The sequence below is a fragment of the Oryctolagus cuniculus genome, chromosome 1 (genome assembly GCF_051225735.1).
Source record: "Oryctolagus cuniculus isolate XC-2025 breed Fujian yellow rabbit chromosome 1, ASM5122573v1, whole genome shotgun sequence".
Lineage (NCBI taxonomy): Eukaryota > Metazoa > Chordata > Mammalia > Lagomorpha > Leporidae > Oryctolagus > Oryctolagus cuniculus.
In genome coordinates, this window is record NC_142867.1 from 93904433 (window position 1) to 94192790 (window position 288358).

The following is a 288358-nucleotide window of genomic DNA, read 5'->3' on the forward strand; positions in this document are numbered from 1 at the left end:
TAACAGCTAGACCAAGTTCCTGCCCCTGGGTTATAGTCTGATTTCCACTTGAAAACTGAGGTTGGAAAGGAACAGCCTCAAGGACCCAATCACGTTCTTCAGCTTTCATGATTGCAGCCAAGCTTCCTGGTCCTGGTAACATACCTGGGCTTTACTTGAGATAAATCCATGTGCTGCTGGCCTTTGGCTGCAGCCTTCCACATGTGCTGTGCTCTTGAATCAGTGGTGGCTCTGGCAGAGTGCCATGTCACCCCCATCCAACGTTAATCGGTTGGCAATTGCTCTTTTTTTTTATTTTAGTCTTGAAAAGCTTGTGATAAAGTCTTTTTTTATTATTATTTAAAGGTTTAATTAGTGAACCAAGAATCTGATGAGAATCCTGTGCTTTTAACAATACGGTTTTTCCAAATCATACCAGAGTATATTTTGCTGTATTTTGTGAAAAAGCTCTGAATCTTAAGTAAAATTGTCTTGACCATAAACATAACCTCAGAGTGGCAGGTTTATTAGTGCTACAGATTAAAACAGTTGCAGAGTCAAGACACTAGCAAAACAAGATGATGTTGAAAAAGATATTTTGAATTTTAAAATATGCCATATTTTTACAGGAAAAGAGAAACCTCCCAAGCTTAAATGACCTGACTTCTAAGCTGATATGACCCTGTTAGAAGTAAGAAGTAAAATTTTTTTTAAAAAGCAAAGTGTATATGCCATCCTAAGCAACATCTGTAGAACTCTTAGCAGAGCCTACTTATGTAAAATTTCTAAATAGCTTATCGGATACATGAAACTTTTTTTTTTCTTCAGGTGAACCTGTTGACAACTTGAGTCATTGCGGCTCTGTGAAATGTGTTGATTTGCAGTCTGGACAGGGCTTAAAAGGAACCTTTTCGAAATATTCACTTCTCAGGGTAATGGCGATAACTTTCACCATATTCTTTACGCCTTATCCCAATGTTTTATCATGAGACTAGTTCCCGAGACCTTTGAAGAATCTGTAAAATAGTCTGAGTAAAACAACTTTTGGGTTGTGATTTTCTTAGTGGGGTGTTATTTAAACATCTCAGTTTCTTTGAAGGCATCTGTTGAATTTCAGATCTGGTTTTTATACTATACTGGATGTAGACAAATAAAATGGTGGCCTACTGGCCAATTTAAAGAGAAATTAGTTTTCTTAATAATGTAGGTAAGTGACAAACTCTGAGGAACAAAACACTGCTGCATTTCAATGCTATCTGCATCAGCTACTGGAAGCCAACAGAGCAATGCAACCTATTGGGAAAACTGGCTGGCTGTCATTTCTTCAGAGAGCTTTGTAGCAACTTGTATAGCAATTCTTCTGTACTTCTTGAGAGGTGAGTATGTCTGCAGCCAGAGTTGAGCAGTGTCTTGTCCTGGGCTACACGTTAGCAGGGTCTCAGTGATGCCCGGATGATCACAACTCTATGAGATTCTAATCATTGAGATGACCATGAATTAAGACCTCGGGTTTTTAAGAGAGAGACAAAGATTCATGTTTAGGAGCTGCGGGACCTCTAGCTAACCTGAAGTCACCTGCAAGAAGCGTGCATTATCTTCCAAAGGAAAGGCACTGCCTGTGGTGGCCAGGAAATCTCCTGAGGCCTCTAAGGGAACCTGAGATTTAGTTGCTTTACAACTAAATGAAGATACTTCAAAAAGTTCATAGACAATGAATATCATACAAAACCATGCATAGATTTCCATTTTTTGTACCAAAATAACTCTTACTTTCCACAAACTTTCTGACATGCCCTTGTAAATCTTTTATATTGTAAGCCAAAGGAAGTTCTAACTGATTTTGCTTTGAGATTTTCAAAAGACCAGAGTGAAAAGCCCATGCTCTGTCCATTTAAAAACAACAGCACAAAAAGCCAGTGCTCCATCAGGGACATTCACATTGACAACCAGCCTAGGACTCTTCTTGGAGGGGATATCTTTGATCTAGGAGTGAAAGGAGTAGTAGGCCCATGCTAAATGTGGGCTATTGTTCAGGAAATTCAATGCTGATTTGAGCTAGAAATTAATGATCAAATCCCTGTCAGTTTTCTGAAATCATTGTAGAAATATTCCTAAGGCCTGAACATTTCCAGTGTTCTCCTAGTTTTGTCTGCTGAATGTGGCAGATTTCAAAAGCAAATGATTGCAATCAAATTGATGTCCCACTGCTGTTGCTTACTAGTCAATCTGAAGTCAGTCACTGAGACTTTTTTTCTATCATTAGGAAAGTGAAAATAGTACAGTTTTACTCCATCTCAAGCACTGGTTTTGAGGACTAAAAATGATAAAAGCAACTGGTAAACTGTTAACATTCTTTTAAGGCAATATTGGTTTGAAGTTTTTTCTCAGTTCATGCTGTTTAGAGACATTGTTACTGAATAATTCAAAATAGTCTTTCAAACTTGAGTAGGTCTTCATATCAGCATACAGGGTATACAAGGCTCTGAATTTGACGTTAATATGCTCTCCAGGAAACCTACCCCCTCTTAGATTTAAATGCGCTATTTGTTTTATAGTAGCAATGGATATTTGAATGTTCTATAGTAATTACCAAAACACGGACACGTATTACCTTATTAAGTCATACCAGATGCTGCAAAATGTAGATGGTATTACTGTTCCTAATTATATGCCTCAAACCAAGGTCTAGCTCCCCCACTATGGCTGTGAGGTGACTAGCAGAATTGGAGGGTGTAGCCCATAGCTGGGAAATATTTTCTGTGTACAAGGCTAACCATTTGTGTAGGTTTTCAAATTTATCTAAACTTCTTGGTTCTGAGCTTCCTTACCTAAGGCCCTGCTGCAGGTAGGCCCTTACTCTTCATGCACAGGGAGTCCTAAGAAGATTGCCACAATAAAAAGACAGTGTTCTAATAGGCTATTAAATGTATCCCTTTTAAAAATCATGAACATTCAACACTGTCAGGTGACATTCTAATCGAGGAATAATAAATGAAAGGGGTAACTTCCTCAAGGAGCTTACAAGCTAGTACAGATAAAATTGTCATGTGCTCCAGAGTTCACACAGTGAATCATGGGAACGCAGTCCATGGGGAGACTGCTTCCTGGGATGAGGAGGAAGGGGCTCACATAGATGCTGCATAGGCTGGGCGTTGAGGAGTTAATGGCTGACCCAACAGAAGTGGCTGATGGCAAAGGAGAAAACACAACTCAGGAAAACTGGGAATGGGAAGTATTTCCATTTGAGCTGTAAACATAATGGATTAACTAATTCAGTTATTTGAGTGTATAAATGTGCCAGGCATTTGTCTAGGCCATAGGAATATAATAAGGAAAAATTTTGCACAGTTTATTGTATGTTGATTAAAACTAGGGAAACTTGTCTGAACTGGTTCCTGGCTTGTGAAACTTACTTCAAGTCAAGAAAACCAGAAAATTAAATTCATGAGACCAACAAGAGCAGCAACTCAAAGGCCAAAGTGAACCCATTTTGGGGTCATTGAACAGGAATGAACTAACTAAAAGGCTGGGGAAAAAATGAAGTCAAGAACAGGAAATCCTTTGCTCAACCAAGATTTTCTGTTGGTCCTATCTATGACACTGAGTCCAGGCCCTTTCAGTACATATTTGGACACCTACCACGCGCCAAGCAGTGGCCCAGCCTGGAAACATGAATAATAGTATGATCCCTGCATTAAGGAGCTTATGGTTTAGTGGGAAGAGGCCTCAAATAATGACCATTGAGGGGGTGCACATTCCAGTGGTTGGAAAACAAAAGCGTAAGTTCATGGAGTCTAATACAATGCCTTGGATGACCATGTCCACAAAGGTCAGCTGTTCATGTGGAAATTCCCTTTTAACTCTTCCCTGCCCATGAGCAGACATGAAGCCTGCACACAAGTGATGTATAGCCATCGCAAACCAGTGTCTTCAATTTAACCTTTTTTAAAAAAATTTTTTTAAAAGATTTTATTTATTTATTTGACAGGTAGAGTTACAGTGAGAGAGAGAGAGACAGAAAGGTTTTCCTTTTTTTTTTCATTGGTTCACTCCCCAAATGGCCGCCACTGCCAGAACTATGCCGATCCAAAGCCAGGAGCCAGGTGCCTCCTCCTGGTCTCCCATGCGGGTGCAGGCGCCCAAGCACTTGGGCCATCCTCCACTGCCTTCCCGGGCCACAGCAGAGAGCAGCTGGACTGGAAGAGGAGCAACCAGGACTAGAACCTGGCGCCCATATGGGATGCCAGCGCCACAGGCAGAGGATTAACCCAGTGAGCTATGGAGCCAGCCCCTCAATTTAACCTTGCTCCCTTGTGGTCGCTGGAGACCAGTGGCAGAAAGACTCAACTCCCAGCAGAGACAGGTGCTGTGAAGAGCAGCTCTTCGGATGGTCCCAGAGGTTGCTGTCTAGAGGAAGAATCACCATGGGAACAGAAACGCAGTGGTGCCGAGTGTTGATGAGTGACTGGTACCCTTGACCATTCATTCCTCTAGAGAGGGATCAGTCTCAAGGGAGTTGTCAGGCCCTCAATTCAGGAGACTAGATTATGTCAGAAAGAAAACAACTTGCAGACCCATATGGGAGAGACTTATTTTATTCAGTCAATATACATCGAACACCTCTTGGGTATAGGAAACACTGCTGGGTATGAGTTCCTGCAGTGAGCAAGGAGCCACACTCCTGCCTTCAAAAGGGACTTACTCTCCAGGGAGAGGCCCACAGCACCTATTTCCTAGTTCTCGGCAGCTGTGATCGTCATTACCAGCCAGGGTTTGGGAGCCATGGGAGCACGAAAAATGACCAGACTTGAAGGGAGCAAGGGAAGGCTGATGGCCTGGGAAAGCAGTAGAAGATGGCCCAACTCCTCGGGCCCCTGGACCTGTGTGGGAGACCTGGAAGAAGCTCCAGGCTCCTGGCTTTTGGATTGGTCCAGCTCCGGCCATTGTGGCTGTTCTGGGAATGAACCAGCGGATGGAAAACTTCTCTGTCTCTTCCTCTCTCTGTCTGTAACTCTGCCTCCCAAGTAAATAAATCTCTCTATTTCTTTTCTTTCCTTTCCTTTTTTTTAAAAGAAGCAGCCTAAAACTAAACTATTAAGAAGGAGTCACCATGTATGTCAAGGACAGATATCAACCAGCAAGCCCACCAGCACCCAGGAGCTGGAAGAGGATACAGCCCTTCATGGAGCCCATCTTGACCCAAGCTGACTTAAAAGAGAAAGACTTCGGTTTTCCAGAAGTTCTTGGGACGGGTGCTCACTTATTTGTTATTGCCACATCCTAAATAATTAGCTCAAACAAAAGGGCTTACATTTATAATTTATATTATTATTTCATTTTGACTTACTGAAATTACATGATGCAGTAGAAATGTAATGTTTTATCAACTACTCTGACCCTCCCGGTACATACAGGCCGAATATTAGCCCAGTGTTCTGTGCAGCACATAAGAAATGCTCACTGAACGCTTAGTGTGTAAATAATTGTGTAGGTGAAAATTGGTTTGGACTCAATCTTTAACTTCTCATCATGTGTTGATTTTGACATAGCTTGGTGGCGGTCCTCAGTGCCGAGCACCAAATATTTTCAGTTATTTGCCTTCCCAGCACACAGTTGGGATGACTTCTCCTTTCTGGAAGTCAGATGCGGCGTGTGACTCGCATTGCTCTATGAATGTGAGCAGAAGTGAGGGCTGCTGCTTCCAGGGGAAACTGAGACTGTGCCTGAGTGCAGCCTACAGCAGTTGCCACTGCTGCTTGGCCTGGACCTCCTTGGCCTGATCAGAGCTCATCTGTGGAGTTTCATTCATCTTGTCTTTCTCTGATGAGATTCTATAGTTGAGAAGCGTCATGGGCCCAGAGTTGGGACATAACAGAAGTGCCAATTTTGGGGGCTGGTGTTGTGGCTCAGCAAGTTAAACTGCCCTCTGCAGCACCAGCATCCCATATGGGTACAGGTTCAGGTCCTGGATGTTCTACCTCCAATTCACCTTCCTGCTTCTGTGCCTGGGAAAGCGGTGGAGGATGGCCCAAGTGCTTGGGCCCCTGCACCCATGTGGGAGACCCAGATGAAGCACTTGGTTCCTGGCTTCAGCCTGGCCCATCCCTAGCCACTGAGGCCATGTGAACCAGTGGATTGAAGACCTCTCTCTCTCTGTCTCTCCCTCTCTATACATAATTCTGGCTTTCAAATAAATAAATAAATCTTAAAAAAGAAAAGAAGTTCCAATTGTTAGCCATAAAATCAATAAGACATGGATGAACACCCAAGTTGAATTTTAAATAAGAAAGACAACCATTAAAAGAAAAGATGGGGTGGGGGGCAGTGTTGTAGTGCAGCAGGGTAAGTTGCCATCTGAAATGCGGGCATCCCATATGGGCACTGGTTGAAGTCCTGGCTGTTCCACATCTAACCCAGCTTCCTGATAATACATCTGGGACAGCAGCAGCAGATGGAGCAAATATGTGGGCTCCTGCACCCATATGGGAGACATGGACGAAGCTCCTGGTGCCTGGCCGTGTAGCCACCTGGAGAATGAACCAGCAGATAGAAGGTTGGTCTCTCTCTCTCTCTCTCCCTGTAACTTTGCCTTTCAAATAAACAAATACTTAAAAAAAAAAGAGTGAGAAAAGATTGAAGGGGTTTCTAGGCAGAAGGAAAATACAAACACAAACAGAGCAAGATGAAACAGTATGGATTGGACAAAGAACCTCAAACACTTCAATTGCCCTGGGCTGTCCAGTGTGAGGTTGTAGGTGGCAACAGTCAAGGGCCACATCATAGGGGCCTTGCACACCCGGGATAGAGCAAAGCATTCATCAGAGCTCTAGGAGAGCCTCAGAAGGGTTTGCAGCAGGTGAGGGAGCTGGTCATGGCCAGGGGTCATTTTGTAGGATGCACTCAGGTTGTAGCATAGAGGGTGGCTTAAAGCAGGGGCAAGTCTGGAGGCAACTTCGTTAAGAAGCTAGTGCATGACCAAGAGAGGGATAATAAGGGCCTAAGTGGTCAATGGTAGCAGAGATGGTGAGAAAGGCGTGGATGTCTACAAATGATTAATAAGCAAAACCTACAGATGTGGTGATTGATTGGAAGTAGAAGGTAAAGGAGATGAAGTTGTCTAGGATGATTCTGATTTTCTAATGCATAGTGGTGCCATGGAAGGAGGAGAAACAGACTGGGTTTGGTAAGCTCAGACTTAGACAAGGAGAGCTCTTTTTAGAATACAGATTGTGCGGGTTTCTTTGTTTCTGGAACATGCAAACTTCTTTCTACCTCAGGGCCTTTTCCCATTCTGTTGCCTTGGCCTGAAGACTGTTTGTTGTCCCACCTGCTCACTTGGTTGCACCCTCACATCTTTCAGGTCTTAACTAAAATATGACTTCTTTCAGTAAGCAGTCGCTTAGGCCCAGTGTCAGCTACACACCGGGTATGTGCCACCACAACCCCTTGTACTCTTTCTTTGTTGTAGTTTTCCTAAGGGCAGTTGAGCAATTGTAACTATTTAGTTGCAATAGAAATGATTCCTTAATGTCTGTCTTTCCCCATAAGGGAAGACACTGGCATATTTGCCACGGTATTCCCAGCACCAGGCATGGGACCTTGGATGAATGAAGCAGACTAAGCAGGGGCAGTTGGGAGGCAGGAAAAGACCCAGGAGAAACTGATGTCGATGATGTTTGTGGGGAGCAATCCGGACTAGACTAAGTTACTCGAATTAGGACTTATTCTATGCATCTGCTCTCCCACAATATGGCGCTGGGAGAGAAGTAAACAGCTTCTGCACAGCTGCCTCCAGTTCAACCAATTAACTGTAGGACTTGCTCCTGATTGGAGAGCAGCGTACTCGGCGTGTGGGCAGCCGAGTTAGGATTGGCAGAGGAGGACTATAAAGGAGGAGAGAGACGGCATGCACCAGGAACATCTATGGGGAACATCTAAGGGGAACATCTAGCTGAAGGAACACCTGTGCAGCCCCCCAGAGAACCGGCCGGCGGTGTGCCGCTCCCCTGCGGAAGTGGGGAATGTGGCCAGGGGGAACTGCCCTTCCACGGAGGTGGAAGGGATAGTAGCCAACCCGGGAAGAACCAGCAGCAAACCCGGGGAGGGCCGAGCAGACGAAAGAACAGCGCAGGGTCCTGTGTTGCTCCTCCATGAAGAGGGGGAGCGACATAATGGTGCCGTGACTCGGATATGAAGCCTAGGCAGGGTTTAGTGTCGTTCCTCCACGAAGAGGGGGAGCGACATAATGGTGCCGTGACTCGGATATGAAGCCTAGGCAGGGCTTAGTGTCGTTCCTCCACGAAGAGGGGGAGCGACATAATGGTGCTGTGACTCGGATAGGAAACCTAGCTTGGATAGGAAACCTAGGACGGATGGGAAACTTAGGAGGGAAGAAACGGGAAGAAGCAGGAAAATACCGGAGAGAGAGACTAGCGAAGAGCCTAGGGAAAAGCCGGACGAGAAAGGTGCCGGAAGAAGCTATTGAAAGCCTAGGCATAGACTTGGATATGGACTGTGGGAAAGAAGTTAGGATTGAAAGCGAAAGTGAAAGCTTTCATAGACTCGGATGCGGACTATGGCGGGGAAGCTAGGAGATTGAAAGCGAAAGTGAAACCTGGAGGAGGCTTGGACTCGGATACGGACTGTGGGGAGAAGCCAGGAGAAATGAGAGGAATATTGTTGGAAGAAAACTTAGGGAAACGTACCGGGTAGAGAAAAATGTTAGGGAGGATGAAGCCGCGAGTGCAGGCCGAGGCGGAGATATAAGCCACCTTGGAATTCTTCAAGTCACCCCGGGGAGCAAGAGGCGAAGATCTGGAACCAGAGGCAGAGACGTGGGCCGCCAGGATTCGCCAGGTTAGTCCGGGGAACTTGGACTGAATGCCGGTGGTGGCGGAAACATTCGCGGAAGCCGCCGCGTGCAGAGAGAGCACGGGGCGTTGGCGCAAGGCCGTGGTGCGGGCGCGAAGTGCATGGAGACCGCGGAGCGTGCGCGCAGAGCCGGGAACCCGCCGGCGGGGCGAGGCGAGGCGCCGGGAAGCCGCGCAGAGCCGTGAAGCTGCCGCGGGGCGAGGTGCCGAGAAGCAGCCTCGGGGCGAGCGCCGCCTGAAAGCCGCAGGGATAAGAGAAACAGAAGTTTAGAAGTAAGATGAGAAAAATAGGAATGCTGGAAGATAGAAGTAAAATGGGAGAAATAGGAATGCCCGGAGATAGAGAAATAGAGAAATAGAAAGGCCTCCCCTCAACATGGCAATTAGAAGGCTTGGATTCGGTCTGCCCGATTAGTGAGGCGATGAGCACCTGGGCGGCTAGCAGCTTATGCGCCGCAGGTCACCGAAGACAGGCACGAATTAACATCAGTAAAGCTTCCCCACAATACAACAATTAGAAAGCTTGGATTCGGTCTGCCTAATTAAGGCGGTAAGCGCCAGCAAGCAGCTCGACCAGAGTATGAGCTGCAGGTCACCGAAGATAGGCACGAACCAACACTAATAAGTCTCCCCCACAATAAGGCAATGAGAAGGCTTGGATTCGGTTTGCCTGATAGGTCTTGTAAGTCCCCTGCAGGCTCGACCAGAGCATGCGCTGCAGGGCACCGAACACAGGCACGCATCAGCGCCTAAAAACCTCCTCACAACATGGCGAAGAGAGGACCCGGATTCGGTTTGCCTGATAGGACTTGTAAGAGCCTGTGGCAACTCTAGCAAGTAGAGCAGAGTGTGTGCCGCGGGACACCGAAGACAGGCGCGTATCAATGCTAAAAAATAAAAAGAAAGGGGGATCTGTGGGGAGCAGCTCGGACTAGACTAAGTTACTGGAATTAAGACTTATTCTATGCATCTGCTCTCCTCTGTGGGGAGCAGCTCGGACTAGACTGGGTTACTGGAATTAAGACTTATTCTATGCATCTGCTCTCCTACAATATGGCGCTGGGAGAGGAGAAAACAGCTTCTACCCAGCTGCCTCCAGTTCAACCAATAAACTGTAGGACTTGCTTCTGATTGGAGGAGAGCAGCGTACTCGGCGTGTGGGCAGCCGAGTTGGGATTGGCAGAGGAGGACTATAAGGGAGGAGAGAGACGGCATGCACCAGGAACATCTATGGGGAACATCTAAGGGAACCCGTGCAGCCCCCGAGAAGAGCCGGCCGGCGGTGTGCCGCTCCCCTGCGGAAGTGGGGAATGCGGCCAGGGGGAACTGCCCTTCCACGGAGGTGGAAGGGATAGTAGCCAACCCGGGAAGAACCAGCAGCAAACCTGGGGAGGGCCGAGCAGACGAAAAGAACAGCGCAGGGTCCTGTGTCGTTCCTCCACGAAGACGGGGAGCGACATAATGGTGCCGTGACTCGGATATGAAGCCTAGGCAGGGCTTAGTGTCGTTCCTCCACGAAGAGGGGGAGCGACAGATGTTGACAAGGAGGAGGATGACTCAGCAGTTTCAAACAAGGCAAAGAGGTCCAGGAACACGCAGGCAGAGAACTGTGCATTGCTTTTTGCAGTTAGGAAGTCACTGAAAACTTTGTCACAAGCAGTTTTGGCGTGGGTGAGAGCCAGATTGCGGTGGGTTGAATAGTGAATGGAAAGTGAGCGAGCCGAGGCCTCAAAGTCACCACTGGCTCTGCTCTGCGAGCAGGAGGGGCAGGGAAGCGATCCTCCTGTCTTCATCCTGACTCACTGCTATCTCCTTCCAGCCTCCTCGCTCCTGTTCTGCATGCCAGTGAATCACTCACTTCTGACTCCGGGTTGTTCTCTCGGATGTCAGGATGGAGATGAGCCGCCTGTGGAAGTTGCCCGGAGTTCTTGATGGCTCCAGCTGACACCTGAATGAGCATTCCCTAATTTCTGAAGAAATGGAGATTTTAAATGTAAGTGCCACTTTTTAAAGAGACCCTGCCTTGGGTTTATTTGTGTAAACAGCACAGAAAGACAGCAGCTCCATGTAGACGGCATCCCAGGGTCACACCAGTCCTTTGTCCTCATGTTGGCACACCGCGGCTGTGATGATAGAGCCTTCATGGGGGCCCTGGGGGCCTTTGGGGGTCTGATTCTTAGTCAGAACTAGAGCTGGAGCTGCAGGTGCAGCCTGGGCCTGGGCCTGGGCCTAGACCTGCGGCTTGGCTTCAGCCTTAGCCTTGGCCTTTGACCTTTGACTGAGATAGCCTAAGACTTTGGTAATTCAGGCATGAGTACAGTTCCTGAGCTTGGGGTGGGTGACAGCAAGTTGATTGAGTTTGTGGCTGACATCCTTTGGGATTTTGCACTTCACTTCTTTGCTGTTCTCAGCACATGTACTCAAAACCTTGGCATTATAGGCGTACTTCTTTCTTGGGCCCTTCTTGTACTTTTTGGCAAAATACATGTTCCCCAGGAACTAGGGGTTCCCTTCTTAAGACACTCATACTTTTGTGATATGGGTTTCTTTCTTCTTAAGAGAGAGGTCTTCCATCTACTGGTTCACTTCCTAAAGGGCCACAACAGCCAGGGCTGGACCACAGCAAAGCCAGGATCTGGGAACTCCATCCAGGTCTCCCACATAAGACTCAAGTACTTATGCTGTCATCTGTTGCTTTCCCAGGTGCATTAGAAGGGAGCTGGATCAGAAGCAGACTAGATGGGACTTGAGCTGACACTCTGACATGCAATGTGGGCTACCCAAACAGTGACTTGACCAGCTGTGCCACAACGCTCGCCCCATCTGGATTTCTTGATGCTATTTCTGTGTCATTTCTCAGGACTGGTTGCAAGTGATGTGGGATTTGGTCACGTCAGCACTGTAACCTGCAGCCCCTGAAGCACCCAGGACAGGATCTGAGTGCTGTTTTCACTCATTTATGCAATAACAGTGTATACCTCTCCTTTTTTATTTTAAAGATTGATTGATGGATTTGAAAGGCCAGGTTTAGAGGGAGTGAGGTAGAGGCTTAGAGAATCCTTTGATCTGCTGGGTCACTCCCCAAACGGCCACAACAGCCAGGGCTGGGCCAGGCTGAAGCCAGGGGCCAGGAGTTTCATCCGGGTCTTCTACATGGGTGCAGGAGCTCACGCACTTGTGCCATCTTCCTCTGCTTCCCCAGGTATTAGCAGGCAGCTGGATTCGAAGTGGAGCAGCCGGGACTCAAACTGGCACCCGAATGGGATGCTGGTGTTGCAGGCGGCGACTTAATCTGCTGTGCCACGGTGCTGGCTCCTGATTAATTTTCCTTTGACTCAGCCAAGATCAGTAAATACTATGCAGTCTCAGTTTGCCTGGCACCCAGCCATTCTGGAAGGATAAAAGGGATAATAATGACAGTTAGTGGTTATTAATAAGGGGACCCAGTAATTAGCATTTCCCTTCCTCAATTGGGTTTTGAAAAAACTGAAAAATAAGACAAGAGAGTTGTACAAAAGCCAAAGTATTCCCCTTGCTTTTTGCTAAAGGCTAAGCTGGAGGGTGTAGCTATGGAGAGATGCTGGCGAGCTTTAGAACGGAGCAGCCCTGGGATTAAGCAGACTTCCATAGCCAGCCGCAGGTAAGACTGAGGCATGGTGGGACAGAGAAAAAGCACTCCTGGAGGGCTCTGGGAGAAGCAGACAGTCACCAAGCAAAGCAGCCCACTTGATTCTTCCCTGAGTGGTCAATAAGACAATCCCACCACCTCCTCAGAGTCAGGATTGGCAGAAGGTAAGGCCAAGAGGGCAGTTCTGCTCCCACCTTCCTGGGACTGCTCGTCCCAAGCAAGTGCTCCTTATTTGGGTATCTTCCCGGGATCACTGAAGGGCAGAGCAAATGTTGTCACTTGAAGGCACTAAAACTGACTCATGTGGTCCAAGTTCACTGTGTTCCTAAAGCTGAAAACTCACTTCCTTTTCCAGAACCCACCCAGCCAAGTTGTCAGACTTAGCACAGAAGTTCCACAATGACATTCTATTTTGAAATACAGGATCTCTGATAGTACTATGCAAGAATATGTTCCAGTAATAAAAGGCCCAAATATAAAAAATTTCCCAAATCGGAGTACCCGAATTCAAGTCTCATGTCTACTTTTTATTTTTATTTTTAGGATTTTATTTATTTATTTGAAAGACAGAGCTACAGAAGGAGGGGGAAAGACAGACAGAAACACACACACACACACACACACACACACACACACACACGGTGGAGGGGCGGGGTGGAGATTCTGTCTGTTGGTTCACTCTCTAGATGGCTGAAACTTCCAGGGCTGGACCAGGCCAAAGCCAGGAACCAGGAGCTTCATCCGAGTCTCCTACATGGGTGCCCAGAGCTCAAACACTTGAGCTGCTTTCCCAGGCCATTAGCAGGAGCTGTATTGGAAATGGAGCAGCCAGGACATAAACCAGCACCCATATGGGATGCTAGCATCACAGGCAGTAGCTTTACCCACTAATAATAGTGCACAGTGCCTGCACTTACCTCCTCTTCTGCGCTTCTAATTCATCACCCTGCTAATACACACCCTGAGAGACAGCAGCGATGGCTCAAGTAGTTGGGCCCTGCCATCCACATGGGAGACTTAGATGAAGTTCCAGGCTCCCTGCGTTAGCCTGTAACTGCACTGGCTGTTGCAGGCATTTGGGGAGAGAACCAGCAGCTGAAAACTCTCCCTGTATGTTTCTGTATCTTTCTTTCTCTCTCTTCCTCTCTCTCTGCTTTTCTAAAAAAAAAAAAAAAAAAAAAAAACCCTTCCAAAGTTCATGAAAAAATGGAATTAAAAGGTTTTAAAATCCATATATATGGCCGGCGCCACAGCTCACTAAGCTAATCCTCCACCTTGCAGCGCTGCACACCGGGTTCTAGTCCAGGTCGGGGCACCAGATTCTGTCCCAGTTGCCCCTCTTCCAGGCCAGCTCTCTGCTGTGGCCAGAGAGTGCAGTGGAGGATGGCCCGAGTGCTTGGGCCCCGCACCCCATGGGAGACCAGAAGAAGTACCTGGCTCCTGCCATCGGATCAGCGCGGTGCGCCGACCACAGCGCGCTGGCCGTGGTGGCCATTGGTGGGTGAACCAACGGCAAAAGGAAGACCTTTCTCTCTGTCTCTCTCTCTCACTGTCCACTCTGCCTGTCAAAAAAAAAAAAATCCATATATAGAGTTTTCATAATATACATTCTCCATGAATTTATTGCAGACCAGTCATGAATTTAAAAGCCTAAAACAAACTACGATTTAAATGTTCAATTGCTTATTCTGGTTAACTTCAGTATAGGCTTCTCAAATCAAAAGCCTGAACTATCTCTGATAGGCAAGTGCATCATTCCTTCACGTTCCCAGAAGTTGCATTGGTTCAGGGTCTAGTCTCTCCAGACCTTTCCTTTTCATAGAGTCTGAGAGAGAAAACACAGACACGATAATCACAGTGCTGGCCTCGGACCCTCTAAATTTAGGAAACAACCTATCCCCAGGATGAGGCTAGCTTTCCCAGAATCCAGAACTCACTTTTTGCCCAGGTATTTATTTGTTTATGTAACACAAGCTTCCAGGTTTGTCTTACAAAGTTTTCTGAGTGAAATGTATCAAGTCAGTACTTTTTGGTCTGCAAAAGGCATCCATTGTTCAAATACAGCTTGCTCACCTTTAGTTCCTTTGGTCACCATCTGATTCAGACCCAGATGCAATTTATCACTGTGCCCTCGCTCCTCTTTATCTGCCTCACCTGTACAGAGCCTTCCCTGTGGGTTCGCAGGTTCCCCCGCACAAGGCCTCTGGCCCCATCAGTAATGATGCTACACCGTGAACCTCGCCCAGCAAGTACTCAAGAGTATTTCAGTGATCTCGATCTTTGCTCTGAAGTCTGTCTAAACAGTCTGCCCCGTTGAAGCATTATTTATTTATTTGAAAGACAGAGACAGAGAGAGACTGATAGAGAAAGAGCTTCCCAAATACCCATAACAGGTGCGGCTGGGCAAGGGTCAGAGCCAGGAGCCACGAACTCAATCCACGTCCCCCATGTGGCTGTCAGGAATCCAATTACTTGAGACACCATAGCTGCTTCTCAGGGTCTGCATTGACAAAAGCTGAAATTAGGAGACGGAGCCAAGAATTGAACCCAGGTACCCTGGCATGGGATAGGGGCCTCTTTAACCAGAATCGTGACCACTAGACTAACTGGCCCCTACTTTGTACCATTCGATATGATTGTCCTCGTACTTAGAAGGTGGTATGTTAATTATAATAATTTTGGATTCTCTTTCCTTCACCTTAAGTCATTCGGCTCTCTCTGGGAGAGTTATACGAGCCTGCTCTCATACCCTGCTCCCTAGAAGCTACTAACAAATCCTCACCTCTCCCAACACATTCCCTTCTTCAAAGATAGGCATCCTCTGTCTCTTTATTTTATTTATTTATTTTTATTATTTTTTTTTTGACAGGCAGAGTGGACAGTGAGAGAGAGAGACAGAGAGAAAGGTCTTCCTTTTGCCGTTGGTTCACCCTCCAATGGCCGCCGCGGCCAGTGCACCGCCCTGATCCAAAGGCAGGAGCCAGGTGCTTCTCCTGGTCTCCCATGGGGCGCAGGGCCCAAGGACGTGGGCCATCCTCCACTGCACTCCCGGGCCACAGCAGAGAGCTGGCCTGGAAGAGGGGCAACCGGGACAGAATCCAGTGCCCCAACTGGGACTAGAACCCGGTGTGCCAGCGCCACAAGGCGGAGGATTAGCCTAGTGAGCCGCGGCGCCGGCCCTTCTGTCTCTTTTTAAGATTTATTTTTTCATTCATTTGAAATGCAGAGTCACACACACACACACACGGAGAGAGAGATATCGCCCATCCACTGGTTCACTTCCCAAATGGCCACAACAGCCAGGTCTGGGCCAAGCCAAAGCTAGGAGGCAGGAGCTCTATCCAAGCCTCCTATGTAGGTAGCAGGGGTCCACGTACTTGGGCCATCTTCTACTACCTTCCCAGTTGCATTAACAGGAAGCTGGATTGGAAGCGGAGCAACTGGTTCTTGAGCCAGTACTGTTATGGGATGCTGGTGTCACAAACTGTGGCTTACTTTGCTGCACCACACCCGTCCCTGGTATCTCAGTTCTAATTTTCAAGTCACTTATGGTGAATCAAGTTGAGCATGTTGTATATTTGAGGCTAATATGTATTTCCTTTCCTCTAAATTGTCTGTTGAGTTCATTATCCCATTTCACTATTGAATTGCTGGAGTTTTTTCCATGAATATAAAGGAGCTCTTTATGGGAGGTTATCTCTACGATACAAATTGTAGAAGTATTTTCCAGCTTGTCCCTAGTCTTTTGACTTTGCTTAAGATGTTATGTTGACATAATAATTTTTATATGCTGGTATCGATCAGTCATTTTAGCCTTTATCAGGAGAAAGTGTCTCAGCTGCTCCAGCCCTCCAGCCCCTTAGAGACATCATGTGGTGTTGGTGCCCGGGTTTTTGTGGGGTTTGTGACTTATCTTCCATGCTGAGAGGCAGGTTAAGTGTATTACCACTGGGTCATCTGCTATTTCCTGCTTACCAGGTCCTACCAATTGTGACTCTTAAGCCTCAGGGTGACTTAAGCCCCACTGCTGGTCAATAGTCCTGGAGACTTAGTTTTTGTTTTTGCTTTGTTATCGTGGCCATTGTTATGTACATTGGGCAGGACCTGCACCAGCTGCCCTATAATTTGGTCCTAAGGAACCGACAATCAGCCGCTAGAAGATTGCAAGCGGATAAAAGTGCTGAAGGTCAGACCCTCTGAAAATGACCCTGACTTGCTTCCGATTTCTGTACTGACATCCACCTTGCCTCTACCCAAACTCTATCACCCCTGGATCATGGTTATTCTCCCTGTGGAAATCTGGGAGATTTTTGCCAATTGGGGGCATTTCCCAATAGCTGCTATGGAAATATTTCAAAGGTGCCGGTGCTCTTTCAAGTGTTAGACAAGGTCTTGATGAACAGAAGTCTTCTAGCCCTTTAAGGGGTTTAGTTAGGAGATGAGTGACCTGTGGATCCTTAAAAATTCACTCCAATGTTCCGACTTTTCTAAGCCTTTGAATTACTCCCTTTACATTCTACCAAGGCATTTCTGACAACTCAACTTCAATTAACATGGATAAGCTAGGGCAGAACCCTCAAGGCTCAGCTATGTTAGTGCATTGGTGGGAATGACATCTCAAACTTAGCTAAGACTTCTCTCACCTGGTTGTACCATCACTGCACAGTATTCATGGATGATTCCAGAGTACGTGTTGGTGGCCATAACCAAACTCATCAGGCTCTCCACTGGTGATCACAGAGGTGTCCTCTGCATTCTTTGGCCTCAACAGCTCTCACGGATCCAGCCCTCACATCAGTGGAGTGAGAACCATGACTGAAATCACTGTAGGCTGAAAGAAGGAAACTCATGCCATCTTCAAGGGCCCACCTGCTTGCAAAAAAAAAAGGAATTTTTTACTTCTCAACAGACATACACTCTAATTCCTGCTGCATTTGTGGGTTTTTTTGGTTTTGTTTTTGTTTTTTGCCTCATCAGGCCTACTTGAAGCTTTGTTGTAGCAGTTCTGGGCAATAGTTTGCCACAGTGTGCTGGAATTTTAATATAGAAATGGAGCACACAGTTATAATGGCCCCCAGCTATTTGATCTGAACCAGTGATTTCAGAATATCTGGCAATTTCACCCACATTGATAATTTCAGTCTAATCCAAAATTTTAATCTGTTCTATTTGATCTAGCACCCTAATAATAACTCTTAGGTATTCTATTTTTTTCTAATACAAGTTAGCAAAATAATCTCCCCTCAGTCTGACTTTATAATTGGCCACCTTTACATACTTGGACTCTGAGTCTAGTTATGGTTTGGGAAAAAATGGAGGGGAGGACAAGTGAGGAAGTTGCTTCCTTTTGCAAGCAGATAAAAGTGTTGCAGGAGCTTTAAGTAAAGCAAGTGTTCTGGTTTGGATAGTAGTTTGAACATTTCCCGAAGGCATATGCATTGGGGGCTTGGTTCCTGAAACCTCATATAGTGGTTAAAAGTAGAGACTTAATCTAATTATGGCGTCTACGAGGTGGGCAGAGTGAGAGTTCTTTGGGTCATTGGGCCATGGCCTGCGAGGGTAGTTCTTGAGAGAGGGATGGTTATAAAATCAGAGTTGGGCCTGGCTGCTCTTGGTGATTCTGGCTCCCATGCAATCTTCCCTCTGCACGTGTTCTGCATCCATTGCCCTCATCAGATGCCAGACGAGTGGCTCCACCCAATCGCAGACTGTGAACCTCCAAAACTGTCAGTTGACATAGACCTTCTTCTTTCCTAAGGAGCCTCTCCACAATATTTGCTGCAGTAATGATAAGCTAACACAGCGAGATATATTCAAATGAAGGAAGGCAGGGCAGCTTCCTGTAGTGATGGAAGCACAGAACACGGTGGAAATCCCAGATACGATTCTGCAAGTTTTCTGGGAAACATTCCTGCCCAGCCAGGGTTCTAATTTTCACTGTTTACAGCTGGGAAAGCCATCAATTCAACTAATCGTGTAATTTGACAATTACTAAGATCCAACTTGGTGTTTGGTTTTCTCTCTCTTAGCCCAACAGCTACAAGTGATGTTTTCCTTTAAGTCCCATGTAGTCTTTTGTTTTCAGCTGGTCCTTGGTCAACAATTTAGAACTCTGAGTTGCTCATTTTCTTTACTTTTTAAAAGATTTATTTTAGAGGCCGTTTATTTTAGGGGTTGGCGCTGTGGCATAGCGGGCGGGGCCGCCACCTGCAGTGCCGGCATCCCATGTGGGCACTGGTTTGAGTCCTGGCTGCTCTACTTCTGATCTGGCTCTCTGCAGTGGCCTGAGAAAGCAGTGGAAGATGGCCCAACTCCTTGGGCCTTTGCACTCATGTGGGAGACCTGGAAGAGGCTCCTGGCTCCTGGCTTTGGATCAGCCCAGCTCCGGCTTTTGGGGAGTGAGCCAGCGGATGGAACACCTGTATCTTAGCACTAGGCTTGACAGCTTGCCCCAGATTTTATACATATTTCAAAAGCTTACGTTCTATATGTTAAGATGAAAAATAGCAGAGTCATAAAATAATAAAATACAACCTCTTCCAAGAAAGTTTTATCCTTGATTATTTTTGGTGTGATATACTAAACCTTTCTGGATTCATTTTTTGGTTTGTTTGTTTTCTTTCAAGGAGAACCAATTCTAGTCCTATCCCCACACAGGAAATTGGGTTCAGGGAGAGGCAGCCGCAGCCACACAGTGAGTCCTTAAGTGGCTGTGTGTTTCCAACACTGAGCCTCTAGCCATCACACTAATCCTGGCAAAATGAGAGAGAGTGCGCCAGATCAAAGCCCAAAGCCCATTTGGAGAAAGAAAGAAAATAATTCCAAACTTCTCCTTTGATGTCACATTAGACCATTAATATACATCACATCTGTTTAATTTAAAACTTCTGCTCAGAGCTGGTATGAGTTAATTGCACACCTCTCAAGACCCAGCATTAAGGCAGCATGCACTTGGATGGGAAACGTGATTTGTGCTGTAGTTAATGAGGGAGTTCAGAGTCAAGCCCACAGTCGTGCGTTCCGCGTGCTCTCCTCCAGCCCGCCTGTGTGTTCCCATAAATAACATCTGCAGTGCACGAGGGAATACACGCTGTCCAAAGGTGGGGTTTGTTGCCCTGGACACTGCCTTGTGGTTCCCTAGAGGATAAGGAAATGTCTGTGTGGAAGTGGTTCTCTCTTTTCTCTCTGGGGGCTACAGTCATGTCCTTCTGTTTTATTCTATCTCATAATAGTAGGTGGTTTAAAAATCTACAAAGCCTTCAAAATATCATCTCTGTTATTATTCACACTTTGAAGCATAGTGCTGTTTTCTGATTTAAAAAGTTTTATTTAATTGATTTCTAGAGACTGGGAATGCTGGGGAGAAGAGAAATGGAGGAGGTTGGACAATGTGAACCAAAACAGAGCTAGATAGAAGTAATGGCTTCTGGTATTCCATGGCACAATGGGGCAACTACAGAATACACTAATAGATGACACATTCTATAAACAACTGGAGAAGGGCAGGTATTTGGACTAGGATTTAAGATGTCTGCATCCCAAAACAGGGTGCTCACATGTGATTCCAGGCTCTGGCTCCTGACTCCAGCTTCCTGCTAATATCAGTCCTCAGAGGCAACAGTAATGGCTCAAGTGGCTGGGTTCCTGTCACCCACGTGGGAAGCCTGGATGAGCTCCTTCCTGGCTCCTAGCTTCAGCCCAGTCCTGGCACTGAGGGCATTTGCGGGAGTGAACTCATGGATAGGAGCGAGTCTCTCTGCTTCTCCAAAAAAAAAAAAAAAAAAAAGACGTATAATATTCAGTAGAGCTGATAGGCTTCAAATATGATGGGGAGGCCAGGAGGCTGATTGCCTGATGCGATCAGTGATCAACTTACCTTTTATATGTGTGTTGAAATATTACCTTGTGCTCCATAAAGGTATATAGAATTACGTGTTAAAACATTTTTTTAAGGCCGGCGCCGCGACTCACTAGGCTAATCCTCCACCTTGCGGTGCCGGCACACCGGGTTCTAGTCCCGGTCGGGGCGCCGGATTCTGTCCCGGTTGCCCCTCTTCCAGGCCAGCTCTCTGCTGTGGCCAGGGAATGCAGTGGAGGATGACCCAAGTGCTTGGGCCCTGCACCCCATGGGAGACCAGGAGAAGTACCTGGCTCCTGCCATTGGATCAGTGTGGTGTGCCGGCCGCGGCGGCCATTGGAGGGTGAACCAATGGCAAAGGAAGACCTTTCTCTCTGTCTCTCTCTCTCACTGTCCACTCTGCCTGTCAAAAAAAAAAAAAATTTTTTTAAAAAAGAGAAAGTTTTCTGTTAGAGATTTTCATCAAATTTTCTACAAAAACTGAATGAATTGAAACAATGGGAAATAATTAAAGATAAAAGACTTAAAAATGCAAAAAGTTCTGTTTTTCTCTGGCAAATGTGGAAAATTCAGTGACAGCACATCAGACTTTAGAGGACTTGACTTCTTATCTCCGTAGCCAAGCAGGAAAAGCAGGTGGACATTCCTAGAAAGAAACAGGAAGGGATCATCACAGGTGCTATGTGAGCAGATCAGAGTCAGGGCTCTGGATGCAGAATGGGACAAACTGGTATGCATGTGTGGGAACGGGCACTTCCAGGAAAGGGACTCCCAATACCCAATACGAGAAAACCATACGGCCTGAAACCAGAGGCCTTGTGCAGAATACTTGGGAGTTTATAGACAATTAAAAACAGAGAGAAAGTACTCTGAACAGTTTGCTGCCCTTCTTACAGTCTTTAAGTACAGCCCAGGTAGGCAAGAGGAAACCTTTAAAAGGAAATATAGGATTTAGTTGAGCTCCTTTTGAAGTCAGGAGGGAAAGAGAGAACAAGAACACTAGAATGATAAAGACCAAAACACAGCCAAGGTCAAGGCTAGCTAGCTTTCCTCAAGGTTATTTAGTGAGCTCTAATATCAACATACTACACTAAAATGAACTTTCCCCAAACAGTCCCAAGGAAAAGGGAAGTGAACACATATCCTGGGGAGGTGACAGAGGACGAGGGTTGGGAGGTTGGAGAGATGATGCTGGCACCACCAAAATTTCTTTTAACTTTTCCATTTAATCTTAAAAATCATTCAAATGTTCTATTTTATTCATAATGTGGTTTTTTGCTATAAAATATCTCAGGCTAATCACCATTCAGCAAAACTGACCTTTCAAGAAATTGTATCTCTTTTAGTCTATGATTTTGCAAAGCCTGTAGCCCAATGGGGCCTATACTGTCTATCTGAGAAACAGATGACTAACAATTAGCTCATTTTCAGATGTTGTATCTGAAAATGTTATAACTTTTAGTTAAGTGTATTCAACCATTTAATCAAATAGTTTTTTGAAGCCAGGAACCAAGAACTCAGTCTACGTCTCCCACGGGAGTGGCAGAAAACCAATAACTCAAGCCATCTCTGCTGCCTCCCAGGCAGTAGCAGGAAGCTAGAATCAGGAGCTGAAGCTGGGAATCGAACCCAGGTACTCTGATGTGGGACAAGGACATCTTAACAGTGAGGCTAACCACCTGCCTTCTTGGCTCTGTTCTGTGGTTATTTGGGCAAAAAGAGCTGGCATTAATTCCTGCAAGAGAAGCTTAGTTCAATCAAGGGCATTGGTTATTCTATAAAATTCCATCCAAATCTAGAGTTCATGTTACATGACACCATGTGTTCCCTCTGGTTAAAATAAGGTCAAAAATGATATTCTTTTTTGTGTCAGAAAACAGATATTTCATTTGTTCGTGTTGAAAGAACACTAATTATGGCCGGCGCCGTGGCTCAATAGGCTAATCCTCTGCCTTGTGGCGCCGGCACACCGGGTTCTAGTCCCGGTCAGGGCACCGGATTCTATCCCGGTTGCCCCTTTTCCAGGCCAGCTCTCTGCTGTGGCCCGGGAGTGCAGTGGAGGATGGCCCAAGTGCTTGGGCCCTGCACCCCATGGGAGACCAGGAGAAGCACCTGGCTCCTGCCTTCAGATCAGCGCGGTGCACCGGTCACAGCAGCCATTGGGGGGTGAACCAACGGCAAAGGAAGACCTTTCTCTCTGTCTCTCTCTCTCACTGTCCACTCTGTGTGTCAAAAAAAAAAAAAAAATTGTGAATTTAAGCAACGTGAAGGGGGTCCTGGATCCCCAAGTCTGCATTTTGTATGACTGCTCCTCTCACTTCCAGAATTCTGGGATATTTGAGGTGTAACTACAAAGAAAAAGTGTCAAAAATGTTTTGAGAAATGACAGAAAACATTATTAAGTAAATATATAACAAGAATAGGTAATGGCCATTTGAATATTTAAGTTACTTTAAAATATATATTTTTTAAGATTGATTTATTTGAAAGGCAGAGTTACATGGCCCAAGTGCTTGGGCCCCTGCACCCACATGGGAGACTCAGAAGAAGCTCCTGGCTCCTGGCTTCAACCTGGCCCAGCCCCAGCCATTGTGGCCATTTCAGGAGTGAACCAGTAGATGGAGGACATTATCTCTTTCTCTCTTTCTGCCAGTCTGCCTTTCAAATAAATAAATAAAATCAAGCTTAAAAGAAAAAAGAAGCAGAATGACAGAGAGGGAGAGACAGAGATCTTCCATCTGCTGCTTTCTCAGGATCCAGCTTCCTGCTAGAGCACCTGGAAATGTTACCTGGGAAGGTAATGGATGTTGGCCCAAGTATTCCTGTCCTTGCCACCCACATGGGAGGCTGATATTGATTTCCAGGCTCCTGGCTTCAGCCTGGCTCAGTCCCTGCTGTTGTAGGCATTTGGGGAGTGAACCAGCAGATGGAAGACCTCTTTCTTTCTCTCCCCCCGCCCCACCCCCGCCTCTGTCACTGTGTCTTTCCAATAAATCAATCTAAACAACCAATCCCCCAATTCCTATACTAACCAATATTTATTCTGCCTATAAATATAGATAAGGGGTTTGAAAAAAGATTAAAGTCTTGTAATTGAACATAAAAATTTAACGGTTCCAAGTTCCTAAAGTATATTATATCTACACGTGTGTTAAAGGTGGGGGAGGGGAGGGACAGGTGTAAAACGCAGTGATCCGCAGTGCTTCGCCGCTTCCCCAAGCTGAACAAATGGCTCCATTATACAGAAGATCAAATTAGGACACCGCCACTGAGGTTTCCCGTGCCTCAGCCTTATCTGCATTGACCTTCCCTTCTGAACCAATCTGCAAAAGTCCTTCATTGGCCGGGAGGCAACTCACAGACTTGGGAAGGTCCCCTTTACGACGGCCAAAGAAATTTACTCCACAACCGGGCTTGCAGGCGCGTGCCAGGTGTTGCCCTGACACGGGACCCACAGAAATCTGTGACCTAGGGAGTTCAGAGTCCGGTAGGTAGACAGAGAAACGGGGAGTTTTCTGGGACAGAAATGGTGTCTTGGAGCCAACGGGTGATGTCCAAGAAGCAAAGGCAGAACAGAGAGGGAACCGAGACCTTGGGGTGGAAAATGCTCAGGTGGGCTTTGAATCTCACGGAGGGTGTTGGGCCACCCAGAGCGCCCTAGACACGGGTCAGTATCAACCCAAGGCCAAGAGGGCTGAAGCGTGGAGTGCAGCTTCCCGCTCAGGGGGAGGTCAGCATTCCCCGCGGAAGCACCAGCTCCCTGAGATGTGTCCAGCCCTGGTGGAAAAGATGCCTCTTGGGCTGCGATTCAAGTTAAACTTCTGCGGAGCTTCAAAAGCGCAGACTTGGCATCCAATTCAAAAGGCTCCTCCAAGCTCTTTTCTATCCAACTGCAACTTCTAAGGCAAAGTCATTGTTTACAGCCTGGCGAAGCTGCAAGGGTCTAGAAAAAAACAACTTGCCCTGACACAGGGGTTTACAACCACCCTCGGACTTGAGCGAGAAGCTTCCAGCATCGCGGCCCGTCTGGCTTCTGAGGGGATCCCAGACTTGGGGCGACTCCTTTGCCACGAACACCTCTAACCTCTTCGCGTTTGCACACCTGGAACTGAGGTGTCGCTGTTTTGCAGCCAATCCCGCCCCGCCCCCGCGGCCTCGCCACTCTCTCCGCGGGGGCGGGTCTGCGCCCCAACACCTGCCCATACTGGGGCCTGGGCTTGGATGTGTGCCCGGCGAGGCTCGGGCAGCCCGGGGCAGCAGCGCAGTCAGAGGAAGCAGCGCCGCTCGCTCGCCTGCCGCAGAGGGCGCTGTACCTGGCTGGCGGCGATTTTGCGCTGCCACGGGCTTGTGTACCTTGCGCCAGGGACTGAACTTTGCAGATTCGGTATCAGTGTTCATAAAATGGAGTTAATGATCCTTACGTGTTGCAGCGTTTGAGGATTCAAAGAATGATGTATCTATACTATCTGTATGCCTAGCACACAGGAACTCCTTAGTGTTGGCTTCTTTTCTTTCTCTAAATTTAGCCTCATTCAACAAATAGCTACTCAGGGTCTACCTACCAGATTCCAAGCACTTGAGGATGTAATTGCAAAATAACCCTCAAGAAGCTCCTTGTCTAGTGAAGAAATCGGACGACGACAGGGATGAGAGGAAGGAGAGCGGGGAGTGGAGCCATTGAAGCATCTTGAAACGAGTTAGCCTGATCTCATGTGGAGTTTAGGATTCCTCTGGCCAGAGAGCACGTAGCTGCAAGGCAAAATTGAGCCTCTGAGTTCCTCACCTTCCACAGCGTCGCTGGCGGGTCAAAGGAAGAATTCGTCGAGTTAAAAAAAAAAGAAAAGAAAAGAAAAGAAAAACCTACCTGGAATTTTTTGGGGTCAAGTCAAGTAATTCTGAATTCTCAGCCTCTACACGGAAGGATTCAGTAGTTCTTTCTTGGCAACTGGGATTGAATTGACTTTTAATATCCCCCCCTCCACCATGAGCTAGGCTTAATTCCAAAGCAAATTTTATTCGTTGGGAGAAAAAAAAAACTTTTTTCTTTGAGACCCATATGATTCGATAGGCTCTTTGGAAACTTGCTTTCTCACCCACCTCCACGTGTGTGTGTCTCTCTCGCTGCTGGGATGGAGCAGGAGAAGCCGGGAGGCAATGAGAAGCCTTATCAGACTTGCATAAGAGCAGCCGCTCCCGAAAGATGTTCTGGAGACAAAGCCAAATGAGCCGGGGCTGGGCAGGGCTGAGGTTTCAGGCCCGGGCTTGCAGGCTGCCTTGGGAGATTAGGAGGCCTGCACAAGTCAGTCGTGCTGTTCCCCTGCCTTTGTTTAGGGAGCTGTGAGTTGGTTCTGTTTTTATTCCAGTGAGTCGCCCCCGAACATTGCTTTTGAAACAGCAGTTTGCAGGATTAGCCACGAGCCGCGCTGCCAGCTCTGCTGAAACCCAGTGATCAGTGGTGTCATCTCGGCTGCTCAGGGCAGGCTTGAGTTTTCTCTCAGCCCGGGCCTCGCCTGCGCAGGGAGGATGGCTGAGCTGCTTTGGGGATGAGTGACTTGGCTCTTCCTGACAGTTCCTCCAGGTGGGGAAGTTCTGAGCGCGCGAGTCTTGTCGGCACCAGCTCCCCTGTTTGCTGTGAGGGCAGGGGCAGAATGCAGAGCTGGAATTTAGCCTCAGCTGCCCCTAATTTGTTCAGTGATCTGAGATGACTCTTTCCCTTCTCTGAGTCTTTGGTATAAAATGAGAGTTCGACTAAACGCTCGAAGTTTTCCTGCAGCTTGTGGAGGGTCCTGGCCCTCGGAGGGGTCACTATCAAAGCCCCGTAAGACACAGCAGGATACTGTGTTCTCCAGAAGGCCTTCCAGACACTGCTCTGGGTCTGCTGCTTTGCCTCGCAAACGGATTTCTAAGTGAGGTTGCGCGACTTGTCAAATATATAGGATTACATCAAGTCGTTGAAAGTGGTGGTGGAGATGGCAAAGCCTTTGACAAACAAGGAAGGCAAGAGTGCCTAGAAACAGGAGGGGCAAGTCAGCAAACACGGTAACAAGGTAAGAGCTTCAGAAAAGAACAGTTTTATGAACAAATGATGAATAGGGACCTCGGGAAGCAATTGGTGAAGTTAGTAAAATGGCGCAGTCGCGCGATCTACATCCCAGACACCATCCTAGGCTCTAGGCCCTGCCGCCATTGCTGGAAGTCAGATGACCCCCCTGGCCCAACCACCAGTGTCAGCTCCTCCCCCACCCTAAGGGGATTCACTGCTCCTACTTCCCTGCCTGCCCCTCCGGCAAAGTTTTAAGAGGACCTGTTCCTGAACATGTGATGCTCTGTCTCCTAATCTCTTTCTCAATCTGTCCCTTCCTCTGTCTTTTGATCTTTCTCTCTCTCTTTCTCTCTCTCAATCACTTTCTTTCTTACGCTCTCCTTCTCCCTCTTTTTCCTTCTTTGCCCCTTCCCTCCTGTCTGTTGTGTTTCCCCCAATAAACTCTTTCCCTTACTCTGGTGTCTGGTGTGTTTTGTGGCAGCCTTACAAAGTGCACCCACATTTTTATAAAAATGGCAGGTGCAGTATGATGAGTATCAGAGAAGGGATATCAGGGTAAGCGTTAGGGAGCAGCACGCTAAGCCGCCACTTGGGATGCCTGCACCCCGTATTGGAGCTCAGTTTCAAATCCTGGCTACTCTGCACTTCCAATCCAGCTCCCTGCTCAAGGTGCCTGGGAAACAGCACATGATGACCCAAGTTCTTGGGCCCCGCCACCCACGTGGGAGACCAGGATGGTCCTGGCTGTTGTGGGCCCTTGTAGGAGTGAACCAGCAGATGTAGATCTCTCTCTCTCTCTCTCTTTCTCTCATTCTCACTCTTTCTCCCCTTTCTCCTCTGCCATGTTGCCTTTCAAATAAATATTTAAAAAAATAGAAAATTGATATGAATAAAATAGTAATGCAATAGTTCCTCCTTCTCTGAGGCTTCGGTTTCCATGGTTTCAGTTACCTGTAGTCAACCTTTGTCTGAAATATTACACAGAAAATTCCAGAGCAAAATAACTTATACATTGAAAGTTGTGCACCGTTCTGAGATGCCTACAAGTTCACACTGTTCTCCATTCTACCTGGGACTGGATCAGCCCCTTGTCCAGTGTATCCAAGCTGTGTACACTGCCTGCCCCTGAGTCACTCAACAGTCCTCTAGGTTATCACATTGACTGTGGGTATTCTTCAGAGGTCATGTTGAAGTCACCCTTATTTGACTTAATAATGGTCCCAGAGCACTAGAGTAGTGATACTGGCAATTTGTATATGCCAAAGAGAAGTTGCAAAGTGCTCCTGTTCAATGAAAATGTGAAAGTCTTGACTTAATAAGAGGAAAAATAAACTATATACTGAGATTATTAAGATCCACAGTAAGAACAAATCTGTTAGTCAACTGGCGCAGGCGCAGTCTCCTATCTGTGGCGCGATCTACATTCTGTGCCCTGGTACCCACCGCCATTACTGACATTCTATGCCCCGGTACCAGCCGCCATTACTGAAAGCCAGGTAGCCACATGGCCCAAATTACCTGTGCCTACCTCCACCCCCAACCTAATGGGATTGGCTAATTCCTAACTCACTGCCCACCCCCTGGAAAAACTATATTAGACCCCCATCCCAGACACGTGGTCATTTTTCCTTCGCCGCCCCTTTACTCCGGTCTGTAGGGTGTTCCCTCAATAAACCCTTTCCCTTACTCCGGTGTCTGGTGTGCTTTGCGATGGCTAACATTAAGATATAACAAAATCTATCTGTGAAATTATGAAGAAGGAAGAATAAATTCCTGCTAGTTTTTCTGTCTCAGCTCAGACTCAAAAGTTAGGGTCAGGGTGTGTGATAGGTGCTTAGTCATGCGCTTCACTTCATCTGGGCACATAGACATCGTATCAGCTCAGAAGAGGGGTGAGTTCAGTACAGTAAGACATTTTGTGTTTGAAACTGGAAAACATCAGACAGTGAAATAAGCCAGCCCCAAGAGGACAAATGCCAAATGTTCTTCCTGATCTATGGTAACTAATAGAGATCTAACAGGTAATCTAAAGATGTGAAATTCACACTTTGAGATGTGATGACTTTGAACAGCCCTTGTCTCCACTGTTGAGGAATAGGGGCTTTTTTTTTTATTATTTTTTTTGACAGGCAGAGTGGACAGTGAGAGAGAGAGACAGAGAGAAAGGTCTTCCTTTGCCGTTGGTTCACCCTCCAATGGCCGCCGCGGCCGGTGCACCACACCTATCCAAAGGCAGGAACCAGGTGCTTCTCCTGGTCTCCCATGGGGTGCAGGGCCCAAGCACTTGGGCCATCCTCCACTGCACTCCCTGGCCACAGCAGAGAGCTGGCCTGGAAGAGGGGCAACGGGGAAAGAATCCGGCACCCCGACCGGGACTAGAACCCGGTGTGCCGGCGCCACAAGGCGGAGGATTAGCCTAGTGAGCCGCGGTGCCAGCCAACATTCCAGCTTTAAATTAGGAGGTAAATTGTCCTCAGGAGCACATTAAGTGCCAGTATCTTCAAACGCTGATGAGCTGTTTTGCAAGTCCCAGCAGTTCCCAAGTTAGTATCGTGTGCAGCAGGTGCTCTGACTTCCAGTATTTCACAGCACATTAACACAGTTATTAGGGAGGCTGCATCACCACAACCAGAGATGCCACAGAGTGCCCGTGGTTCTTACGGGGCAACCATCAAGATTTGCTTTTCTTTTTAACAATATTCATTTAGGGGGCCAGTGTTGTTGTGTAGCAGCTTGAGCTACCGCCTTGGATGTTGGCATCCCATATGGGCAAAGGTCTGTGGTTTGTGGCCTGGCTGCTCCGCTTCCGATCCAGCTCCCTGCCAATGCACCCGGGAAAGCAGTGGCAGACGGCCCAAGTACTTGGGACCCTGCCACCAGCACGGGAAACCCAGACAGAACTCCTGGCTCCTGGCTTTAGCCTGGCCCAGTCCTGGCCATTGTGGCCACCTGGGGAGTGAACCAGCAGATGGAACATCTCTCTCTCTCTCTCTTTCCTTCTCTCTCTAACTCTGCCTTTCAAATAAATAAATCTTTTTTATTTGAAAGAGAAACAGAGACAGAGATCTACATCTGCTGGTCTACTCCCCAAATGCCCACAACAGCTGTGGCTGACCTAAGCCAAAGCCATGAGCCAGAAACTCAATCTGGATCTCTCACGTGGCTGGCAGGGAACCATGGACCTGAGCCATCAGCACCTGCTATCTCCCAGAGTGTACATTAGCAAGAAGCGAGAAGTGGAGTGGGGACTTGAGCCCAGGTGCTCTGATGTGGGTGAAGCTGTCCCGAGTGGTGCTTTAACTCCTGTGCCAAAACGCCCACCCCAAGGAGTGTTTTTCTTTAGGAAACAATTCTGCTAAATAACAAGGGTGCAGGCATAGAAGTAATTGAAAATACTCAAGGCGCATTAAATGCATGACTGTGATTCCAAATTGCCATTTAGTGTGCTTAGCATTATAGGATGTAAAAACCACCCCCGCCTAAGACACTGAAATCCTCCCCGATTTTAATATCTTACTATTTTCTGGTTGTACCAAAAATAAAGCTCTTGTTTACTTCACTTCTTCAAAAATCATTTACACTAAAAAAATGGGATAAGGTGGGATTCCTTCTTCTTAAAAATGTTTCTAGAGCTACTAAAAAAAACCATATTTACAAAAATATTCCTCTAGATTGTGCAAGAAGAGAGTGGGGGCCTCTGATAAGACGTGATCTATGACATTCACCAGACTTGCCTTTTTCTTCTTCTTCTTCAGAAGCTACCCCCTTCCCATGTCTCTGTTTTCTCAGGCAAATCTTCTTTAGCTTCTTGCTTAGCTCCTGGGGCCTGCTTTCCCTGCACTCCCTCTTTCCCTCCCTGTTTGCACTTTTTCTGTCTGCTAAGAGCCCTTCCTGCTGCTGTTTTGGGCTTCAGTTCTACTTTTGCTGGGGCAGCTTTAGCTGATGACCCGGCTCCTCTGCTCCTGGGCTCCTTCCCGGCTCCTTTGGGGGAGACAGTCTTCCTCATGGGCTCCGAGAGGGCACATGGGGGGTCCTGAGAGGCTTCAGGAAGCTGGCTGCTGGCCACTGCTCCTCCTCCAGCCACCGAGGCTCCCAATACCATCCTGACTGCAACCAAGGCCCTAAGGCAGAACTCCCTAGCTAAGCCACGCCAAGATTCCCAATTGATGGAAACTGCATGAGATAATATTTGCTGTTTGGGGATAATATGGCAGCCAAAGATAATGCATCAGGGTTTAGGAGTCATTCAGCAGCTGTCAAAGGTAATGACACAAGGGGTCCACTGGCTTCGGGTATCACCGAAGAATCAGCCTCAAGTGGGAGTCGCTCAGGGGAAACTTCTCTTTCCTTGTGACAAGTGAAGCAGGCAGTGGGAAGGTTGTAGTTCCTAAGGAAACTGCCTCCCTGGGAACTAGTTTGCTAAGGCTTTTATACCGAGTGCTAGGGAGTCTCCCAGATGTAGGAAAGAGGGGTAGAGCAGGGCCCTTCCTGCTTACAAGATACATCTTCATGCATTGTATTTTCAAGAATTTGACCTGCGCTGGCTTCTTGTAGCTTTAACCGTCCTTCGTGGTGATCTGGCCTCGCTGAGGACAAACGTCCTATGAAAAGCAAGCTCCAGGGATTTTACTTTAGAGATTCTCTGTCCATGTGCCAGTGTCCTCTTTTGCTTAAATCCCACACGCTCCGTTACATAGTGCAGAGATGAAGAACTTGGGTTCTTGAGGACTGCCCAGGATTTAGATCATGTCTCTCATTTCCTTCGACTTCCAGGCCTCTGTTTTCCCTTCTGCAAAATAAGAAGTGAGATCTGTCTCCTGAGTGCCTTTCTCATTCAAATGAGTCAATGCTTGTAAAATAGTCATAATGCCTAGGCAATCGTTAGCGGTCTCACAGTGTTAGCCATGATCATATTCATCTATTAGTTGTAACTACTTAGTAGTATTATGTAAGTAGTGAGTGTTTTTAGTTATAAGTAAGTGATAGAATGAAAGTTCTCAGGGAGACTAGTAGAAAACGGGAAGTCAGCTTTTTTTTTTTTTAAAAAAAAAAGATTGATTGATTTGAAAGGCAGAGTTACAGAGAGACAGAGTCAGAGAGAGAGCGAGCAAGCAAGAGAGAGAGGGCTTCCATCTGCTGGTTTACTCCCAGATGACTTCAATGGCCAGAGCTGCACCAATTAGAAGCCCAGAACCAGGAACCAGGAGCCACTGGCTTCTTGCGGGTCTCCCATATGGGTGCAGGGGCCCAAGGATGTGGGCCATCTTCTACTGCATTCCCAGGCCATAGCAGGGACTCGAACTGGAGCCCATATGGGATGTTGGCACTGCAGGCAACGGCTTTGCCTACTACGCCACAGCGCCAGCCCCAAGCCAGCTGTTTATATAAGGACTGTTGGGGCCTCATAGTTGTTCCAAGTTTAACTACTTCTAATTTTAAAGTGGTGAGGGAGCTTACAGAATTTGTCAAAATGTTTCCACTCATTACCCAGTGACCCCAAACCAGAACTCTGACATTATCCTGGACTCTTAACCTCTCCCTTGTCCTTTATGCGCATTCTGTTAGCATGTGTTTATCAAGCTCCAATAAGTGGCAACCATTGTTTCTAGTGGCAAGGGGTAGTACAGCAAGCAAGACAGTCTCTACCCCAGCACCATTAGCGTACTATGTAATTGTAATGAGGGACTCAGTCCATCTACCATTAAGCATAGACTAGGCCATCAGATACCACTGAGGGCTGAAAGAAAAGCTGATACAAGAGGAAGGCGATCGCACTGCTTGGGAGGCTCACATCCCGTGTCAGAGTGTCTCTGAGAATCACCTCGGCTCAGTTTCCTTCTTCCTGCTAATGCACACCCAACGTCAGCCTGGCTTACTCCTCGCTCTTGCAGACATCTGGGAAGTGAACCAGTGAATGGGAGATCTCTGTAAACAAACAAAGAAATAAAGAGAAAAGAAAAGAAGGGTAAGGAGATGAAGAATAGGGAACTACTTTAGGAAGCCTGACCCTGTCCCTTTCAAATTCTAAAAGTCTCTCTGCCACTTCCCTCTGTCCAGCAGTCGCTATCAAGACACCGCATCGCCTCCCTGTCTGACTGTTCGACCTGTTTCACCACCTTTACTGCCTTGAGTCTTAATCCTGAGACCTGTATCTGATCACATTCTAACCCTGCTCAAAGCGCCTCAGGGGCTCTCTGTCCCACAGAGGATAACACCTAAACATCTCCACACCCTGGGCTGATAACCTCTCTTCTATTTCACTGAACAAGTAGAAGCAATCAGGATTTCCACATTCTGCTGAGACCCGCCTGCGTGCGTGTGTGCCTTTATTCCTGGGCTGCCCATGCTCTCTGGGTCAACACCGTTGCTTGCATTCTAGATCCCATCCTCTCCATCACTCAAGGACAACACTCATCAAATTTCTATCACAAGCAAACCTATTATATTGTACTCTGACCTTGATACTAACCCTGGGTTCTTTGGCTCTCTTGCAAACAGAAATTGACAAGAGGCCAATGTTCGACCCAGACAAGGCTGATTTGGGGCTCATGCTAAGACACCAGGGAGCTGGCATGGCAGGAAGAGTTTCCACTGACTGGCTCTCCACGCCAGCAGTAGAGGGGTTTTTATTGGGTTGGGGAGGTGTGGTTGTGCCCTCTTGGCATCTGGCTTATCTGCATCCATACATGATACTGTGGATTGCATCTGGCTTGGTGTCCTGAGCAGGCACAGGTGCTGCTTTTGCACACGACTTGCTCAAAATGGTGGTGTTGCTCAGTGCCATCTCCCTGGGAAGTTCACACATCTGTCTGTTGCACTGGGCTATTCTGCAATGCAGAGGTTGGGGAAGTCCCTAATGGGGAAACTAGGGAGTCTTCTGTACCTTACTGATGGCTGGTTTGGAACTAGGTGGAGTGACCTGTGGTCAGAGCTGGATACGTGTCAGGTCGATAGGGGCTTGATATTATGCGCCCTGTTTCTTTCCTGTCTCAGTCTTGTAGGAAACTGTCAGTCTTCCCTCTTGGCTGTCGTCCCATTTCTTTTATCCCCAGGGCTCCGTGTTCAGTCTCTTTTTCTCATGCACACTCACTCACTCCTGGATAGCATTCAGTCTCACGGCATCTGACATCTCCTAATGTATTTGCAGCCAGAGCTCTCCCTGGAATAACAGACGTGTGTATCAAGCTGCTCTTCAAACCCTGTCTTCTCTTCTGTGCATCTCAGGAAGGGTCAATGCCATCCTCTGGGTTCTAAACCCAAAGACCCTGGAGTCAATCTTGAATTTGTTTGTTTTACATCCAACCCTCACGTTCTTCAACTCTGTTGAAATATCACCTCCTCAGTGAATCCACTCTTACAACTGCATTTTTATATACGTTTAAAAACTTATTACTTATTTGAAAAGCAGAGTGACAGAGAAGGAAACAGAGAGAGAGAGAGAGAGAGAGAGAGGCCTTCTATTCATTGGTTCACTCCCCAGTTGGCCGCAACACCTGGAACTGTGCCAATCTGAAGCCAGGAGCTTCTTCCGAGTCTCCCACATGGGTACAGGGGCCCAAGCACTTGGGCCATCTTCTACTGCTTTCCCAGGCCATAGCAGCAAGCTGGACAGAAAGTGGAGCAGCTGGGACTAGAACCGGCGCCAATGTGGGATGCCAGCTCTTCAGGTCAGGGTGTTAACCTGCTGCGTCACAGCACTGGCCCCTCCAGTCCATCTTTCTGCTAATGCACCCCTAGGAAAGCAACACAGGTAAGTGTTCGGATCCCTGCTACCCACATCGGAGACTCAGATGGAGTTCCTGGCTGCTGGCTTCTGCCTGGCCCAATCCTGGCTGTTGTAGGCATTTGGAAGAATGAACCAGGGGATGGAAGATTTCTCTTTGTTTTTCCCTCTCTCTCTGTCACTCTGCCTTGCAAATAAATTAGCTAAGTAATCTTAATTTTCTTTTTTTTTTCAAGTCAGACCCAATGTCCTACGGTTCTTGAAATATTTGGTAATTCCTTCTCCAGGGTGCCACTGCTTGAATGCACGCCCTCTGATCTCTTGGGCCAGGAGAATCTTTACCATGTGTACGTGCGATGGTGTCAGAGGATCTTTCCTCTTAGATACATGCCTTCTTTGGTCAATGGGCTCCAAGTTGAAAAACTGACTCAGTTCAGAAACTTGGAAAAGGGTTGTGACTTCCTGTTGGGCTGACTGCCTTTATGTGCCTTATCTGTCCTGAATGTTTTTGGATTGGGTAGCCTATGTTTATCTTTTGTTGGTTACTCATCTGTTTCGCCTCTGGGTAGACTGCATTCTATTAACTCTCTGTAACCTTATAGGTTGAGCTTCCCTGGCTGCCCCTCCAATCTTGCCACTGACTACAATAATTGTTATTTAGTAGCTAAGTCCTTCCACACATCTTGTTTCAGGTTCCTAATATCCCTGTGACAGTTACTGATCTTTACTCTCCAGTGACGTCTTAGTCTGTTTGCTGTTGTGATGACGTAATACCTGTGACTGGGTAATTTGTGAAGGAAAGAAGATTGTGGGGCCATGGATTGTGTCACAGTGGAAAGCACACATCGGCTTCCTATCCGGCTTCCTCTCCAGCTTCCTAATATTGTACACCCTGGGAGGCAGTAGGTGATGGCCAGGTACTTGGGTTTCTGACACCCATGTGGGAGACCTGAATGGTGTTTCTGGTTCCTGGCTTTGGTCTGGCCCAGCCTTGGCTATTATAGGCATTTGGGAAGTGAACCAGTGAATGCAAGATATGTCTTTGTGTCACTCTGCCTTTCAAATAAAAAAAATTGTACACATACCAAAAAAAAAAAAAAGGCCAGGGGGAGCAGGTGATGGTGTTATATGGCTGTCAGTTCTGAAGGCTTGGGTGTCCAAGATTGGGTGGCTGATGCTGGTGAGAGAGCCTGGTGCTGCTTCCTAATGTGGTGGGAGTCAGAATGGCAAGCAGGTGCAGTCAGAACATGGCGGGGAGAGGGGTGGTGCTGTGGCATAGTGGGTAAAACCACTGTCTGCAGTGCCAGCATCCCATATGGGCACTGGTTCGAGTCCCGGCTTCTCCACTTCTGATCCAGCTCTCTGCTATGGCCTGGGATAGCAGTAGAAGATGGCCCAAGTCCTTGGGCCCCTGCACTCCTGTGCGAGACCTGGAGGAAACGCCTAGCTCCTGGCTTCAGATCAGTGCAGCTCCGGCCATTGAGGCCATCTATGGAGTGAACCAGTGAATGGAAGACCACCCCCACCACCCTGCGTCTGCCTTTCAAATAAATAAATAAACCTTAAAAAAAAAAAAAAAACCATGATGGGCAGCTCAGCATTCTAACAACCTGCCCTTTCAGTAGAAAGTTCAGGCCGGTGAGAACTACAGCAATCCCTTTTAACGACCTCATCGCCTCTTAAAGCCCCGCCTCCCAGCACCAACTCAATGGCAGTCACACCGCAGCCTGAGTTTTGGAGGGGACAACCACACTCAAACATAGCAGCACTGCCTACCATCAGCCATGGCCTGCAGAGAAGGGCTACTGCTGACCTTGGCAGTTGTCTTGGTCCGTTCATGCTACTGTAACAAAATGCCTGATAGCTACAATTTATAAGGAACAGACATTTATTTCTTCACAGCTCTGGAGTCCCAAAACAAGGCACTGGGAGTTGGGTTATCTGGTGGGGACTGTGTCCTCGGGAGGGGAGAAACACCCACCATGTCTTTGTTTGTGAACACAAGGGGTTCATTGCACCAAATAATGGGCAAGTGGGAGTTAACTCCAAGAAAACTTTATTTCCTTGCCACAGGTAAAGGAGACGCGGGGAAGGTCTAATTCCCTACAGAAACTGCCTCTCTGAGAAGCAGGTAGACCAGGCTTTGATAGCCCAGGCTAAGGGTGTGTCCACCATGTAGAAAAAGGGGCGCAGTAGGGCCCTTCTTGTTTCAGCGACATCCGTCTTCACACAGTATATGTTCAAGACTCCGACTCAGCTCTTCTGCAGCTTTCCTTGGGCGACTGGTGTCCAGGCCCTCGCTGACTATAACGTCGCAACACAAACCTTCCTGGGGCATCCCCTGAAAAATGAGCTCTCAGGAATAAACTCTAAGATTCTCTGCCCCTGTTCCCGTGCCCCCTCTTGCCAAAATTCTACACTTACTTCCACCCTCACATGGTGGAAGAAGCAAGGGCAAGTTAGCAAAATGCCGCATGAGGCATCTTTCACGGAGGGCTTACTTCCATTTCTGTGGGAGGAACCCTCATGGCCTGCTCACCTCCTAGAAGCCCCCCTCTGCCAGTCACACCGCCAAGGACAGAAGGCTTTAGAAACTTCATGGAGAGTCTGCATTGTTTTAAGTCCATTTTCCCATGGACTTTCTGAAGCTTTTTGTCACTAAATTTTGGAGGCAGCACAATCAAACAGTAGCCATGATGCTGCAGCCAGTGCTTTGGGAGGTGATGGATCTGTCTGGGAATGAGCCCTTCCTCTGATGGGTGTTTCTGGCTTCCCATAGTACACTGTCACTCGCATGCCCATTTCGCTGAACCTTTTAGTGGCTTCCTCTGCTTTCCTGCTTGTTTGCTTCACTAATTAGGGGCTTTTGGTTTTTTCCTGCTTCTAGCAACCATCCTGGTAGCATATCTGCAACATTTCCTTGGCTTTTTTCCCTGGGTGTTAAATCCTATATTTGGCTCAAGTTGATAAACTGAAACTCTCCCTTGGCCATCCTACGTTCCGGTCTCCTCAATGCAATTGCAAACACAGTGTCCTGGCTCCTGCTGATGCGTGCGAGCTAGGACCTGCAGCTTCTTTGGAGCGGTTCCCTTCCTTCCTTATCAGGCCCAGCATGCCCCCATCTGGAATATATTGTAACTTAATCTAGTTATTAGCCTTGGGGCCAGAGGCTTGTGTGGGGACTGATCCAGGGGCGGGGCAGGATATTTTGCAGTATGTAAAAACCCCTAAGTATAAATTACCTTAGATTAAGCCAAGATCTATCTTCCAGAGAACAGGTTTTAACTATAAACAGTGTATATAATTACAATTCCTTCTCCTGAAACTGTTTTCGCCCAGCGATGACAAATATTCTTTTTTTTAACTCAAAGGCAACAGGACCCATTTCCTTCAAGTGGGTACCTCTGTCTTTACCTGTTTATACCTGATCTTCATTTTCCATATCGTCATCCACTTATTTTTATAGCATGAATGCTGTGATTTCCCGTCATCATATACTTTTTATTATTTACTAGAAATGGATAGCTTCTGGACTTATTGGCAGGCAAAGAAAGCATTGTGAAAGCTGATCTCTGTTCCTGCTAACTAGCCAGTTGGTAGTAATCACTTAATAGGAATGGAAAAGTACAAATTTTATTTGCTGCAGCAAAGTGGTAATTTCTTCAGATATGCGAGACTGCTTGTTTGTCCTTATTGTGACGTTAACTAAGACTGGCACTCAAGCTGCTCCAAGCCCTGACTTTCTGTTCCATATCTCTTAGAACAGCCTGTCCCAAACTGCACATGGGAAATGTTCCAAAAGTGTGTTTGAAAATCAGTTTAGGACTCCAATCACTTTTTCCACAGAAACAATGTAATACGAGAGTGAAAGGCAAGTTAACCAGCTGGCCCCCCAAAGCCTGGTCAGCCCACGGTGCAGCTGAAATAGGGCAGGCAGCAGCGCTCTCGCTCTCGTAAACAGGTTCTGTCTCTCTGCCTGCACCCAGGAGTCCGACTGCTCTCCACAGAGCAGCAGCTAGTGGCCTTTCTGAAGCCTAAACCTCATTGCCTGACTCAGTGCTTCAAACTCTACCGCACAACCCCGTCTCAAGTCAAATCTCAATTTTATTCTTGAAATATTTCTTTAATGTATTTCTTTATCCCCACTGCACTGATCTTAATCAGGCTCTGACCCATTCTTACCCAGACTGCAGTTCTCCCTTGTTATCCAGGGACATCCCCTTCCCAGGGTGCCACCACACTGCTGCCCAACTCTGGAGCGCGCCATGTAGCTCCTTTCAGCCCTTTCATAACCCACTTTTATGTCTGCCTTGCGAGAGAGAGAGAGAGAGAGAGAGAGAGAGGATGAGAATATGCTCCCATCTGTTGGCTCACTCCCCAAACCTCCGTAATGGCCAGGACTGGGCTGGCTGAAGTCTGGAGCTGGAGACTGAGTCCAGCTCACCCATCTGGGTGACAGAGTCGCATGTTACTTAGAGCTATGGCGTCTGCTTCCCCGGGGTCTACATTAGCAGGAAGCTGGGGTCAGGAGCTGGCGGTGAGCCTTGCACACAGGCACTCCAGTGTGGGGTGTGGATGTTCTAAGCAGTGTGCTAACCTCCAGGCCAGATGCCCGACCTGATAACATACTTTTAAGCCTCATTTGCTTCTGCACCAACTCACATACTTATGCACATACTGTTGTTTCTACTTGAAATTTTTTTTCTTTTTGTTTACTTGAAATTTCTTGAGAAATTTCTGATCAAAGCCCACAATTATTAGTCTAGGAAATCTTCCCCCACCAATTGGAAAGAGGAAGTAACTCACTTCTCAATGCTCCCGTAGCATTTCTATCATTGCCTATGCACTAGGCCCAGTAGACAATCAATGGGAATCTAAAAACGACTGCTTTCCACCTCCTGCTCTCATGCACTCTCTCTGGACAGGAACAGAAATCAATGATTACAAGCCATCGTGAGGAACTCTTTCTATAAGTCCGTCTAGGGTGCAGAAGGCTCAAGGATGTGGGAGTGAAGAGCTTTCCCCTAAGGAAGGAAGCTGGAAGTGATTCCGGGAGCGCTGTATTCGGGCTGACACGTGAAGGATGACTGGGGCTCTATGGAGTGTTCCAAAGGGGAACGGGCAGGACAAGCAGAAAGACTACTATTTGCAAATACATAAAAGGCATGGGAAGGGTTGGTGTGTTTGGAGAATTGCAAGCAATTGCTTAGGGCTGCGGGGCAAGGCAAGGTGTGTGTGATGAAGCAGTGAGAGCCAGGCAAGGCCCTGGCAGCCCAGGTGAGAAGTTTCCAGTATTATTTCTTTTCTTTTCTTTCTTTCTTTCTTTCTTTCTTTCTTTCTTTCTTTCTTTCTTTCTTTCTTTCTTTCTTTCTTTCTTTCTTTCTTTCTTTCTTTCTTTTTTTTTTTGACAGGCAGAGTGGACAGTGAGAGAGAGAGAGAGAGAGAGAGAAATGGTCTAGTATTATTTCTTTAATGACTTCTGAAATAGTTTTTGTTACCTCTAAGTGATAAAATCTCAGAAAACACAGGTAAAACTAAAAGCTAAATCTAATAAAATTTGCAAACTTCTTACTTCTATACATTTGTTTATATTTTAATACCGAAAAAAACCAACATACACAAGAAAATGGGTCATTATATTTCCCCTTTAATTTTATGTTTCTGTATGGGTTAAGCATTTAAAAAATAGGTTCATATACTTTTCTAATTTAAAGAATATATGTTTTGTTAATTAAAAAAAAAAGAGGCCTAAATATGGAAGGTTGAAGAATGATTCTCTCATTAACTTTGATTCCCTCTGAGATTTACTGCATAGTAGATTAGTTAATTGCAAACCTCCTAGCAATGTTTCACTCCATTATAGATTACTTGGGAAAAACAAATTTGATTTTTCCCTTTGGAACAATGAGTGGTTTATTTTAAAGTAGGTGAAAGGTAAAGTGAAGGGGGGCGCGGAATCAGCTTCACAGATGTATAGTTTAAAGTTTGCCAAGTACTTAGTGAAGGGTTAGACCAACTTCAAACGGCTGGAAAGTGTAATGTAACATGAGCCCCTGAAGGTCTTGTTTCTCTTTCAGCGCTTGCTCCGGGTCCCCTGGGAGGCGTCAGCAGAGAGCGCAGAGCCTCAGAGATCACATCCCTGGTGGGGAGCACATGAACAAAAGGGGACAGACAGAAACGCACTGAAATGCGTGTGCTCGGTGTGTTTGCCCACATGTAACAGCGTAACCGCTCATCCTCCGACAAGAGTCTCCTATTCCCCCACGAACCCAGGTCCATGCTCTCAGTTATGATGTTGCTCGCTTCCAGCAAGGACCCCAAGGCGCGGACAGTGTACAGAGCTGCCATTCCTTGTAGGTGGAACACTCACTTGTCTACTTCATGTACCTTATAAAAGGCAGGCTATATAAATATTGGGGATATAAAAGTTGATATTCCACAGGAATTGCCAGCTGCAGAGCAAGCGCCTCTTCCTTTGTGCGGTGGGATTCGCAGCTCCGCTTGGGAGAGTGTCTTGGCTTGAAGGTTGTCCTCGAAGCATTCCAGTTCGGCACTGTTTCTTCCAAAATAGGTCTGTGTGTCAGTGTTTCCAAAGTGCAGACAATTCTATTCTTATTTTGTGACTCTTCTTGGAGGATGCTCTTTGTCCCAGGCTGCGTCGGACTCAGGATAGCGGACAACCCGGGCTGGAGCCTTTGCCTGGGATCATGTGGGTTCCGTCACGGGCGAGCCGTGCGTGTTTCACCTGGTGACGGGCCATTTGTGCATCTCTGCGGGTAAAGTAGGTGGCTTCCCGCGGGGTGTAATTTCTGGAGCTGAAGTTTCCCTGAGGTTCCTGGAAGAAATGCTTTGATTACCGGCTGGGTTCCTGAGGATCAATGTGCCAGATACCAAACTTCTGCATTCCCTCTGTTGGAATACAAACGAAGTCAACTGGGGGTAGCTTTCGGCACAGCTTTGCCTACGACCAGGCTGAATGCAAGTGCTCCCATTTTGACAGAGGAGGTAACACATACATTCAAGAATTCATGGAGTGCCTTCTGGAGAAAGCATGATAGATTTTTTTTTAATTATGGAGGAAAATAAAAACCAATACCAGAGAAAATAAGCTCCAGTTTTTCCAAAATGTACTTAGAAAATGGACTTTAACTCTGCATTTATATTCCATCAAGAAGTCATTGTAACAGAGGGTGGAGATTGAAACAGGCCACGGCAGAGGGTGCTTCTGGAGTGTATGGGGAGGCTGCTCTTCAGAGGGGTGCTGTGGCCCCGGCCGCAGCTCTGCCCCGCTGGCCTTGGATGGGGAGATTTGCACTGTTAGGGGAATCTCCCAACAGCAGAGGCAGCCAGGCTTCCTCCAGGCCTGCCTCGCTGCCGCTTCTGGATCTAGGAAAGATCGTATCACACCCTTGCCAGAGACTGCGGCAGGATGTCACATAGGCTCCCAAGTGACAGAGTGACAGAGACCTTATCTGCACCGTGAAGCAGCAACCTTTGTTCCAAGCCCGCGGCTTGCCCTCCTGCCTCCTGACTCAGCACCGCCACCCTCTGGGACTCTCAGGTCAGTCACGTGGCCCTTTGTTTGCGTGGCTCCAGCTGGACCGGTATGACCCGGCAGGTTCGCAGATTTGTATGCCTCTGCCACCCCTACCCCCTTTAATCTGTTGTAGAGGCCAAGGGCGCTTCCCCTCCCCACCTCCAGGGTTCAATAATGGAGTCAATGAAATAAGCTGATGGTAGACAGATGAATAGGAAGACAAAAAGCATCCCAATACTCTTATTAATGTGCCTAAACATGGGAGCCGTGAGTATCCGTATGCGACTCAAAGAAGTGCTAGACGGGTGAAGTTTCCACAGAGGTGAGCAACACGACAGAGTGTGGGCTTCTGGGGGAAGGGAGATGGCGCAAGCTGCAGAGGTTGAGAGGAGGAGATGTAGAAGGAGCAAGAGCTGTGGTGTTGTGCAAGTGAGTTTCCCAGGTGCCGGCCCCCTGTGGCCATGAGATAGAAAAGCCTGTGTGCATCCTGGGTGCCTGACCCCATCACCAGCGTTGATTTCCTCTATGCACATAAATGTCTTTCACAAAACGCAGGCAGAGTCATTCCTGAGCCTGCAAACGTCCTCAGTCCCTCTCACTTGCCCACTCACCACGTGCAGAAGAACTCTGCGGGAGGTGGGGAGTTTTACTCTCCTACGGAGTAATGCCAGTTCACTTTATTTATTTATTTTTTAGATAGGCAGAGTTAGACAGTGAGAGAGACAGACAGAGAGAAAGGTCTTCCTTCCATTGGTTCACCCCCCCAAATGGCTGCTACGGCTGGCGCGCTGTGCCGATCTGAAGCCAGGAGCCAGGTGCTTCCTCCTGGTCTCCCATGCAGGTGCAGGGCTCAAGGACTTGGGCCATCCTCCACTGTCTTCCTGGGCCACAGCAGAGAGCTGGACTGGAAGAGGAGCAACCAGGACAGAACTGGTACCCCAACCAGGACTAGAACCCGGGGTGCTGGCGCCGCAGGCGGAGGATTAGCCTAGTGAGCTGCAGCACCGGCCATTAGTTTACTTTAGCAGACTCAATTATCAAAACTTAAGGGAGAAACTTTTTTTTTTAAATTTTTTATTATTATTTTTTTTTACAGGCAGAGTGGACAGTGAGAGAGAGAGAGACGGAAAGAAAGGTCTTCCTTTTTGCCGTTGGTTCACCCTCCAATGGCCGCCGCACCGCACTGATCCGATGGCTTGAACCTATCTAAGGGGCTATGTCTAAAATAGTATCATTTTAATGATTTTTTTTTTTTTTGGCTAAAGAATCTTTCATCTTCCTCAAATACTATGTGACTATGATTGTGCAGACATTGTGAGGGTGGGGTCAGATTACCAGTGCTGTGGTGTTTTTTTTTTTTTTTTTAAAGATTTTATTTATTTGAAAAGCAGAGTTATGGGGGGAGAAAGAGAGAGATCTTCCATGTGTTGGTTCATTCCCCAGATGGCCTCAACGGCCAGGGCTGGGCCAAACTGAAGCCTCCAGGAGCCTGGAGCTTCATCTGGGTGTCCCATGTGGGTTCAGGTGCCCAAGCAGTTGGGCCATCTTCTGTTGCTTTCCCAGGTGCATTAGCAGGGAGCTGGATTGGAAGTGGAACAGCCAGGATTCAAACTGGCACCCATATGGGATGCTGGCATCACAGGTGGTGACTTTTATCTGCTATACCACAACACCGGTCCCAACCAGTGCTGTGATTTTAAGCAGTATTTAAAAAGTATACCAAGAAAAGAATAGGATACATGTACATCTATGGACAGCAGAGGCTGGCAACAGTCTGCAGATCAAATCCAGTTGACTGCCTGTTTTTGTATGGCTTGCAAGACTGGCTTTTCCATTTTCAAATGGCTGGAAAAGAAACATTTCAGGACATGGGGACATTGCATTAAATTCAACTTTTGGGGGCAGGCATTGTGATGCCATGGATTAAGTTGCCACTTGGAATGCCCACATTCCAAATTATCCTGAGAGTGTGGAATCAAGTTCTGCCTCCACTTCGGATCCAGCATCCTGTTGACGGGTCTAGGAGGCAGCAGATGATGACCCTAGTACTCAAGTCCCTGTGCCACCCACTGGGAGGCCTGGATGAAATTTCTGGCTCCTGGCTTTGGCCTGACCAAGTTCCAGCTGTGATGGCCATTTGGGGAGTACCCCAGCTAATGTAAGATTGCTTTCTTGTTTTAAAAGATTTACTTATTTATTTGAAAGTCAGAGTTACAGAGAGGCTCAGGCAGAGAGAGAAAGAGAGAGAGGTCTTCCATCCACTGTTTCACTCCTCAAATGGCCACAATGGCTGGAGCTGGGCTGATCCAAAGCCAAGAGCTTCTTCCAGGTCTCCCACGTGGGTGCAGGGCCCAAGGACTTGGGACATCTTCTACTGCCTTCCCAGGCACATTAGCAAAGAGCTGGATCAGAAGTGGAACAGCTGGGACTTGAACTGGCACCATATGAGATGCTAGTACTGCAGGCGGCAGCTTTACCCACTGTGCCACAGCGCAGGCCCCTGTAAGATCTCTTTCTATCTCTCCCCCTCTCTCTCTGTCACTCTGCCTTTCAAATAAATAAATAAACAAATGTTTTTTTTTAAAAAAAGGCACAGGGACCAGCGTTGTGTCTGCGGTGGGTTAAGCCATTGCCTGGAATGCCAGCATCTTGTAAAAGTGCTGGTTTGAGTCCTTACTGCTCCACTTCCCATCCAGCTTCCTGCTGATGCGCCTGGGAAGGCAGTGGAAGATGTCTCATGTTGGAGTAGCTGGGTTCAATTCCTGTCTCTGCCTCCTGACTCCAGCTTCCTGCTAATGTAGACCCTGGGATGTGGCTGTGATGGGTCCACTAGTTGGGTCCCTTTAGCCCACATGGGAGACCTGGATTGAGTTCCCATCTCATGGCCCTGGCCCAATCCAAGCTATTGTGGGAATTTGGAGGAATGAACCAGTAAATGGGCACTTTCTTGGTTTCTGTCTCTGAAAAAAAAAAAGTCCAGTGCTGATAGAGAAATTGTACAGCCACGAGGAACCCAAGCTGTTTTCATCCTCCGTTCTATACACCTTACAGTCTAATTTCCAGTCTCAGGCATTTGCTGGCTGTGGGAGCTTCAGCTGTGCTATATCTCTTGTTGCTGGCAGGAGGAAAATTTTGGTTTCCTCAAGAGTCCTCCAGATGACTTCTTTTTGTCTCTCATCGACCTTCCCTGGCCTGGGATGTATAGTGTTTAGGATGAGCCTAAATCCCTATGAGGAAGTCAACATGAGACTACATACAAATCACAAAACTTTTTGGAAGTTTATCATATGCAAATGGAATACATTTTTTGGCCTTTTTATACGTGTTTATATGTAATTTCACATACTTGTTATAAGCAGTCAGAATTGACTGAGTTAATCCTGAGGATTAAATTTGGGGAAAATTAGATGTTGCATTTAGAAGCATCATCTACACTGTGAGAAAAAATGTTAGGACACTTGGTGGACACAGGACTGGGCATTTAGCCTACCGGATGCCTGCATACACATGTGTCGCTCCCCGTCTTCGTGGAGGAACGACACGGGACCCTGCGCTGTTCTTTCGTCTGCTCGGCCCTCCCCGGGTTTGCTGCTGGTTCTTCCCGGGTTGGCTACCGTCCCTTCCACCTCCGTGGAAGGGCGGTTCCCCCTAGCCACTTTCCCCACTTCCGCAGGAGAGTGGCACACCGCCGGCTGGCTCTCTCGGGGGCTGCACAGGTGTTCCTTCAGATAGATGTTCCTGGTGCATGTTGTCTCTCTCCTCCTTTATAGTCCTCTTCCACCAATCCCAACTCTGCTACCCACACGCTGAGTACGCTGCCCTCCTCCAATCTAGGAGCAGGTCCTGCTGTTTATTGGTTGAACTGGAGGCAGCTGTGTAGAAGCTGTTTCCTCCTCTCCCAGCGCCATATTGTGGGAGAGCAGATGCATAGAATAAGTCTTAATTCCAGTAACTTAGTCTAGTCCGAGTTGCTCCCAGTTGCTTCCCACACACATGGGAGTTGGTTTGATTCCCAGTTCTGATTCTTGATTCTAGCTTCCTGCCCATGCAGACCCAGATAGATAGCAATGATAGCTGAAGAAACTGGGTTCCTGTCACTCATATAGGGGCTTGGATTACATTCCCAGATCTCAGCTTGGGCTTCAGCCCCAACTGTTGCAGATATTTGGTGAATGAGCCAGCGGATGGGAGCTCTGTCTCTCAAATCAATTTTTTTTTTTAAATGAAAAACAAAAGTCATTGTTTCTCATAGTGTCCATTTCACTTCATCAGGTTTCCTTTTAGGTGCTCGGTTAGTTGTCACCGATCAGGTAGAACATATGATATTTGTCCCTTTGGGACTGGCTTAATTCACTCAGCATGATGTTTTCCAGATTCCTGTCATTTGTTGCAAATTAAAGGATTTCATTTTTTTTTACTGCAGTATAGTATCCTATAGAGTACATATCCCATAATTTCTTTATCCAGAAATTATGTTGATGGGCATTTAGGTTGATTCCATGTCTTAGATATTGTGAACTGAGCTGAATAAATGAGCACCCAAAAGGAAACCTGTTGAAGTGAAATGGACACTATGAGAAACAGTGACTTGATCAGCCCTTGTCCTGACTGTCGAGGAACAACTTACTACTTTATTCCTTTTAGTATTTTTTGTTCTACTTAATACTATTGGTTGAACTCTTTAATTAGCACACAATTATTCTTAGATGTTTAAATTTAACTGAAAAGTGATCCCTGTTAAATATGAGTGGGAATAAGAGAGGGAGAAGATGTACAGTTCGGCACATGCTCAATTGGACTTGCCCTGAATGGTAGAGTTAGAAACGTGCCAGGGGATTCCAATTCAATCCCATCAAGATGGCATGTACCAATGCCATCTCACTAGTCAAAGTGATCAGTTTCAGTTCATAATTGATCATAATGATAGGATTAAGAGTCAAAGGGATCACATAAACAAGACTAGTGTCTGCTAATACTAACTGATAGAATTAAAATGGAGAGAATGATCCAGCATGGGAAGTGGGATACACAGCAGATTCATAGAAGGGCAGATGTCCTAAACAGCACTCTGGCCTCAGAATCAGCCCTTAAGGCATTCGGATCTGGCTAAAAAGCCCATGAGAGTATTTCACGCATGGAAAGCTAAGACACTCTGTTTAAAACAAAACAAAACAAAACAAAACAAAACAAAAAATATATATATAAATGAATGATCTCTGCGAGTGAGATCCCAGTGGAAAGAATGGGCCATCAAAGAAGGAGGTACCTTTCTCTGAAGGGAGGAGAGAACTTCCACTTTGACTATGACCTGTCTAAATAAGATTGGAGCTGGCAAACTCAAAATGCTTCCATAGCCTTGGCAACTCATGACAAGAGCCTTGGGTGATTACTGACACCATAAATAAGAGTGTCAATTGTTAAGTCAACTAAAAGAGTCACTGTGCACTTACTCCCTATGTAGGACCTCTGTCCTTAATGTGTTGTACTATGTGAATTAATGGTATAACTAGTACTCAAACAGTACTTTGTGTTTCTGTGTGGGTGCAAACTGTTGAAATCTTTACTTAGTATATACTAAACTGATCTTCTGTATATAGAGATAATTGAAAATGAATCTTGATGTGAATGGAATGGGAGAGGGAGTGGGAGATGGGAGGGTTGTGGGTGGGAGGGAATTTATTAGAGGGGGGAGCCAATGTAATCCAAAAGTTGTACTTTGGAAATTTATATTTATTAAATAAAAGTTTAAAAAATCACTAATGCAATTTTGTTGCTTACTCAGATATCCATTTTCTATAAATATTTTATATTTTCAGTCTATTCTTTATTTCTCTGAAGTTATGTGTTCCTTACTGCTACAACTAAAATAAATCAAATTAAATTAAAAAATTAAAAAAATAAAAAAACCGAAACAAAAAAATTAAAAACAGAAAACAGTTACACGCATATAACAGGTGCCTTTTGAGTCCCATGCCCTGCTCAAAACCATCCCTCCCTTTCTGGGAACTACCAACATCTGGGCCAAGCCTACAGGCCTGCCCAGAGGCCATAGGTAATTGGCCAAGGATGAACTATGCTCCGGGCCTATCAGATCTCTTTGCAAAAGAATCTGGGATTTAGAAGTACAGATTGAGAGAGGGGATTACTGGAACTGAGGCTGTTGGTGCAGATGTCTGGTCCTGCTTCCTGCTTGCTCCAAGGGAAACCCAGATCCTTCAGTTGATTTGTGCTTTGGGATTTGTTGAGGCTGGCATGAGTCATTTTCTGCAACTCTTGGTAAGATACAGACAGGTGCTTGCTTTGGTAGCACATACGCTAAAGTTGGAATGATATGGAGAAGATAAGCATGGTCCCTGTGTAAGGATGACTTGCAAATTCCTGCCACTTTCCATATTTTTCATGTTTTCTGTACTATGTGGAAGATACGTGTGTGTGTGTGTGTGTGTGTGTGTGGTCCACATGAATCTAGAGCAGTGATTACTGGAGGCTAGGAAGAGTGGAGTTGGGAGGATTTGATAACAGGTATGTAAACACAGTTGGGTGAAGGTCATGTGTTCTGGTATTCTCTGGTCGAGTAGCTAAAGCCTGTGGTCCAGGAAGTAGAAGGTTTAGTTGCCTGGTGTAGTTGGTCTGTGCTGTGTTTAGCAGTTGAAATATTGCACCCTACCCCATAAAGTGTGCAAGGAGGCTGGGTGTTGTGCAATGGGATAAGCCACAGTTTGAGATGCCTGCATCTTGTTCAGAGTGCCTGCGTTTGAGTCGTTCTGCCTCCATTCTGATCCAAATTCTTGCTACTGCCTAGCCTGGGAGGCAGCAGATGACAGCTCGAGTGCTTGGGTTCCTGTCACCCAACTACTAAAGATAAAGTTTTATAACATTTGAGGTTTTAGGCATATTTTGAAAGGCTGAAACTAATAATATACTGAAACTTATAATGATATGTAAGTTATAATGAAGAATCAAGATTTGATCACCAAATACATTTTTTGGTATTCATGTTGGTGGGAAAAAAATTATAGTCAGCACTCCGCATCTGTTGGTTCAACAAACTGTGAGTTGAAAACCACAGGGTTGAATGTTATGGTGTAGTGGGTTAAGCCACTGTTTGGGATACTCACATCCCATATCAAAATGCCTCGGATCAAGTCCCACTTCTGCTTCTCATCCAGCTTCCTGCTAATGAGCACCCCAGGAGGCAGCAGGTGATGGATCAAGCACCTGGGTCCTTGATACCCATGAGGGAGACTCGGATGGAGTTCTTGGCTCTTGGTTTTAGCTTGCCCCAGCCCTGGTTGTTGTGAGCATCTGAGGAGTAAATGAGCAGCAGATGGAAGATTCTGTCTGTCTCTCCCTTTCTCTCTGTCATTCTGCCTTTGAAATACATAAATAAATAAGTAAAACTAACAAAACATTCTCAAAATTAAGCAAAGGTTAAATTTGTTGCATGCTGAGCACTACATGAAGTAGTTGCATCTCTAGTGAACATATATGGGCTTTTTGGGAGTGTCATAAATCCCTAAAAAATACAGCATAACAGCTATTTACATAGATTTATACTGTAGGAGATATTATAAGTAATTGAGATGATTTAGAATATTCTAGAGGATGCATGTAGGTTATATGTCAATACTATGCCATTTCTGTATAGGAAGGTGATTGAAAATGAAACTCGATGAAGGGCAGGATGGGAGAGGGAGTGGGAGAGGGGAGGGCTGAGGGAGGGAGGGAGGTTGGGGGCGGAGCCACAACAATACAAAAGTTGCACTTTGTAAATTGACATTTATTAAAAAAAAATACTATGCCATTTTATGAAAGGGACTTGAACATGTATGATATTCATGGAGTTTCTGTAATGAATCCCCCCACAGCTAGCGAGGATGACTGAAGTTTCAGGGTATAAAACCCAACACACAAAGAACAGTATACTAATTACAAATGACATCTATGTTCATATGCTTCCTATTTAAAAAAGGGATCCATTTAATTTTTCAGGTCTCAACACAGGTGATAAACAACGCAAACCTGATCTTAGAGCAGCCTTCCATCTTATGCATAAACAATAGCACATTACAATTTGCCGGTGGAGGGGGGATATTTGGCACAGCAGATGCCACTTGGGAGGCCTCCATCCCATGTTGCAGTGCCTGATTTGAGTCTAGGCTACTCTGCTTCTGATCCAGCTTCCTGCTAATGTGTACCCTGGGAGACAGAAGGTGACGGCTCAAGTCCTGGGGACCATGCTATTCACAAAAGAGACCTAAATGGTATTCTTGGATCTTGGCTTTGGACACTCTCAGCCCTGACTGTTGCAGGCATTTGGGGGAGTGGACCAGCAGATGGAAGATCTCTCTCTCAGTTTCTCAGACTTTCAAATAAAATGAAAAAGAAAGTGCCGGTGGGACCAAGTCTTCTTTTGAGAGTAGAACTTTAAATCTTGTTGTTTTGCACCCTGGCAAGGTAGAGCTAAAACAGCCAGACAGACGCAAATGAAGCAGACACAGAAACAGATTTTTGCTCAGGTCTAGGTGACCCTTTTACTCGCTAATCTTTGGCTTGAAAAATTGGTGGCCTAGAATATAAAAAACAGAATGGAAGCTGAACTAACCAGTTGTTAAAAATCTGTACCAAAAGGATGGCTGGACATTTTTTCGATTTTAAAGCCACCCTACATGTTTTTACCCTAAACATATATATTTAAAAATGTCTGCTACTGCATTTTGAATTATTCAAATTGTTTAACATAATGGCATATACTGGTAATAATTTTTGGTAGAATAGAATCAAAACAGTTTGTCAAATTGGAAGGTACTTTCCAAAAAAATGGAAAATTGAATTGAAAGATATTTTTACTTTGGTACAAAATTTTGTTGAAATCCATGCATACAGGTTTTCTTTTTTTTTAATTTATTTGACAGAGTTAGACCATGAGAGAGAGAGAGAGAAGGTCTTCCTTCCGTTGGTTCACACCCCTAATGGCCGCTACGGTTGGTGCTGCACTGATCCGAAGCCAGGAGCCGGGTACTTCCTCCTGGTCTCCCATGTGGGTGCAGGGCCCAAGCACTTGGGCCATCCTCCACTGCCCTCCTGGGCCACAGCAGAGAGCTGGCCTGGAAGAGGAGCAACTGGGACTAGAACCCGGGGCCCATATGGGATGCCGGCACTGCAGGTAGAGGATTAACCAAGTGAGCCACAGTGCCAGTCCCATGCATACAGAATTTTTAAAAGTTCATGGTAAGTGCATATTATGAAAAAACTATACATGGATTTCAAATTTGGTTTATGTCAAAATAAACATCTTTTAATTTTGTTTTCCACTAACTTTTAATTAGCTCATCTATCTTTTTTTTTTTTTTTTTGCCAGGCAGAGTTAGTGAGAGAGAGACAGAGAGAGTGAATTATAGACAGTGAGAGAGAGAGAGAGAGAAAGGTCTTCCTTCCGTTGGTTCACTCCCCTAATGGCCGCTACGGCTGGCGCTGCACCTATCCGAAGCCAGGAGCCAGGTGCTTCCTCCCGGTCTCCCATATGGGTGTAGGGCCCAAGCACTTGGGCCATCCTCCACTGCACTCCCGGGCCACAGCAGAGAGCTGGCCTGGAAGAGGAGCAACCGGGACTAGTACCCGGTGCCCCAACCAGGACTAGAACCCGGGGTGCCGGCGCTGCAGGTGGAGGATTAGCCTAGTGAGCCGCGGCGCCGATCCTAGCTCATATTTCTTTATGGTATATTAGAGAGTGGAGGGAGGGGAAGTCAAAGGGATCTGAGAAAATCCTGGCATGGGGAGAGATGAGGAATGGGAGAGCTCTTAACCTACTAGTGACCTTGAGAATGCATCTACAGTGATGTCATTGCTCAGGCTCAGACGCGACAATCAGGGCCACACAACTTCCCTAACAGTGTTTCCTTTCCAGGAACATTTTCATGCAAAGGTACAATTGCACTTTACTCTGTCAAAGGTATCTTCCAGCTTTTTAAAACGTGTTTGACCTTGAATGAAGCCTTCTATATAGATAAGACAAATGCTCAAATTAGCAGGTGATCAAGATCATGTGAAGTGTGTTTTTACATTGACTTCAGAAAAATCAGGCTGCGCGGACCCTTCCCTCCCTACCCAGCTTGGTTTGCGAGTGGAGACGGATGATACCGTACTTGCAGCTGGAGGGCATGAAAATGTTTCATGATCACATCACAAGGCTTTCTGGGGAGAACAGGGCGGCGCCCACGTAGGCTCAAGAAGGGCTCCAGAGAACAGGGAAAGGCTTGGTTTCTATTGTGATCAGGGGTGGGGTTCTCCTGGGGCCCCAGGCTCGAATGTCTTGTACTTCCTTTCAGTGCCAAAGGAGACGCACCCAGCGTTTCTTATCAACTTGCCCAGATGTGGGCAGGGAAAGTCGGGTGGACTGGAAAACCGTCACAGTCAAACATCAGAATCAGAGTCAGACTCTGTAATAAGAATAAAAGGCTTCTCAGAACCCCATGCTTATTAATGCTAAATGCTGACTTTGTAGTGTTTATGTGGTGTGCAACAGAAATAAGAAAACTTTTTTTGTAAAGATTTATTTATTTGATTTGGAAAGCAGAGTGAGAGAGAGTAAGAGATAGCAAGAGTGAGATCTTTCATTCACTAGTTCACTCCTCAAATATCCACAATGGCTGGGACTGGGCCAGGCTGAAAACAGGAGCCTGGAATTCCACCCACATCTCCCACAGGAGTGTCAGGGTCCCAAGTACTTGGGCCATCATCTGCTGCCTCCCAGGTGCATTGGCTGGGAGCTGGATCAAAAGTGGATTAGCGGGGACTTGAACCAACACTCTCATATGGAATGTGGGACTCTCAAGTGGTAGCTTATCCCGCTGTGCTACAGCTCCCACACCCACAGAAAAACATTTAAGCACATTTTAAAAATTATAGTCTTACCAATGTTAAGAATTGAGGTGAGGGGCCAGCATTGTGAAGCAACTTAAGCCTTTGCTTTTAATTACCAGCTTCCCATATGGAAGTCTCTGCTGCTCCGCTTCCCATCCAGCTCCCTGATAATGCACCTAGGAAAGCAGCGGAAGATGACCCAAGTACCTGAGACCCTGCCACCAATGTGGGAGATCAGGTTAGAGGGCCAGGCTCCTGGTTTCTGCCTGGACCAGCCAAGGTTGTTGCAGGCATTTGGGGAGCAAACAAGTAGATGGAAGATCTCTCTCTGTCAACCTTTCTTTGTAACTCTGCCTTTCAAATAAACAAACAAACAAGTAAATAAATCTTTTTCTTTTAAACCATCATGAAGGGGGGCCAGCGCCATGGCTCACTTGGTTAATCCTCCGCCTGCTGTGCCGGCATCCCATATGGGCGCCAGGTTCTAGTCCCGGCTGCTTCTCTTCCAGGCCAGCTCTCTGCTGTGGTCCGGGAGTGCAGTGGAGGATGGCCCAAGTGCTTGGGCCCTGCACCCATATGGGAGACCGGGAGGAAGCACCTGGCTCCTGGCTTCGGATCGGCGCAGCGCCAGCTGTAGCGGCCATTATGGGAGTGAACCAACGGAAGGAAGACCTTCTCTCTGTCTCTCTCTCTCTCACTGTCCATAACTCTACCTGTCAAAAAAAAAAAAAAAGCATAAAGAAGAAGGAAGGTTCTTGAGGTGGTATAAAGAATATTAAAATACCATGCATATGAGACTTTGAAGCTGGCTTCTTTCAGGAGCTGCTTTATCCAACATGTATTAAATTAAAACATAACTTTCCTCTTTTTTCTTTTTTTTTTTAAAAAAGTGAATAAGTAGCTTGGTGCATTATCTTTATGAAGATACTTCAAAAAGTTTGTGAGAAAATGGAATTTAAAGATAAGTTTGTCTTGGTGTGAAACGTTTTGGAGATCCAAGCATGGTTTTTTTCTATTTATTTATTTATTTATTTGAAAGTCAGAGTTACACAGAGAGAAAGAGAGGCAGAGGGAAAGAGGTTTTCTATCCGCTGGTTCACTCCCCAGTTGGCCTCAATGGCCGGAGCTGTGCTGATCCGAAGCCAGGAGCCAGGAGCTTCCTCTGGGTCTCCCATGCAGGTGCAGGGGCCCAAGGACTTGGGCCATCTTCCACTGCTTTCCCGGGCCATAGCAGATAGCTGGATTGGAAGTGAAGCAGCCAGAACTCAAACTGGTGCCCATATAAGATGCTGGCACTCATGCTATTTTAATTATTATAGCTTTGTAGTATGCTTTGAAGTCAGGTATTCCAGCTTGATATTTTTTGCTGAGGACCCCTTTGACTATTCTGAGACTTCTGTGATCCCATACAAGTTTTAGAATTGTTTTTTTCTAATTCTGTAAAGAATGTCATTGATATTTTGATAGGGATTGCACTTAACTGTAGATTGCTTTAGGTAGTGTAGAAATTTTAATGATATTCATTGTTCCAATCTATGAGCAAGTAATATTTTTTGTGTCCTTGCTGATTTTTTCATCAAGTTTTGATGGTTTTCATTGCTGAGATCTTTCACTTATTTGGTGAAATTTATTCCTAAATACCTTTTTTTAGCTGTTGTGATTGGAATTTCTTTCTTGATTTCACTGTCATTAGTGTATTAAAAGCTTCTTTTTTAAAAAAAAAAAAAGTATTTATTTTGTTTATTGAAAAGCAGAGTTACAGAGAAGGGGGTCTAGACAGAAAAAGAGATCTTTTAACTGCTGATTCATTCCCCAAATGGCTGCAATGGCCAGAGCAGGGCCAGGCTGAAACCAGGAGCCAGTTTCATCCATGTCTCTCATGTGGGTGTAGGGGTCCAAGCTCTTGGGCCATCATCCACTGCTTTCCCAGGCACATCAGGCAGGGAGCTGGACTGGAAGTGGCACTAGCTCCAAAAGCTTCTTCTTCTTTTTTTAAATGTTGCTTTTTGTAACCTGTAACTTCACTGGATTGGTTTATCAATTCTAACAGATTTTTTGTGGAGTGTTTAGGTTTTTCTATGTATAACATCATGTTATCTGCAAACATGGATATGTTGAATTTCTCTTTTCCAGTTAATTTTTATGCCCTTTATACCTTTCTCCTCTCTACTTGCCCTTGCTAAAACCTCCAGTACTATAGTGAATAAGGGCGGTAGGGGATTGGCACTGTGGCACAGCAGGTGAAGCCGCCATCTGCAGTGCTGACATCCCATGTAGGCACTGATTTGAGTCTCAAGTGATCTACTTCCTATCCAGCTCCCTGCTAGTGCACCTGGGAAAGTGGTGTAGGATGGCCTGAGTCTGTGGGCCCACATTGGAGACCAGGAGCAGGCTTTTGGCTCCTAGCTTTGAAACAGCCCAGCTCTAGCCATTGAGGCCATTTGCAGAGAGAACAACTGGATGGAGGATTCTCTCGCTCTGCTTCTGCTTCTGCCTCTGTGTTACTCTGCCTTTCAAATGAATTAAATGTCTTTGGAAGAAAAAAAAAAAACAGTGGCAAAATAGACATCCTTTTCTTGTCTTAGATCTGAGGGCAAATGCTTTAAACTTTTCTGCATTCAGTAGGATATTGGCTGTTAGTTTGCTGTATATAGCCTTTCTAATTTTGAGATATGTTCCTTCTAACCTGATTTGCAGAGGAGTTTTTATCATGAAGGGTGTGGAATTTATCAAATGCTTTGTCTGCATCTATTGAGATAGCATATGGTTTTTGTTCTTCATTCTGTTGATATGATCTATGACATTTATTGATTTGCAAATGTTGAACCACCTTTGCATTTCTGGGACAAATCCCACCTGATTGTGATGTATGATCCTTTTTATGTGGTTTTGGATTAGGTTTGCTAGTATTTTGTTGAAAATTTTTGCATCTATGTTTATTGAGGATATAGGTCTATAGTTTTCTTTTTGTGTTGTATCTGTGTCTAAATTTGGTATCAAAGTGATTCTGGCTTCATAAAAAGAATTTGGCAGAGTTCCATCCTATTCAGTATTTTAGAATAGTTTGAAGAGTATTGGAGTTACCTCCTCTTTGAATGTTTTGTAGAATTCAGTAGTAAAGTCATCAGCTCCAGGACTTTTCCTTGATAAGACTTTTGATGACTGCATCAATCTCTGCTTGTAATGGGTCTGTTTAGATTGTTTAACATCTTCTTAATTTGATCTTGATAGGTTATGTATACCCAGGAATTTATCCCTTTTCTTGAGATTTTCCAGTTTATTAGCATAGAAATTTTCATAGTAGTTTCTTATGATCCTTTGTTTTTTCAGTGGTGTTGGCTGTAATGTCTCCTTTTTTAAAAAAACAATATTTATTTGAAAGGTAGAATCATAGAGACAGAGAGAGGTCTTCCATCTGCTGGTTCACTCCCCAAATGGCTGCAATAATAGGATCGGGCCAGCCTGAGGCTAGGAGCCAGAAGCTTCTTCCAGGTCTCCCACATAAATGAGGGGCCCAAGCACTTGAGCCATCCTCCGCTGCTTTCCCTGGTACATTAGCATGAAGCTAGATTGGAAATGGAACAGTCAGGACTCGAATCAGCCCCAAATAGGATGCCGGGGCTTCAGATGGTGGCTTAACCCACTATGCCACATTACTGGCTGCCGAATTTCTTTTTTTCACCTCTAATTTTATTTACTTGAATTTTTTCTCTTTTTTCTTTGTTAGCCTGGCTAGGGCTTCATCAATTTTGCTTATCTTCTAAGAAAACCAATTTTTTGTTTTGATGATATTTTGTATTTTTTTTTTTTTAGTTTTCAATTTCATTTATTTCTGCTTTGATCCTTATTTTTTTCACCTCTTGCTGATTTTGAGTTTGGCTCATTCTTGTTTTTCTGTCTTTAAGATGCATCATTAGACCTTTAGTTTGAGACATTTCTGTTTTTAAAATGTAAGGACATAATGCTACATACTTTTCTTTTAACACTGCTTTTTCTGTATCCAATCAATAAGTTGAGAGATATCAGTTCTTATCTATCAGTGCTAACCTTGAATGTAAGTGGATTAAATTCTCCAGCCAAAAGACTTAGATTGGCTGAATGGATAAAAAAAAAAAAACAAGACATTCCACTCTATGGTGCCTACAAGAAACTCACTTCACAAAGATACACACAGACTGAAAGTGAAGGGCTGGAAAAAGATACACTTGGCAAACGGAAACCAAAAACAATCATGTGAAGCTATCCTGATATCAGAAAAAAATAGCTTTTAAATAAAAAACCCTAAAAAGATAAAGGACATTATATTTTGATAAAAGGTTCAATTCAACAAGAAGATGTAACAATCATAAATATGTATGCACTCAATGCAAGACCACCGAGATATATATACAGCAAATACCATTAGCCCTAAAGGGAGAGAGAATCCAATACAATAATAGTGGGTGACTTCAATACCCCACTCTCATCAATGGACTAATAATCCAGACAGAAAATCAATAAAGATACATCAAAGTTGAAACATGCTCTCCAGCAAATGGACCTAAGCGACATTTACAGGACATTGCACTTTTTTTTTTTTTTTTGACAGGCAGAGTGGACAGTGAGAGAGAGAGAGACAGAGAGAGAAAGGTCTTCCTTTGCCGTTGGTTCACCCTCCAATGGCCGCCGCTGCAGCCGGCGCACCGCGCTGATCCGATGGCAGGAGCCAGGATCCAGGTGCTTTTCCTGGTCTCCCATGGGGTGCAGGGCCCAAGCACCTGGGCCATCCTCCACTGCACTCCCTGGCCATAGCAGAGAGCTGGCCTGGAAGAGGGGCAACCGGGACAGAATCCGGCGCCCCGACCGGGACCAGAACCCGGTGTGCCGGCGCCGCAAGGTGGAGGATTAGCCTATTGAGCCACGGCGCCGGCCAGGACATTGCACTTAACAGCTACAGAATACACATTCTTCTCATCAGCACATGGAACACCATGTAGGGTAGACCGTATGTTGGCCACAAATCAAGTCTTGGTAAATTTAAAAAGATTGAAATCATGCCATGTATCTTCTTAGACCACAAAGGTGTGTTTTCATGATATTTATTTCTAATGCAAGACCCCCTTCAAGATATCTTGTAAGGCTGGTCTGGTGGTAGTGAATTCTCTTTTTACTTATCTGGAAAATACCCTATTTTTCCTTCACCTTTAAAGGATAGCTTTGCTGGATATAATATTCTTGGCTGGAAGTTTTTTTAAAAGACTTATTTTATTTATTTGAAAGAGTTACAGAGAGAGGTAGAGACAGAGAGAGAGGTCTTCCACCTCTGGTTCACTCCCCAGATGGCCACAATGGGCGGAGCTGTGCCAATCTGAAAACAAGGAGCCAGGAGCTTCTTCCTGATCTCCAACATGGGTATAGAGGCCAAAGGACGTGGGCCATTATGTACTGCTTTCCCAGGCCACAGCAGAGAGCTGGATCAGAAGAGAAGCAGCCAGGACTCGAACTGGCACCCACATGGGAATCCAGCACTTCAGGCCAGGGCTTTAACCCACTGTGCCACTGCACCGGCCCCAGAAGTTTTTTCTTTTAAGACTTTGGATATATTATCTTACTGTTTTTGGCATTTAGGGTTTCTGCTGAGAAGTCTGATGTTAGTCTAATTGGTTTTCCTTTACATGTAACTTGACACTTTAGGATACTCTCCTTGTTCCTAACTTGACAATTTGACTACAATATACCTTGGAGAATCTCTTTTTTGGTTGAGTCTGCTTGGGGTCCTTTGAGCTTCTTGTATCTGGATGTCCATGTCTCTTTCAAGATCTGGGATCACTGTTTACTGTTAAATAGTACCTGGTGCAGATCTAGGGCCAGTGTTGTGGCTCAGTGGGTTAAGCCATTGCCTGCCATCAGATATGGCTGTTCCACTTACAATCCAGCTTACTGCTAAGGCACCTCAGAAAGCAGTGGAAGATGACCAAAGTGCTTGGGTTCCTGCCAACCACACATGAGACTTGTATATAGTTCCAGGATCTTGGCTTCTGCCTAACCCAGTCCACACTATTGTGACCATCTAGGGAGTAAACCAGAAGTTGGAAGATCTCGCTTCCCTTTCTTCTCTCTTTGTAACTCTACATTTTAAATAAATAATTCATTATTTTAAAAAATTATTTCAAAAAATAGCATCTGGTACATGGTAGACATGTTGTGAATATCGAGTTGATGGACGAGTAATAAATGGGTGGATAAGTTTAAGTGAGATGCCACTAGGTGGCAGTGTTTACTCAGAACTGTACTGCAAATTTTCACAGCGTCCAAAAGGCCCAGGGGAAGGTGGTGGCTACACCTCAGGATTACATTTACCTCATCTGCCTGAGCCTCCCTCCCTGAGCGCTCAGTGGCTGCTCCTTCATGCTTCACCTGGAGGGAAAGGGTGATACTAGATGATACTAAATTATTTTTGTCAATAGAATTGAATATTGAGAAATTATTAAACTTTACAGTTTCAAAACATAGTTTGTAGAGATACACAGTGTTTTCAGAAACAAACAAGATTCAATACTGTGCTTATAATAAATAAAATATATATTATATACGAGCCGGTGCCGCGGCTCACTAGGTTAATCCTCCGCCTTTCGGCGCTGGCACACTGGGTTCTAGTCCCGGTAGGGGTGCCGGATTCTGTCCCGGTTGCCCCTCTTCCAGGCCAGCTCTCTGCTGTGGCCCGGGAGTGCAGTGGAGGATGGCCCAAGTGCTTGGGCCCTGCACCCGCATGGGAGACCAAGAGAAGCACCTGGCTCCTGGCTTCGGATCAGCACGATGCACCGGCCGCAGCGCGCCAGCCGCGGCAGCCATTGGAGGGTGAACCAACGGCAAAGGAAGACCTTTCTCTCTGTCTCTCTCTCTCACTGTCCACTCTGCCCGTCAAAAAAAAAATATATATATATCATATACTGATTGTATATTTGATAATACACACATTAATGCACATATACATATCACATAGAAAAAAAGCTGGAAAGAACTACCCAAAAATGCTAACAGAAGTTTTCAGTAGGTACTGGGATTATCAGTGCTTTTTATTTTCTTCATATTGCTTTTCTACTTTTCCTGGTTTGCCACATAAACCTAAAGATCTTCCACAAGAGGAAGAATATGTTGGCAAGGCAGACTCTAGTGTGGCTTCTAGGACAATTACTCACCTAATTCTAAAATAATAAGCTGACATTAATTTTAATGTCTTCCAGTTTTTAGTGGCAATAAAATAACATCCATAAGGAAAAATTTGCCAAGGACAGAAAAGTGAGGATGAGAGAAGCCGTCCTAATTCCACCAGCGAGAGGAAGACTGCTGTGGCTATCCCACCAGGGACCGAGTCAGTGGGTGTGAAGCTGCGCCACGGAGTGTGTGTGGAGGGGAGCAGGTGTCACATCAGAGACCGGGGACTGACTGGGTGGCACAGTCTGGATGGGATGCCAGAGCAGAACACGTGCTTCAGTGAGACGTACATGTGATATCCCACTTAAAAAACATTGCATGATAAAACAACAAAATGCAGTCATGCACAGCATAAACTAGTCCCAGCCAGTGACAGAACACACACACACACACACACACACACACACGGCTGTGGTCCCCGAGATCATATCATGATTGACATGGTAGCCATCTTAGCTCCTGTAAGTACACCCCAGAACTTGCAAAATGACACATTTGCCTGATAATGCATCCCTCAGATCGTGTAATTAAGTGATGTGGGTCTCCAACACTTGCATACCACCGCCGTAAACTGCTTCTCTAAAGCTGAACACTGACAGTGCTGCTCCAACAGAACGGAAGCCTGAGTGAATATTCTGTTGTTGTCATCTCTGCTCAAATTTCTGCCTCTATGATTGACATTCGATGACAATCATTTTTAAAGCTTGTGATATTGCCAAATCACCTGCCCAAAAATCATACTGTCTACAGCCCTGCAGCTTACCCACCTAGTGATACTTTTGCATGCCTTGAGCATAAATTTTAAAGAAAACAATCTTTCCTAATGGGGCCTGCACTGTGGCCTATTGGGTTAAGCCTCCACTTGCAGTGCTGGCATCCCGTATGGGCTCTGATTGGAGTCCCAGTTGCTCCACTTCTGATCCAACTCCCTGCTAATGTGCCTGAGAAAGCAGTGCAGGATGGCCCGAGTGCTTGGGCCTCTGCACCCGTGTGGGAGATCCGGAAGAAGCTCCTGGTTCCTGGCTTTGGATCAGCCCAGCTCCAGCTGTGGTCCTTTGTTGAGTGAACCTGTGGGTGGAAGACCTCTCTTTCTGTCTCTACCTCTCTCTGTGACTCTGCCTCTCAGATAAATAAGTAAATCTTAAAAAGAAAAAAAAACCTTTGCTAATTTGCTAGATTTAAAATGCAGTCCCTGGTTGTACTTGCACCATTTTAAGGATTCTTTTCTCTCACTTTGGAATCTTCCAGGAAACCTTCCACCAGGAACATTTGCCAACCCATGGTCCCCTGGCTAAAGCCGATGCTGGCCTGTCCCACTAGGCCTGGTCAGGAAGGGAAGCTTGTGAAATAAGCCCCTATGAAAATTGGTGGGTGCCACATTTCGAAGTCCCCACTCCATCCCAAACACTGTAGAACTGCGGTATCTCCAGCTGCCTGGAATAATGGCCAAATAGCAAAAGTGAGTTCCAATCCTCACCCTTCTCTTATCACACACACTCTGGGAAGGGTCTGTCATGGCCATCAATACCCTATAGCAGGGGCCGGCACTGTGGTGCAGCGGGTTAATGCCCTGGCCTGAAGTGCTGGCATCCCATGTGGGCGCCAGTTCTAGTCCTGGCTGCTCCTTTTCTGATCCAGCTCTCTGCTAAGGCCTGGGAAGCAGTAGATGGCCCAAGTCCTTGGGCCCCTGCACCCATGTGGGAGACCTGGAAGAAGCTCCTGGCTCCTGGCTTTGGATCAATGCAGCTCCAGCCATTGCAGCCATCTGGGGAGTGAACCAGCGGATGGAAGACCTCTTTCTCTGTCTCTATCTCTCTCTGTAACTCTTTCAAATAAATAAAATAAATCTTAAAAAAATACCCTATAGCAACAAACAAGGTTTCCATATGAGGGCGTGAGTGGGACACCTGGCTCAAGCACTTGGCTACAAAATAAAATCAGAGAGAAAACAAATTGGGAGAGAGACTCCCAGTGAAAGGGCTTGGTACTCAATTTCAGCAGTCAGGAGGTAAATGGTCACTAGGTGGCGCTCTAAGTTCAAAATACAGCACTGTAGTCTACCTATTATATAGGAACCAGGTTTCTGTTGAAATGGCTTTAGCTGTAAAACGGCAAAAAGCTTATTGCAACGACTAGCTGAGTCCAAATATTTCCATTCAGATTTCACACCAAGCTGCAGTCTACAGTTTGTAATGACACCGTGAATTAAAGCTTTTGACTTTGGTTCTCCAGATTAGTATCTTAAAAGGAAATACAATGTGTGTGTGTGTGTGTGTGTGTTTGCAAGAGAACCACAGGAGTTACAAAACATGTGTTCATCTCAGCAACAAAGAGAACTTCAAGTGTGTATTTAAAATATATTCAAATATATGAAATATATATTTAGCATAAATCAGTAGAATATAAAATACATCTGATATATTTATATGTAATTATGTACAGTATAGGCTATTATATGTAAGTATATATTTATGTATAATTGTATATTATGTATTTAAAATTCTATTGATACTATACACATGTCATATCTCCAATAAAAACCCTATTAATTATACCTTATATTTATATAAACTGTATTAAATATATAGTTATTAAAATATTGTGAAATACATATTTGAAATTTTCTCTGTTGCTTACTGGTAAGTACATGTCTTGTAACTCATCTTGCTCTATTTTACCCATAATAATATTCAAAAATCATGGGGAAAAACATCCAGAATATCCTTTTCTTTGACCCACTTAAGGTATCTAGTTTTCCTCTAGTCCATGTCTGTTCACCTATATTTGCAAATTGAAAGAGAAAGAAGGGATTTAACTTTAAAAAGAAATGGGCAGGAGCTGTTTCCTGTTAATGAGGACAGAAAGCGTAGTGTCATAGAGCCTTAAAGGAAGAAACGCTTTTTAGAATGTGCAGTTGTTAGTTCTTTGAAGTCATAAGGACACAGATACAGCTACACAGAGAGAGTTCCTATCCTCCGGTTCACTCCCTAAATGCCCACCTGACCGGGCACATCAGACCAGGTCTCTTGTGTGGGTGGCAGGCAACCAGTCACTGGATCCATCACCACTGCTCCCACAGTGCAGGCTGGCAGCAAGTGCAAGTCAGCAGCTGGAGCTGGGACTTGAACCCTGGCACTCTGATGTGAACCAAGCACTTCTTAACTTGTGTCTTAATGCCTCGGATAGAACGCCTGCCCCAGAAAGAATTATCTTGAATTGTATCAACCAAATGTCACTATAGAAAATCCCTCTTCTGATTCCCTTCAATGCTAGCTCCTAATATACAGCTGATTACGGGGGAAAAATCATGTAGTTCATGGTCATTGCTCATGCTGCCTTAAGGAACATAGTCTTGGTCTCTATTATTTTAAAAACTGGCTTTCAATGAGCTCTGATCATCAACCCTAAAATACAATTCTCCTCAGTCTCTAGGAAAAAATATGCCAAAAAAACCAACAAAGCAAAACAAAACAAACAAAGAAACAAACAAAACACCTCACATCATTCCAGAAACCAGGCTTGGCAAATAATTGAAAGGGAAATACAGAAACACACGCAATTCAGCACAGGGTAGGTAGAACCAGGTGGAAAGAAAACCAACTACCAGGCTTCTCCACGCATATTCAGGTCTCACTGCTGAAGCTGGGGTGGCCTGAAAGACTTGGAAGACATTTCTATAACCATGCAGTCCATTCTCGCCTTCTGGAACCCACCATCTACACCCTGCAATAATCCATAGATACTAACAGGGCTACTCTACGTGATAGAGTTACTCTTTCCTATACCCACCTCTAATCTCATTCTTGTTTTAATCCATATGCAGCCAGAGACAGAAAATTAGAAACAAAGAAAAAAAAAAAAGAACAAAAATCTCAGAAACCTAGAAGCAAGAACAAACCAAAAACCACCTGTGCAGAAAGTGGAAGGGATTGGGGGCAGCTCATCTGTGGGGAGCAACTCGGACTAGACTAAGTTACTGGAATTAAGACTTATTCTATGCATCTGCTCTCCCACAATATGGCGCTGGGAGAGGAGTAAAAACAACTTTTACACAGCTGCCTCCAGTTCAACCAGTAACCTGCAGGAGCTGATCCCGCTCCTGATTGGAGGAGAGCAGCGTACTCGGCGTGTGGGTAGCAGAGTTGGGATTGGTGGAAGAGGACTATAAAGGAGGAGAGAGACAACATGCACCAGGAACATCTAAGGGGAACACCTGAGGAACACCTGAGCAGCCCCCGAGAGAGCCGGCTGGCGGTGTGCCGCTCCCCCGCGGAAGTGGGGAAAGTGGCAGGGGGAACCGCCCTTCCACGGAGGTTACAGTGTCACAGCTTACAGTGTCACAGAAGTCACTTTAAGAGGGACAGACCTTGTGGCACGGTGGGTTAAGCCGCTGCTTGGGATGCCCACATCCCATATCAGAGTGCTGGTCTGAGTCCTGGTTACTCTACTTCCAGTCTGGCTTCCTGCTAACACACCTGGGGTCAAGTACTTGTGTCCTTGCTACCCATGTGGGAGACCCGGATGGAGTTTTGGGCTCCTGGCTTCTGTGTGGCCCAGCTCACAGGCATCTGGGGTTGGAATCATTGGATGGAAGATTCTCTCTCTCTCTCCAGCTCTTGCTGTCACTCTCACTGTCTCACTCTGCCTTTCAAGCAGATGAACAGTAAATAAATGAACAAGTTGTTAAAAAGGAGAACCCATTATTAGCTAAGCTCTGTGCTTCGGGGTAAATAGCATAGAGCTGAGTGATACAGACTTAATGTCACTTTGAATGTAGCTTACACTTTCATGGCATTCATAGGCAATGTGATAACAAACAATTTAAAAAGAAAATTGCTGTGACAAAAACAAACAAGGGGTGGATTTAAGGAACAGCAGGTGGTACCTACACACAGTCATTCCTCAGTAACCAGAGAAGGTTTGTTCCAGAACTTCCCATGGATAACAAAATCCAGGGAAGCCCAAGTCTCATGTAAAATGGCAGAGTATTTGCATGTAATCTGGTCACATCCTCTTGTGTTCTTTGAATCATCTCTGTATTAACTACAGTGCTTAACACAATGTGAATTCTAGGTAAATAGTTGCTATATTGTATTGTTTAGGGGAAAAATGACAAGAAATAGAATTGTCCGTGTTACTACAGATGCTATGTTTGTTTCCAAATATTTCCAGTCTGCAGTTGGTCAAATCCATGCTTGTGGAACCCACAGACACTGGCGGTGACACTCTGAGATACTGCAATCAAGGGTGCGGGGGGCTTCGGTTAACAGGGAGCATTTCCTCTGAGCTAGCGATGGGGGAAACAGGTGTGGCACATTCCTGGCAGTGGAACTCTGTAAGGTGAGAAAATCCTGCATGCTGGAGAAAGACCCGTGTGCCTGGTAAATTGTACAAGAGAAACTCGGCAGCTCGTGTAGAACCTGTACAACCAGAAAAAGTGGTTTGCATTTGCAGCGCAAAAGAAAAGCGTGCAAGTCCGGTCCTGCCTTGAACAACATGGCGGATGGATATAAAAGGGTAGGAAGACCATCCGACAACGACAATACCTCAACTAAGACCTCACTGCGGGTGGGGAAGGGCGGCACTGACACCACGGAAAGTGAGATGTGTGATGTGGAGGACGCATGGGAGAAGCTCCCCTGGTGTGCAGAGAAAAGGGGAGCAGATGAAAGCAGTGAGAAAGATGACCTGTGGGGAGCAACTGAGACTAGACTAAGTTACTGGAATTAAGACTTATTCTATGCATCTGCTCTCCCACAATATGGCGCTGGGGAGGAGTAAACTTCTACGCAGCTGCCTCTCGCCAATTTGACTGATAAGCTGCAGGAGCTAATCCTGCTCCTGATTGGAGGAGAGCAGCATGCTCGGCGTGTGGGTAGCAGAGTTGGGATTGGTGGAAGAGGACTATAAAGGAAGAGAGAAACAATATGCACCAGGAACATCTGAAGGAACACCTGAGCAGCCCCCGAGAGAGCTGGCTGGCGGTGTGCCGCTCCTCCGCGGAAGCAGGGAAAGTGGCAGGGGGAGCCGCCCCTCCACGGAGGTGGAAGGGTCGGCAGCCAACCCGGGAAGGATCAGCAGCAAACCCGGGAAGGGCTGAGCAGACAAAAGAACAGCGCAGGGTCCAGTGTCGTTCCTCCACGAAGAGGGGGAGCGACAATGACTGAGAACGTGGAACAGTCTTGTGGATGAGACTGCTATTTCTGAAGAAAACAGCGGAGCACCTAAACAAGAACATAGTCAGAAATACAAGAACAATTCCCAGAAGTGAACAATTCCTGACTCTAAACATTAAACTATCTCTTACCAAGGAAAAATTGGAATCCAAAGTACAGCTAATTCCTTCAGAAATCCTTGAGTTTTCAAAATCATCAAAACTGTTGAAAGTTGCTTGTGGAGAAAAATTCAAAATGAGTTTGACCCCGCTTTTGTTGCATAACAGTAATTACTGGAAGAGAACAGAACTATACTGAGAATTTTGAAGCATAACCAGTATGACGCCGGAATTCTACAGCAAACCAGTACTGTTATGAAAGAAAGCGAGAAAGACAGTGTCGGCTCTGCAAGAACTAAGAAAATACATGACCCATGTGTCTTTACCCACAACAGTATTACTCAGCTCCTATCTAACAGGAGACTGGAGAAGTTATGATACAAGGGGAGGCAGCAAGAACATTTTATATTTTGTTATAGAAATGTCAGAAGCATTCTTTTGAATATATTTTCCAAATTGAAAGCAAATGAAATGTACTTGAAAGAAAAGTTATACACTGAAAGACTATAATTTACTACTAATAAAAATTGTATCTAAAATCCTGAATACCTACAAAACTTGGAAATATAGGGGACAATTTTGATGGAGAAAATCCTCTGATTGTTTTTGTGTAATTGCACGGTTGCTGTGAAGAAAATGAGTAGTGTGGTGGTTTAGAGTTGAGCCCACCACTCTGTAGGTGGGCCAGAGGCTTTCTGAACACACAGGAGATTGACAGAGACGTGGATCCCAAAGCACTTAACTAGTCCAGAGCTGACCCAGCTGGGATGATGTAACACAACCCAACTCAGAGCCAATACAGGAATGGAAATTCAGAGCCCTTCATTCCTTATTCCAACCTGGGCTGATATATACAGCAGAGAGCTCTGTCTTCTTACATAAAATTGGAGTAACAATGAGCTAATATTTATGAAACTCTCAACAAGCAACTCGAGTTGAGCTGATATTTATTCTCTATCTTGTCACTACAAAGCTGAAATACCTGTTTATAAAGGAGAGCAAAGAGCTTTCCCGTAATATTCAAAATGTGTTTTCAGAGCTCCAAGGGCACCAGGCTCGTAGCCATTACACAATGAGTTGGAAGTTACATTTGTTTACATTTTTTATTGTCAAACATTGTTTGGGGGTGGCCCAGCATTTCCTATAAAGGCCAGATAACACACACTTTCATGCACTGCTGCTGTAGCATGAAAGCACCCCAGGGAATACATAACTGAACGGCCTTATCTGTGTTCTTACACAACTTTAAGAACAGGCGACAGGCAGAGTTTGCCCACTGAGCCCTAGTTTGTGGAACACTGATGGAAAGGACTCTTCCAAAACAGTCCTGAGTTAGAGGAATTTAATTTTTTTTTTTTTTTTTTTGACAGGCAGAGTTAGACAGTGAGAGAGAGACAGAGAGAAAGGTCTTCCTTCCGTTAGTTCACCCCCCAATGGCTGCTACAGCCAGCGCGCTGCACCAATCCAAAGTCAGGAGCCAGGTGCTTCCTCCTGGTCTCCCATGCCAGTGCAGGGCCCAAGGACTGGGCCATCCTCCACTGTACTCCTGGGCCACAGCAGAGAGCTGGACTGGAAGAGGAGCAACCGGGACAGAATCTGGCACCCCAACCGGGACTAGAACCCGGGGTGCCGGCTCCACAGGCAGAGGATTAGCCTAGTGAGCCACAGCGCCAACCAGGAATTTAATTTTCTAATGGTCTTGCTCTCTTCCCTGCCTCAGCCCTTCTCATGACCCTGCCTTCAGCCATGAACACACCAGGACCAGTAACTGCCTCTTCCCCCTTCCCTCCCTCAAGTCCATCTACCTCCTCTTGGACCACCACTTATTATCTTTCCAATGTGTGGTGGTTTAGAGTTGAGTCCACCACTCTGTAGGTGGGCCAGAGTACTCCAATGTACTCCCTCAAACCCAAGTCCATATAACCCTTTGACCCCAGCAGGCCCTTCAGTTCACTAACCCTCCATGTCTACGCTGGCATTCACCCCTGACAGCCCTCTGTTCTCCCTTCTCCTTCCACAGTCCTTAATCCCCTGGGAAACCACTGTGCTCCCTCCCTTCCATGAACCTGGACTCTCTTGCCCCTCTGCTGCCCTGTCACTCCCTAGGCAGCACTAAGTGAGTACAGTCCCAGCTCTTTCCAACTTTCTTTCTTTCTTTTTTTTTTTATTTGACAGAGTTATAGACAGTGAGAGAGAGAGACAGAGAGAAAGGTCTTCCATCCATTGATTCACCCCCCAAATGGCTGCCACGGCCGGCGCTGCACTGATTGGAAGCCAGGAGCCCATAGGGGAGGCCGGCGCCACAGGCATCCGTGAGCCACAGCGCCAGCCCCAGCTCCTGCCAACTTTCCACATGCCCTGCAAGTGAATGGCCCCAAGACCAGACTGGTCAGTCTCCCTTGGTTTCATGGCCAGATGGTAAATGTTAAGTGGGCACTCTCCCACTCCGAAATCACACCTTCTCTCTCCACAAGCCGCCTACACTTCCTCCACTCTGACACCCGGCTTCTGACATAGCTTATCAGTTGACCATAAAATTAGAGGCTGTCAGAATAAAACTTCCATGAACACATGTTGATAGACTTAGCCTTACCTCCTTGCCTGTGCATGCTCCCACCCCAAGCTTACTGCCTCCCTGGTAGACTACATTCATGGACAGCTCCTCCACCTAAGGACAGCACTCCAGAAATTGCTCACAATCCAGAATCCCTATGGAATTATTATAATGAGAATTTAAATAGCTGCCATTTCTCCCATCCTCTCCCTCTTCCCCTTCCCCCACTTTCCATTTGTCAATCTTTCTGGGGAGGGGCCAGGAGCATGGCATAAGGCACTGCTTTGAGGAAGAAAGGCAGGGCAGGTAGAGTCAGGCTGTCTTCATCAGTGGGCAGAACTGGGACAAAGGGAACTTGAAACTACAGCACAGCCCCAAAGATGACCTGGAAGCCACCCACACCCATCCTCCAGCCTCCCAGGCAGACTCTGAGGACAAGAAGTCCAACCGGTGCCAAGGCAAAGATCTTGATCTGTTTTCTAACGTTCAGAGGCCTGTGCACTGAGCCCACGTCAACCTGGGAGAAAACTGAGATGTTTGTCAGAATGACCTGTGCTTTGGAAGCTTGGCCACATCTAAGTTTTTGGATTTTGTTTTCCTGTTCCTTCCTGTTCTATGTATACAATCTTTAAATGTTCCCGGTGGTCTTGGCTGAAACAGTGGAAAGGGTACTTTTCTTTCTCAGGGTTTGTGCTGAACTAGCTCAGATGACACCAGCACTCAGTGAGGCCAGGCATGGTGGCGGCTGGAATTGGGAGGACACGGGGCACACACGGCACACCCAGGTGGGGACAAGGGATAGGCACCTGCAAGGGTAGCAGCTTGGATTGGGTTCCTTCCACCCAGCGTGGCTTTCCTGCCCTGGGGGGGTGGGGAGCCTCTGTTCCACACCAGAATCACAGGGATCTGCTGACCCACGGGAAGCTGTGAGGCAGGCGTCCACTTGGTGAAGCCCGGCATGGAGGACCCTCTTGGAGGTCAGACGAGTGGACCTGACCTCTAAGTCAGCAGCAAGGAGTGCAAGGTAGCCCATTATGACCCATCATCACATACACAGGACACCTACGGAAACTGAAATTGAGCAGCAAATAATATACCACTTAAGGCAAACCTTGAAATAAATGCTATGTATTCTCAAAGATTTACTTTAAGAATAACCTGCCAAGGTTATGGGTACTGACCTCACAGGGGCAACAATGGGTAGCCGTTTCCTGGAATCTCATCTGGCCTCCAACAATAAACGGCCATGGAGAGAAAAATCAAACTTTTCTTGGAGAATCTAATCCCAGGCACCACTCACTTCTCAGTCACTGCTGGCCCAGACCAGAGCTGCGAATCTGGGCGTGCTGTGGAGTCGCAGGGAGACGTTGGGACCTGTATGGCTCCTGTGTGGGTTTCCAGACAGAGTGTGCGCACATGGCTGGGAGGCCCTGCGTGTTTTCCAGAGTTCTGGTTCCTCTAGCGGCACATCTATTTCCACCGCTCTGCAGGAACCTCCCTGTTCTGTGGCTGTCGTAAAGCATGCCGGTCGTGAAAGCGACTGTCGTGAAGGCTGGAGTGAGGCCTGCTGCTTTCCCGCTGTTGCTGAGCTCCGCGGCTAGAGAGCCAGGAAGGAGTGGTGGGGGAAGAGGCAGCCCGCCACAGTCCCGCACTAGATCCATTCTCCCAGCATCCCCTGAACACCGACTGTGCGCCAGCTCCTGCGGCAGGAAGAGGACTGCCCGGCAGGGACGCTTGGCCTGGTACCTGGCCAGACACTCCACCGAGCACTTTCCATGCCTCCTCCCATCTGACCTCACGAAGAACCTTCCGAGGAACTACTGCTATTAGCCTGTTACACACAGGAACTGAGTCTTCGGTGAGGTGACTGTCCCACCAAATCAGGACACGAACTGAGATCTGCCTGACGCTAACATTTACTCTCAACATTCACAGGAACCTCCCAGCGAAGATGCTAATGAGAGGAGTCCAGGGGGCGCCGGAAAGGAGAAGAAGAAGCATACATAGTGTAACCCTCCAGGAACATGGGAGACCACGGAGAGACCAGGAAACACACACTGTGTTGTTGTGTCTGCTGAACATCTTGTCCATCTTGGAGCTGACTGAGCACTCCGCAAACTTCTATTCAAAATCGGCTACTCCTGTGTCAGGTCCCTGATTGGCTCATGTTGAATGCTTCATTCATACACTCGACCAATCAGATGACCTTCCTCCTCTGGAAACACATAAAGCACCCTAGTCACAGCCTTTCATTGGCAACGCCTTACAACCTTCATTCCAGCCTTTACGACAGCCACTTTCACGACCAGCGTGCTTTACGACAGCCACAGAACAGGGAGGTTCCTGCAGAGCGGTGGACATAGATGTGCAGCTAGAGGAACCAGAACTCTGAAAACATGCAGGGCCTCCCAGTCACGTATGCACACTCTGCCTGGAGCTGTCTCTTCACTGAGTAAACTCCCTGGGGCCGGTGTAGTGGGTTAGACCATTACCTGCAATGCTGGCATCCTGTATGGGCACTGGTTTCCTATATAATGGCATCTGGTCAGATGTTTTGTCCTGCTATGCAGACTGCTCTCTACTTAAACATCTTAAAATACCAAGGAACTTTCTGTTTCTTCCAGCCAACACCTGAACACCGAGCCCCTGTCTTTTAGCCTCTGTTTGACGGTAGGAGCCAACGTTCCAGTTAGCAAAGCCAGATGAGTTTCACATGGACCAGCCTCCCTGTCCTGCTTTATAATGTCTCACTTCCCTAAATCTGCTGAGCCCTTGCTCACCACTGCCTCCATCCACCACTGTCCCTTTGACGCACCCGGTAACCTCTGTACAAACCGAAGTTGGGTTCAGTGCATGCTGGACTCTACTGCTTATTGCAACTGCTCCTCCCTGATTAAAATTCGTCCTTACCACTTTTAGCTAGAGTCTAGATCTGTTTATCTTTGACATTTGTCATTTGTAAGGTTTGAAACAGTAGAATTGGGGTCGATGTTGTGGTACAGTGAGCTAAGCCAGCACCTGCAATGCAGGCCTCCCATATCTGAGCCCTGGTTTGGGTTCCTTGCCTGCTCCACTTCCAATCCAGTCCTGGTTAATGAACTGGGGGAAGTAGCAGAAGATGGCCCAAGTGCTTGGGCCCTGATACCCATGTGGGAGACCCAGATGGAGTTCCAGACTCTTAAGATGGATGATATATCTCTCTACCCCCCAGCCCTGCCATTCTGCCTTTCAAATACATCTTTAAAAAAAAAAAAAAAAAAGGAAGCATGGATTTTCCTTGGGCTGTCTCAGCACTAGCACTCAACCAGAGCAGAGTTGCCCACCACGTCCGCCACTCACTATTGCCCACCCCCATCCCACTGCTGCCCCACTGACCTGATCCCAGCTCTTGCCCCAGAGATCACTCTACCTAATCTCTGCTCAACCACTCCCTCTTGGCTCCTGTTCTACTCCACCTGTTCTTTGGTTTCCACTTCTCATTTTCAAGAATAAAAGTTGGAATTTCTTAGTTTCACAGAGTCTGGGAATGAAAACCATGTTTGGACCAGATGGGTGTTCCAGGTCATGGAAACATTCTTTCTGAGCTGTACTCTTCCAGATCTCACAAATCAGTTTATTCAGGGAATCGGTGGGGGGTAGAGAAGCACTTTTCAGAGCCTGATAACTGGGATGAGAAATGTTCCTGGGGCTGTGGCCAGCATGCTGAGCTGCGGGGGGTACCGCCCACCACTGAAGGAGAAGAGGACCCCACTTAGGGAAGACACACAGCCGCTAGGATCTCAATCTGGTTCTTCAAGGCAGACTTCACTTTAGCCCAAGCTGCCTATCCTGTAAAACTGCGTCATGGACCTGCAGTGCACAGGTGCCAACTGGGCCTTCCCACAGGAGCTGGGTAACTTCTGGGAGTCTCAGAGCTTCCTCCCAAGCTACGCTCAAGGTCCGATGCATCCGATGCTTTAACATTTTCAGAACCAGTCTTAGGTTCTTTCCCAGCATGGTTTCAGTTAAGGAAGAATGTGGAGTGTATGGCCCAGCATCTGAGCCTCGCTCTTTCTGTGGACTTGGGAAATTTCTTTGAGTCTCTTAACTAAGGACATTCATCTAGAATGTGATGCTATTGCAGTTTCCTCACATAACATAAGCTTTAAACTAATGTGGGATCATTCCATTATTTTTTTCTAGCACCATACCAGGCAAGCAGTGGCTGCATAGACACTGTTGAGGCGAGAACATATATGAGTCTTGGGGAATTCTGGGACTCTTGCTCTCATGTACAATCCACCTCCATGCAGAGTTATATCCAAGTAAACATAAAACTAACTCCAAGAGCAGAGAGCAAGGGCATAGCCCATAGCAACAAAATTCCACGGAATCCCACTCAGCCCAGAAGCAGCTCTGCTGAGATTTCTCCTTTCCTCTCCCCTTCCCCTCTCTTTGCCAGCACCCAGCTTTCTCCAGTCCACAGCTCCACTCATTACCACTGAGAGGGAGGGGGACGAGAGGGGAGGGCCTCTGCACATGTCCCTGTCCTGTATGAATCATGTGACAAGCCTTCCCGCGTGAGACTGTTTTACTGAGAGAACGAGCAACACAAATCTAGACCTTCCAACACAGAGTTCCTCTAGTTTCTCAAAGCGTTTCAGATCAGAGTTTTTCCAAAGTTCACATGAGGGGCTGGCGCTGTGGTGCAGTGGGCTAATCCTCCACCTGCGGCACCAGCATCCTATATGGGTGCCCGTATCCTGGCTGCCCCTCTTCTGGTCCAGCTCTCTGCTGTGGCCTGGGAAAGCAGTGGAAGATGATCTAAGTCCTTTCGGTCATTTGGGGAATGCACCAGCAGATGGAAGACCTTTCTCTCTATCTCTCTATCTCTCCCTGTAACTCTGCCTATAAATAAATAAATAAATGTTTTTTTTTTTTAATTTCAGATGTGTAGGAGTTCCTGCAGATTCTGTTAAATGCAGGTTTCCATTCAACAATTTTGCAATGGTGCCCAAGACTCTGCATTTCTCACAGACTCCTGGAGAGTAGCCAATGCTACTGGTTCTTTTTTTTTTCTTTTGAAAGATTTATATATTTATTTGAAAGGCAGAGTTATAGAGAGGCAGAGGCAGAGAGAAAAGAGAAAGAGAGAGAGAGAAAGAGAGAGAGGTCTTCCATCCGATGGTTTACTCCTCAGATGGCCACAACAGCTGAAGCTATGCCAATCCAAAGCCAGGAGCTTCTTCCAGGTCTCCCACGCAGGTGCAGGGGCCTAAGGACTTGGGCCATCTTCTTCTGCTTTCCCAGACCATAGTGGACAGCTGGATCAGAAGTGGAGCAGCTGGGACCAAATATGGGATGTTGGCACTGCAGGCAGCGGCTTTACCCGCTAGGCCACAGCACTGACCCCACTACTGGTTCTTACACCTCACTTTGAGTGGCAGGATTTATAGTGCCTCATTTTTTCTGCAATGCTCCTGAAACACTTTAGTGAAGTTACTAAGATGATTCTGTCATTGCAAATTGCATTTTACAATCAGGCAATTTAGAGAATCCTGCTCAACCTGGGGTTTCACGTCCCCTTACCCTTGAAGATGGGGCTGGAGCTGTCTGACCCATACACGGTCTGATGCAGGCCGTGCCTTGTGGGGCCCTCTCTGGGGCAGGCAGACACTGGTTGGAGCATTTCGGAACATTTCTGCAAGGATCTTTAATGAGGCCAGGATCCAGTTACCGTTTCCAAGAATGTCTTGAATGGGCTTGTCAGAACATCCATGGAGCTTCTGTTCTCAGAGGTCCTTGCACCAGGAGGCAGGCACGGTCTGAATGGGCTTTTTCAGTAGATGAGAAAGGACAAGGGTCTGAAGCGATGGGCTCATCTTTCGGTAGAGTCTGCCGGATCTCATTAGCTCGTGCTTCCCATGGGTGTGAACTGAAAGAAGCTGGAGGGTGCAGCCCGAGGAGGGACTGTGGGACCTGGGTGTCTTCTGCTCCGTAAAGGACAGGTCTGAAAGGGCAGTGACCAACTGCTGGCCACAGAATGTCAGAAAGGGGGAAATATCAGCCAGCAGCTTTCTTAGATGTTATTAGAAATGAGAGCACATAAGCTCTGCCTGCTCCTGACCCTCCGTTTGCAGACAAAGAAAGGCCCCCACCCAAGGTCATTATATTAGCTGGGGCTCGTACTTTGCTTTGCAACTCACAGCCCTTCAGCTCTTTGCAGTTCACATTTGTTATTGCTCAGATCAATTGACTCTAACTTGTGAAATTAGACAAAAAAAAAAAAAAAAAAAGAACATTTCCAGGAACAAACTTAAATTATCTTTCTGAAACTATACAGGCAATGACCAGGAAAAAATAGCCCAAATAAGCCATAGATAGGGCCCCCAGGGCTTAGTTGTGGTATCTATAGGCAACTGCATAGTTGGAAGCGTAGTTGGATTGTAAACCAGGACAGTTATCTCCCCCAGAGAATAGGTATTCACCCACCTGATTATGCAACAGTAGCTTACTATGTAGACATAGAGTAAGTAACTGCATATCATAAATCAGCTGACCTGGGATTCATGTCCAGATTTGCCTTCTCCCAAACCCTGGGCTCCCTCCCCATGCCTGACCCCCACCCTGCTGTTTTGTCCCTGAGTGTGCCAGGGGCACTGACCAGGGACCCTGGGGACAGGACTTGTTCTCATAAACACTTGGAGGATGAGGAAAAATTCAGGGGGAAATGAAGACAAGAAACAGAGCATGTCCGCCGGGGGCCCAACCTCTCACTGCACGGTTTTTCCTCTCTGCTGTTATTTCTGTGAAGGGATCATTCAAGGTACTTTCCAGCAACTGTTTTAGAGTCTTGTTTTGATGAGCTGGAACTGCAGCAGTTATGTGGGTGGAGGGAGCCCCCTTTCTCACTTGTCTTTCCCTCTTTCTTTTTCCTGAGCTCAGGTCAATACATCACCCATTAAACAGCCCAAGAGAGTGGAAGCTCTCGGGGAATACCCAGGGCTGTGCTATCATTTTGTGTAGTTTTACAGGCTGAATTGGAGTGTTTCAGGGGAAAGACAGGTATCTGCCACAACCGTGACGTCTTTGCTCTACCTTGACCATCAAATTGGACTTTTGTTTGTGTCTGCAGTAGGGTAGCCAACTAGAAAGCGGATCTCTATAGAGAGGCTTCTGTCAAAATTTTTAGGAGGCCAAACAGTCAAAGTTGATGATCCGGATCATAGACCCAAATCACTCTTCCGCCTCCGCAGAAGCAAATCTCCTGACTCTTCAACAGCAGCTGAGCCGCAAAGCTGGGACCCTCAGACAGAGGAAGCTGTGAAACGGAGGAAGTGGGAAGACCAGAGCCTGCTGCTTCTGGAGCTGAGGGGTTGTGAGGGAAAGGGAAGGAGAGAGAGAGACAAGGAGGACAAACGCTGGGGCTTTAGTGCTCCCCACTCCCCCTTTTCAGAACCAAGTCTTGAGCAAGAAGAGAGGGACTTTGGAGCCTGGGAACCCCAGGACCTGCGCTCCACTTGTCTGGGCAGACGAGGGGGAGGTTTAAGTTCCCCAGAGGGCTGCATCCTTCAGGTCAGCATCACATCCAAGGTGGCACAGGGTAAAGGCTCGGAGGGCAAGGATGTGACAGATGCATCTAAGACAGGGCTGCTGACGCCCAGCTCGCACCAGAGTCACAGCTATTCCCAGGGCCACGAGAAGGCATGGAGTGACACTGAGATGGCGTCAGGCAGCAGAGATCTAGGATGGCTTCAGAAAAGCCAGATCACAGGACACCAACCAGGTCCCCAGACTGTAGCAGAGGCCGCAGCACACTTTCCCAAAAGGCCAGAAGAGGCCAGTAGCGGCTTAGTGGGTGAGGGTACAGGAAGTCACTCACCCAGCCATTCTGTTGCACAGAGTGGAGGGTGAATCTAAAGGACACAAATGGACATAACTGTTTTTTCCACCATGAGGTTGCCCAAACCACACCTTCCCTCTGTAATAACCAAGGCCATGTAACCCCACCTATTCACCCCTGCTCTCCTGGCAGTTACTAGCAGAGCTCTGTTTCTCTCTCACGTGTGTTCTGGATTGATCTAACACGAGTTGCTGTACGATACATATTATAAAGTAAGGTGCCTATTACGACTTTCCTGTAATAACAGCAGAAAATATGCCTGTGCAGAAGGTTCCTTTGTGTTTGTACATCTGCAGAGAGTGTGCTGGAAGAACATCGCTAACAGTGGCTGCCCGGATGTGGGGTGGGGACATGGAAAGTGTCCCGCTGGTTTCTTTTGCTTTGCTTGTTACACCAGGCATGTATTTTTAGAAAAGGAAAGAGAAAGTATCTATTTTGGAGAGTGAATTATAATGGTCAGGGAAGACTGAGCTGTGAGCTCTGAGCAGCCCCATGTTCCTACAAAAATAACTCAGTGTTTGTCTTAAAGTGGAAGAATTTATATTCCTGCAAACAGGTGGAATTTACCAGATCACACTAAACATAGTTTAGTTCATTCTCCCCACTCCCCAGTGGGTGTGGGCTTGGGAGAGAGCCCAGAGCAAACACGTCTGTGCTAAGGTGGGTATAGTGTGAACAGTTCTGTGATCATGCTCACAGCTGAATTCTGACAACTCATCTTGAAAGGTTGGTTACTCGTTTCTTCCAATAGCCAGAAATAGTACTATTCTTTGGCTAGAACATGACCCGCTTGATTTCTCACTTTAAGGTTTCACTTCTGGTCGGCACTCGGGCCTGTCACCAGTGCCAGGGCTTCCCAGCCAATGAGTGCGCAGCAGCTGCAGAGGGGTGGAGGGGCGGGACTCTGGCCCTGCACTCTTTGGGAAGTCAGGTAGGGCTGGGTGGCTGCAGCCTCCTGGGCAGCCGGAATGTTTATGTTCTTACTTATTGATTTTGCAAGAACAAGGGCCTTTTCTTTTCATTCTTGGTGACACAAGAAAGGGTCACTGTGACTGTGCCTCCCATCCACCCAGACGCAGAGAGGCAAGACAGTCAGGGTCACGGCTGGGCAAAGCCCTTCGTGTGCTGCGCTAGCCACTGGACCAGTGTCTTATCCTGGGAGTTCCGTCTCGGGATCAGCTCCGCATTGCAGTCACATTTCAGGCCATACGAACATAACACGTTGTCCAGGTCCTGGGCCTGGGAAAAGCCAAGCTCCTCATAGTCCGCAGGAATTGTCCTGACCAATGTGCTTGGAGAGAAGGGGAACCTCCTCTTCCACGTTATGCCTACAAACACCAAACCCAGTGTTTTGGCCAATGCACCCTCTGACACCTCCAGCAGACCGGACATCCTGAAACCCAGGTCAGTCACAAGCGTGCCATCCAGGGCTAGGGCACCAGGCAGGTGCAGCAACCAGCTCTTTCCATCTGGGGCTCCTTGGGGAAGGAAGCCGGGGAGGAGGGTCTCGAAACAGGAGAGTAGCTGCACAGGGTCATGGGAACGCCAGTGAAAGATTCCTCTACCTGCTCGTGGCCATCAGAGTGGCCACTGGCAGCCCCCTCTCATCAGTCACTTACAGGCCCAGGCACTTAGCAAGCTCAGCCTGCAGCTTTCCCTGAGCCACCCTGAGCCAGGAGTCACCCACCCCGAGAGCCATCCCCACAGCGCAAGTAGAGCATGGGTGCTCAGTCTTGGGGCGCCTCTCCACTGACGCCCATGGAGGGGAACAGGATGTCACCTGCTCTGAGAAATGCAGGGAAGTACTTATCAGCACCCTCCACAGCAAATGACATCACACCAGTGTCACAGGGGACCTATGGTGTCAGCACAAGTGTTAGTGCACCCAACCCAGAGCATTCGGACCCACATTTCATGATTCCATGGCAGTAGGAAGGCCTCAGACCCTCTTCCTGCTCTAGCGGACAGGGGCCCAGGATCTGTACAAGTTGGCTGTGGAGGAACCCTTAAAACAGCCAGCTCCCCTCCAGGGCTCTGCATTCCTCTCGGCAGAAGGAAGATGTCCTTGTGATAAAGTCATTCACATTTTAGTATTGAGAGAATGAAAAGGGAATTAACATTTACAGTGAATCAAAAATATAGGCTACGTATCTGCTGCATTCTAAACCAGCTCCTTAATCTTGCAGCTCCTCTGTGATATGCCAGTATTTCATCAATTTTAAGAGTTGATTCTTATGTAAATCAAGTCATAGTATTAATATTAGTATTAATATTGTTGTGTTATATTTCTTTTTTTATGACAAGCAGAGTGACAGTGAGAGAGAGACAGAGAGAAAGGTCTTCCTTTTTGCCATTGGTTCACCCTCCAATGGCCGCAACGGCTGGCGCATTGCGGCCGGTGCACCGCGCTGATCCGATGGCAGGAGCCAGGTACTTCTCCTGGTCTCCCATGGGGTGCAGGGCCCAAGCACTTGGGCCATCCTCCACTGCACTCCCGGGCCATAGCAGAGAGCTGGCCTGGAAGAGGGGCAACCGGGACAGAATCCGGCACCCCGAATGGGACTAGAACCAGGTGTGCCAGCGCCACTAGGCAGAGGATTAGCCTATTGAGCCACGGCACCGGCCGTTGTGTTATATTTCAAAATCACCTGTGCTTATCTGCAATTTAATATACTCATCATGTTAAAGATAACTTGCCCTGTTGAAGCACCTCATCAATAAATCTTATGATCTCAATTTAAAATGTGTTTTAGTTATTTATACTTACATTATTAAAGTAAAAAGAATGAGATAACTGTTTCTAAGTTTGAAACCAATATTGGATCATTTCAGCAACTTCACAAATTGCCTTATTTATATGCTTATTTTATATGATTTTTATTTTTTAGAATTTCATTTCTTTATTTTTTATATTTATTTTAAAGGCAGAGCAACAGAAAGAGAGAGGGAGGGAGAGACAGACTTCTTCCATCTGCCAGTTCATTCTCCAAATGCCCTCAATAACTGGGGTAGGACCAGGCTAAAGTCAGAAGCCCACAATTCAATCCAGGTCTCCCACGTAAGAAGGACCCACATATTTCCTGCTGCCTCCCAGGGTCTGCATTAGCAGGAAGCTGAAATGGAACACGGAGCAGGGACTCAAAGTCAGGTACCCTGATGGGGGGTGCAGGCATCCCAAGAGGCATCTTAGCCACCACACCAAGTACCCACCCCATTCTATGAGTTTTAGAAGTTATCTAGGGGACCGGAGCTGTGATGCAGTAGGTTAATCCTCCGCCTGCAGTGCTGGCATTCCATATGGGCACTGGTTCTAGTCCTGGCTGCTCCTCTTCTGATCCAGCTCTCTGCTGTGGCCTGGGAAAGCAGTACAAGATGGCCCATGTCCTTGGGCCCCTGCACCTGCGTGGGAGACCTGGAGGGAGCTCCTGGCTCCTGGCTTCGGATCAGTGCAGCTCCAGCTGTTGCAGCCAATTGGGGAGTGAACCAGCAGATGGAAGACCTCCCTATCTCTCTCTCTCTCTCTCTCTCTCTCTCTCTCTCTCTCTCTCCTTCTCTCTGTGTAACTGTGTGAATCTTTCAAATAAATAAACAAATCTTAAAAAAAAGAAAGAAAGAAATCCTTCCTCATGTGGAAGAGAGAAGTGAGGAGTCTGTAGGTACTTTCAGAGGGAGAATGGATGACGTCAGAGAACATTCGATGGCTTAGGACAAATTTTTTGGGCTCCAGGGTGGTGTGTGACTGTCAGTCTCACCCTATGTGCAGGGACTTGATCTTCTCCTCTTTGGCAGATCCAGCCTTTAGATAAGAGAACTTCTGAGGAAGTCCCTCCCTGCACGTCCTGTTTCCTTGTGCTCTCGGTTTGAAGTCCAAAGCGGCGCATTTTGCGGTGTCATTTTCTGAGCCCAGAGACATCCATTTTTGATACCCTACCCAGCCAGGCTTCTCCCTGCTACAATTCCTGTGGCCCTCTGTTATTCCATTATCTCGGAGGGATCATTATTTCAATCATCCATCTCCTTGACTTAGTTTTACCAAACCTTTAAATAGACCATTGGCTATAGCATGCTCAGATTTTGGGATCTCAAGTCTCTGCTTTGGAGCTAGGAGTGGACAATTACTGAGTCATGGACATGTTGTTTTCTGCCTTCTTGCCTGGACTGTGGCTATGAACATTTCCTCTGTTATTTAGTGGGCTGCTAGATACTATCTTGATGGTTGTATTATAATCCCTGATGAGATCTTGCCTCTATTTAATTCCTTACTGTTGGATAATCAGGCTATTTTCAAATTTTTACTATACCAAATAATGTTTTGATAAGTATCAGTGTAGTAAAATCTTTGCAATCATTCTTTTAAATATTTTTTAATCCACATCTTATAAACAAACATGTGTTTTTGGTAAAAACTTTACTTAAAAGATTAGAAGTCCTCACTAATTAGCTTTAATTTAGTCACCATCACTTTCATAGAAATTACTATTGTTGCTGGTAATGCATGTCCTTTTAAAATGAATATACATGTAATTTCAAGTATCTATAGAAAATATTTGCATAAACTTCAAAAATTCATGGAATATGAAATTCAAAGATAAGTTTATTTGGCTAAAAATATTGAAATCCATTCATCGTTTTCTCCTACCTGCATTTGCGTGAATGCTTTGAAGGCCCTGGTATATGGATGCTTCAATGTGTGGATGAGGCCGGGAGTGGTGCACACATGTTAAGATGCTCTCCGTTCACTTGGCAGCTTATCGTGGAGACATTTTCACAGCAGCCCATGAAGATCTGCATCCTGCAACTGCTGCATGGGATTCTATAATAAAAACAACCACTATTTATCAAGCTACTTCCTTATCATTGGGTACTTGAGCTACTTTTTGGTTTTGCTAAGACAAACAATGTTGCATTAGATTCCTTTGTGCACTTGTGCACATGTTTCTCTGGGGGAAATTCAGAGAAGTGAAATTGTTGAGTCACAAGGAGGCCTATTTTTAATTCTACAGATACTGCCTAACTGCCCACCAAAGAGGCTACACAGCGTCACTCCCACGAGAGAGCAAACGAGGGTACATTGTGTCACCACAGCCTCACCCACACGTCATATGATCACATTTCTTTATTTTCACACTCTGAGTAAAAGGGATATCTTGTATTATGTTTCCATTCCCTGAATTCTAGCTAGGTTAAGCATCTCAAGTGTATAGGTCATATATTCTTTTTTTTTTTTTTATTTTTGACAGGCAGAGTGGACAGTGAGAGAGAGAGACAGAGAGAGAAAGGTCTTCCTTTTGCCGTTGGTTCACCCTCCAATGGCCGCCGCTGCAGCCGGCGCACCGCGCTGATCCGATGGCAGGAGCCAGGATCCAGCATATATTCTTTTTAAAATTTTTATTTAGGGGCTGGTGCCATGGTGTAGTGGGTAAAGCCGCCTCCTGCAGTGCCGGCATCCCACATGGGCACTGGTTTGAGTCCCAGCTGCTCCATTTCTGATCCAGATGTCTGCTATGGCCTGGGAAAGCAGTAAAAGATGGCCCAAGTCCTTGGGCCCCTGCACCCACATGGGAGACCTGGAATAAGCTCCTGGCTCCTGCTTCAGATCGGCCCAGCTTCAACCATTGAGGCCATTTAGGAAGTGAACCAGTGGATAGATCTCTCTCTCTCTGCCTCTACCTCTCTATAACTCTGCCCTTCAAATAAATAAATATATCTTTTTTTAAAAAAAGATATCTAGATTTAAAAAAAAATAAATAAAATATCTATTTATTTGAAAGTCAGAACACAAAGACACACACAGAGAAATAGAGAAACAGAGAAAGATCTTACGTCTGCTAGTTTACTTCCCAAATACCTACAGCAGCTAGGACTGAGCCAGGCCAAAGCCAGGAACAAAATTCAGGTCTCCCATGTGGGTGGCAGGGAACCAACTGCTTGAGCCATCACCTGCTACCTCCCAGGATATGCATTATCAGGAATCTGGAATTGACAGTTGAAAGAGACTAGAACCCAGGCACTGCAATATAGAATGTGGGCATCTCAACCGCCATGCCAAACACCCACTGCTGGTCATACATTTGTAATTGTTTTTTTTTTTTTTTTTTTTTTTTTTTTATATCACTGTAGTGGTTTAAATGCATTCTCCAATGTTTACATTTTAGAAACTTAATTCTCAATGCACCAGTGCTGATGGGCGAGACCTTGAAGGGCTCATGAGGGCTCTGAATGCCATTACCAAGGGGGTGGAGTTTGGTCCACTTTCCCCTCCCCCTGACCATGTGATGTCCTCTGCTACGCTGACATGGTGAGAATGCCTCCCTCAACCTCAGGCCCTTGATCTTTTCCATCGCAGCCTGCAGAATGGCTGCACATTTTTGTGGATTACAGGTTACTCAATCTGGCTTTTTGTTATCGCAGCAGAAAACAAAAAAAGACAGAAAATCAATACCAGAGAAGTGGGGTACCGCTGTGACAGATACCTGAAAGTGTGAGAGCAGCTTTGGATCTGAGTAATGGATAGAGGGAGAACTTGGAAGAGCAGACAGAAAAAGCCTAGGCTGCTGCAAATGGGCAATTCTGGGGGAGGTCTGCAAAGCCAGAAGCCTCCGTCCTCTGAGGGATTACGTAAGGGGTCGTGATCAGAATGTTGTAGAAATACTGAAGAGAAAGGCAATTCTAATGAGGCGTGAGAGGGAAATGAGGAGCATCCGTCCTATAAAGCAGCAAAGAACGTGGCTGAAGGTGTCCATGACCAAGGGCTTTCCTGAAGACAGAACCCAAGAGCAACGAACTAGGATATCCAGCAGGAGAAATAGCTAAGCAGCAAAGCATTCAGGCTGCTGGGTAGCTTCTTTTAACTGTTACAGTAGCATGTGAGAGAAATGAGTTAAAGAATAAATTTGTGATTAAGAAGGAGGGGCCAGCATTGTGGCACAGTGGGTACAGCCATGGTCTGTGATGCCCTCATTTCATATTGGAATGCCGGTTTGAGTCCCAGCTGCTCTGCTTGTGATCCAGCTTCCTGCTAAGGCCCCCGGAAAGGCAGGGGAAGATGGCCCAAGTACTTGGTCCCCACTACCCATGGGAGACATGAATGGAGTTCCTGGCTCGTAACTGTGATCTAGCCCAGCCACTATGGCCATCTGGGGAGTGCACCAGTGAATGGAAGATCTGTGTGTGTGTCTGTGTGTGTGTCTGTCATTCTGCATTTCAGGTAAATAAATAGATCTTTGAAGAAAAAAAAAAGAAATATAAGCCAGGAATTTGAAGGATTCATACTTTGGCCAGTAAAGAGGGGCTGTGACCAAGTGACTGCTTGAGAAACAGATTTGTGTGGAAAGAAATGGCCTGGGTGCTTTGCATCATGCCAGTGGGAGGATCTTCCTGAAGCCATTTCAGATCTCTTCACTGTAGCTAGTGCCTGAGGGCAAGGTTTCCAGGGAGGTGCCTGCAAGACCTCAGCCTTGGCAGCCCTCCATATTTGGTGCAGTGCTCCTCGCCACCCCAGCTGTGGGGCAAGAGAACCCAGGTGTGTCTCAAGCTGGTACTCTGGAGGGCAAGTGGTGAGCCTTGCAAAGTGCATGGAGTGTGGGGACATGGCACCTTCCACTTGGATTTCACAGGCTACCACAGGCAGCCTGGGTGCCCAGGTCAAGACCTGTCACCGGCACGGAGCCACCATGGACAATCTATGCCAGGCAATGCCTAGTAGAACCATAGAAGCAGGGCTGACTCCAAGATCCCAGGACTGTAGAGCTACTAATGTGCAACACCAGCCTGGGAGAGCTGCAGCACGAAATGCCAACCCATGGGAGCTGCTGGGTGGGCTGAGCCCAGCAAAGCCTAGGGCAGAGCTGCCCCGGGGCTTTGGGTGCCCACCCTCAACACACAGTGCTCACAATGCATGACAGGAAGTCAAAGATTATTTTCCAGCTTTAAGACGAATATTGTTTTCCCCATTGGATTTTGGGAATGCTTGAGACCAGTGACCCCTTTTTCCTTGGCATTTCTCCCTTTTGGAGTGGGAATGCCCAGTCTCTGCCTGTCCCACCATTGTAATTTTCAAGTATGTGGCCTGTTTTAGTTTCACAGGCTCACAGCTGGAAGGAAATTCGCCTCAGGATGAACATGCTTGAGTCTCATCCATATCTGATCTAGGTGCAACAGTGGACTTTGGGCTTTCGAATTGGTACCAGAGCAAGTTAAGACTTGAGGGGCTACTGGGATGGAAAGAATGTAGTTTGAAGGTGAGAATAAGAATTTGGGGAGTCAGAAGTGGAATGCTGTGGCTTGAATGTGTCCCCCAGAATTTATGTGTTGGCAACTTAATTCCAATGTCCTCTGGAATGAATGAAAAGGAATGAGTTTGGGGACCAGCGCTGTGGCGTAGCAGGTAAAGCTGCTGCCTGCAGTGCCAGCATCCCATATGGGTGCTGGTTTGGGTCCCGGCTGCTCCACTTCCGATGCAGCTCTCTACTGTGGCCTGGGAAATCAGTGGAAGATGGTCCAAGTCCTTAGGCCCCTGCACCTGTGTGGGAGACCTCGAAGAAGCTCTTCTGGCTCCTAGCTTTGGATCAGTGCAGCTCTGGCTGTTGCAGTCAATTGGGGACTGAACCAGTGGATGGAAGACCTCTCTCTCTCTCTCTCTCTGCCTCTCCTTCTCTCTCTGTGTAACTCTTTCAAATAAATAAATAAATCTTTAAAAAATAAAAATAAAAGGAGTGAGTTTAGCCCCTTCCCTCTCCCTGTCGCCCACGTGATGCCTTTGCTATGTATGACACAACAAGAATGCCTGTGCCAGGTGTACTGTCCAGCTTCTACAACTGTAAGTGAAATGAACTTTGCTCATTATGAATTGTCCAGCCTGTAATTCTGTTACAGCACATAAAATGGACCAACACAATCACATTCCTAACAGCTTAGTTACTGGGTCAAAGACTAGGCAATCTGTGAGTGTGTGTGTATATCTATCTGCCGACTTCTATCTCTCTAACTAGCTAGAGTTCTATTTTCTTTTTTTTTTTTTTTTTTTTTTTTTTTTTTTTTTTTTTGACAGGCAGAGTGGACAGTGAGAGAGAGAGACAGAGAGAGAAAGGTCTTCCTTTGCCGTTGGTTCACCCTCCAATGGCCGCCGCTGCAGCCGGCGCACCGCGCTGATCCTGGCAGGAGCCAGGAGCCAGGTGCTTTTCCTGGTCTCCCATGGGGTGCAGGGCCCAAGCACCTGGGCCATCCTCCACTGCACTCCCTGGCCATAGCAGAGAGCTGGCCTGGAAGAGGGGCAACCGGGACAGAATCCGGCGCCCCAACCGGGACTAGAACCCGGTGTGCCGGCGCCGCAAGGTGGAGGATTAGCCTATTGAGCCACGGCGCCGGCCATCTTTTTTTTTTTTAAGATTTATTTATTTATTGAAAGTCAGAGTTACACAGAGAGAGTTCTATTTTCTTATACTGAAGCTTGCATTTGTTTCTTCTGGGGGGTGGGTTGTGAGCATTTTTGGTAGTTTAGTAGATAAATAAATATAGTATTGCATTCATTTTATCTTTCTTTCATCAAAAAGAAGACTGACTCCTTTCTTAACATTTTGGCAGATATTTGTTGTTGCCATTCATGGATTTTTTTCTGTATTTTTCCCATTTTTGTGTGCAGTTGTTCATCTTTATTTTTTGCGTGGATTACATGCATTAAGAAAGCTAACGATCTGAGGGTTCAGTAAAGTCTGCATAGATCGCTAAATAATTCTTATCCTTCCATGGCCGCCATGGGAGGGACCCCTGGGAAAACCCCCTTGGGGGACTAGAGTCTTTCAAACAAATATAATTGTCAAAAAGATTGGCCTTCTTTGGTTTCCCTCTTAGCCCCTAATTTATAAAGTCAGCTGATATAGCCTCCTGATAAGCATCAGACTTTGAATGTTTGAGGGTGATTAGACTGCAGCTGCTCGCTGTCTCAAGATCAGTAGGTGAATTATGCCAGGTCATCACAGATCCCAAATGCCTGACTACACAAAATGAATACACCCAGCTTTTTGGCACACCAGAGCTGGGAGATGCAGGAGAGACCCCAGCACTGCCTCTGCTGCCCACCAGCTGGAACTGGGGCTGCACACATCCCACTGTCGCCTCTACTTCTTCTTTGGCCAGGGACCGCCCCACCTCTCCCTTTCTCCTTATTAGTGAGTTTGCCTTGCTGATACTGATTTCATGGAAGTCCATATTTTCTAAGTCAAAGTTCGCTCATTGAGAAGGAAAAGAACCTGTACTTTGGTTGTGGCTCTAGATCTAGAAAGCCAGTCAGTAGGGAATAAACAGCAGAATGAGGACCTAGCAAGAGTGGTTTGTGGCCGAGACGCTGTCCTGGGATCACAGAGGCTCTGATTCCCAGCTCACCCTCTGGCTGTGCAACTTTCTGAATCTCAACTTTGTCCTGTGTAAAACGGTAACCCTGTTGGGTGGTTGCGGCCATCAACTGATTTAATTCACCTGTGCATTCTGTCGCTCCTCATGATTCCTCTGTTTAGAATAGAGACAGACCTCTGTGTGAACCTTACACCTTTGAAAACAGCTGGAGGAACATAGCAGACCACATGAATATCTTCTAAAACATTCCAGTCTAGTACAGTTAAAAGGACTCTTCTGGTTTGTCCTGTATAGGACATCAGGTTTCCTTTATAAAGAATCTTATTCCCATTGAGAAGTCCGGCAACCACAGATTACCCCTACAACGTTGCTATGGCCGCCAGGAGGAAGCAGAAAGCAAGACCCTGGGCAGGGTTTACTGAAGAGAAGGAAGCCATCGTGCCTGCAGTGACTGTCGTTAGGCACTTGCACACCAATGATGGAAGGATGGAAAATGCATGAAAAGCACAACCAGCTGCCGTCCTAGAAGCTCACAGGGTGCACTGCGAGAAGCCACCACGACTCCATCAACATTCCCTGCACAGAGAGATGCAGAAAAGGTCTCTTTTCTTCAACTTCATAGTTGATTTTCTGTCCTAAGTTTCTCACATCCTATCGTTTTGTGTTATGTTCTCAACATTTCAGGGACAGTTTTTTTCTGGATAATTCAAAGGCTCAGATTTCTAGGTTAATTGCAAGAATTGTGGAAATGGGGGACGGAATTGGAGGAATTCATGAAGTCACTGCCACTTTCCTGACCTGCTTGAGGTTGTTTTCATTGACGTGTATGATCTATGGAATGGGGATGTTAATATTTGTTCAATGAGAACGGGTGTTAGTTGGGTGGATTTGACTTTGAATTCTGTCTCCAACCCTTAGAGGTTATGTGACAACTGTTGGTTAGTTAGTATTTCTCAGCCACAAGTTTCTCATCTGTAAACTGCACAGAACCCTGATTCCAAATGTCATACCTATGTTACAGGGTTGTTGGGAGGCTGTGCAGACACAGAAATGGCAAACATGGTATGCAGAATGCAACTGACTTTTGTGGTAGTCTGAATAACGCCCCTCTCCCCTACATGTGTCCATGTTGTTCTAATCACATCTTTTCATTTTCTGTGTTTTCTGATGTTTTGGTATCTAGGGCTTGCTGATCCTACAAAGTCTCCCCTTTTCAAAGCTAGCCAGCTCCTCTAGATGGTAAAGGATTCAACTGCAAACCTGTGCAAACCAATCCATCCACCCAAAGCCCAGACACCCAGCTACCTGGTTATCTAGCTCTCAGTGCAGAGCCATTATCCCTCTGCCCTAATCACTCCAGGGCCAGACACTAGTCACCTGGGGATAGCCCCCTGAAATCATCTGAAGGGCCAATACTAAACCTGCGTACCTCTCCCTGCAGAATCCACAACAAAGGCTCTCGCTCAGGACTTCTCACTCCCTCTGCCACCTGACTGACCCTTGGACTGCATGCGGCCCTGCATGGCATGATGTAACCCTTCTTCTTGGTAACTGTGGATAGCAAACTATATATAACTCATAGAGTTCTCAGAAGAGCGTAACTTTAGTATTAGGGAGAATTAGCCCAGGAAGAGAAGCTATTCTGTTCCTCTTAAAGAACTTTAAAATAAAGCCTCAAAATATAAACTATATCTAAGTAACTTCATGTACCCAAGAATTAAACTCAAGAATATTTTTAAGGCAGCCAGCATTGCGGCATAGTGGGTTAATCAGATGCCTGGAAAGCCAGCATCCCATATGAGTTCCAGTTCGGGTCCTGGTTTCTCCACCTCTGATCAAGCTCCCTGCTACACCTGGGAAGGCAGTAGAAGACGACCCAAGCATTTGTGTCCCTGCCACCCACATGGCAGAACTGGATGCAATTCCAGGCTCTTGTCTGCAGCCTGGTCCAGCACTGGCAATTGCAGCCATTTGGAGAGCGAACCAGAGGATGGAAGTTCTCTTTCCTCTCTTTTCTCCCTCTCTTTCTGTAACTCTGTCTTTCAAATAAGAAAAAAATATTTTTAAAAGAATGTCTTAGGTATATATACCTAACAAGTACATACATAAAAATATTAATACGATGATAATATTAACCAAAGGAAAGCTCGAGTGAGTCACTTTATAGTGACTATGAGATTAATTAAGAAGTCATAAGAATACTAAATATTTATGTGTCTAACATCAGAGATTCAAAATACATAAAACAAAATGATGAGAATAAGCAAAGAGAAATAAACCCACAAATATTGTCAGAGATTTTTGCAACTCTCCATCAACAACTGATAGCACAAATACAAAGAAAATCAATAAGGATCTAGAAGATTTGAATAATATTAGCCAACTGAACCTAACACATTTTTTGAACACTCTACCCAGGAGCAACAGAATAAATTCATTTTGGGAAAACTCTGAACCTGCACCAAGATAGTTCATATTCTAGAATATAATATAAACCTCAATAAATTTAAAAGTATTAAAATCATACAAGGTATGTTCACTGAAATGAATGGAGTATAATTGAATTAGAGGTTAGTGTTAGCAAGATATTTATAACATTCCCCAAATTGTTGGAAATTAAATAGCATACTTGTAACTGAGCTGTGATTTAAGGAAGACAGCAAAGGGAAATCATAACTATTATAAACAGTATTTCCAACTGAATGAACATGCAATATGTTAAAATGTGCAGGATAGCCCAAAACCAGTACTTAGAGAGAAATCTATAGCACTAAATGTCTTTTATAGAAAAGAATAAAAATCTCAAATCAAATATCTATACAAATAAAAGTAAACAAAGCCAAAATCCAAAAGAAGATATAATAAAAATTGTAACAGAAATCAATGAAGTAGAAAAAAGAAAAATAACAGAGAAAAACAAAGACAACAAAAGCTGGTTTTTTAAAATGATGAATAAATTTGGCAAACCTCTAGCCAGGAATTAAAAAAAAAGATCCAAACTACCACCATTAGGAATGAAAGTGGCTCCATCATTATAAATTATGCCAGTATTAAAGATTAATTCAAGTATGTAATGAACTATTTTGTGTTAATAAATTCAACAACTGAGATGAAATTTACAAATGTCTTTAAAGACACAAACTACCAAACTCACTCAATAAGCAATTGATAACACTGATCGCCTCATATCTACTAAAGAAACTCCATTTGTAGTTGGGAGTCTTTCCATAGAGAAACACCCAGTCCAGATGCTTTTATGCCTTTCATGGAGTCCAGTTCTGGGGTGCAGTGTGTTTAGCCACTGTTTTGATGCAGCACCCATATCAAAGTGCTGTTTGGAGTCCTGGCTGTTCTGCTTCAACCCATTTCCTACTAATGTGCCTTGGAAGGCAGTGGAAGATGACCCAAGTACTTGAGCCCTTACCACACAAATGAGAGACCAGAAAGGAGTTACTGGCTCCTGGCTTTGGCCTGATCCAGACCTAAATCTTAAATATATAAATAAATAATGGTGGATTCTGGAAAATATTTAAGAAAATATAATAACAATTTTATCCAAATTTTTCCAAAAGTTTAAAAAGATTGGCATGTTAAAGACATTCCAAGAAAAGAAACTTAAAGACAAAAATCTCCCATAAATATTGATGCAAAAAGTCTTAAAAATTTTTAGCAAATTAAATACAATAGTATTTTACTATAATATACCATGACGAAGTTGTTAAACCACCATAGGATAGATTGGATTAACCTAGCAAGATTGGTTCAATATTCAAGTCAGTCAACGTAATTCATCATTTTAACAAACTTAAAAATAAAATGCATATGATTATCTCAGTTGATAGGGAAAAAGAATTTTCCAATCCTGTTTTTTTTTTTAAAACTTAGTAAATTAGGACACCCACAAAAAGTTTACAGTAAAATATTTACTTAATGAACAACAACCGAATGTCTTCCATCTGAGATGAGGAAAAGGAGAGTGTGACCGCCTCTGTATTTTTATGCAACACTGCACTAGCAGCTCCAGCCAGTGTAGTAATATGTGCAAAAGACAATAAAAGGCACCCAGATAAAAATGGGGTAAGTAAAATTGTCTTTACACAAAGATGACGTTATTATCTATGTCAAGAATCTGAAAGATTCTACGAAAAGGGGACTAAAGTGAGTAAATCTGGCAAAGTTTCAGAACAAAAGTAATATTAAAAAAACTTTTTTTAATAGCAGGAATGAATCATCTGTGATTGAAATTTTAAAATACCATTAGTAATAGCATTCAAAACATTAATTACTTAGGGAAAAATCTGACATAGAAGATGAAAGAATTGTACCTAAAAACTACAAGATGGGGGCCAGCACTGTGGCACAGTAGGTTGATACTCCACCTGTGGCGCCAGCGTCCCATATGGGCACCGGTTCTAGTCCCAGCTGCCCCTCTTCCAATCCAGCTCTCTGCTATGGCCTGGGAAAGCAATAGAAGATGACTCAAGTGCTTGGGCCCCTGCACCCGTGTGGGTGACCTGGCTCCTGGCTTTGGATCGGCACTGCTCTGGCGGTTGTGGCCATCTGGAGAGTGAACCAACAGAAGGAAGACCTTTCTCTCTCTCCCTCGCATTGTCTGTAACTCTACCTCTCAAATAAATAAAATCTTAAAAAAAAAAAAAAACAACTACAGGACATTTCTGAGAAAAAATGAAGAAGACATGAATAAATGTCCTGGAACAAAGTGCCTCACTGCTCACTACTGGGACATAACAGAATCTCAAAGCACAACTATTGAAAGAACAATGCATACTCTAGGGAGCACCGAGGAGAGGGGGTTCCTGCACTTGGAGCTCTCATCACGTGATGGAGAACACAAAGCAGGGCAAAGGTCAAAGAGTGTGTTGGATGCCAGGTCAAAGGCACAGGTGGTCAGACCCCTGTGGGTGCCACGCCCCCAACTCAGACGGTATGGCCAGTGCTGATGGCCATCCCAGAAATCTCTAAGACAGAATCCTGAAGTGTACAAGTTAGTCACGCAGCAAGGAGAACTGGAACAAGCAGAGGAGCAAAGCCCCAGTGATTACTTATGGAGCTGTAAATAATCTGGTGCAGAGATCAGCTGGAGCCCAGTCTTAGGGGTCTTGTATAACCTGCTGAGTCTGGGAAGCAACACGTGCATTTAAACAGGGGAGTGGCATGCATGGTCAGGCTTGCCTTCTAGACATTTCTCTCTGGCAAAGTAAGGAGAAATTACAGAGGGCGTGACTCACTCCCAGGATGTTCACTGCTCTTTGTGTACATTAGAAGCGGGGAGTAGTCCTTGTCCACCCTCAACCACAGGAGTAGGCAGCTGGTCCAGAGCTGGACCTCGCTGTGACAGAGAACAGCCCACAGACCAGCTCCTGCGTTGTCCTTGTAGTGGGCAGGCACATCTCCAGCAGGTGCGCTGCACTATTTTTAAGCTGAGGATCTGCCTCTAATTCTCGGGAGTTGGGAAAAACCACATTTGTCATCTTTCGTCAAAACCACCTACTTGAAGCCTGCATCTCTGCAATGCCTAGGAGAAGCCGGGGACATCTACGCCATGTTTCTGTTCTCATTCATATTTCTCGGCTCTCTTAGAGGGAAGTTGTGCAGGGCTACACGACCATCAGAGACTCAGAGAGCAGATGGGATCCCACAGCACTGAGGCCGTCCCAAGCAAGACCTTTCCCCTTAGGGCACAGGAGGCGGAAGCGGGATGCGTGGACCCCAGGTTCTCCTTCCTCTACACAAGACACATTGTGGGGTCTTCTCAAAGTGAGAAAGTCTATTTGGGTCCAGATGTCTCAATCTTATTATCGTTATCACCTTTCAGAGGATGTGCAGTTGTCCTGAAGGCACAGGCAGTGCGCTTCAGGTAGGAGGGAGCCATGGGTGAGCAGACGGCGTCTTGCAGCACCCGCAAGCATAAGTCACCCTGCAGGACCGAGGAGAGCGCCCACAAGAGCCAGCTACGGGCCTGGCTGTCTCTGTACCCACAGCGGGGGCTCTGTTCCGGAGCTACCACCTGGCAGTGTGCCCCATGGAAGCCAATTCTACGGCCATGATCTTGGCTCTGCAGGTGCCTAGTCCACTCTTGTGCTCCTGAAGACCCCAAATGTCAGGGGACGCCTTTGCTGACCTTTGGCTGATGACAGGGCCTGGTGGTGACATTTGCATCGAGGCACGGCGGGACCAGTGACTCCCAGAGAGCTTGGCCAGCTCTGGGGTGGGGAGAAACAGAAACTGATACACGGGATTTCCCTGCTCTTCTGGGTGGACCTCGATGGGCTTTTTATTTTTACTCCCTCTTCTAGGACTTCAGGCAGCACTGCTCCTGAAGCAATAGGAACAAGCATCCTGTCTCGCTCCAGCAGACGCTGCGTCTCAGCACTGGGAGGTGTCTGTCCCACTTCCAGAGAAGCACTTCCTACGAGTAACAGCCACTGGGGTATGGGCAGTAGCCCACCTAGCCAAGCCCGCAGACCCCACAAGTCTGCTGAACTGCAGAAAACACTGAGGTCTCCCCCCTACCACTGACCAGAACATTTCAGAAATTCAGCAAGTCATGCATTTAAAGTCTTGGAAGATTAAACAGGAGAGGAGAGTTGGGGTAGTAGAAGCCAATTTAATCATCATCACCTGGGATGAATTTGTAGGACAGTGCATGAGAGCGCTGTGTTGAGATAAAAGACTTTCAAGTTCAGTAAATATCTACCAGCTGTATGCAGGGTATGCAAGAGGTCTAAATAATTGGGAGTGTGTGTGTGTATGTGTGTGTGTATAACTCAAGTTCAAAAGGCAAAATCATAATTCTAGTTAAAAAAAAAAAAGAGAGGAAAAGAAAAAACACCACTGTGCTTACAGATGCAAGATGTGGGTTTGAGTCCTGGCCCTACTTCTCAACTTTTTATTTTTTAATTATGATTTGAAAGGCAGAGTTACAGAAAGAGAGGGAGAGGAAGAGATAGAGACATTCTCCATCTGCTGGTTCACTCCCCAAACGTCCAAAGCAGCCAGGGCTGGGGCTGGGCCAGGCCAAACCCTGGAGCCAAGAACTCTACCCTGGTCTCCCACTTAGGCCATCTTCTACTGCTTTCCCAGACATATTAGTAGAGAACTGGATCAGAAATAGAGCTGGGACTTGAATTGGCACTCAAGGGATTCTGGCATTGCATGGTGCAGTTTAACCCATGGTGCCACTATGCTGGCCCAATCCTACTTCTTTCTTTTTTGTTTTTCTTTTTTAAAGATTTATTTATTTGAAAGGCAAGGTCACAGAGAGACAGAACGAGAGAGAGAGAGAGAGGGAGATCCTTCATCCGCTGGTTCAATTCCCAAATGACTACAATGGCTGAGGCTGATCCAGGCCAAAGCGAGGGGCCAGGAACGTCTTCTGGGTCTCCCACATGGGTGCAAGGGACCAAGCACTTAGGCCGTCTTCTGCTGTTTTCCCAGGTACATCAGCAGGAAGCTGGATTGGAAGTGGAGCAGCCTGGGCACACACTGGTGCCCACAGTGGATGTCACTGTTAAAGGCAGTGGCTTAGCCTGCTATGCCACATCACCAGCACCCAGCCCTGCTTCTTATTAGCTGTTTCCTTGAGTTTCCTCACCTGTAGAAGGGTGATCACAGCTCTTCCCAGCATCACAGGGTTTGGGGAGGTTTAAAAGAGAAAAGGCAGGTGACAAGACATTGTCAAAAGGAGAGTGGTGCAATATAAGGGTGAACCCCAGGATAAACTACAGACTTCAAGTGGGGAGGACGATCAGCGCAGGTCCATCACTTACAACAAATGCACCCCTCTGGTGCTAACGGTCACATTGGTCTGGGGGAGAAGGTCATACAAAGGGACTTCCCACAGTCTCTGTCATACACCTAAAACAACTCTAAAAAATGAAGTCAACTTGAAAGGTAAAAAGAAAAATGCATTTAATCATTGAATAAAATTACAATCATTAAAAAGATAAGAAAGGAAAATGCAAAGCCAATGTAGAAGTGATTTAATTGAGTGGATATCAAAGTAGAAAGGCACAAGCACAGTGATAGAAGAGTTCTAAGAACAAATCACTGGGGGCCCATAAGGGGAACCAGGAGAGGAAGATTGAATACACATTTTCCAGTGAACTTGGCCTGGTCTGCAGAATGGGTGTCAAGAACTCCATGCGGTACAAATTGGGGTAAATCAGTGAAAAGAACAGCTGTTTGGGGGGCCAGTGTTGCAGCGTGAGGTTCAAGTCCTGTGCTCTGCTTCTGATCCAGCTCCCTGCTAATGCACCTGGAAAGGCAGTGGAAGATGGCCTGAGTACTTGGGCCCCTGCCTCCCATGTGAGAGACCTGGATGGAGTTCCCAGCTCCTGGCTGCACCCCAACCCAAGCCTGACTGTTACCGATGTTTTGGGGAATAAGCCAGGGGATGGAAGATCTCTCTCTCATCTCTGTGTCTCCTTCTCTATCCCTCTGCCTGTTAACTAACTAACTAAATACATCTCACAAAGAGCATCAGTCTTCACATACTGTGCCTCCCTTTCCTGAAACCAGAGGTCAAAAGGGGCAGCCCCAAGATCAAAGCAAGCAAGCTCAGGTTCCATCCCCTGAACCTGTCCATCTGCATCTCTATTTCTTCCTGTATTGGTACGTGGGACCGAGGCCGCAGTAACAAAGTCCATCGCCAGCGCGCGGAAAACAACAGACACGGGCTCTCACAGTTGCGGAGGCTGAGTGTTCAGAATCAAGGTGCTGGCAGGGCCATGGTCCCTGCAAAGCTTCATGGGGAGGATCCTTCCCTACCTCTGCCAGCGCCTAGTGGCCCTGAGAGATCCTCAGCTAGTACATGTCGCGGGGCAGCCTGCCTCTTCGTCCACACAGCCGTCTGCCCCGAGCCTGTCTCCATGCGGCATTCTTTCCCCTGTGTGTGTGTCTGTGTCCCAACACCCCTCTCCTTATGAGGACACCAGGCCTCACAGTGTGAGCTGTAATTATGCCTTTAAAGACACTATCTTCAAAGAAGATCACTGCCATTGGTAGTTGGGGGACATGGCTCAACCCCTAATAGCAGGTTAGCATGGCCATCCCTTGCCTCAACCCCAAACGCTAGAGAAGAAAACCCTGGGTTTAGAGGCCTGAGACCTGGATCTGGATCCCAGTTCTGTGTCTCACTAGCTGCCTGGTGTTGGACAGGTTACCGCAACTCTCTGAGAACTAGATTTATGCTTAAATAATGGGGGTCATAACCCCTACCAGGTCTTCCACCCAGGATTATTGTCAAGATTCCATGAGATGATGTCAGTGGGTTGCTTTGCAAACTCTAAAGCTCCAGACAAACATTCACACACAGTCAGTTCTTTCACCAAAGGCCCAGCTTCTACTGCCCCTCACTACACACAAAGGGCAAGTCCCCTCCGTACTCTGGTTATAGCTCATCACAGCACATACCTGCCCACACAGGAAGCCAGACCCTTCAGGTATTTCTGGGGGCTCCCCTGTGTATCTGAGCGTTGGGCTGCCCCTCTCCATGCAAAATGGCTATGTTCCCAGCTGCTGGCAGTCAGGAGGTGCCACTGTGCTGGCACGGTGGGACCACCCACTCTGAACTTGAGAAAGGGACACATGCTCTCCTCCTTTCACTCAGATCCACAGCATTCTCCCTCCACACCCAGCTGGAACTTGGCTACAACTTTTATATATTAATTATTTTTAAAGATTTAATTTTTTTGACAGGCAGAGTTAGACAGAGAGAGAGAGAGAGACAGAGAGAAAGGTCTTCCTTTGCCGTTGGTTCACCCCCCAATGGCCACTGCAGCCGGCACGCTGCGGCCGATGCACCACGCTGATCCATAGCCAGGAGCCAGGTGTTTTTCCTGGTCTCCCATGGGGTGCAGGGCCCAAGCACTTGGGCCATCTTCCACTGCACTCCCAGGCCAGAGCAGAGAGCTGGACTGGAAGAGGGGCAACCGGGACAGAATCCGGCGTCCCAACCAGGACTAGAACTTGGGGTGCCGGCGCCGCAGGTGGAGGATTAGCCTATTGAGCCACAGCGCCAGCCTATTTTATTTATTTCAAATGCAGAGTGACAAAGCAAGAGAGAGAGCAGAGAGAGAAAAGATTTTTCATTTGCTGGCTCTCTCCCCAAATAGCTGTGATAGTTGGAGCTGTACCAGGCAGAAGCCAGGAGCCAGGATTTCCATCTAGGACTCCCACAAGGGTAGCAAGGGCCCAAATACTTGGGCCACCTTCTGCTTTCTTTCCAGGCACATTAGCAGGGGGCTGGATCGGAAGTAGAGCAGCTGGGACTCGAACCTGCACTCCAATATGAGATGCTGGAGTTGCAGACAGCTGCTTAAAGTATTGTGTCACAATTCTGGCCCCTGGTGTTAGTCAACTGGCAGGTGCAGTCTCTTATCTGTGGTGCGATCTACACTCTGTGCCCCGGTTCCTGCCGCCATTACTGACATTCTATGCCCTGGTACCAGCTGCCATTACTGAAAGCCAGGTAGCCACATGGCCCAAATTACCTGTGCCTAGCTCCACCCCCATCCTAATGGGATTGGCTGCTCCTGCTTCCCTGCCCGCCCTCAGGCAAAGTTTTAAAAGGGCCTGTTCCTGAACACGTGTTCTCTCTCGGTCCTACTCTCCTGCGCTCTCTTGGTCTTGGCCCTTCTCACCTGCTTTCTCTCGGCTCCTCTCTCCAGCCTTCTCCTCTGGTCTCTTGGCTCTTGGTTCTTCCCTTCTGCTCTCTGCTCTATCTTCTCTCCTTGCTAGCTCCTCTCCTCTCTGTCTCTCTCTTACAGTCTCCCCCTTTTTGCCTTCGCTGCCCCTTCACTCCGGTTTGTAGGGTGTTCCCCAATAAACCCTTTCCTTTACTCCAGTGTCCGGTGTGCTTTGCAGTGGCTAACATTAAGATATAACACCTGGGCTACAACTTCTAATGGGGTCATGCTGGTGTTTGAGGAGAGAAGCCCAAAGCAGAGGGTGACCTAGAGCCACTCGGGCAGTTGCTCAGGGTCAGACTCCCAGCTCATCTCCTTGGAACAGGGGCCAGCCCAGGCCGACCCTAAGCAGGCTCTGAGCATATGGTTCAGAGAGAGGACCCCACAGCGGGCTCTGAGCGTACCTGTGCCCATGGTTCAGAGAGAGGACCCCACAGCAGGCTCTGAGCATACCTGTGCCCATGGTTCAAAGAGAGGACCCCACAGCGGGCTCTGAGCATACCTGTGCCCGTGGTTCAGAGAGAGGACCCCACAGCGGGCTCTGAGTGTACCTGTGCCCATGGTTCAGGAGTCTCTCCCCTGCAGGTGTTCCTCTTTGGTTCTCATTTCTTTCCTTTGTTTTTTGTGTTTTGCTTTTTTTATTTATATAAAGAGAACTTTATATCAATAAGGAGAACTTGTCTTTCAGAGGCTGACATTTCTTGACTCAGGACTGCTACTTCCCAGAAGGATTAACAATGGGCAGATCTGCTACATTCAAGGAAGTCCCTATCCTTTGCCTATAAACTTGGAGCATTGCTTCCTTCCCCCAGGCCATGTAATTTTATCTGAAGTCTAAAGGTTGCAAGTTAGGCACAGAGACACATTTCATTTGGGTCATGCATTTTCCAAGACAATATGAATCATTACCAGTATTTTAGCTGAGATGTTTTGCATTAAAAAGTCAAGATTTGGGGGCCAATGCTGTAGCACAGCAGGGAAAGCTGCCATTTGCGGCACCAGCATCCATATGGGCTCAGTTCAAGTCCCAGCTGCTCCACTTCCAACCCAGCTCCCTGCTAATGCTCCTGAGAAAGCTGTGGAGAATGATCCAAGTGCTTGGGACTCTGTCTCCTATGTGGGTGACCCGGAAGAAGCTCCTGGCTCCTGGTTTTGGATTGGCCCAGCTCCAGCTGTTGCAGCCATTTGGAGAGTGAACCAGCAGATGTAAGATCTCTCTCATATATATATATATATATATATATATATATATTATATAATATATATAAGCACTTGGGTCCTTGCACCCACGTGGGAGACCTGGAGGATGCCGTCTGGCTCCTGGCTTTGGATCAGCTGAGCTCTGGCCATTGTGGCCAACCAGCAGATGGAAGACCTCACTCCCTGTCTCTCTCACTGTCTGTAACTCCACCTCTCAAATAAATAAATAAAAATCTTTCTGGGTTATAATACCCTGTTTATGCAGGGACAGTATTTGCAATGAATCCACACATTTTGAACACCTCTTACTTCAATGAAAATCACTTCTAAACTTTATTATGCTAAAATAACAAAGCTGTCCGTGTTTATGAGGGGGTGGGGGAGGGAGGGGCCGATAAAGAGAAAGGTAGTGCTTCTCACTACCTCTAGGGCAGGACTTCCTACTGGTCTTTCAAATCCAAAAAAAAAAAAAAAAAAAAATCCAGCACTTGGGTATGAGTGTGTGTTCCTTCCTCAGTAGATCTTCCAAGTTAGCTGGGTGTCTCTGGGTGTTGATTTGAATTAGCTTTTCAATACACAATGAAATGCCTGAGGCAACCAATTTTACCAAGAGAAAAGGCTTACTTAGTTCAGTTGTGGAGGTTCAAGTCCAAGATCAGGTGGCCCCAGTGACTTGGCCTCCATGAGGGCAGTGGATGGCCATGAGAGAATGTGTAGAAGCAGGATCACATGGTGAGCCAGAGAGCAGAGAGAGAGAGAGAGAGAGAGAGAGAGAACAAATTCTGGCTTTTAAAGTAAGCTTCTCGTGAGAACTGCCTTTAGGGAACCCCCCAGTGACCTAAGGACTTGCCACCAGGCCCCATGTCCTCAATGCTTCATAGCCTCCCCACAGTGCCACCCCAGGGACCATGCCTCTAACACAGTAACCTCTTGGGTGGGTGGGTGGGGTGGTTAACATTCAAATTTCTAAACCAAAACACAACAAAAAATCCAGAGAAAGGTACCTTTGCTGAAAAAGTTTATAAGTTAATTGCAGGCAATATAACATTTTCATTACAACTTTGAGTCAGACTGGGAACTTGGGCCTACCATAGGGTTCTGGGTTTAAGTAAGGCCTCTCTGGGGGCTGGTGTTGTGGCACAGCAGGTAAAGCCATCACTTCAGATGCTGGCATCTCACACTAGAGAGCTGGTTCAAGTCCCAGGCTGCCCTGCTATGGATCCAGCTCCCTGCCAATGTGCTTGGGAAGACAGCAGAAGATAGCCCAAGTGCTTGGGCCCCTGCATCCCATATGAGAGGCCTGGATGGAGTTCCAGGGTCCTGGCTTCAGTGTGGCCCAACCCTGGCCATTTGACCACATGAGCAGTTGACCAGTGGATGGAAGATATTCTCTCTCTCTCTCTGTCACTCTTCCAAATACATAAATCCCTTCTGTTTTTTGCTTTTTTATTTTTATGTACATCTTTAAATTTTTAATCAGTTTTTTTAAAGATTTATTTATTTGAAAGGTAGAGTTACAGACAGAAGAAGAGAGAGACACAAAGGTCTTCCATCTGCTGGTTCACTCCCCAAATGGCCAGAGCTGAGCCAATATGATGCCAGGAGCCAGGGTCTTCTTCTGGGTCTCCCACATGGGTGCAGGGGCCCAAGCACTTGGGCCATCTTCTACTGCTTTCCCAGGCCATAAGCAGAGAGCTGGATCAGAAAAGGAGCAGCCAGGACATGAACAAGTGCCTAAATGGGATGCTGGTGCCACAGATGGAGGCTTAGCCTACAAGGCCACAGTGCCAGACCCTAACTAGTTTTTAACAGATTCAAGATGATTTGTAGATACAAATCTAAGAACGTAATGATATTTCCTTCCTCCCTCCCTCCCCCTCTCTTCCTCCCACCATCATTCCTTCTCCCTTTCTTTCTTTTTTTAGTTTTTGAGGTAACAGATTTTAAATTTATATTATAGTACAGAGTTGTTTTTTTTTAAAGAAAGGAAGGAGGGAGGGAGGGAGAAAGAGGAAGAGAGGAAGGAAGGAAGGAAGGAAGGGAGAGAACGGAAAGAAAGAAAAAGAAAGGGAGAAAGGAAGGAAGAAAGAAAGAGAGAGAGAGAGAGAAAAAAAGAAATACAGGAAGGAAGAAAGAAAGAAAAAGTCAAAAAGTCCGTCCTCACTCTTGGTTGTTACAGCCCACCGCTGTAAGGGGTTTTCTTGTCTGTGACTTGCACCAATCATTAACCAACCAGGTGACAGCAAGCAGGGGTGGAGCTCAGTTCCTTCCCAGGCTCCTAACTGGAAGCTCGCTGTTTTACCCTGTTTTAACAGAATTCCACAGACTGAGTAACTGATAGAGCAGCAGTTTCTGGATGCCCTGGTGGCGAAGGTTGGGAAGTCCAGTGTGAAGATGCCAGCACTGGGTACAGGCTTGCTGCGTCCTAACGTCACAGATGGCATCACATGGTGAGACAGAGCCAACTCTAGCTCTGCTCAACACTCTGTCTCTAGCTCAAGGCTCCCCCCTAGTTCCCGTAAAGCCACTGACCTTGTCATGGGGATCCCACTCTCTTGACCTCATCCAATCTTAATTGCTTCCCAAAGGCACCCCACCTTCTGATTCCACTACCATATGAATGTGTGGATTAGGTTAGCAATGTATGAATTTGGGGGAACCCATTCAGAGTACTAAGGAATATCTTTACCAGGAGCAATCAACCCCATCTCCAGTGTTTTCTCTGCATAACTTTGAAATGAGCCGATGTCTTCCTGATTTGCCATGAAAGACACACATTATCAGTCTTTTAATACCAACCAAGACACCACATAGGTGGGGGATGGTTCACTTTGACCAACTTAAATAGGTCACTGTGAGCACTGTTCTGGGCTAGGCCTCTGTCCTGAGCTCTGTCTTCAGCTTCCTGGAACCCTGCTAACCCAGACTTGCAGGAATCCTGCTGCCCTTGAGATCTAATCACTCTGCACCACCTTCAGCAAGAATCCTGTTAAGTCAGTTCAGCAGGACTCTCCCTCCACTAGATCATGTTCTTGTTAATGTCTACTCAATCATTTTCAACTCACTCATGTGGGTTATAATGTGAAGGCAAGACCCAGCCTTTCGCCTGTCTCCCTTAGCACAAGGTGTTCTTGTCTGTACTTCATCAAAAGGAATCCACTGACTTGCGGGAGTGATCCAGCTGTCCTGACGGTTCAAATTACCAGACTCAAGTCATTTGCTTGTCTAATAGATGAAAACCTTGATGACCAGTACTGGCTAGAGGGGTCTGTTTAGGGGAATTCCTGTCCAGGCAGGGAAACTCCAGGTCTGAAGCAGAAGGTAACCACCACTAACATGTAACTCTCCCCTACCTGTGCACCAACTGCAGCCCACCTGGCCATAAAAAAGTTGCTAAAGAGTACGGCATTGCTGACCCATCAAAGGAAGGTCGCGAACACTACTGATCAACTAGGAACTTGGACGTGAGTCTATCATGCACATCGGAGCATCAACTTCAATCTATAAGAACCTTCACCCCTAACTCCTCTGGGAGCCCAGGATTCAAACAATAGCTGCTGGCTCTTGCTCTGCTTGTTGCAATAAACACCTACTTTCCTCCACCACCCCAGTGTTGGTGATTGGCTCTCTGTGCATCAGGCAAGCGGACCCCGGTTCGAGGGTTCTGCAGCAACATCTCCAACTAGTTTGGGTGTTTTTCAGCAACACTGAGACCCCCTTGTCCCCACTCTGCTCCTGACTTCAGCCTGGCCCAGCCCTGGCTGTTTTGGGCATTTGGGAAGTGAAGTGGTGGATGGAAGAGATTCTCTGTCTCTCCGCCAGTTGAACTTTCAACTAGATGAAAACAAATAACTTTTTAAAAAGGAATTGCCAATGACTGAATGAGTTCAAGGAGAATTATAATTTTTGTGACTTTCTGTTTGGGATATTGCTGATTCTTGAATGTTCTATGTTCCTTATATAAGGAGCCCCTTTCCTTCTTAAGGTAACTACAATATGTAACAATTTAGTAGATCATATTTTTACCAACAAAAATGAAACATCCATCTTTTTTCTCCCTGTCAAATCTTTCTGGAATTGAGTATTCTCATTTTCATGGCCTTACAATTATTTACATGATCTCAGTAAGAATCAGTCTTTCTTGTAGCAGGATGTAATTGGCAAAACTGATCCTACAACCAAGGCTTGGTCTGGAATGTCATATGGGAGAAGGATGCGTGAAATCAGATATGAGCACTTCGTCTTAAACACCTAATGTTGACTCTATGGAGCCAGTGCTTAGGAAATCCTCCTAGGGAAAGTAGCCTCTTATCTGGTGTCTTGGGCTCATTCCTATAAATTCCCAGCTGTCCTGCTGTATTCAGATTTGAGCCCACCTAGTCTCTTCTATGGTTATAGTTTCGACAGCCATTGCAGTGATACTGAATAAAGTCTTCCTTACCATTTTAATTATTGTCAGAATAATGCCTTCCACGTACATCCAAAATGGACTGGATTCTCCCCCCTGCTGGAAATAAACAAACAAACAAATCAAGATGTATTCAGGACAACTCTTGGGGACCAGCATTATGTGGAACTGTGGGTTAAGTCATGGGCTGTCACACTGGCACCCCATACCAGATCACAGGTTTGAGCCCCAGTTACTCTGCTTCTTATCTAACTACCTGCTAAGTCATCTGGGAAAGCAGAGGATGGCTCAAGTACTTGGGCCCCTACCACCCACATGGAAGATCTAGACGGAGTCCTTGGCTCTTGGCATTAGCATAGACCAGCCCCAGCTGATGTGGCATTTGGGGAGTGACCCAGTGGATAGAAGATCGATCTCTCTCTCTCTCTTTCTCTCTCTCTCTCTCTCTTTCTGACTGTTAAGTAAACAAATAACAATTCTAATGATACTAGACATCAGTCAATGAAGGACAATTATGCTTGAGAGATAGGAAACAACTGATAAGATACCAATGATCATGGCCCCACTTCACTTTACCCAGAGAGCTTTGAGGCTAAGGCATAGAAAGGGGTACCCAAGTGGCCTTCCTGAGCTGAGGAAACAGAGCTAAAAGCTGGGTAAACCGAAACAAGGAGAACTCACAGAGAAGCTACCGAAGAGATTTGCACACACACACAGTTCTAGACTTCTGCAGAGGGAGCCTACCACGTACTCTGAGTATTGATTTGGGCATGCATAAGAAAAAACTACCCAAAGCCAAAGAATTACCTGAAAGGACTGGGAGGAACAATGTCTGATACACACAGCTAGAAATGGCACCTGTTTGTACCAGCCAGGTTTAAGACACAATGATTCATGATGCAATGAACAGAGTACACAGAAAGTCTGTACTCAGCTGCGTGGAATAGTCAGGCCCAGACTGAGTCTGCTCTAGTCTCACATAACAACTTATAAAAGAAAGACTTTTAGATTGTTAAGACTTTACGTTTTCAACTGCTTGCTTCTAAGCAATTTCACTGGATCCCAGAACAAAGTTCAAGAATATTTACAGGATTTCAAAATCATCAAGAATCCAGTAAGTTAAAATTCACAACAGCATGAGCTAGACAATTACTAATCATAAAAAGACACAGGCCAATGGGCCACAATGAGAGTTAGAATCAACTAACTCACTCTCATCTGGAACTGACACAGATGATAGAATAAATAGAAAATGAGGTGAAAAGAGTTATTGTAGTGAATTCCATGTTAAAAAAGTAAAATAGAGGGCTGGCGCTGTGGCGCAGTGGATTAAAGCCACTGTGCAGTATTAGCATTCCATATGGGCGCCGGTTCAAGTCCCGGCTGCTCCACTTCCGATCCAGCTCTCTGATATGGCCTGGGAGAGCAGTACAAGATGGCCCAAGTCCTTGGGCCCCCACACCCATGTGGGAAACCCGGAAGAAGCTCCTGGCTCCTGGCTTCGGATCAGCTTATCTCTGGCTATGGCGGTCATCTGGGAGTAAACCAGCAGATGGAAGATCTCTCTCTTGCACTGCCTATGCCTCTCTGTAACTCTGCCTTTCAAATAATAAATAAAATAAATCTTAAAAAAAAAAGAGTGAAATAGAAACATGAGAGACGCAGAAGAGAACAATCTAGAGAAGAAAACAGCAATATTAAGATAAACACACACTGTATAGGATTACTTGAAGATTTTTACAGAATAAAGTATACTTGAAAAGTATACTTGAAAGTGGAGCAAAATATATTATCCAAAAGGAAAGACCAAGGGAAAAAAAGATTTAAAAAGTGAACAGAATCAGATAACTTTGGGAAAATTTCAAGGAGCTTAATACACATGTAATTAGGATCCCTGAAAGAGAAGAGAGGGTGGGTAGCATGGAAAAAATATTTAGACAGATAAGTGTGGTGGAATGAGAAAGCCATGCCAAGATGGCCGCTGGCAAGTGAGCGTCAGTTACTCAGGAATGGCTTTGAATCCCACCTGGCAACGGAGTCTGCCTGGCAACAGGCTGTGATTGGATGGCTTTGGATACTGCCTGGCAACAGGTTGTGATTGGTTAGGGCATAAACCGCCCCTTGACTGGATTGGCTGTCTTGGCTATATATCAGTTGTACCAACTGAAATAAATGAGTCTATGGTCTGCTCCCCTCAGGCCTGCTTTCACCCAACTCCCGAGTCTGTGTGGTGACTCCTCGTCTCTTGCTCCCACCACACTCTTCCTCTCAGAATGAATCCTCTCAGAAAGAAATCAACATCAACAGATAAGGGCCACAAATTTCCAAATTTAGTGAAAACCATAAACTCATAGACCCATGAAGTTAAGAAAAAAAAAAAAACAAGCATAAGAAACACAAAGAAAACTGTAGCAATGCACACCATAATCAAATGTATGAAGACCAGTAATAAAAAGAAAATCTTAAAGTCATCAGAAAAATAGATATGAACAGGGGATCAAAAATCAGGATGATCCCAGATTTCTTATCAGAAATATCAAAGGATAGTGTGGAAATATGCAAAGGATAGTGTCTTCTGGCTTCAGCCTGGTCCAGCCCTGGCTGCTGTGAGCATTTTTGGGAATGAACCAGCAGATGGAAGATCCCAATCTTTCTCTCTTTCTGTCACCCTGCATTTCAAAAAACAAGCAAACAAATTTTAAAAAAAGAAAAACCTCTATACAAAAATAAAAAATATATTTAAAAAAAAATTCGAGTTGGTATGATACGGAAGTCATTTCTACTTTAATACTTTAACCCATACAAGGAAAGCAATTTGAAATATACTGATGTTGTTGGGGCAGATTGTGGTGCAGGGAGTTAAGTCACTGTTTGTGACACCGCATCCCATATCAGAGTGTCTGATTAGAGTGTTGGCTGCTCTGTACCTCCCACCCAGCTCCTTGCTAGTGCACCCCAGAGGCAGCAGTTGGAGGCCCAACTTCTTGGGCCCCTGCCACCCATGTGGAAGACCTAGATGGAGTTCCTTGCTCCTGACTTTGGCCTGACCAAGCCCTGGCTATTGCGGGCATTTGGGGAGTGAACCAGCCAATAGAAGATATCTCTTTCTTTTTCTGTGTCTCTTCCTCTCTGTCACTCTGCCTTTCCAGTAAGTAAATTATTAAAAAAAAAAAAAAGAGAGAGAGAGAAAGTGATATTGACTAATCTGCTTTTTGTACTTTGTCATTTCCTTGTTCCTGTTCAAATTACCTTACAAAACCCCACTGTTCTACCACTCCCAATTGCGTTCCCTTCCATTTCACAGACTGGATGCTACCAGATTCATGATAAAAACCAACTTAATCTTTTTTTTTTTTTTTTTTTGACAGGCAGAGTGGACAGTGAGAGAGAGAGAGAGACAGAGAGAAAGGTCTTCCTTTGCCCCAACTTGATCTTTAAAGCTCTTGAAAACTTATCCTTAGATACCTCTAAAAAAATATGTACCAGTGCCCTTAAAATATCTGGTTCTTCTCACAGTTGCAATGGAAATTCTCATACCTAACTTCCAGGATTATTAAATTTCGTGTTTAGTTCATCTGTGTGTATGGGTCAGCACCCAGTGAGAAAACCTGAAACTAAGAACTGCAAGTAGCGGGAAGTTAACATAGGAGACTGGCTTCGATGCCTCCGAAAGGCTGGAGGAGACTAACCGAGGAAGCTGAGGTCACTTACAGATGAATAACTGCAGGAGGCCACTATCACCCTAATGAACGGAAAAAAACAAAAACAAAAACGCAGAACCGGTGCTATCCAGACCCAGCGCTGGCTCTCTTGCTGAGGCTGCTGGGGTCCCCACTGCCCCACCGCTCTTGCTGGGAATTTTTCAGGAAGCCAGGAAGGGAAACTCCCACCAGGAAGTGCCCGTCACTCCTGCTGCGGCTCTGGGGACCAGGAATGCCGCGCTGTCCAGACTGCCGGAACCCTTGCGGCTGCCTCCCAGCTATTGACATTCTAACCCCTGGGCAGAAATCCACATTCACCCGCGCCCACCGCCACTGCCTAAGACTTCACCAGAAGAGGAACGGAAATAAAATAGGCTTCTGCTTTCTAGACTCCCACCGCCGTCTGTCCCTGGTAGAACCCAATCGGCAGCCAGCCCGCTGGGGAGTCTGGGAAATGTAGTTTTCAGGCTTTCCGGACCCCTTTTAAACCGGCAGGGAGACTGCGAATGGAGTTGAGTGCCAATTGACAAGTAGCTGGCCCGCTGTCCGACTTCCACACAGATGCCTCACATACCACCGAGAACAGCAGCTCTGTGCTCGAACCACCCACCCAGTCCTGGCTTCCTTAGAACCTTCCTCCCATCTTCCTTAGAACCAGGACACCTCCATTCTCTACATGCCTTCTCGCACGGCGGCGTCCCTCTGGCTTTTCATCCTCAGCTCACTTTTCTCTCCCTCTGGTCCTTGGTCTCTGCCCTAATCTCAGAGCTTTCAAGAGAGGAGCTCTGTTTCCAAGGTCTCCACTATCATCCTGGAGTCAGCGACCACACAGCGGCACCTCCAACACTTACTGAGCTCTACGCCTATTAGATCCCTGGTCTTGGCTTCACAGGCTGTCATCACAAACTCAATAGGTTCTCCACTAAGGGGAGCACCATCCCCCGACCCTCCCTCTCTGAGGCTTGAAACCCCGGGGCCTCCTGTTTCATCCACTCTCATCTTCATCCTCCGTATCCTGTTCCATGCTCTGGGAAAACGTCTCCTCCCCTCTACTCCAACGGCCACCATCTTTGTCCACACTTTGAACTGCAGTCTCCCTCCCCTCCATTCTTTCCTGTTGCTGCAAGAAAGACCTCCTTGACATAGCAACCCCACGGTTCTCCAAATTTGCTCCAAGGAGCTCAACTGCACCTCATTCCACAGAATCATCCGCGGAGGCTACTACGCCCACCAGTTTTCCACCTGCGCTCTGAGCAGTGTCCTCACGAGCAGAAGGAAGGAACCAGCACGGGCAGGATAAGCCCAGTAACCCATGTCACCCAGAGCAGCTCTAATTTTAATCTGTATTTCAAGCGTGTCCCCAGAGTATGTTTTCCTCTAATTAAGGTCTAAAAATGGCAGACCGCTTTCAAGCCATGAAGGGATCACTCTGCTAACAGCCCTGACAGATGGTCCCACGGCCTCTCTTTGAACAGGGGCGGGGAGTGTGATGTGTTTTAATCCAGCCTATGTCACTGCCTGGGTCAATGGTTCTATTAGAAAGTCCTGCTGAACCAATATTTGCTCTTTGGTAACTTCCACCCCTCAGTCCACATTCAGAACTAATGCAGACCAGGCCTGCCCTTTGCCAGCAGACTTTAGCTGCATTTTATTTCCATCATAAGAGTGATGCTTTGATCTGGAAGCACTTCACAGCTGCAAAGCGTGTCTATTTCATCTGCAACAGCCCCTGAGGCAGGAAGTACTCATTTATAGGTGTCTTAACGACAGGTCTTTATTTCTCACTGTCTCCTCACATGGACTCCTGCTGTAAGTAAGCAGCCCCAAGAACTCTCATCTCTGGGCCCTTGTTCAGGATGCTCCAATTGCTGCAGTTTTCCCCTGTCCATCCCCAAGGCCCAGCACAGGCCCCACTGCCTCCAAAAGGCAGAGAGGCCTGGGGGAGGCCACAGAATACAGGTTCTGGAGTTGGACTGATGTGGATCCAAATTCAGCTCCATAAACAGTGCCAGCTTGGGAAAATGACTCAGCCTCTCTGTGCCCCATTTGTTCAGTGTCAAAGGGAGACAGCCTGCCCATCACAGGAAAATGATAATCACCACCAGCAACTTAGTAGGGGCTCAAAAATGGCAACTATCACCCCTTTGTCTCAGTTCCTTCCGTCCTTAATGGCCCTGGCCTTGAATGAAATCCCAGAACAATCTTTTCCATGATAATTCTTGAGACATCTGCATCCACTAAAGATGTGCAATCTAGCATTGCTCACTCCTGTGTTTTCCTGTTCTTATTTCCTTAGTGAGCCGGCTACCCCCACATACATGGGGTCTAGTTCAAGTAAAACATGGCTCACTCAGGACACACAGGATATACTCAGAAAAAGAACACCAGAGAATGCTGAGGCAGTGTTTCTGCACTTACTATCTGGCTGTGGACCCCAGGGAAACTATTTGCTGGGGAATCACACAGCTTGGAGAAAAACCATCTAAGAAATCCAAGAAAAAGTGACACTAGGCCCACACGTTCTACACATTGTTTGCTAATTAAAAGTTCACTTCAACTTAAACTGGGGACTGGGAAGAGCTTGGCTCACCAACAAGTTTTCATACCTAGTTACTATTTATAGACAGATTTTCTCAGAAGGAATCTACCAGTCTACCCAGATACATATTCCTGCCTCACTCAGAGCTTAGGTATCCTGATGCTCAAGAAAAAAAGTAATCAATAGTTCAGTGCAGATAAGGTCCTTTGGCTACACAATTCCAGATGAGCTGAGGACTTAACTTGGAAACATTCTATAGAAACATTAAATCAACACCGTGGCTCCAGCAGCCCTGAATCACAGAATTTGGGGAGTCTACTGGCTTTATCTGTGTTCTGCCGCTGTTCTGTAAGACATCTGCAAGTAGGTTTCAATTCACAGGATAGGCTGTGCTTATGTCTGATGACTCACCTGCCTTCTGCAACAGCAGCCATGTCCTTGAGAGGGACCAGTTTCAGGTATTAACTACATCTTCATTACATAAGGGCTTTATAATATACACTGCTAAGATGGAACTCTGCCCGCGTGACGGCACCCAGAGCCTCTCCCTTACTTCCCTGTGGCTATACCCCACCCAGAGCTGTACCTTCCATAACTTGCTCATTTTAGTGGCCACCTGGAAGACACTGATGGCCCTGCAGAAATCCTTTGTTTATAAGAACACTAAATATCATCAAATCGGAGGTGCCCACTTCCACATCTCTGAAACAGGATGTGCCTTATCACCAACTTAGTCAGGTTTTTACTGGAAGTAGCTTTTCTTTCTTAGATATACATAAAATACTGGTGCATATTACAACCACTGGCATCTGACAGTCAATGGAATATGATGGGCACATATCTGAGCAAAGTGTGTTGAGAGTGGACACCTGTTACTTCATTCCTAATTCTCCACTAGCTGCAATTATGTTAAATCTGCAGCCTAGTCTAACACCTCTCATTCCAACCCCACCCCACAAAAGGGGACTTCAAAAAGTTCATAAAAAACATAATTTTAAAATATTTAGTGCAAGAATTTTTTAAATCCACAATTTTTTCATAATATATATTTCCATGAACTTTTTGAAGATTACTCACACACAAATTTCAAAGATATTCTGCACCAAAGTAAACTTATTTTTAATTCCAGTCTTCATGAACTTTTGGAGAGTATCTTCTTATTTATATATATGTACATATATAATTTTTATACATCTGTTTAGTCAACAAATGCTTATACATGTATTCAGTTGTCAAATATATAGTAATTATTTGTTCTATGCCAGGCACTGAGCTATTTGCTGTGAAAATAGTAGCAAGTATGACATAGTCTTGCCTAATTTAGTCAATATATTGGTAGGAAGCTATATTTTCCCGCCTAAACAATACTTATCAAGATATAGGCTTTAGGGGTTAGCACTGTGGGATACAGCAGGTTAAGCCACTGCTTGCAATGTTGACATCCCACATTGAAGTGCTTGTTCAAGTCCTGGCTGCTCTGCTTCCAATCCAGCTTCCTGCTAATGTGCCTGGGAAAGCAGCAAAAGATGGCCCAAATCCTTGGGCCCCTGTACCCATGTGGGAGACCCGAATGGGATTCTTGGCTCCTGGCTTTGGTTTAGCCCTGACCTGGCTATTGTAGTCATTTGAGGATTGAACCAGCAGATGAAACATCTCTCTTTGTGTGTCTCTCCCTCTCTGTCATTCTGCCTTTCAAATAAATAAATGAATTTTTTTAAAAAAGGTATAGGCATTAAAAACTCCAAGCTGTGAAAAACATGATATGAATAATAATTAGATTTTTTAAGTTCTAAGAAAAAATAGTTTTTAAAAAAGGTTAATTGATTTATTTGAAAGGCAGAGAGAGAGAGAAAGAGAGAGAGAAAGAGAGACACCATCTGTTGGTTCATTCTTCAATTGGTCACAACAGCCGGGGCTGGGCCAGGCCAGTGCTGGGAGTCAGGAACTCCATCTAGGTCTCCCATGTTGGTATCAGAGGCCCAAACACTTGGCCCATCTTCCAGTGCTTTCCCAGGCGAATTAGCAGAAAGCTGGAGCAAAAGTAGAGCAGCCAGAACTTGAATTAGAGCTGATATGAGATGCTAGCATCCCAGGCAGCAGCTTAACCCACTGTGCCACAATGCCAACTCAAGGAAAAATTTAAAAGTGATATAGGGGAACCTTAAGGAAACATATCCAAAAATCACATGTGTATTTTATATGGATTTCAATTCATGGAAACAAATTATACTGAAGTTACAACATGTATGAGAAAACTAGAAGTCTGAACACTGGCTGAATATTTCAGGACATCGAATTATTATTAATTTTTTTCAGGTACAGTCATGATACTGTGATATTGTTAAAGAGCACTTGTTATATATATATATGTGTGTGTGTGTATGTTATTACATACACACATATATACAGTGAAATACGTATGGAAGAAATAATGATGTTTGGAATTTTTTCATAATGTTAAGCTGAACCTATAAGAAAGTATTTTTGTAAGTCAAAAATGGTAGAATATCTGTGAATTCATATTGGAGACTTGGAAGTAGATAAAAGTAATAATGAAAGAAAATTGGCCAGGGGTTGATTAATGTTGAAATTCGGATGCTATTCTATGGGTTAATTTTACTCATTCACTTTTTCTATGCATATGAAAAAGTTCCACGATACAAAGTTACCACAAGGGGTGGGCGTTTACGGTGAGGATGCCCACATCCCACAGGGGAGTACCTGAGTTTGATTCCCAGCTCCAGCTCCTGCCTGGGGCCAGCTTCTGGCTCAAGCAGACCCTGGGAGGCAGCAGGGAAATGGCTCAAGCAATTGGGTTCCTGGCACTCACGTGGAAGACCTCTATTGAGTTTCCGGCTGCAGCTTTGGCGCTAGCCCAGCCTTGACCTTTGCAGACATCTGGGGATATCTAGTAGATGGAAGCTCTGTCTCTTTCCCTCTGCCTCTCATAAATAAACAAACTTTTTTTTTTTGAATGTAAAACAAGATTAGGTCCTAAGTCTATGCTATATTTAAAATAAGTCAGAAACTAAAAATACTGAAAGTGAAACTGGAAGTATCACAGCTAAAATACTCTGCCAAAATTATATATTTTCCAGTGTAGAGGTTATTATCTTTGAAACTTTAATAGTTTACCTAAGTTTTTTCTTAAAATCTGACTACCTTCATAAATCTTACATTGTATCTGAAATAAATTATTCCCCATTTTTCCCAACCATTTCAATCCACAGGCTTTTAAACACTGGACTGTCAGGACAGTTTGCTTCTATTTTTCTTCAACAGGTACTCCAGATTATAAATCAGAATACTCGGCATCTTCAAACTCAGTTCTACATAACTATGTGACCCTGGGTACCACATCACTGAACTCCTGCAAGCAGAAGCCAGTGAACCAGAGTGCAATCCGCTTGGCGGTCCAAGCGTCTATAGCATCTGCTCTCTGCCGAGTAGCTGAAGCTGGTCTCCTGTTCTACATGGGGTATTTGGCTTTTTTCTCACCATTCAGCAAGGCTCACCTAATCCATGTACAAAAACCCTCAACCTATAGGAAGTTCAGACTGCACAGCCAACCAAAAAGCTCCTGTGTGTTCCCCTTCTCCCTCTTTCTCCCCTGCACCCTCTCTCTCACACAGACACAGACACAGACACAGACAAAGACAAAGACACAGACACAGACACATATCAACCTTATAGACAGCCCTGGGGAGTATGAGGTAGTCCACAGTCAGCAGGAAAACAACTACCGAGAGCCACACTACTTGAGTGTTGACCTCCCTCCTGTGACCTCAGCCTACTGGCCTGTGATGGAATACATATATATAACAGTGTATTTTAATAGAAGCACATACCATGCATCATACATTAAAATATATTTAATAGCCTGAAAATATACTTAATATCATCAGACTTATGTCTCCAGCTGGTTGGCTGGGTGCAGGGACTAAGTGGCCAGCTGGCAACAGTTGTGATGACCAGATGGAGGCCTCAGACTGTCAAGCTCAGTGTGAATTTATAACTTCATTCATAAATTTCCCAGCAAATTGGATGAAGCAGGGATACAGTTACCTATGCCTTCATGCAGGTGTGTGCCAAAGAGGAGACATGTAAAGCACAAAAACAAAAAACAAAAAACAAAAACCCATAGCAAAAGAAGAAAGATTTAAGTGTTTAGCAGAGATTGTTAACACAGTCACGACTCTGGCCTTCTCTCTGAACAACCAAAGATTACCTTGATGTGCTTAACTCTGTCTTCTTTTCCTGTCTTTGGTTTCTTTCCTGTGGCAACAACAACAACAAAAAGTAGTCTTGGGTTAATTCACGAAGGATGTACGGTGAAGCATTCCTCTAAATTGAATTCTTTCTGGAACCATCAACGAACCTTTTACTTTAACATGTACAAGGTCAAAATGTCCTACGGATCTTTTCCTGCCTTGGGTTTCTCAGAAGTCACTTTTCCAAGGGAGGCGAGGGCAGCAGGCTCACCTGCAGTAGGAATGGAGATCCACCCCTGCAGCAACCTCACAGGTGGGAACAGATACCATGGGGCACGGCGGTACCTGCTGAGTGATGGGTTTTGTAGTCAGTAGCTGTGTTTACCTTTCTTAGAAGGCCACTCTGACAAGGGCAGCATCCAGTATACTCTGAAGGCATTGTTTCCTTTCTTTATACTTTTATCCTTAACTTCTTCAATATCAGGCAAGGAGTTCATGGCGCACTGAAAAATTTGCCTTCCATGTTTTGGGATCAGGTTTATCTACTCCAGGCTGATGCTTTCCTAACAGAGCAGCCAGAGATTAAGAAAACAGAGCGGGGGAATCAGATACAGAGTGAAAGATGTCTGGAGACATAGCATTGCTGGCCAGGTAGGACAGAGAGGCCTTCTCGTTCCCAGCTATGCATACAGGGAGCAATCATCTGGGTATGCCTGGGACCACAGGAGGTCTTTGGGATGTGGGGATTTTCTTTCTAAAACCTGGACAGTTCCGGGAAGACAGGGGCAAGCTAGTGACCCTGATCTCACAAAGCAGTTCAAGGGCAAACGATCACAGCCGACAACGCAGACTCAGTGGGAACTAACACAGAAGCCCGCAAGGCTGGGGAGCCAGCGAGCAAAGATAACGCAAGTGCCTCTTTTCCACCCAAGTCTCACGTAAGGAGCAAAAAGTCTGCTGCTGTAAATAGTTCCTCACTGACTGACTAAATTTTGTAATCGATAAAACAGCCAGGCTGCTGTCATCCATAGGTTCCCTATATATGAATTCAACCAGCCATGGAGCAAAAACATTCCAGAAAAAGAAAGGGTCTGTACGGAACACTTGCACACATTTTCCTCCTTGTCATTATTCCCTGAATAATACAGTATAGCGATCATTTACATGGTATTTACATTGTACTCGGCAGTGCCGTTCAACTACAGATTCACAGCATACAGGAGGATACATGCGGGTTGCATGCAAACCCTACACCGTTCCACACCAAAGACCGGAGCATCTGCAGATTCTGGTATCCATGAGGAATGGCTGTGTGCCCCTGACTACCTTTCAGGGGAGAGGAATTCAATCCAAGTTTACAGCTCTGGAACAACGGAGTTTATATGTCCCTGCTAACAGCTGGGGACCTTGTCAGAACACCACCTGGACAGGAAATTTCAAGGACTACGACTGTATGGGACGGGAAGAATGTCACTTCAGAGTGATGCCATTTCTACCACTGCAAGCGCTAGGGATGAGACAGGGGGCTCAGAGTGACCTTCACGATGCTGCGACCAGGACAGTTTATAAGAGTAACGAAACCCACACTGAGCAGCTCCATCTTCCTCTGCAGACAACGTAGGGGGTTTTCACACCTGTATGGATCGCCCAGTTCCTGAAGAGTGGTGCATCTTTTCCACATCCCACCCGTGTCTTGCTGCATGCATCCAGGGGATCTGCAAAATCTTCTTTTCCTGGAGAAACAAACAAACAAAAAAAGTCAGCAAGGACTGCAGGCCTGGGTCCTGGCCCATGCTAGCAGAGGGTTCTACATTCTACCCAGTGAGCATCACCAAGTTTGGGGAGTGCCTACAGTCACATCTACTGTAAACTAATCTTACCTCTCCACTGGTCCCCGATGTGAACGTCAGCCCTGAGCGAGATTCAGCCTCACAGAGCCTGGCAGAACGGGAATGTTTCCCAGGCCAAAGGTGAGGATCTGGGATCCCTACATGTGTCCCAGTATTGGGGCACCTTCTCTTTCAGAAGACTACAAATAACTGGCCGACAGCTGAATCTTCAATGCTGCTTCTACCATTTAATCCCATCTTGGAGGAAGTATTAACTGCAGCTGCCCTGGCTGACTTACAAATTGGCAACTTTCCAAAAGAACACTGCTCGTGCTGCTACAGGAAGGTGAGCGCATGTGAGGCTTCTGTGACGGAGACCAAATATGTCCACCTGCTTGTGTCCAGCAGCAATAGAATACTCTGCACGAAGGAGCAGGCAGCACACAGAGAGGATGCCCATGTTCTAGGGAAAAGCCCTAAGACGGTCCTTGAAACAGATTTGCGCTCTCTTGCAGCCCTTAGAAACAACTCAAAATTGCTCAAATCAATACTGGCAAACACACAATCAGGAACTAATCCTTTAGAAACAAAATCATACTCTGAGTAGCATGTACCTGCGTGAAACCTGGTCCATCCTGCTCACTGGCCATGAGGACCAGCAGTGACTAAGGGTCTCTGGTGCATTGTACCTTTTTCAAATAAATAAATCTAAAAAAAAAAAAAAAAGAGTTACACAGAGAGAGGAGAGGCAGAGAGAGAGAGAGAGAGAGAGAGAGAGAGGTCTTCCATCTGCTGGTTCATTCCCCAATTGGCCGCAATGGCCAGAGCTGCACCTATCTGGAGCCAGGAGCCAGGAGCTTCTTCTAGGTTCCCCACGCAGGTGCTTGGGCCATCTTCTACTGCTTTCCCAGGCCATAGCAGAGAGCTGGGTCAGAAGTTGAGCAGCCAGGACTTGAACCAGCGCACATGTGGATGCTGGCTTTACCCACTATGCCACACTGCCAGCCCCTGCACTGTATCTTTGATTACATATGTCCACAAGAGGCTCAGTTTTGCTTCTTGCAATAACCTAATGAGTTAGGTATATGCATCAACATTTCCATTTTACAGCTGAGGAAACTGATAAACAGAATTAAATTGTTCAGCCAAGGAACTTGTGGTATTGTCTAACTTCAAAACCAAGGGCATGTGATCCCACATTCCAGTACCCAATCAGCCCACACAGTGTCTCCTGGATGGAGATGTGGAAGATTCCCTGTCCTGTGACACACCTGTTGTCTTGGAGTCTGGACAGTCAGGCCCAGGGAATGATGTGTAACTTAGCTCCACAGGTAGTTCTGATCTCCATGAGGGATGGAGGTCCCTGCACTACAGGCTGGGGAAGGACAGGAAATGTCTGGATTCTCCATTTGGGTCTTCCACCAGCTCTTCCCAAAGGGGCTTCCCTGAAGAACCTGTCACAGAGGCCAGGTGCTGTGGTTAAGCCACAATCTGCAGTGCCAGTGTCCCATACGGGTGCCGGTTTGAGTCCTGGATGCTCCACTTCCAATTCAGCTCCCTGCTAATGCACTTGCAAAATCAGTGGAAGATGGCCCAAGTGCTTGGGCCTCTGCCACTCACATGGGAGTCCCGGAAGAAGCTCCTGGCTCCCAGCTTCGGCCTGACCCATCCCTGGCAGTTGCAGACATTTGGGGAGTGAGCCATTCGATGGAACATCTCTCTCTCCATGTCTCACCCTCTCTCTCTCTCTTTAACTCTGTCTTTCAAATAAATAAATAAATACTTTTTTTTTTATAGGCAGAGTGGACAGTAGTGAGAGAGAGAGAGAGAGAGAGAGAGAGAGAAAGGTCTTCCTTTGCCGTTGGTTCACCCTCCAGTGGCAGCCGCGGCCAGCGCGCTGCGGCCGGTGCACCACGCTGATCCGAAGGCAGGAGCCAGCTTCTCCTGGTCTCCCATGGGGTGCAGGGCCCAAGCACTTGGGCCATCCTCCACTGCACTCCCTGGCCACAGCAGAGAGCTGGCCTGGAAGAGGGGCAACCGGGACAGAATCCGGTGCCCCGATCGGGACTAGAATCTGGTGTGTGGGCGCCGCAAAGTGGAGGATTAGCCTATTGAGCCATGGCGCCGGCCAAATAAATACATTTTTAAAGTAAAAAAGAATTCATCATAAAGCCTGAACTATAGATATTTCAGGATGTTAGTGAGTTTTCCAAAAATGGCTAAAAGGGAAAATTCCACAATAATTTTCAGTCAGTTAATAAAGAACTGAAAGTGAGAGACTTTTTCACCAACTCCTTGTTGTTCATCTGCTTCATCCAGATAGAGAACAGGGTTTCAGATGAGCCATTTTCAAATGGCAGAGATCAGCAAAGGGCTGGGTGAAACTTTATTTTTTAATGCAGACCACAATCAGAGAGCGGAATAACTAATGTGGTTTTTGGAGGTTGACTTGAAAATGAGAAAGGACTGACTGCACACTCAGAATTGACAGGCTTTTCCTTACAGACAGACAAACCTGGAAACATTTACTGTTGGACTTTTGCCTGGGTCAGAGTTCTGGGGTAGCACACGCTGAAATCAACCTCCTAAGACATGAAGTACACCCGAGCCAGGCAGATCTTTTTAAGAGTTAGTGTGAGAAAATCACAGAAGTCATGCCTGAACTTAGCAATATTCACTGCAGATCCTTTTGAAGTGGGAAAAAGCCCTGCACAGACCTTTCTTCAAGAACAGATACACAAATGCCCAACAAGCACATGAAAGGATGCTCAACAACACTAATCATTAAGGAAATGCAGATCAAAACAATCATGTAACACTTCACACCCACTACAATGCCGAGAATAAAATAAAAAAAAAAAAACAACAAGTGTTGGTGAGGATTTGGAGAAACTAGGAGTCATAAGATGTAAAATGGCACAACCACTCTGCACAACAGGTTGGGCATTTCCCAAAAAGTTAAATGCGGGGTGGGCATTGTGATGGAGTGTGTTGAACTGCCTGCATCCCACCCTGGAGGACTGGTTCAAGTCCCAGTTGCCCTGCTTCCTATCCAGCTCTTTGCTAAAATGCCTGGGAAGCAGCAGATGACAGCTCAAGTACTTGGGTTCCTCTCATCCATGTAGGAGACCAAGATGGAGCTCTTGGCTCCTGGCTTTGGACCAACACAGCCCAGGCTATTGTGGGCATTTGGGGAGTGAACCAGCACATGGAAGAGCGCTTGCTCTCTCTCTCTCTCCCCCTTGCTGCCTTTCCAATAAATAAATAAATCTTTTTAAACAAATGTTAAATGTAGAAATTACTAGATAATCCAGCAATTGCACCCCTGGCTATATGCCCGAAGAATTGCAAACAGGTATCCAAACAAAACTGATGTACAAAGGTTCCTAGCAGCACTACCCACCAAAGCCAAGAGATGGCAATAACCCGACTGCCCAGCAGCGGGTGAATAAGCAAACACAACGCTGCCTATGTACACAATGGAATATTATTCGGTCACAAAGAGGAATGAAGTGAACCTTAAAGGAATGGGTGCACCTTAAAAGCTCTATGCAGAGTGAAAGGAGTCAGACAGAAAAGGACAAGCACTGGCTGATCCCATTTGTATGAAATTCCCAGAAAAGGCAAATCCAGAGACATGGAACAGGCTGGTGGCTGCCGGGAACCGGGCAGAAGGCCACAGGGAGTGACTCCTAGTAGGGACAGTGCTTCCTCCCAGCCGGATACGGAGGTTTGGGGGCCAGATGGCAGTGCTGGTTACAAAAATGTGGAACTACTTAGTGTCACTGAACTGGACGCTGCATGCTCAAAATGACACACTTTTTAAAAACCACATATCATTTTTAGCTAGTTTTTCATACTGAAGGAAAAAACTAATAAGTGTAGCATAGCTATCTTTTTTTAAAAAAAGACCACATTGAAAGGCAGAAGGTGAGATTCATTTCACAACCAAAAGAGAGTCCAGTGCGGACACAGTCTGGTCACAGACGCTGTGTTCTGTGGACAGAGATGGTGCTGCCCTGTCTGTGTTCAGGCCCCAGGACATCTTTATGTGCCAGGTGCTCAAGAGGCCTCTGGGTAGAGACTGCAGGCACCAGAGCCGTTTCTGTGTACATACACATACGCGGAGACTTCAAAAAGCTCATGGAAGGGCTGGGGTTGTGGTGCAGCAGGTTAGACCACTGCCTGCAATGCTGACATCCCACATGAGTGCCAGTTCAAGGCCCATGCACTCCACTTCCGATTCAGCTCCCTACTAACACACCTGGGAAAGCCATGAAGGACAGCCCAGGTAGTTGGGCCCCTTCCACCCACATGGGAGACTCAAATGGAGTTCCGGGCTCTTGGCTTGAGCCTGACCCAAACATGGGTGGAAGATCTCTTTCTGTCTCTCCCTTTCTCTTTGTAACTCTGCCTTTCAAATAAGTAAATAAACCTTTTTTTAAAAGCTCATGGAAAATAGAATTAAAAGGCAAGTTGATTTTTGTGCAAAAAAAATTTTTGAAATCTGCTTGGCTTTTTCATGGTAGCAATTTTCTGTGAACTTTCTGGAAGCTCCTCTTCAATCTTACGTATTTCGGAATGCTTTGCACCGGAATACACTGATCTTGTAATTCCATCTTCACAGACATTCTGCAGTTCATTCCTGAGCACAGAGCTGTGCCCGTGTGGAGGCAGAGCTCTGAGCGCTGCTGGAGTTCACGGCTGCGCGGCTCCGTGGGGACCTCGGCTGCTCTGCACCTCTGCCTCTTCAGAGGCTCCCACTGCTCTGCTTCCTCATCTGGACTGGGTTCCCCGAGAGCTGGCTGTCTACACCGACGCAAGACTGCTTTCAAAACTGACAGGGAAAGGTCTGGACCACCTGGTGTTTGGGGAGGAGCCTCAGTGCCTGGATCCAGGCGGGCCTTGGACATGAAATAACGACCAGAGTTACTGCTCACAACTGGAACCACTTGAACGTCACAGGAACCAAATAGAACCTGCGGACCTTCTCTGGGTCAATTGTTTTAAAAGACACGTTGGGAGGGGCACAGCAGATTAAGCTGCCTCCTGTGCTACCAGCACTCCAAATGAGCACCAGGTCCAGTTCCGGGTGCTCCACTTCCAATCCAGCCCCCTGCTAATGGACCTGGGGAAGCAGCAGGAAATAGTCCAAGTTCTTGGGCCCCTGCCCCACATGGGACATCTAGATGGAGTTCTGGGTTCCTGGCTCTGGCCTGGCCCAGTCCAGGGCAATATAGCCATCTGGGGAGCGAACCAGCAGATAGAAGAGCTCTCTCTCTCTCTCGCTCTCTCTTCCTCTCCCTCTTCAACTCTGCCTTTTAAATAAATAAGTAAATCCTTAGTAAAGATATTTTGGGAATACTCAAGTTATTTCGAATATGAATGGGGCAGTGAGGATATTTTAAAAACTATTAATTTTGCCCAACTGCTAATGGTATTGTGGATATATTTAAAAAGTCCTTAGGTCTTACAAATATATACTGTCAGGGAGCTGCTTTAAAAATACCAAACGTGTAAAGATACAACAAAAGCATTAATAAAACTGCATGCTGGAATATGTGAATTTGCTGTCCTAGTCATTCTATTCCTTAGAGTATTCACATACACGATTACCTTGGCAAATCCTTGCAATAAAAAGTAAATAGTCCAAGCCAGTACCCCTTTCATGAACCACTGAATGCTCTTTGCCAAACGTTTTCACTGTTCTTGGGAGGAATCCAAAAGACACATTCCCTTCCCATCCTCCTGCACATTTTATTAAAAGTCGGAGATGGAAAAGAATCTAAGGCACTATCTGGCCACGTGTTTATCTTTCACCAGGAGTGCGCTGGGTTGCATGGACTCTCCACTGGAGAGACACGTGACAGCGGCAAACTCGGGATTCCTAAGTCCATCCCCTAAGCAGAATCAAACACCAGCCACCCAGGGGGTCCTCTTCAAGGTCACCAGCTTGACTCCAGCTTCCCAGGCACTGAGGCCCAGCTCTCGGAGCACAGACGATCAGGAACTGTGGCAGTCCTCCGTGGGGCTGCAAGCTGGGAGCACAGCACCGTGAACACAAACACACTGTGCACGCGACTAGGACAGAAAGGAGTCGCAAAGCCTCCTGGACAGTGTCTGGTTTCTAGGAGTTGCATTAGTTATCAGTGGGAGAAGAGATTTTTGGCATGACGTCAGATTACTCAAAATAGCAACAGGGTTTCTTCAGCAAAGTGTCAATGTCACGTGCTGGACAGGTGAACATCAGCAAGGCAAAGTCAGTGGAAACCTACAGAAGACGCTCTGTGGGAGTGGAGGCCCCACCCAAGGCCCACAGATGGCCCTGCCCATGTGCACCAACACAGCTCCACGCCTGGTCTGGCCAGGAGCGCCAGTGGGGTGCCCGGCCCACAGGGCTGCACAGGGACTCGTGTGCAAGCAGCCACAGGGTTGGGCTTCTTCTAAGTCCACACCTGACTCTGGCAGGGGAGACCAGTAAGGTGGCACAAAGGTCTCCTTTCCTCCTGCCCTGGGCCAAGAGCCATGTGAGTGAAGCTCAGCAGGTAGGAGCCACATAAAAGCGGCTCAGCTTTCGGTTCTGCAGAGAGGTGCATTTGTCTTCTGAGTCTCAGATAAAAAAAAAAAATTGGACAGAAGAAAAAGCACTCAATGGAGATTCCTAGCAAGGAAACAACCCTTCAAGGGTGTGTGTTTTCTAAAAAGATCAGCATAAATGGGAGAGAGGGAAGCTAACTTCAACAGAAATAGACCGCATCACAGTTCTGGAAGGCAGAAATGAAAATCGAGGTGTCAGCAGGGCTGCATCCCTTTCCAAGGCCCTCTTTGCCTCTCACTGCTTCTGGTGGCTGCAGGAGCCCTTGGCTTGTGGCTGCATCACTTGTCATCTGGCCTTCTCCTCTGTGTCTTCTTCTGTCTCTATACAGACACTTGTCACTGGATTCAGGGCCCAGCCAGGTGCTCTAGGAGGATCTCATCTTGAGGTCCTTATCTGCAGCTGTACAAGCCCTTTCTCCAAACAAGACAACCTTCACCGGCTGCAGGTGTTAGACTGGAGGTCTCTCTGGAGGGGTCTGGAATCCAGCCTCCCTGAGAGGACCGCCCGCTGCAGCGTATCAGGTGCCCTCTCGATACAGCTGGCATGATGTGTGTTTTTCCCTGCACCAAGCCAAGCAGCACTGGTGGATGTGTTTCGAAAACAGAAATCAAGGAGGCAGCACACTTCTCCTCGGAACTCAGGAACATTAGCTTCAGTCTCACACCCCAAATCGCACAAGGTGGTGCTGCCCTGTTCTTCAAAGCAGAACCCTACTTAACCTCTCTGTGCCCCTGTTTCCTTGTCAGCAAATTAGAAAATGGTAAGAGTACCCGCCCTAGAGGAGATTGCGTGAGTTAATACATGTACCCTGCTGAGAAGAATACCAGGCACATGCTAAGCACTTGATAACGTTAGCTGTTATTATTTATTATCCTGAGTCTCTTCCACTCTCCTTTAGTATCTCCCCTCTCCTTACTCCTCTGGATGTACCCCTGATAACTGGGCAGACAAAGGAGAAACTCAATTTCTTGTCTGTTTCCTTGGAAAAGGCTAATTACTTACCTAGATCTAAAACACTACAAGACATAACAAGCCTAGAAAAATATATATTGCTTGCCATAGAACCTTAAGATATGCAACAGGTCGCAAGAAATAAGCATATAGTTTACTTAAGGTATCTCTACTTGTTTCATACCCCTCCTTATTTCAGAAAAGATTCAGATACATTCAAATACAGGAACATTAAATTCAAAATAAGTGGATGAAGGAAAAAAAAAAAAAAACCCGAGAGATCTGCAGAGATCAAATGAGGCCAAGAGTGCTATCAGTGAAGAAAAACACACGCTGCAATATCCTGTTCGCTAGTCAGAAGCAGGCTGCGCTCTGCGACCCAGCGCTAAGCTCTTGCACCTGGGACACAGAGCGCGCCTGACCAGCTCAATTATTCATCGTGGTTTCGAGATTAAAAAGCAAAAGGGGAGGGAGATTAGGGCAGAGGAAAACGGCATTCGCTCAGAGGCGTTGCAATGCTTCCTGGGAGCAGGCGGGCTCCCTGGGGTCTCCTTAGAGTAGGCGTGGCATGCTGTCTCTAGTTGCTTCTCTAGATTATAACTATCTATTTTAGATTTTTTAAAATTTTTGCATGTATTATCTCTGATCCAGCCCCTGGGAGTTATGAGGTGAACACACTAAGGAGATGTGTGTGTGTGTGTGTGTGTGTATAGTAGGGTTTTAAATGACAAATCACTTGTTTTACAGGACAGCTGGCTCAGATTTTCATGATAACGTGAAGACATTTTGAAAAAAAAAAAAAAGGTTTTTTATACATAGGGAATACTGAAAGGAAAATCTGTATTCTCCATCTGGATGTGGTGTGAGTGTGTCCCCTGGGGGTTCAGAGTTGGTGCTCGGAGGCAGTGTAGACCGCTGGAACTTGGGGCCCATGGGGAGGGCCCAGGGCAACTGAGGGTGCTGGCCCCCAGAAGGGAGTGCTGAGTCCTCAGTGAGTTGTCGAGCAAACCTGAACCCAGCATTGCTTTCTGGCTCCCCACCTGGGGGCATGACCGCCCCTTCACACTTGCACTGCCACCGTGCCATCCACCGCCAGGAGGCCCTCACCAGAGGCAGAAACACTGGCGGGGGGGGGGGGGGCAAGCTTGGCCTCTCCGCCTACATATAGATGCCTGCCTCAGGTATCTCATTACAGCGATGCAAAATGGGCTAATACAGAAAGCAGGTCGCGAGGAGTGAGGCTGTGACTGCGGCTGACCCCGAACGTGGAGCAGCTCTGGGAGTGGGCTGCGGGTGGGAGGGTCTGAGGGAGCAGGCTGGGAAGGGCCTGGAATGCCGCACTGTAATTGCCACAGGCAACGCTGACGAGGGCTGAGAACACGAGCCTAGGAAACGAGTCCTGGAGGGAAATGAGGATTCTGTTGAAAACTGTCTAGTCCTCCCTTGGCACGCTGCGATGAAGAATTTGCCTGTGTTTGGTCCATGCCCCAAGATTTTATGGAAGGCCAAAATGAGAAACAGGGGTCTAGTTTATTTGGCAAAGAAATTTCCAAACAAGAAAGCATTCAGGCTGTGCTATGAGTATTACTGGCTGCTATTTTACAGTAAGACTAAAATAAAAAGCAGCTGACTGGACAAAAGAAGCAGAAGGGCAGGCATTTGTCTCGTGGTTAGGACGCCCCCCTGCCCCCCCGGGTTCAATTTCTGGCTCTGCTAATGGAGACCCAGGAGGCAGCAGCAACTGCTCAAGTAACTGAGCTCCTAACACCCACGTGGGAGACCTGGATTGAGTTACAGCCTCTGGCTTCAGCCTGGCCCAGCCCTGGCTGTTACAGGCATTTGAGGACTTAGCCAGCAGACAAGGAGCTCTTTCTCTGTCTCTCTGCCTATCACATAAATAAGTAATTTTTTAAGAAATCAAAGGAGAACAAAAAAATTTGGGACATTTGCAACCTGACCAGAGAAGTAATGAAAGGTGGCGGGGAGGCGAGGGCACTGAGATCAGTAGGAACACACAGGAGCCACAATCAGCAGGAATAAAAAGCAGCAGGATCAACTTGGCATCTCAGAAACCCTTGTGGCCTTTTCTCTCCCTCCTCGTGCTCACAGGCCTTCCAGGAACTGTTGCCAGGACCCAGTGCTTTCTACCTCAGCTACCGCCGAGGTTCAAGCAGTCCCAGGTGCAGCTTATGCCAGTGGCCGACCTTGGTGTGCACATGGAGCTGGTTTTGCAGGTACACAGAATCCAATCATGGTGGTTGCCACCAAGATTTCAAAGGAACGCCCGGGAGGCCAGGCAGAAGTTTGTCACAGCGTCAGAGGCACTGGTAGAGTCATGGCTGTTGGAGCCATGGGAGTGGAATCATGGCAGGGATCCCAGAGAGGGAAAGAAAAGAGCAACATTCAATGCCCATCACTGAAAGGTGCCTGAGAGAGGAAGCATGCGGTCAGCAGCCAGCAAAGCTGCAGGGGTTGGAAAGGGGTCCACCCTCACCACAATGTGCACAAGATGCTGGACTTCAACTGAAAGACTTTGCCTTGAGTCCTGGGAGACCTTGGACTTGGACTTCTGAGTGCTGCTGGAAGTTAAGACTGTTTGAACGCGGGCAGGCGCTGTGGCTCACTAGGCTGATCCTCCACCTTGCGGCGCCGGCACACCGGGTTCTAGTCCCGGTTGGGGCGCCGGATTCTGTCCCGGTTGCCCCTCTTCCAGGCCAGCTCTCTGCTGTGGCCAGGGAGTGCAGTGGAGGATGGCCCAAGTGCTTGGGCCCTGCACCCCATGGGAGACCAGGATAAGCACCTGGCTCCTGGCTTCGGATCAGCGCGGTGGGCCAGCCGCAGCGCGCTGGCCGCGGCAGCCATTGGAGGGTGAACCAATGGCAAAAAGGAAGACCTTTCTCTCTGTCTCTCTCTCTCACTGTCCACTCTGCCTGTCAAAAAAACAAACAAACAAACAAACAAAAAGAAGACTGTTTGAACGCTGCGGGATGGGGTGGGATGCTGTGTCTGGATATAGTTTGAGTGTGTCCCCCAAGTGTCACATGCTGGAGGCCTGGTTGGCAGTGTGGCGATGTGGTGGCCCTCTTTGGGCTGGGGCCTGGTGGGAGGTCTGGGTCAGGGTTGGGGCCCCTGGCCTCTTTCATCTTCTTGCCTGGTGATGTGATCTCTCACCCTTACGTTCAGAGCTGCCACGATCCCATCGGCTGTCAGGCCCTCTCCAAGGCCAGAACCAAAGGAGCCACCTGATGGCGGACTTTCAGCCACCAAAACTGTGAGCTACATAAACATCTCTTCTTAACGTTAGCCTGCCTCATGTGTTTCATTACAGTGATGAAAAACAGACTCATTCAATTCCCAAAATAAAGCCCTGGAGCTTCCAGGTCTTTTTATCCTAGAGCACTGGGATAAGCGGAAAAAAAAAAAATTTGGAGGAAGTGAGTGTAAGTCATTAAATAAGAGAAAGCTTCCCAGCAACAATCATCCAAAATAGCCAAGCCAAAACACGCAACTCAGGCTGGAGTGCTGATGAAAGTCATTTTGATATGGTCACCTGATGCTTTATCAACATTTCTGGTTGGTTCATTTTTATAATGGGTGAATATAAAATTTTGAACACAGAGAAAAACTTTACTTTTAGTGGCCATGCATTTAGCAGGAACCGTTTCTCTTTCCATCTCACATGTACATAGACACGCACATGCACACGTACCCAATGCACTTACCTTGTTAAGCCACTTTAGCCCTGGTATCGTGTTTGAATTGATCTGTTCCTCCAGCCATGGGCGCATTCGCATTCTCTCCACCGGCATCGTACCTTTTACAGAAGAGAAACACAACATCAGCATTTCTTCTACTGACACTCACGGTGGCACGACCAAGTCCCAGTCTCCCGCCTGACATTTTTCTGTTTTCCCCTTCCTCGAGATTGCAGGTGTGGGGGATGTATTCAGGGGCTCAGCCTTGGAGCCATCTGCCCTGCTTACCCATCCCACTGCTTCCTGAGTTGCCTTGGTGAGCAGAGGGACTGGACCAGGCCTGCCATTCTCTGCACCAGCACTCAACCCAGAGGGTCCTGTGGGTGCAGGAGGTAGACTGGCAGAAACCCAGCTTGCCAGTGGGCCGACGCCTCCAGTGACTGCCTCAGCCAGGCCTTACCCGCCTGCTGGGCTGCGTTCACAGAAGAAACCTTCAACACATCAGGATTCCGAGCACCTTCAGGGATTATCTTCCCCAGAGCCCGGGGAGGGGGTGGGCGGAGGCCAGAGCAGAGCGGTCACTGTGGGACTGATTACAACAACCAACCCATCCATACCCTTTTAGGTATGAACTCAATTCATTTCAGCTGGCTGTCAGGGTCATACACATGCTCTGAACCTCCTCTGGCACACAGAGCTCTAAAGTAACCAATCACTTTTGTTCCCCAAAGGTCTTACCAATAAGCCATTCCCTTCCGATGTTATCTATAATCAAGGATCCCCAACGTCTTGCCCTTTCTTCACCTTTGTTTTTGTCTTTACTCTAGCACAGTCTCTTATTCCCTTCAGCCTCTGACTTGTTGGCATCTCTTTCACCTTTAACCTACTATCTCTTTGAAAATCATGTCATGGTCTGAACACCTTTCCTCTATCAGTCTACGTGATGCCAGTCTCTCCACTCCTCCCAGATGCCTTTCTAAGACAGTCTTTCACTTACCTAGCAAAATATATCCAGAAAAGAATTATGAATAAAGTCCCTTCCAAACTGGCTACCATTCACCCCCACCTAACTTATGCCTAAACTGACAATGAACCTGGGATCCGGAAGCAGAGCCTCATTTGTAAGACTCTGTGGACAGTGCTGACATTGTAACCCTCAGAGGTCTCTAACTCATTTCCTGCAAACAGGCTTTGAACCATCTAGTCAGATGACTGTAGGCTGAGACCATCAGTGTCTCAGAGGGTCTCTCTTCCGGCCTGCCAATGACTTCTTCTCCCTCTGGCCCACCTCCAGCTAACACCAGAGTCCACACATCACTGAGTGAACCACCAGGGGCCTCACCTTTGCTATTTTCCTTTTCTACCTCTCATGCACTCTTGGCTGAAGATACAACCCTCCTGCCCCTTATGCATTGCATGCCCCCCGCTCCACTCTCCCTGGCCTTGCCCAGCCTCACCTCTCCTCTGAGATCCAGCCTCCACACCTGGTCTCCAATCCAGTCTGAAGTCATCCCTCCTTGTCCAAATCCTGCCATATACCATGGTCTTCACACTGCACCTCTGCACATCAGACACTGCTTCAGGACAGCTACTGTCCATTTTCCAGCTGTGTACACTCTCTCTTCCCAACCCAACTGCATGTTTTTCAGAGTAGGAACTTGCCTGTTCACAGGCCTTTTTACAATCCAAGGAAGACTAAATGCTCCCTTCCACACAGGAGCTGTTCAACACAAGGACCTGGCCAGCCCTGGGATCAGCCCAGGTGGGGCTGTCTTTGGAGGCTGGCCCCATCCTCTCGTGGGAGGCTCCAGAGCACCGTTCTTTGAGACAGCTACAGGACCCTGAGAGACATTCCAAAGGCACAAGGAATCTCCACAATGAGCCCCCACTGCAGCTGCCTCTTCTAGTCATTGTTATCCAACTATTCGACGATCATGGAGTGTGGTTCCAGGAGTTGGAAAAGATAAAGACACTCCCAGTCTAATAGGATACAGGAAAGAAGGGAAGTATCATACTGGGAAGAATCCTATGTTCAACGTGGTAAGAAGTTACAGAAGGGGTCTGGGACCGCTGGGAAAATCTGTACACAGATGGCACGAGTGACCCCTGCAGGGCAGAGCCCACCCAGGGTGGTCACCACCGACCGGCTCAGATCCTCCCTCGGGGCAAGACCTCAAAGCACAGAGCAGGGACAGCTCGATCTGGAGCAGCAAGGACCGGAGAGGGCAGAGACCGGGGCAGAGCAGTCTTGAGGACATGGCCTCTTCCGAGGGGACAGCGTGACACGCAGAACTGCTGTGAGTCACTGGGGCTGCTACCGTGCCTAAACTTAGTAACACAGAAACATGAGAGGCATGTGTACGAGGCTGCTTCCAGTCCCGAGTGATATAACACGGTATTTCCTCCCATACCCTTCTTGGGGGGGAGAACGATCACCTGAAATACTTCAAAGAGCTCTCTGACTTAAAAGCTGCAGCCCTTGTACAACCGATCTGCATTGTTCACAGATTCTGCATTTGATATCTGACTTTTTTTTTTTTACAAAGAAAAAAAAGTGATTTTCATTTACTTATTTGAAAGGCAGAGTTGCAGGGTGAATGGAGTGGGAAGAGAGAGAGAGATCTTCTATCCACGAGTTCACTCCCCAAATGGTCCTAACAGCCGGAGCTGGTCCATGCTGAAGTTAGGAGCCAGGAGCTCCTTCTGGGTCTCCTACGTGGGCGCAGGGGCCCAAGAACTTGGGATCTTCCACTGCTTTCCCAGGGCACTAGCAGGGAGCTGGATGGGAAGAGGGGCAGCGGGGTCTTGAATCGTGCCCATACAGGATGCCTGTGTCACAGGCGGTGCACAGGCGGTGGCTTAATCTGCTGTGCCACGACACCAGCCCTGATGAATTAGGATTTCTTCATAAAGCATATTTGTATCCCCCAGATCAATAATCCTGGTACTTTCACAGTCACCACAGAAATGCGAAGAGAGGCAAAAGCTTCAAGTCATCTGACTTGACTTGACTTGACGCGTGTCTCCAGCTGAGGTCAAATGAGGTGACAGACTACCTTGCTGTTTCTGTTATGCTACTGCAAACAAGTATCCTTTTCACAGTTTATTTAGTGAGCTATCTCCCACACTTCGGTGGTTTTTGTTGGTGATTTTGTTTCCCCAGGATGGTGCTGCAGTGCTGTCCCGTGGCTGCCTAAGCGCAGGAAGGACGCGCTGTGCCTCAGGGAGAAAGTACGTGTAATTGGACCAGCTCTGCTCAGGTGTGGGCTGCAGAGCTCCTGGCTGTGAGTTCACTGTGAATCAGTCAAGATACGTGCTGAGCAAGATGCCTTAAAACAGAAAGGACACGGACCGTGGCTACACCACTGGTCCTTTCTGTCTGCTGCTTCTGCATCCACGGAGTCAACCAAACGCAATTTGAAAGTATTTGAGAGGGGCCAGCACTGTGGCGCACCAGCAAGACCCGGCTGCTCCTGATCCAGCTCTCTGCTATGGTCTGGACAGCAGAAGATGGCCCAAGTGCTTGGGTCCCTGCACCCGCGTGGGAGACCTGGAAGAAGCTCCTGGCTTCAGATCGGTGCAGCTCCGGCGGTTGCAGCCATCTGGGGAGTGAACCATCGGCTGGAAGACCTCTCTCTCTGCCTCTCCTCTCTCTATGTAACTCTGACTTTCAAGTAAATAAATAAATCCTTAAAATATATATAAAAAAGGAAGTATTTGAGAAAAAAATTTCCAGAAAGTTCCAGAAAGCAAAACTTCAATTTGCCACATATAAGGAACACACATTACAGGTCCTCCTGCCGCCTCACAGGTCCCGGTCTCTCTCCAGTGTCCATATGAGCATTGTTTGTCTCTCATCTCATTTATCTACTATAGTTGCACTGGAACTGAACATGAACGGACATTTTTTTTTTGGTCATTAATCCCAAACAATAAAGTATAACAACCATTCATGTATCGTTTACTTTGTATTAGGTACCACAGGTAATCAATCTAGCAATGATTTAAAGTAGACATAGTAGTGTTCATAGTCTATATGTGAATGCTACCCCATTTAATGAAGGGCTCTTGAGCACCTGTGGATCTTACTATTTGGGGGAGGGGTTCCTGGTACCAATGCCCCTCAGATCCCAGAGATGCTTGTATATTGACAGGTTGATGAGAACGTTGTGACCAGAGGTCATAGGAATCAGAAGAGGGAGAGGTGGACAGTCACACAAAGAAGACACAGAGGGAAGGCGGCCGCGTGAAGGCAAAGGCAAGACTGGCACGGTAACTCCCGCAAGTCCAGGAATCCTTGGAGCTACTGAAGCTGGAGGAGGCGAGGAAGGATCCTCCTATATAGTCTTAAGAAGGCAGATGGCCCTCTGCCGCACTGATTTTAGACTTCTACACTAACAGAATCGCTGTTGTGTGAAGCCACACAGTTTGTGGTACTTGGTAATGCAAGCCTAGGAAACTAATTCAGAAGGGAGACACTGCAAAGGCCCTGAGGCATGAGGACAAAGCGCTGAAAGGCAGCCAGAAGCAGAGAGGAGGCTGGGGACCAGGCTGACTCTGCAGGGCCTGGAACACTGAGCCTAGGAGCCTGGTCAACATCCCAAGACTGAAGAGAAAGCGGAAGGATTTCAGCAAAGGATGGATAGGGCCAGTTTCATCCACAATGAACATGAAGGCTGATTATGAAATCAAGATCAACGCTTCATCAACTCCAGTGCACCTGTGCATCTCAATTCAGTTGTTCTAGCTGACACCAGGATTCTGTGTTTCCTAACAGACTACTAACCCAGGGAGTCGAGGCTCTGGATTCCTTTGGATTTTAACCATGGACTGCCTGGATCTTCTGTGACTTCATGGGGAGTCTGGTTATTCTGACCAGCAGGCCTCCGTTAATATTAAACGTCAGATTTTATCTCATCATCCCTCTATCTTTCCAACGCTTATTTACATACCAGGCCTTTCACTGGATGGAGTTCAGCCAAACCTCAAGATGTATCGTTCCCTTGGCCAAAACACCAGGGTACCATCCAGGGCTTGGAAATGGTTAAAACCCAAGGTTCCTGTGCTGAAAGCTTGGTCCCCAGGGTGCAGTGTGGAAAGGTGGGACCTTCAAGAAATGGGAATGACTGGAAGGTGATTAGATCACAGTGGGGGAGGGGCAGCGGTGCTCCACCTGCAGAATAGATCAATGCTGTCTCACAGGTCTCCTGAACTGGACTAGTTCCTCCAAGAACAGGTTGTCAAAAGCAACCCATTTGTGGCACCTCCCCACAAACCCTCTTCCACACACACGGCTCACCACTATCTGGCATGCACCCCTGGCCACGAGGATGCCATCTACCAAAGGCCCCCACCAGTGCCATGCAGATGCCAGTGCCATGCTCCTCAACCTGCAGAACTGTGGGCTAAAGAAGCCCCGTTTCACTATAAAGTACTCAGCCTTAGGGATTTCGTTATAGCAACACAAAATGGACTTAGACACATGGAAATCACATGCATTTAAAAAACTTTTTAAATCTTAAGTCAGGGGGGCCAGTGTTGTGGCATAGAGGGTAAAGCTGCTGCCTGCGACACTGGCATCCCATATGGACACTGGTTCAAGTCCTGATTGCTCCACTTCTGATCCAGCTCCATGCTAATGACCTGGGAAAGCAGTGGAAGATGGCCCAAGTGCTTGGGCCCCTGCACCCAAGTGAGAGATCCAGAAGAAGCTCCTGGCTTCAGTTTTGGCCCAGCCCCAGCCATTGTGGCCATCTAGGGAGTGAACCAACAGGTAGAAGATAGAAAAGAATATCTCTCTCTCTGCAGCCATTCCGGGAGTGAACCAGTGGATAGAAAACAGAATCAATCTCTCTCTCTCTCTCCATCTCTATAACTCTGCCTTTAAAATAAATGAAATAAATCTTAAAAAAGAGATTTCTATAGCCTTCCTTTTTTTTTTTTTTTAAAGATTTACTTATTTATTTGAAAGTCAGAGTTACACAGAGAGAGGAGGGTGGGGTCTTCCATCCGAGGGTTCACTCCCTGATTACAGACAAGGGAATAGATTCGGAACTGCTAGAAGGCAACCTGCTGGTCAGTGAAGAGTCACAACTCGGGTTCAGGTCTATCTGACGTGGAAAGCCCAGGCTCATAAACCGGTGCTTCCAGAGAGTGCTGAGTTACGATGGCCTCTTGGCTGTTCTACTTACTCTTTCCCAACTCCTTTATGTCTTGCATACCACACCAACATCTTCATCTTCCTAAATGCCACTTACATAGTGTTCATTCTCTGTTCAACAAACTTCTAAATATCCTTGTTGGATTTATGATAGTAAAATCCTTGGTTGAGAGGGGGGTGGTGCTTCTGGTAAAGGTGCAATAAATAATCCAGAACTAACTCCCATGGTCAATAAATAAGTCACATGGGAAAATATATGTTTTTAAAAATCTGCTTAAAGCATAAGGGAGCTAATGAGGTAGCAAAGAAATTAGGAGAGCAGGACCTGGGAGAAGAAAGAAACCAGGAAAGCATACCCGACATTCAGGGCAGAAGTGAAGGTGTGCTTTTGGCATATTCAAGTGACTCACTGTACAGAAATTAAAGAACAGGACTCGTAGGAAGAACGGTTCCTGGAGACTCTCCACCAACCTTTGTTAACTAATAAAACTAAACAGGAATAGACTAACAGCAAGGGCTGATGCTCAGCTGTGAATCATCTCAAACCCTGGCCAAATTTAAATGACCTGGAAATAGCCAAAGTAAATGTAAATCCTATCTCGAGGAAAATAACATTATCTTCAGGTTTACGTTATCTCTGCAGCTTTGTAAAGGAAATCTCCTTCCTGCAATCAATGCAGCTAGAAATAGAAAGAAAAAAAGGTCACAAAATGGAAAATCCAAGGAAAATAGTGGACAACAGAAACAGATGCATAGGGATACAGGTACAGTTCTTACACAGCTGGAATGGATATGCAGACACCGAGTGTTTCTCAGACACAGTCTAAAACTCTGTGTCTAGGGGCTGGCAATGTGTTTCAGCGTGTGATGCCACCACTTGCAATGCCAGCATCCCATGTCAGAACAGTGGTTCTAACCCTGGCTGCTCTGCTTCCAATCCAGCTGCATGCTAATATGCCTGGAAGCAGCTGAAGATGGCCCAAGTGCGTGGGTCCCTGCACCTGTGTAAGAGACCTTGCTGGAGTTCTGGATTCCTGGCTTTGGCCTTTCCAGCTCCAGCTGTTGGGACCATTTGGGGAATGAATCAGCGGACTGAAGATTCCCCCCTCTCTCTTTCTCTGTTGCTCAGCCTTTTAAATAAAGAAATAAATCTTTTTTTTTTTAATCTACGTTCTAATACATTTAAGGAAACAAAAGACAAGATGGAAAGTTTTGGCAGAGAACTAGAAAAAATAAAATGAGAAGAAATTCTAGAGTTAAAGAATAAAACACTGTAATTAAGAACTCAATGAATGGTTTCATAATATCTTTGGCATTACTGGAAAAAAAAAAGTGAACCAAAAGATAGGTCAGAAGAAAATACAGAGACTGAAAGACAAAAGGGTGGGAAAATATAAAGAGGAACATAAAATCCACAGAGAAAACACTGAAAAGGTCTAAAATATGAGTCATTTGGAGTTCCACAAAGACAAGAGAAAGCATGAGGCAGAAACACTATTTAAAAAGACAGTGAGGGGTCAGAGCTGTGGCACAGAGGTTAAAGCTGCTGCCTGGAGTGTCAGCATCCTGTACGGGTGCCAGTTTGAGTCCTGGCTGCTCCACTTCCGATCCAGCTCTCTGCGATGGCCTGGGAAAGCAGCAGAAGATGGCCCAAGTCCTTGGGCCCCTGCACCCACATGGGAGACCTGGAAGAAACTCCTGGCTCCTGGCTTTGGATCAGCGCAGCTCCGGCAATTGAGGCCATCTGGGGAGTGAACCATTGGACGGAAGACCTCTCTCTCTTTGCCTCTCCTCTCTCTGTGTAACTCTAACTTTCAAATAAAATAAATAAATCTTAAAAAAAAAAAAAGGCATGAGGGGTCGGAGCTGTGGCACAGAGGTTAAAGCCACTGCCTGTAGTGTCAGCATTCCATATGGGTGCTGGTTCCAGTCCTAGCTGCTCCACTTCTGATCCAGCTCTCTGCTATGGCCTGAGAAAGTAGAAGATGGCCCAAGTCCTTGGCTTCTGCACCCACGTGGGAGACCCGGAAGAAGCTCCTGGCTCCTGGCTTTGGATCAGTGCAGCTCTGGCCATTATGGCCATCTGGAGAGTGAACGAGTAGATGGAAGACCACTCTCTCTTTCTCTGCCTCTGACTCTCTGTAACTCTGCCTTTCAAATAAATAAATAAATCTTATAAAAAGACAATTAACAATTATCTTTCAATCAGATTTTAAAATTATTACAAATCTCAAACACACAAATAGAAATAAAACTACACCTAGGCATATTGTGCTGCACTTGCCAAAACACACACACACACACCAAACATGGAAAAGATTTATAAAAACAACTGGAGAGGGGAGGAATAAACCAGTTCATTAGCTCCAAACAACAATCTTCCCACCCCCAAAGATCGACACACACAAGTCCATAAGCTTGACAATGACCACTCAGCAGAAGCAATGGGAGGCGGAAGACAATGGAAAGAGGCCTGCAAGGTATGAGTCCTGAAAGAAAATAACTGACATTTTCAATGTATATCCAGAAGCTTTCTCTTTCTAGAAGAAAGGAGTAAAAAGGAGAAAAGCTGAATTTCCTACCTGCAGAGCCACTGTTAATCAGTTCACAGTAACAGTCATGGAAATGGGTGACATGGGGTCAGGAATGCAGGCAAAGGATGAGAACTAAGAAAGTTCAAGTCTGTGTGACAAAAGCCGGCCACAGCAGTGCTCTGCCCCAGGTCTCTGCAGCTGCACCGTTTTGTAAAAGTGCCTGTGAGGACTCCCATCACATAACAGCCCTCCCTGCACAGCCGTGTGCCCACCGCTCTTATCAACCTCCAGAAAGGTACCCTCTGAACACAACCTAACTCGCTTTCATCCATTAAACCTTCTCACAACAACCACCACTGGACACTCCAGTCCTATGGCATGTGTTATTTCTACGCCCAGTCATCCTGTGTTATCAATACTTATTTATCAAACACACATTACAACAAGGAATGGGGCTAAGTGCTTTAGAGGGTTCAAAGATGTGTAAAATATGATTGCTGCCCTCAGGAACTAACACGTTAACTGGGGATGTGAGACATAAATCATATAAGGCTAACTAATACTCTAATTATAATAATAAAAGACTCTGTAACAGACATCAGAAGATGGTATATGTTTAATTGCTAACCAAGTTAACTGGTTCATAAAGGTATATATAAATCATTATTAAATGGCTTTGTAATGGACAGCTTTATGGTAAAGGAAGGACTTACTGGATGGAGAACCCCTGCCTCAGGCAGAGAAGGTAGCAGGCAAGGTCAAAGGTTGATGACCATGGGCAAAACACAACCAGAAGATGTGTTCACAGAATGGGGTACTGCAGCCAACTTATGACCCAGTGTGCATGTGCTCCTAAGAGTTGGCAGGCATGTGAGAAGTGAGTGTTGGATATTTGACATTAAATATCTCTAGCCCTCACAACACCCCCTATCAGTTAAATAATCTGCCCTAACCAGGTACAAAGCATTTTAGAGATGAAGAAAGAAGAGTATAACTTTAGGGGCCAGCACTGTGGCATAGCAGGTAAAGCCACCGCCTGCAGTGCAGGCATCCCATATGGGTGCCAGTTGTAGACCCAGCTGCTCCACTTCTGATCCAGTTCTCTACGATGGCCTGGGAAAGCGGTAGAGATGGCCCAAGTCCTTGGGCCCCTGCACCTGCATGGGAGACCTGGAAGAAGCTCCTGGTTCCTGGCTTCGGATTGGCGCAGTTCCAGCTGTTGCAATCAATTGGGAAGTGAACCATTGGATGGAAGACCTCCCCCACCCCTCTTTCTCTCTCTCTCCCTGTCTCTCCTTCTCTCATTGTGTAACTCTGACTTTCAAGTAAAATAAATAAATCTTTAAAAAAAGAAAACAGAAAAGTATAGCTTTAAAGGTAAAACCTTTCCTGCACCAAAAATAAGAAAGGAAAAAAAAAAAGACAAAACAAAACAAAACATGTCACCCAAGCTTCCACTTCAGGGGCCAGGATATGAAGCCAGCTCTTCCCGGAGGGTCTCCAATGCCTGCCTGGACTCTGAGCTTATTTACATAGGCCAATAAAGACCTCTGAGCAAGTGCCTTGGGAAAAGCCGGCTTTCAGTATTGTGAGCCACACGGAACTCTGTGCAGGCCCAAACGGAGGCCAGGAGTTAAGCAAGAAATCACTGCTCTGCATCAGGATGTGGTTCTGCGTGTGCACAGGGAAAAGCTTATAGGAATAGGGTGTCACTTTTTCATGGTGATCTTTCTCCTGGGCACACAACGATCCTTCCCCAACTGCAGGTTCCTACTATGTCACATTCATTACTCCTCACTCCGACTTCTGTGACCCTTTTTAGCTAACTACCGAATGTCCATGCAAAATTCTGCAAAGACAGAAAACCGGACTTGAACACTGAAAATCCCCACTGTCATTATCAACATCACAGGGGTTACCAGCAGCCAGACACTAAGCCAAGGGCTTTGCATGCATTATTTCAAAAAGTTACAGCAGGCATCTTATCTCCATTTTACAGATAAGTACATGAAGCAACCTACAAGCTTCACAACTATTTAAGAGGTACAACTAAAATTCAAATCCAGATTTGCCTGACTCTCAAAGAATATGCCAGAAACCTTTAGATCAGTTTTTTTCAAACTTCAGGTAACAACTCAATAGAAGAGTCTGTGGGAAAATATTACAATACATTTATTTTAGTGCAAATAAATTTTGAAATCCATACATAGTTTTTCCATAATACGCATTTTCCACAAACTTTTTGCCTTTTTAAAAAGATTTACTTAAGTATTTGAAAGTAAATCAACAGAGAGAGGAGACAGAGAGAGAGAGAGAGAGAGAGAGAGAGAGAGAGAAAGGACTGAGATAAGATCTTGCAACTGCTGGTTCACTTTCCAAATGGCCAAAACAGATGGGGCTGGGTCAGACTGAAGCCAGGGGCCTGGAACTCCATCCTTGTCTCCCGTAAGGGTGGCAGGGGCTCATGTACTTGGGCCATCATCTGTTGCCTTCCCAGGTGCCTTAGCAGGGAGTTGGATCAGAAGTGGAACAACCAGGATGAAAACTGGCGCTCTGATGGATGCCAATGTTGCAAGCAGTGAGTTAACCCGATGGGCCTAAACACTGTCCCGCCATAAACCTTTTCAAGACCCCTCATATTACATTACATTATACTGGTACTATGGTCCAAAAAATAGAATTTCATTGTACTAGTTGAACAGATGAGAAACTGACTTACGGTCCACCTATGTGCTCAAAAAACCCTACCAATACACAACTAGTTTTTAGTACTGTGGATAACTTGGTGGCCACTCTAGAAAAACAGTTTTCAAGGCAGCATAATGAGAAAAAGGGTTCCTGATCCAGGGAGTAAGTTTTTAAAACATGTGTGGGAGTAAGCATTTAGCCAGCAATTAAGACATCAGTTAAGAAGCCTGCATTCCATATCCCAGTGCCTAGGCTTGGACTCTGGACTCCAGCTTTTTGCTAATTTGCACTCAGAGACAGCAGTAATGGCTCAAGCAATTGAGTTCCTGCTACCCATGTGGGAGACCTGGATGGACTTCCCAGTTCCTGGCTTCAGCCCAGGTCTGACCCTGGCTGTCATGGGCATGGGAGCTCTCTCAGTCTCTCTCTTTCTCTTTCTCTCTCATTTCCTATCTCTCTACCTACCAAATATTTTAAAACTGAAAAAGATACATGTATTATGTGTTATATTCATGCAGATATATGCTTTTCATGAGAGGCCTCTGCAAGTTCTCAAAGAACATTTCCCCTAGGTAAATCCAAGAAAGATAGCTCATGGGGCTGGTGTTACGGTATAGTGGGTAAAGCAGCCGCCTGCTCCACTTCCAATCCAGCTTCCTGCTAATGCTCCCAGAAAAAGCAGCAGAGGATGCTTGGGACCCTGCCACCCATGTGGGCAACCTGGATGAAGCTCCTGGCTCCCAACTCCACCCTGGCTCAGCTCCGGCTGCTGTGGCCACTTGGGGAATGCACAAGCAGATGGAAGATCTTTCTCTCTGTCTCTCCTTCTGTCTCTGTAACTCTGACTTTCAAATAAATAAATGAATCTTTTTTTAAAAAAGAAAAACAAACAGACACAGCACAACCTTGATGGGAACGTAGCCAGACCTCTCCAGAAGCCTCCTTCCCTTTCGCAGGCCCATGCCCATTTCCTGGCCCACGCTCCCACAGCCATCAGTCACAAAGCTGTGCAGGATCCGCAGTCTTGCCATACCTGTGGCTCACACCTTTATTCCACCCTCAACACTGCAACCTGGCTCAGGGGCTCCTCCTCTCACCTGTGCCCTTGCGGACCAATCTGCCTTCAGTTGCTGCTTTGACTCTCATCTTGGAAACAAATCTGAGCTGGTCACTGGCATGCTTAGAAACCTTTCAATGGTCTCTTACATGTGTGCTCTTGGGTAAGAGCCCAGCCTTTCCGCCAGGACCTGCCACAAGGCCCCTTCTTCGATTTCCAACACTCCCCAGGATCCTGCATTTGCTCCACCCCTGCCCAAAGAGCACCCCAGCCCCAATTTGCCTTCCTGTTTCTCAACTTGGTTTTCCTCCCCCCAACTCTTCTCCCCACCCACTCCTTGGCCCCGATGTCCCCCAGCATAGTGGCCCTACAGCTACAAATGGGTCCCGTCACCTCCCAAAATTCATGACTGGCTGGTCATCTCAAGGTGGATGTGGGGCTCATCACCCCATCCGAGCATTCCAAGTCTGTGGATCTTTCTGCCGTTCCCGCCCCCAGCTCCTGCTCCCACTCCCCTTGGGCGCAATTGCAGAGCTCTCCATCCTCACACTCCCTAACTCATTTCCACCCTCATCAACCCTGCCAATGAGCCTGCCTCCAACTTCACACGGAAAACAGAAGCCACCACACTTTTCTTTCTGGATTTCTGACTCTCCTCCCTCTTCAAACTTCTGGACTTCTGGGACCTGCTTTTTCAGGTGAGCTGGGTGGTCATGCCAATCTCTGCAACAGGGAACACAGGAGGCCCACAGAGGTGCTGAGGCTGGCTTAAGAGGTACTGAGTTTGAGACGTCTTTGGGATATCAATGAGAGATGTTGGCTAGACAATTAGACCCAACCATCCCTTAGAAAACTGCTCCAATGTCACCACTTCATGGCCACAGACAAGACACAAGCTCATTCATAAAACACACAGCCTCTAACTGCTCCTGAACGTGAATTTACACTGTCACAGTCTCTATTTCATTTTTATGGGCTTGACTCCGCTGAGACAAATGCTCCTTTCATTCTGCAGGCACATGTTAACATTGCTCCATATGTTGATATGTGGAACGATGTTCTCGTGCACCTGGGACCCCAGCAGATACTCAGTAAGTACAGATTACTGAGCAGACACTGTACAATAGTGGACACGTTCTACACCTGTGCAGGCTTGACTCGGGAGCTGCCAGACACATGCAGCTATTGGATACATGAAATGCAGCTAGCACGAAGGAGAACACTGTTGTGTGTGTGTGTGTTTTTTTTTAAGATTTATTTATTTATTTGAAAGGCAGAGTTACAGAGAGGCAGAGGCACAGAGAGAGAGAGAGAGAGAGAGAGAGAGAGAGTCTTCCATCTGCTGGTTTACTCCTTAGATGGCCGCAATGGCCGGATCCGAAGCCAGGAGCCAGGAGCTTCTTCTGGGTCTCTCACACAGGTGTAGGGGTCCAAGCACTTGGGCCATCTTCTGCTGCTTTCCCAGGCCATAGCAGAGAGCTGCATCAGAAGTGGAGCAGCTGGGACTCGAACTGGCATCCATATGGGATGCTGGCATTGCAGGCAGAGGTTTTACCTGCTAGGCCACAGCACTGGCCCCTGGTGAAATGTGGCTACCATGAAGGAGGAAACTTTTGTCACTGAAGATGGAAGTAGGGTTTCCAGGCTGGCTCTAGTATTTCCAAATCACAGCAAGTGGTCAGGTTGTCCGGGGAAGATAAAATATCTGTACAGGACTCCTCTGTGCAGTGCCTGCCGGGCACTGTAGCTGTTCCAGTTTGGAGGAAGCCTAGCATGGAAAAGGCTGACGCACACCCTGCGAGCTGAGTCACCTTTTGCAACACAACCTGTAGGCAGTCGGGGAGCTTCCGTGGCAGCAACTGCGCGTGCTGACAACAGCAGCTGGCAGGCACAGACTATCCCCTGCTCCACCACAATGCTACTAAAATAGCTAAGGAGTATTAAATGCTTAACAGTGTTAGGCAAGTTCTGAGTACATTAGGAGTATTAGTATTAGCCCACCGGATTCACAACACCCCTGTAACACAAGTACTACTATAACCCCCATTTATAGATGAAAAAACTGAGACGCTTAAGATTAAGTAGCTTGCCCAGGCTCTGCCAAGCTATTGAGTGACAGTGCTCAGATGTGACAAGGAGTCTTAGGCACGCAGCACACACGTGCTGCCAAGCTGCAGTCGACGCAAAGTGGCACAGAGGGCCCCCCCTCCGTCTGACCTGGCATCGCCATGGGAGCTGGAGGGGCCCCTGCCAGGGCCATGAGAGCCTTCCAGCCTGCGAGCACTGCGCAGGCTCCGGCAGCTGGGCCTGATGAATAGGAAGCAGTTTCCCACCTCCTGGACCCAGCCCCCCTTCAAAACCCACACTTCCTGTGCCTTTTAGTACCTTCCTGGCAAGTGGGAATCAGCAAAACACTGCACATCCTGGCCAACCACAGCTTTATTTTTGTAGCTTGTACAAGAAACACAGTATTTCCCCACTCCTGTACTCCAAAATAAGAATATTTTCCCGCTCCCCGCCCTTTCACCCCCACCCCCTCTTTAAGAACCCGAAAAGAACCCATGCGGGCTTTTTTTTTTTTTTCCTTTGCATCACTTGGGTATGTTCTCCAGTTGTTTCCTTTCAGTTTCTGCTGCCCAGAAAGCAAGGTCACCTGGCCCCACACAGGGGCCTGCCAGGTCCCCGCCAGGTCCCTGAGGGGTCTTCTGAAACCAGAGGAGGAGCACAGTGTGCCGAGCTCAGCCTGTTACCGATTAACCTGCAGAACCATCTCAGGAGCACAAGGCAGTCCCACACAAAGCTAACGCTGCACTACCTTGAAGCCAACGTCACGCTAGCATTCATTAAGTCTGTGACAAGTACTAAGCATTTTCAGGATTTGTCACTTTCTGCCTCCTGCCATTTCCGCCTCTGCAGAAAGCAAACACTTGGTGATGAGGTCACTCTGCTTCCCGATCTAATAATGACCTCACTTTTAGGATCAGGACCTCTAAGGCAGCCAAACTCCTGTGCCCCAAAACTCCACTCCAACCTGGTGAGTCCCTGTGCCACTCAATCAATGCCAAGTCACTGCTCTCTCGGCCTTCAGGGCGCAGTTTTAAATCCCCTCTTCCAAGAAAGCTCCCCTTGACCAATGTATATCCAACTATTACCACAGCTCTTCCTGAAATATTTGGATATTAACAATAACAAGTCCAGCCTGACTCTTCGCTGACTGATGAGCTGATTCCCTGGTGAGTGACTGTGACCTCCAAGGGGTCTAGCACTGTTCTCATTTACCAGGGAGCTGGGTGTGAGCCACGGCAGCCTGCCAGCCATGACTCCAGCACAGCACAGACACCCATGGGTGCCTAGGAAACTGGGGAAGACCTCAGTGGCTCCTGTAGCCATCCCAAGCGGGCAGGGGGTGAGCCTTTGGTTAGTGCCACTTCTTTGTCATAATACTGTATGGGACATGAAGATCAGGGACCTGTTAATGAGAAATCCCGCCATTCATCCCAAAACTCAGAAACCCCCTAGTCTCTATGGAGGAAGGTTTCCATCAGGTGACTCTAACCACTTCCCAGGGCACTGCCTCAGGGACCAAGTACAGAGAGGGAGCAGCAGAACCAAGGTCTTATGCCTCAGTTTTCTTCTGTGTAAAATGGGGATAACTTCCTTGGGGTTCCTGGTAAGGATGAAATGTGATCTATAAAGTACTAGCCTCAGATCTGATCAACAGTGAAGTTTAATAGTAAAGTTTCCAGAGGCACAAAATTCACGGTCAAGGATGTTCAATGAGGATTACTCAGAATGGCAAAAATTTTAAACTGACTCAAATATCAGACAGTAGAGAAATGTTTAATAAAGGTGGTCGAGTCACATAATGGAATATTGGGACTGTGGATTGGGGCGGCTCTGTCTGGAAGGTGAAGAGGTTTCCCGGACGGGCAGCGTGCAGGGCTGTGACGCATGAGGGCCTGGAGGGTCCTGTCTCTGAGAGGACCCGTGGAGCCTGAGGCTGTCATCACCAGCGCTAGCCTGTGCTTACTCCAGGGTTGTGACACAGCGCTCTCATTTTGAGTCAGAGAACACGATGACATGGCAAAGGAGAACATTCGCAAGTCAACCCATAGCTTCCTCCCAGCCTTCCTCCCGCCCCTCCTCTATGAATGCTGAGTCCAAAAGCCCATGCAGTGGAAATGAGCACAGCAGATGCGCTGGGATGAATGGCGCCCCCAATTTTCCTGTACTCCCAGAACCTGGGAGCCGGACCTTATCTGGACATGGGTGTTTGCAGATGTCCTAAGTTCACATGAGGTCATGCTGGATGAGGCCAGGCCTGTAGGAGAGAGAAAATCTGAGACTTGAAGAGGGGTCAGATGATGGAAAATTACACAGCACCCTGAGCTACAGGAAGGAACTGGGGCTTGGGGCTGCTGGGGGCAATGGTGACACACGTTATGGGAAAGTAAGGGGAGGAACGATACGTGTTGTGGATGAGAAGTCTCCTGGGTATACCTGTTGCCTGGAGCAACCTATTCCTGATACAGATACATTAACTACTGTATGTTTCTCCTGTAGGAGTACGTTGCTTTTTCAAAAGCACAACCTGTCAGAGCTGGTTCTGTGTCTGCAGTTTCTTAGAATAACAGCTCAACATAAGCCAGAAAGTGCATCCTGTGGTATGTCTGGTCTTCTATAGTCTTATGTTGGGGTTGCATATGCAGGGCATCAGTAGGCCCTACATCTAATAGGACTGGTGTCCTTGTGAGATAAGGAAAAGCTGGACACAGAGAAAGCAGGCCATTACAGACAGACTGCAGTGATTTGTCCAGGGCCACAGAACACCGAGGACCCCTGGCCACCACCACAAGCAGGAGCAAGGCCTGCAGCAGCCCCAGAAAGAACAGACCCTGCCTTCACATTGATTTCAGAATCTAGAACTGTGCAGGACTACGCCGTGGTCGCTTACGCTGGCAGCCCTAGGAGACGAACACCGCAGGTATCAGTGGGGAGAGAAGGAGAGGGTAGAGACAGCCAGGGCAGGCCGTCGGCATACAGATGGCATCCATGAGGCTGGCAGGGCAGCGGCACCACGGCCTGTAGAGCATGACAACCTGGAGAGGGGCACAGGTGCCACAGCCACGTGCTGTGGCTGGGCTTCTGAGCAGGAAATGGGAGTGGAGGAGGGTGTCGAAGAGGGTGTCCTCATCGGGGTGGGGCCACCAACAGGGACAGGAATCAGTCGAGCACCAGACGACATTAAGGATAACAGGAACCAGGCTTCTCACTGCTGGAGAAGCAAGCTACCATCACACAGAGAAAGAAAACCAGAATAACCCTGGGCGTCAGGTCAGGATACAAGGAATCAGTTGCAATTCATGGTTTTTCATCATCTCAATAAATACACAAGTAAAGAGACGTGAGTGGGTGTATGTGTGGGGTATATCCATGCATACGTGGAAAACATAGATATCCTCCAAGCCTGCCCACTAAGGGGGCCTGAGAGTGGTACTACAAAGCAGCAGTGAGCACATGTGGTACCCACATCATAGTTTCTAATGCCAGACTCCACTGAAAGGAAGGAGATGTCTTAGAGAAATGTTTGGCTCTCAGCCTTGGGCAGAGAAAGCCAAACACAAGCCGGAACCAGAAAGTTTACTTACTTACTTATACAAGTAAGGAGGTGGTCAAAGGACCAGGGAATGTACCAACTTGACGGGGCTTCTCACTGACCAAATGTGGGAAAAGTTGAGCAGCAGCAAAAATAACGATAGAAATGCCTATGGTTGAACAAAGTAAGAACCCAGGGCACAGGGTTGAGAAAGCTCGCCCACAAGGTGGAATGCCAATTAATAAACGTAGATGAAGTAAGAAGATCGATATTGGTGGCCTTGGAAGTAGTAATAAGCCAAGAAGCATCCGGATAAAAGATTAATGGCAATCGGCTACTTAGTATCAGAGCATATCCCCCAAAATATTCTCACAACAAAGGGGGAAAGAGTACATTTACAATGGACACCCCGACATATTCTTCCTAAATCAATCGTTAAAATGACGGTCTCACCAATAAAGGGACAAATCTTAGTCCTACACCAACCACAGGAGTGCAAGAAGATGGGCTCGTCCCTGTGAGTGTCTTATTTTAAAAAATGTAAAGCTTGAATCTAATTGTGAAGAAATGTCCAGCAAACCCATCTGGCAGGCACTGTGTAGGATAATGGGCCCCTAATTGTCAGGAATTGTCACATTCACAGAAGTTGAAGGAAGATTAAAGAGGCAGGACATCCAAATGCCACCTGGCGCTGGGTCCTTCCATTGCTGCAAAGGACACGAGTGAGATGTGCACATCAGGGACACTTGTGGACAACTTTGCGGGGGTCCATGGATGAGCAGGGTGCAGGGCACCCCCCCCATTTCCGGATTCTGATGGCCCTGTTGTAGTCACACGGGATGGTGCCCTCAGTGTGGGAAAGACATGCCTAAGTACTCGGGAGTGAGAGGACCTCCGCGTTGGCAGATTCCCTGCCAGAGGTTCAGAAAAGAAATTCCTTGCACTATTTTTACGGTTGTGGTGTAAATATGAAGTCAGTTTAAAAGACGAGACTTGGCAAGAGAGACAGCAAAGCGCATACGTGACTTACAGCCCAGCGCGGGACTGACGGCGTTTCTGCTTCTGCGAGACAACAAACCCTCGGACAGCCCCTCTGTGGTGCTGGCAATCCAGGCACCGGGGCTGCACTGCGCGCTCACATCAATCCTTCACCCATCCTCGCACGAGGGCAGCTCAATGGAGCAACAATTATTGGAACCAGCAGCCCCAGGTTTCGTTTCCTGCAGAAGGGCCGGTCCCTAATTCACTCACATTGCTGGGCTGTGCAGGAAGCGAACAACCAGGCCGCCAGAGAAAGAGAGAAAGAGAGTGAGAGAGAGAGAGAGAGAGAAAGAGAGAAAGAGAGAAAGAGAGTGAGAGAGGGAGGGGGAGAGGGAAGGCGCTCGGCTCCTGGCACCCAAGTAGTACCTCCAGGCAAACCCCCGCGCCACTGCCTGGTTGAGGCTACTTAACTTTTAAGTCACAAAGTCGGTTTCAGAGCGACAGGGCCTCCCCTCCCGGGAGGAAAGACCAGGCCGGGGTCTCCGTCCCCGGAGGCCGGAACGCAGCCCGAGATCCCAGCTCCCAGCGTGGTTTCAGTTTCTGCCGGGACTACAGTTCCCGCGCCTAGTGTCGGGCGGGCACTTGGCTCGCAGCGGGCCCACCTTGAGTCAGGGTTTTGCTTTTTGTTTCTTATTGACGACATGTCCCTCACTCGCTGGGGACCGAAGCCCTGAATGAGCCCTCAGTTCTCCTCGCTCAGGCTTGGCTGGAATCTGCAGCCCGTCAGTGCCATGGCCTCGGAGGACCAAGCCCGGCACACACGGACCATTGTCCAGGGAAACAGCGACAGCGCTGTGAGGACAGAAAGTGAAACCGGCGGTCCACAACAGTCCCCTCCTTCAACGGGGCGGCCCGGTGTGGAACCCATCAGCCGCAGGCACAGACGCGGGCTCACGGGGTGCCGTCCCAGCTCCCCCACCTCCCGCTGGGCCTCTGCACCTGCCGTCCAGGCCCGAGGGCACCCCCTACCCTCACCCTTCTTCATTTTTCAGACTTCTCTTCCAGCTCACTTCCCCAGCAAACCTGCGTCTACCCCACGCAGGCCCCAAATCTAGACAAGAATCTCTAAACCGGTTGTTTTTACTCATCGTTCTGTTTTTACTCATCGTTCTGTTCGTGGAGCCTTGAGGCTGGCAAAAACTGAAGTTCAGTGTTTGTTGAATAAAGCAAACATACTGATACCGAGCTCCCCCTTATGCACACTTCCGCTATTCTGATTCACAGATGTGGTCCAAAAATATTACATGGAAAATTCCAGAAGGAATGCATAAGTTTTAAATAACTTTTATTACAAGACATTGTTATGATTGTCTTTATCTTATTATTAATTAATGTTGCTTATCTCTTACCTCACAAAACAGTGTGTGTGTGTATATATATAGATGATATATACATATGGTTCAGTACTATCCAAGGTTACAGGACAACACTGTGTGTGTTGAAAATCACACAGATAAGAGGTTTCTCTAGATTGGCTGGGAATCATGATAAGCAGAAGGGGAACAGAAACTGTTTGCCACCTAGTTTAAGACAAGGCGTGGGGGCGGGTTTTTGGTGTACTGGTTAGGCTGCCACCCACATCCCATACCAGAGTGCAGGAGCTCAAGTCTCGGCTCTGCTTCCAATTCCAGCTTCCTGCTAATGTGCACCTGGGAGGCTATGGTGATGGCGCAAGTAGTTGGGTCCCTGCCACCCATGTGGGAGACCCAGTTTTTGACTTCTGAGTTTTTGACTTCTGGCTTTGGCCTGGCCCAGCCCCAGCTTTGTGGACACCTGGGGAGTGAACAAGTACATGGAAGGCTTGTCTGTCTGGATCCATCTCTCTAAATTAATTAATTAATTTATTTATTTTTATTTTTTTATTTTATTTTTTATTTTTTTATTTTTTCTTGACAGGCAGAGTGGACAGTGAGAGAGAGAGACAGAGAGAAAGGTCTTCCTTTGCCGTTGGTTCACCCTCCAATGGCCGCCGCGGCCGGCGCGCTGCGGCCGGCGCACCGCGCTGATCCGATGGCAGGAGCCAGGAGCCAGGTGCTTTTCCTGGTTTCCCATGGGGTGCAGGGCCCAAGCACCTGGGCCATCCTCCACTGCACTCCCTGGCCACAGCAGAGGGCTGGCTTGGAAGAGGGGCAACCGGGACAGAATCCGGTGCCCCGACCGGGACTAGAACCCGGTGTGCCGGCGCCGCTAGGCGGAGGATTAGCCTAGTGAGCCGCGGCGCCGGCCCTAATTAATTAATTTAAAGAGAGAGGTGGTTCATACCCAGGCAATGGTCCTAAGGCCCATGATGAAATGTCACGCACAGAAGCAAATGTAAATGCCACGGGGATTCTGTCTAGGAAGGCAGTGCCGTATACACTTCAAAAGTACCTCTCATAAAGAATGCTTCAAATTTTTTGAGGTTTCTAAGACATAATCTGGAATCCTGTGTATTTTTTAATTTTGTGTCCAGGAATTTACTAGAAATTTTGTCATGCACACCAGTACTGCACTGCCCATTATCTATAACTCAGAGGTGCTTAGTACTGGTCAAAACCCTTGTGAAGTGCATGGGCGTTATGAATAGTTATTCTGGAAACACAGAAACAAGGACTGTCCTGGGAAAAACCTGGCACTCTGCTTACAGGAGGCGGTTGTACTGGAACAGGCTCACCATCCTGTATTCAGATTCCTTGGTCCAGATGCGTTTGAATTTGAGAGAGCTAATATGGTTCACATCCCACATGGAACATTACAACCCAAAACGTTATCTAAGGCAGAACCCCTTAATCCAACACAGCAGTATTTCTGCAGTACAAGGCGAACACTCCCACCAACTGGGATCAATAAAAGCTATGAATGGCTGCATGTCAACTCAGGGCAGACTACACTGACAAATGAATCATGATAGTGACCTTTAGTTTTCAGACCTTTGGGGTTTGAAATACAGGATCTGGGGGTGCGGGCTATGTGGTAAACTGGGTTAAGCATACCTGCTATGCCCATATCCCATACTGGAGTGCTGGTTCAAGTCCTGGCTCCTCTGTTTTTTTAAGTTTGTTTTAAAGTTTTACTTTACTAATTTGAAAGGCAGAGTGACAGTGGGAGAGGAAGAGACAAGGAGAAAGGGATCTTCCATCCACTTGTTCACTCCCCAGACAGCCCCAACCCTGGCCAAAGCCAGGAGTCCAGAACTCCATCAAGGTCTCCTACATAGGTTTCAGGGGCCCAAGGACCTGGGCCATCTTCCACTGCTTTCCCAGGAACACTAGCAGGCAGCTGGATCAGAAGTGGTGCAGCTGAGACTCGACCCAGTGCTCTGATATGGAATGAAAGTGTTGAAAGCAGCAGCTTATTAACTCACTGTGCCGTAATGCCATCCCCCTCACTCCTCTGCTTCTGATCCAGCTTCCTGCTAACGAACCTGGGAAGGCAGCAGATGATGGTCCAAGTACTTAGTCCTTGTGGGAAACGGATGAGGTTCTTGGCTCCTGGTTTCAGCCAGGCACAGCCTAGCTATTGCAGGCATTTGAGGACTGAAATAGCAAATGGGAGACCTCTCTCTCTGTGTCATTCTGCCTCTCAAATAAAAATCTTTTTTTAAACAATAAAATAAAATAAAAATTTTAAAAAGGATTTGGGACCTACAATAGATTCCAAGTTATTACTATTTTTTTTTCAACTTTTATTTAATAAATATAAATTTCCAAAGTACAACTTTTGGATTATAACAGCTTTTCCCCCCTTAACTTCCCTTCTACCCGCAACCATCCCATTTCCCACTCCCTCTCCTATCCCATTCTTCATCAAGATTCATTTTCAATTATCTTTATATACAGAAGATCAACTTAGTATATACTAAGTAAAGATTTCAACAGTTTACACCCACACAGGCACACAAAGTATAGAGTACTGTTTGAGTAGTAGTTTTACCATTAATTCACATGGTACAACACATTAAGGACAGAGATCCTACATGGGGAGTAGGTGCACAGTGACTCCCGATGTTGATTTAACACTTGCCACTCTTATTTATGACGTCAGTAATCACCCAAGGCTCTTGTCATGAGCTGCCAAGGCTATGGAAGCCTCTTGAGTTCACAAACTCCGACCTTATTTAGACAAAGCCATAGTCAAAATGGAAGTTCTCTCCTCCCTTCAGAGAAAGGTACCTCCTTTGATGGCCAGTTCTATCCGCTGGGATCTCACTCACAGAGATCTTCCATTTAGGTCATTTTTTTTTTTATTTGTTTGTTTACTTGTTTTTTTTTTTTATTTTTTTTTATTTTTTATTTTTTTTAAACTTTTATTTAATGAATATAAATTTCCAAAGTACAGCTTATGGATTACAATGTCTTGCCCCCCATAACGTCCCTCCCACCCGCAACCCTCCCCTTTCCCACTCCCTTTCCCCTTCCATTCACATCAAGATTCATTTTCGATTCTCTTTATATACAGAAGATCAGTTTAGCATACATTAAGTAAAGATTTCAACAGTTTGCTCCCACACAGAAACATAAAGTGAAAAATACTATTTGAGTACTAGTTATAGCATTAAATCTCAATGTACAGCCCACTAAGGACAAAGATCCTACATGAGGAGTAAGTACACAGTGACTCCTGTTGTTGACTTAACAAATTGACACTCTTGTTTATGGCATCAGTAATCACCCTAGGCTCTTGTCATGAGTTTCCAAGGCTATGGAAGCCCCCTGAGTTCACTGACTCTGATAATATTTAGACAAGGCCATGGTCAAAGTGGAAGTTCTCTCCTCCCTTCAGAGAAAGGTACCTCCTTCTTTGATGACCCGTTCTTTCCACTGGGATCTCACTCGTGGAGATCTTTCATTTTTTTTTTCCCCAGAGTGTCTTGGCTTTCCATGCCTGAAATACTCTCATGGGCTTTTCAGCTGGATCCGCATGCCTTAAGGGCTGATTCTGAGGCCAGAGTGCTGTTTAGGACATCTGCCATTCTATGGGTCTGCTGTGTATCTCACTTCCCATGTTGGATCATTCTCTCCCTTTTTGATTCTATCAGCTAGTATTTGCAGACACTATTCTTGTTTATGTGATCCCTTTGGTTCTTAGTCCTATCCTTATGATCAATTGTGCACAGAAATTGATCACTGGGACTAGTGAGATGGCATTGGTATATGCCACCTTGATGGGATTGAATTGGAATCCCCTGGTATGTTTCTAACTCTACCGTTTGAGGTAAGTCAGCTTGAGCATGTCCCGAATTGCACATCTCTTCTAATGAAGAACTGGATTAAGGATTCCTCTGGGTTGCCTTTAGAAATCTCTCTTTTTTTTAAATAATAGGTAAAATCCAACAATTTTATGTAGTACAAGCAAGTGGTATTTATCCCACGTAAGCAAGGCTGTCAGCATTTTAAAAAATCAATAAATTGGACATACTACACAAACTGCAAAAATGTTAAATGGTTACATCAACTTTTGTAAAAGATATTTGGCATAAAAAAACTGAGCAAACAAGAAACAGAAGAGAAATTCCTCATCTAGATAAAGAATATCTACCAAAACCAACTTTAATAGTGAAATTGGACAGTTTTCCCTTAAGTTGGGGAAAGGGGGAAGTGTCTTTTTCTCACCACTACTTTTCAATATTATGGTGGAATTACTAGACAGTGCAGTAACACAAAGAAAGGATACAAAATGCATACATATTGGGAAGGAAGACATAAAACTGCTAGCAAATGTCATTATTGCATGTATAGAAAATTCAAAAGTACATCATAAGTACCCCTGGAACAATGTTAGTGTAGCAAAGTGGCGAATTACATGTACAATTTAATTGTTGTTCCATGTATGGGTAAGAGCTAGGATTTGAAATTTAAAAACAAAATTAAGCATCATTTAAAATTGCATCAGGTTAAAAAGCAAATCCCAATCGGTGTCTTTTAACTGGACAGTTCAGGCCATTAACGTTCAATGTGACTAATGAAAAGTGGTAACTTTGCCCTGCCATTTGCCAAAGATAAGTTCTAATATATGCTTTGAATTCCCTGTGATCTTTTGCTGTGAGGTTTCCTTCCTTTATCTTCTTTCATACTGATGACCGTGTTTCTGTGTTTCTGTGTGTAACACATCTTTAAGCATCTGTTGCAGGGCTGGACGAGTGGCGACAAATTCTTTCAATTTCTGTTTGTTATGAAACGTCTTTATTTCACCTTCATTCACAAATGATAGCTTTGCAGGATATAATATTCTGGGCTGGCAGTTTTTCTCTCTTAGTACCTGGGCTATATCTCGCCATTCCCTTCTAGCTTGTAGAGTTTCTGATGAGAAGTCAGCAGTGAGTCTGATTGGCGATCCTCTGAAAGTAATCTGACGTTTCTCTCTTGCACATTTTAGGATCTTTTCTTTATGTTTCACTGTGGAGAGTTTAATTACAACGTGTCGTGGTGAGGATCTCTTTTGGTCGTGTTTATTAGGGGTTCTGTGAGCTTCCTGTACTAGGATTTCTCTGTCCTTCTCCAAACCTGGGAAATTTTCTGCTAATATCTCACTAAAAAGGCCTTCTAATCCTTTCTCCCTCTCCATGCCTTCAGGAACTCCTAGAACCCGAATGTTGGTTTTTTTAATAGTATCCTGAAGATTCCTGACAATATGTTTTAGATTTCTAATTTCCTCTTCTTTTCTTTGATCTGACTGTATCCTTTCCTGTTCTCTCTCTTCTAAGTCCGATATTCTCTCTTCTGCTTCACCCATTCTGTTTGTAAGGCTCTCTATTGTGTTTTTCATTTGATCTATTGAATTCTTCACTTCAGTCACTATCACAGTTTCCTGTTGTACTAATTGTTTCGTTTCATTTTGATTCCTCCTTAATATTTCATTTTCACGAGAGAGATTTTCTATCTTGTCCATTAAGGCTTTATGTAGTTCAAGAATTTGTTTTTGAGAACTTCTTAATGTTCTTATCAATTTTTTGAGATCTGCTTCTTGCATTTCTTCTATGTCATCATCTTCATAATCTTGAATTGGGGTGTCTTTTTCATTTGAGGGCGTCATGGTGACTTCCTTGTTTTTATTACCTCGGTTTTTGCATTTGTTATTTGGCATATTGGAGATAGTTGGTTTCTTCACTGTGGTGCTTTTTCTTGTTATACTATGACTCTAGATTAAGTGGACTATCTGTTTTTGATGGAGCCTTAGGGCTTGAGATGGGTGTGGCCTGAGAGCTCTGTTTGGTGTCCCAAAGGTGACACTCCCAGGTTAGGAGTGGTAAATCTCTCTTTCTCTCTCTTTCTTTTTTTGATTCAAAAGGGAAGTAATTCCGCACAGCTGAACGAAGTTGGAGGTAGTTAGCAGGCAAATGATATACCCACAGGAGCCAGAGATCGGAAGCTCTTTCCCAAGGACCACACAGGGAATCTGTTTGGCCCTCAGAGTGGGTTCAAATTCTCCTTCAGTCTCCCACTGGGTTGCCAAAGTTACGGAATTGTAGCGTCTCTGGAGAGTACTCAGGTGAATTCCGTGAGTTCTCTCCCCCACCGTCTCTTTTTTCACAGTCTCAGTTCAGTAGCACCACAAATTTACTAGGTCCTAATCTCCTGTTAATTTGCCCCGCCCAGAGTCAGGTTTTTCTGCTAGGCTCAGGGCCAGTGCAGACCTGAGGTCGCTCTGCTTATGATGTATGTCCAAGATGGCGCCTGCTCTTTGTCTTGCTCGCCCTTGAGAGGTGAGCAGAGAGAGAGAAACCCGTGTCCGTACCAGTCACCTTTTTTTTTTTCTCTCTCTCTCTCTCTTCCAGTTAGCCTGGTGAACTTTTCCCCCCCGGGGGTCGTTCCCTCTAGTCTCCTCTCTCTGCTTGCCTGCCGGTGTCTCGGGCTATTGAGGTTCGGCTCACCTTGTGTTCCAGCGCTGGTGTGTTGAGTCTGCCGCTGGTGTCCCGAACTGTGGGCTCCCACGCTCTCCACACAGGTCCGCTGTGAATCACGCGTTCTGGAAGAGTTTCTTCTGCTGTTTCCTCCCCTACTCTTCCTTGAACCTGCAGTATCTCCACTTTTATTAAACTATCTCTCCCCGGACTATCAGTGTGCTCCCTTCCTATTCCGCCATCTTGCCTCTCCTCCACTATTTTTGAATTATATTATTGTTATCATGCTACACAGGAAAATCAGTGTCTTTTTTTCCTAAATTGTACTTAAATTACAAATTAATCTGGCACAAACTATGTTTAATTTAGTGAACAATACAGCACTTTTCAGTTCTGAAATAAAGGAGCTTAATGCAAACTGCTTCTATTAGAAAGTGTGAAAATACTTTTATTGAATATTTTCATATAATTTGAAACCTTAAATAGCCATTTAAAGTGATTACTTCCAGAGCAGGCATTTGGCAGAGTGGTTAAGATGGCATTTGGGAGGCCCACATAACCTATCAGAGTGCCTGGTTCAACTCCCACTTCCTCCTCTTTGGACCCGGCTTCATGCTCACGCACACCCTGGGAAGCAGCAGGTGATGGCTCAAGGACTTGAGTCCCTGCCACCCATGTAGGAGAGCTGGATTAAGCCCCAGGTTCCGGCTTCAGCCTAGCTCAGCCCTTGCTGTTGCGGCAAACCAGCAGAAGGAAGGGCGCTCTCTCTCTCTGTCCCACCTTTCAAAAAATCTTAAAAATTAAATTATTACTTCCTTCAAATAATATGCACGTAGCAATATATATGGCTTACTTTACCAATTTAATAGGAAAGACTTATTTAAATAAAATCCAAAATTTTAGTAAACTATCCCCAAGTTTCCTTTACATTGACATTTGTAATACATTGTTCTTTCTCCCATGGTATTTTAAATATTTTATTTCAAAAATTAAGTGACACAGCATACTTTATGAGCACCAAGTTACAGGGAGTCCGTCATCTGTGCACTATGAATGAGAGACAGGCCAGGGGCTGTTGTTCCTTGCCACAAAAGCGCGCTCCTCTGGGAAGCCCTGGTGTGAAACACAAACACGAAACACATCCAGTGGCACAAATGTGAACTCACGCGAGGGCTGCCTGGACAACCGACCTCTGACATTTCCCTTATCTCTTAACTTTGAATCAAAGAGCCACGGTATCACTGAAAGGGGGGGAAGTATAACAGACACTGGACGCTCAGGGCTCGGGGTCAGGGCTCAGGTACAGATGTGGTGCTCTGGGGCCACACACTCTCCTGGCAGGATGAAGAGGGAGAAATCAGAAGGCCAAGGAGCCCTGGAGACCTTCCTACCAGACAGGCCAAGGTACTTACACCAGCCTCCACCTTAACCAGCAGTGCACTGAACTGTTCATAAAAACGAGAGCAGCTGAAAGAATCTGTGGGAAGATGAAATTAAAAAGTTTTGAAATGCATGTATAGCTTTTTCACAGTATGAATTTCCATGAATTCTTCGAAGACTTCCTATAGGCATGGCACTTTCTGAACTGCCCTTGCACATGCAAAAGTCAAAATATGCCTCACCAAGATGGCATCAGCTTCTGCGATTCAGCAAAGCTGGAATCGTGGACAGATTTCACAGCATATGGACTTGAGCTCATACTGCATTTCCAAACCTTCTTCCATATGGGAAATGGGAAATGAAGCGACCCTGTTTTTCCCTTAATCAGCATGTCCTCCACACAATGCCTCTGCAGTGGGGGCGGGAAGCCATCTCTGACAGGTAGAGCCTGAACTTCTGGGAGTTATGCAAGGAGCTCCTTTGAGACTGCCCCTTTCTAGGGAACAAAAGGGTGGGAGTCCTTGAGACATCCACCAAAGTCAGCAACATGAAAGTCAAGGAAAGACTTTTTTTTAAATGATGCAGCCACTTTGTTGTTGTTGTTGTTTTTATTTGACAGGTAGAGTTATAGACAGTGAGAGAGAGACAGAGAGAAAGGTCTTCCTTCCATTGGTTCACCCCCTACAAATGGCCTCAATGGCCGGCACTGCGCTGATCTGAAGCCAGGAGCCTCCTCCTGGTCTCCCATGTGGATGCAGGGCCCAAGGACCTGGGCCATCCTCCACTGCCCTCCCAGGCCACAGCAGAGAGCTGGACTGGAAGAGGAGCTACCGGGACAGAACCAGTGCCCATATGGGATGCCGGCGCCACAGGCGGAGGATTAACCTAGTAAGCCATGGCGCCAGCCTAAGGAAAGATTTCTTAGTCCTCGTGAATAACAGGGAGTAGCAGGAAGATGTTTTTGGACTCACAATGAGGTCACATCCAGTAAACCCATCGCAAGTGGAACATGCATTTAATTCACCTAACCTACCAAACACCCCAGCCTAGCGCAGCCTACCTTACACATACTTGGAGGCTTACAGTGGTCCACATGTGGCCAAAGCCATCTAACACAAAGTCTGTTTCATCATAAAGACTGGCTCATGTCGTTTATGGAATACTTGTAGCCAAAAGCCCCTGGCCACACAGCACACTAAGGAGTAGGGGCTCTTTCCCCTCCTTATCTCAGGGCTGGCTAGGAGCTGCCCAGCATCACAAGGGCAATATGATCGAAATGCAAAATGCAAAACGCAGCTTCTACCCAATGCTTACTGCTTTCACACCGCAGCAAAGTCGAAATAGCATCATGCCGAACCACAGTAAATCAGGGACCATATGTTAAAACATCAACAAGGTGGTGCATGTAGGAAAAGGGCAGACGCTCAAGTGGATAACAGAAAGACTCACACAGAGAGAACTTAACCTTGAAATGTCAAGTAACAGAGATTCTTAGAAGGGCCAGGATACTGGAGCCTAGGAAAACCTACTTGCATAATAAGGTGGCGAAACTGCTACCATCTGATTTCAAATCCGTCACTTGCTGGCTATCCTGAAGACCAGCGTTTTCCCTGAAGGCCACCTGCCCTGGAAAAGGCAGACTTTGAACAGTGGTGTCTTCTCCCCTGGAGAATCAGTGGCCCCCCCCTCCCCATCCATAGACTGATCCTCCTCACAGCCACTTCTCCTCTGAGTCACCCCTCAATAGAAGTTACCTATTAGTTACTATTTATTATTTTTATCATAGAGACATCCAGTTCAACTCTTTATTTCAAAACCAGGTCAAGATCCAACATACAATTATAAACTTCTACTCCACAGTTTTTTCACCAGTCTGTTTCTATTCCCAGGATAAACTCCTGATTGCCAACGAATTTCAACTAAAAAAGAGACAAATTGCTACCCACTCTCACCACAGAAATAACCCCAAAGCAAGAATGTCTCTTCCTGTAAGGCACAGGATTTAAGTGTTTTTATGATACTTAACTGCCTCTCACAATTTCCAAATGGCAGCTAGAAGTTGGATCTGATATCCATTTTAGTGTCACCATTTCCCCCTCTCTGCCAGGACCACAATTTCTTTCCCCCTCTCTGTTTCTGAAGCCTAGGATGGTGGAAGAGAGCTCAGGTTGGGTGTCAAGTACACCTGGCTTTGAACCTCACCACTCACAGCCTATAACTTCTCCAAACCAGTTTCCTCTACTCAAAACAAATCTCTTAACAACAACTTGGCAGAGCAACAGTGAGAAAAAAATAAAGGGTAACTTAAATTAGGAGGAAGTGTACAGGATGAGGTTACATTGGGCTCCCCTGTGACTTCCCCAAAGAAATGTCAAGCAGTAGAGTCAGTGCTTTCCCTAATAACAGACGGGACAAAGCCAGATTATTCCACAAGGAGCTAACTGGTATCCAGGGCCCGCTTCTGGAGCTGAAGCACATTAGCTAACTTTCCCAAATGGTTATCACCTGCTCAAAATCCTTCAGCGGCTCCACAGTGCCTAGTAAGTAAAATCTGGTCTCCTGGCTACCATAATTCACCCCCATCCCACCTCTCTAACCTCTTCTCCTACAGATTCCTTTGCCTTCCTAAAGAAACCAGGGTTCACAGCTCCATAGCCTTGAAAACGGGCTTATCTCTGTGAAAAGTCCTTGCAGGCAGGAGTGCCACCTGACTCACCTTTGAACATCCTGAAACATGAAGCACGGTGCCTTGCACAGAATGATACACATGGATCAGTTATTCATAAAGGACGGGAATGCCTCCAGAGCACCTCCAGAGGAGAGCGAGGCAGTAACAACTGTACGTGGTGAGGGGTCAACTTAGTATGAACAAGTGGCAAGGGGAACAAAGTGACTGCAAAGAGCATGCAACCTCTAAACAAATTTTTTTTTACTGTTTTCATGACATTTTTGCAGGTGAATCACTAAGTGTTAGCAAATTTTTGAATTATATTTTTTAAAGATTTACTTGTTTGAAAGGCCAAATAGTGATAGAGAGAGGGAGACAGAGAGAAAGAGATCTTCCATTTCCCTAAATGGCCACAATGGCTAGGGCTGGGCCAGGCTAAAGCTAGGAAGCCTAGATCTCCACTTGTTCTCCCACACGGGTGACAAGGGTCCAGTCATTTGGGTCATCTTCCTCTGCTTTCCCAGGCACATTAGCAAGAAGCTGGATTGTAAGTGGAGAAGTCAGGACTTAAATGGCACTCATAAGGGATGCCAGTGTCTCAGGCGGTAGCTTAACCCACTACACCCCAACAACCATCCCCCACTGAGTTACATTTATTCAACATTTCGTTCAATCAAACCTTACTGAGTCAAGCCCTACAAAAGGCCCTGTGGGGTAGCCAAGGATGAGGAAGACACCAGCATTGTCCTCAAGGAGCCTCCACTGCAATGGTGGAAGCGGTAGATCGACCGTAAGACAAGGCATCGTGTCCTGAAGGTGCCGCCAGAGAAGCAAACAGGGATGAACAAGCTGGTGATGGCGCGTCTACACACCCAGCGCATCCGGGGATAACTGAACACGGGCATTTAAGATAACTGGTCCTTGGTTAAATCTCTGCATCGGCTCACCCCATCATTTAATTCACCTCCCAAGAACGTGCCCCTGCATTCTGTACAGGCAGAGGTTCAGGAAGGAGTTTTACTGTACTACACACAGGAGTCCAGGAGAGACAAACAGAGGGCGCTTCTGCACAGACCTGAAAAGATAGGGATCCTCAGGTGCAAAGAAAGGAAAAACAATCCGAATGAGAGGAAGAACATGGCCAAGACAGAGTACTAGTACAGGGAGACATTGCATCACAGAGAAAACAGCTGGATGTGGTGGAGAAGCAGCTGGAAGGCCTGACTGAGGCTGGTAGGTGACAGACAGCTGTTTGTCCTTGCACCTTAATGAGAGTCCCCGTTGGCCGATGAGGGGAAACACCAACGTGTCTGATGTACTTTCCACCTGCTGTCTGGTCCTCCCTCCAGAAATATAGCACATGGACCCTGCCAGCTCCACTGCGCCACAGCAGGGCGTGTGTCTGGACAGGAAATAACCCAGAGAACCATGACGTCGCTGCAACTGAATTCAACCAACCTGGATGGAACTCATGAGTCCTGCTGCCCAGCCCTAGCAGGAACACTGCACTGCCCTCCAACACCTACAGTCAGTTCAAACTGGCAGCTCTGTCTAACGGGAGGGTAGACTGTGACGTACTGAAACAAACCAGAAACCTCTGGGGCCTTTGAATAAGACCTTTAAACCCCAACCTGACAGTGGAGTGGAGAGTCCAGCCAGTAACCAGTGAATACTGTCCCGGCAACTCGTGGACCAAGGCTGGCAGAGCCTTCACTTCATTCACACCGTGGTGGGCCAGTGGGAGGAGGGAACTTCAGCTGCGTATGGCCAATTTGGCGGACTACCTCTGGCATCAGGAGTCTCTCTAGGTTCGACCTGAACCTGAGCTGTCCACTCAGTCCTCCCTGGTTTTCTGGGGGCACCAATCCAAGAACCTCAGGAAGAGCCCTTGTACTGGGCAGGAGGAGTCAATTCCTTCTTGGAATCAATAAAAAGGCCCATTCTGAGAACGCCTGGCCGGGCCAGCACTGTGTCAGGGCGCCCTGCCCTCCTCTTGGTTCTCCCACTTGGGTTTCTCACCTGATCTCCTCCTCACTTGAGTAATATAAACCTCTTCATAATCATTTCACTCTCTTAATAAACTAAATCAAAATAAGCAAATTAGTACAAAAATATGTTTGTACCTATGCATCCCTTTTTCTTAGAAGTATTTTAAAGTACCTAGGGGCTGGTGCTTGGTGCAGTGGGTAAAGCCGCTACCTGCAACACTGGCATCCCATTTGGGGGCCTGTTGGGAGTCCCGGCTGTTCCACTTCCAATCCAACTCCCTGCTAATACACCTTGGAAAGCAGAGGATGATCCAAGTGCTTGGGCTCCTGGCTGTAGCCTGGCCCAGTTTAGGCCATTGTGGTAATGTGGAGAGTGAACCAATAGATGGAAGCTCGCTCTCTCTGTCTCTCTGTCTCTGTCTCTCTCTCCCTCTCTCCCTCTTCCCTTCTCTTGCTGTAGCTCTTTCAAATAAGTAAATAAACCTTAAAAAAAACACATTAAGGTACCTCCAAGATAGGCTTGATTATTGTCCAAAGCACAATCGAGTGCTTTCTGCAACACCCACTGTGTCTAAGGCCTACAGACGCACTCCCTGCATCCCCTCTCACACATATCAGGTGCACAGCTGTGACACACAGCTGCTAACAGTCACAATCTATCATTTTCTGAAATGTTAAGAGGGATGGGGAATGTTCCAGAACCTTAATAACCTTACCAAAAATAGCTGCTCTGTTCTCAAAACAAAGCTGTTCTTTACTAAGAAAGACAGGAACACACGCCCTGGAAAAGATACCTGCAGCTACCAGGAACTGGCCCTGGTACTCCTCCCCGCATCTGTTTGCTCCAGCGACAACAGAGTTCTCCATGGAACCAGGAGTGCTGAACCCTTTATGCCTGTGCTCTCGCTGTTCCTTCACCTCTAAGTGCCCTGCTCATCAACCTGCCACCAGCTGCCCCCGATCCCTCCTCCCAGAAGCTGGTGATGAAGCACATCCCAATTTCTTTAGTCTGGCCCCAGAGAGAGCGTGGCTCCTTCCTCAGCCTTTGCTCGCTTGGTTTCTCTTCAGCCCGGATTTCATTCTCCTGTTAGCGTGCACTCTTATGTACTTGCTGTCTCTCTACCTGAACAATCAATGCTTTGAGAACACAGGTCAGAAATGTGCAATACCACGTCTTCACACGCAGCTGTTCAAAACCGTCTGTTGATGGAATTCATTTCTCTGAGAGTTTCATTGAAAATTTTTGTCTGGAGAAAAAAAGAGTCTTCATTTTAATTTCATCACTATCACATTGGTTCTTGTGGTGTGAAACGAATGACTAATTTTAAGGGTGTTTTTGAACCTTTTCACGAAGGCTGCAAGGGAAGGAGAGTTTTCACAGCTCCTCCGACCCCTCTGCCTCATGCCAAACACAGAGATTCCGTCTCCTGCTCCCAACTACCTCCAACTCACTCTGCTCCTAACCCAAATGCTGCCCCGTCAGGCCCTGCTACTGCTATTCAGTGAAGACCAACTTTTCACAGGGATGGAGAGTTTTAATCTGAGCACAACACACAAACCAACCAACAGTAAACTTCCTACCACACAATTCGGGTAGTTTACTGAACTTCTTCATCTACCACAGCGCTTGTAAGCAGAAATAAATGGGCTCTCTCTCTCTGTCGCTAATTCACAATACACATGCAATGCTTTTAATCAGCTTACTTAACAAAAGTTATCACAGTCATCATTTTCCCCCCAGCTCAAGTAGTAGCATTGAACCATTACTGAATGGATTACGTTTAAATTCTTTAGCTCTCAAATATTATTCCGAAGCTTTTATTTACATTTTCCCTGAAATACCACAGAAGTGATAAATACTAGTTTTTTTTCTTTTTTCATGAGTCTCAAGTAAGGAAGTTACCCCATTCAAGCACTGTTACTCTCGTAACCAGAAATTTTAGGATTTAAATACAACAGGAAAAAAGGGTATTTAGTTCATAGTTCAACAAAATGCACAATGGTATTTCCAAAAGTTTGTGGAAAATGGAATTAAAAGATAAGTTTATGCTGGTGCAAAAAATTTTTTGAAATTCATGCATGTAAGCGGTCTTCAACAGGTTCATAAAGATGAGTATTATGAGAAAAATTGCATGGATTTAAAAAATTGTTTGCGTCAAACTAAACTTATCTTGAATTCCATTCTTTCAAGAATTTTTGAAGTATCCTCACACTACATCCTTAACCTGTTGGCAGAATCTGGAAGATGACTGGATTTCTCCAGCACAAAGAAATGAAGGGCAGACAATAATTGCTGGGAAACTTACTTCTAGCACTCTACAAAAGGGTATGTAGTTCTATTTGATTTCAGTCAGCATTCCAGCATACCTGACTTCCCCAATGGGTGTTTTACCAGCTTTACAACATTTCAAAATGTTGAAGATGGTCTTGTGCCACATGCGCCACGTACTGTCACCACGTACAGTCACGAGGGAGAGGCTTGGTTAATCTGGCAGACCATACTAGTATATCATTTTGAAAACCGCAATAAGAATGACTTGATCCCACAGCTCAGCAACAAACAACTCAAAGACAGACAAAGGGCCTGAATAGACATTTCTGCCACAAGGATACACAAGTGACCGAGAATCACACGCACAAGAATGCTCAGCATCGTTGACTATTAGGGAAATGCACATCAAAACCATGAGATACCACTTCACACCCAGTAGGATGGCTCTTACTTAAAATACATATCTGTGAGTGAGGGTGTAGAGAAAAAGGGGGGTAGACACCCTGTGCACTGGTTGGTGAGAGTGTAAAAAGGTACAGGCACTCTGGAAAAAACCTCAGTGGTTCTTCAGAGTGTGACACATGGAATTACCAGCAATTCCACTCGATTTAAAGAATTGAAAGCAGCCGGCAACGCGGCTCACTAGGCTAATCCTCCACCTTGCGGCGCCGGCACACCGGATTCTAGTCCCGGTCGGGGCACCGGATTCTGTCCCGGTTGCCCCTCTTCCAGGCCAGCTCTCTGCTGTGGCCCGGGAGTGCAGTGGAGGATGGCCCAGGTGCTTGGGCCCTGCACCCCATGGGAGACCAGGATAAGCACCTGGCTCCTGGCTTCGGATCAGCGCGGTGCGCCGGCCGCAGCAGCCATTGGAGGGTGAACCAACGGCAAAAGGAAGACCTTTCTCTCTCTCTCTCTCTCACTGTCCACTCTGCCTGTCAAAAGAATTGAAAGCAAGGGCTCAGAAAGAGGCTCTTACACCAATATCCACAGCAGCAGTACCCACACTACCCAAATGGTAACAACTTCAGTGGCCACCAACAGAGGCATGGATAAACCATGTGGGAATAGTGTCAGTCTTAAAGAGCAATGACGTTCTGGTGCCTGCTACATCATAAATAAACCTGGAAAGCGTTCTGCTAAGTGAAACAAGTCAGACAACAAAGGACAGGCACAATGGGATTCCACCTGCACAGGGCACTCAGAGTGGATAAATTCACAGAGACAGAAAGCAGAGTGGTAGGGAACAGTCACTGTTTGTGTATGGAGTTTCTTCTGCTCGAGATGATGGAAACGTTCTGGAAAAGGACAGCAGTGACGGCTGCATAACATTGTGACTGCGCTTAACTCCACTGAATTGCAGTTTAAAGATGATTATAAGGCTAAACTGTGTTATGCAAACTTTACTACAATAGAAAAATGACTCAAAATGCATTTATGGATTCACTGCTTGCTGTCACCATTTATTTCAGTCCTCTTGTGGATGATAATCATTGTCTAACTCCAGGCAACTGGATGTATTTGCTGTGGACACACACACACACATCTGCCAATTAAATAAAGGCTAATTCCTCTTCATGGTCCTGTCCTCTCAGAGGAGAGAACCTCTCTTACCCAGGCAAGAGCCAGGTTCTCCCTGCACAAACCCCCAGGGCAAGGTTCATTAAGCACTCTGCCAGGTACAGTGTCTACCCTGGGGGAAAGAGAGGCAGGGTGGAGACAGCCATCAGGACTTAGTCACTGTGGCTTTCCGGAATGACAAGGGGCATTAGACAACAGCTCTCCACACCAAACTGAACATGGAAGACTGCTGGGGAACACCAACAGTAACAAAACATGTTGCTTTATGCCTATTTTACAATCTATTAAAATCAGCTTTTTAAAAATCAAAGGTGCACAGTTGGCCAAAAATCTGTCCCACTAGCACTGTGGCTTCCCCTGAGAACACCCTCCCTCATGGCCTATGAAAGCAAGAGTCGTAGGAAGGAATCACAGAGCCCTAAAATCATCTTCGCCACTTGATTCTATTCTCTACATTGGGATGAATTGGGCTGCTAACCACAAGAAATGCAGATCAACTCAAGGCCGACCTTCTTTTCTTCCTTTCTATACCTCCCTCTTCATAGCAGAGGTAGTACTGAACAAAACACCATTAAACACATGAGAAGGAATGAGCCAAGGAGCTGACTGTTTTGGGGGAGCACCTGTCTCTACTGCAGCACCAAACTGCAAGCTAACTTTCCAGAAAAGCCCAGCGCAGCTGTGATGCGTGACAGGCACCTGTCTGAGAAACAGAGCCTCTGCTGCAATATTTCTAATTCATCTGACTTCACAAATCGTCTGTAAGACCACACCCAAACGTGGAAGAGGCAGTTTACCGGCATTCCAAGTGGAGAGGAGAGTGGGGAGTCCCAGAACACCCCACATCCCTAGGCGTGCCCTCTCATTCTGCTCTCCTTTGAGGACCTCAACTCTAAAGGTCAGCTGAACAGTGCCCACGGGTGGCGTTTTCCCATATGACCAAATCCCAGCATCCCAGAAAGAGTCAATAAAGATTTGCCTTCAGGATTATGATTTTAAAGTGAGATTATACTTTTCTATTTTTCTGTCAGTTGCAAATCCCCAAACCTATGAGAATTCACTTAAAACTAATCTACAGTGTTTTTATTGGAAGAAGGCAATTGGGAAAGCTCTGACCCACTGAGCAGCTGGGAATTTTGCTGCTGAAGGTTTGGTTTAGTCTTTATTTTTCTAGCTGCTGGCCCTGCTAACATGATTCTGTGAAGGTTGCATTTAATCTTGTAGAGAAAAGCCACCTAAGCAGTTCTTAGGCAGGCTTCAGTAAAAACAAATTGCCTTGGTTCTGTGGAGAAGTCTGTTGCTTCAACCTAGCAATTACAGTCACAGAGAACAAACGAAGGCAACTGTGAAATACTGTACTTGACTTCAAAAGAATTTTACTGCATATGTTTTATGGGTTGAAAGTGTTCGCTAATAGCAAAATTACTATTATAAGGAACCCACATAGAAAGTAACAGCTCCTAAAAAACATATCTTCAGTTTACCACCAAATATAGCTTATTTAAATGGAGGAGAAAGTATTAGTATCCTTGTTGGAAATCGTCAAAGGAATGCACAGCAAACATTTTTTTAAAGGTCTGGGAGAAACACTAAAAATGTTTCGCTTTCTGGGTGTTGAATCCTAATATAATGTGACAAATCCTAGTGCAAAGTGACAAGCTCCAATGTTTATGTGCTATATATACCAGCAGGTTTCTCACATAAAGCAGACCATGCCACTCCACCTGAGCTGGGACTCAGCCTTACAAGCTAACCTTTGCTTTACAGCTGAAAGTCAAATAAACAAATATTTACCCAATTATTACTGCTGCATATCAAGTCCTGGTGGGGAAAGCAAAGAACCAACACAATCCCAGCTCTCAAATACCTTACCACACAGGTAACAGAAATGGAAAAACCCAAGTTAACTAATGATTTTCCTAGCAGTCTGAGAGGCTAGAAAACATCTCTCCAGATGGGCAGGGCTACCAGCCACACGAATGGCACAGTCAACGTGCTGCTTCCGTAAAAATTCAGCGCACTTGGTTGTTTTAGGCTGAAGAGATCAGGTGTGGTTTGTGGAGAGAGGCACAAGGAGATGCAAGACAACTGCTCTGACTCGATTTCCCTTCAGTTCGTTTGAGTCCCTGTATGAAGACTTTCCCTGCAGTTCTCTTCCTGTGTGGCTTCATTTCCCAATCCTGCATCAACTAATATGGTGGCCACCAGACACATGTGTCTATCGAGCACAAGAAAGATGGTGACGCTGAGTTAAGCCATGCCGTCAAGGCCCCAGTAAGAATCTGAATCTCAAGGACTCAGTATGAAGCAACAATGTCAGATATCTCATTAGTATTTATTTAAAGATTTATTTATTTGAAAGGCAGAGAGAGAGAGAGAGGAGCTTCCATTTGCTGCTTTACTCCCCAAATGACCACAATGGCAGGGGCTAGGTCAGGCTGCAGCCAGGAGCCTGGAACTCTATCCGGTTCTCCCACATGGGTGGCAGGGGCCCAAGCACTTGGGCCATCTGCTGCTTTCCCAGGCGCATTAGCAGGAAGCTGGATAGGAAGTGGAGCAGCCCAGGCCTCAACAGGTGATGGCTTAATCCACTGGTCCACTGGATCCACTCTCATTAGTATTTTCATACAATATATTAAAATAATAATATATTGGATACATTAAATGAAATATGCTACTAAAATTAATTTCACCTGCTTTTCACTTTTCTAATGTGGCTACTAGAAAATTAAAGGTATACAGGTGAGTCACATATTTGTGTTGGACAATATTGTCCGAATCAATACTCTTCTTTATGACTGTGCTTCCACATTTGACCTATGAAATTATAAGAACTACACCCAACCCTTGTTACCTATCAGTCCAAGAATGTCTCCATATTCATCCAGGGAACAAAACTCTTCTAGTATTGTTTTCCAGATAAAAACTACAGATTTGGAGTCTTATTCAATTATAAATTCAGAGGCTACACGGATTAAGTCATTCTCCAACAGGGGACATGGTAGGTGTGGGAGAAAAATAAAACTTGCCCTGGCATCCAGAGACATGGAAATAAATATCGCAAAAAAAAAAAAAAAGGGAATGCATTGGACATAACGACAGGAAACGTTTGCTTTCACCTTCCTTACATTTCTCTCTTCATATACCATGGAAATGAGACTGGTAGCCTTTTTTCTAAATTAATTGCTCTTATCCAAGAAAATATTAAAACCTCTTATCTCTTCAAAAGGACCAAATTGTTACAGCCCAGATGAGGGCCACTAGCTACATTCCCAGCTGCTAGAAAAATCTTATCACCTTGGATGTTTATATTTCAAAAGGGATGAAGGTCAGACCTTGGAGACATCCCTAGGTTGTTCTGGAAGGCTGGGATGAGAACCCTGGTTCCTTTCCATCCCAACACTACAGAGCTAAGTTTTTGTCTTTGATTTTTCTCTCACCTACGGGGAAGGGAGGGGGACAACTGCCCTGCAAAGTGTAGCCCACAGCCAGGGTCCACCTGTTTTCACAGCATACAGGTGCGCAATGCGGCAGCCTCACCCTGGCGGCTGGCCTGGTTGTAAACTCTGCTCCTCCCCTGCTGCTCTGGGCTCTGCAGTTCTCTTATTTGGGGGGTGTGTAATGGTGAAGTGTGGTGCCATCTCAGGCCCTTCACAGTTCTTGGCAAAGCAAGCAGAGCCCAAGCTCACCACGGAGCCGCCAATCCAGAGTCTTCAACTTATTTTTATTTATTTGAAAGTCAGAATTACACACACAGAGAGAGAAGTCTTCCATCTGATGGTTCACTCCCCAATTGGCCGCAACGACCAGAGCCGTGCCAATCCGAAGCCAGGAGCCAGGAGCTTCTTCCAGGACTCCCACGTGGGTGCAGGGGCCCAAGGACTTGGACCATCTTCTACTGCTTTCCCAGGCTATAGCAGAGAGCTGGATGGGAAGAGGAGCAGCCAGGACTAGAACCGGCGCCCATATGGGATGCTGGCGCTTCAGGCCAGGGCGTTAACCCACTGCGCCACAGTGCCAGCCCCAGAGAGTCTTCAACTCTTAAGATCGGCACCAGGACAACAGTGCTGAACAAGGAAAACCCTAATTCTACAGCCTGGTGCCAATGGCTGAGTCCACGCTGGACACCCTCAAGGCAACACTGAAGTTGCTTTTCCTAACCTTGTATTTATAGCTGCCTTGAAAATACCTTTCTGGTGACAAGAGTCATCACACCCGTTGTCTTAAATTTGGAAAAAAACAAAAGTGTTTCAAAGAAATAAAAAATAAAAATCCACACTCCCACCAACAAAATGCTATGATTTCTTCCAGTTTTATTTCAGTCTTGATAAACAAATACACACACACGTTTTTTAAATAAACTTAGAAGACAATTTACTCTTTGCCCCCACCCAAGCAACATATATCATCAACATATTCCCATAATTAAATGCTACTCAAAAACATGAATTATATAAACTACCGATACCCTGTCTGGATGTGCCATAATTCATTTAAATGCATTCCTATTGCTGGGTAGTTAGGTTGTTTCCAAGTTTTCACATAACAAAGCTAATTCAATCAGCATTCCTGTCTATAAATCTTTGTTTGCATCTCTGGCTACTGCAGGTAAATGGGTTCCTGGAAGCAAAATTACCAAGTTGAATTCCAATCCCAATACAGCACACAGCGTGGAATCCAAAGCTGTGGCACTGACTGCTCAGTTCTGAGTTGGACCACCCGTTCTTTAGGGAAGCCCAGTATTGGCTCATCCACTGTGCTGAGTCCACATCTACCTCCCAGGACCTGACACACATGAAGAGCACCAAGGAAGACCAGCAAGGGGGATGGGAGGGAGCCCTGAAAGCGCTGCGGCAGTATTTCTGATAAATGGTATCCACAGGTCTCTTTCTCTACAGGTTCACAGTTGCCTGAGAGGCAATTTCAGATTGAGTCTGGGGTCTCACACAGTGTGAATGAATGCCTCTTCCCCAAAGTGTATATCCTGGTAGACCACCAAGGTCGCTTCAGGTGTGCCCTAGCGACTGCTTCTCACAACTCCGGGTTTGTGTAAAGCCAGGATAAAAAGGTCTAACTACAAAGTCAAAAAGTCTAGCTACAAAGTCAAAAGGTGATGCTCTTCTAGTACTTCAAGGGGTCCTTGCGCTACACCTCATTAACTACCAACCTGCTCCCTCCACTTCCAAAACTCCATCAGGGACATTTGCACAGAGACAGAAAAATCTACCTGTTTGATCACTGCTTTTTTCTCTCCCACTCAAGAATTATACAGGCTGTATTCTGCTTGCCACCTGGATTTCTCATTTCATTATTCACCTCTAACTTCCATCTTCCAACATACACCTACTCATCCTTCTTCATGCCAACATCATTGCACCCCAACACCATTTCTAGGTCTTAGGACAGTCTCTGCTCACCACTACTTTTTCTCATCTGCTTCAAATAAATCTAGGGCAAGGAAAATAACAACAAAAACAAAAACTCAAAAATGACATATTTACATATTGCTTGAAACACAGCAATTAGTATGTAGTTTCTTCTCACTTAAAATGGCAGCCTCATGAGATGGCAAAGTCAACAGGATTTTAAGCTTATGGGTCTTAGCACGCCATATTCTATCCACAAAGTACTCTGGATCCTCCAAAAACCTAGCATTCTTGAGTGCAGTAAGGACAAATGCAAATGTAAGCTCATCTTTCCTTTGATCCCTAATCATTAAGTGTGCAAGTATCAAATGCTGTTACACAGACAGCAACAGATTACATGGCATGCCTGAAAAGAAATTTTTTATGAAAATCACATAGTAAATAGTTAGCACTCAGCATTGGTTAACGAAAACTGGACAGGCTTTCAGCTCATAAAATTCTAAATTAAGATATTTTGTTGAACTCAATTGGTCATGTCCTTGAGATAAATATGTTTAAAATTCATCATCAAAAAAAGAACCGCATAACCCTCTTGTTTCTCACATGGAGACATTCTTTGCACAACTCTAGTCCTTGCTTATCGGAGTTGAATACTAAACTGATAAAGGGAACAATAAGCCGAAGCAGAAACAGAGCGCCTCCAAAAACCCCCTAACTCTCCATGGCCTTCCTGGACAAAGACACAAGCTCACAAAACCAACTCCTTCTTGCCTCCACCACCTGGAAAATTCAAAGCATCACAACTACAACATGAACACCATTTTGTATGACAAGGTCAACACAGGCAGAGCCAGCAGAGGATGATCACAGGCCTCCTTCAGAGTGCTGTTAAAAATGTGGGGACAGCTTCTGTCTGCTCGCTTGCCTGTGCTGCCCGGCCTCTGGGCTGAGGAGAAGATCAAAGAGTTGGTATTGGCAGAAGATCATTGATTCAGGGGTTCTTGTCATTATCTCTGGCCCTTGCACCTGAGAGGCTGGAGATCTGGCTGCTGCAGCACGAAGTGGTGAGTAAAAGGGCCACTGTGGGGGCGACAGGGGCAAGGAGTGGAAGGGGCTGCAGCCAGTCTCCCTGCCTGGTTTCGAAAAAGCTCCCTCCTTGAAGACGACTTCAATAATACACATATGTCCCATCCCCTAAGGGTGACACAACTATAGTCCCATTTCACAGATGTGAAAACATGGTCCTAAAGGGGAAGAGGTGATTGGAGACTTTAAAAAAATAGTCTCCAAGTTCATGCACCTTGCACTACACAGCCTTGTTCATAGCTGGTTGTCAACAAACACTGAATAAGAACAGCAAACTGGCTGTGTTCATTTACCAAAATAATTGCATGAATGACATCTATTATTAGCAATAACAATATTGATTCAAAATTATTGCATTGGGTCCCTGGGTAATCAGAACTTGCAGTTACTGATGGAGTATCCTCAGGAAGCCTAATAAGACTGTCAGGTTATCTAAAATACAAGGTGGAAAATGGAATTAAAGATGCTTATCTGAAAGCAAAAAAATGTTCAAAATCCACATGTAACTTTTTCACAATGCATAGTTTTCATGAATTCTTTGACAATGTCCATAAGCATGGACTTCAAAAAAATTTTCTGCACAAAACTAAAAGTTGTGCTTAATTTCATTTGCCATGAATGTTTTGAAGACCCCTCCTAATGCTGCCCAGGCAGTCCAGCAGGACAAGCTTCTCCACTTTTGGCTGCAATGAAATTAACTAGAGTTGATGATACTAGTCTTCTCCAGTCAATCAGTTCTGAACAGAAGTCATATGCATTTGAGCAATTAGAGATTGGCTTGCAGTGTCTTCCCAATAAACATGATCTAGTTTCAGCAAGTTGGTCAAAAGATAGAGCTTGAAGGGGCTGGTGTTGTGCTGTAGTGGTTGGGTCACTGCCTGCAATGCCAGCATCCCATATGGGCACCGGTTTGGGTCCCAGCTGCTCCACTTCTGATCCAGCTCTCTGCTATGGCCTGGGAAAGCAGTAGAAGATGGTTCAGGTTCTTGGGCCCCTGCACCCACATGGGAGATGCAGAAGTTCCTGGCTCCTGGCTTCAGATCCGCACAGTTCCAGCTGTTGCGGCCATCTGGGGAGTGAACCAGCGGATAGAAGACCTCTCTATATCTCTCTGCCTCTGCTTCTGTAGCTCTGCCTTTCAGATAAATAAATCAATCTTTAAAAAGTTTAAAAAAAATATGGAGCCTGGGAGGGAGAACCTCATGTTATAGGGTCCCCGCAGACAAAAAGCCAGAGGCTACACAGCTGCTCATTCTGAATCCAGAGAGGCCCTGAGCGCCCCACACCAGGCACCTGTGGGCTGCATTTCCTGGTTGTGTGTTCCCCTTGGTGCTTTATAGAAGATACACACTGTCTTCAGGGTTAAATTCGGACCCTCTACCTACATTGTCATTCTGAGCTGCCAAATGGGGGTTTCACCAAACCAGCTACTCCCAACCAGCAGAGCCCATCTCCGACTCATTAAGGTCATTAAGCTGACACTGCACTCAATATCGCTTACATTCAGGCCTTTAAAAGTAAGGCAGACAGAGGTGGAAGTCCTGACCTCCAACCCGTGTGAGATGGATGAAAAGAAACCTTTTTATTACTTGTAATCACCGCTGTTTCACAGCACTTTTACTTATTATTTTGTGCATTTTTATGTTTTGTTATATGGTTCTATTAATTTTATCATATGCTATTACATATTTTTCACCTGTATAGTGTTACAAATACACTGTTGGGCAAACAGTGAGTATTCTACACATGCTGGTAAACCAGTTCTCCTGTTATACTTGGCTCAGCCAAAACAACATAGTATGCTCTAGCTGACTACTGAAATCAGCTAAGGGCATATCTGTAATAACAGATAATGAACTGAGGAGTCTGACACAACGGTGAAGAAGATTCCGAATAAAACACAGGGTCTGGGATTTTTTTCATCTGATATAAGGAAGGAAAATACATTGGTCCAATCGCTGCTTAGTTCCATAGCAATTAGTCACCATGGATACCACCTAACTTTTCTTCTGATGGGAAAAAATTCACTGACAATAATTTAATTGCTTAGTATTGTCTTAATAGTTCACATAACATAGTTACAGCCATGTTTAGTTCCTTATCACTATATACATATCCTCAGAAGTCAAATCCTTTCTTGAAAATCCCTGCTGACCAGAAATTCTGAGACAAAGTGTTCACTCCAGTTGTGGTACCCTTAGCTTTTCCACTGTCACAGAATCTGATGTTTTCAACGTGAATGCCTTACACATGTGCACACTGCTGTAACTAACAGTGTCTGAACTGTGTCCCTACACAGCCCTATGACACACTTCAGTAACATTACGTTTCATAAAACCAACTCCCAAAGGTGATGTCTATATTTAGTTTTTATTTATTGTCAGCTCACCAACTAGAATGCAAGCTACCCTAGAGGATAAACACAATGTGTGTCTTGCTCTCAGCTCAATCCAGAGCCTACCACTGTGTCTGACACACAGTCCAAATCCTTCAAGTATGTATGAAATGTAGGAGTAAATTCTCTGGTTTACTTTAAGAACTTTCGCTCTGAAACAGATACCCCATTCAGAGTTCAGTGGTCTGTTCACTATCTAAAGGAAATTATCTGAAAATGCTCTAAAAACAACAGATCGCACACTAGGTAATGCAAGGAAAAGAAATACAATGTCCTTGTGAAAACCGAGGCACATCAGATGTTGAAAATCTAAAGCCTCAAATTTTCCACTACTGAGTCTAAACATCTTTAGCACTGGTATATTAAATATTTGCCTAATAAAGTATTTCAGAGAGCAGGGTAAGAGAAAAAGTAGGGCCACAGCTCCTAGAGCTGTCAGTTCTTGACGGCAACCATTTATTTGCCATAATTTGCTTCCAGACCCTTCCTTTTGATGAAGATGACATTGTACAGGTGAGTAAGTCTGAAATATGTGGAACTGTCTCTAACTTTTGAAGGTCAACAGGAAAAATACGACTCCTTGAGAATGAAATATGTACGTGTTTAATTTAAAGGAGCAGTTACAACTCATAACAATGCATGAGAATTCTCCCATCCAAGAGGCCAAAATCTCATTCCTACCCAACAGGCTGTTATAAATTATAATCATTCGCTGGGCTTTGCCACACTAATCAATAGATGTTCCAAGGTCACAATCTAAAGGTGCCAGTTGAAATGAAAAAATTCCATCTACAGAGGTTTCCTTAGGGAAGACACAAAGTTTTCCCATGATTTTTTAGATTTCTATCCCCCACCCCCCCAACCCCATGAATGAAGGGATCATTCCGGGAAAATCAGGGCCCCCTGAATCTGTGTGTGTGATGAAGCCCAGCAGGATCACCACTGGGGCCCTGGCAATGGAGCAGGCATCTGTCTAACATCAAGACCATCCGCCCCTGTCGTCTGATACCAGACCCCTGACTGCACCTGCCCTGGAGCACCAAAACGTGCAGGCTGCTAAGTCAAGTGGTGCCCGCAAGTACATCTGAAAACTAATCAACGTCTGCACGCAGGACTGCAACCCCAATGATTCCTGAAAATCCACAACAGGAAACGTAAATATCCTCCACCCTTCCTGGCCATTCATCAAAAGCAGACCGAATCACAGCCACGGGGCGGCCAAGGGCAGAAGGTAAAGGCCGGCACTTTTCCTCGTTTTAGAAGGGCTGCATTTTCTAATTCCACAGCCAAGGACGGGAAGGAGAAGGCTGAAGACCGGGGAGCGGGCAGTAAGCCCCCAAGTTTCAAACACTGTGGGGTTAGAAGCCAGGGAGCGCTACCCCGCTACATACACAGTCGGCCCGGCGGGTCCTGCCTACGCTCACGCCCCGGTCGGGCGGCCAGCCTCCGTCCCTTTCCCCCTACGCACCGGGGCCAGCGGGTGATGCCGCCGCGCTCCGGGGAGGGCGGGAGTTGCCAGCGACACCCTGTGAACTTGGACAGGCTCCCCGGGCCGGCGGGAAGGAGGACGCGGCGTCCCTCCAGAGTGGCGCCCAGCCTCGCGCTCCGAGCCCGGCTCCGGACTCTGCCACTCGACGCCCGCGACCCTACCCGGTGCCGGGCGGGTGGGCGAGCCCCCCGGCTCAGCCGCGGGGCGCCCCTTCAAGTTTGCTGTCGCCGGGGCGCGGGCAGCTGGCGGACGGCGGGTGCCCGCTTATTTACACTGGCGGCTGCCGCGGGAGAGGCGCCGCCGCCGGCACCGAGGAGGACCTGCTCCTCGCCTTCGGGTCTGCTGGCGGCCGCGGCTTGTAAACACACATGCACGCACACGCAGACACTACAGTTTTGGTTTTAAATGAGGCCCGGCTCCAGCGGACCCGCACCCCGACACACGACACCTGAGGTACGGAATCACACAGAACAGCTCTGTGTCCATGGAGCCACCTCTTCGCATCTGCAAATCCAAAAGTGAAATTAAACCTCCACCAACCTCCTCCTCCTCCACCTCCTCCTCCTCCTTGCAGCCTCAGCAGCCCCAGTGGCAACAGCAGCAGAACAGCCGAACCTGCTTCCCCTAAAACCAGATGATCCATAATTGCGCCGAGCGATCCTCCACAAACCAGCATTAATTTTTAGGAACCCCGGCATTTTCCGTCTGCAAAACATCGTGTCAAAAGCATCAGGACACGCACACGCAAACGCACGACCCCCACCCCCCTCGAGAGAAAACACACGCACCGTCACAACTACTATTTGGCAAAAAAAAAAAAAAAAAAAAAAGTTACCTTCTCCGTGTGCTTTTTCACGCTAGCCATGCAATCCCGCAAGGGCTAAGTGTTGCTAGGGCGTGGGAAATGGAAACGAAAGCCCGTCAGTTGAATAATCGCGAGAGCAAAACTAAAAGTCACTCCCCGGCTGGCCTGAGAACAGTCCAGATCGAAAGCAAAACAAGGAGAGGAAACTGCGAAGCGCCGCGGCTGGAAATCCGGGCGCCAGCGGCCGGGCAGCGGGGCGCGGAAGTTCGCCGCCGCTCATTGGCTCGCGGCGCCGCTTTCATCGTTTCTCGGAAAAGTCGATTTCATTTTCACTTCCCTACATCGCGGGAGCCACGGGCGGCCGCGCGTGAATCTAGCTGCTCGCGCACAGGGGCGCTCGCGTTCCCCGCAGCCGCACGCGCGTGAGGGCCCCGGGTGGGGTGCGGGGCGCGGGCGCGGGTTTGGGGGCGGGGGAGGTCAGAAGCTGGTGCAGGCTGGGGTGGGAGCGAGGACGGGCAGGTGCGGGCCCTGTGCGTCCTCGGGGTCGCCTGGCGCTCTGAGGAGGGGGAGCCGAGGCGGGGAGAGTGCGGGGCGCGGGGACGGGAGGGCGGCAGCCGGTTGCTGTGGGGTAGCAGAGTGTAGCACTGCCCACCTCGAAGGAGCGAACGCGGGGCAGTGATGTGAAAAGTCGGCATCCCTGGCGCCCCGTGGGGAGGCTGGCGAGCGTGGGAGTCGCTGCGCCTCAAAGATGTCGTGGCCGGGGTCGGGGCCTGGGCAGAGACTGGATGCTTTCTTATTTGGCCTCTTTAGTTCACTCGCTGAGCACCCTCAGGCCGGGGATAAATGGGAGAATAGAATACAGGTGCCTCAGCCGCCACCTCTTAGCCCAAACTCACAACACTCGGCACCCGCTCCTTTCTGATCACTTGCATAGGAGAGGATAGGCGCACACCAATTAGACCCGTCTCCCCCGACGTGGGGCTTCGGCAAACGGCTCGTCCCTCTAGCTATTTCTTATTATTTCCAAAAGTAATAATAAACTCCAGCACCTGTCTTTGTCACAGAAGCATTGATTTATGTGCACTGGATAAAGAAAAGTGTCGGGATATGCACGTGTGGTGGGGCGGGAGCTGAGGATCTAGTGTCCCGTTTTGTGGCTATGGACTCCAGTGGATCTCACATACGCACATTATTCATTGTCCCCTCTGTCACAGCGACCCGGACACTCACTTTCTTAATTTGTATATCCATGACCCCCATAGGGGCAGACACACAAACTGTAGGATAGTTGTCACTCTTCACCCGCCCTGGGACCCAGATCTCTCTCTCTTTTTTTTTTTTTTTTTGGTACCAAAAAAGTTGTCTCACTGTATTTCCCCTGGAATGGGAAGAGGAAAGTGGGGAAGAAGAAAGAAGAAGGGAAGAAATCATCAGGGTGTGGGTTTGAAATTCTCACTCTAGGCACACATGGGACCCAGATCTCGCCTCAGCTGCTCCTGCAGCCCCAGGAGTGCAAGAAGCAATAACCTGGTGTCATGGCACCCGCTGGTGCTGCGTTCCCCGAGTCTCTCAAAGCCAGTTGTGTCCATGCTGTTATTTTAGGGGAGCCGGACAGAGCTGGGCCCGCACATGGCTTCACTGCCTCCTGACCACTGCCATGCGGGTGAGTAGCTAGCTTGAGGACTGGTGGGGTTCCAGTGCTTGTCTTCCCGAGGAAGATGTTCAAGAAGCTGTCTTTGAGAAGGATGAAGTTGGTTGTTGACTTTTTCACTTCAAGTCATCTTCCCTGCAGCATAAATCCAGTCTGTTGCATCCTGGAAACCTATTGATGCTACTCCAAGCATCTTTGGGCCTGGTCCATCCCTAGGGCTCTGCCTTCCCTCAGTTATCGTGGTTGCCTAGTAACTGTGCTGCCTGTATCATTCCTTAGGCTGCTCCAGGCCAGCAGCCATACTACTAACTGAGTTAAGTAGAAAATTAACATCGGGTAAAGCACAGTTCCGACCGTGGCTCTGCGTCTCAGCAGCCTCCCTGCAGCCTTCAAGGTGAAGGCCATGTGCTTTGACAAGACACATCAACTCGGCTCCTCCAGCCTCACCTCCTGCCACCACTCCCAGGAGCCCTACATTCCCCGGCCCCTTGCCTAATCAGCTGCCACTCCCTTTGGTCAAACAGCAGAGCTAACCTCTTGGTCATTATTTTATCCTTAGCACGGGGCCCAGCATGTAGGAACTCAAACGCTTCTTAGTGAATCATTACTTGCTCTTTGCTTTATAAAACATGTTAGACTTTATCAAAGCATTTGTTTTATACTTTAATAACTTTTCCATATACATGGAACTGATGTTTATTAGACACAATTCAGAAAATATAGGACCTTTAAGAGAAGAAAGCTACCTAAAATGTCACCCATCGGGAATAGATGTATTGATATTTTACATATATTTCCTTCTAGTCACCTTTCTGCAGGGCCATTTTCGGTCTCTGCATCATTGAGCAATGTTGATCGTCCTGCCCATTTCCCATGATGCCTACGTGACATCCTCTTGTCCTCCTCTATTGCTTGGCTGGCTACTCTTTTGCTTCCAGCCCCTAAATTATGGTGTTTCCAGACATTCTTGTGGGGAGCAACTCGGACTAGACTAAGTTACTGGAATTAAGACTTATTCTATGCATCTGCTCTCCCACAATATGGTGCTGAGAAGGGAGAAACAGCTTCTACACAGCTGCCTCCAGTTCAACCAATAAACTGTAGGACCTGCTCCTGATTGGAGGAGAGCAGCGTACTGGGCGTGTGGGTAGCAGAGTTGGGATTGGTGGAAGAGGACTATAAAGGAGGAGAGAGACAACATGCACCAGGAACATCTAAGGGGAACATCTATCTGAAGGAACACCTGTGCAGCCCCCGAGAGAGCCGGCCGGCGGTGTGCCGCTCCCCCGCGGAAGTGGGGAATGTGGCAGGGGGAACCGCCCTTCCACGGAGGTGGAAGGGACAGTAGCCAACCCGGGAAGAACCAGCAGCAAACCCGGGGAGGGCCGAGCAGACGAAAGAACAGCGCAGGGTCCTGTGTCGTTCCTCCACGAAGACGGGGAGCGACATAATGGTGCCGTGACTCGGATATGAAGCCTAGGCAGGGTTTAGTGTCGTTCCTCCACGAAGAGGGGGAGCGACAATTCTATATTCAACCCTCTTATTTTCTCATTCTATGTGCTTTCTCTTTGGGTGCTCTTCTCCACGCCCAGTGCTCCACAAATACCAACACAGACGGCCCCCAATTTATGATGCTTTGATGTAATGATTTTTTTTTTTCAGCTTTATGATAGTGCAAAAACCAAGCTTCAGATTTTGACTTTGGGTCTTTTCCCAGGCCAGTGATAGATGGTTCAGTCCTTCCTTTCGGTGCTGGTCAGAGGCAGGCGCAGCTCCGGGTCAGCTCCGGGATCACCAAGGAAGCATCGCATATTGTAGTGTGCTTGAGCTCCGTGAGCAATGGCATCTGGTAGGTTAGAGGGACTCAATGCATTTTCATTGTGTGATATTTTTAGGTTACGATGGTTTTAGCCCATTGTATCCCCATCATGTCTCGGGGGTAGCATCTGTATTTGGTGCATCCTCCAAATCTTAACTTCTGCGCTCTAGACACGTTTCCTTCTAGATGCTGCCCATGTGCAACAAATTAAACTCATAACCTCTTCCCCTACAGCCTTGCATTTGTCTCTTCATTGACTAGCCAGGAAACTGGGGGACATATAGACTCCCTCCTTTTCTTGAGCCCCTGGAGCGCCCTAGGGCAGGGGGATTGCTTCCAATTTTCCAGGCACCTAAACTCATAAAATACAGAATATATTTGACTCTACTCTTATGCCCTTCATGACTTGTCACTGCTGACCAAACATGTAAGTGTGACCCAAAGCAGCCACCTGGGATTGACAGACACAGTGAAGAGGAATTTCTCAGCCCTTTGATGAGATGCTTAAAGTCATAAATCTCCATGGGAAACGGATCAGTATAGCAAACTACAACCTTTAGGGAGGTCTGTGGGAATAGTGCTTTCTGGCATACCAAGGAAATCTCACCAAACGCCTTAGTCTAATATGAAAACAGCCTGTTGTGGGAGCAGCCTTGTGTAGGGAGAGCAGCGTGCTCCCAGGGGCGAAGCAAGTTTCTATCTCACCTGTGGAATGGAACGTCCCAAAAGACCTACCTGGATGCATTAGAACTAATTTCTTTTTGGGGGACTTGGGGAGGGACAACGAGTGGTTCTCCCGGAGTGGTTCTTAAGAAGTTTAAAGACGTACTCCCAGTTAACTACTTTCAGGTGGGTTTTTATTTTTCTAATAAATGAGAAAAGTTTCATAAAATAATCATTCAAGTCACATTTGCTAGGTGCCTGGGCGTGCTCCTCAGCACTGAGGACACTGCAGGGAATGAGGAGTGAAAAGTCTCTGCTTCCCAGGTTTTCTGACAGTGTAGTAGATTCACGCGGTGATTTCCACTGTAGCATGCCCACAGTGGCACCAGCATCACCTCTCTCGCATCACCTCTGTCTCAGCCGTAGCTTTTTTTAAAAAAAAGATTTATTTTATTTATTTGAAAAAGTTACAGAGAGAGGTAGAGACAGAGAAAGAGGCCTTCCATCCGCTGGTTCACTCCCCATATGGCTGCAACGGCCAGAGCTGTGCGGATCCGAAGCCAGGAGCCAGGAGCTTCTTCCAGGTCTCCCACATGGGTGCAGGGGACCAAGGACTTGGACCATTTTCTACTGCTTTCCCAGGTCATAGCAGAGAGCTGGATCGGAAGAGGAGCAGCTGGGACTAGAACCTGTGCCAATATGGGATGCTGGCGCTTCAGGCCAGGGCTTAAATCCGCTGCACCACAGCGCTGGCCCCCAGCCATAGCTTTTTTAAACTGAACATTAAATGGTATATAATATGATGGCATCCTAACTAAAGTATATGTATTACTAAGTCAGGGGACCCTCATCAGTCTATCAGATGATGCTCCAATTTCTTCTACAGTATCACTGTTCCTACTTCTTTTTTTTTAAAAAAAATTTATTTGAAAAGCAGAATGGGGGGGGGTGGAGAGAGAGATATCTTCAGTCTGCTGGTTCACTCCCCAAATGTCCACAATGGCCTGGCAGGCCAAAGCCAGGAGCCTGCAACTCCATCAGGTTCTCTGACATGGGTGTGGGGGCCCAATTGGGCCATCCTCCGCTGCCTTTCCCAGGTGCATTAGCAGGGAGCTGAATCGGAAGTGGAACATCCAGGACTTGAACCAGCACTCATATGGGATGCTGGCCTTGGCTTAAGCCACTGTACCACAGTGCCAGCCCCGTGCCGTTCCTACTTCTGTCCTGCTCTACTCCGTGGTACCGTAATTGAGACAGCTATAAAGACACAGAAAATGAGGGCTTCAGGGATGGACATTGGGCACACAGGTAAGATGCTGCTTGGGGCTCCCACATCCCATATCAGGGTGCCTGGGTTCCATCCTGGCTCCACTTACATCCTAACATGTGCTAATGCACACCCTGGGAGGCAGCAGGGGACAGCTCCACATGGTCCCGGCCACCCATGTGGAGACCCAGATTAAATCCCCCACTCCTGACTCTGACTTGGCCTAGTGCTAATGGTCACGGGCATTTGGGGAATAAACCAGTGGATGGGAGATGTCTCCCTGTCTCTGTGCATTTCAAGTAAATGTTTCTTGTAAAAGTGAGGGTCCCACATGTGCCAGAACAGTTAGTTGCCCAGTGGCATAGATGATTGTCTTTTCTGTGACAAAGTCATTGTGAAATATGTGAGTACACATGGAGCCAAATAAAACTGAGTTGAGGCAGTCTGATGAAGTGGACAAAGCCTACAGCAAGCTTCAGGGGTCGCTGGCATCAAGTCAGATACGGTTGTGAGCATGTTTGACCACTGCTTCGTGTCAGGGTGCCTTCCATTTGACCAGAAACTGTGACATGAGCTTCATTTTGTGACACTTACTCTCTGAGACATCATGAATTTAAATATATATATTGCCTGTTCCTTGCTAATAAATATTCATTTTTGTCCTGTTCTGATAAAGAAAGGAAGGAAAATATTCTCTAAAATTGCCAGAATCTCTGTGTGTGTGTGTGTATGTGTGTGTATGTATGTGTATGTGTGTGTATGTGTATGTGTATGTGTATGTGTGTATGTGTGTGTGCACGCACTCACGCACACAGATGTGTCACTGTCAGTTTTTTTGGGGGGAGAAGTTTTCAACTTTGAAAACTTCATGAATTTTTTGCCATAATTTTCCAAATGGCTATGAAATATTCATCATCTAGGGTGACAAACTCTAAAGGATTGTGTTTACCTTTAATGACAGATGGGGAAAGTGTCTATGGCTTTGTCTGTCATTCTTTAGAAAGAAGTGTCATAATAGTATGGGGTAGTAAAGAAACAAATTTCAAATCTGTAACCCAAATCCACTGTCGCGAGATTGGTTTCCTGGCCACCTACATCTCTGAAATGTTTCTGCTACAATTTCTGTTTCTCTGCAAGCTTCCCAGTCAGGGCAAATGCACCTTGAGCCTGCAGTGTGTGGTCCTCCTCCCCGAACGTCTTAGCATTTTGAATGAGACACCACCTTTCTTCTATTTGAAAATGTTTGAAAATTTGTTAATCCCAAAGACAGAAGAGTGTCCGCAACAAGGACTGAGAGTATTTTTTAAATTTACTCACTGGCTCAGAAAGCTTCACCCCCACTAAATGCACAACGTGTGTGAGAGAGTGTACGTACAGGGCTCCTGGCAGAGCCTCCCTCATCTTTGACTTGAGAACAACATTTCCCACCTGTGTTTCAGGAATGCCAGGATGCCGCAGGTGCTCCCAGAGCTGCTGTGGAGGTGGCACGCACAGGCCAGGAGCTCCCATTTGACCTACACTGCTGGGGATGAGGGTGACAGACAAAGAAACAAGGAAACAGGTAAAATGGTTACAGATTTGCATTAGTGTCTGGAGGAAATTAACAGGTGCTCTGGTAGAAAATAGGCAGCAGTTATGGGAACCTTTTCTCTGCCAAGGCCCTTGAAACATCACTCCGGGCAATACGGAATTATCAACTCAAAAATTAGCCCAGGGGGCCGGTGCTATGGCGCAGCGGGTTAACACTTTGGCCTGAAGCGCCAGCATCCCATATGGGTGCCGGTTTGAGTCCCAGCTGCTCCTCTTCCTATCCAGCTCTCTGTTGTGACCTGGAAAGGCAGTAGAAGATGGCCCCAGTCCTTGGGCCTCTGTACCCAGGTGGGAGACTTCAAAGAAGCTCCTGGCTCCTGGCTTTGGATCGGCGCAGCTCTGGCCGTTGTGACCAATTGAGGAATGAACCAGCAGGTGGAAGACCTTTCTTTCTTTCTTTCTCTCTCTCTCTCTCTCTCTCTCTCTCTCTCTCTGCCTCTCCTTCATTCTGTGTGTAACTCTGACTTTCAAATAAATAAATAAATCTTTAAAAAAATAGCCCACTGTAGATTTATTGAACTTTGAGTCCCACCTGCAATTGCCTTGCCAAGGCCAGACCAAATGATTTCATGGGCCTTATACGACCCATGGGCTGGAGGTTCCCCACCCTTGATTCTAGATGGCCAAGGAAGCTTCCTCTGAAGAAATGAGGTTCAAGTGAAGACTTGAAGAATGAGAAGGGCTGTCTTCAGTTTGCTGGGCTGCCACGGTGGAACACCACACCGGCTGGCTTTGGGAGCAGAAAGTTACTGTCAAACAGTTAGGGAGGCTGGAAGCCTGAGACCAGGTTGGCTCCTCCTGGCTGTGCGGGAGAACCTGTTTCAAGCTTCCTGCCCACTGTGGTTTGCCAGCAACTGGCTTTGTAAATGTTACCACTGCAGTCTCTGCTTTGATGTTGATGTGGCGTTTTCCCTAGAGAAGTATCTGTGTCCAACATTCTCCTCCTTTCAAAGATAGGGGATTGGGAGCCCACCCTACTCCAGTGTGACTTCATCTTCGCCAACAATATCTGCAGTGACCATCTTTCCAAATAAGGTCATGTTTTGGGGTCCTGGTGGTTTGGACTTTCACCTAGGAATCTGGGGGAAAGAGGACCCAATTCAGTCCATAACAGGAGACAATTGTGTTGGTGTTGGCAGAGAGGTAGGTAACAAGGAGGAAGTGAGGTCGTCAGTCCCTCCCTGCAGCCTCACCTGTGCTGCACCACCTAAAGCCTCCCTTTCTGTGTAGCAGAAAACTGTAGCTTCCCCAAAACTGCCACCCTTGAATCAGAATCAGCCAAAAATAACCAACATGGCTGCAGGCTGCATCTCCACAATGACCTTTAGATCACTATAAAGTCATTATAATAAAATGACCGTGACTGATACTCCTACTCCCATCATGCACCTGATGCCTGACACTGCTGAGTTTTCCAGAAAGGGGCAGAGAAATGGGTGCCACTAAGCCCTGTTCCCACAAGCTCTGCCCCTTATGAACATTAAATTCTGTCCCAGACACTACCCCTGTATCTCCAGAGCATATAAAGGGATGGCCACAAACCTTATTGATGGCAGCTCTCTTCTTGAGTACAGCTATACTCCCTGAGTGTATACTTGAGCTTTGCTCAAAAATAAATCTTGCTTCTCTGCTTTTACCTCCTTTCTTGCCTTGGAGACAAGAACCCGGACCCAGCCACCACGACTGTGATGAAGTGCCCAAGCAGAAGGAAGAGTGGGGACTGAGGCCTTGAGAAGCAAATGTGTCTGGCACATTCTGGGAATTGACAGAACCGTGAGTGCAACTTCAGAGTGGCGAGCCAGGCTAAGAGGAACAGGAGGAGCCAGCGCTGTGGTACAGCGGGTTGAAGCCCTGGCCTGAAGCGCCAGCATCCCATTTGGGCACTGGGTCTAGTCCCAGCTGCTCCTTTTCTGATCTAGATCTCTGCTATGGCCTGGGAAAGCAGTGGAGGATGGCCCAAGTGCTTAGGCCCCTGCACCCACATGGGAGACCCAGAAGAAGCTACTGGCTCCTGGCTTCGGATCAGCGCAGCTCTGGCCGTTGCAGCTATCTGGGGAGTGAACCAGCAGATGGAAGACCTCTCTCTCTGTCTCTACCTCTCTCTGTAACTCTGTCTTTCAAATAAATAAAATAAATCTTAAAAAGAAAAAAAAAAAGAGGGACAGGAAATAAGGTGGACAGGTGGGCAGAGACCAAATCAAGGAGTCTGAATTTCATTCTAAGAACAATGGGGAGATTCTGAGATGTTTTAAACAGGATTGACCTGTGGCTTTAAAAGATGACAGTGTCTCCCAGTTGTCTGCTCAGCATCAATGAAATGCAAGGGTTTCTTAATTTGTTGATTTCTTACATGAATTTGCAACTCTTCTTTTCCTCTCTGTCCATTACTTGATGAATTTTTCTGAGTACCACAACACATCTATGGTATTCTGAAATAATTGTCTTCTTTTCTATATTTGAATTCCTAAGTTAAAATATTTATCTCCCTTTAACTGTGTCTCTGATTTTCATCTCCACAAGCAAATGGGGACAACTAATGTGTTTTTACAAAAATAATAAACTTTCTGTAAAAAAAAGGAAGATATTCATATATTCAACTGTGGATTTTGGGCACACACAGTTTTCCTAAGTCTATTTTGAGTGAACAGTGATAATTTTCAGAGATTGTGTCACCACAAAAATCAGCACTCATTCCAAAATTGTAATGTATTTCAGTGTTTTTGACTCCTAAAAATTTTCAGATTTTTTTTCCCGTCAACAGCTGCTTATGTGAGTTTCCACAAAGCTGAATTTTTGTTGGTCAAACTTCATGATTCACTTTGAATGCTTTGTAATTTGAAAATAAATATGGGTTTAAACAGCCCATCACGTGTTTTTTTCAACCTCAGACTGTGGATCCTGGTCACTCCATTTCAACCAAAAAAGATCCCCTTCCTTCTGGTTTACATACTGAGGTTCTGAAAGGGATGTCATTTGGGAAAAAGACTCTGTGGCTTAGAGAAAAGAAAAGAAAAATAAATCCAAGCCGCTAGTACCAACTGTTGGACTTAACTTTTATTTCATATCATTGGAGATAAGAAAGAAAACACAGCCGGCCATGATTGGAAAGAAACAAAGAAAGCTTCTGTCCACTGGTTCACCCCCCCACATGCCTATTAGCTACTGGGAGCTACAGGTCTCACGTGTGCGGTAGCAGCCCAATTACCTTGAGCCATCGCTGCTGCCTCCCGGGGTGCCCCTAAGCAGAGTCAGGAGCTAGAGCTGGCCGTCCAATGCGCTTACTCACTAGGCCAAACACACGACCCAGATCATATTGTAAATATACTGCTTGAAAAAGATTAAGAATTCATGGAAATTTCTAACAACTAAAGAATCTTTGATAATTGCAAATTTCATGTCTATGCAAATTCAGTTCTATATTCTCAGCAATCAAATTCATATTCTTAGATCTCAACATGAAGGAGGACTCTAAGAAAAATAGCAAACTTTTATGTTAAATTGGTTCTTTTGCTTTCTTCTATCTGATACTTTCATGTTTACTCATCATATTGCCTATTCTGCTTGCTTGGTTTCCACATACAGATTAGCAGAAGGGAAAAGAGATGAACATGTCATTTGAGGGCGTTGAGGAAAACAATTTCTCTCTCCCCCTCTCTCTCTCTCTTTCTCTCTCGTAGAGGAGGATTTGTTGCACCTGGATTCTCATTTGGAATTCAGAACATTTTTTTTCCTGCAGAAACAATAAGAAACTAACATAAGAATATAGTTCACATTCATTGTGAGTTAAAGTAAGAGTTTGAGAGCTGGCCTGGGAATACACAATTCTACAAGATTGTATATATGGGAAAATTTCATTCTGAAGTCTGAACAGCTGTTTCCAGAAGAAGCTGTTAGACACAGGAGGATGTATGGGCCTGAGAACGCCTGCTCTCAGCAGGGAGACAAGGAGGAGGGAAGCCTGGTTCCTGATCTCAAAGCATTTGCAGTGTGCACTGGGTCAGAGCCTGCAATGGGAAGATGGAAATAGTGCAGAGCTCCACTCTCAGGAACATTTTAATAGACTCATCTATCTGTTCATTCAACATCTGGTCCTTAGCTATATAATACATAATATGTAATATAATACAGCTCTTTTTACCTCTTTTTATCTTGCATACTAAGTGGTATTTCTCTATAATAAATCATACACGATTATAGAACATGAGAACACTACAGACTTCTTTGTAGTGACAGCCTTGTTGGAAGGAACTTGATGGCGGTTGGTAGCTGTGTGACTGGATAAAAGCTATGTCCCATCCATTCTTCCAGCATGTTGGGCACCAACAAAAAAGGACACAGCAAGAATATCCATTGATCTGGAGAGAAGGCCAGGGTACACTGAAGGAATGAAAATCAAGATGCAAAGCAGAATTCATATTATGATCTTGCAACAATAGTAAGCAACCTCTCCCCACCCCAAAAAGGAGCCTGAATTAAAAAGAATAAAGGTATAAGGTGCACATACCAAGCTATTAACAGTGGTCACCTTGAGGACAGGTGGGTTAGTAATTTTTTTTGTATTGGGGAAAAAGTGATCTTTTAAAACAAAATGAAAATATGGAATTACAGAGATTAAAGAGAAAAATTAAAATTACTTTCATTTCTGTACCCATGTTACTTTATTAGGGTATATGTGAACTGCCCTGGGTAATTAATTATAAGTAGATATTCCTCAACTGCCTACGAGGTTAATATCACTTCAGGAGCCACTCAGCACCCCCACATGGAGACTGTAAAACAGGCAGCCCTTTCAGGTCCCAGGGGGTGCGAGAGGCCCGCCCTTGCCTATTCCCAGGGTCTGTGGCCGGAGGGAAGAGCTGCCTGAAGTATAAAATGGCAGTCCTGGGTTACTCTCATTCCGCTCGGGCCACCGCAGAGCTGCCCTGCTCGTTCTAACGGGCTCTCCCGCGTCACCGTCAGGAACCAGCACGGCCCCAGGAAGGAAGGATGCAAGGGGCTGATGGAGCGGGGTCCGCTGAGCACCTTGGAGGACAAACGGCTGTGTGTGCTCCTGCTCACGACCCCGCGGCACCAGTTCAGGGGCCCCAAGCGCCTTTGTCCAGTGTTCTCTTTATCTCTTCTGAATAGTCATTTGAAGGAGACAGCTGACCATTAGGCCAGAGCTAGACAAATGCAGGTCGTAAGCAGTGACGCCCAGCAAAGACCCCCAAAGGAAATGCTTTGGGGGCCGGAACACTACTTCCAAGAACACCAGAGTACTTGAAGAAGTTCGCAGAAACTGGAATTAGGAGCTAAGTGCACAATATTTTGAAATCTATGCAGTTTTTTCATAATAGCATTCCCCCATGAGCTTTCTGAAGGGCCCTTGTATGCATGGGTTTCAAAAAAATTTTATACCAAAATAAACATACCTTTTAATTCCATTTTCTATAAACTTTTTAAAATACCCTTGGAGGTTAAAAATAAATAGCAAAGTAATGATGTGTATACACACCTATTATTAAGATCCAGCCTTGGCCGGCGCCGCGGCTCACTAGGCTAATCCTCTGCCTGCGGCGCCGGCACCCCGGGTTCTAGTCCCGGTCGGGGCACCGGATTCTGTCCCGGTTGCTCCTCTTCCAGTCCATCTCTCTGCTGTGGCCCGGGAAGGCAGTGGAGGGGATGGCCCAGGTGCTTGGGTACCTGTACCCGCATGGGAGACCAGGAGGAAGCACCTGGCTCCTGGCTTTGGATCGGGCAGCACACCGACCATGACGGCTGTTTCGGGGGTGAACCAACAGAAGGAAGACCTTTCTCTCTGTCTCTCTCTCTCTCACTGTCTAACTCTGCCTGTCCAAAAAAAAAAAAAAATCCTCGACAAAGGTCTTCAGACTTAAAGATAAAATACTGGTTTTTGTTTATTTGAGAGAGAGACAGCTCCCATCCACCGGTTCACTCCCCAAATGCCCACAATGGCTGAGGCCAGAGCCAGGAGCTGGGAATACAATCCAGGTCTACATGTGGGAGGCAAGAACCCAGTGTTTCCCAGAGTCTGTGTTAACAGGAAGCTACCTGGTCAGGAGCCAGCGCCAGGCATGGAGCCCGGGCGCTCCAGAGGGAACGTGGGCATTTTAGCTGCCGGGTTGAACAGCTCCTCCCTGTTTTCAGACTTGCAAACATCCTCTCACCCCACAGAGAGCAGCAGCCTGGCGAACACATCTGGTTCTAGGGTCCCAACCAGTTCTGTTTTTATGACAAAGGCATTTTATTGTGTTACATATTCAAGAGAGCATTAGAGTTATGAATCCAGTCGGGTTTTTTTCCCCAATTAAAAATTGAGGGTGGGAGGGGGACTCCTAGATCCAACATGTGGAAGAAAGCGGTGCATTTAATAGAGTCACTAAGGCAGAGCGTCAGTCTAGGAAACTACAGATCGGAAGCGATTTCTTGTGCTACGTTAACCGATTCCCTGAGGGGAAGAGAGCTGCAGTCACCAGACCAGCGCCTGCAGACGGGGCTTCGGCTGCCCTGATGTCGTGACGGCCAGGGACTTACTCACGGTCACGTTCAGAACACCTGGAGGAGCAGCTCAAGTTATCTGTTCACTCAGCGTTTCGCCCACTCACAAATTAATTACACGGCCCTGTCTATTCCATAACATCCAACATCTGGTGGGAATTAAGGGCACTATCTACCATCCAGATGTGTAGCTCACCGTCACGCAGGCAGAACACCTGTGCTCAAAGGAGCATTTCGTCCCGACATTCGGTGCTAGGTCCCGGTAGTCCTTTTCTGTACTGTTTACTTCTTCCTGTTAGCCAAGGTGATGCTCGAATTAGATTAAAAATCAGTTGTTCTCCAAGATTATGCTTTAAATTAAATAGAAACAAAGATCTATAAAAATCCATAATATGGAAACCATGTATTTTGCTATAAAAATGTAAGAGAGGGGCAAGCGTTTGCACCAGCAGTTGATACTGCTTAGAACACCCACATCCCACATCCGAGTACCCAGATCTGGCTCCCGATTCCACCTGCCTTCTAATACAGACCCTGAGAGACACTAGCGATGGCTCAAAGAATTGGGTTCTGCCACCCACATGGGAGTCCTGAATTGAGCTCCTGGCTCTCAGCTTTGGCTCCATGGCTGTTGCCAGCATTTTGGGAGTGAACCAGTGGATGACAGCTGTCTCTATCTCTCTGCCTCTCAAATTTTTAAAAATAAGAAATCTGCTTTCAGAATGGCAAAGACAAACCCACACAACTGCCTTCTCTCAAAGATGGCTAAGCAACAACAAAAACAGGTAACAAAAATACATATCCATCTTTAGGAAACTAGATGTCTACAAACAATCTATGTGGGCAGAATTTGGAAGGAAGAGCAGAAATTCAGAGCTGAGTGCCTGGAACAGGAGGTGGGGTGTATGTATGGGAAGTAAGCTAATTTTCCTTACAGAACCTCCACAGCCACAGCCACAGCCACAGGAATAGGGGCGTCTGGGTTACCACCCCCAACTTCTCCTCTGACCACATCAGGGAGGGGTCCCCACTTTTACAGACTCCTGTGATTAGATGGAGCCCACCAGATGATCCAAGAAGAATGCTCCCATCTCAACCTCTGTTTGCTTAATCACAGCGTATTCACAGGCTCTCAGATTAGAATGCGTACGTTTTGGGGTTGTTTTTCTGCTTATGACATGGGGGTTGTGTATTTTGGGGAGGAAGGTCAGAGGTCAAGCAGCATTATCACATCACAGCCAGGGCGGCACTATCGGCATGGTTTCTCACTAACTAACTTGGATCACTTGGCCAAGGAGTTGTCGGCTGTCTCCACTGTTGAGTTATCTGCCCCCTGCTAACACATTGCTCTCCTTGGAAGGACGCAGTGCGAAGCTCACACGCCATCTGCTTGAGGGAAGAGTAGCTACGTGAAGTATCTGAAATTCTCAGACATGGCTATCTTTTCTCATTTGTTTACTATGTTATTGTTTCCCAGCATTGATTTCTATCAGCGTGGACTCATAGATATGTATTCTATACTTTGGGTGATAATCTAATACTTTATTTTAACGCTCAAATTGTTCCGGCACTAACCTGTCAGTCTGCTACTATTTCCTTGGACATTTTGCTTTCTAGCACTTCCTGAATTACCATGGCTTGGGGTGTTTTAAAGACGCTCCTTTACTCGCTGGCACTGCCTGCCAGTTGCTGCAGGCCCATCTTGTATATGCTCTTCTCTAGCCCTTGCCTTTTCTCTTTATCCCTGAGCACAGTTGGAAAAAAGCCTTTTTTGATATATTAGTACACTTAATAGGGACAGTTAACTAGATTACAACTAAATGTATTTTCAGAGTAACAGTAGTCCAATGATCTTGAAAAGCTTTAATCAGTAAAAAAAAAAAATAGCTATTTCATATGGCTCAACAAAATACACATGTATCAGATTGGCTCTGTTTCTCTGGAGAACCCTAGTCCTATATATGTACACATTCATATCTACATAGCATATCTGCTTACGCACATTTAGAGAGAGGAATGTTCTAGAAATTAGTTCATGAGGTTATGGAGGCCTGGAGTTCCACCATTGCCATCTGCAGCCTGGAGAACCAGGAAAGCAGGTGGCACGAAGCAGTTCCGCTCTGAAGGCCTGAGAACCTGGTGAGCGGAGGGTGTGAGGCGTGGTCTGAGGCTGAAGGCCCACGGAGCAGGAGCGCTGCTGTTGACGGCCAGGAAGCGGTGGATGTTCTTGCCCACCTTGAGAGCGGGGATTCCCCTGTTGTGTGCTTTTATGTTCTATTGTGGCCCTCCCTTGAGGCATGGGGCGATGTTTGCCACACAAGTGAGGGCAGCTCTCTGTTCAGTCCACTGATTCAAACTTGAATCTCTTCTGGAAGTATCCTCACAGGTACACCCAGAAATACTAGTTTATCAGCTATCTGGGTATCCCTTAGCCCACCAAGTTGCTGCATAAAATTAATCCTTGTGTGTGTGTGTGTGTGTATCCTGCCACAAAAAAAAATTTTTTTTTAATTTGAGAGGTACAATTATAGACAGAGGAAGAGACAGAGAAAGGTCTTCACTCCCTAAATGGCTGAAACAGCCAGAGCTAGGCCAATCCAAAGCCAGGAGCTAGGAGCCAGGAGCTTCTTCTGGGTCTCCCACATGGGTGAAGGGGTCCAAATACCTGGGTCATCTTCTACTGCTTTTCCAGGCCAAAGCAGAGAGCTGGATTGGAAGTGGCGCATCTGGGACTAGAATTGGCACTCATATGGGATGCTGGCATTGCAGGCAGAGGCTAAGCCCACTACACCGCAGCACTGACCCCACAAAAATTTTTTAATATAAATAAATAAACCTAAACACACCTACTTACTTTTATCAACATTATCTGACTCATTTTTAGTAGAATGACTAATGAGTGGCAAGACATTGAGATCAAGCCAGGTATTCTCAGCTTTTACCAACAGAGAAAGAAGGACAACCATGGCACTAGCATCCACTAAGTATGAAGTAGGAGCCAGGCACTCTGTCAGAGGCCTACATACTTCCTCACCCGGATAGGTTCATTGCTTTGAGGTTGGGGCTCTAACTCCTCATTTCATATTTTATCATCCTTGCCTGTTCTGCTGGAGTAGGCTCCTTACTGATATCTCTACTTCTACTTTTGTTTTCCAACAGTTCATTCTGCTCAAATGCACCATACTGTTATTAAAATATATCCTGTCACTTCCCTGCCTAAAGCTCTTCACAAATTTCCTGTAGCAATTAGAATAAAATCACATGCCTCCACCAGTGCCCTACAAAGCTGCTCTCTGCAAGTGATCTGGCCCATGCCTCCCTAACTCTCCCCAGTCTCATTGGGGACTCTTCTTTGTCCTGTCCACCAGGCCTCAGCACAGGGGTCAGCATACCGCAGCACGTGGGCCAAATCCAGCCCACTGCCTGTTTCCATACAGCCCTAAACCAAGAATGCTTTTTATGTAATTGGAAAACAAGCGAAAGAATAATATTTCATGACACATGAAAACTGGATGCAATTCAAATGTCAGTGGCCATGAATCAAGTTTTATGGCAACATAGACATGCTTGCTTGTTCCCATAGAGTCCACGGTTGCTTTTGTGCTAAAAGAACAGAGTTGATCAGCTGCAAGCGAGATGAGGTGGCTCACAAAGCTTAACATCTTTGCTGGCTGCTCCTTTACAGACATTTTTCAGCCCCTGCTTCAGCCACTTGGGCTGCCTTTCTGTTTGGCAAACGCACCTTGTGCCTTCCCTCCTTGGGGCATCCTGTCTCCTGATGCCTCATGCTAGAATGTTCTCTGGCTCTTTGCATGGCTGTTCTGCTAAGGCCTCACGTAACTTGGACACAACCAGCAGATGGTGTTCACTGTCCGGCTGCATTCTTACCATAAAATGCCCCATTCTGAACCCTGGAAGAAGAGATCTGCCTTAAGATTCATTCATTTCTCTCTGGCAGGAACGAGGGATGGGAAGCTTTTAAATATATATATTAAATATTTTAATATATTTTAATTTTAATTTTAAATATATATATTATATATATATGTATATATATATATATACATGCTGATGCTGCAGGCGGAGACCCAGCCTACCACACCACAGCGCCGGCCCCTGGTGAGAAGCTTTTTGAGGCCATGGCTGGCTCCAAGCTCCACTGATGTGTGGTTTTGTCTGCCATTGCTATGAATGGATGCTCCTTACCTGTTGAACCCAGCAGACTAAGAGGCTGGAGGAAAAGACTGTGTAGTCTGTATCTCAGACTTGGGGGGGGCAAAGGACATGTCACTGTCATGCTCCCATGGTCACTGCAGCCACATATCCATCACAGTATAGCCATTGCAGCCATTTGGGGAGTGAACCAACAGATGGAAATCTATCTTTCTCTCTCTCTCTGCCTTTCAAATAAATAAATAAATATTTTAAAATGTATTTATTTTAGGGGCTGGCACTGTGGCACTGCAGGTTAAGTCACTGTCTGCAGTGCTGGCATCCCATATGGGTACTGGTTCAAGTCCCAGGTGCTCCACTTCCAATCCAGTTCCCTGCTAATGCACTTGGGAAAGCAGCAGAAGATGGCCCAAGCACTTGGTCCCCTGCACCCATGTGGGAGAACTGGAGAAAGCTCCTGGCTTCTTGGCTTCGGCCTGGCTCAGTTTCAGCCATTGTGGCCATTTGGGCAGTGAATCAGAGGATGGGAGACCTCTCCTCTCTCTCTCTCTCTCTCTCTCTCTCTCTCTTTCTCTCTCTCTCCACACACACACACACCTGCTTCTGCATATCTGTAACTATGCCTTTTGCATAAATAAATCTTTTTTTTAACTTTTATTTAATGAATATAAATTTCCAAAGTACGGCTTATGGATTACAATGGCTTCCCCCCATAACGTCCCTCCCACCCGCAACCCTCCCCTTTCCCACTCCCTCTCCCCTTCCATTCACATGAGGATTCATTTTCGATTCTCTTTATATACAGAAGATCAGTTTAGCATACATTAAGTAAAGATTTCAACAGTTTGCTAACACACAGAAACATAAAGTGAAAAATAATAGATGATTTTTTAAATGATGATGAAATCAGATCAGACCTATTGTCATGTTTAATCCCAGTGAGAGTCAAGTTGGGAATTGATAATTTCTTCTTCTTCTTTTTTTTTTTTTTTTTTTTTTTTACAGAGGATCAGTTTAGTATGCATTAAGTGAAGATTTCAACAGTTTGCACCCCCATAGAAACACAAAGTGAAATATATTGTTTAAGTACTCGTTATAGCATTAAATCTCAATACACAGCACATTAAGGACAGAGATCCTACATGAGGAGTAAGTGCACAGTGACTCCTGTTGTTGACTTTACAAATTGACACTCCTGTTTATGGCGTCAGTAATCTCCCTATGCACCAGTCATGAGTTTCCAAGGCTATGGAAGCCCCTTGAGTTCTCCAACTCTTATCTTGTTTAGACAAGGTCATAGTCAAAGTGGAAGTTCTCTCCTCCCTTCAGAGAAAGGTACCTCCTTCTTTGAAGACCTGTTCTTTCCACTGGGATCTCACTCACAGAGATCTTTCATTTAGGTTGTTTTTTTGTTTTGTTTTGTTTTGCCTGAGTGTCTTGGCTTTCCATGCCTGAAATACTCTCATGGGCTTTTCAGCCAGATTGGAATGCCTTTAGGGCTGATTCTGAGGCCAGAGTGCTGTTTAGGACATCCGCCATTCTATGAGTCTGCTGAGTATCTCGCTTCCCATGTTGGATCACTCTCCCCTTTATTTATTCTATCGGTTAGTATTAGCAGGTACTAGACTTGTTTATGTGCTCCCTTTGACTCTTAGTCCTTTCATTATGATCAATTGTGAACTGAAATTGATCACTTGGACTAGTGAGATGGCATTGGTACATGTTACCTTGATGGGATTAAATTGGAGTCCCCTGGTATGTTTCTAACTCTACCATTTGGGGCAAGTCGGCTTGAGCATGTCCCAGATTGTACATCTCTTCCCTCTCTTATTCCCACTCTTATGTTTAACAGGGATCACATTTCAGTTAAATTTCAACACTTAAGACTAACTGTGTATTAATTACAGAATTAAACCAGTCATATTAAGTAGAACAGACAAAAAAAACTACTAAGAGGGATAATGTATTAAGTTGTTCATTAACAGTCAGGGCTATGCTGATCAAGTCACCGTTTCTCATAGTGTCGATTTCACTTCAACAGGTTTCCTTTTTGGTGTTCAGTCAGTTGTCACCGATCAGGGAGAACATATGGTATTTGTCCCTTTGGGACTGGCTTATTTCACTCAGCATGATGTGTTCCAGATTCCTTCATTTTGCTGCAAATGACTGGATTTCATTGTTGTTGTTGTTGTTGTTTTTTTTTTTTTTTTTTTTTTTTACTGCTGTATAGTACTCTAAAGAGTACATATCCCATAATTTCTTTATCCAGTCTACTGTTGATGGGCATTTAGGTTGGTTCCAGGTCTTGGCTATTGTGAATTGTGCTGCAATAAACATTAGGGTGCAGACCGCTTTTTTGTTTGCCAATTTAAATTCCTTTGGGTAAATCCCAAGGAGTGGGATGGCTGGGTCGAATGGTAGGGTTATATTCAGGTTTCTGAGGAATCTCCAGACTGACTTCCATAGTGGCTTTCCCAGTTTGCATTCCCACCAACAGTGGATTAGTGTCCCTTTTTCCCCACATCCTCGCCAGCGTCTGTTGTTGGTAGATTTCTGAATGTGAGCCATTCTAACTGGGGTGAGGTGAAACCTCATTGTGGTTTTGATTTGCATTTCCCTGATTGCTAGTGATCTTGAACATTTTTTCATGTGCCTGTTGGCCATTTGGATTTCCTCTTTTGAACAATGTCTATTGAAGTCCTTGGCCCATCTCTTAAGTGGGTTGTTTGTTTTGTTTTTGTGGAGTTTCTTGCATAAATAAATCTTAAAAAAATTTTAAAAAGATTAGGGCTCAGATCTCTGTGCCCTTAAAAATATTTATTTTATTGATTTGAAAGAGACAAATAGAAAGGGGATGGGGGAAGAGATACAGTGAAAGATCCATCCCCAAATACTAGCTGGGGCTTGGGCCAGGCTAAAGCTAGGAGCCAGGAACTCCAACCAAGAATCAAGTTTCTCATGTGGCTGTCAGGGACCCAAAGTACTTGAGCCATCATTTGCTGCCTCCTAGGGGGCTCATTAACAGGAGGCTGGAGTCAGGAGCTTGAACCCAGGCACCTCTGTTATGGGATGTGATCATCCTAAGTAGCATCTTTTTTTCCCCAAAGGTTTATGTATTTATTTGAAAGGCAGAGGCAGAGAAAGAGAGGTTTTCCATACACTGGTTCATTCGCAGATGGCCACAATGGCCCGAGCTGGACCGATTTAAAGCCAGGAGCTAGGATCTTCTTCCGGGTCTTCCATGTGTGCGTGCTTGGGCCATCTTCCACTGCTTTCCCAGGCACATTAGCAGGGCACTAGATCAGAAGTAGAGCAGCCAGGACTCGAACTGGCACTGATAGGGGATGCAGGCACTGCAGGCAACAGCTTTACCCACTGCATCACAGCGCTGGCCCCTACAGCATCTGCGCTGGCCCCTACAGCATCTTAAGTACTGAAACCAACACCCACCCCTAGAACCCTTAATATAATTGTGGATATGGGATCTCAATAGAGGAAGAGGTTTTCTTTTCATTACAGTACCCTGGTCCACCAAAGACGCCACCAGTGGGCCTGCCAGATAAAAGTGGACCCAGTCGGGGTGTGTATGTGTGTGTGTGTCTGTGTGTGTGCAGTCCATGGCACAGACTTAGCTCAGAACACATTCCCTCTGCATATCAGCTGTAGTCATCCTCCCCCTCTGAGCCTGTCTCCTTGTCTACAAAACACCACCCAGCCTTACGTTTGTACAGACTGTGGAAGGATCAAATGGGAAGATATTTGTAAAACTACATTTTAGACCAAGTCTTAAAGGAATATAAAATATTTCACCAGCTCTCTCTTAAAACAAAAATGAAATTCTACTTAAGAAGTGCCATATGACAATCCCCATGCTGCTGTCATATGAGGGTTGAATTAGATTGGTGTGTATTTAAGTGTGTGATTTTGTTCTTAAAAGTGCTGAGGAAAATGTATGTAGGAGATCTTCAGGAGTGTTGCTTACAAAGCAAAGATGTCAGGGTGCGATGCGATGCAGGGGTTGTCTGTGTGAGGGGAGCTGAGGGAGGGAGATTCTGGATGAGCTAGCTGCAGAGACAGCAGATCAAGGCCAAGGCAGGAGAGAAATGGGTCAAGATCGCCTGGGTAAGGGTAACTCTCCCATTCATGTGGCAGCCTTAATTAGAAGGTGTCTGTTTCCCAAAGCAGTCAGCAAGTGGAGTTTGCTGTCGGAATTGTTTTCACTTTGTGAAGTGCAGTGGGCACCAAGGGGGAGCTTACTGCCGGAGGCTCCTTGGGGAACATTCCAGTCGGATTTAGAGGAAAATACAGTGAGTCTCTGTAGAGAGAGGACAATGTTAAGCTAAAGGCTGCTATTTGCACGTAAGGCACATGTGACAGCCCCGGGGTGTCCTGACCCTGGAGGGGGGAAATAGGGGTCTCAGTGAGTGCCCTGCCACTTCCTAGCTGTGTGACATTGCTCTCTGGGAGCCCTTTTTTTGCTCTGCAAAATTAGGAAAATGTGTTTTCTTTTTTCAGGGGTTTCTTGGGGAGTAGAAATAATGCACAGGGGCTGGTGTTGTGGTGCAGCAGGTTAACTTGCCATCTGATTTGCAACACTGAATCCCAGAGGGGCACCGGTTCCAGTTTCGGTTTCTCCACTTCCGATCAAGCTCCCTGCTAATGTGCCTGCGAAAGCAGCAGAAGATGGCCGAAGTGGTTGGGCCCCTGCACCTGTATGAGAGACCCTGTTGGAGTCCCAGGCTCCTGGCTTCAGCCTGGTCCAGCCCCAGCCATTGTGGCCATTTGTGAAGTAAACCAGTAGGTAGAAGATCTCTCTGTCTCTCCTTTCTCTGTTTCTCCCTCTCTCTGTCTCTCCCTCTCTCTGTCACTGTGCCTTTAAAATAAATCTTAGAAAAGAAACAATGCATAGAAAGCAGCTTGCACTGTGCCCTTGCTCAAAGGGTGGCTGTCGTGACTATCTCGTCGGTTCTTTTAGAGGTAGACACTGATAAGGATAATGTCATCTTCACCAGGCTGCGAGGGTTGCTGTGGCAGAGCCTTGCTGGGATTACAAGCTGAGAAACCCTCTCAGGGGTACCTGGGAAGAGTCATGCTAAGATCAGGACAAGAATAGACAGGACCATCTGCTGTCACAGGTGTCAAGGTAGCACAGAACCTTTGCTTGACAGAGTAGGGGTGAGTCTGGGGTCGGGTTCAGGGATGATGGAAGGCCAGCACCACATGGGGGTTCCGAGTCTACAGAGGGCTTGCCGACCTCTGAGCCAGAGTAGCTGGAAAGTAGGCCACCAGCCAGGAGGGGCCTGAACAGGTGATCTGTGTAGATGTGGCTGTTGCGGACTGTCTGGATCTAGCTGTGGCAGAGCTAGGTGACTGCAAAACCAGTGCCCCTTCTCCCGGTGTTCACTCGTGCCCACACCATCCTCTGTGGACCCTCGCCCAGCTTGTCCACACTCTAGTCACATCCACAGCCCTGAGCAAAGAGCAGGTAAACAAAGCAGGCAGCAGAGGTTAGGCCAGGCTCGAGGCCACTCACCCTGGCCAGCGGTTACAGGTGAGCATGGAAACTGCAGCTCTCTAGAAATGTGGGGGATTATTTGGAACAGATGGAAAGGGAATGCTCTCTGGCTGGGGCCCACCCTCTTGCCGGCTCACCAACCCCGTTCTCTTGACATGGGTCTCTCCAGCATCTTCAGAGCCTGAGGCTTGGAGTGGGTGGGAGACCGACGCGGGTTCTGATGATAGACCCACGTTCCAGCTCAGCCTCTTCAGGCTGCAGTCCTTGCTTGTTCTCTCCTGCTCTATGTGCGTCTCCCCTTCCTGTCTGATGACCATGCCACAGCTCAATATGATCAGCCACTGCACAAGCAAAGGTGTTGAGGGCTGTCAGTAAACAGAGTATATGGACTGGGCATTTAGCCTAGCAGTTAGGACAGCCATCAGGCCACACATCAGGCTGTGTGGGTTCCCTTCCCAGCTCTAGCGTCTGACTCCAGGTTCCTGCTAATGCAGCACCTAGGAGGAATTGGTGATGGCTCAACTAATAAATGATGTATGAAACAGTAAGGTGTGTAAAAGGTGAATGCTGGATGTTTTTCAGGACTTTGTGCAATCTTTCCTAGACAGATGTACTGTGTAAATCTCCAAGAAGAAAATACAGCAGTAGCAATTCTCATACCCCGTTGTCCTAGAGAAGAAGTTATGGGCTAGGTTGTATCTATGCCTCCCAGCCTCCCAAATTTGTAGTTAAAATCCTAAACCCCAGGATTTGCAAGTGTGATAGTATTTGGGGTTAAGGCCTTGTGAAATGTAAATAAGGTAAAATGAGGTCATCAAGGCAGACGCTAAGCCAGTGTAACTGGTGTCCTTATGAGAAAGGGAGATTAGGACACAGAGGAGATAGCAGACATGTGCACGCTCAGATAAGTGACCACATGTACACTCTGTGAGAGAGTGTGGCCATTTTCAGTCTAAGAGAGGATTCAGAGGAAACCAAACCTTCTCATCCTTGAACTTGAACTTCTTGCCAACTTCCGTTGTTTAAGTCACTCTGTGATATTTTGTCCCAGCAACCTTAGAAACTAACATAGAAAATCCACTAATGTCTTAATGATCAGTTTGGGATATACCAGAATAGTATTATTAATAATAATCATTTCAATACCATTTTATTAAACTGTATTCTGGATACCTCCCACGTTTATTTATCAGCTATCTGGTACCACTGACTTACAGGCACTAATTTTCCCTACCTGTGTGTGTTCTTTGTACCTGATTCACATTAAATCCTCAAAAGGCCAGTCTCTGCCATTAACAATAGACAAGACTGTGCATCCTCAGGTTTACTCCTCATCCCTGCACAGCGGCTTTGGGACTGTGGTGGCTTTGTACTGTGTCAGCTACTAAGCCAGAACTATGTTTCCCAGAAAATCCTGGAGGGCAGAAGTGGAGAAGCAGCCAGGTTTTTGGTCAAGAAGTTGGTGTAGGGTCCGACACTTAGCGCAGCTCACACACAAGGCCGTGCATCTGCTGGCTCATCTTATTAGCACAGAGCTGGACTGGGCCGGCAGTCCCTCCAGCTCCCGCCAGAACTGTTCACGCAGCTTCTAAATGCTGGGCTAGGTTTGTGAGCCATTCCATGGCGAAGTGCACTGGCTCTTCTGTAGGTCACCCTCATCATTGAAATTGGAGGGTCGGAAGCATGAGAGACCAGTGTGGAAGTCATGAGCTCCAGTTCATCCACGTGGGTTCTGTCTCATCCAGGCAGACGCCAGTTTGTGCTTGCTGTCTCCCACCTCACACCCATCTTCCCTTCCTAAAGTCCTGCTTGCTTAAGGCCCAGCTCTTCACAGCAACAACAGGTTGCACATACGGCTTAACCAGCTTCCATAGTCACATCAGTTCTAGCCCCTACAATAATTCCCTCGTTTCACTCAAGATAATTTTGCTTTTCTGTTCAAACTCTGATACAAATTTTGTAACCAGGGTAGGTGCTACTGTAATATAAGCCTAAAATGTGTGACCTGGCTTTGGGACTGGACAGTGGGCAGAAGGCGGAAGGTCCTTGAGGAGTCTTCTAGTGAGAGCTTAAGTAAACATTAGAAACCTGTTATTGGTATCTGGAGGAAAGGAGACAATATGGAAAGGTGGGGTAACTTGGGAAACAGAAACTCTATCAATGAACTGCATGATTTAGTTAAGGAGATTACTAGGTACAGTGTTGAAAGCGCCACCTCACTTGTCACTGCCTACAAAAAAATTAGAGAGGACATAGATGAGCTAGAAAACAATTAAATATACAGGTGACAAAATGTATTGGGTTTGAAAATAAAATGGCTTCTAATTCACTGCCTTTCTAGATGGCAAACAAATCTAAAATTAAGAAATGACTTTTGGTTCTGGTTCCAGTTAAAATGGAGTGAACAAAATTTCAGCAATTACATGCAAAAACTGGAAAGGGAGGGATTTGGTGTTGTGGTTAAAATGCTGCTTGAGATGCCTGCATCCTGTAACAGAGCAGTGTGTTTGAGTCCTGGTCTGCTCCTGACTCCTGTTTCCTGCTGATGTGCACCCTGGGAGGCAGGATGTGATGGCTCAACGACTTGGGTCCCTACCACTCAGATGGGAGCCCAAGGTTGAGTTCCTGGTTCCTGGCTTCAGCCTGGCCCAGTCCCAGCTGTTGCAGGCATTTGGGCACTGATGCAGCAGATTTTAAGTTGTACTCCCTTCACCTTCACCTTTGAGATAAGTAAAATTTAAAAATAAATAAATAAAAATTGAAGAGAAAACATACGGCAACTAACAAGGACTCTAGAAAGAATTACTGGCAGGTGGTCAGGGAGAGACATCCAAACCCCAAGAAAGGCCACTAAGTCGGCAAGTGCCTTGGGATTTCTCCTCTCCACATCTCTTGGCTTAGATGCAGGACAGCCAGAAATCCAGAACTGTTTAAGTGGCATGGACAGAAAAGTTCCAAGAGAAACTCTGTTTTTCTAATCAAAAGAATGGGGACGAGTCCCTACATGACAGATAGGGTAGAGGAAATCCTCTGTTTGTTCCATCCTGACCTGTCCTGATGCCACAGAGAAATAAGATGTCGGGTCTTGGGAGGAGATCAATATATTTTTGCATGTGGGAGGTGTATATGTATGTCATGAGGGCCAGAGGACTGATTGTGCCAGATTATGGCATACAAAAATGGCCCTAACAGTCTTTCTCATCACACACACTCTTTTGACAACCTGATCTTGTCCTCTTTCATCAAGAAGTAAAGCCTTTGTCCCTTCCCCTTGAACTGAAGTTGGGCTCTGTGAATGTTTCAGTCAATACAGTATAACAGAAGTGACATTTGTGACTTCAGGACTAGACCATAAAAGGCAATGCAGAGGCAGGCGCTGTGGTTCAGTAGGTTAATCCTCTGCCTGCAGCACCAGCATCCATATGGGTGCCAATTTTAGTCCTGGCAGCTCCACTTAGTGATCCAGTTCTCTGCTATGGCCTGGGAAAGCAGTAGAAGATGACCCAAGTCCTTGGGCCCCCGCACCTATGTGGGAGACCCGGCAGAAGCTCCTGGCTCCTGGCTCCCAATAGGCTCAGCTTCAGCCATTGAGGCCATTTGGGGAGAACCAGTGGATGGAAGACCTTTCTCTCTGTCCCTCTCACTGTCTACAACTCTCTCTCAAATAAATAAATAAATAAAATCTTTTAAAAAAGTATTTTTTTTTTAAAAAAAGGCAATGCAGTTTCCTCCTGGCTTTTTCTTAGGAGTCTTGTTCTTGGAGGCCAACTGCTGTGCTGCAAGGAAACCAGGCCACAGGAAGAAGGCACACGTCAGTGTTCTAACTGAACGACCCTGTCAAGTCCTAGCTGACAGCCAGCATCGACCTGGGATTCTAGCCCAGCCACCGTCGATTGTAACCAATGGGAGACCTTTAGGCAAGCTAGAGTACTGTAAGAGACAATAATAATGAAGGATTCAAGTTGGGATGATTTGTGTTATAGCAATAGTCAACTAGAACAGAGACCATAAAAACAGCTATTTTGGTTACTTTTTCCACTCTTGGATTTTCTTCAAATCCATTGTCCTACCTCCCACTTGAAACCCCCAGCCTGACATGGTGGTTGCTGGTTTCCTCACTGTGTTGTCCTCACATTGTAGTTTGCACCTCTCTACTTGGTCTTGGGAAATCTGGACCTTAATAATTGACTGTGAAAACCCACGCAGCAGATCAGCTGACACTAGGAACTACCTCCAGGCTGGCTCCTCCACCCTCGGTACCTCACCCTCAGATGTGAGACCAGCGAAGTGAGGAGGAAAACCTTACATTCAGGGTGAATAATAGGGCTGTATAGGTAGAAGTTTAGAAACTCCTCATGAAACTGAGGAAGAGTCATGAGTGTAGTTATTATAATTGAAATATCACTCTTCAATGGAAGTTGAAAGAAATGTGATAAAGGCAAAATAAATAATCAATGAGAGAAAGAAAATTTTTAAAAGATGAAGAAAGAAATTAAAGGAAAATGGGCAAGAAAATGGAAACACAGGGAGAGAAAAGAGAAAGATCAAGAGCTAAGAAATAGAAAATGAGGAGAGACAAGATCAAGTGTAGTATCTAACACACGAAGGTATGCCAAAAATCCCTGCAGAAGGCATGCAAACAGGAGTGGAGCTCCAAGATAGATAAGGTACTGTGCAAAAAATGCTCCCGTATTTAACTGTATATAATCTCTACTTCATTTGAAAAAGCAAAGAAAAAACGTGCTAACAAAACAAATACATTCTGATCTTCTATGACTCTTCTGTTAGAACATTAATATTAGAGTAAGTCACCCATTGTTACCCATTAACAAGTTAAATTACGAATTGTAGTGCTGGGACCTAAGATTCTGAGGGTATGACAGGAAAAAACTTTTAAACAACACAGCTTTCTACAGTACATACAAAAAGATGGATAGAGCATATTGAAATGATGGATCCTGACCAACATTAGGATATTAGCTTGAGGATCACAGCATACAACACTGTTAAATAAACCATGCTGGAGGTAGAAACCAGTGGAGATAGATATAGCAACAGGCAACAACAAAACAAGCACAGTAGTAGGAACCAGTGGTCTGTAGACCATATCCTCACTTTACAGAAAGAAGCAGTCAGCCTGTTTGCTGTTGCTAAAACAAAATACCTGAGACTGGAGACTTTATAAAAAAAAAAAAAAAAAGAGGTTTAGTTAGCTCACAATCCTGGCGGCTGAAAATCTAAGGCTGTTTGACCTTTAGTGAGGACTCCTTTGGCTACGTCACAGTCTGGTGAAGAAATATAAAGGGAACTAGATACATGCAAAAGGGCCCAAGCACCTGGAGTGTCCTTACTTTATAACCACCCAGTTGTGCATAAACTAACCCATTCCACAAGATCAAGACCAGCTTTAATCCTTTCAAGGTGGTGCACCCGTGACCTAGGCCTCACCTGTTAAAGATTCCACTGCTTCTCAACTCCTCCACACTGGAACCAAGCTTCAGCACAAGAAGCTCTGGGGTACACTCAAACCCTGTCCAGGCTATACCAGACACTAAACCAAAGATGCACATTCTTCCCTACCTGTGGCTTGGCACAATAAACCATCACTGTATAACTGATGCCAGAGGGAGCCTGGAGCTGGCACATCTCTTTTTAGATAAGGAGAAATTTCACCAGTCGGAGACAGAGCCCAAGAAGAAGAAATAGTTTAGTGTAACTTTGTTCTTGGTAGCACTGTGATTTGAAAGGGCTCATGACAAAACATTCCAGCCAGTGTGCTTGGACAAGTGGACTACAGCTTTGCTAAGATACTGAGTCTCTCATCCTTTGCTGTGGCCATGTGTGGCCCAACACATTTGCACCAGCATGCTATAGACACATATCATTTTTTTAAAAAGATTTATTTATTCATTTGAAAGGCAGAGTTACAGAGAGGCAGAGGTAGAGAGATAGAGAGGTCTTCCATCTGGTGATTCACTCCCCAGATGGCTGCAACAGCCAGAGCTGCACCAATCCAAAGCCAGGAACCAGGAGCTTCCTCCTGGTCTCCCATGTAGGTGCAGGGACCCAAGGACTTGGGCCATCTTCTACTGCTTTCCCAGGCCATCGCAGAGAGCTGCATCAGAAGTGGAGCAGCCGGGTCTCAGTATGGCATCCATATGGGATGCCAACACTGCAGGAGGCGGCTTTACCTGCTATGCCAATAGCGCTGACCCCAACACATATCATTTTTAATAAGTGCCATTTTCTACATGTGTCTAGTACCCCAGCATGCTATAAATAAATGCCATTTGTAAAACATTATCATTTTCTACATGTGTCCAATGATGTATACCTGGTTGAGAGACACCAGTTTGTTATTGAGTTGCCTCTTTATTAATGAGATATTCACTTAAATACCAGAAATCTAAACAGGATTTGTTCTGATTCAAACTCAGTTATAGAGAGGGTAATCGACTTCAAACTACCTCAGTATTTACTTGGACCTCCTCCCAACCAACCTGACTCTACTCTCAAATCTAAGCAAGGAGAAGCACACTGAGATAGAAGAAGGTACTGTTCCATTTGTCATTGACCCGTGAAATGACCTCAGGCAAATGAAGATCACAGAATTAATGTCCTTACTGTATAGACAAGGAAACCTTCACTGAGGTTAAATTGCTTGAACTAGAAAACTATGACTGCAGTAACACCAAGACGGGAAACTTTCTTATTTCCAGTCCCAGTCTGGGGCTGTTACTGCCCCTGAACAGGACTGCCTCCTGCCCTTCCATGTTATAATAAGTTATTTAAATCAAAGGAAAAAGCACCATGTCCACTCTCACTAAGTGAGCTCTGTAGAGCTGTGGTCCCAGGAGACTGTCACCAAGCAGGAACATCAAAAAGGGCAAAGGCCTTGGGGCTCCCCTAGCATCTGAAGCTCAGGACTTTGAATCACCAATCCAGAAACCCAAGGCTTGACTGCACCGGGCATCATAGCACAGTGGGTTAAGCAGGGAGAGTGCTGGTTGGAGTCCCAGCTTCTTTGCTTCTGATCCAGCTCCCTCTCATGTACCTGGGAAGGCATCAGACGATGGCCCAAGTGCTTGGGTCCCTATCACCCACATGGGAGACCCAGATGGAGTTCCTGGCTCCTGACTTCTGGCTGGTTCAGCCCCAGACCTGGTTATTGTGGCCATTTGGGGAGTGAGCCAGTATACGGAAGATCTCTCTCTTTCTCTGTCATTCTGTCTTTCAAATAAATAAAATTTAAAAATATAAGCACATATATTCCTCCAGATTACTATACCTACTATGTTCAGCCTCAAATAAGTGACTATAGGTATATATTCATAATATATGTTCTATCTATCTATCTATCTATCTATCTATAAAACGGCTAGTTTGGGGTGTCACTATCTCTGTAGTTGGTCATTTCCTGATTATTCATCAGTCTGACTTCACATGTTACCTTTTGATACTTCCTCATTTTAGCCTGAGAGGTTAACTTGATGTCAAAGTTGTGAGTGTCTCTGTGTCATCCCATCTGCTGACATGCTTGGTCAGTCCCATACATCTGCCAAAAGCAATAACTTGTTTGGATGTCAATGAAAGGATTCTATTGAACCTTACTTTGAGAAATCATGAAGTTTAGCACATGTAATCGCTAATATTTTCATTTTGAGGCACATGGTATGGATTGGCTGTGCTTAATTTATCTTCTGTTTCTCTTTCTACTTCTTTTAAGATTAATTTTTATTTGAAAGGAGAGCTACAGAGAAGGCGAGAGAGAGAGAGAGAGAGAGAGAGAGAGAGAGAAAGAAAGAAAGAGAAAGAGATCTTCCATACTCTGGTTCATTCTCTAAATGGCCACAATGGCCAGGGCTGGGCCAGACCAAAGCCTACAGCTAGCAACTTCTTCTGGGCCTCCCACATGGGTGGCAGGAGCCCAAACACTCAGGCCATCTTCCACTGCTTTTCCCAGGCCATTAGCAGGGAGCTGGATCAGAAGTGGAGCAGCTGGGACTTGAACTTGTGCCCATAAGGGGTGCCAGCATGGCAGGTGGTGGCTTAACCCACTGTGCCACAACACCAATCCCACTCTTTCTGCTTTATTTTAATCTGCCAGCTACCTTTTCTTCTCTTGTTTACACCACTGAACTCACACACAAGTATTAGCCACACGGAGAGAGCACCCCCATTGTTTTGAGAAAACAGCCGAGATTAAAGCCTAACTTTGGATGCAGTGCTCCCGGCCCAATCCCAGCCACGTGGTCTCACAGAGCCTCTGTTTCCTCCCCTGGAGAGTGGTGACAGGCACTTCTGTCACCTGTCTTCTCCACAAGGTTACTGTGTGGTTCAAACAAGGTCATGCAGGTGAGAGTACTGTGCAAGGCTCAGAGGTGAGAAAGGCGCCGATCATCTGCAACACAAGTATCCAGGCATTTGCTTTCATCAGTAGGTGTGGCTTGGTCCTTTTCTCGTATTGAACCAAATCAAGAGAAATGTCAAGTGTAGGATTCTTAGGGGTCAGGTTTTTGTGCTGGGCAACAGAAATATTGCCTCAAGTATCTCGAGGGAAATAATTAATTTGGCTTTCTTCGTGCCCCAGGATGAAAGTTCTATGTAGCATTTTTGTAACTTTTTATCCTTTAATCCTCTTTGATGCAAATATAGAAAAGTTCAGCAAGGCTGAACACTGTAAATATCTATGACTTTATTTAATGAGCACCTTCATTAATGGGATGGCTCTTCAAATGCAAGAGTAGGCAGACAAAAAGCAAACCCTTGTGTCTGCTTGGAGGAAAAAGTGTAGAGACCCAAATAAGTAAATTTAATTAGAGATTTCACATGGAAGGATTGTAGGATGCAGGCAGATTTTACCCTGCCCTTGCAACAGGAGGGCTCCGTCCTGGTAGGTGGCATCGCCCAGGCCTGGGAGACATTTGTCCTCTTCAGGGGTGCTTTTGCAGCTGCTGCAAGGTGCAGGGGTCTCATTGTAAACACAAAATGTTCTCCAGCTTGTGTCATAACCCACAGCTGTTTGACCACTTTGTGCAAAAAGTTCAATGTGCATTGTCCCTGGAGCTACTTCAGACCAGAGGCAAAATATTTCTTCCAAGAATCAGTGAAGGGTCATCTATCAGTGGAATTTAAAGTATGTCTCCAATTAAGCTCCAGACCCACAGAGTCGATTTTGAATGGGAGAGGAAAGGGACTGCAAGTTAGTAGAGTGGTTCTTTAAAAAGTCACTCTGGAGATGACAAAGCTGTCTGTGCAGAGCAGCCTCGGCCCTTCTCTCTGAATAAGGAAACACCTGCATTCAGGAGGGCGACTGCCAAGTCCTCACTCCCCCTAGGCCAAAAAAGAAGACAGAGAAGCCTGCAGATTTTTCAGCGTTGCTACCCAACATTCACCATCGAGAAGTGAATGCCTAACTCCAAGTAGTATACACAGTCAGGAGGCAAGTAAAGTTAGTTGAAGGAATGCATTAAGGAATACCATAATATTCATAACCCTTTGCATTTCAAGAGGAGTCTCTTTACCAAATGCCACTAGTGTGTTAAAACTATCTCTTGCAATTCTAAAAATATGTGGCCGTAAGTTTGTTGTACAGCTCAGCCCCTGGATGAGAGCAAGGAAGGGGTGTGCTTGCCTTGCAGGTCAGATCAGCTGCACCAAGCTGGGCTTGGCACTTCCTGAGATGAGAGAGCCCCCAGAAGCTTTTCCTTAGACCTCCGTGTCCTTTTCCATCCATGCATTTCAGAAACACCCATTAGTTAGACCTGGGTCACTGCTAGGCTGTGACTTTTCCTTCTTTTCAAATAGTTCAGAATGGAACACACTAGAGTAGCCACATTCCATGACTGTCATTGTCTTCCATTACGTATTCCAGCCCTTCAGCCTTGCATTTGTTTTTGGCAGATATGGAAGAGAAATAAAATGTGCAGGTCTTTTTTATGCTATTTGGTTGTCATATGTATCCTTTTGACCTTTCTCTTCCCAGGTGAGACTCAGCTGCCAAGGCGGCAATTTTGAGAAAAATATCTTTCCAATGAACCAAAATGTCCTTGGCTTAAGTGAGTTTTGGGGCCCAGGACACAGAGTTACCCAAGAGGATTTAGTGCACAGAGATGATGCAGTTGACCTCCTTCTGTCTCCTGTCCCAAATCCGAGGTCCTTTCTCAGAAAAAGAGACCTTTGGATCTGTCGCATTGTCATTTCACAGGTAACAAGGTGTGTGCCTGACAAAGCCAACCTTGCTGAGGTTTCTCATCTAAGTGTTAGCATCGCTATTTCTGCCACAATGAGCAGCTCAGAGACCCACAGCAGTGACGCCTGCGTGTTTCTCAGAGGTGGACACCAAGGCCCCAAGAGCAAGGTCTCCAATCCGAGCTGTAGCTCAGAGCGAATGCCTAGCTCATTGCACCTGCGCAAGTGCTGGAGAGTCTTCCACAATAAAGCTCTTCCACCATGAAGGGGGTGACAGTATGGGATCCTGGTGATACACACTAAGAGGATGAAGGGAGGTGATGGGAAATGGGGAAGGGGAAGCTCATTCTTCCACCCACTCCCTCTGAACCTAACCCCCCTCAGTCACAGGTCACAGGGTTGTTGAGGAGGGAGATAGACTCTCTGGGCAGATCCTCCTAAAGATGCACTTGCTACACTGTACAGTGGATCCAACCTGCAACGACTTACCTTGTCCTCTGGACATTCTCATGTCTCCATGCTTCCTTCCAGGGAGGTCATGGCTTATGCCGCTTCTTTTTTAATAGCTTCTTTTTTTTAATTAGTTAACTAATTACTTAAAATTTATTTGACAGTGAGAGAGAAAGAGAGAAAGGTCTTCCAAATGGCTGCTTCCTCCTGGTCTCCCATGAGGGTGCAGGGGCCCAAGCACCTGGGCCATCCTCCACTGTTTTCCCGGGTCACAGCAGAGAGCTGGAGTGGAAGAGGAGCAACCGGGACTAGAACCCGGCACCCATATGGGATGCCAGCGCCGCAGGCGGAGGATTAACCAAGTGAGCCTCGGCTCCGCCCCACCTCCCACCCCAGCTTCTTTTAACTATGAACTCTTTCCTCCTATCACATCAGGTGCATAAGTGCACATCGTAACTTCTAGTTTGTCTGAATTGAGAAAAGTGACAAAGCTCTGGAGATGTTATGGTTTGGAATGTGTGACGTCAGCAGATCCTTCCATGTAAGCCTTTCCTCAAACGGCACGATTCTGTGTGCTCCAGCCTCTCATCCGGGCAGTCCCTCCTCCAGGCAGCTCGCTCCTGTGAGCTCAGCCAATGACCCTGTCCGCAGAGGTTGTCTCTGAGTGGAACTGAGATAGTAAGGGACAATTTCAAAATGTGGAATTGTCTACTCGGGACTATCCTAAGTGATCCTTGCCCCGCCCTATTGGGAGGAGCTAAGGACAGATTGATTTGGTAAACTTTCTCGCAGCTGGCTGGGCTGAGCTGTTTCTGACGCTCTCGGCAGCTATGAGTCAGCCCTCCTACAGTCCGTTAACTCCCCACTCCGCTCACTAGACCAGCTACTCCTCTCACTCTGCCTCCAACAGACCCACTGATTTTCAAATTTGCTCAATAACCAAGGCATTCAGATCCAATCAGCTCTATGCACAGGATGCTGAGAAAACACAGTGAGAACCGAGGGTCTGCACGGGAAATAATGACCACAGAATGAAGACCGCTTCCTTGGACTTTGGGTGGTGAGGAACAATTGCTAATGAGCGACAAGAGCAACTTTTAGGACATGTGCCATCCTGTCCAATTGAATTAAGGGAATGCAATCATCCTAACTGGTGATTTTCAGGAAGTCACGCCACATTTTAATTGAATGCACAGGCTCCTGCATGATCAGGAAGATCGTTGGTCGGTGTGCAGGCCAGGTTGAGCTGGTAACAATGGTTAAAGTGGTTTTCAGCCACAGAGCTGGGATGCCCAAGCTTATTTTCTCTGTGATGCTTCCAGGTCCTGCTGCCAAAGTCACAAAGGAAAAGTTCAAAAAAATTTTCCCAAGAGAAGCTTCAGATCTTCCCTGTATGGTCCCAATGGCCAGTGCAGTGAAACACACACACACACACACACACACACACACACACCACAATGACTGAAGCTATATTTAAGAGAAACTTTTGGGGAAAAGGATGAGTCGAAACCGGTAGTTTGTTGCAGTCACTGGAACAGACAGCAGGTAGTACCAACTCTTGTGGTTTCATAAGACACTGTGGGCTTAGAGGGATCTCCGGTCTTGCAGCCATTTCTCAGAGTATGCATGCTAAACCCAGCCATTCTGCAAGGATTACAGAAGCCTCCAATATTTCCTCTTAAAGAGAATATTTCCTCCAACAAATATTCATTGAGTGCCTACCATGTTTCTTATAGTAAAACACAGAGTTAATACAATATAATCATTCCTTGGTGTCTGTGGGAATTGGTTCCAGGACCTCCAAGGGTACCTGAATCCATGGAAGCATAAATCCCTTATGTAAAATGGCACACTGTTTGCATGTAACCTATGCACATCCTTATGCACACTTCAGATCGTCTCTAGATGACTTTTAATACCTAATATCACGTAAATACTATGTAAGTAGATATTGTACTGTATTATTTAACCAATAATGACAAGAAAAAAGGACGTGTATATTCAGTACAAATGCAACCACCATAGTTCTAACTACATAGTACACCTCAGCAATAATACTTTTATTTCTTTGCTTTAAAAGTAAGATTAGTATGAGCTATAACCTTTCTCTTTAAATCAAGCTTTGAACATCTATATGCAACTCTTAGTGTACAGTTAACCATTCAGTGCAGCCTTTTTAAAAAAAAATTTGTTTATTTTATTTAAAAGGCAGAGTCACAGAGAGGCAGAGGCAGAAAGAGAGAGTGAGAGAAAGAGAGGTCTTCCATCCACTGGTTCACTCCCCAGATGGCCACAACAGCTGGAACTGCACCAATCCGAAGCCAGGAGCCAGGAGCTCCTTCCAGGTCTCCCAAGTGGATACAGGGCCCCAACGACTTGGGTTTGGCACCCATATAAGGTGCTGATACTACAGGTGGTGGCTTTACCCACTATGGCACAGCACCAGCCCCTCAGTGCAGCTATTTAATCTTAGCATATTTAAACCTGAACTGTCTTTCCTCCAAATCTGTGTGTCAGCTAGTGGCCCTCAATCACCCAACTGAAGACCTCTGAATTACCCTTGCCTCTTATTCTCACTTCTAAGATCCAGTCAACCATCACATCATATTACTGTTACCTCTTTTTTTCTTAAAGATGTATTTATTTGAAAGGCAGAGAGACAGAGACCGAGAGACAAAGAGGGACTCAGAGATAGAGAGACTGAGAAAGAGAGAGAAAATGAATGAATACACTTCCCAAATGGGTGCAATAGCTGGGGCTGGGCCACACTGAAGCCAGGAGCCAGGAACTGCATCTGGGCCTCCCATGTGAGTGTCAGGAACTCAAGCACTGGAAGCCATAATTCACTGCCTCCCAGGTGCATTAGCAAGGGAGTTGAATCGGAAGTAGAGTTGCCAGGACACAAACCAGCACTCCAACACAGGATACAGGCATCCCAAGTGTTGGCTTAATGCCCACCCCCAGCTTTTACATCTTAAATACTACTCAATATAACAGTTGTCTCTTCTGAAGACACCATACTAGATATATATCATACATGGGTATTATTGTCATCCTCATTTTACAGATGAATAACTATGGCTACAGAAGATAAATACTTTCTGTAAGATCACACAACTAGCATACAGCATGCCAAAAGTCAAGCTCAGACTGTCTGACTGAAGACGAGAATCTTAAATCTCATGTCTTTAACTCAGCCATCGCTGCTCTAGTTTAAGCCTCATCCCTTCTTCAGTCTCCGTCCTTGTCTGCTTCACTCTTTTCTTTTTAAGGTCCTTTTTCCATCTTTATTATGTTTTTAAAGTCACATTTATAAAAATATAGCATATAAAAATAAAATTTACTCATTTTAAGTGTGGTGAATTTTGACAAAGGTATAATGAAAATACAGAACGTTTCCAACACTCCCACACTTTCTTCCTGAACTTTTATAGTCAGTTTCCTTCTCTGGTTCCTAATCACTAATCTAATTTTTCTCTCCCTTAAGGTTTCCTTTTAAAGAATGTAATGCACATGGAATCTTACACTACATTATCTTTGTTGTCTGGCTACGTCCTTTTAGCATAAATCTTTTGATTTCATCCATGTTGTTGTCATCAATAGCTTAGTCCTTTTATGACTGAACGATATAGGACTGTATCACTGTTCTTTCATTTATTTGATGATGGACATTCAAATTACTTTCAGTTTGGGGCTACTATGAAAAAAGCTACTAAAAACATTTACATACAAGTTTTTATGTGAACATCTTCCTTTCTCTTGAATACACGGAAAGTGGGATTTGGATTGTATAGAATATGTATGTATATGCTTGACTTTACATAAATTCATCAAATGGTTTTTCAAGTGGCTATATAATTTTCAATACCAACCAGTAATAAAAAAGAGTTCTAGTTGCTCTACATCCTTACCAACACTTAGTCTGTACAGTCTTGTTTAGCCTTACAAATACCCATGTAGTGAAATCCCATTATGATTTCTATTTGTATTTCCCTAATGACTAATGAGGTTAAGCATATATTTCATGTGCTTCTTTGCTATCTGTTTCCTTTAAGTATCTTTCCAAATTTTTTACTCATTTTTAATTGGGCAGTTTATTTTTATGGTTTTTAAATTGGAGGGTTCTATATTCTATATATGTCCTTTAATCAGATACATGGTTTTTAATTTTTTTTCTCCAAATATGTTGCATAACTCCTCATTTTCGTACACTCTCTTTTGGAGAGCAGAAATTCTTCATTCTGATTAGTGTAATTTATTGAAATTTTTTCCTGTTCTGGTTCCTGTTTTTCCTGTCTTATCTAAGAAATCCCTGCTGAAACCCAGGTTCACAAAAATGTTCTACATTTTCTCCTGGGCATTTTATAGTTTTGGCTCTGATATTAAGTTCAGTGATCTATTTTGAATTACCTTGCATATGGTACAAGGTCAAAGTCAAGGTTCATTCCTTTTCCTGTGAGTTTTCAACAGCTTGAACATACTTATTTAAAGACTGTCATTTCCGCTATGAAATTATGTTGATACTTTTACCAGATTCTATTGACTGTATATTTGTGAGTCTATTTTTTTTATTCTGTTCCATTGATCTATATATCTTATCTCTGTGTCAATTATTCTTGACTGCTCTGGGTTTATAATAAGTCTTAAATCAGGCAGTATAAATTGTCTGTATTCATTTTCAAAAACATTTTGGCTGATTTAGGTCCTTTGAATTTGATAAAATCAACTTGTTGATTTTGACAAAAAGCTTGCAGGGATTTTGATTAACTTTTTTTGTATATATTGATTTGGAGAGAATTGACATTTCAAGAATACTGAGTTTTCTTTTTTTAAAAGATTTATTTATTTTAGTTGAAAGTCACAGTTATACAGAGAGAGGAGAGGCAGAGAGAGAGAGAGAGAGAGGGGAAGAGAGATGTCTTTCATTGGCTGGTTCACTCCCCAGATGGCTGCAACAGCCGGAGCTGCACTGATCCAAAGCCAGGAGCCAGGAGCTTCTTCCGGTCTCCCACGTGGGTGCAGGGGCCCAGGGACTTGGACCATCTTCCACTGCTTTCCCAGGCCATAGCAGAGAGCTGGATGGGAAGAGGAGCAGCCAGGACTAGAGCCGGTGCCCATATGGGATGCCAGCGCTTCAGGCCAGGGCGTTAACCTGCTGTGCCACAGCGCCGGCCCCCGATACATTGATTTTCAAACAAGAACCTTGCATTCCTCAATATATATTATTCATTTTACATAATTCTGGGTCATAGAAAGGTAATTCAAAAAGTTCACAGGAAATGTGATTAAAAAATAAATTTATCTTGGTGCAAAATATTTCAAAATCCATGCATATAAAGTATCTTCAGAAAGGCCATGGAAAATGTATACTGTGAAAAACCTATGCATGGATTTGAAAATTTTTTTCACATCAAAATAAATTCATCTTTTAATTCATTTTTCACAAACTTTTTGAAGTTCTTAATATTTCCCAATATTTTGTCAAGGATCCTTGCATCTGTACTCATGAGGAATAAACGCTGATCAAAAGTTATTTTTCCCCTATAATGACTTTGATGTGTTTGGTAGCAGAATAATGTCCAGTGTTTTGGAAGAGTTTGGATAAAATTGATATTATTTTTCTTAGATGTTTGGCAAAATTCAACATTGAAGCCATTTCTTTATGGAAAGGTTTTTGGGGCTGGCACTGTGGTGTAACAAATTAAACTGCAGCCTGCAACACTGGCATCCTATATGGGCGCCAGTTCGCGTTCTGGCTGCTCCACTTCTAATCCAGCTCTCTGCTGATGCTCTTGGGAAAGCAGCATAAGATGGCCCAAGTGATTGGGCCCCTGCCACCGCCATGGGAGACCCGGAAGATGCTCCTGGCTTCAGTCATCTGGAGAGTGAACCAGTGGATGAAGACCTCTTTGTCTCTCCCTCTCTCTATATAGCTCTGGCTTTCAAGTAAATAAATAAATCTTAAAAAAAAGAAAGAAAGAAAACAACAGGAAACATGATCAACAACATGCATTCATTGTTTCCAGAGGTTAATGATTTTATTGTGGGTTCAGCAGTTAAGAACTCAAGATCATCTGAGTGAGGATCCTGACGGCGGTTAATGCCTGTATGACCTTGGGCAACTTACAAGCACAGGTGTACAGTTTACCCCTCAGATCTATTATTTTCTCTTCCCTGAGTAGCTCTCTGCCTTTTCCACTGTAAGTCACACTGGTCTTGATCCTCCCCTTGATTTGACCATGATCTGTTGAGTGAGACCCAGTTACCAGGAAGGCAAAGAAGAGCTATCCTCAGTGGGCAGGAAAGGAGATCCTTAGGCTGTCTTAGCTTGTCCTTTCACAGTTCATTATGTTCATCCCCCAGAAGCACACACATAGTCATGGGGGAGGGAGTATTTCTTTCTGACGCTAAAGCTCACAATCTTCACAAGCTCCATGGAGACAAAAGACAAGATTATTAAAAGCAGAGGTGTCTTAAACTGTGGTGACAGCAAACAGACCTGTGGTTGTGAGAGGTTAGAGTGACTACAACCATATGGCACAGGGAATTTTGTTTGGTCGCAGAGTTTTCCTGTATCTTGATTGTAGTGGTGGTTATATCAACTTACATATTTGTTAAAATTCAAAGAAAGTGTACTCCAGAAAAAGTCATTTGACTATACAGTAATTTTTTTAAAAGCAGGACTGTTTCAACACTTGGAAATTTTCTCCTATACATTGTGGATGAAATTGAAATTGACCCTCAAATTAAAAAGCAAACCATCAAGTCTGTCTTTCCCTCCCTTGACCTGTACTCAGAGTCGTCCTTAGGAAGAGGTGTGCCCTTGCCCCTCCCTTCCTGAGCACCTGCCTTCCTCCTGAGACTCTCCCAACATGGCTTTGCAAGCAGGTGGCCCTTTCCACAATGCGCAGCCTCTGCTCCTTGCAGCTTCCAGGCTCACTGTCCCTGGCGCCTGCACTGGGGAGCGCACCCATTCTACAACCATAACCCTAATGTATTTATCAAGCTCATTTCCTCAATATGATTCAGTTATAGCAGGAAGGATCCAATAAGTCCTTGCTCACCATTTGGAGGTGTTAATAACCAGGAATAACTGAATGGGATGGAAATACCAGGGGTAGGCAGATAATGGGAAAAGGGGGCAAGAGAGCTTTCATGAATCATCAACTCATTGCTTACAGGTCCTGCCCATTCTGGCCTCAGAATAGGACACAGTCCTCTCAGACAGATGTCATTACTTCTCCTAAAAGTCTTCGGAATGATGGGAAGGCTATGCATGTGTGGAGGGCAGGGGTTATAAGGGAGAATCTCTGGACTTCCTGCTCAATTTTACTGTGAACCTAAAACTGCTCTAAGAAAATAAAGTCTATTTTTTAAAATTTTCACAACCTTTGAAGTATATTTGCCACTTTGTAACTCTTTGTCAAAGCTGACTCTAAAGTAACAGCGGCCAGTATTTTTGGAACATTCCTCATATGGCGAGCACTGTTCTAAGGATTCTTATGTATTATCTCATTCAATTCTCTAACAATCCTAACAGGCAAGATATTAGTAGTGCTTCAGTTTCACAGGTGAGGACGCTGAAGCAAAAGAGCTTAAAGCAACTTGCTGCGGCACACGCAGAGCTGTGCCATCCAGAGCCTGGTTCAGACTGGCCTTGTTGCCCAGCTGTCAGGAGCAGCCCAGTGCAGTCAGCCTCTGTGGTCAGCTCCTTCAACTCAGCCTCAGATGTAGAAAGGCCCTCATGTGAAGGCCATGCCCTTCCTGGGCTAGCACACCAAGCCAGTGTGTAAAGATCTGGTTCTTTCAGCCCAGTTCAAGAGCTCTGACAGAGGTTGCAGTGCTGTGGCGTAGTAGGTTAAGCCCCCACCTGAGGTGCCAGCATCCCACATGGACACCTGTTCATGTCCTGGCTGATCCACTTCCGATCCAGCTCTCTGCTAATGGCCCAGGAAGGCAGTGGAAGATGTCCCAAGTCCTTGGGCCCCTGCACCCACGTGGGAGGCCCAGAAAAAGCTCCTGGCTCCTGGCTTTGGATCGGTGCAGCTCTGGCCATTGCAGCCATCTGGGAAGTGAACCAGTAGATGGAAGACCTCTCTCTCTCCGTCTCTACCTCTCAAATAAATAAATAAAAATCTAAAAACAAAACAAAACAAGAAAATGCCTCTGACAGTCCAGAGCCCCCTGCTGGGTGGGCTGAGGCTTTGTCAGGCCCGCATCCCACTGTTACTCCTTCCGTCCCAGTTCTGATTCTGCTTTTTCCTGCCAAAGTGCTGGTCCTTAGTAAACATCCTACACCCTAAACTCTGTCTCAGCATGGGCTTTTCGTGCACCTGTGGTAGTCAGCTTTTTATTACTATAATGAAACAGCCCAGGCAGGCCCCATTGATTCAGCTTCTGGTGATGGCGTCCTTGCTGTCCGAGTTCTGAGATGGCACAGGGAATCACTCAAGAGACAGGGAACGTGCATGTTTGTCCATCTCTCTCCTTATAAGGCCACCAGGATTCAGCCTAATGACCTGGTCTGATCTAATCACTGCCCAAAGGCCCTGGCTGCAAACTCCATGATGGGTTAAATTTCCACAATCCTGGCACCATTAACAAATGCCCTGGAGTAAACTGCGTGAATGCGGGCCGAGTCCTATTCAAACCACCACGCCACCTGCAGTACCTGCCAGGAGTCATAGAGCAGCCTTGTGGTGACACAACCATTCATCACCTGGCAGTCTGCGGCCTTTATGCACTCAGGAACTCTGCCTCCATATAGGAATATGAATCAAAAGTTTTCCTATTGCAGCAGTTAAAATCATTACTGAAAATATCTGAAATTTTATCTTTAATATTTTATAAAAGCTTTATTGAGATATAATTCACATACCATAAAATTAGTGTTTTTTTTTTCAAAGATGCATTCTTTATGCCTCATTATAGACCGGCTTGAGTACCAACATATTTTGTTTAACTACAATGTTTTTTAAAATTTATTTATTTTATTTTTTATAGAAAGCTTTTATTTAATAAATATAAATTTCATAGGTACAACTTTTGGGTTATAGCAGTTCTTTCCCTCATACCCACCCTCCCACCCCCAAACCATCCCTCCTATTCCCTCTCCCATCCCATTCTTCATTAAGATTCATTTTTAATTATCTTGATCACTGACATCATAAAATCACTGCTTTTAGCCCATTCAGAGAGTTGTGCAACCACCATCACTATCTAATTAACAACACATTTCATCATTCCCAGAAGAAAGCCTATATCCATTAGCAATCACCCCCCCCCCCCAATTTGTCTTCTAGTTTGGTCCTCCAAAAAAGTAATTCATGTTGTTCATCTGTTCTTGCCAGTTATGAAATTTTTGTACCATGATAAAGATACAAAGTCTCCTAATTTCAATCTCTTTTTAAGTATCAAATTCATGATTATGTTCAATTTCTCATTTAATAATCTCACTACTGGGAATTTTTTCTAAGACCAAAAATGGCAGAAAATTTAATTATTTGCTGTAGCATAGTTTCTAAAACTAAAAAACCAGGAAACAAATTTTTTAGTTAACTAAATCATGGCACTTTAACAAAACGGAATATTATGCATCCATCAAAGTATAGCAACAAGGAAAGTATCTGGTATTAACATTAAGCATAAAAGCAGAATATAAAGTTGCATTTACAACTATGTAAAATATGTACATATGGATAAGGAAATGGAGAAAAACAAAAATAGTTGCTACAACACGATGTTGGAACTGTGAGCTATTTTCATTTTTCTGAATTCCCTTATTATTGTCACAATGTGGTCTTTATAATAAATTAGAATTGGAGAGAAATATGCATAGATCTACTCTTCCCAGTAAAAATTTCTCATTCACAAGGGAAGTGGTATAACATATAATTTTTGTTAAGAGCCAGGACTTCAGAGTCACATGGACTTGGATTTTAATTCTGGCTCTGATGCCTCTGAAATGTGACATTGGTCAATAGCCTAAATCAGTTAGCCTGACTTTCCATGACTGTTAACAGAGCCCAGTGACACCATCCATCTCTTGGGGCTGTTGTGGAAACAGAGTGAGGTAATGCCTAGCATTACTCAATAAATGGGAGCTATTGTTATTTCTGTGGTTCTTGCATGGGTAATGATATAGGGGTGATGGTGGTGGTACCGACAAAGGAATAAGCGAAAGGGTCGATGTTCTTGTTTAGGAGAATTCCACTAACACTGAAAAAATACATATAATTTAACACTGAATACACAGGCTGAAGACTTTCTATCAGCTCAATCAATTGATGACTCCAATTCAGACCAAGTGAACCATGCTTCTAAGGAGAGAGAGAGTTGGAATCATCATCCTTTCTTTGCTAGAAATACAAAGAAATCTGTATTTTAAAAAATCATTGATTTCCTGGTTGAAAACTTCATCTCAGAAACTCAATTGCAGCTGAATTTGCATGACTCATTTTACTTACGAATACAAAGGCCTATTATAGTTGTTGAAATCATCATCATCATCAACAAAGAGTCAGTGTGGCATATTAAGCAAACCCTATTCATGTCTCAGACGTCCCTTCTGTTAGGGATGAGTTCCCCTCCCATCTGAAGCTGTCCCTCCCTTGTACACAGGACAACAGTCCAGCCTGGCCTGCCCATTCCAGTGCTGGCAGTCAGTTCCTGTTACTCTTGCATCAGTTGGTCCTCACCCCTCATCAGAATAAAAGCACACCATAACTTATCACACAGTAATGACAAGCAAAACTCCTTGCATGATCCCACATCTCTATGTACAGCCCAATTCTCTGCTCCCCTCTACAGCAAACTTCTTGAAAAACAACAGCAGAATGCTGCGGATTAGTAAAACCGGATAAGAGGGATGTATCTGTTATTCTTGCTGCATGTTCCCAAGTTTTAAAAATGAGATAATTTATTTATTTTTTATTTTTTTAAACTTCTATTTAGTAAATATAAATTTCCAAAGTACAGTTTATGGATTACAATGGCTTTTTCCCCCCCCCATAACTTTCCTCCCACCCACACCCCTCCCATCTCCCGCTCCCTCTCCCATTCCATTCACATCAAGATTCATTTTCAATTATCTTTATATATAGAAGATCAATTTAGTATATATTAAGTAAAGATTTCATCAGTTTGCACCCATACAGAACATAAAGTGTAAAATACTGTTTGAGTACTATTTATAGCATTAATTCACATTGGACAACACATTAAGAACAGAGATCCTACATGAGGAGTAAGTGCACAGTGACTCCTGTTGTTGACTTAACAAATTGACACTCTTGTTTATGGCATCAGTAATCATCCTAGGCTCTTGTTATGAGTTACCAAGGCTTTGGAAGCCTTTTGAGTTCGCCAACTCCGATCTTATTTAGACAAGGTCATAGTCAAAGTGGAAGTTCCCTCCTCCCTTCAGAGAAAGGTACCTCCTTCTTTGATGGCCCGTTCTTTCTACTGGGATCTCACAGAGATCTTTCTTTCATTTAGGTCTTTTTTTTTTTTTTTTTTTTTTTTTTTGCCAGAGTGTCTTGGCTTTCCATGCCTGAAATACTCTCATGGGCTCTTCAGCCATATCCGAATGCCTTAAGGGCTGATTCTGAGATAATTTAAATATAACAAACTGTAGATTTTAGCATATAATTGAGTAAGTATTGGCATGTAAATCTACCTGTGAAACCATCACCACATTCAAAATAATGAACATACTCATGACCCTCAAAAGTTTCCTGTGCTCCTTTGAAATCCCACCCTCCTTCCTCTCCTCCTCAGGCAACCACTGATCTGTTTTCTGTTGCTATATATAGATTTGCATTTCTTAAAACTTTCACAAATTAAATCATACAGTATAGACTCTCATTTTAGTCCGGCTTCTTTGACGTGGCGTGATAATTCTGAGATGAATCCATGTCGCAGCATGCACGAGCAGTTTATTCCTGTTGTTGCCGGGTGTTATTTATACCACAGTCAGTTTAACCATTCACCTGTTGATGGAGATTTGGGTTATTTCCAGTTTGGGGTTATTGCAAATAAAGCTGCCATGAACACTCATATGCAAGTCTTTCTAGTGACACATGCTTTCATTTATCCTGGGTAAATATCTAGAATGGGATGACTGGATCATAGAGCAGGTGTGCATTTAAATTTTTAAGAAATTGCAAAATAATGTGATTTTTACATTCCCAACAGCAGTGTCTGAGAGTTCCAGATCCTCATATTCTAATCACTATCTGGCATGTCAGGTTTCTTGCTTTAACCAATCCAGTAGGTGCAGTTTCTCATTGGGGTTTTAATTTGCATTTCCTTACTGACTAATGAAGTTGAGCATCATTCCACGTGCTTAGTTGCCATCCATAAATTTTCTTTGACAAAGTATATGTTCAAGACTTTTGCCTATTTTTAACTGAGTTCTTTGTTTTCTCACGAGTTCTGAGAATTTTTTATATCCTGGATACAAATACTTTATCAAATATTTTCTTTCAGTCTTTTTCTTTTATTTTTTCTTTTTTAAATTTATTTGAAAGGCAGAGTGACAGGGTACTAGAGGGGGGAGACAGAGAGAGAGAAAGATTTTCCATTTGCTGGTTCATTTCCCAAATGGGCTCAACAGCAGAAGTAGGGCCAGGCTGAAGCTAGGAGCCTGGGACTCCACCCTGGTCTCCCATGTGAGTGAGCAGAGGCCCAAGTCCTTGGGCTATCTTCTGCTGCTTCCGCAGGTGCCTTAGCAGGGAGCTGGATCAGAAGCGGAGCAGCTGGGACTTGAACTGGTGCTCCTATATGAGATGCCAGCATTGCATGTAGCCACTTAACCCAATGTGCCACACTGGCCTCTCATTATTTTTCTTTATAATGATGTCTTTTAAAAAGTACAAGTTTTGGGGTGGGCATTTAGCCTAGCAGTTAAGATACCCACTCCTATACCAGAGTTACTTGGGTTTAAATAATTCCTAGTTCCAGTTACTCACACTAATTTCCTGCTAATGTAGACCTACTAATGCAGGCAGTGGTGAAGGCTCAAGTAATTGGGTTCCTACCACTCACATGGGAGACCTAGCTAGAGTTCCCAGACTTGCCTGTAGGCATTTGGGGAGTGAACCACTGAATGTGAACCTGTTTTCTGTCTCTTGTTCTTGCTTACTTGCTTTGTCTTGCAAATAATTCTTTAAGGAAGTTTTAATTTTGCTAAATTCTATTTATCAAAAATTTTATGTGTGGTTCTTTTGGTGTCATATCTAAAAACTTTGCCAAATCCAATGTCATAAACCCTATGTTTTCTTCTAGAAGTTCTAAAGTATTCAGTTTTACATTTAAGTCTATATCTCAGCTAATATTTATATAATTGTGTGAGGTGTCAAGTGAGGGCTTTTTTATTTTTGAATATGGACATTTAAATCTTCCAGTACTATTGGCTGAAAGACAGTCCTTTCTACACAGAATTTTCTTTGCACCTTTGTCAACAATCAGTTGCTCACGTGCGTGGACATACTTTGGGTCTCTCTGCTCCATTGATTTATTTGCCTGTCTTTATGCCAATGTTACACTGTATCGACTACTTATTATATGTTGATAATAAACCTTGAAATCAGGCAGTATTAGCCCTCCAACTTTTTTCTTCACTTTTTTTTAATTTTTTATTTTTTTTTATTTGACAGGCAGTTAGACAGTGAGAAAGAGAGACAGAGGGAAAGGTTCTCCCTCCATTGGTTCACCCCCCAAATGGCTGCCACGGCCGGCGATGCGCCGATCTGAAGCCAGGAGCCAGGTGCCCCCTCCTGGTCTCCCACGTGGGTGCAGGGGCCCATTTTCTTCACTTTAAAAACTGTCTTAGTTGTTCTAGTTCCTTTCATTTCCAGATGAATTTTAGAATTAGCTTTTTGATTTATATTAAAAAGCCTCCTGAGATTGCAATTGGAATTACATGAAAGCTATAATTTGGTGCAGCAGTTAAGCCATTGCTTGGGATGCCCATATCCCATATTGGGTGCGTAGTCGGAGCTCCACTCCTCCATTTCTGATCCAGCCTTCTGCTTGCCCCTGCACTCATGAGGGAGACCCGGAAGAAGCTCCTAGCTCTTGGCTTTGGATCAGCACAGCTCCGGCTGTTGCGGCCAATTGGGAAGTGAACCATTGGATGAAAGACCTCCCTCTCTCTCTCTCTCTCTCTCTCTCTCTCTCTCTCTCTCTGCCTCTCCTCTCTCTGTGTAACTTTGTCTTTCAAATATATAAATAAATTTAAAAAAAAAGAAGGAGAAGTAGAACAGCCACCACCCAAACCGGCTCTCTGAAATGAGATGCCAGCATCACAGTGGTGGCTTAACCTACTGTACATCGCATGCCTCTTTCAGCAATGTCTTGTAGTATACATGCGTTCGCACACTTTGTGACACTTTATCTCAAAGAATTTCATTTTGTTATGCTATTGTAAATGATATCATTTTGAAATTACAATTTCTGAGTGTTCAATGTTACTATACAGCAACTAAATTTTTAGTATAGTAGGCTTGTATCCTGCAATCTTTTTAAATTCATGGGTGTAGTAAGAGTTTTTCTTTTTCTCTTTTTTTAAGGATCTATTTTATTTATTTGAAAGGCAGAGTTAGAGAGAGAGAGAGAGAGAGAGGTCTTCCTTCTGACGGTTCACTCCCCAAATGGCTGCAGTGGCTGGGGTTGGGCCAGACAAAGCCAGGAGTCTGGATCTCCCGGATCTCCCATGCAGGTGGTGGGAGCCCAGGCACTTGGGCCATCTTCATCTTCTGCTGCTTTCCCAAGTGCATTAACAGGGAGCTGAATTGGAAGAGGAGCTGCCAGGACATGAACAGGTACCCATATGGGACGCTGGTGCTGCAGGCAGTGGCTTAACCCACTAGGCCACAATGCAACCCCTGAGAGTTTTTCTTCACAAACTAGGGGTTAGTAAACTGACCCATGAGTCAGATATGTGTGTCTTTTAAGTAAAGTTTCACCTGAACAGAACACAGTCAGGCCTATTCGGTTACATACTCTCTATGGCTGCTTTTGTACTGCAGTGGTAAAGCTGAGCAGTTACAACAGAAACTGTGTAGATAAGCATGCCATCTGCAAACAAAGACAGTTATGCTTTTGCAACCTGCAGTACAATGCTGAATAGAAATGATGAAAGCAGATATGTTTGTGTTACTCCTCATTTTAGAAAGCATTCAATCTTTCACCAATAATAATAATTATGTTAGTGTAGATTTTTTTTTTTTTTGACAGGCAGAATGGACAGTGAGAGAGAGAGAGACAGAGAGAAAGGTCTTCCTTTTGCCGTTGGTTCACCCTCCAATGGCCGCCGCGGCTGGCATGCTGCCGCCAGCGCACCGTGCTGATCGATGGCAGGAGCCAGGTACTTATCCTGGTCTCCCATGGGGTGCAGGGCCCAAGCACTTGGGCCATCCTCCACTGCACTCCCTGGCCACAGCAGAGAGCTGGCCTGGAAGAGGGGCAACCAGGACAGAATCCGGCGCCCCAACCGGGACTAGAACCCGGTGGGCCAGCGCTGCAAGGCGGAAGATTAGCCTAGTGAGCCGCGGCGCCGGCCTGTTAGTGTAGATTTTTAATAAATACCCCTTTGTGACTAAATTGCTAACAGTTTTGTAAAAATTAAGAATGGATGTTGGATTTTGTTAAATGTTTTTTCTACTTCTATTATCATTTTTAAAGATTTATTTATTTATTTATTTGAAAGGCAGAGAGACAGAGAGAAGGGAAAAGAGAGAGAATATCTTCCATCTACTGGTTTACTCCTCAAACTGCCACAATAGCCAGGTGTTGGCCAGGTCAAAGCCTGGGACCAAGAACTCCATCCAGGTCTCCCATGTTGGTGGCACGGGGCCCAGGCACTTGACCATCTTCCACTGCTTTCCCAGGCATGTGAGCAGGGATCTGGATCAGAAATGGATAAGCCAGGACTAGAACTGGCACATTCTGATATGGGTTGCCAGCATCACAGTCAGCCGCCTCACCCACTGTACCATGACAACAGCCTCAATAGGGTTTTTTATTATAAGTGTGTTTATATAGTGAACCACAGCAATGGATTTCAAACGTTAAACTAATCTTGCACTTTTGATAAACCTAATTTATCATGATACATTTTCTTTTTATAGATTATCAACTACAAATGCTGAAATTTGATTTTTAAAGTTTTTCCATTCATGTTCGTGAGGGTTATTTTCCTGTGCTTTTCTTGTGATGTCTTTGGTTTTGCTATCAGTGTAATGTTGACCTCTTAGCAGCTGGAAAGTAGTCCTAACTTTCCAATGTTCCAGAACCACTTGTCTGGAACTGACACTATTTTCCTTAAATTTGTGACAAAAGTTACCTATTATCTAGGCCTAGAGCTTTCCTTGTGAAAATCTGTACTACAAAGTCAATTGTTTGTGCATAAAGGCCAAGTAGAATATCTATTTCTTCTTTAAAGAGCTTTCATAGTTTGTGTCTTCCGAGGAATTGTCTATTTCATCAAATTCATTAAGGTTATTGGCATAAAATTGTTCCTTTTGTTCTTTTATCATTTTCTGTTGAAAATATATATATATATTTATTTTAAATTCAGAGTTAGAGAGAAAAGGAGAGACAGAAAGAGAATATCTTCATATTCCTATATCTTAATATTATAAAGTTAGTTAAGAATGATTTTAAGATACGTTAGGCAAGATCACAGCCTGTTCTGTTAATGGTTAATTAGTCTCGCTATCAAGGCTAAATCCACTGGCTATCATACTAAAGGCATGTGACTCTGGTTGAAGAGAAGGCACTAATCCTGGGGTCACGTGAGCACCACAGCCTGTTCTTTTAGTGGGACGTAGTATTTTTAGTGGGACTGTGTGTTAATGAGCACTCAGCTAAATAATCAGACCCCTGAAGTTCCATGTGCCATTTTCTCCTCTCCAGTGCTCTCCCCAAGCCTCTGCTACACTGGTCTCGCAGGGCTCTTAGCCCCGTGGAGTGCCCTGTACTCTGCCCCACTGCTTGCACACAGGCCTGAGGACTCTCACGGCAGCAAGCTGCTGCACTCTTTGGGATCACCCATGTTTCCTGCCTTTCAGGGACCATTGCCCTTTGTTGCCATCTTCCCAGAATCCTTCAAACCCATCTTTCACATATTGTCCATTTTTCAATTAGTTTGTGCAAAAGAGTAAATACAGTCCCTGTTACTCCATTTTGGCTCAAAGTGGAAGTCTTTATTCTTGCTACATTTGTACATAAAATTTTCTGACAGAAAAACAAAGGGGAAAACAAAAACATTAAAGTCTTCTTGAGGGGCTGGCGCTATGGCTCAGCAGGTTAATCCTCTGCCTGTGGCACCGGCATCCCATATGGGCACCAGTTCTAGTCCTGGCTGCTCCTCTTCCTATCTAGCTCTCTGCTGTGGCCTGGGAAAGCAGCAGAAGGTGGCCCAAGTCCTTGGGCCCTGCACCCACATGAGAGACCAGGAAGAAGCACCTGGCTCCTGGCTTCGGAACGGTACCGCGCTGGCCGTGGTGGCCATTTGGGGGGTGAACCAACAGAAGGAAGACCTTTCTCTCTGTCTCTCACTGTCTAACTCTGTCAAATAAAATAAATAAATAAATAAATAAATTTAGTTTTTAAAAAATACAACATAGCTATAATCAATGACGAAGAAATAACAAGTGCCAATAAGGATGTGGAAAAATTGAAACCTTGATGCATTGCTGATGCAGACACTCTGCAAAACCAGTTGGCAGTTCCTCAAAAGGTTAAGTGTGGAGTCACCATATTAACTAGCAGCTCTACTCCTAGACATATACTCAAGAGAAATGAAAACATATGCCCCCACAAAAACCGGTACACAAATGCTCATATACTTCCTGATTCCACTTACATTACATGTCTAGAATAGGTCAATCCAGAGAGATAGTGGGTTTCAGGCCTGGAGGAGGAGAACGGGGAGCGACTATTAATGAGGCTGCTAAGAGGTTTCTTTTGGGCGTGAGGAAATACTCTGGAATTATATAGAGTTCATCACTTCATAAGGTTGCACGACCCTGTGAAAACCACTGAAGTGTACACATGAACAGAGTATATTTTATGGTATATGAACACTTTATGAACTTTTTATGGTATGTGAACTCAATTTGAAAAATAAGATAGAAGGCAGTAACACCCATGCATAAAAATTCTAACGACAGCGACCCACCAAAACACAACATCCTTCCTCAGCCTCCCTGGCTCTGAGTGAGCTGGCCGGCCCTGGCTTCCTCTGTCACATCTTCCCCACCTCTCACTGTGCTCTAGTTCCTCCGCCCTCCCTGCTGTTCCTTGGCTTAGTTCTGCCTCAAAGTCTTTGTATTTTCCAAGTCTTTGTTTGGGATGTTCTTCCCCAAGATCTCCGGGTGGCTCATGTTACTCTGCTGGAACCTGTTCAGACTGTCACTTCTGCTAAAAGGACCCCTTCTACCCTCCTGTCTTTGACAGTGGTGCCATCTTTGTCTAGCCCTTCCCTTCATGAATTTTCTTCCTAGAAGTTACTGCTGCTTACTGCTGTATAATGTACCCATTTGTCCACTGTCTGCCCTTCCAGAGAATGTAAGATTTATGAGGGAAGGCATTTTTCTTGTGCCTTGCTCACTGTTCATTCTACACCTGTTTTCTGTGCCTGTGATCTATATATGTGCCATATTTATTTGCTGCATGAAATAACAAAGGGGAGGATACACATAGTAGAATGAAAACCTGTTTTGAATATAAAATAAATTTAACTTACCCACTTAAAATGCATGCTGTGGAAAGGAGAAAAGCTTCAAAATTTCTAATGCTTTGTTAACACTAAGAAGTAAGTGACATCATATAACATCCTTTGCTTAGCAGAAAACATGGAGAAGATTTTGGACATGCCAAGCTGAAGTGAGTGTGTGAGGCTAAACTGCTCTATATGGTAAAGGGTAACAACTTAATTTCCTTAGAGAGTGTGAAAGAAAAAAGATCCAAGAAATAAAAAGTTGGGAGCTTCTCCCAAAATGAGGTTCCAAGTGGGTTGGAGAAAAGGACTTATGATAAGACTCTGGCAAGATTAGGCACTGGGACCCTGTGGAGGTAGAGAATCTGAGTTAGGTTAAAAAAGAAGAAAAAAAAAGACTCAGGACCAGAATGACACAGGAAGTAGCATGAATCTTGGGAATTCAATCCCAATCTTATTCCACAAATGAGCTCAGCTGATATACCTCAGAAATGAAAACAGAAATGTTTAAATAGAACCTGAGGGAGCTGGTGACGTGGCTCACTAGGCTAATCCTCCACCTGCGGCGCCGGCACCCCAGGTTCTAGTCCCGGTTGGGGCGCCGGATTCTGTCCCAGTTGCTCCTCTTCCAGTCCAGCTCTCTGCTGTGGCCAGGGAGTGCAGTGGAGGATGGCCCAAGTACTTGGGCCCTGCACCCCATGGGAGACCAGGAGAAGTACCTGGTTCCTGCCTTCGGATCAGTGCGGTGCGCTGGCCGCAGCACGCCGGCCGCGGCGGCCATTGGAGGATGAACCAACAGCAAAAGGAAGACCTTTCTCTCTGTCTGTCTCTCTCACTGTCCACTCTGCCTGTCAAAAAAAAAAAAAAAAAATTAAAACAGGGAGAGATGGAGGAAGCGCACTTTGCGGCTCTAGGGTCTGAAATCTGGTCCTGCTTGCAGGAAGTGACGCTTCCCTGCTGATCTGACTTGCTAGCATGCAGAGTGGATTTGCAGCATTTCTCTAAGTTGTCACCAGTCCAGATGAATGGGTACTTGTAAGGAAGTGTGTGCTGTGCACACGGCAGCTCCTGAATCACTGTGTCCAGGGAAGCTGGTGCTCCCCGGGCTCTGTGCTCCTGGCCTTGGCCGGCTGCTCCTGCAGCAGCGCCAGCACAGCTGATGGGCATCACACCTAGGCCCCTGGAGCTGGACAGGAGGGACTGTGTGCTCTGAGCACGTGCAGGTGTGGTGTCCTTGCGCCAGACAACAGGGCTGCGATTCTCCGGCTTAGCTGGGATTTCTCCTCCACACCTCAAAGATCCCCTGTGATTAAACCAGCCAGAGGAGTTGTGGGGTGAGGTGGGGTCTGCGTAGAGGAAAGGCTGTCTCATAGGTGACATGTGTGCTGGCAGGTGCAACAGACTTGTGGCTGTGCAGGATCAGCTGTGGCCACCCCTTTGGTCCAGCTGTTGCCTTCTTTACTCCTTTTGGTTGTAAACAGAGTACTTCCAGGAGACAACCTGCCACAGCTACAGAGCCAGAGAGGAAAGTGTGTAATCCCAGACAGGCCAGTTTGGCATCGGGGTGTCAGCACTGCCTGTGTGCACTGTGAGACTCTTGGCCTTGAACTTGTCTGCTTTAACCTGGCTTCCTTTTTAGAACACTGAGAGGGTGTTGCAAATTCATATTGTGTATTGGCAACCCCTGGTGCCAGCTATTCTGCTCCTAACACATACAGGAGTTTATATTTTCCAAGTATAAAATAATGATGATGGTAATGTCCACCTTTATGAAAGGGTTATTCTGTTGTAAGTACCACTAATATACCTTGTGGGCTTGGGTGACCTCTGTTTTCCCCAATCCATGTGTACTATTAATACTCCCATTTTTATAGATGAGAGTGTGAAAGGTTCAGTAACTTGTCTACATCACACATTTTTTAAAAAAGATTTTTTTATTTATTTGATAGAGCTACACAGAGAAGGAGAGGTAGAGAGAGAGAGTTCTTTCATCCACTGGTTCACTCCCCAAATGGCTGCAATGGCTGGAGCTGCACACAATCTGAAGCCAGGAGCTCCTTCCAGGTCTCCCACTTGGGTGCAGGGGCCCAAGGACTTGGGCCATCTTCTACTGCTTTCCCAGGCCATAGCAGAGAGCTGGATCAGAAGTGGAGCAGCCAGGATTTGAACTAGTGCCCATATGGGATGTTGGCACTGCAGGCACTGGCTTTACCCGCTACCCCACAACTCTGGCCCCTATATCACTTGTTCAGTGAGTGCTAAGGATTTGAACCATAGCTGAGTTGACTTCAAAGTTTGAACCTGTAACACCTTTAGGCTGCCTTTCTTTCATCTCTTGTTGCACTAATAGTTTCTTGGTCATATGACAGATTTTGATTGATGCTGCTTTGCGATAAAAAATTTTGTTCATTTGGAACAGTTATCAGTTTGGGGTATTTGGTTATAAGTGAATCTCTCTCTCTCTCTCTCTCTCTCAATTTATTTTCATCTACTTGAAAGGCAGTGCAACAGCAAGAGAGAGAGAGGAAAAAAATCCTCCACCCACTGGTTGAATTTCAGTCAGAGCTAAGCCAAATTGAAGCCAGAAGTCTCAGACTCCATTCGTGTCTCCTGCATGGGTGGCAGGGACCCAAGCACTTGGCCCGTCTTCTGCCGTCTCCCAGGGGCATCAGCAGGAAGCTGGGTCAGAAGCCGAGTAGCCAGGACTTGAACCAGCGCTCCAGTGTGGAATGCAGTCTCTCCGAGAGGCAGTGTAACTTGCTGTGCTACAACGCCCACGTGGCTGATTTTTAAGCAGTGCTGTGGGATTTACTCTTTGGGAAGTGTGTTTTTTCTTTAGAGAGGTTGCTTTGCACAGTGATTGATATCTTCATTCGGTGGTGTTTTGGAGCTCTTGAAATTCTCCAGCGGAGCCTGCGGTAAGCGTGTGCTTTATGAACAAGCACAGTGAGGGCAGACATCATTTGGGGTGGATTTGATTTTGGCAACTGCTGTGTGTATAGATCCTTCAGTGATACATGAGCAAGTTTGGCTCCCAGTGTGCTTCTGGAGGAATTTTCCAGAGAGGAAACCTGAGAGTGTTCAGACTTGTGAGAGAAGGAAGACCCCGTGGGGCTGTTTGGTCTTCCCAGGGAGGACTCTCACGTGTCCATTCTTCACGGTGGGGATGACCTGGTTCACGTTGCTCACGTCCCCTGGCAAGGCAGATGGCATGTCGGTGGCTCCTGTAGGAACTCTGCTGAGTTTTCCCTCCATCTTCTTCCAGGTTCTCTCTGAGGTCACCCTCCCGCTTTCCATATTGTGTCTTTATACCAACCAGGACACTCCGGCCCTCCCCGCCTGTTGCCCTCAGCAGCTCGGTTGGCTTGGTCTGTGCTTGGCTCCTGGATGGCACTGCTCTCAGTTTCTGCCTCTCTGCCTGGATCACCCTCCTGAAATAGGACACCCCGTTTTGGATGCCGTGCCCTTAGCTCTTGCTTGTTTTGGTAGGAACACTTGTGCTGTGTGTGACAGTGTTATTCATGGTACTTCAGACACAATCTCTATCAAAATATCATCCTGTAATTGAGCATATTTAAATAATCTCCTTTTCTGTTATTGCTCCGTTTCTTGGGACATCCAGTGATACATTGTCCTTGGAAAACAAGGAGCATATTCCACACCCCTCCGGAAGGGCTGTGATTCACGGCGGCTCCTTGTGGGTTCTGCTTCCCCTCTTCATAGCCAGTGCCTGTGTATTTGAGCCAAAGGAGCAGTCTGTACCCAGTAGATTGATCAGGGTGAACCAATGCCTGGAACTCCTGCTCAGGCCAAGGTTGTTTCACTGCTGTGATTGAGCTGCTGTGGCTGATTGAGTTCTTTGAGGGCACTTGTTCCGTGTTCATTGTGTGAATGTGTCTTTTTGGGTGTGCATCTTTTATCTGTTTGGCAGTGGCTCATACTCCCTTTTTTAATTATCAAAATGACTGTTGCTGTCACATTGTTGCTGTCACATTGTATCTTCATGTTTTAAGACCACTTAAAAGCTGAGGAGGCACCAACTCCTCCACCACTACAGAGCACACATGTTAACCCCCTGTCAATGCTGCTTTTCATCAGTGGTCCCAGCTTTCAAACAAGCTGGCCAGGGTAGACATGGCTTAGCTGAGAGCTTGGCTTCATGGAAGCCGATGGCTCTGGGAAGAGGTTTCTGTCCGTGAGATGGCACAGCTGAGGTGTGAGTTTTATCCAAGTTCCTTTTGGTCATTTTCCTCATTTTCATGATTAGTAGCCACAAGCAAAAGAATATAACATTTTCCCATTTTTATGGCTCTTGTGTTACTCTAGAGTTATTCCGTGTTGCCTTTTGGTTGTTATGAAATAGCACATGCATCCTCTCCCTTCCATCCCTGGGAAGATGTAGGGGCTGGAAAAACACCTTGCCACCTGTGCCCGTGAGGCTCTCAGAAGCACAGTGGTGAGTTTATGACTGCCACCATAAAGAAAAAATGGGAAGTATAAGTGGGACTGATGGACACGACCCAGCCCTTATGTAGGGTTATAGCAGCTGATGAGTCGTGTGGTTGGCCCCACATTTAGTTCTTTGGCTGTGCTTTGCCACAGAGGAGTTGAGAAGGGGGCACCTGGAGTTTTGTCCCAGCCGCAGCATTACAAGTGCACATTCTGATTAAGGGCTTTTGAGTCCGAAGGAACAGGAACCCACTCAGAGCTGCTGAGAGAATGAGGAGAAGTAGTGAGGAGGTCAAGGTCAGGATGGGCTTCTGGGTGAGACTTACGTCAACTGGAGCTCGGAGCGGCCAAGCCTGCCTTCCCTGGTGCCGGCCTCTCCTCTCACTGCAGACTGACCTTGTCTGTGTGCTCAGAATTTGTTTCTCTGTAGCTTTGAGTTGCACAGGTTCTGGCTCACCGCGTACTACCTTTGACATCCATGCTCTGTAACCCTTCTCCTGGCTCCTGCTCTCTCACCCTCCAGGAACCAAGGCCCACATTCCAGAAGGCACCTCTGTGGCCCAGTTTCTCTCCAGGGCAGTCCCAGGGAGGCAAGTCTGGGAGGCGAGTCATTGGTTAAACCATGGCTGTGTGTGGTTCAGCTCCTGGCTCTGAGCCGAGGCTGTGGGCACAGTCAGGACGCCAGGGCGTGCCATGTGATCTTTGTGAACTTCTCAGAAAGAGCCACATTTGCTGAGGTCTGCACCTAGGGGTGCCTCCCTTATGGCTCCTACTCGTCCAGATGCTGTGGAATTAACCTGCATGTCCTCTCTCCAGGAAGCAATGCGTGTGTGCCCAGGCCGTGCAGCCTGCTGTGCCTGCCCAGAGCCAACAACAGCAAAAGCTGCAGGTGTCCAGATGGCGTGGCCAGCAGTGTCCTTCCTTCCGGGGACCTGATGTGTGACTGCCCTAAGGGCTACGAGCTGAAGAACAACACGTGTGTCAAAGAAGGTGCGTCTCTTTCCCCTCTGCCTTTGGCTCTCGCAGTGCTCCATGTTCCCTAACCTGGTTGAGTTCACTGGGCAGAGTCCAAGATAAAAATCAAACCCCCTGGATAGTTAAGGGCTGTGGCCCTTCATTCAGAACAGGCCTGAGCTGTGCATGTCAAGTGAAAGTCGTGCCTTTTGGTTTAATGCCAGGTGACACAGGTTTTCTTCGGGTTCACCTGCCGTCTTCTCCTAACCTGCCCCTCCCAACTGTGTTCTCCACATTCTGCTTCCAAGTTGGACTCGCCTGACTTTGGAAACGAGTTTGACTCCTTCAGACTTGACTTACTATTCATTCACATCCGCCAGCGCTAAATGTCCCAAACTTGCAGACCCATGCTTACAAGAGGTTTTGAGCCATGACTCCCAAGCTGTGAGCAGGTGGCTCCCGCAGTCTCATCCCCCTCCCCATTTGAGTTGGAGTACGTAGGTCTTGGATGTTGTCCGTTGAAAGCCTGTTCCGTGTGTCCTTTGTCTCCAGTTTTCCCTTCATCCTTTCCCAGTCCCAGCCTCCTGTTTATGCCAGTGAGGTGAGCCCCTGGAAGGGGACCTTGCCAGGAACTGCCTCCACCCAGGGCCAGAGCCCTTGCTTTTCTTTCTTCCCAAGGCCATATTTGCTTTGTAATCCTAGCCCGGCTTCTCACAGCAGACTCCGAGTCCAGGACAGGGCAGTACACAATAGAAGCCCTGTAGTCTATCTTTCTTACAAAACACAAGTGGAAAACGATGAGCCTTTATCCAAAGCAGAAGCCAGTCGTGTCCTTGACCCAGTTTGCTAAGCAATGCATTTTGTTTCAGTGTAAATACTTGCTTTGAAGAAGTCATAAGGCAGAAAAGAGTCTCATAATAAAATCTTTTAAAAAAGATTTATGTATCTGAAAGGCAGAGTTACAGAGAGAAAGAGAGAGAGAGAGAGAGAGAGAGATCTTTCATCTGCTGACTCACTCCCCAAATTGCCACAATGGCTGGAGCTTGGCCAGACCGAAGCCGGGAGCCTGGAGCTCCATCCAGGTCTCCCACATGGGTGGCAGGAGCCCAAGTACTTGGGCCATCATTTGTTGCCTTCGCAGTCAGTCACATAAGCAGGGAGTTGGCTCAGAAGCGGAGCAGCTGGGACTCCAACTGGGGTTAATACAGAGTGCCAGTGATACAGGCAGCAGCTTAACCCTCTGTGCCACAGTGCTGGCCCACCTTAATAAAATCCTTGTTACCCACTCAATTGAATACTTATGGCTATAAAACTGTACATGGTTGTCAGTGTCCTGGGAGATTAGGGATTTGTTCCAAACACCTGTCCCCACCAGTGGACATTAAAAGCTATGGATGCTCAAGTCCCTTACATTACATGACATGGTATTTGAGTGTAAGCCATACCCATCTTCCTCTGTTTCAGTAAAAAGTAACTACTTATAATGGATAATTTATTAACCATAGATCTTAGCTATCTTAGTTTTCCTAGAAATTTTTATTTACTAATTTTCACTTTACTTGAAAGGCAGAGAAGGAGAGAGAGAGAGAGAGAGAGAGAGAGAGAGAGAGTATCTTCCATTTGCTGGTTCATTTCTCAAATGCCCACAATAGCTGGTGCTGGACCAGGCCACGGCCAGGAGCTTGGAACTCAGTCCAAGTCTTCCATGTTGGTGGCAGGGACTCAAGTACTTGAGCCATCACTTTTGTCTCCCAGAGTACACAGTAACAGGAAGCTGGAATTGTTAGTGGCACTGGGACTCAAACCCAGGTACCATGATATGGGGTGTGGGCATCCCAAATAGCTTCTTAGCTGCCAAGTCAAATGCTTACCTGTGTCTTTACTTAATGTTTGAAGCTTTGACATCATCTTCTAAGGAGACGCTCTGCCCTTCTGACAGTCACACATTCACTCAACAAGTGTGCATTGAGCACCTGCTGTTGAGGCTGTGTGCCAGGCCTGGGCCTACACTGGTGGTCCAGTCAGGAACAGTGTTTGCATACAGTCTGTAGGGCACCGGTGGGGGGGGGGGGTGGCAGAAGAGTAAATAGGCAGTTTCAGTACGGTGCAGAGTCCATAAGAGGGGGTGCTATGTGCCTCTAGGAAGCACACCCACATCAGACTCGGGGAAGAAGGACTTGATGAAGATCTCTGAAGGGTGTGTAGGGCTACACGGAGTGGAAACAGAGGACAGAGTGCATGTGGCACAGTCAGGACTTGAGTGGCTCATAGAGAACTTGGGCACAGTGGGGCATGGGATGGTTGGGTGGGCAAGTAGGGCCCTGATCAACAGGGGCCATGGGAACTTGACCAGAGCAGTCAAGGGCCAGCATTGTGACTCAGCGGGTTAAACCACGTCCTGCGATGCCAGCATCCCATATGAGCTCTAGTTCAAGTCCTGGCTGTTCTACTTACAATCCAGCTTCCTGCTAATGTGCCAAGGAAAGCAGTGAAAGGCAGACCATGGCCTTGGGCCCCTGCCTCCCATGTGGGAAACTTGGATGATATTCCTGGCTCTTGACTTTGGCTTGGCCGAGCCCTGGCCTTTGTGGCCATTTTGGGAGTGAACCAGAAGATGGAAGATCTCTCTCTCTCTCTCTCTCTGTCTTTCACATAATATGTCTTAAAAAAAAGCGAGAGCTGCTGGGGACTAAGTCAAGTGGAAAGACATTGCATTAGGAAAGAGGATGCAGCAGAATTAAGGGCAAAATGAATTGGGTGGGAGAAGGACCAGAATTGGGGAAGCCAGACACCAAGTCAGAAGGCCTCTTGTTCAGCTGCCACCTTTGGCAACTGAGAGCCTTGTTTGCAATTTGTACTGTAAGGGCAGATTCATGGGCAGCCCTGGATACTCATCTGGTCCCTGGCAGAGGGACTTAGCCAGTCTCTTGCAGCCTGTGCCAGGTTCCCATGACACTTCACCCCGAAAGCAATTGTAGAAATATCCGCTCATTGTGTTCGTCCAGGCCCAACAATACCCTGCACTGCTCTTATTGGCCTATAGGACGTAGTTATGAAACCCCGGCCTGACCATATTTCCCCTGGCTTCCATGGGTGCCTTTCATGTTTCTTGAATGGCAGGTTTGGAGAGGTCCTAGCCTCCTTTGTCTCTTCCGAAGAGAGGAAACTGATAAGCCTGCTGTGCCTACCCGAGTCTCAGGAAATTAGGATATTTAAAGTTCTTTAAAAACGTTAATGAATATCATCAACAGCATTGACTCGGACAGTGGAAAGGAGTTTGTTTCATACTGAGGTCGGGGAGGAGATGCTTCTTAGAATTAACATGTTGCGGCTGGTGCCGCGGCTCACTAGGCTAATTCTCCGCCTTGCGGCGCCGGCACACCGGGTTCTAGTCCTGGTCGGGGCACCAGATTCTGTCCCGGTTGCCCCTCTTCCAGGCCAGCTCTCTGCTGTGGCCCGGGAGTGCAGTGGAGGATGGCCCAAGTGCTTGGGCCCTGCACCCGCATGGGAGACCAGGAGAAGCACCTGGCTCCTGGCTCCTGCCATCGGATCAGCGCGGTGCGCCGGCTGCAGTGCGCTGGCCGCGGTGGCCATTGGAGGGTGAACCAACGGCAAAAGGAAGACCTTTCTCTCTGTCTCTCTCTCATTGTCCACTCTGCCTGTCAAAAAAAAAAAAAAAAAAAAAAGAATTAACATGTTGCAAGAAGATTGCCAGACGTAATTAGGCATGGTGCAAGCAGAAAAATACAAATGAAATGACCTCACGTCCATACAGGCAGCAGTGTATTGTTTCCTTGTGCCCCTGGGCTCAGTTTCGACTGGATGGATACACTGGATTTCATGTTGGCTCTGTGTTTTGAGAAAAATGAAGACATTCATCTTTTTGGAGGAACCACCTTCCCCCAAAGCCCCTGAGCCCCGGCTGACCTCACAGCTTTCCCTGCAGACTCCAAGAGCCTGCTCTGGGTGAAGTGTGGCACTGGCTTGGCCCGCCTCCTGGGCTGCTGTGGATGTAGCCGGTGTTGGCTTTCCCCAGGCCCCGGGGGTTGCTGTCTGCTCTCCATCAGTTCCATGTGGTGGGGTCTGCGCACCTGGGATGTGGCCGAGGCGCGGAGATGAGCAGTGCAGAGACTACAGTGAGGCGGCTGCCTCTCTGTGCCCTCACACCTGTCTCTCTTATCAGGGAGGGGGAGGGGAATGGTGCTTAGTGAGATGGCAATGGGCAGGGCTGCGGGCCTGGCTGGGGCCAGGCTGTGACTGACGCTGCTGCGGGGGTTCAGCCAGACGCGCTGTCAGATGCCAGGCAGAGAGGAGGAGCTGAGGGAGGCTGTTGTCAGTCGATTTCCGTGCCTCCGAGGCAGACTCCTGCAGCTGGGTGGTTGTCAGGCCCTGGGGTTTCTACATGAATCCCCTGCAGCCTTGTCATTGTGCGTTCATCCCCTGCCTCCCCTGGGAGCTCAATTACAGAGAAGAAATGGAACCTCCAGTAAGAGCTGCCGGCTGCCGACCAGCCAGGTTGCCCGCTGGTGTTTGTTCCGTCCCACCCTCTGTGCCAGGAGTCAGGGCTGCCATGCTCCACCTCCCGCCAGCCCCCAGCCACTCCTGGGAGCCCCCTGCCTTCGCCACACCTCCCCTGATGCCCTGTCCTGGGTCCAAGGGGGACCATGCGTAGCCCAGGAAATTTCATTTGGGGACAGGGAGAAAATCGAATTCCGTCCTCATTCTGACTCCAGATGACATGAGCCGTGATGAGGAGGGGACGTGACATCAGTTGGAGCCCGTTTTATTTTTCAGCATATTTAACAGGCTCTGTTGCTGAGCTTGTTTTATTATTAAACTTCATAACAATGCTACCAGGTGTGAATTCTTTCTATTTTGTGGTAGAGGGAATGGAAACACAAAATGTTTCGTTTATTTATTTATTTGAAAGGCAGAGCCAGAAAAAGAAAGGCAGATATTTTCCATTGGCTAGTTTAATCCTCACATAGCCACAATAGCCAGGGCTACTCCAGACCTGAATCAAGAGTCAGGAACTCCATCTGGGCCCAAGCACCTGGGTCATCCTCCACTGCCTTCTTAGGCGCAGTAGCAGAGAACTGGATTGAGGCAGGGCCTCTGGGACTCGAACCAGCACGCTGAGGTGGGATGCCCATGTCCCAGGCGACAGCGTAACCCACTGTGCCATAACCCCAGTCTCCCAAATCCAATGTGTTTGACTGCAGTCCCAAGTGTTTGCCCACATCAGCGTACCCTGAGATTGCTGTTAAAGGAGGCTGAGACTCAGGGAGGGTAAAACCAGTTGCCCCAGGAAGAGGGAGAGCCGGTGTTGGAGAGTTAGTCTGTGTTCCTGCTATCGAGTCCTACCCCTGCCCTGCCCTTCTCATCCAGACAGTGTGGTGCCGGCTGCTTGGGTGGACGTGGGCTTCCCTGATGGCAGCTTTGTGGATAAAGGCGTCTGGAAGATCAGAGCCTAGCCCTCCGCTCTCCCTCTCAGCCAGACAGCCCTGGCTCGCCTCTCCCAGCCCTGTGCTGACCTGGAGATGCCCCATCCCCCTTGGCTGTAACTTTCAGCTTCTCACGCAGTTTTTCTTCCAGAAGCCTAGCTTTCATTTCCATGCCACCCGTGGGATCTGCTTCCTTCTGCTTGCTAATTGGCTTTCCGATGGGGCATTTGTGTCGGGGGGAATTGATTTTTTCTTTCCCATTCTAGCTACCACCATCTGCGACCTGGACACCCAGTTCCGTTGCCAGGAGTCTGGGACGTGCATCCCGCTCTCCTACAAATGTGACCTCGAGGATGACTGTGGGGACAACAGTGATGAAAGGCACTGGGGTAAGCGGAGGCCGTGGGAGAGGCTCTGTGCTCTGTTGTGGTGACGGCAGTCATCACGCGTGCTCACTGGGCTGTAAGAGTGGATTGGCTAGGCTGGGGATGGAGGCTTTCTGATGCCTCTTGGGGATTTGTGATATGCCAGCTGAGCTGCCACCTCCGTGCACACGGTGGGATTGACTCACTTCCTTTCTCCATACCGTTCTGAGAGCGCCTGCCTGCTGTTTCTTGAGGATTCTTTTCCACTGGAAACATTTGCTCTAGAGCTAACGGGACCCTGGACTCATGGTCAGAAAACATGGAGCCTGGGCTCTGCTCCCCTGCCGTATTTATGCTTTGGTTAGCCTGTGTGTTGCCTTTGTTTTCTAATCTGTGAAATGGGGAAATGGGCCCTGCTTCCCCTTGCAGAGGTGCTGCTGTAAGCGTGAACTATGAGTAAGGAAGTCAGATTTCTGAATGAATTCCCAGCTGTACAGACTCGGTCCACCCCTCTGAGCGAGTGAGAGATTAACTGCCTAAGGATACAGACCTGTACCTCTATGAGCTGTTATTTTTTTTAACCATTCTAACTGAATAAGCTGTTAGAATTTGGCAGGTGATAAAGGCACTGGCTAGCATTTGTCTTCTTAATGGGAATTTTTACATTGAGAAAAGTAATGTGTTGTGATTGCAGGGACTGGTAGGGCTTCTCCTGGCCAGAGCCTCACCAGCGTCCACATTAAGTGGCTCAGGTCCATACAGGTCAGGGAGCTCGTTCAGGGTGGCACAGTTACCTTGAGTTGGAATGAGGAACTGGAACCCATGCCTCCCTCTTCTAATTCCGTGCCCTTTCTCTTGCGTAACACCACCCTGTCAGTTTCGTGAAGACCTCTCTTAGCCTGTCGACTCTGGCCCCTAACTGAGGGTTGTAGGTCATCTAGGGAGACAGTTGGCAATACGCATAGTGTGCCACATTGCAGGAACCGCAGGCATGAAAGGGAAGTGAGAATGGTGGCCAGACACTGACCCAGACATGGTAATGAGTGGGGTGGCCCTGCTGAGCCCTCCCTCCCTGTCTAGGAGGCAAGTCCAATGCCAGCCAGGGTGATTTGACTCACAGGCACTGAAATAAGGGGGACAGGTGCTGCGCACAAATCATTTTTGTACGAGGAAACTCAGGGAGCAGGAGCATGGCCACCTTCCCACGGAGGATACCCCTGCCCTGGCTCATGCAGAGCGGTTTTATAGTTCCATAACTTTCTTTTATCAAGTAGGAACAAACACATCTTTGGGATTCACAACTTGTTGTTTTTTTCCCCATAGCCCCTGGTTTTCTCCCCTTGGAAGGCTGAGGTGTACATCTGGCTTCACTCTAGTCGGAAGGAAACCCCACATGGCTTCCTATTTTCAGCTTGCTCACTGAGCTCAAGTTTGGCCATTCAGCAGTATCAGCCTCCCCAGATTGTCTGTTCATGGCCGGCTTTGGCTAATTCATCCTGAATCCCTTCCAAGATGCCAGTCAGTCCCTGCTGGGACAGGTCCTTCTGCCTCTGCAGGCTTTCTCCTCATGAATCTTCCATTCTCCAGCTTTACCAGCTACCTGTCTTCTCGGTTGAGTGCCCAGGACAGGGACGCCGGGTCCCAGCTGCGGCTGTTTCTGTGTCCGGCAGCTCTAGAGAGTTCCATGTGAAGGCTGTGTGTCTTGTTCTGTTTAGGCTGCTGTAGCAGAGTAGTTTGGACTGGGTCATTTATACACAACAGAGCTGTGTTGCTGGCCATTCTGGAGGCCGGGTGGGCCAGCATCAGGGTGCCGGTGGCTTTGGTGTCTCGTGAGGGCCCGTTCCCCTCGGCAATGCCTTCTCTGCGTTCTCCCATGGCTGAAGGAGAGAGCAGCTTCCTGAGGTCACTCACCTCATTCTTAATCCCCTCCTAAAGTTGCCACCTCTTGGTGCCATCGCGTTGGCGACTCAAGTTTGAATGTCAGATGTCTGGGGGACACATTAGCCCCAGGACTGGGGAGAGGCGCTGCTGGGCAGCCTCCCTTCATGTCCTCGGTGAAGCTGCACTGGGGCCTTTGTCCTGGCCCTCATCCTTCCAGAAACTGTGCATCCCCCAAGCACCCCGGGGGCCCCACCCACAGAAGTCCCCGGCTGTTTCCTCCGTTGTAGGAGGAGCTGCACTCAGGTGCTTTCCCGAGCATCTCACAGTGATCAGCACTCCCTGGCCCTCGTCTCTCCTTTCCCCAAACCACAGCTCTGTCTGCAGGAGTCCTGTGTGTATTGGAAGGCCCACTGCCCTTGATCGGTGCCTCCTCACCTTCCTGCCGTCGTAGCAAGTGACAGTGTTCTGGGAGAACATTGGGAAGGTGCAAGGAACCACCTGCTGAAAGTCTGAGAGTGCCAGGGTCTCCGTATCACACGCATTGGCAACTATCCCAGATGACCAATAGCCCTGGTTTTAAAGGTCTCTTCTTCCACCCTGTCTACAGATAATCAGTGATACGGGCCCATCACGAACTCTTTAGAGCTTTGGTACCAGAGAAGGGATTCTGAGCAGGGATTTGTTCTCACGTCTCTCTCGTTCCTACCTCGCAGAGATGCACCAGTGCCGGAGTGATGACTACAACTGCAGCTTGGGCATGTGCATCCGCTCCTCCTGGGTGTGTGACGGGGACAACGACTGCAGGGACTGGTCCAATGAGGCCAACTGCACAGGTCAGTACTCCCTGGGCGCGGACAGCGGCACTCCTCTCTCCCTTCTAGCCCTCGCTGCCCACACCAGAGAAGTCAGCCCAGCCAGTGCTTCTCAAAGGGCTGCCCTGGGATGAGATAAGGAGCTTGTGCTCCCTTCGCTGAGAAAGGCTCACTAAGAACGGACGAGCACTGCATACGCAGTGTACTGAGTGATGGCGTCGGTTTACACTGGGGCTCAAGTTCCTCCTTTCTTCAGGACCAGTAGCCTGTAGTTCGCGGTGTAGCCCCTGATCTGGGGAACTGCTCTGAGCAGCACTAAACTACTTCATGTTGCTCAAATGCAGCCCCAGAGGGTTCCCCGAACAAGGAAAATGTAAACTGCGCTTGTGCCTGTTTTTGGTAAGATTTTTTTGAAAATGAGCTTGGAAACAAGTCAACCCATCTTGGGTGGTTACTCGTGTCCGTTATGATATTATATTTTTACGAAGGGTTGAATGGTTGCCATGTATGTTATAGCGAGTGGCAGGTAGAGGGTGGCAGCGGGTAGACCAAGGAGTCGGGAAGCTTGTAGAGGAATAAAGCCGAATTCTGTTTAATGACCATTGCTGTGTATCCCATAACTATACAGTATTATAGTCTGTCAAAAACAAAAACAAAGCCAAATCCTATTACGTGAAAAATACGTCTGCCCCGCAGCTCTGTCTGTCTTCACTGGGTTCAGCCTGCCAGGGAGGGAGGTGGTCGCATCCAGATGTTTCATTCTAGCAGAGCAGGTCTGTTTTCAGGTCCCCATCATTCAGGCTTCATTTTGCAGTTCATAGTTGAGTCCACGTCTCGGTTGTCTGGAGGCAGTCACTCATGTTGAGAATGATGGGAGTGATGCCTGATCCCGTGTCTCAGCCCTCGTGCCCCTGCGGTCTCCAGGCCTGTCCTACCCTGCTAGCGTCTGGTGGCTCACAGCATGCCTGCCGATTGCAGAGAGCCACGTCCAAGCAGGCAGATCTCTGCTCTGCCGGGCCTCAGTCTGAATGGCTGTGTGCCGGGCTGGGGGTTCGATGTGGTTCCCAAAGGGCGGAGGTGCTCTTGTCTCTTGGCCACTTGGAGTGCCTGGCTGGCCATCACACAGGATCCCCGTGCCCAGGGAACCTCTGTGGCTCGGGTAGGCATACACAGCGGGCTCCACTCTGTTCACTTTCCTTTATGGGTGACTGTGTGGCCTTGAGGAAGTGAGTGGGCCTCCTGGAATGCCCTGTGCATTGCAGAGGACGTGCTGGGCTGCTCGCACGTTCTTTCCCGGTACAGTTTGTCCGAATCCTTCCGGAGCAGACGCCGCTGTCTGTGCCCGGCTTCCAGAAAGGTGAAGGAAAATGCTGCCATTGTGAGGCGGGGCCTGCAGAAGCAGGGAAATCTGGGGTCGGCGAAGAAGCTGCCCGCCACCAAGAGACACGTGACTGCTGTTTGGAGGCTTGGGGTCTGGGTGGATGACCGGTTAGTGACTTGAAGGATGCACTGGGCATTTCTGCCTGTTGATTGCAGTGTGATTGAGCCTCTTGTTGGTGCAATGACGTTCGTCAGGCTCGTGTGTCAGCAGCACTAAAGGAGTTGGTAGCTTCATTTCTGGGAATGGCTTTGTCACAGGTCTGGCTTTTATCTCTGGTTTTCTTCTGGCAGGGCCAGCTAGAGGAAACAGAGCTGCTTCTGCTCAACGGCGGCCTCGCTCTGATGGCTGCCCCTTCCAGGCCTCGCAAGGATGCTTCTCCCTTCTCCCTCTGTGTCCTCGCGCGGGGGTCAGGGGTCAGATGTGAGCTCATTTTGATGTGGGGCATGGTGCTCCGTTTCTTGATGTCTTAAATTAAGCCACCTTCACCACCGAAGAAAATAGGTGAGTGCAAGCTGGCCTCCTGTTGCCCTTACACATCACCCTCTGTGCTGTGTGTGCGCCTTGCTCTTCTCTTGCGCTTGCTTTCCAGGGCTCTGTTTCCTTTATTCCCTTCAACCCACCCCGCACGCTGTTGGTTTTGTTTACGGATTGGGTTTCCTTTCTTTTAGCCCTTCCCATTAGGCGTTTTGTGCATATTCCTCATAACTGCCTCCTCTCTTCCATGTGCAGGGACTTTCCTTTGATTCCAATCGGCCCACAGTTCCAATACTAAAATATTAGAAAAATACTTAGTGTTTTAAAACACTAAATAGTTAGCATTTTAGTTTTACACTTCAAAAATCCTAAAATGAGCCCTTGTTTTTTAATTGCCAAACTTATTCATAGGTCTGTAACTCTTGACTTTATAAATTTTTTATTTTTATTTGAAAGGGGGAGAGAAAGTGTGTGTGTGACACTCACTGTTTTATCTACTATTTCACCTCCCAAATGCCTGCAATAACTGGGGCTGGGCCAAGCTGAAGCCAGGAGCCCAGATCTCCACCTGGATCTCTCTTGTGAGTGGCAGAGACTCCAGCACTTGAGCCCCCCAGGATGTGCATTAGCAGGAAGCTGGGACACAAACCAGGCCCTCCGACATGGGATGCAGGAATCCCAAGCAGAATCTTAATTATTTTGCCAAATTCCTACCTCTTACCAGCAACTTTTGCTTCCTGTGTCTCATGCCTCCTCTCCATGTGTGTCTTTCAGTGGAAGTGTGGGAGTGGTAAAGTCTTCCCAGGTGTTATTAGTACAAACTTATATTTAACCCTCAATCTTTTTTTAAAGATTATTTATTTATTTATTTGACAGGTAGAGTTACAGACAGTGAGAGACAGAGACAGAGACAAAAGGCTTCCTTCCGTTGATTCACTCCCCAAATGGCTGCTAAGGCTGGTGCTGTGCTGATCCGAAGCCAGGAGCCAGGTGCTTCCTCCTGGTCTCCCATGAGGGTGCAGGGCCCAAGCACTTGGACCATCCTCCACTGCCCTCCTGGGCCACAGCAGAGAGCTGGACTGGAAGAGGAGCAACCAGGACTAGAACCCAGCACCCATATGGGATGCTGGTGCCGCAGGTGGAGGATTAACCTAGTGCGCCACTGTGCTGCCCCCTAACCTTCAATCTTAAACTCAGATGAGTCTGAGTTTCTAGGTTCATAGTAATTTTCCATTAGAATTCTGATAGAATTGTATCATTTCCTTCTGGTTTCATTTGTCCTGATTTGAATTCTGTTTCTGTCAGATTATCTGTTCAGTTAGCAACAGGTGTTCTTTTCCCTTTAGTTGTCTTCATTTTTGTTCTTATGCAATTTCACCCATGTAGGTATGGAATTATTTTTATTTATGTTGATTTTTTTATAAAATGTATTTATTTATTTGAAAGGATGAATGGCAAAGAGAGAGAGAGAGAGAGAGAGAGATCTTATATCCACTGATTCATTCTCCCAATGGCTGCAACAGCCAGGTCTGTGTTAGGTCTAGTCAGGAGCTAGGAGCTCCATCCTGGACTCCCACATGGGTGGCAGGGCCCATGTACCTCCCAGGTACATCCGCAAGAAGCTGTATTTGAAGCAGAGCACCTGGGGCTTGAATGGACACTCTGATATGGGATGTTGGCATTGCAGGCGGTGACTTAACCTACCCTGTGTTACAATGCTGGCCTCTGTTTTCTTTTTGAAACCAAAGGGTTTATATTTTTCATCAGTCCTGGGAAATTATCACTATTATAATTCAGCTTTCTCTGTTTGCTACTTTCTGTGTTCTGGTCTTCAGCAATTGACCATTTATTGACTACATTGTTGTTATTTATGTTTCCTGTTTTTGTATTTGCTGTTTCTTTATAACTGTGTTAGAAGCTGAGTTACTCTTCAGACTTACCTTCCACTTCAATAATTCTCTTTTCAACTGAATCTAATCTACTGTTTCTCATGTATGTATTGAGGTATTTTTATTTCTGTGACTATATTTTTGGTATGTAAAATTTTTATTTGGTACTTTTTCAAGTCTGCCGTTTATTTTTTAGTGCTCTTTCTTTATGCTTTACACTTTTTTTCTTTTGTATCATTCAGATTGTATTTATAGTTGCATTTCTTTTCCCTCATGCACCTCATAGCAGTCCATGTTTTGTAAGAAATGAAGCAAAACTTTTCTCCCAATGGTACTGATTCTTTTTGCCCCACTCATGTTTGGATAATGCGTGTGATCAGGTGTTGCAACAGGTCCTGATGAGCGAGGGAAGACCTGTCTAGGACAGTGACACAGATTAGGAACTGACGGTCTGCTCCATGATTGTTTATCCCATTACCCCACCATTCTTAGCAGTTTCAATGAATCCTATTACATGCAGGAGTCTCTAGACTGCATTAAAGGCAATCTCTTTCATCAAATGTTAGCATTTCATTCATGCTTGGCCACTTGGTCAAAAAGTCTTCAAAATGAACCCAGCTTCTGTGGTGGAGACTGGCGGCCTCGGACACGCCTCCCAGCTTCTGTGGTGGAGACTGGCGGTCTTGGGCGTGTCTCCCAACACTGTCACTTGAAAGCTCCACTAGCACGCTGGAATTATTTTCCATTAACTATTGTTCTCAATTAAATTCAACATAGGCTGATTAATAACAAGTAGGTTAGTATGTTAATCAGTGTAGGTTACTTTAGATTTTATATGAGCAAGGCTCTGATGAGAATTTTTTAAAAAGGCCGTCAAAAGTATTCCAGGTGATGGCTGTTACTGGAGCAGAAACTCATGTAACATGCACGATCCACTCCTCCTCCTGCCAGGGGTCAGTATATTTTCAAAAGCTCTTTAATGGACTCTGCATGCCAAATGCTATACATATTGGAACTTCCTGTACACTTACTTACATGCTACCGTAGATAGCCTTGGTCTCGGGAGCAGTGAGGGAAGACACAGGTGATGGACCAGTACTTGTTTGAAAGTGGGCTGAAGAGTCAGGTACTTTCTATTTCCAACCATTGCAGCAACATTTAGCCTCAAAAGCAGTAGAAATTCTAGAGGACATTGTAAGCCAATTTTCCCAGCCCTTGAGCAGCTTACTGCTAACTATCACATTTAAATAAAAACTATACTTTGCTCACAACAACCCAGTTTCATTTTTTTGTTTGTTTGTTTGTTTGTTTGGACAGGCAGAGTGGACAGTGAGAGAGAGAGACAGAGAGAAAGGTCTTCCTTTTGCCGTTGGTTCACCCTCCAATGGCTGCCACGGCCGGTGCGCTGTGGTCGGCGCACCGAGCTGATCCAAAGGCAGGAGCCAGGTGCTTCTCCTGGTCTCCCATGGGGTGCAGGGCCCAAGGACTTGGGCCATCCTCCACTGCACTCCCGGGCCACAGCAGAGAGCTGGCCTGGAAGAGGGGCAACCGGGACAGAATCCGGCACCCCGACAGGGACTGGAATCCGGTGTGCCGGCGCCGCAAGGTGGAGGATTAGCCTAGTGAGCCGCGGCGCCGGCCTGGAAGATATCTCTCTCTCTCTCTCTCTCTCTCTCTCTCTCTCTCTCTCTCTTGTCTGCCTCTCAAATAAAATAGAAATAATTTAAAATGATTTCTTCAAAAAAGAATAAAATTCAGACCCTTCCCCATAGACAGAATTAATATTCATTACCTAAGGTTGGTGGTGGGCCAGGATTTTCTTTGAAGATGAGGATGGTAAATGGGGAATAAGAGGTGAACATGGACCCTGGGCCTGGTTGCAGCAATGACAGATTCAGATTTCCTGAGCAAGCCATTTGAGAGATGTAGGAGTCTGTTTTCTTTTCTGTAATGTGAGCAAAGAGATCCGGAACATTTTAAAATTATTTGTTTTCATTTTGTGTGAAGATAGACTGCAAGACACAGAGAACAAGCTTCCGTTTGCTGGCTCATTCCCCAAATGCGAGCGGTGGCCAGGGCTGTCTGGTAGAAGGCAAGGGCACAGCACTCAGTCTGGATCTTGTCATGCAGGTGGCAGAAACCCGCATAACTGAGCCATCATCTGCTGCCTCCCAGGGTGTACGTTAACAGGAACCTGCATCAGAAGCGGAGCCTGGACTGGAGCCCAGGCACTCCAGTGTGTGATCAGGGTGACACAGTAGCATCTTAGCCAGTGTGCCAAATGTCTGCCCCACCCTGAGCTTTCTGGAAGCAAAAATGAGTCAAGTTACAACGAGATAATAGGAAGCCCAGGGCACAGTGTGATCTCTGGAGTAAGGGGCAGCAGGCCCTGGGATTGGAACTCCTGGGGGAGGTTGGACCCTGTGCTGTCCTTCGTAAGGTCAGACGGTTCTGTAACTTCTATCACATGGTGAAAATTTGCCCTGGTTGCTGTTCATATTGGCAGAAGAGGGAAACAATGCAGTCAGGTCATCTGAAAACCGGGGCCTGACATCGGGGCACTGTGGGTTAAGTCACTGCTTATGACTCTGAGATCCCGTATTTGAGCACTGGTTTGAACCTTAGCTGCTCCCCTTCTGATACAGCTCCCAGCTAATATGCTTGAGAAACCAGCAGATGATGGCCCCAGCAGTTGGGCCCCTGCCACCCTTATAGGAAACCCAGATGGGGTTCCCAGGTCCTGGCTTTATTTTATTTTATTTTATTTTATTTTATTTTATTTTATTTTATTTATTTATTTATTTATTTTGACAGGCAGAGTGGATAGTGAGAGAGAGAAAGGTCTTCCTTTTCTGTTGGTTCACCCCTCAAAGGCCACTGCAGCCAGTGCACCGCGATGATCCGAAGCCAGGTGCTTCTCCTGGTCTCCCATGGGGTGCAGGGCCCAAGCACTTGGGCCATCCTCCACTGCACTCCTGGGCCGCAGCAGAGAGCTGGCCTGGAAGAGGAGCAACCGGGACAGAATCTGGCACCCGATTGGGACTAGAACCCAGTGTGCTGGTGCCGCAGGTGGAGGATTAGCCTATTGAGCCGTGGCGCCAGCGATTCCCACACTTCAAATGGAGATTTTGCGACCTGGGAGTGATCTGGTCTCAATGATGGTCTTCCCCATTAGGTAGCTGCTTACCACCTGTGGGCCAGAAAGGGCGAGAGAGTCCGTGTACACAGCCAACGCCACACGCCAGCCGCGAGGGAGTTGACACAGACAGCCCCAAGCCTCCAGCCAGGCCCCTTGGCCAGGGCATGCGGGAGGCGGGGCCTGCGGCGTGCAGGGGGCGGCACTACAACACCTGTACTTCGTGGGCATAGTTAGAGATGAGGGGTGCTTGCTGGCTGCGGCCCGGCCTGAGCACTCAGAGTGGCAGTTCCTCAGCGGGCGAGGCCGGCGGCCGGGATCTTCCTGGGCAGCCTCCCTATCCCTTCTGCTCCAGCCCAGGGCCCGCAGGGCTCCGCCCGGGAGAAAGCAGGGGTGCGGCCTTGAGACAGGAAGGTGACTCCAGCGGCACTATGCTGCTGTGGCCATCTCATGAGAAAACTTCCGGGGGCAGGTCTGGGGTTACCACGCGGGGCTTCAGTGAGATGTCTTCCACGTGGGTGGGGTGGAGCTGGCCTTGGGGACAGCAGCCAGCACCTTCACAGTGACATCCCAGCTTTGAGTAGCGGTCACCACCGGCATTCACAGACACACAGACACACAGACACACACACACCATTAATGGCTCCCAGTGCTCCCTGGACAAGCTGTACCTTTCTGTGGCCTCAGGCAGTTGGGGCAAGGTTGGGATCCGCAGCCCGGCCTGATCCTCACGCAGCGTGGGGGACCAGCCAGCACCCCACGCACTGAACTGTAGGGCCTGGGGAGGCCCCTGCTGGCCTGTGGTGGGCACAGGGAGTGCTGAGGGGCAGAACTGAACCAGGCCTTGGAATCCGGGTGGCACCCAGGGGCAGGGAAGTGGGAAGAGGTTGCAGAGCGTGGCTGTGGTGGCGGGGAGGGCATGGCTCAGGTGCCCTCTCCCGCCCTGTTCCCCCTCCCCCTTGCCTCCTACCAGGTTCTCTGGAGACCTTCAGACTGGGCTGAGACTGAGTAACCAGTGGCACTAGGCAAGGGTGCCAATGTCCTCCAGCTAGCTGGGTGTCCGCAGTAGCCAGGAGCCCTCTACCATGTGGGAGTGGGGGCCTGCATTGTTCATTTGATTTAACTTCAATTTCAATGTAAAGCATCACGTGGCTACCGTATCGGACTGCAGGAGCCTAAGCTTGCAAAGGGCTGAGGGGGCTTCAGAGTGGCATGACAGCGCCCGTGTCTCAGACTCTCTACTCTTATGAAGGCTTCCCGGAGGAAGCGGTTCCTAAGGCGGTGGGCAGGGTGGGGGCGGGCAGGGGAGTTCGTGCCATGGTCCCAGGGCCACCGGAAAGCCTGGTGAGGACCGAGGGCCTCGGCCCTCCCTTCTCTGCTGGGGCAGGGGAGGCTGCTGGCGTGGCGTGTTACCTGTGACTGATAAACACTTCTTGCACGAGACTCTCCGTGAAACGCGATGACTCTTTCCCCAACACGGCCGGCTCCTTGGAATAACCTTCCTCTTGCCGGCCCACGCCTCTGCTGAATTGGTGGCCCGACGGCCGGCATCAAGCGCCTGATGGGGAGCAGGGAGGGCAGTTAGTTATGTCCTTCCCACAGGCAGCAGCACAGCAGCCCTGGGGTGGGAGACGTGCCCCCCCCCCCTCGGGGAGGCAGCACAGGGCCCCATCAACATATTTCAGAAAGCCTTTCTCTGACCTCGTGCATTCCCGCTGAGGGTCGCCGCTGGGCAGGGCGGAGCCCTCATCTCCCCAGGAGTTCCTGACTCATCCAGAAAAAAAAAAAAAAAAAAAAGAGAGAGAGAGAGAGAAACTCTCTGAAACCAGCTCCAAGGTCTGCAGGAAGGGCAGGCTTGACCCTCCGCTCTGGGGGCCGGGGAGTGAGTCCGGGAGAGATGGAGCAGCACAGCTAGCGAGCTGGGCACACAGCGAGGAAGTGACGGATGGAGAGGGAGGGAAGAGCTGGCACAGACACCCAGCCCGAGCAACAGGGCGAATGGACATACACACACCAGGGAGTGCAGCCAACGAAAGCCAGGAACAAAAGGATGCACTAGGGATACACACGGCTGGAGGAGACTGGCAGGTGCCCCGAGGCAGGACCGAGACACCCAAGGACTCGAAAACAGATGGCAGCCTGAGACCACAGGAGAGGTGGGGTGGGGGCGGGGGTCCCTGAGGGTCGCGCTGAGCTTCCCGCACACCCACTGATGGCACTGTCATATCTGGCCACGAGGAGGCGGCATTGCTCCAGCCAGCACCCACCAGCCAGGGGTTTCGACTCATAAAGATGGACAAAGCCGGACTCCTGGCTTAGTGGGCAACAGACTTGGAAAGACGTGAGATAGGAGGACTCCGATCTTCTGCACACTGGCCTGGCTTGTCTCCGGTGCTCACCCTAGGATGCCTTCCACCTGCACCTGCCCTCTACACTCCCAGTGCCAGCCGCACTGTTCTGACCCCTGCCTGGGACCCCGAGCCCTGGAGGCCCCTGTCTCGATCTGAGGGTCTGAGGGTCGCAGGGCCTGGTCCCTTCCTCATAGACTAGACCCAAAGCTTACTGCCCCTCCATCCTGGGTCTGGGCTGGTCCTCTGCTCAGCAGCAGCCTACAGAGCAAGCGTCCAGCCCAGCCGCCAGCTCAGGGTCACGCGGGGCTGCACTGAGTTCTGGAGCCTTCAGCAAGCAGCCCAGCCGCCGGGCACAGGGTCGCTGTGAACCAATGCAGCCCAGAAGCCCGCCGTGGGGGCCGTCTCAGCCTCGGGCCTGCTCGGCCTCTGCTCTCCTTTCCCGCCCGCCCTGGCCTCAGTGCCCACGTCCGTCTCTTGCCGGAGCTTTCCCTGCCTCCTGACCCACCCCCACCCCTTCCTCCTGGTGTCCCTGCTGTTCCGTGTTCACAACACAGACCAGAGAGCGGCCACAGCACAGCCCAGGGCCCTGAGCCCAGTCGGCACCCTCACCGGCCCGATCTGGTCTCAGCGCCCAGTGCCGCCCTCCATCCCTGTCCCCCTGCCCAGGCCACGCCTCCACCCTGCTTTCCTCCCACCTTGCACCCTCCACACTGCTCCCTGTTGAGCTGCTGCCTCTGTACGGTCTCACTGTACCTTCCCACCCGGAGTCTACCTGGAGCACCCCCTTGCTGGCAGGTCCCCAGGACTTCCTAAGGCACACAGAGTGGCCTCTCTGTGAGCCCAGCTGTTGGGAGCAGCCAGAGGAGGAGAGCAGACCAAGCCTTTGGGCCCGAGGAGGGGTGGAGGGACTGCTGGCTCCTGGATGGCTTCAGCCAGGCCAGGCCCAGCCCAAAGCTCGAGGCCTCTGCATCCCTCAGCACCCTCGTCTGAGTCTTGCAGGTCCCCGTGGTCCTGCTCAGTGGCAGACCCTCCACCCAAAGGCACCAGTAGCCCCCTTCCCCACAGAAGGATGTCAGAATCCAAGCTTTCTCTTATGTCTGAAGATGGCACGTGCACTCACACCCACCACATACACAGGCTCACACCCTCACACACTCATGCACACATTTCCACACATACATATATGCACATACACGCATACATGCAACACATGTGTACACACATGTCCACACACACACTGTGTATCTAAGAGTACCCCTCACACCGGGTTCTACCTTGCACTCTCCTGACTTATAGGTGAAGAATTTTTATGTAGATCTTCTGCCATTCTCTTTCCCATGGACACTTTATTCTTTTTCACAAGCAGTTCCTGGTGGCTGGGAGCCTCCAACACTGGGTCCCTCTGTCATCCCCGCCCCTTGCTTGGGATTCTGGACCATGGCCCTACCCTGAGGGTCTCAGGGAGGCCAGGACAGCAGCCAAGCCCACTGACTGGTGGGAAAGGCGGGCCCTGCCCTCCTCCATCCCCACCTCCCTCTCACTAGTTCCTGCCCTGGGTGGGCCCAGCCCTTGGCACTCTGGCTGAGGGACACAGGGACAGAGGGAGGCAGCCATTGTCCCCTGACATCAGCTCCTGTGGGGTGCAGGGCGTGGGGACCCCGGCCCCGCCCATGAGGGCAACTCCCCCTGCCCTGGGGGCCTTCATCCATTGATGAAATGTCCTGGCAGCTCTGGAGCTCTGGGCGGCCGGGTGGCTGGGCAGTGAACACTGGATGATGTCTGTGTCTCTCCTGGTCTCTCTGTAGCTCTGCCGTTGAAATAAATCAATAAATGTTTTTCAAAAAGTGACAGGGAAGAAAGGCCCCTCCTTTGTGGGACTCTGTGTGTGCATGTGGTGGGGGGCAGGCTTCTCTCGAAGTGAGTCATCAGCCTCCCCAGCTGTCATTTACTCCGCACTCCCCCACACCCCCGGCCCCATTACTAGAATGGCTGCAAGGACAGGGACTGAGGAAACCAAGTGTCCACAAGAGCTTGGGGAGAACCGGAGTGTGCACCTTCTGGCCGCTGTGGGGCACTGGCGGCCTCCTTTCCCGTTAGGCCTGTGTCCCCTCCCTGGTCTGGCCCTGCCCAGGAGGAGGAGGTGCTGCCCTGAGCACAGTGATTAGGACAGAATCCTCACCTCAGCCTGTGCACAGCGCCCCCACAGGAAGACACCGGGATTGCCCGTCAGCAGTAGAAGGAAGAAGCAGTCTGGGTGGCACTCAGAGTGAGATCCTGTGTGGCCATTGGAAAGGATTATTGCCCCACACAGACACATGGGGGAACCCACCCCCGGTGCTGAGCCAAGGAAGGAGGCAGCCTCAACTTAGAAAATGTGAGCTGGAAAAGATACGCAGACACTGAAGGATCTCATGGGATCTGAGGGTGCCATGGTAAACCTGCATTAGAACTGGGATCAAGAACTGCAGGAAAGGATCAGCCCCAATCATTCATTCATTCCCTCTCTCTCTGCCCCGCCCCCAGCCCCTTCTCTCACCTCTCTGTCCCTTGGACTTTGTCTTGGACACAGGCTCTCTTCCCAGGAGAGAGGGCTCCCACCATCCTGGCATTCATAGCCCCCACTGGAAGCCCTTCAGGAGAGAGAACTCTTCCTGTACCTGCGTCTCCTGCCCAGCAGAGCCCTGGCATGGACGCCACCTGCATTATGAGCTCATCCAGCTCAGGCACTGTGACCAGGGGTGGCCACCCAGGGGCTGTGCCTGTGTCCCCTGCCCTTCCTGGCCACGGGTGAGGGTGGGGTTTCGTGTCTGGCTGCCCAGCTAAAGCGACATTGTGTAGACTCTCTCTGGTGATGAGTAACCTGGCTGTCACTGGTTCTGCATGTCCGCCCCGTTAGTACATGGTCCCCAGCAGACTTTAGCTGGGTACAAGAGCTTCCATCAGTTCAATAAAACACATTCAACACACGAGCAAATTATTTATCACCACCCAGTGACACCAAGTGTGACAAAATGTTTGTGACACCTCTCTGAGGACGAACAGAACCCCTGACACTATATTTGGAGCTGATACGGATACTATATTTGGAGCAGGAAAGAAACCTTGGTTCTTGGGGGCTGGTGTATGGCACAGCAGGCTAAGACACTGCTTATGATGCCAGCATCCCATAATTCAAGTGCCTGTTCAAGCCCTGGCTCCGAGCCAGCTCCCAATGTAAGCACTTCCTGAGAAACCAGCAGAAGATGGCCCCAGAACCGTCCCCTGCCACCCCCGTGAGAGACCTGCATTAGTTCTAGCCTTTTTGAAATAATTTACCTTATTGCTTTGAAAGGCAGAATTACAGAGAGGGAGGGAGGAAGAGAGAGAGGGACAGAAGCACACACACACACACACACACACACACACACACACAGGTCTTCCATCTTCTGGCTCACTTCCCAAATAGCCACAATGGCCAGGGCTATGCCAGGCTGAAGCCTTGAACCAGGAGTTTCTATCAGGTCTGCTACATGGGAGAAGCAGCCTAAGCATTTGGGTCATCTTCGGAAGCTTTCCCAGGCCCATTAGCAGGGAGCTGGATCGGGGGTGAAGCAGCTGAGACTCAAACCAGACCCATATGGATGCCAGCACTGCACCACTGGCTTAACCCATTATACCACAGTGCCGGCCCCACAGGCTCCTGGCTCAAATCAGCCCACCTGGCCATTGCGGCCATGTGGGGAGTACGCAGAGGATAGAAGCTCACTTGACTTTTCAAATAAATAAATCTTAAAAGAAGCCTGGGCTCCAGCGCTGTGGCATAGCAGTAAAGCTGCCGCCTGTGACACTGGCATCCCATATTAGGAGGCTGGCTTGGGTCCTAGCTGCTCTGCTTCTGATCCAGCTCCCTGCTAATGTGCCTGGGAAGGCAGAGGAAGATGGCCAACTACCTGGGACATTGCCACCTGCTGGGGAGACCTGGCTGGAGTTTGGGTGCCTGCCTTCAGACGGGCCTAGTCCAGCCATGGTAGCCATTTGTGTGGGCTGTGGCAGGTGAACCACGGATGGAAGATTTCTTTGTCTCTTTTGTGTGTGTGTGTGTGTGCATTTGTTGCCCACTTTCTGTTACACTGCCATTCAAATAAATAAAATTTAAAAATGAAATAAAGTCTAAGAAACACATTTTCCTAGGAGCTTCCTTTAGGATTGACACTAAGAGCCCTCGGAGATTCCACCCCTTTAGTCCAGCGTGGACAAGATAGGACTTTAGCAGCATGTTGAGGCTACTGCTAAGCAGAGCTGGGGGACACAGAGTCTCGGGGCCATCACATACCTCGGGGGAGATGGATTTTCTAGAACCAGGTGGGTGTGCAAGGCTCCCACCAGCACTGGGGAGGAGCAATGAGAATGAGAGCTGGGGGTGTCTCTCATCCTTACGGCCATGGCTTTGTAGTCCGGATGGGAACTCAGCTTTTCTAGGGCTGTGCTACTTGAAGGCACTTGGAAAACTTCAAGGAAACAGAATTAAAGGATAAGACTGTTTGGTGCCAAACTTCATGGTAAAAGTTTGCTAAGTAATAACTATCAAGTTTCAAAACTGGTTTGGACCTAAATAAAAAATGAATTCTATTTTTGTGGTGATGTTTAGGAAGTACCCTGTGTTTCATCTTTATTTATCTGCCATAGAAAAGTCAAAATTTTGGGGCCCATGCTGCGGAGTAACAGGTAAAGACACAGCCCAGGGTACAGGCATCACCTATGGGCACTGGTTCGAGCCCTGGCTGCTCCACTTCCTATCTAGCACTCTGCTATGGCCTGGGAAAACAGTACAAGATGGCCCAAGTCCTGAGACCCCTATCTCCATGAGGGAGACCTAGAAGAAGCTCCTGGCTCCTGGATCAGCACAGCACGGCATTTGTGGCCATCTGGGGAGTGGACCAGCAGATGGATGACCTCTCTCACTCTCTGCACTTCTGATCCTGTGTAACTCTGCCTTTCAAATCAATCAATCAATCAAAGAATAAAGAGAAAGAAAAAAACCATAGAAGTAAGATTGGTATTACCTTTACTTAATGGAAAACAGTAACAAGAGTCATCCTACTTTAATTTTTTTGGCTTAAGTAATGAAACTGTAGTGAGAATTCCTGGGGTGCTGGTTCTTTCCTCCCAGCCTTGAGGCAGGGACCAGCACTGCAGGAAATCACAGATAAATCATACCATGCAATGTCCCTGGGCAACCGGAGGAGGGGTCATCTCCCCAGGGAGGGTTCCTCTCCCAAGAGGGCTTGGGCAGTCGGTGCAGAGGGACCACCACGTGTTCCTGGGCCCACGGCTGTGCTGGGCCCTGGGGGCTCCTCAAGAACTGCAGGAGACACCGACATGCCTGCTGTGTGGGGCGGGGGTTCCCGGGCTCATTTCCTACCTGGGAGGAGGCTGTGGCTTCCTCGGGAGAAACACTGGTCCTGAGGGCTCAGCACGAGGCTGTCCCAAGGAGACAGATCCGAGGCTGTGATGCGGCCAAGTCTCATCGTTTCTGGGCTGTGCAGGTCTTGAGTAGTTGAAGCAGGGAGTCTGATTTTCTTTTTCTAAGTTGTATTCTATTTGTGCGAGCATGAAGAGGGGAAAGAGAGTGCTAGTGAGGGAGGGGGGAACTCCTCCATGCTCTGCTACAGCCCACAAATGGCCTCCAGGACTAGGCCAGGCTGAAGGCGGGAGCCAGGAGTTTTGGTTGTTGTGACAGGAGCCCAGAACCCCAAGTGCCTGGCAGAGGACAGTCTCGGAGGATGTAGCTTTCTCGGCTGCCACTGATTGGGCCTTCCCTGTTTGGACTGCACGGACTGCACTGCCTTCTGGGCTTCCAGGGTTTCTGCCTCTCAAGAAATCTGACCATGACTTAGGGGGAAAGGGTGACAAAGCCACCTTCCTCTCAGCTCTGGAGATGCGGACAGTGTACCTGGCCATGGTGTCTTGGGCAACAGAACACGTGTTGAGTTTACCGAGGCCAGAGAAGTTGTTCCATCATTCAGAGACCCATCACTCAGAGGGTAAAGGCAAAGGAGGGGATATACTAAGTGGAGACACCAGGAGGTCTTCGAAAGACACAATTATCACCTTTTACACTAGAAAAGAAAAGACCACCGACGCACCATACTAGTTTGAATTTCTCAAAAATTAAGTATCAATCCCTATCACCAATCAAAGGCAAAAGCTTTTAGGGTATCTTTTTAATTTAATTATAAAATTCCTGCAAAAACCCCCGTGAATTATCTGCAGCTGTGATTGGTCAATTTCTTGCTCTGACTTCATAATGCCTCACTGTTAGGAAAGTCATATTATTACAGAGTTCCTGGCTGGGCTGGGATTGGTCCGTTTCTCGCTCTGACTTCATAAGGCGCCACTATGTGAGGTGAGCCCCCAAAAAGTATATATGGCCGCTGCGGGGCCTGGGTTTTCGTCCGCCTTACCCAGAGAGCACTCTTTTGTGATCTGTGTAACTAGGACCCATCTAACCAGCCTTTGCGCTCGTTGGTGTTGCTTGTGCGTTTTCTTGGTTGTTGGTTTCTGCGTCTGTTTGGTTTTTGCTTTTTCCAGTTTTATTTAGTTTGTTGTTTTCCTCCTCATTGTTGTTTTGCCCATTTGGCCTTTTTTTGCAGTTTTCTTTATTTTTGCTTCCCCCACTCTAGTCAGCTAGCACACTCAGAAGTATCAGCATTTGAGGATTTAGTGGCTTTTCCTCTTTGTTGTTTTCTGCTTTATTGAGATAGTCTTGCGGCTTCGCCTCTAGAGTAGTGAGAGTAGCTGGTGCTGTGTCTTAGTCAGCTGGGCAGTCAGGCCCCCGTGGTCCCTTTGTGTTGTAGGCAGTGCAGTGAGGGTCGGTGATTAGCTAGCGTGTGTCGAGCGGGTTAGGGAGTTGAGAGAGCGTAGTTAGGTGACCGGCGGCATGAAAGGCCCCTTGGACGTCCATCCTCCTCTGGACGGGTACCACTTTGTGGACGTGATCGGCCGGGGCGGCTTCAGCCTGGTGAAGCTGGCCAGGCACCTGGCGTCGGGCAAGTACGTGGCAGTAAAGATCATGCGAGATGCCTCTCCCAGCAGCCCGCTGTCCGCGCAGGGGGAAGCGGCCATCCTGAGGAGCCTGCGGCACGACAACATCGTGCGGCTGCTGGAGGAGCAGCACACGAGGAAGCACCTGTTCCTGGTCATGGAGCTGGCAACCAGGGGCTCGCTCTATCACTATGTGCAGCGGCACGGCGGCCTGGCCGAGGACGAGGCCAGGGCCCTGTTTGGCCAGGTGCTGGCCGCCGTGAGCTACTGCCATGGCCAGCGCGTGGCACACCGGGACCTCAAGCTGGGCAACCTGCTGCTGGACGAGCACATGACCATCAAGCTGGCGGACTTCGGGCTGAGCCTGCGGCTGGAGCGGGGCACGCTGGTAAGGGGCTTCAGGGGGACCCCCGAGTACTGCGCACCAGAGGTTTTCCTCAGGGAGGACTACGACGCTTTTAAGGCTGACGTGTGGAGTCTGGGGGTGGTGCTGTTTGCCATGCTGGAGGCCACGGTGCCCTTCCACGGCAAGAACATGCACAAGCTGCAGGACCGGGTGCTGTGTGGCGTCTATGTGGTGCCACGTGGCATCAGCCCGGCCCTGCAGGAGCTGCTGGCGTGGCTGCTCACCGTTGATGCCTCGGGGAGGCCCAGTGCGGAGGACGCCAGGACCCACTGGTGGTTCAGCCCCAGCCGAGAAGTCGCCCAGGAGCACGAGGAGGACGCGGTCACCCTGCTGCAGCCCCTGGGCGTTCCCCGGGACCCAGAGGCTAGGGAGTACCTGGCGGGCCTCGGGCTGCTGCCAGGCATGGGGACCGAGGGGACGCCAGGCCCTCAGCCCCAGGACCCCGCGTCCCTGCCCGAGTCCTCGCAGAGCAGCAAACGCCCCCCCATAGAGGACGACGGTTTGGCTCTGGTGTCGGTGTCCCGTGACAGCATGGCTGTTGGCTACATTTCCTCCGCACAAAGCGACTCCTCCGAGGCCCCCAGTGAGTCTTGCCCTCTCCCTTCCCAGCCCCTCCTGCCTTGGGCCCTCCAGGAGCTGAGTCCAAGGCCCCTGAGGTGACCCCACTCTTGACTCTCTCCTACCAGGCCAGCCACAGCAGGAGAGGAGCCCTGCTCCCAGCGCCGCCCCCGACTCCTCCGAGCCCTCCAGTGAGTCTTGCCCACTCCCCACATCCCCTGCCACTTTGGGGCCTCCAGGAGCTGAGCCCAAGGCCCCGAGGTGACCCCACTCTTGACTCTCTCCTACCAGGCCAGCCACAGCAGGAGAGGAGCCCTGCTCCCAGCGCAGCCCCCGACTCCGCCGAACCCTCCAGTGAGTCTTCCCCTCTCCCACCCAGCCCCCGGGTACTCTTTGGCTGAGCCCAAGGCCCCCTTGGTGACCCCTTCTTGGCTCACCTACCAGGTCAGCCACAGCAGGAGAGGAGCCCTGCTCCCAGCGCTGCCCCCGAGCCAGCCTCCAAGGCGTCGCCCTCCAGCCCCAGTGCCAGGAACCATGTGGACCTCGCAGAGCCAGAAGCCGCCCCAGCTGCCCGTGAGCCTGAGGGGGCTGGGACCGCAGCCACCGCAGCCACCGCTGCCACCACAGCCAGCGCCCAGGGCAAGAGGCAGGGCCGGCGCGGGGTCGGCAGGAGGATCCTCCGGTTCCTGCTGAGGGCGTGCCGCATCCTGCCATCCCGAGGGAGCGGCCCTGGCCTCCGCTGCTGCAGAGTGGCCCCCAAGTAGCCTCGCTCCGCCCCCATCACCAGGAGCAATGCGCAGGCTGAGTTGACTGAACGTTTTTCTTTTTGTGAGCATTTGCAAATGCTTCTCATGAATAAACTTCACCTTTGTGCATGGCTTTGGTCCCATGTGATGTTTGGGTCCCTGTGTGCACCTTGGGGAGGTGATGGAGGCATGGGCAGTATTGTCTTTCTCATGGAAAAACAAACACTGGGCGATCACACCCATGTGGGGATCACAGAAGGGGTGACATCATAGAAGCAGAGCATAGAGTGACACCTCCCAGAGGCTGGGTGGGAGAGAGGGAGGGAGGGGCAATCACTTGTCCACATGGCACAGGCACACGAGGGTCGGGGTCTGAGGTCTCTGGCACAGCAGGGAGGTCCCAGTCCACAGAGCTGTGCCTTGCAACAGAGCTGTCAGTGTCCTATCTAACATCTCCTGCGTCGTCAAGGGAGAACACGACCCCATTCCCATGCACCTGACCTCATGGGGTATGGGACCCACTGACTCTGCAGTCCAACAGCTGCAGGTGAAGCCGGGCAGGACGTCCATGCTGCTGTGTGCCCGGCCTGCCCATGGTGAGGCCCAAATGCAACAGAGGACACGGGCAGGCCGAGGACCTGGTTTTAGTTCAGGAGGCCCCTGGCAGCACCCAGGTCTTCCAAGTTCCCAGGGAATTGAAAGAAAGGCTTGAGACCTACTGGAGAGGACAGGACCCTTCTGCCCCACCTGGGGACACTGGAGGATGGGACCTCCCCCACCCCGGTCTTCCTCACTTCCACATTTCTGGGGCAGGTAGGCTGTGTTTAGTGAAGGAGCCTTCTTCCAGATCTGAGGTTACATGGATGCTCCGTGCACAGAACTGGGCTGCGTGGGCTCCAGCAGGTGCTCCCGTCACACATGCAGTGCCTCTGGAAAGTTCCATGGGGAAGTGACTCAGAGAGTTATCAAGGTCACCCCAACGAGTGACCGGTGCTTCACAGCTGTCCTGAGTGACAGGGCTCTGAGCCGTGTGCTGGGCATAGGAGACCCTGTGACCCCCGACCTGCACATTACCTGGGTCCCACCATCAGAAGTCCCGTGGGAACCCCAGGTCCTGCAGGCGAGTGTGCGTCTTCCCCAGGGCCCACTGCACAATGACAATGGCCCAGGGACCAGGCCCTGTCAGGGGTCAAGAGGTGGCCTGGGCGAGGCCCCCAGGAGGCTCGGGTTTCTGACTGCACTGCTGAGCTCCTGACCGGGCCCTGTGCAATGTCTGCGGCCTCTCCACACTGGCATTTCAGCTTTGAGAGCTATGGAAGGAGCAGTCCCTCTGGGAGGCTTGGCCTGGCTCCCAGCCTTAGGCTTGTCTCCAGCCTGGGATCAGGAGGGCAATGGATAGCAATGACAGCATAGCAGAGGGCTGGTGGGCAGGGAGCTTGTGAATAAGGACAGGGTCCAGGGTCCTGGTGACCTGGATTCCCACGGGAGGCATGAGGCTGTGGTTGGGGAAGGGTCTTGGGGCATCCACCATCTCAGGCTTTCCTGTGCAGGGACCAAAGTGGTCATGGGCAGGATGTCCCAGGGCCTCCCGGTCACCTGAGCTTGTCCTGACCCTGAGAGCAGGGCTGGGCCAGGCTGGCAGGCTTGTCGCCCCGGGTGGCCCCAGTGGGAGAGAGGGAGAGATCTTCCATCTGCTACTTTACTCCCCTACTTTACTCCCTACTTTTACTCTGGCAACAGCCAGAGCTGGGCCAGGCCACAGCCAAGAGCTAGAATCTTCTTCCAGGTCTCCCATGTGGGTGGCAGGCGCCCAAACACTTGGGCTATCTTCTGCTGCTTTCTCAGGCCATCCCATAGTCCAAAGATTTCTCTACCGCATTCCTGGATCTGCGTTGGCCCAGCAGGAAAGGGAGAAGCCAGAGGGAAGGGACTGCCCTGACTTTTAAGGTCAGGAACAGAGCCGTGCGCACATTGCTCCATTCACCTCGTGAGTGCCCACCCGAATCTGGTGGTGTAGCCCACCCAACAACCGGGAAGGCTGGAAATGTAGTCTCCATTCTGGGCGGCTAGATGCCCCGCTAAAATGCGGGGCCTCAAAGTTTGCAAGAACAGGGAAATGATGACTAAGGGGGCACAGCCAGCAGTCCCTGTGCTCCCAGAGCGAGGAGGAACGGGACTCGATCCCCTATCTGAACAGAGGAGAGGGAGGGGCAGGCGGCAAGGAGAACCACATCAACTCACATGGCGGAAGCTGACTGCACGGGCATGAAGGCTGGTAGGACCTGGAGCAGACCCCACTCTCTCCTTGCTACACATCCTGTCCATTTCTAGAAAGCAACACTTAGGAACAAGAAACTAGCACACAGCACGATACATACGATGAGTGAGCACTCTGACTGCATTCGCTAGGATGGCTCTCAGGGAGAAGCTATGGTGCTTACTTAGAGATTCTCTTGAGGAGTCATGGGAGGTGCTTGGGAACAAGGATTGGCAGGACTCTGAGAAACACAAGCGGTGCCATGGTGGGAAGCACCCAGGAACCACACCGCATGGGCTGGGCCGGGGTCCCCACGCCCTGCACCCCAGAGGAGCTGATATCAGGGGACAATGGCTGCCTCCCTCTGTCCCTGTGTCCCTCAGACAGAATGCCAAGGGCTGGGCCCACCCAGGACAGGAAGTAGTGAGAGGGAGGTGGGGATGGAGGAGGGCGGGGCCCGCCTCTCCCACCATTCACTGGGCATGGCTGCTGTCCTGGCCTCCCTGAGACCCTCAGGGTGGGGCCATGACCCAGAATCCCAAGCCAGGGGCAGGGGCAACCAAGGGGCCCAGTGTTGGAGGTAGAGAGAACGCTGTGCATGGCGTCCCACAAGGCATTTCGACATCAGGAGCTGTGCTGGGCTGCTGCTGCTCTCAGTGGACATGGATGAGGAATGTGACGTCTCTGGGGTGGTCCAAGCATCATCATCACAGCCTGTGTGAGTCTCTGCAGGGTGGGGCTCTTGGGGAGCTTGTTTTTCACCTGTGCTGGTCCTGGTCTCCTGCGGGCCACGCCCCAGCCTTCTGCTTTCTCTGCGTCTCCCCTGGAGTCCCATACAAGGGTGCTCACTGGCTGATGCCTACACAGGGGATGATGGCACGCAGGGGGAGGAGTCCAGGGACTGCAGGCGGCCAGATGGTGGGGTGTGAGCATAGGGGAGGGAGGGCTTGGAGCTGACTTAGGAGTCGCATTTCCCCTGGCAGCCCTGGAAGCCTCTGCTGGGTTCTTAGTGGTGCAGAGGGGAGATCAGAGAAGTGCCCAGGGGCAGTCAGGATGGGAGGGGCAGTGGGGGGAGGGAGGCGTGCATCTGCTGCAGGAGCTATGGGGGCAGCTGTCCTGGTGAGGGCTTGGACCAGGTGGGGACAATGGGGGCAGGCGGGCGCTGCCTCTGTGAGCCCCTGAGGAGGAAGGGAAGACACCTGGGTGCAGGACAGGCAGGAGGTTCTGGGCATTGACACCCGGCAATGGTGCAGAGAGGAAAAGGGGAGAAAGGAAACCAGGGATTTCCTAATGCACTAAATTCTGTCGCTACCACAGAATACCTGGCACTGGCCATTTATTTATTTGTTTATTTTTAAAGACACTTACTTAATAGGCAAGTTCCACAGAGAGGGAGAGGGAGATAGAGAGAAAGAGACATGCTCCGTCCACGGCTTCACTCCCTAGATGGCCACAACAGCCAGGGCTGAGCCTGACACTTAGGTTGTCTCCTCTGCTTCCTCAGGTGCATCAGCATGGGGCTGGATTGGAAGTGGAGTAACTGGGACACGAACTGGCGCCTACACAGGAGTTACCCACTACGCCACCGTGCAGGTTCCCGAAGTGGTCTTGTTGTACCTTCCCACCCAGAGTCTACCTGGAGCACCCCCTTGCTGGCAGGTCCCCAGGACTTCCTAAGGCACACAGAGTGGCCTCTCTGTGAGCCCAGCTGTTGGGAGCAGCCAGAGGAGGAGAGCAGACCAAGCCTTTGGGCCCGAAGAGATGTGGAGGGACTGCTGGCTCCTGGACAGCTTCAGCCAGGCTGGGGCCCAGCCCAAGGCTCCAGGCCTCTGCATCCCTCAGCATCCTTGTCTGAGTCCTGCAGGTCTCCGTGGTCCTGCTCAGCTGCAGATCTCCACCCAGGGTCACAAGTAGCCCCCTTCCCCACAGCAAAATAATCAGAGTCCAAGCGTTGTCCCCTGTCTGTGGATGGCACGGCACGTGCACTGACACCCACCTGCACACACATGCACAGATGTCCACACACACATATGCAGACACAACTGTATACACACACGTGCTCACACACATGTTGACGCACACACACATGCACTGGGTTCTACGTTGCACTCTCCTGGATTTATAGGTGAAGAATTTTTATGTAGATCTTCTGCCATTTTCTTTCCCATGGACACTTTATTCTTTTTCACAAGCAGTTCCAGGTGGCTGGGAGCCTCCAACACTGGGCCCCTCTGTCATCCCCGCCCCTTGCTTGGGATTCTGGGCCATGGCCCCACCCTGAGGGTCTCAGGGAGGCCAGGACAGCAGCCATGCCCAGTGACTGGTGGGAGAGGCGGGCCCCACCCTCCTTCATCCCCACTTCCCTCTCACTACTTTCTGCCCTAGGTGGGCCCAGCCCTTGGCACTCTGGCTGAGGGACACAGGGACAGAGGGAGGCAGCCATTGTCCCCTGACATCAGCTCCTGTGGGGTGCAGGGTGTGGGACCCCGGCCCCACCCATGAGGGCAACTCCCCCTGCCCTGGGGGCCTTCATCCATTGATGAAATGTCCTGGCAGCTCTGGAGTCTGGGCGGTAGGCCACTGGGGCAGTGGACACTGGACGACCTCTGTGTCTCTCCTAGTCTCTCTGTAGCTCTGTTGTTAATAAGGGGGAAAGGGTGCGGAACTCCTCTTTGTGGGTTTCTGGGTGTTTGTGTGTGCGTGTGAGCTAGGGGGTTCCCCAGGTGAGACATCAGCTCCCTAGCCGTCATGAAAACATGACGCTCCCCCTCCCCCTGCTACTAGAATGGCTCACGGGACGGGGACTGAGGATTTAGATGTTGGCAAGAGCGTGGAGAGAACCCAATAGTGTGTACTTCCGGCCGCTGTGTGTGGGCCTTCCTTTCTGGTTTGGGGGTGCTGCCCTGAGCACAGAGAATGGGACAATAATACTCACCTCAGCCAGAGGAACTGTGAAGCTCAGAAATAAGTCCCTTTTAAAATATCAATTAACCAATTAAGGTGTCAGGTATTCTGTAATAGCAACAGATCTGAGTGGCCTAAACAATTTCTTCCCAGCCCAGCCTGGGAAGTTAGCGCTGGAGGAAGGTATCTCTGGCACCACATGCATTGAAGAAGAGATGGTATCCTGTTACAAAACCAGGAGTGTCAGTGACAACCATGTGTCTGAGGATACAGACAATACAGAAAAATATCCTGGGTATGAAATGGTTCTTGTTCCACATTACAAGGGATGCTCTGGAGTCCCGGGGGGAGGTGCTACAACCAAGGTCTAATACTGAGTCCTCTACTCTCCCTTGTAGTCCCAGGTGGGTCACTGGGCCTCTCTGAACTTCAGCTTCTTCATCCACCAATTTAGTACAATGGTAATACCTTCCCTACTGATTCTGCCATGGTGTTGATAAGATCAAATGAGATGTATATGAAAGTGAATAATAAAACATAATTTGTGTTGAATATTCTCATGCTCTGGTTTCCACCGGCTTCAGATGAGATTCCACTGTTTAGCAGAATGGCTTCACTATAGAAGTTACTCATCAATTATTTGCTGGAGCATTGTTGATTTTGCTATTTATAAAAGAAGTTAAGTCAACTTGAGTACTTTCATCCAGAAGCTATTGGAAAAGATAGGAGGAGAAGGGAACAGGGAAAGAGATTCAGACCTTGTGTGGATCACACATCTTCCTGGGTGCCTACTTGTAGACAGCCCTGCTCTCCTGCCCTAGGGTGAGCCTGGGGGGGGGGGGCGGTCTAAAAGACAGAGAGCAGAACAGGCAGGCAGTCAGGTGAGTGAACCCTGGGAAGGGTTCATGACCCCAGACTCCCTCCCTCACTGTTGTAAACAGATCTGTTATGGCATTTGCTATGTCTATTGTCCCTGTCACAGGGAACCGGCTCTCACAGCCATATTCTGGATCACAGAATGACCACATTAAGTTGACCACAGTTGAGTGAGTGATAGGCATCTGACCCAGGAGTACACAATCCACAGACTGGCCATTGGCCAGTGAGATGGCCTGTCATGGAAATTTCTCTCCAAAGATTAATGACTTGAGCAACATGAAAAGAACAGTTAGCAGTTAGCAGTGAGCACAGAGACTTAAGAGTCACAAGGTAAACAGAGACTGGGTAGGGGAGTGCAAGGGGTCATGGGTGGGCCACAGCTCTGAGAACACAGAAGCCATGAGCCAGAGAGAAGCTACATAGAGCAGAGAGTGAGGGAACCAGGTGAGGGAGGCAGAGAAGTGGACAGGCATGGAGAGGGCAACACATGGAGAAGAACAGAGACACGATAGTGAGCACGCTTTTCTGCCACTGCTCAGCCCCAGAACCCTCACATCTGAAGAGCCGTCTGCCCTCTCCTCCCCAGGCTTGGCTCACCTTGGGGTTGGCTCCTTCCTGAGCCCACCCATTCAGCTTCCCCAGAGCACCTTGCAAGCCTGACTCGGTGGCTGGCATTCTGCTTTTCTTACTCCCGTGTACATCCTCACCACAAACTCTGCAAGATTTGAGGACTCCTGATGGAGTCTGCTTCTTGCAATCCAGACTCTTTGTCAACCAGGCTAACTTTGGGGATCTGACAGTTTGAGCTTCAGAGCCCAGGTCTCAGGCATTTGTCTCCCAAAGCCGGGGGAGCTGAGTTCAGCCCTGTGGTCTGGAATCTTGAATCTCTGACATCTTTATTCCTGGAACCCCACATGAAATCCTCACCATTAGGACTGTCAAGGAATCCATGCAGGTTGGCTGGTCTTTGGCCATCTGTTCACCCATACTAGTTCCACTGTCCTCTGAGGACTAACATCAGCCAAATTGCCGCTAGAGGTTGGATAGCTAGAGATGGATGCTGAAACCTTAATGCAGGCTCTCTCCTAAAATTGGCAAAGCATGAAGCATAGGTGGAGGTTCCCCACCAACCTGCTCTAGCCCATACCTCCAGGGGTTCATGTACAGACATGGAGTCCCAGCTTTTAAGTTCAAGCTCCATTTACACCTCCACCACAACTTCAGTAACCACCCTGTGGCCCACCTTCAGACACAGGAGTCTGCAGGCCAATGGTGAAGTTCCCTGGGAGGCTGGACCCAGGAAAGAAGTTGCTGTAAACCTGGGAGGTAGCTCAGGTCTGTCTGGTGTTGGGTGCCAAATACTTTAAACATGGTCCAGAAGGGTACAGGGTGTTGGGTGCCTGCTGTCTCTATTCTATCTCCAGCCCCAACAAGAGCAGCAGCTTTGCTCTGGTTTCTTCCGAGGCTGTAGATAAGAAGGACCGTCACCTGCACTGTGCTCACTGCGGCCAGGGAACACGTGGAAGTATGCTTCACGTATTATCTGATTGTTATGCAAGCCTCATTATCATTATTCCTAATTTGCACATGAGGGCACAAGGGCACAGAGAGATGAAGTAACTTATCAAGGAGTACCTGAGTGGCAGCAGTAAGATTCGAACCCTAGCAGTTTGGCCTCATGGTCTGTGCCATAACCATCTGGTCACACTGCCTCTGCAGCCCAGTGCAACTGAGGTTCCATGCTCACATCACATTCCAGCTGGGAACACCCGTGGGAGCACTGAAACCACTCTCCTTTTGTCCATGGCTGCCTCGCCTCAGCCTTGCCTGTTCAAGAGCCTCTCCAGGAGGAAATGTGGAAGAGAGACAGTCTACTGGGGGAAGACTGATGGGGCCAGAGTGGGGACAAGGTCAAAGCCAATACCTGCCCTTCACTACGCACTTGCTGTGGGATGCTCTACCTACAGCATCTCATTTAATCCTCCCCTCACTAACAGCTTGGGAGTAATATCCCCATTTAAAGAAGCCTAAACAGAGATTTAAAAGGCTGCATAACTTGGTAATTGGCTTAAGTAGAATCTGAATGCAGGCCCTTCTAGTTCTAAGAGAACAGCATGTGGCAGTCACATTGCAGGGGCCCAGTGCAATCCCCCTCTTCCTCCCTGCCTCCTGCCTGCCCTCTCTTATTCCTCCTCTCTACTCCCCTCCCCTACTTTGCCTCCTCCCTTCTTTCTTTCCCTTTTCCTGCTCTTCTGGGGACAGAGATGGTTGCTGGGTAGGCCCCTCCTCCTCTGACAGTCTCCCTGGTACGACCAGCACATTCCCTGGTCAATGCTTGGTAAGGCAGGGGCATGAGAAGGCGGGGACAGATGGGGAGAGAGGGGGACAGGAAAGGAGGTGAGGGGCAGAGAAGGAGGGAGGAGAGAGAGCGAGCACAGGAAACAGGGTAGGAGAGGGGGAGACAGAAGGAAGGGGCCAGGGATCCCCCCTGCTGCAGGGTCTTCAGACTGGGGCATGGGCTGCTGACCCAGAAACACAGAGCTCACTTGCAGCTCTCCCTAACTACATCTTCAACAGCTGGTGAGGGAGAACATTTACCAATAAATATTTGCACAGCCACATAGCCATGGCTGCCACACACTGGCACAGACACAGAGGAGCCGGCCCACTCTTGCGACCTGCACTCCCCTGTGCCTTCTGCCTCTGTAGTCTGTGGGGGACTACAGAGTCCCTGCAGCCTGGCCTAGGGCTTGGGGCCCAGGGCTGGAAGCCTGTGGCCCTCTGAGGTCTTCCTGGGCACTGCTGGCACTGCAAGCTCCTAGGGGGCCCTGGGGCAGTCCGTGTCTGAGCTGTGCAGTAGCGAGCAGGGAGCTGCTTGAATGTCTGAGCTGAGACGGGCTTTGAGGACTGACTGCTGTCACTTCCTCGGTCCTTGAAACTTCCAAATGGTCTAAAGCCACAGGCAGGTCCCAAATCACCATAGTGTGGCTGAGTGTTGAAGTCAGGATAGACTAAGTGCTCAGATGCACAACCTGCAGTCCCTAATGCTTGACACAATGCATTGCCTCCTCTCACTCAGCCAGGGGCTCCCTGGAGGTGGTGTGAGGGCTCTGCTCCATGGAGTCACACAGGCACCCAGGCCCTAGCCATCTTTGACACAGGTCCCCACAAGGTCCCCACAAGAGGCAAAGGGAAGGTGGGGTCTCCCCCATGGGAGGTTTTGAAAGGCCAGGCCCAGAGGTGGAGTCCATTACTCCTGCCCCCATTCTGTGGGCTGGAACTCATCACACAGCCGGCTCCACAACAAGGGAATCCCAGGAAAGGAGAGGGAGGAAAAAGTCGATGATGGGCAGGAGCAGCAATGTCTGGAAGGAGGCAGGACTTCCTTTCCTTTCACTCGGAGGGCCCACAATTGGTTTCTCAGCTATTTGTTCCATGCCAGACCCTCTACAGAGATGATTTCATTTTGTCCTCACAAGGGCTAGTGCCAAGGACCAGCATTACTCCTGGGTGCAGAGGGTAGAAGGAAGGCAGAGAGAGGCTCAGTGACTGCACGTGGTCACACAGCTTTGGACTGATGGTTCCACTGGGATGTGAGCCTGGCTCTGTCTGACCCTAGGAAGTGCTCCCGCCTGCCCCAGGAGCTGAGCACGCCAAGGGTAAGGAACTAAGGACAAGACTTGCATGCTGGAATTCAGCCATGGCTGGGTCAAGTCAACCTCTAGCAGTCAACAGAGAAGCGGGGCCATTGTCCTCCACAGCGGTGTCCTCACCCCGACTCCCAGGCAGGGCCTGTGAGGCACAGAGCCTCTGAATCACCATGCAGTTTGACAACACATCCCTTACCGAGCAAAACTGCTTTTAAAAAGCACTTACTTTTTATGATCTAATTCAGGATGATATTGAATGTTCTCCTGCCGATGCCTCTGCCCCCTTCCCACCAACTCCTCCTTCTTTGCACCCTCCTCCCTTTCGGTGCCCCCTGCCCCCCAAACCCCTCCCTTGCTTATGGGCACCAAGGCCCACGTCCAGAGCCCAGGCTCTCCCCATCCTTGAGAGAAAGCTGACCCCACCAGCAGGGATGCGCCGTCCCCAGGCCGTGGCTTGGCAGCCTCCTGCTCCACGTTCCTCTCATTTCAGATCTTGCCTTTGCCACTTGTGTGCTCATGGAGATCATGAATAAGGGGGGCAGATAGGTGCAGTTCAAGGATGCCTCCACCACTTTTGTTCCAGGGCCTTGATCAATAATTAGCCTCCCTTGCTTTCTTCATCTGTCAAATATAATGATAGCAGCCTCACAAGCTGTGGTGTGGTTTAAGTGAAATAATTCAAGTCTCAGCCCAGTGTTTAGCGCACAGAAATAGCAGAATTCCTCTTGGTGTTCTCAGCTCTGGTCCAAACATGTGTCCATGAGTAGGTAGTCCTTTGAATGCCTCCCCCAGGGCCTGAGTCAGAAGGCACTGCCTCTGCTCAGCCTCTCACCCCATTCTAGCTCTCCAAGATATCTCTACGCACAAAGCAGTTCCTACACCTGCCATTCTGAGTTGATGGGAGGGAAGCCAAGGAAGCACTTTGTGAGAGGCACTGTGCAATTAATCAAGAAGGGGAGAGGAGGTAAGTCCAAGTCTTCTGAGAAGTTGACACCAAGAAGGGGTTGAACATGCTCGGATTTTAAGGAAATGTCTACAGGGAAAGAAACAGGAAGATCAGGGGATGCTGAGACCACAGCACAGGTCTGGCCTGAGTGAAGGAAGGAGAAGGAAGACTGGGTGGATGTGCCCTAGCCTGGCCTGCCATGGAGTCTAAGGAAGGTTTGGCAAAACTACTGAGAGTTCCTGAGGCAAAGTTGTTGACAAAGGGGTCCCCAAGTCATTGGTGGAGAACAGCCCATGGGCTCATGGGCTCCTGCAAAGGCAGCCATGGATTTCAAAGCATGGCAGCCATGGCCTTGTTCAGTTACCAAAGTGCATTTAGTACTAAGGAGTCTGTGAGGTGCATTACCATGGCCACCCACAGGAGAGAGCAAGAGCAAGAGCGAGAATGAGAATGAGAGCAAGAGCAAAAATGAGAGAGAGAGAGAGAGAGAGAGAGAGAGAGAGAGAGAGAGAGAAAGCGAGCCCCGTGGGCAGAGGCCCCCTATCAGTGGACTGATAGGGGGAGCCATGAGATGGAAGAATGCAAAGCAATAGGTGACAAAATGACTGGGACTACAGAATTGTTGGAAATTACAAAAGACAATCTCATTCATGTTTCTCGAGAGATACAGAGTGCTAATTCCCTTTTATAACTTTTGGCTACCTGAGCTATGCTCCTTCCCAGGCAACTTTCAGAATCTGATAGACTCTATGTAGAATCTGAAGCTGTCTTCAGTGTTCAGCAAATTGCTTGATAAATACAGTGCCTATGATGCAGCACATGTGGTTCCGAGTGCTTTGTAACTATTGACTCATTTCGTCCCTACAACAAGCCAAGATGTGGAAGTGACTACCGCCATACCCATCTTGTAGAAGAGGAAGTGGCAGCACTGAGACTGAGTCCCCTGCCAGGGGTCATGCCCAGGAAGTGGTGGAGCTGGGATTTGGCCACCAGAGCCTGTACTCTTGCCTGTTACAGCAGGCTGCCCCCAACCCTGGCTACCACCTTGTCTCCATTCTCTTGCCCCACTCCTCTCCTCTGTTTTACCACCTCAGCTTGGCACACCAGCCCCATGGCGTGCAGCCATTTTCCCCTGTGACCCCCAACTCTCCCACACATTTCTGAGGACAGCGAGGGCCCAGCCTTCCCTGAGCCCTCCAAAGCACGCAACCAAGGTCAGCCTGGTATGGTCGCTATACATATGCTGAATCCAGGTATGAATCATTGGCTAGAGAGGCTGTACCTCATAAACCCCAAACTTTGCTGTTTGCTTAGCTAAAAATCAGCTCTAGAGTAGGACCGAGGTCCAATGGGCATCCTGGGGGAGGCGTAGAGCCATCTCCAAGGCAATGTCACAGCCATCAGTGGATGCTTATACCCTGCAAGCTTCTGAAGGTCTAACTCTCCTGTGTGCTACTGCCCGATCAATCCTTTATCTAGCCTCTTAGTAAAGTCTTCAGCCCTCTGGTTCCATGTAGAACTGGAGGCTTAATTCAGTCCCAGAACGCTGATTGGCTTAGATATAATGCTTGTTCCATAGGTACTTAGAAAGGAAAATATTTATTGGGACAGAGACCTGGAGAAGTCTATAGGATTGGGAAAGAGTAGGCTCCATTTGTGGTCATTTTCATAGCAATGCTTTGAGCCCTACCCTTTTAAGAACTGAGAAGCCAATCAGATCACTTCAAGAACGGGTCTTTTGGAAATCTGGACCCTCAACACTTCCATGGCTCCAGAAGACCTTGTCATTGGGGCTCCCAGGAAGTAAACAGTGTGGCTAAGATAGGTTTAGTTTTGGCTGAGAGGCTGGAGAAACCCAGCCTCAGTCCCTCAGTCCTGGTCCAGCTGTACACCTGGAGACGTGGCATGGGGAAGAGACATCATGGCACGGAGATGTCAGGGAAGGGAAGGGGAGGGTGATGGAGGCACCAACCAGGCTGTGCTTTTCCCGGTGAGGAGGCCTTTTGCAAACTCAGAGGAGTCTGCAGGCAGCAGGCAGGCTGAGCTGTGCTCCCTTAGGGACCAGCGGTGGTAACTGCAGTGGGCTCTGAGGTCAGGCACCAGGCTGGTGCTCCTGTCTGTCTCCCTCTCAGCTCTGCAGCTGGCACCTGGACTCTGCTTGAAAAGAACTGATTTGGGGCTGGCGCGGTGGCGCAGTGGGTTAAAGCCCTTGACCTGAAGCGCCGGCTTCCCATATGGGCGCCGGTTCAAGTCCCGGCTGCTCCATTTCCCATCCAGCTCTCTGCTATGGCCTGGGAAAGCAATAGAAGATGGCCCAAGTCCTTGGGCCCCTGCACACACATGGGAGACCCAGAAGAAGCTCCTGGCTCCTGGCTATGGATCGGCACAGCTCCAGCCATTGCAGCCAATTGGCGAGTGAATCATTGGATGGCTCTCTCTCTCTCTCTCTCTCTCTCTCTCTCTCATGACAAGAGCCTTGGGTGATTACTGACACCATAAACAAGAGTGTCAATTGTTAAATCAACAACAGGAGTCACTGTGCACTTGCTCCTCATGTAGGACCTATGTCCTTAATGTCTTGTACTATGAGAATTAACGGTAGCACCAATTTTCAAACAGTACTTTATACTGTGTGTGTCTGTGAGGATGCAAACTGTTGAAATCTTTACTTAGTATATACTAAGTTGATATTCTGTATATAAAGCTAATTAAAAATGAATCTTAATGAAAAATGGGGAGGGGGGCTGGTGCTGTGGCTCAGTGGGTTAACACCCTGGCCTGAAGTGCTGGCATCCCATGTGGGTGCCGGTTTTAGACTCGGCTGCTCTACTTCTGATCCAGCTCTCTGCTGTGGCCTGGGAAAGCAGTAGAAGATGGTCCAAGTTCTTGGTCCTCTGCACTCACGTGGGAGTCCCAGAAGAAGCTCATGGCTCCTTGTTTCAGATCGGCGCAGCTCCAGCCATTGCAGCCAAATGGAGAATGAACCATCGGGGGGAAGACTCACTCTCTCTCTCTCTCTCTGCCTCTCCTCTTTCTGTATAACTCTTTCAAATATATAAATCTTTTTAAAAAATGAAGAATGGGATGGGAGAGGGAGTAGGAGATGGGATGGTGTGTGGGTAGGAGGGTGATTATGCAAGAAAGAACCACTATAATCCAAAAGTTGTACTTTTGGAATTCATATTTATTAAATAAAAGTTTTCTATTAAAAATATTAGATCCGATGAGTAAATCAACTTTTCCAAAACAATTCATTCTAAGGATAGCATAACGTTCTATGTTTTGGTGTATCAGAAAAGCTGTAACCAGTGCACAAAACCTATGAAACTACAAATCCTAGTTCTGGCTACAGCATGAAAGAAAGTAAATTTAGACCTTTTTGTTCCTCAGGGCATATAGCCTGAGTGTCTGATAGGGAAATCCTACTCTACTGCAAATAAGTGCATTTAATTTTATAATTTATTGCTTAAAATGCATTTGCAGTAAAATTTTCATCCTAAAGCTTTATTCACAATACTATGTCGATATTTGAAAGAAGAAATTTCTGATAAGGTATAAAGTATTTATCTGAAAAAATGATAAGCTAAAATATCCTCAATCTATACCAAGATAGGGGAATTTTTTTATTCCATGAATAAAAATAAAAGCCTTGTGAAATAAAGGACTAGGTGGCTCTGCACAAACTGGATGACACACATTGAAAAGTGTCAAGTCTGTAAGAGTCAACAGTGTGACAGAAGGAAAAGCTTATTGACAAAAGGGAAATATTGGGCGGGGTCTGAATAAATGGTGTTCCAAGAGTAGAAGTAAAAGGCCAGAAAGGACAACATGAGTTTGATTAAATCCAATGCCAGGGGAGGAAAAAATTTGTCCATGCAGCATGGTGGAAATGAATGTTCATGATAACATTAAGCGGAAATATCTAAATGTTCATCATACAACAGAACTGTATTCTACTACATTGAACATTGTTTCACAACAAAAAGAAGTATAAATAGATGTTATAACATGGATGGCAGTATACTACTAAAAGTGTATACTGAAAGTAGTATATACTAGGTGAAAGTAGCCATTCATGAAAGGCTACATACTGTAGGTCTCTATTAAAATGAAATTTCCTGGGCAGGGAAATCTCTGGAGATGAAACAGAGTGGTGGTTGTGCAGGGCTAAGGAAGAAAGAGGGACCGAAGGGGTGATGGATAAGTTATACATGGTTTCTTTTCAGGGTTGATTACCAATATTCCAAATTGATTGAAGTAATGGTTATCCAACTCTGGGAACATACTTTGGAATAGTGAATTTTATTATATTAATTGGGTCACTCTACATATGCAAAATATGTAAGAGTTCTTTGAAAAGTTTGTCAAAATGGGTTAAGAGGTAAGGAAGTTTTTTGCAAAAAAAATTTAAATTGATGCACACTTTCTCAAAGTGCGCATTTCCTGTGAACTAAATGAAAGTGCATCTCAGTTACTCATTTTTAAAAATCTAGGAGCAGGACCTATTTTGTACGTATAGACTATACATGACCTGAACATTTCCCTACTTCTATGTGTGTACGTGTTTGTGTGTGTATATACATACATATATGTGAAGTTCAAAAGAAAGAAATGAGAATTCCTAAGTTAGATTGTATATTTTATACAATATTAGCATTTTGTGGAACAGTATAATGGAATTTCTGAATAACTTATCCTGGGACACATTAAATTAATATACATAGGCTCTATGTCTTGTCACATAAGTGAAAATAAAAGAACAAAATTTTAGAGAATTATAGTGAATTTTATCCTTCAATTTAATCTTCCCTGTTTCACCACGGCAGTGCAATACTACTAACTGTATTATATAAGAAGAAAAATGTCTCTCAACTTCTGGGAAGAATGATAGTTAACTGTGACCTTTTTAATTATTATTTTAATAAAGAACAGAAGAAAAAATGCCAAGTACAGTGACTGTCAGAGTTTAACAAATAAGTACCTTAAAATGATAAAACCATGCTAATACTACAATGAAAATTAACAACAAATCTGTGTTTACTGACATTTTGTATCCTAAAAACACTTGTATTATTAAACCAGCCCTAGAATTCCTATTGACACATTGGATAGGATATGTACTTTTCTGCTGATCTCACCAAATTTGATCTTCAATTCTTTGTCTCATCATCTAACTTGATGAACTAATGTGTCATAATTTCCAGTGTTACCTGTACTACAGAATGTGCTTACTGGGTGCCAGCTACTTGAAGTAGTTTCACATCCACTTAACAAAGTATATTTATTACCATTTATTATTATTTATCACCTTACTGTTAAATAATGAATGTTCTATCTCACCAATGGTATATGCGAATTGTTCCATATTTGTGAGTCATGGCTTTTCATTTTTATGATGGGGCATAAGTGATACATTCCATAGGACACATATTTTGAATTTTGATCTTTTCCTACTCTAGGATTGTGCCATGTTATCTGTCCTCCTTTAGGATGCTGGGCAGCAGCAGTGACCTGCATCTCCAAGTCAACTACACAATCAAAAGGGGAAACGGCCCACAGTCTTCTGTGTACTATGTTGCTGGGCTAGAATGTTGAGAAGGGGGCATGTATTAAATGCTTTCTTGACTTAGGATATTTTTCATTTAATGATGATTTTATCATCACGTAACCCTATCAAAAATCAAGGAGCAACAATACTTTGAATGTCATCACCACATACATCAATCCACATTCTTTCCATCATGCATACACATTACTGACTTAAACTGAGATAAAAAAGAAGGTGTCACCTTCCTGCATAATCAATGTTATATTATTTAGCCAACAGATTCAGTTCACTATTTCTCCCCTAATAAATCTGTAACACTTAACAAGCTACTGAAGTATCACAGAGCAATCAGTGTGTTGGTACACTAAAACTAGTACAATTCTGCAGCGCAGAACTATAGAGTGTAAGCAACTTACTTGTAAAAATGGCTAAAGTAAATAAGAAAAATACCTGTGAGGAACTTAATTTTGCTAAAATTTGCACATTTATAATTTGATAAAAAAGAGGGACCATTAAAAATTGCTGAGAGGTTATAAGAACACATCAGTTGACAGTGAAATGCCTTTGGTTGAAGATGAGTTGGCATGAATAACAAAATTATACCAACTAAAATAGTTAAAAAGTTACAAGGGAAACGTATTATGTGGTGCAGCATCTTTGCTTTTGTTCATCTGGAAATCTGGCATGAACTGTCGAGGTAATCCACATAATTCAAAATCATTTCAAAATCTTTCTTTTAGGTCTGAGCATTTCTGTTGAGTTCATCATGGTTTTAAATATGGCAAGATAAAGACATTAAAAGTATTTTAGGAGTATAGAATTTATTATTATTTGTATGTATGAATAATTAATAATTTTAAGCAACTTGAAAATTTCAGAGGTGACATAGTGTCTGAAGTGATGGAACAAAGACATAAGCCTCAGCCATTCTCAATCACTGTCCAAAAGACAGAAAATTTATTCCTGTCCCTGAATCTCAATTCAGTTTCACACCCTAATGTCTTCACACCCCGAATTCTTCCCCAGGCTTGGAAGCCCAGTGGCCAATTTAAAGACCAGTATGGAGGAATTTGCCTCTGCCTACTGCCTATTCCCACCCCCAACCTAACCCTTCCTAAGATAAAGAAGCCCAGCCTGCTGGGGTCCATGCCTCCTGCCATGTGTTCCCTCAATGTGCATGCCAGTGGAAGGTCACCCGCCTCTGTGGATTTATTTTCTCTGAATAAATTCAGTCTGGCTGCAAATTTGTACCCTGCCTCCTCTCTGTTCTGCATATCTTTTCCTTACATTAAGTAAATAAACTATGTCTCAGGTCTACAGTTACTTCCTGGAGACAAGGTATGTTTTCAAGCAGATAAGAAAGTCCATTGTGGCCTATATAGTTTTATATATGCCTAGATTCAATATTTATCCATAATCAAGTATGACTGAGTTTAAAATTATTACATTTCCCCTGATAATTACTTCTATTTGGATTTATAGTTTTCAGTCACTTTTAAATGCAACAACCTGTGAATTTTAGTCTCTTCGTCTATTTCTTTAAAAATTTCTCAGTTTTTAACTACCAAGTCTTCAGATGAGATTCCCTATCTGTGCTTTGAGCCCTTTGCTTTTTACTAAGTTTATTTTAATTATAAATTAATTTATATATATAAATTATATTCTCTTATACATGCTCATAAATACTTCTTTAATGTGGATTACTACTGTAGACAGCTAATCCTCCATATTCTATGCTGATTCTTATGTGTATGTCTTTGAGGATAGTGTTATTTTCTGATTTGGGACCACTCTCAGTGTTGTGAATTTGGCCAGCATGAACATTTTGATTTTCTTTTCTACTGCAAAACTTTCAGATTATAGTCTGTCTCTGCTTTTTGGGAAGCAAAAGATGACAGAACAAGTCCTTGGGCTCCTGCCACCATTTGAGAATTCAAATGTTTTGAACTTCTGGCTTCAGCCCAACCAACTGCTGCTGTGGACATGTTGCAAATAAACCAGCATATGGACTATCCCTCATTGTTAGTCTATGCCACTCTGCCTTTAAAATAAAATGAGAATATATATATATAATTTTAAAAATAAAAAGGAATTTTCACTGATACTCAATGGAATATTAATCTTCCTCTGAAACTAAATAATAATCTGTGCACTTAAACAATGAAAGGCTTGTAATAAATGGTGCCCAACTGGAAAAATGTTGGAACCAAACTTCAAACATTTTAGAAGCAGAAATTCCAAAAGCTCAAAGATTTAATGGAAGATGACAAATCCGTTAAAGTGAAAAAGAACTCACAGGAGAATATTTAAAAATATCAGAATTGGAAATCCTCTCTCTGAACTGCAGCAAATCAAAGAATAAAAGATGATTATATTTGACTATATTAAAAAATTAGCTTAACACTCTGATATCTAACCTATGTAGCCACCATACTATAAGAATGTGATATCTGAATAATATTTGAATAGATGAAACTTTCCAAAGTTAAGTTCCCTGGTCCTGAGAGTATTATGAAGACAGTCTATTTTTCTAAGATGTTAGAGCCATTTATAAAGATATATCTTTATTAGGAAAGGGTAATTCTAAGAAAGCACTGCCACATACATCAATGAACTGAGTTACCACAGTCATGATAGCAGGAGCTAAAAATAAAAGAAAGCTCCACAATTTTTCCTGGGTTATGTGGCTCTATTCCTTTTTTTAATTGTGAAGATGCTGCGCAGCCAATCAGCTTTGGTGGTAAACGACTTCGGGTACTGCCCACTTTACTTCCTTTGGACGCCATCTTTGAATTGCCATGTGTGCCTAATTTCCTCACAGATTCCCCCTTTTTTGTTTTATATAAAAGAGAGAAAAAGAGGAACCGAGAGGAGGGTGTGCCTGTCTTAGGTTGTCCCCTCTGAGCGGGATCAGCCCTTTAGGGAGCATGTCTGTCTTAGGTTGTCCCCCTTCTGGGGATCTTACCCGTCCTTGACTACTACTCGAGCTGTTAAGGGCTGTCCCGGGGATCTTACCTGTCATTGGTTACCACCTCAGCAACTCAGTGTATGATGTATTATATCTCTACATCTTGGCAGTGGCCGTGGGTGGATGTATAGAGTTCCCAATCTGGCACTTAAAGAGTGGCATAATCCAGTTCTTAAAGAGTGGCATATTGTTGTCAGACCACCATTAACTGGACCACAGCAATGCAATCTTAGACAAGGATGATTTATTTGAAAGGACATTTATTTGAAAGTCCAATAACAGAGAGCCAGAGAAAGATCCTCTATCCACTGGTTCACTTCCCAGTTGGCCCCATAGCCAACCCCTGGCCAAACCAAAGTCATGAGCCAGGAACTTCATTTGTGTCTCCCTCACGGGTGGCAGGGGGCCAAACACTTAGGTTATCTTCTGCTGCTTTTTCCTAGGCACTAGCAGGGAGTGGAGTTGAAGTGGAGCAGCCAGGACACAAACTGGCACAGGTATGGGATGCTTTTGTCACAAATGGCAGCTTTACCTGCTATGACACAAAGCCAGACCCATCTGATGCTATTTCTTTTTTTCATTATTTTTTAAACTTTTATTTAATAAATATAAATTTCCAAAGTACAGCTTATGGATTACAATGGCTTCCCCCCCCCCATAACTTCCCTCCCACCCGCAACCCTCCCATCTCCCACTCCCTCTCCCCTTCCATTCACATCAAGCCTTGGCAACTCATGACAAGAGCCTAGGGAGATTACTGACGCCATAAACAAGAGTGTCAATTTGTTAAGTCATCTCACTCAATTTCTAAGGCACTTCTATCAAATTGCTTTTATTTCTGTAATATAAATTCAAGTGTAGAAACATTTCAAAACACTAATAAGAGCGAAATTTTAATATGTATTCATTTTTATGTGAAAGAAAGTGAAATGGATAGAGAGAGGAAAAGAGAGGGACAGAGAGGGAGAGAGGGAGAGGCATGCAGAGTCACAGAGAAGAGGGATATCTTCCAATCACTAGTTTACTTATTTTTCCACAACAGCCAGGGCTGAGTCAGGCTGAAGTCAGAAGCCTGGAATTCAATCCAAGTTTACCATGCGGGTAACAGGGACCCAACCATATAAGCCATTATCTGCTTTGTCCCATAGTGTGCATTAGAGCTAAGACAGAATCAGGAGTGGAGCAGTAACCTGAACCCAGGCTCTCCAATATGATTTGCAGGCATCCCAACCAGCATATTAACTATTAGGCCAAACAACCACACGAAAAGAAAACTCAGAGAGTGCTTCTTAGGAAACCATTTTGAGCTCAATGATTGTTTACAGCCCTTGTCTCTACTATTGAGGAACAGGATTTTGTTCTTTATACTATTTGTTGTGCTCTTCACTTAATGTAGGATTCAGATCCCACATGAGGAGTAAGTACACAGTGACTCCTGTTGTTGACTTAACAATTTGACACTCTTGTTTATGGCATCAGTAATCTCCCTAGGCTCTAGTCATGAGTTGCCAAGGCTATAGAAGCCTTTTGGGTTCGCTGACTTCGATCTTATTCCGACAGGGTCATAGTCAAAGTGGAAGTTCTCTCCTCCCTTCAGAGAAAGGTACCTCCTTCTTTGATGGCCCCATTCTTTCCACTGGGATCTCACTCACAGAGATCTTTCATTTAGGTCTTCTTTTCTTTTTCTTTTTTTCCCCCCAGAGTGTCTTGGCTTTCCATGCCTAAAATACTCTCATGGGCTCTTCAGCCATATCTGAATGCCTTAGGGCCTGATTTAAAAAAAAAAAAAAAAAAAAAAAAAAAAAAAAAAAAAACCTACACGTGATGTTGTTAGAGTCTGAAAAAGCCCACCACCCGAGGAACGACTCCAAGAGACTTTTCTCTCATGCAACCAGCAAAGGGTTAAAGATTTATTGATTATCCAGCATGCTGGGGCTGTCTGATCATACAAAAGCAGAGCAGCCCCGAATAACCAAAGGTTAGGGTTTATAAAGGCAAAAACTGCAAAACCAGGAAGGGGGGAATACATGGTTGCTATGCACGGTTGCTATACACAGTTGCTAAAATCAAAAGAGAGTACATAAAATCAAAAGAGAGTATATGGTTACTGGGGTCAACATAACCTAAAACCTAAGTGAAATTAATATTTATCATAATCTTGACAATACCAGTTACAATATTACAATCAGCAATTAGGACTTGACATTAATGTAAGACACAGACAAATCACATCTTTATTATTAGCCCAGGTAACCCAGGTGCAACCTTTCTACTTTTAAGCTTGAGCAATCATGCTAGGGAGTTTTTGTGTGTTGCCAAGGGTGATGTAGTGCACTGCTATTGTCCGACTATTTGAGATCATAGTTTCAGACCAGAGTCTCACGGTGAGGGGGTGCTTTCCCAGAATGCAGTCTCAAGTGCTCCAAAATGGAGTCCCTACTGTCAAGGTGCTACTCTGTCTTATTTTTTACAGCTATACCAGGAAGGTTTAAACCTGTAAGCTTAAGCTTTAACTCTTCAATGTCACAAGAAAAAAATCTTTGAAACATAGGTTAACATGCCAATTAAAGTCACCTCATTTCACACTACAAGTACTTGGGTTAAGTATCCACATCCAGCTCCGGACTCTGGCTCCCTATTAACATGGACCTATAAGGCAGTTGTGATAGCTCAAGAAACCGAGTACCTGTTTCTGGCTCCTGACTCTAGCTTCCTGTATTGTGGACCTGGAGAGAAATGGTTATGGCTCAAGTATTTGGGCATCCATCACCCATGTGGGAAACATGGAATGAGTTCCCAACTCCTCAACTCAGCCAGTCTCAGGACCAGTAGGTGTGGGAATTAGAAAGTGAACCAACAGAATGTTAACTTCATTGATTTGAAAGGCAAAGAGAGCCCTCCTATCTACTCCCTCACACCTCAAATGCCTGCAAACAGCTAGGACTTGGTCAGGATGAAGCTAGGAGCAAGGAACTCAGTCTCATGTAGGTGACAGGGACCCAGATACTTTTGCCATCACCTGATGTCTCCCAGAACACACATTACCAGAAAAGCTGGAACTGGAGATGGATCCAGAATTCAAATCCTGGCACTGTAACACAAGACACAGACATCCCAAGGACTGACTTAACTCCCACACCAAATGTGTGCCCCCAAGAAAGCTTTTAGCACTGACGAATGACACCCAAAGGCTGTTAAAAAGCCTAAAGCTAGTACTAGCTGATCTTTCAAAACTAAAGGAAAACTCCCTTGGATGTTTTTGCATATCTTCCTTTCCCTTCATTTAGCATATTATAACAATTATGACAAGTTTTCCTCTCCAATCTCTTCATTTGTAATGCCTAACTGAAGTCCGGTCCTGATTTCATGAGTACAGGCCAAAAACAATCCTTTTTCACTGGTTAATATTAATACATGTCTGCTTAGTAACAATTCATGTCAACAGAAATAAATAGGAAATGACAACAGCAATAACCCCCCCCCAAAAAAACCTTGATAATCTTAAATTTTCTCTCCACATCAGTCACATAAAAAAAATTTAAAGAAACTCAAACTCAAACTCTGTGACAATAGGGAAAATCCTCCACACTGTAAATCATCTAAGACAAAAATATTTCAAATACATCTGCCTATCCCGTCAATTTAAAAATATTCTAGAATGCACGGTAATTATTCCTTTTAATTTATTAAAACCAAAGTTAGAGTTTTCATTGGAAACAACAAAAAATAAATAATTAAAACACATAAAAAATATACCACTGGACAACATTTTGTCCCAGCAGGAATACAGGAGTGCCCAGCCACTCTCCCAGGTGCAGCCCATCGTCTGTGTGCCGGCTGCTGCTTCCCAGACCCTCCATGAATGGTGAGGGCCCTGTCAGACACTGGGGTTGCAACCTGAAATGGACATTCACTCCTGCCACAACTTGTAGCCGCAGTCTCATCGGCACCCAAATCACAAAGCCAGCTAAATGCTGTGGACGACAACCTCCAGGCAAGAGAGGCTGGTCCTGGCACACTCGCCATCTGGCTCTCCATCTGCGCTGCCAACACCTGGATGCTCTCAACCCAGCACGACCAGGATCACCAACTCTGGGAGCCGGCGGTTCCCAGATGATGCAGGGAACTCCCTGCTAGCAGGCAGCCTGTCCCCAGGTGAAAAGCTGACTGCCAGACAGTGGCTGTGGACAACCAGCACCCAAAGAATATTGACCCCTCACCCTCCCTTTCCTCTTGGATGCCACAATGCAAAGGCAGGGGGAGGGGAGCATCTCTGTGTGCAGGCCATGAAAACCCGAGAGGCCCACCGGCTCCAAGGGGACCTGCACCCCACACTTCCCTGCCCGTGGCCTGAGGCTTCTTCGCCACTGCCTCTCCGCTGCTGCCTGCTTCTCTGCACTACCCCACACACTGCCACAGTCAACGCCACCTCCGAACTGCATGTCCCTGCCCGCGACGCCCCACGCGCCACCAACGCAGACTCCCCTTTCCCAGCCTGCAACGCCTCACACTTCCAAGGCACCGCTGCTGCCGGTGCCCATGAGGAACTACACTTCAGCACTGCTGCCCCTCGTCTCACCAGCTCCCCCACCACCTGGTGACCCTAGCTGCCCTCTGTGTTGCTGCCGCCACCATACACTTACACCTCCCTGCCTAGGAAGCCCCACGCTTCACCAAGGCACACTTAGAGCCAAGCTTCCCCATTTGTCAGCATTCCCTGAGCCATTACTAGTGCAAATTTCGTGTGAAAATGAGATTAACGATCAATAACACAAAGCAGATTCTGTCTGATGCTGGACAGATCTGAGTGGATCTGGAGGTGTGGTTCAGAGGGTTAAGCAGCATTTGGGACACCAGCTTCCCATATCGGACTTATGATTTTGAATCCTGGCTCTTTGGCTTCTGATTCAGCTCCCTGCTAACGTGCCTAGGAGGCCAGAAGACAACCCCAGGACTCCTGCCACCCATATGGGAGATCTGGAATGAGTCCCTGGCTCGTAGCTTTGGCCTGGCTATTGTGGTCATCCAGGGAGTGAATCTGTGGATAAAAAAATCTTTATCTATTATTCTCTCTGTCTGTCTGTCTGTCTCTCTGTCTCTCTCTCTGTCTCTGTCTCTCTCTCTCTCTCTCTCTCTCTCACAGACACACACACACACACACACACACATCCAAGAACCATTCCCGGGGCCTGTGCTGTGGCAAAAATTGCTAAAGCTGCCGCCTGCAGTGCTGGCATCCCACATGGGTGCTGGTTTGAGTCCCAGCTGCCCCATTTCCTATCCAGCTCTATGCTATGACTTGGGAAAGCAGTAGAAGATGGTCAAAATCCTTGGGCCCATGCATCTATGTGGGAGACCAGAAGCAGCTCTGGATCCTGGCTTTGCACCGGCACAGCTCTGGTTCTGGTCATTGCAACCCTTTGGAGAATGAACCAGTGTTCTCACTCTCTCTGCCTCTCTGTAACCCTACCTTTCAAATGAATAAATAGTTAACAACAACAAAGAAGCCATTCTTCAGGCATGTCCCCACATATAGCCTCAGACAAGGAATTACAAAAACAGTTATAAACACTTACGCAAACACAAAAACAGGATATATAAAGCTTTGTAAGGGAGAATTGAATCCTAGTACATTAGAAAGTTTATTGCACTTGAAAGAAAAGTGCAGATCAAGTAAAAGTTGATATAAAAGCTTTATATTACATGTTTGTTATAGAAAGACTTGGACCAATGGGCAGAGATCTCTGTGTCATCCAAAGATGTGAATATTGAAAGGTTTTCACAATTAAGGTGTTCAGAGATACAAAGAAAATGATCATTGCAAAAAGCCATAAAATTAGATTCAAAAAAAGTAGATCTGGGCTAACTAGGAGACAAATTAAAACCAAAATTACATTTAGGCTTGGATAAAAAAATGACAACTCTGCATGAGCGTCTATGCAGTATGAACAAAATATCAAAGCTTAAACATTTACATGCTGGCATATATAAAACTAGTCCAGATCAAATTAAATGGGACATTTGGAGGGCTAAAATATTAACTCAATTCACATACATTGTATTTAAAAACCATGCAAAACCTAAGGCATTAATCCTAGAGTTTTACAAAGGGACATTTCGTGAATGAACACTTAGTAGCCTTTATCAAGTCAGTGTCTCCTGATAACAGATTCAGGTACTTGTGTATTCAGCCTTAAGCACAAATGGTTTTGATTAATTCCAAGGAGCAAGAGACAGCAGGAACAGAAACCAGCACAAAACCTAGAGAGAAGGCAGAAGGTCACAGAGAACCCTACTCCTTTCAACTTATCTCCCTCTACATTCCTACTTCCCTAGCCATCCCAAACCAGAATGCATCTCTCCACAGTCAACAGGCAGATACTTCTATGAACCTGGAAACTGTCTGCAAAACTGCTCCTCACTTGGGCTAGCACTGAGGCACAGCAGAGTAACCACGGCCTGTGATGCCAGCATCCCAGAAGGGCACTGGTTCCAGTTCCAGCTGCTCCACTGCTGATCCAGCCTCCAGCTAATGCGCCCAGCAAGACAGCAGATGTCTCAATAGTCGAGCCCTCCCACCAACACGGAAGACCTCAACGGAGTTCCAGGCTCATAGCTTTTGCTCTGGTGAGCCCTGGCAATGGCAATCATTTAGGGAGTGAACCAGGGGATGGAAGACCCCAGGCCCCCATCACTCTGTCACTATCTGTACTGTGCCTTTATGTCTTTTAAATAAATAAAAGCAAAAAACCAGTTTTCAAAAGTCAACCATTAAGTGCAAAAAATTTTATTCATCATTTTGCATCCTACCAAAAACACCCCAGAGAAACACAATTTTACTAGTATTAGTCTGCTTTTTGACTATCAGCCACACACACACACACACACACACACACACACAGACTACAGAACAGCCAGAAGCTTGCAGAAGCTGCCAAGTGTCAGGTTGTTTCTGACATATTGTCATACAAACTTTGAAGTAAAGACTAAACAGAAAGTCTCGTGCTAACTGTAAGGAAAAGGGGTGCAGAGCAGTGCCTCCTCACACGGGGCACCAAATGTAAGGAAAAGGGTGCAGATCAACAGCAGTCAGAATAAAAAGACTCACAGACAGACTGAATTTAGCCAAAGAAAAGAAACTCCCAGAAGTGGACAAACTGCCAGCAAGCACAGACCGAACACATGGCAGAGGGCCCAGACCCAGGTAGGGAGGGCCTTTTTATATCTTAGGTGGGCTCAGGGTGGGTGTGGGTGGCAGTGGGTAGAGATGAGTGTCTCTATACAAGTTCTTCAAGTGTGGCCTCCTGGCTTCCAAACCTGGGGAAGAATGCAGGCTGTAGGGGGAAGAACAATGGGATGTGAGATGAAACTGGTCTCTTGAAAGAAGGCATGAGCAGCCAGAACTTTTTTAAAATGGCTGAGGCATCTGTCCTTGTTCCATCAATCCTGATTTTGAGTACAGATAAAGAGGCAGGGCGCCGGTTTCCTTCTGGCTACTTCCTGATGATATGGGGCGTAGACGAGGGGCAGGGTATCTATACACTGGATGGGATTGATTGGAGAAGGAGAGAGCAAGCAGCCTTGTGTTGCTCCTGCAGTCAAACCCTCCTGTAAGGGGTTTTGAAACGTGTTACTTGTACATGGTAGGAATGGCAGCAAATGATTACGAGGATAAAAAGACAACTCAGAAACACTGCCCATGGTGGGAACGATGCCGAAATGAGGACAATGGGGGATATAGGAAAGCAAGAGTCCTGTCCAGTGCATGGGAAGACAGGTTTATGCCTGACCGCTCCGTTTTGTGTAGGGTGTCTAACAAGCAGATTAGATACACAGGGTGTAAACCACAGGACAGAGTCATTGTTACAGGATCTAAGAAAGGAGGGAGTTTTCCCATTGAGATGCAAATGGAAACTGACAGAAGGGGTTCAGTAATAATCAGGTGTGTTTTGAGGCATGGCCAAGGAATCTGTGAGGTCCAGACCTGTGTGTCTCTTCACATGTAGCCCTGGATGAGACACAGTAAGGGAGGTGTGAACCTCCTTGGGGAAGACACCCCATTGACTTCCACCACCTTGCTGGCCGGGGAGGAGGGCTGGCCTGAATAGGAGGTTAGTATCGAATAGGTGGCATCTGCCTTGATTGGTACTGACCCTAGGCTGTCCTCCTGATGGCGGTGGTTACTTTGGGAGCTGGGCAGAGGGAAAGGCTTTTTAGCCTGGGGCCAACAGGGTCTGTGGTTCTGACCCAGGAGTCCTTCAACCCTGAGGGCAGTTCCGCTCCCAGTGGCCTGGCTCTTGTCAGAGCCGACAGGGCTCTTCATGACAGCTACTTGCCCAATGCCTTGACTCCTCATTTCCTAAACACGTGCCATTCAAGGGTGGACTGGCCTTGTTGGGTCTCCTTGATGGCAGATCACAGTGTAAAGCAGCCATTAATTGGCCTGCCACCTATCTTTACATTGTTCCTGCTGCCTCACTCGCTCCTCTTTCTCCTGGTCTCTGTTGAAGTAGAACACAGAAGCAGCCTTTAGGAATGTCAGCCAAGGGGGTGCTCAATCCCATCCCTAACCTCTGGTGGCCTGAGCTAGAAATCTACGGTCACAGGCATGTTACGGCAATATTCTTCCTGTGAGGTAAGACGATGCCAATGAGGAGAGCTATGTTCTTCTATGTAAGATCAAAACATTAAGACTACCCTATCCAAACTGTCTAATACAAGGTCTAAAGATCAAACTGTACACCCTGATGGGGAGTTCTGCAGAATACAATCAGTTTCCCATCTTGAAGAGACTAGAGAAATGAGGGAACAAGTCAGGCTTTGCAGATTGCTTACTGTCAGTAACTTAAAATCCAGTGAAAACTTAGCGAACAGTTTTAGCTGTCAAATAACTTATGAAAACATCTACCGAAAGGTCCAATGCCTTCAACCAATTTTAAGAGTGCATATAGTTGGAAATACTTCTCAAATATCCAACACAAGTGTAACCCAATTGAAACAGAGAGCTGTTAATAAATTTTCCCATGAAGACATACAATACGTGCATACATATGACACAGTACAGGAGAGAACGATAAAACAGTTTGTTAGTAGCAGAGAGATTTTTGCCTGCCACTAGACAATGGAGGGGGAAAGATGGAAGACAGCAAGGCATGGAGCATTCTTTGGAACAAAGTTGCTCAGGACTCACTACTGCTCCTCAGGTTTTTTTTTTTTTTTTTTTTTTTTTTCAGTTCTGCCAAATACATTATTAGAGATGGCTGGAGCAGAGGTTCTGTCTTTGTGCAAGAGAGAACTTAGATGTGAGAGGAGCAGTGTGAGATGCAGCTCCATTCCATTAAGTTTCAGGATTTTCGGGTTCGTAGGAGAGGGAAGAGACAGGTAGAGAAGACTATTTTAGTTAGGACAGAAAGGGGGGGACTGTAAAGAGAGCAGGGGCTGAGCCTGTGGGACAGAGGGTGGAGTGTGGGAGTGTGGGCGGTGGTGCTGAAGTCAGCCTTCATTGCACCTGAGCAGCAGGCAGAGTCCTTTCTTAAGCTCTTGTTGGGGGAGGTGCTGAGCACCACACGGACCCTGATACGGTGGGCAGAAGTGAGAAAGGCTCCTAGTTGAAGTTGACAGTGCATTGTCTTTGGAGCTTGGCATGTCTCAGGTGCAGAGCTGTCCAGAGCAATACACAGTCTGCCAGACTTTAGACTATCTTTCTACATCCGGGGGAGGGACTGGACTGGCAGAGGAGACTGGAGAGGAGAGGTCAGGAAGAGAGGAAAGAGGCAGTTTTGGCTGCCGGTGACAAGAGTGGTTAAGAGCCAGACAGGGGACAAGGGTAAGGAGAGGGTCATGGTCCCGAGGCTGCAGCATCCTTGAGAGAACAGTGGAAGGGAAAGTCGAGGGTGCCAGGGGAGATTCCAAGTGTTTCTCTGGTTTGTGGGCTTGGAATGAGAAAAGCTGACGTCAGAGGAGGCTTAATGAATGGGAATCAGGTGGGTCGGCCAGACAGGAATCACCAGATGGACGCTTGGGAGGCCTCTGGGGTGGGCAGGGAGGAGGGTCACACTCCTGGGCCAGGATCTCAGAGAGGATGATATGAGGGAGGGGAGGAGAGCGTACAGAGAGTTTTAGCTCCCTCAGGAAGCGCAGGAGAAAGAGAATTCCGGGGAGAAGAGGCTGGAAGGTGGTCACTTTCCTTGTTGCCAGTGGAGAGGGAAAAGGAGGCGCTAGAGAAAGAGGGGGAATGGAGTGAGCAAAGGCCTGTGTTCCTGAGAGGCCAGCTTA

The 288358-nt window shown here is 46.8% G+C and overlaps 1 protein-coding gene and 1 non-coding gene across 51 annotated transcripts; one reads left to right on the forward strand and one right to left on the reverse strand.

Annotated features, from left to right (window-relative positions):
* Positions 1-11828: 11828 nt before the first annotated feature.
* Positions 11829-174932, reverse strand: LOC103349615 (uncharacterized). Of its 50 annotated transcripts, none has more exons than XR_016234102.1 (14): positions 174549-174932; positions 174254-174418; positions 126624-126715; positions 115158-115256; positions 113541-113587; positions 103106-103168; positions 81045-81218; positions 32200-32303; positions 30914-31167; positions 24898-25084; positions 20354-20981; positions 20034-20236; positions 17121-17346; positions 11829-12239 (listed from the first exon to the last, which is right to left on the reverse strand). XR_016234102.1 is itself a non-coding variant. In XM_089333231.1 (7 exons), the coding sequence occupies exons 2-6, from the start codon at positions 174387-174389 to the stop codon at positions 81089-81091; spliced, it is 504 nt and encodes a 167-aa protein (XP_089189357.1). In that variant the 5' UTR covers positions 174390-174418; positions 174549-174932; the 3' UTR covers positions 39729-40936; positions 81045-81088. The 50 variants fall into 50 exon arrangements, 3 of the variants coding, with proteins under 3 accessions (XP_089189357.1, XP_089189389.1, XP_089189359.1); XR_016234098.1 differs by lacking the exons at positions 20034-20236; positions 20354-20981 and adding exons at positions 99289-99342; positions 113691-113871 and having other exon boundaries at positions 103106-103171; XR_016234144.1 differs by lacking the exon at positions 174254-174418 and adding exons at positions 14862-14977; positions 25433-26342 and having other exon boundaries at positions 20034-20981; positions 103106-103171; positions 174549-174897.
* On the forward strand, positions 47930-48036 carry LOC127485012 (U6 spliceosomal RNA). The gene has a single exon (XR_007912224.2). It is a non-coding gene; the product is annotated as a U6 spliceosomal RNA (small nuclear RNA).
* Positions 174933-288358: the final 113426 nt, after the last annotated feature.

Coding starts and splice junctions, on each gene's coding strand:
- LOC103349615 (XM_089333231.1), bottom strand. CDS start 174,389: ATGCTGGTTTGTGGAGGATCGCTCGGCGCAATTATGGATCATCTGGTT. Junction 113,588..115,157: donor GAACTGGGCGATCCATACAG/GTGTGAAAACCC, acceptor TTGTTGCCACAG/GAAAGAAACCAAAGACAGGA. Junction 81,219..113,540: donor ACAGAGTTAAGCACATCAAG/GTAATCTTTGGT, acceptor TTTTTATTATAG/AATCCCATGCAGCAGTTGCA.